Source organism: Amblyomma maculatum, chromosome 1 (genome assembly GCF_055883805.1).
Source record: "Amblyomma maculatum isolate TAMU_Amacu chromosome 1, ASM5588380v1, whole genome shotgun sequence".
Lineage (NCBI taxonomy): Eukaryota > Metazoa > Arthropoda > Arachnida > Ixodida > Ixodidae > Amblyomma > Amblyomma maculatum.
The window spans coordinates 40,399,049-40,687,406 of NC_139344.1; the positions used below are offsets into that span (position 1 = coordinate 40,399,049).

At 47.4% G+C, this 288,358-nt stretch overlaps 3 protein-coding genes, 1 long non-coding RNA gene and 3 pseudogenes across 5 annotated transcripts; 4 read left to right on the plus strand and 3 right to left on the minus strand.

Moving 5' to 3' along the window:
- Positions 1-36,545: 36,545 nt before the first annotated feature.
- On the minus strand, positions 36,546-80,645 carry LOC146202174 (calcium-activated chloride channel regulator 1-like). Its single transcript, XM_084587986.1, has 14 exons — positions 80,532-80,645; positions 79,174-79,619; positions 73,991-74,258; positions 72,636-72,786; positions 69,461-69,581; positions 67,081-67,208; positions 56,392-56,509; positions 55,146-55,385; positions 53,949-54,233; positions 52,369-52,575; positions 52,026-52,160; positions 48,198-48,354; positions 40,661-40,966; positions 36,546-38,580 (listed from the first exon to the last, which is right to left on the minus strand). The coding sequence occupies exons 2-14, from the start codon at positions 79,357-79,359 to the stop codon at positions 37,442-37,444; spliced, it is 3,441 nt and encodes a 1,146-aa protein (XP_084444112.1). The 5' UTR covers positions 79,360-79,619; positions 80,532-80,645; the 3' UTR covers positions 36,546-37,441.
- A 6,400-nt stretch (positions 80,646-87,045) lies between these two features.
- Positions 87,046-157,353, plus strand: LOC146202175 (uncharacterized). Its single transcript, XR_014703657.1, has 3 exons — positions 87,046-87,108; positions 150,700-150,741; positions 157,310-157,353. It is a non-coding gene; the product is annotated as an uncharacterized LOC146202175 (long non-coding RNA).
- Positions 88,726-98,119, minus strand: LOC146202176 (uncharacterized). Its single transcript, XM_084584191.1, has 6 exons — positions 97,955-98,119; positions 96,357-96,490; positions 95,832-95,943; positions 93,919-94,080; positions 93,034-93,156; positions 88,726-88,900 (listed from the first exon to the last, which is right to left on the minus strand). The coding sequence occupies exons 1-6, from the start codon at positions 98,117-98,119 to the stop codon at positions 88,751-88,753; spliced, it is 846 nt and encodes a 281-aa protein (XP_084440317.1). The 3' UTR covers positions 88,726-88,750.
- Positions 101,301-101,873, plus strand: LOC146202177 (uncharacterized; annotated as a pseudogene).
- Positions 153,692-239,420, minus strand: spz3 (Spaetzle domain-containing protein 3). Of its 2 annotated transcripts, XM_084587987.1 has the most exons (6): positions 239,208-239,420; positions 165,643-165,767; positions 160,904-160,960; positions 157,395-157,574; positions 156,578-156,703; positions 153,692-156,295 (listed from the first exon to the last, which is right to left on the minus strand). In XM_084587987.1, the coding sequence occupies exons 1-6, from the start codon at positions 239,220-239,222 to the stop codon at positions 156,127-156,129; spliced, it is 672 nt and encodes a 223-aa protein (XP_084444113.1). In that variant the 5' UTR covers positions 239,223-239,420; the 3' UTR covers positions 153,692-156,126. The 2 variants fall into 2 exon arrangements, with proteins under 2 accessions (XP_084444113.1, XP_084444115.1); XM_084587989.1 differs by lacking the exon at positions 160,904-160,960 and having other exon boundaries at positions 239,208-239,419.
- On the plus strand, positions 171,505-177,301 carry LOC146202179 (uncharacterized; annotated as a pseudogene).
- On the plus strand, positions 177,513-178,400 carry LOC146202180 (uncharacterized; annotated as a pseudogene).
- Positions 239,421-288,358: the final 48,938 nt, after the last annotated feature.

The window sequence follows — 288,358 nt, forward strand, 5'->3', positions numbered from 1 at the left end:
CTAAGGACTTCTGTCCCATCGCACCTCGCTTGCGTGAAAGGCATTGCCCGTGGCTTCCTCTAATGGTTCTACAGCTCAAAAGTAGCGTTATGGCATCATTTCAGTGCTGCCTGCAATTACAACAAGGTGTCTCAGCTTATTTCACCACCCAGAGTAACTGTCTACCAAACTGTGGTGAACTAACAGCCACCTTTTACTTCACATCAAATTCACTGTGTTTTTACGCTATTGCCTCAATGTAGCCCCAAATTTTGTGCCCGAATTCTGCCGTTTACGGCAATGTCAGCACATCCTCTACGTAACGAAACGTCATTTTGACATCACCGTATAATGTGTATGCATGACATATTTCCCACTACACAACGTCAGTCAATTAGACTTCAGGAAGCGCCTCTTGGCAGTAAGCAGTGCATTTCACCCCATTCGTAATACAAGCAAAGTGCTTTCCTCTCTACCATTTCTATTTGCCATCCTGGTAGCATGAAAAGCTCTGCTAAAGATCCGTTTAAAAGGTCGCATGTTTTTACGTCATCGCAAAAAGCCATTTCGACAGCTCACAATTTCGAGCCACAAAATTGAAACGCGGGACTATTCCGATAAACAATATAGCGTCAAACGACAGTCATGCATGTTGAGAGTAGGGCCCCAGGTGCCCCGGCTAAATGTGGCCAACCATTTAAGAAAGTTGGAGTGTCCTAGCCCAGTGAAATCAATTGTGAGCCACAGTGGAGGGCTATTGAGGGTTGTGTTGCCGAGTCCACAGTATTTTCTTTCTCGTTCTACAAAATTAATGAGGAGATAATAGCTAAATTTTTATATTTGGCTTCAGAATCAGATTGTCAATTCAGAAACTGTAGGTTATCTTGATGAACAGCTGGCTGCAGCCTTTGCATTGGGGTACCATTTATGCAGCTTTATTTACCAGCCTTAAAAAAAAATCTATCGTAAGCAGCTGCTAGTGTATATCGCACTTGAAACGCACACACAAAGGCCCATTCGGGAGAACGTTGTAGAGATGTTCAGATATTGTTTCCTGAGGCTCATTTTGGGATTCTCATGTAGCACCACTGTCACGTGGAAACTTTTTAATTATGCAAGTTATTTAAGTAAAAAATGACACTAAGTACTTTGTGTAGATGGTAGTGTGATGCAGATATTTGAGTCAGCTGTTTTTGAGACGATCTAAAACTTCTGAATTCATACTAGATTCCTAGGCCAGAAATAAAAAATTATCTAATTATTCCTTTCTAGTTAATAAGCCTTGTAAAAAAATGATCAAGTTACTGTGGTCTCGGTTACATGACTCTCAACAGTCCTCTGTTGATTTCACTGGGCTAGGGTGCTTGTTTTTTGAAATTTAAAGGAGTATAGGTTGTTGAAGCCTCGGAAGGAGTATGATTGCTTTCCTGGTTATACAGAGATACTGCCGAAGAAATCCTAATCTCTCACGTTGTCGTGAAGGTATTTTAATTTGGGTTTAACCCTTTGACTGTTTTTGCCGTACAGGTACTGCGGCCGAATTCCGTCCCGCGGCATTTTTGGCGTACGGGTACTGCACTAAATGCGTAGTGTTTAAAAAATTTTGATACTGGTGGTGATTTTTTTCGGAATATTCGATAGTCAAATGTAAAAGCCAGGCAAAGAATCTGTTTTTGAAAGCCCATCGACATTGACGTCTCTGTGACAAAAACATGTACACAGACAAACAACATGACGTCATCAAACAACTGTGACATGGAGTCAGCAGAGTAAAGAGTAGTGATGACACAAGATAGCTCACCCTGTGATTGAGCACCCCTGGGAAAGCTTTGAACTTCTGCTCGCTTGACTCGATAGCCTTTCACACTTCGTTGCTGCACGTTACAATTACTTCACCTGGCGTTGATTCCGCAGTTGGCCTTTTTTCAAGCACAAAGCTTAGGTATACTTTGCGCATGTGTGCAGACATACAGACCGGACTTCATAGAGGGGAAGCACAATTTACTCATTTCAGGTTATGCTGCACTTGTACAATCAGTGCGTGAACACGGGAGCCTGGTCTGGTCTCTCCATGGTCTCTCCACTTTTGTGCATGACTCTACGTCCCTACCACCACTATTTGTGGCATATTTAACCTTATGTTACAGTTGTCTAAAATTATTCTCACCAGAACAGTGCCCTCTCAGCCCCGTTATACACACTAGATGCCATCATCATGCAAATTGATCTGATGCGTCAAATGCCTGTGCCCACCTCTCGCGTCAGAAACCAGTCATAAGTTGGTATATAACTTCTGACCTTGGAAAGCCCACTGCTCTGCGTAGCTTGCTTCTCTCATTGTGATGTCTATCTCACCACGCTGAACTCTTTGCCACATGCATTGGCTCTCGTCGCATGCTCTATAAGATGGCCTGCATGACCAAGATCAATTTCACCAGCAGTTACATTATACCACTGCTGCCACGATGTATCCTGGGAGTTGTGGTACTCGCGCCACAAGCTGAGCTGGTTCAGCGCACCCATTCAGGTTTTACGGGGCAGGTGTGTTCATTTGATGGCTGCCACATGCTGCGACAGGTGCGTCAAGTAAACGGCACAGGGTTTGTTGTACCTTGGAAAAGTAGGATGGTCTATTAAAGGAGTGCGTAGAAGCTGGTCAGAGCTTCTCAAAGCTGTTGGGTGCTACACAGAGCCTTAAGCGCTCTGTTAAGCGCTTTTATCAGTTTAAATGAAGGGGGCACATAGAAATACTGGTTGTGCTTCTGCCGCACGTCATATCTTTTCACATGGAACCGTAATGTAGTTGGCATTTCAATAAGAGAAAAGAAGAAAACGGCTGTCGGGGTGTATGGTTGGAACAGCTGCAGCTGTATTAAGACCGGTAGACGCTAGCCAGGTACAAATTCATGGCAGATTTGCAGAGGAAAATAGTTGTGCAAAAGTGGGCACTTTTTCCCTGGGTAATTTTAGGGGCTTGTCCGTTCTTTTTCAGAGCCAAAAAACATATTATTTTTCCTGAAATGCAGTCTCATTGCTTTTGTGCAAATTATGCTTGTAGAGATATAATATCTTCATTTATCATTCATTATAAATAGGCTTGGCTGTAGGTTTCTCAGAGCTGCAGTTACTATGCAGTTCCAAGAACTACACCTTTCTTTCTTTTAAAGGCTGAATGCGAACTTAAGGATTACAGTCCATCTTGGATATGTCAAACTCAAAGGTAGTTGTGTAATAGTATTTGTTATTGATAATTCAATATCGAAACATGGCAATAGTCAATTTTGTCTGTAGTGTAGGGGAAAGAATAAAATGTGTCCACCAGCATTCTGAGAGCACTGCTCACTTGGTGTTGCTTAGCATCCCTGTTTTGCATCCTAGCCTCAGTAGATGGTGCTTTGGAACTAATCAACTGGTATCACAGGAAGCTAAAGGGTATAATTTTTTTATCAATACGCAATAAATAGAATGGTCTCTCATTAAGATTACCCCAATCAAACGGGCACATTTATTGTCACTTTCAGAAAGGCATGCACCTTTAGTGCCATTCAGGCAGTGGTACACGATAAACGGCGACACTCGCAACAAAAGGCACTCATACCAGTAGCAGTAGTAGTAGTAGTAGTAGTACGTAGTGGTGGTAGTAGTAGCAATAGTAGTAGTAGTAGTAGTAGTAGTAGTATAGTAGCATAGTCAGTTTGCCAATCTCACTCCACCTTGTCCATGCCACGCGGAATGTAGTCTTAACACCAATGCACAAACAGAATATACGTATATATATAAAAATTTAAGAATTACAATGGCTTAAAATATTTATCCTAATTTTTTGAGTGAGTCTTTCAGTAAGCACTAGATTTAAGTTATCACTAACTAAATATTGTTACAAAGGCCTTGATGTGCCGGTTAATGCAGTACAGCACAGTAGTGCCCAGCTAACCGCACACACACTTCAGCATCGTCACCCCTCAGCACAATAGCTCAATTCGTCTTCGTCACAATATAATTATCACACCTAACAGCTACACTTCCTCTCAGTGCTAGCGCGAAGCCAAAGGTGCTGGCCTTCAGTTGATCTTCATTGGCTTGTGCCTCACATGCTTGCCGCGCGATCCTAAGCTCAAGAGGCATCAATGCATCAATCCCAGGCGAAAATCGTAACTGGTCTAATGGGTTTAAGGAACAATTCCCAGTTGATACCAGTCAGATTCCAGTTGAATCCCTGTTTGATCTAACTGGGATTCAACTGTGATCTAACTGGTATCAACTGGGAATTGTTCCTTAAACCTGTTAGACAAGTTACGATTTTTGCCTGGGAATGCAGTGTGAATTATTTACAACTCAGTGTCTAGAAAACCGCCCAGTCTAATGACGCGGCAACAGTGCACTCCATCCGGAGGTAGTTCTGCCACCTCCACCGCCTCACCTCCCACAAGCCTTCTGCGCTAAGCCAACAACTTCTCTTCGGCATTTCCCTGCAAGAACTGGTTCTTTCTTGACATATATAATAAACCCTGGCGTAGAACAATGTCAAAAAGTAATGCATCGTGAGGGTCGCTGAACGGTACCCAGTCGCCAATAGGAGTATAATGCTGCTATACAAGCAAGGTTTTGCTCAGAGCTGATAGAAGCTGCCAACGATGCAGCATGGCCAATGGCTATCCGATCAGCGTGCACGCTAGCTCTACTCAAGGCATCTCTGAACTCGCCAATCATATCTTTCTTTTCTCGTCAGACAATAAAGTTGACAATAAGGCAGTACTATGAGCAGGCCATTTACGATTGTGCTGGCCAGTTCCAAAGGATCGTGCTGTGTGGCTTCGGTGCGAAACAAACTAGGCAGGGGCGGGTAGCGCACGGACAAGCCGGACATGTGCGCCCTACCACCCGCAAGCACTCACAAGCTACTGTGGTAAGCTCGTGGCATCCAGCGCTGCGAGTGATTGAACCTGTTGCCTACTTTCATGATGCAGCAGGGACCCAAGCAAACATTCTGCATTGCCCATTGCTTGAAAGTGCAGTTTTGTTCTACTGGTTCGGAGGGACTGTAAGAGGGCAGGCAGTAAATCCACTTCTCTTGAGCATAATTTGAATCATGGGCATCTTCACCTTTCTTTTTTCCTCTTTCACCTTTTCTGAGGTAAAAGTGTTAAAGGTGCTGAATCGGGTACCCATTACTCCTTATTAAGAATGCCGGCCTTAATATTTTTTTATTAATATTAAAGCAAATAAATTCAAAGCTACTTTAACAGACTGTCAGTTATGTTTCGAAGCCGCTGTCTAAGCTGTCACCCACCGTGCTCGTCCAAAGGTCGACGGTCAGTTCAGCTGCTGGCATTCGAAAGGGTTCTCCTCTCACCCGCCGTGCTCGGTTGCGCTGACCGGCGGTCTGTTGAGGTGTGCCTGCTGAGCGCCTTGGAGAACTACTCGGAGTTGAACCAAGTTTACAGCATGTTTATTGCGACTGGCCTCTTCCCCCCAAAGTCAGCCCTGACACCTCGTTAAATAGGCTCGCTAAACAAAGACCATAACGCTAAGCCAATAGGGACGAAATAAACTCTCTGGGCGGGGCCAATAGGCTCCAGCATTGTTCCTCCTCACACCCGTAGTGCTGTACGCACAACATCACGCGTACACATTCCATGGAGTTCAAATCCGCAGCCGTCCTCACGTGCGCCCGTGCCAGCCAGCCAGAGTCCCGTGGGAATGAGCTTCGTGGCATCCGCTGCTCCTTTACACAAGAGCCCAGAGCGCGCGCGCGCGCGCCCGCCCGCATGCATGCACGCACACACGCACGCACGCACGCACGCACGCACACACACACACACACACACACACACACACACACACACACACACACACACACACACACACACACACACACACACACACACACACACACACACACACACACACACACACACACACACACACACACACACACACACACTGTTGATCTCCTAACCTGCGGTCCGGAATATTGCGGCTCGCTTTGCCGACGCGTGGACATCCGGAGTCGTCTTACGGGCGGCGTTGCGTCGGCGACTTGAAATCCGCGCCAGCAGGCATTCCGCGATCCAGGGTCACGGGCAACGAACGAAACGGCACGCACCGCGCGCCGGCTCTCAAGTGCACACAACACCGCAGCTGCGCTCTCGGCGAGCAGGCGCCAGTCCAGAAGCCGGCGGTGTAGTATGTCGCGTTGATGAGCGCAACACCTCCCCAAGTCTTTATAGTGCAGCCACACACCACACACAAGCAAACAACGCGACGCGGCTGGCGTCAAGTTCAATACCCCCTGCCATCCGCGCCCACAAGCAATGACAAAGCCCCAGACGTTCCCAAGCCATTTACCTTTGCCTCGATGCGCTAAACTCCATTTAGTTGGCCGCCAGCAGCCTTGACATAGCATCGGCGATGGCATTTTGAGTGCCCCTTTCCGATCCTAAGACTGAACCTTTGGAGAGCAAGAGGCCAGTGAGTTAGCTTGGCACTATGCGGGCTGGTAAGCGTAAGGTACTTGAGGGGCTTGTGGTCCGTTACCAACACGCACCTGTGCACCAAATTGCCAAGCCTTGAGCTTACCGAGTGCCCATATGATCGCGTAGGCTTCCTTCTCGTTTGTGGCCCACCGAGTCTGGGCCGGACTGAGCTTCTTGCTTAGAAATGCAATCGGGCGTTCGTTCCCCTCCTCATCGCATTGTGCGAGACATGCTCCTACGGCGTAGTCGGAGGCATCGATGGATAGTATAAACTGCTTACTAGGATCTGGTACATACAGCGATGTCGTGCGTCCTAAACACTCTTTAATGCCCTCGAACGCTTTCTGTACTTCGCTGTCCCAAGGTAGCCGATGAGGGGTCCGCCTTTTCGTCAGGTTAGTCAACGCGGTTACAATACGCGAATAGTCAGGGATATACTGTCTATAGTAGTCCGCCAACCCGAGAAAACTCCTCAGCTGCCGTTTCGTCTGGGGCGGGGGAATCTCCTCAATAGCGCTGACCTTTGCAGGATTCACGCTTTGCTTACCCGATTCTACTATGTGGAACATTGTCGATGTGCCTCAGATGATAGTCGCACGTCTCGGAGAATGTTGCCAGATCATCAATGTAAGCGCAGGAATACTCTCTTGGTGCTAATACCTCGTTAATGATTGGCTGGAACGTAGAGCTAGCGTTCCGGAGCCCGAAAGGCATCACTTTCCAAGCGTATTGCCCATCTACTGACTGCTTTCCAGACTGCTCATCTAAAGGTATTTGCCATTATCCCCTCAGCATGTGAATGAGGGTGATGTAACGCGCCTTTGCCACGAGAAACAAAAGCTCCGAAGGTATGTTCATGGGGAATACGCCCAGTTTCATAATACTGTCGAGCCTGCGATAGTCGCAGCAGAGCCTTGCCGCCATCCTTTTTAGATACACAGACTACGGGATGAGCATGGGCGCTCTCTGCCGGAAAAATCAGGCCCCACTCACATAGTTCGCTAATCTGCCTTTCTACTTCCTTCCGAAACACCATTGGTACCTTGTACGCATGTCCGGCTACCGCTTCAGATCCTGCCTTATGCCTTATTCTGTGCATGCCAGCGGTGCACTTGCCCGGTTTACTATCAAATACTTGTCCATGCTTAGCGAGCACCGCGGTCAGCTCTCCCCGTTGCGATGGGGTAAGGTGGTTCAAAGCTTCGCCAGACACGCTACTTCCTTCGTCAGACGGTGTTGGGAATGGGCACATCGCTGAAGTCACATTCCCCTTCGAAACCTGTGCCTACAACATTAACGCGTGCGTGGTAAGCTCGGAGTTTGTTCGCTTGCACAGCTCAACGTGTGCTGCCTTCCAACTCGATTACTGTAGGGCCGCAACCTTTGTCCAACTTTGACCGGTCCTATCCACTTTCTCATAAATTTGCCTTGGCCGATCCTTTTCCAGCTACAACACTTAGTCCCCTACCGCGAACTGTTATCTGTCGCGCGGAGATTGTAGCGACTCGCGTACTTTCTCTGCGCATCTGTGCAATTACCTCCAGTTTTCGCATGTGCCTCAGCTGATCGTTTGCGCAGCTCTGAAAGATATTCCTCGGCTGGAATTGTTAGAGAGTCCGGGACGGACCAGTCCCCACCCCACGACTTCTGAAAGATGGAAAGGGGCCCCACTGGCACCCTCCCGTACATCAGTTCGAACGGAGAGCGGCCCGTCGTTTTGTTAGGTACCTCTGTATGCCCACAGCAGAAACGGGGCAAATCTGTCCCAATCCCTGCTGTGGTCCTCCACAATACGGAATAACATGGATTTGAAGGTACCGTTCCAGCGCTCAACCAGTCCGTTGCTTTGCGGGTGGTCGGGCGTGGAGAACCTTGGGCATGCTCCAAGCCTGATGGACAGTATCTCTCTAGTTAACTGAGCCATGAAATTTGGGCCTTGATCACAGCATACCGTTTCCAGTATACCCATGCGTGCAAAGATCTGTAGCAACGCCTCGCACGTTGCCTTCGCTGTCAGTGCGCGCAAGCATACGACCTCTGGCCACCGAGTCTTAACACCAACAACGCGTAACGGTGCCCTCACGCAGATGGTGGTTCAATTGGCCCTATGCAATCGATGTTGACAACTTGAAACGGGCTGTCTGGTCTAGAGAGGGGTGTGATCGGCACACGATCGAGAGTGCGTGCAGGGGCCTTTCATCATCATCATCATCATCATCATCATCATCATCATCATCATCATCATCATCAGCCTGATTATACCCACTGCAGGGTGAAGGCCTCTCCCATATTTCTCCACTTAACCCGGTTCTGTGCTTGCTGCATCCACTTGACCCCTACGAACTTCTTAATCTCATCCGCCCACCTAACTTTCTGCCGCCCCCTGCTACGCTTTCCTTCCCTTGTAATCCAGTTTGTTACCCTCAGCGACCATCGGTTATCCTCTCTTCGCACTACATGTCCTGCCCATGTCCATTTCTTCTTCTTAATTTCTACTAGAATGTCGGTAACTTGAGTTATTTCTCTGACCCACTCTGCACGCTTTCTATCTCTTAATGTTACCCCTACCATTTTTCGTTCCATAGCCCTCTGGGTTGTCCTCAACTTAAGTAGAACTCTCTTGGTTAGCCTCCACGTTTCAACCCCATAGGTGAGTACAGGCAAGATGCAACTGTTGTATACTTTTCTCTTGAGCGATACCGGTAAGCTGCTACTCATAATCTGCGAGTACTTGCCAAATGCGCTCAATCTCAATCTTATTCTTCTTGTTATTTCCTTTTCATGGTCCGGATCTGCGGTTACTACCTGTCCTAAGTAGACATATTCGCCTACTATTTCCAGTATTTCGCTACCTAATGTAAACTGCTGTTCCTTCCCGAGGCTGTTGTACATTACCTTAGTCTTCTGCATATTGATTTTCAAGCCTACCTTTCTACTTTTCCTGTCTAGGTCATCAATCATTATTTGCAGTTCATCCCCCGAATTGCTTAGCAAGGCAATGTCATCAGCAAATCGCAGATTACTGAGGTATTCTCCATCTACCCTTATCCCTAACTGCTCCCATTCCAAGTCTCTGAATACTTCTTCTAAACAAGCTGTGAATAGTATTGGGGAGATTGTGTCTCCTTGCCTAACACCTTTCTTTATGGGAATTTTGTTACTTGCTTTATGCAGAACTATGGTTGCTGTGCAGCCACTATATATATCTTCCAGCACTTTCACGTACGGCTCGTCTACCCCCTGATTTCGCAATGCCTGCATCACCGCCGAGGTTTCAACTGAAGGCCCGTTCACACTTGCGACTAGCAGCGGTCGCGCGACCGTTTTGGTCGAAAAGCGACAGTCGCAAATGGTCGCATCGGTCGAAAAGCGACTGCCACGGGCCGATCGGGCACTGCTCGAATTTCCAGTCGCGCGACTACTAGTCGCAAACCATTTCACCAATCAGCAAGGTCCCGGAGTACTCGATCGAGCACCTTCTCAATGCAATTAAAGAATACCCCTACCTTTTCAACAAACGGCACCCGGAATTCAAAGGCAGGGAGGAGATTGGAAAGATATTCGAACTATCCGGTAAGCACGCGCAACATTTTATGACACCACGGTGATCGACACCGTCTATTCGTTGTCGGCGTTCTCGCCTGAAAAAGCTGAAGTGTCTGGCAAGCGGCTGTTACCGACGTTCGCTGTCATCGCCCAGTAGCTCTCCTACTCCCAACACGTTCGGAACGAGAACAAAACAAGAAGGCGACTGTCGCAAGTGTGAACATCGGTAGTGGCGAGATCCTGTCCTCTGGTCGCGCGACTGGTAGTCGCGCGTCCTCATCTAGTCGCAAGTGTGAATAGACCTTGAGTCAAATGCTTTTTCGTAATCAATGAATGCTATGTATAAGGGCTGGTTATATTCCGAGCATTTTTGTATCACCTGATTGATGGTATGGATATGATCGATAGTAGAGTACCGTTTCCGAAACCCTGCTTGATCCTTTGCTTGATTGAAGTCTAAGGTTGTCCTGATTCTATTAGCGATTACCTTAGTAAATACCTTATGCGTAACAGACAGTAAGCTGATTGGTCTGTAATTTTTAAGGTCTTTAGAGTCCCCTTTCTTGTGAATGAGGATAATGTTTGCATTCTTCCATGGTTCCGGTACCGTCGATGACACCAGGCACTGAGTATACAGGGTGGCCAGTTTTTCTAGCACGATATCCCCCCCCCCCCCCCGTCCTTCAGCAAATCTGTAGTTACCTGATCCTCTCCAGCTGATTTCCCCCTCTTCATAGTTTCTAGTGCTTTTTTGACCTCGTCCTTCGTCACTGGAGGAACGTCTGACTGTTTTTCCCTACCGCCAATCTCATTACGGTCCCGACTACTCTGGCTACTGTAGAGATCTGTATAGAACTCCTGGGCTACTTTGACTATCTTTTCCATATTAGTGATGACGTTGCCCGCCTTGTCCCTTATCGCATACATCTAGTTTTTGCCTATGCCCAATTTCTTCTTTACCGCTTTAAGGCTTCCCCCGTTCTTTACAGCATGCTCAATTTTCTCCATGTTATACTTCCTTATATCGGCCACCTTGCGCTTATTGATTAGCTTTGATATCTCGGCCAATTCGATCTGGTCTGCTGGATTGGAAGCTTTCATACTCTGGCGTTTCTTAATCAAATCTTTCGTCTCCTTAGACAGCTTACCGGTACCCTCTCTAACTATCCTACCGCCTACTTTTACCGCGCACTCAGTAATGATATCTCTGAAATTATTGTTCCTTGCCTCTACGGTAATGTCGCCATCCTCAGTTAGAGCTGAATACGTATTCTGTAGCGAGATCTTGAACTCTTCTGCCCTCCCCCTAACCGCTAATTCGTTGATGGGTTTCTTTCTTACTAATCTGTTGCGTTCCTTCTTCAGATTTAGGCTAATTCGGGACATCACCATCCTGTGGTCACTGCCTCGCACTTTCCCGATTACCTCTACATCTTGCATAATGGCGGGGGTTGAACACATTATGAAGTCGATTTCATTTTTAGTCTCTCCGTTAGGACTTTTCCATGTCCATTTCCGGTTCGTCCGTTTATTGAAGAAGGTATTCATGATTCGTAAGTTATTGCGCTCTGCAAACTCAACTAGTAACTCCCCCCTGCTATTCCTAGAACCAATGCCATAGTCACCTACTGCCTTGTCTCCTGCCTGTTTTTTCCCTACCTTGGCATTGAAGTCGCCCATTAGTACAGTATACTGCGTCTTTACTTTTCGCATTGCCGATTCTACATCTTCATAGAAGCTTTCAACTGCCTGGTCATCATAACTACATGTAGGTGCATAGGCCTGTACAACCTTCAGTTTATACCGCTTATTAAGCCTAATTACGATGCCTGCAACCCTCCTATTAATACTATAGAATTCATCGCTATATACTTATTGACAAGGAAACCTACTCCTAGTTGTCGCCTCTCTGGTAAACCTCGATAACACAGTACATGCCCACCCTTCAGGATGGTATATGCCTCATTCGGCCTCCTAACCTCACTAAGCCCTATGACATCCCATTTCATGCCCTCTAGTTCCTCTAACAGCACTGCTAAACTAGCTTCACTAGCTAGGGTTCTAGCATTAAAGGTTGCCAGGGTCAGTTTCCAATGGCGGCCTGTCCAGCGGAGCCAGGCTTTCTTAGCACCCCCTGCTGCGTCACAGGTTTGACCGCCGCCGTGGTCAATTGTTCCGCAGCCGCTGGTGACTGAGGGCCGGGGTTTTATGGAGCTTATCATAGGAGATTGTGGCCAATTACTGCACCAAGGTGGCCAACTCCTGTTCTGGTGAGGGAGTGCGTTGCCGGAGGTGCTCACCGGCATCAGGTCGCACCCCAAACCTGTGTATGCAGGGGCCTTTACCTGGCATGAATGGCACGTACGGCAGTGTTGCTTGACATCTCTGGCTAAGCCTGGCCAGTAAAACGACCCCTTTATTCTTTGGAACGTTTTACGTTCGCCCAGGTGCCCTGCCCACGCCGAATCATGCGCCAACCTTAAAACCTCCCGAGCGCCGTTCCGAAGGTAGTACCAATTGACAACACTCGCGTCCGGCAACTGGCTCTCGATGGAAGAGCAGCTCGTCCCATATAAGCATGCCATGCGAGCCTCCTTTAGCCTGTGCCCATGCGATTCGTCGGCAAGCTGAGCATTCCGGAACAACTGCTTTGCTGTCTGATTCGTTTCGGTTTGGCTGGAAGCAGGCTCAGCCTCGACGACGCACGCCACAGCATCCGCGTTAATGTGTCTCGTATCCGGCCCATCTGGTTCATCTGCGATTCCAGAGTTACTAACTCATCTGCTTGTGTTATTGCTCTCTCCCCGATAAGCTCATTGTAGTCATCTGGAGTAATCAGTGCATCTACGTCTGCGACTAGCTCATTGGTAAGCACACACAGCACTCCTCATTCGGACGGGTTGAACGACACTAGGGGAGCAGCACCCTCCGTTGCCTTTAATAGCACCTAAGCCAGCTCGGCGACTACCTGACTTCCAAACGCTCCTGTCAGCTTCAGCGTTAACCCCGCGCCTTCATACTCGCGGCAAAGTCACTTACGAAGAACTGTCATATCGGCACCCGAATCAACCAAGGCTTTGAGCTGCTGACCCGTGCTCTATGTGTGACAATCCGTTTGTCGCCTGCCTCGTTCTGTCGCCTGACGCTCCCTGTCGCCATCTCCTCGCTAACTGAAATTTCCACTCGAGCAGCAACCTGCCTCTTGCCTCTGCGACTGCTGCTTTCATCTATTGTTGAGGCCGTTTCTTTTCTCGGGCATTCTCTTGCAAATTGGCCTCTCTCGTGACATTTATAGCACTGTCGTCCGGGACGCCTCTCAGCTGTGCTGCCTCCCAATTGAGATGACGTAGCGGATCGCTTCTAGGCATGGGGGTTTGCCGTTGCGTACGCAGCTAGTCCTACCGCTGACCTACACCTCCGACTCTCTTCGAAGTTCTCTGCGAGCTCTACGAGGTTACTAGTTTTGAGGAAACCTCTTTTCTCATTCAGGGCAATGTGTGCTCTTGCATCGGCGCTTAAGCATTCCTTGATTCGGTCTGTCACTGTCACTCCTCGATGGTGCGCACTTAACAGCTGTCTAGGAAGTAGTCGAGATAATTCTCCAGTCGTACGGAGAACTGCTCCCAGGTTTCTCCAGTCACTGTGCTGCTTGACGAGAATAATCTCTTGTATTCTGCGGCTGACAGTCGCAGTCCGCGAAGAATTTTGTCTTTCAGGGAAGCGAAGTTTTTCCTCTCGTACGAGGAGCCCTCGCGCCATTTCGCTCAGCCTCGTAAAACCAATCCGGCCCACCACTCGGTCGGGACGTCGTACGAGTATAAGGTCGCCTCCACCTCCTGAAACCATACAGGCACTAATTGCTCTTGATTCGGCATATGTGCCAGGATGCCTTTCAATAGGCTCGCTTATTTTAGCCTTCTATCTTCATCTGTTCCAGCATTCGCCGCGACGGTGCTGCCGCTATCGCTAAGCTCCGCGCTCTGTCTATAGCATAATGGCTCTGTTTCTAGAATCATTGTTTGATTATCTTTCTGGCCCTCTACAATGTTTAGTTGCAATTGCAGTAGTGCCAACTGCTTTGACGTAGCCTCCAGTGCGGAGTCCACCTCGTCTTCGCCTGCCTTGCCGGCGGCTGCAAACTCTTCACTCTGATCCCCTCTGTCATTTTTCTTCCTTCCTTAGCGCAATTGCTCCTCAAAACCCAGGGCTTTGACATAGCATGCACCCGCAGATGCCAAAGGGGTACTCGCCTGACTGCCGCTGGTGTTCCTTGGGGTGGGTCCCCGTGTGCCGGATTTCAAGAAGCTGGGAGCGTCTTCACGCATTGGCTTTCCAAGCGGTTGTCACGGTCAGGCGTCGTCGTTCACGAGGCTCGTAGTGTCGCCATCGTCGTTCCCGTAGACTCCAGTTCTGCCACAGCAGGTCCTGTCCGACTGCGCCAGTTATGTTTCGAAGCCTCTGTCCAAGCTGTCACCCGCCGTGCTCGTCCAGAGGGCGACTGTCTGTTCAGCTGCTGACATTCGAAAGGGTTCTCCTCTTTGCTGTGCTCGGTTGCGCTGACCGGCGGTCTGTTGCAGTGTGCCTGCTGAACACCTTGGAGAACTACACGGAGTCGAACCAAGTTTACAGCATGTTTATTCCAACTGGTGTCTTCTCCCCCCGCAACGTCACCCCTGAAGTGTGTCGCGTTCAGGGGGCGAGCTTCACCGCAGCAGGCTCAGGAGGCGACAATGCATCGAGGAGGAAGACAGCCAGGGAGGAGAGGCAAAAAGTACCGTTTATATACACTTTCTACATACTGAAGAAGGTACTTAAGTCGTGAGAGGAAAACGGAGCTATCTGTCCAAACAAAATCCATCAGTTAAATATAGTTTGTTATCCCCAGTTATCTAGCTGGGGACACATAGTTCATCGATACTATCTAATCAGTGGGGGCAAGGGATCACTCGAGGTGCCGCCCACTGCCGAGGGTGAACCTCCTTGCACATCTTCCGGTGTCGAGGGCAAATCTTCTTATGTCGATGACGATTTTGTGCGGACGATGGAGTTTCGGTACCAGGTCCGAGAAGTCGCCTTTTGACGGTGGTCATTCACCCCGCGAAATTTCAAGGGGGTCCCCTCCTTGCCTCGAGAATTCGGCGAGTGGGGTCAATGCTGCTCGGCGACGCGTCTCGTGCCCATTAAGCACAAGAATAGGTGCCCTGTTGTCGCCGTCGTGGCGCCACGGGGATTAAGGCTCGAAGGGCAGCTGGTCTCTATCCTGAAGGAGGGGGCGGGAAGGGTTGGTCGTCGCAGCCGGAAACACCTGTCGTCGCCGCCGCTTCGCTGCTTTTGTTCGCGGTCGCTCGCCGGCGTCCGCTAACTGCGCCTCCATTGTCAGCTGCTGGAGTCGGCCGGAACTCCGGTCACAACAGTACGCCTCCATTGTCAGCTGCTGAAGTCTGCGCATACCTCGGCCGGAACTACGGTCACAACAGCCCGTACGCCGCCCGAAGATGTCTCGTAGTGTTAGCAGCCAACGCTGCACCCCGTAGAAACCTGGAGTCGGTTCAGCCTGGTCGGTCTGTCCACGTCAAACCTGGCCATCTGGTTCCTACTTCCTTGTAGAACAGCGCTAGCAGACTCAGCCACTAAAAGCCCAAAACACAGCAAGCAGCGAGCGCAAAACAAACCCTGAAAAGTGCCAGGCTGCCTTCATAAAAATGATTGCCATTTCAAAGTAAAGAAAACAAAATAAAATTCATCCAGATAATTTTAAGTTATCTTCCAAAAGAGACCATGTCCGGGAAACAAGGAAAAAAACAAGATTTTTTTTAGCAAATATGCTAGCTAAAATTTTGATCCATGTCGTAACATGAACGATGACATAGAAGGCCACTTCCTGTGAGAACATATCCCAAGGTGGAGCGGTAGGTAAATGATAGTGAGAACAGCAGCAGCAACAACAACAACAACAAAACAACTACGCAAGCAAAAAAAAAAGAAAAAATATATGATATGCGTAGCCAGTTAACGTCTTGGAGCCCAAACAGAGAGTGTTACCCAGGGAAACTTCGGCTGAGGCCAGCAGCGTTAGCATTATCGCGCCCCTTTCTATAACGCACGTCAAATGCGTGCTTCTGCAAGGCCAGACTCCAACGAAGCAGCCTGCCATTTTTGGCCGACATATTACGAAGCCAAGTCAAAGGACAATGGTCAGACCCTACAAGAAACGGAGACCCTGCCAAATAACACTGCAGCTTCTGAATCGCCCACACGAGACAGGCGCATTGCTTTTCTGATGCACTATAGGCCTGCTCGCGTAGGGTGAGCTTCCTACTTACAAATACAACAGGGTGCTCCTCCCCATTGTCATCTTGCTGGCTGAGGACGGCCCCCATATCGGTCACTCGCGTCGCATTGTAGCACAAACATATGCGTGTAGTCTGGTGTTCTCAAAACAGGCTGACTAGCCAGAGCCGCTTTCAGGGCCACAAAAGAGCGTTCTTTTGTCCTAATTCCATTCTACTTTGACAGGTTCATTCTTTCGCAAACTTTCGGTAAGGGGGCTGGCGATTTCGTAAAAATTGCGGATATAATGTTGATAGTATCCGGTTAATCCGAGGAAGGAACGAATATCTGTCTTGGTGACTGGCCTGGAAAATTCGGATATTGCCGCTACTTTTAGTTCTAGCGGGTGCCGATAACCGCGTCTGACAATGTGACCCAAGTAAGTCACTTGAGCTTTTCCCAACTGACATTTCTCCGCTCTCACAGTCAAGCTTGCCTCACGTAACCGTGTCAGTACATCCCTCAAATGACAGAGGTGTTCCTTCCAGCTCTTAGAAAAGACAGCTATGTCATCTTAATATGGAAGACCATAGTCCCCATACCCTGCAGCACACGGTCCATGAGACGGGAAAAACAAAAGGGCGCGTTTTTTAGGCCAAAAGTAAGGATGAGATGACGAAACGTTCCTAAAGGGGAAATAAAAGTGGCGATTCGGCTCGCTTTCTCGGTCAGAGGCACCTGCCAATACCCCCTAGTGAGGTCCAGCGTGGATATATAATGAGCACCATTTATGGCCTCAACCCTTTCCTCAAGATTCAGAATCGGGTATCTATGATCACTTGTGATCTCATTCAGATGGCGGTAGTCGATACATGGACGAGTGTCTTTACCTGGCGCCTCAACCAATATGACGGGGGACGTGTATTCTCTCTCGGATGGTACAATCAGCCCCATGTCTAACATCCGCTGAATCTCAGTTGCCAATATTTCCTTCTGCCAGGGTGAAACCCGGTAAGGCCTGCATCGGATGGGCTTGTCGCAAATTACCTCTATATCATGTTCGATCAAGTTAGTCCTGCCGGGAAGGTACACGAAGCAATCTCTGAATTCTCGCAGAAGCGTTTCTTGCTCTTCTTTCTGTTTATCTTCCAGTTTGGCGTCGCATTCAATTTTCTGGCAAAGTTTTTCGAGTGCGGAATCTAGCTGTACTTCTGGGAAAAAAAAGTCATTTTCCATCTCTTCAGGAACATTTAGAGCAAGCTGCACAATGGCTTCCCTCTGTCTGTTGTCAGAGAGGGGGGTAGATCCTCCCCTCTTTGCGTCTTCCCGACTTTCTAATAACATAGTGTCCGAAATCTGCTGTACAACCTCTGCGGGACCCTCCCATAAAACATCTATTTTGTTCTTCCGCGACGCAATCAGTAAGAGCACTTTGTCTCCAACAGCAAACGTTCGTTTTCGGGCGTTCCGGTCGTAATATAGTTTCGCCTTGCCCAAGCTAATTTCATGTTAGCCTCCACTAACTCGCGACATGACTGAAGACGTTCTAGTAGCTGCAACACATACTCAACCACTGTGGGGTCCTCTCCGCGCCCTTCCCATGCCTCGCGGAGCATCTGAAGCGGGGACCTCATAGAACGGCCGTACACTAGTTCTGCTGGGCTGAAGCCGGTGGTCTCATATGGCACGAACCTCAATGCAAACATGGTAGCTGGCAAGGAGGCCTCCCAATCTGTTTTGTTTTCATGGCACAAAGCCCTTAGCACTCTTTTCAACACGGAGTGCCAGGCCTCTAAACTGTTGCTCTGTGGGTGCCGCACGGAACTGTGTATAATACGAATACCGCGTCTCTCAAGGAAGGTAGCTGTCAGAGCGCTGGTAAAGACGCTGCCCTGATGACTCTGCACTTCGGCCAGAAAACCCACTCGAGAAAACACAGAAAGCAGCGCTTCGACCACCTCTACCGAGCTTACTTTCTTAAGTGGGACGGCTTCCGGGAATTTGGTGGCCGGACATATTATAGTCAAAATATATCTGTAACCTGACGTAATTACAGGCAACGGTCCCACTACATCTACAACAACACGCCGAAAGGGTTCTGTGATTATGGGCACTAACTTCATAGGTGCCTTTCTGGTCTCGTGTGGTTATCCAATTCACTGGCAAGTGTCGCATGTCTGAACAAATTTTTCGACGTCCTAAAACATCCGGGCCAGTAGAATTCTCTCAGCAGCCTGTCTTTAGTTTTTTTTATATATATACCCAAGTGACAGGCCCAACCTTTTCCATGCGAGAGGGCGAGAACTTGAGCCTTATACTTAGACGGAACAACAAGCTGGTCGTGTTATACTCCTTTCCTGTCCTTATACTGGCGATACCATAGGCCAGACCGGCGCTGGAAAGCGATGTTTTTGCGTGACACACCCATTTCTCTTTGGTAGCTCAAATTTTGCAGAGGCTGATCTCTCTCTTGCTCAGCGGCAAACATTTCTCGGTCCACACGAAGGAGCTCGAGAAAACCCTCTGTATGCGGCAGCACCAGATTCGTACTGACTTCCTCTCCTGGCTCAGATTGAGCAGTTGCACATAATTCGGGATAGTCAGTGCAGCCAGCACCGCTATCGGTGCTTTCTAGATCAACGCAATTAGTGAGTAAATCCTGTTGCTGCTCGCCACCGTGATCCTGCACTTGGCTTACGGTTTCATGCTTACCCATTTTCCTCTATCTTCGTCTGCGCTGCGATTTCTCGCGCCTTCGCACGTGTGAGAGCCTGGACCGCATGGTCTCCAAAACTCAGCCCCTTTTCCCTGAGCAGCATGTCCGAGCGATTGGAAAATATGTAGGGATACTGCTTGGGTAGGTTTTGAGAGACGGCCGCCTCAGTGTGAAGCACCCCGAACGGTCCCTCGATCTCGACACGGGCAATCGGCAGACATACGCTATTCTCCTCAACCACCTGTCGTATCCAGGCGCATTCACCCGTGAATTACCCACGCCTAACATATTCAGGGTGGATGACGTCCATTGTAGCAGCGGAGTCGCGGAGAACTTTGCATGGTTTGCCATTTACGGTCAGATTCCTAAGATAAGGCTGCAAAAATCGTAAGTTGTCGTCCTCGTTATCCAAAAACGAAAACACCACTTTTGGATTACGGCAGCCGGCCGCTACATGCCCAGGCTGCTGGCAGCGGAAGCAGACGACCGGCTTCTTAGATTCGAAAACCTTTTGTTTCCTCGCGTCTTCCTTCGAGCTGCTTACTGCACCTTCTTGTTGTGTAACAGGGATATTAGACGACGCAATTCCCACTTTTTCCTGTGTGTGAGAATGCGCCCGATTATCCCTACCGACATTCGCACTGGATCTGATGCGTGCTTTCTCCGATTCTCGACAGGTCGCGAACTCGTCAGCTAATTCTGCCGCGCGTTCCAAGGTCTTTTTGCAGGGCCTGTCCTGCACCCATTGGCGCATTTCATCTGCCAGGCTGCCGTAAAATTGTTCAAGGCAGATTACCTCCATGACTCTATCGCGACTCTCATAAGCCTCTTCACCTTTCAGCCATTCGATCAGATCTGCTTTCAATTTGTACGAAAAGTCCTGAAACGTCTCGCCTTGCTTCCGTGCTGGCTCTCGAAAGCGGCGCCGGGATGCCTCAGCTGATAGACGGTACTTTTTAAGGAGAGCTGCCTTAACTTTATCTTACCTTTCGGTATCCTCTTTCGACAATCTGGCAATTGCTTCAGCCGCTTCACAAAGAAGTACGTTTAATATTTTCTGGGTCCAGATGTCCCGCTGAATTCCCTCCTTTTCACAGATCCTTTCCAAATTTACGAGGAACAGCCCAATGTCCTTGTTTGTCTTGTAGGACGGCAGGAGATCTTTCATTTTTATTGTTGCTCCCGTCGGAATAGCCTGATTGTTAGATTTATTTCCGGCGCGCGTTGCCTCAGCAATTTGAAGATCTGACTGCCTGAGTGCAATTTTCCTCTCCTCTGCTTTCTCATAGTCTGATGGCCTCTTCTTTAGCCTCCCTGGACTTCTCCTGAATGAAATCCCAAGTCTCCGAAATTTCATTGCCATCCTTCCCACACTCCTGAATAGCATCAATAAGTTGTGGCCTTCTGTGGCTTTTCCCCACCTCAATACCAAGCTCTTCGCAAAGCAAAATCAACTCCTGTTCCTTTAAATTGCTGATCTCCATGGCCACTTTTGAACGATGACTTTCGTAAAACGCTGCTGCTTCAAAAGCACGAAATGAAATCTACTAGTTTTGATTAAGTCCCTGAGTTATCAAACCTGGCAAATTCTCAGAGAAAGTCAAGCGCTCACCATTTCCGAAGACAGGACCAAGCGTGGGCGATTCCACCGCAGCCAACCAGTTGAAGTGTGTCTTGTTCAGGGGGCGAGCTTCACCGCAGCGGGCTCAGGAGGCGACGATGCATCGAGGCGGAAGACAGCCAGGGAGGAAAGGCAAAAAGTAACGTTTATATACACTTTCTACATACTGAAGAAGGTACAAGTCATGAGAGGAAAACGGAGCTATCTGTCCAAACAAAATTCGTCAGTTAAATATGATTTGTTATCCCCAGTTCCCTAGCTGGGGACACAAAGTTCATCGATACTATCCAATCAGTGAGGGCAAGGGATCACTCGAGGTGCCGCCCACTGCCGAGGGTGACCCTCCTTGCACATCCTCCGGTGGCGAGGGCAATTCTTTTGTCGATGACGATTTTGTGTGGACGATGGAGTTTCGGTGCCAAGGCAAAATTGTCCGAGAAGTCGCCTTTTGACGGTGGTCATTCACCCCACGAAATTCCAAGGGGGTCACCTGCTTGCCTCGAGAATTCGGCGAGCGGGGTCAATGCTGCTCGGCGACGCGTCTCGTGCCCATTAAGCACAAGAATAGGTGCCCTGTTGTCACCGTCGTGACGCCACGGGGATTAAGACTCGAAGGGCAGCTGGTCTCTATCCTGAAGGAGGGGGCGGGAAGGGTTGGTCGTCGCAGACGGAAACACCTGCCGTCGCCGCCGCTTCGCTGCTTTTGTTCGTGGTCGCTCGCCGGCATCCGCTAAGTACGCCTCCATTGTCAGCTGCTGGAGTCTGGCCGGAACGCCGGTCACAACACCCCTGACACCTCGTTAAGTAGGCTCGCTAAACAAAGACCATAACGCTAAGCCAATAGGGACGAAATTAACTCTCTGGGCGGGGCCAATAGGCTCCAGCATAGTCCCTCCTCACACCCGTAGTGCTGTACGCACAACATCACGCGCACATTCCATGGAGTTCAAATCCGCAGCCGTCGTCACGTGCGCCCGTTCCAGCTAGCCAGAGTCCCGTGGGAATGAGCTTCGTGGCATCCGCTGCTCCTTTACTCAAGAGCCCAGAGCGCACGCGCGCGCCCACATGCATGCATGCACGCACGAACGCACGCACACGCACACGCACACGCACACGCACACAGACAGACAGACAGACAGACAGACAGACAGACAGACAGACAGACAGACAGACAGACAGACAGACAGACAGACAGACAGACAGACAGACAGACAGACAGACAGACAGACAGACAGACAGACAGACAGACAGACAGACAGACAGACAGACAGACAGACAGACAGACAGACAGACAGACAGACAGACAGACAGACAGACAGACAGACAGACAGACAGACAGACAGACAGACAGACAGACAGACAGACAGACAGACAGACAGACAGACAGACAGACAGACAGACAGACAGACAGACAGACAGACAGACAGACAGACAGACAGACAGACAGACAGACAGACAGACAGACAGACAGACAGACAGACAGACAGACAGACAGACAGACAGACAGACAGACAGACAGACAGACAGACAGACAGACAGACAGACAGACAGACAGACAGACAGACAGACAGACAGACAGACAGACAGACAGACAGACAGACAGACAGACAGACAGACAGACAGACAGACAGACAGACAGACAGACAGACAGACAGACAGACAGACAGACAGACAGACAGACAGACAGACAGACAGACAGACAGACAGACAGACAGACAGACAGACAGACAGACAGACAGACAGACAGACAGACAGACAGACAGACAGACAGACAGACAGACAGACAGACAGACAGACAGACAGACAGACAGACAGACAGACAGACAGACAGACAGACAGACAGACAGACAGACAGACAGACAGACAGACAGACAGACAGACAGACAGACAGACAGACAGACAGACAGACAGACAGACAGACAGACAGACAGACAGACAGACAGACAGACAGACAGACAGACAGACAGACAGACAGACAGACAGACAGACAGACAGACAGACAGACAGACAGACAGACAGACAGACAGACAGACAGACAGACAGACAGACAGACAGACAGACAGACAGACAGACAGACAGACAGACAGACAGACAGACAGACAGACAGACAGACAGACAGACAGACAGACAGACAGACAGACAGACAGACAGACAGACAGACAGACAGACAGACAGACAGACAGACAGACAGACAGACAGACAGACAGACAGACAGACAGACAGACAGACAGACAGACAGACAGACAGACAGACAGACAGACAGACAGACAGACAGACAGACAGACAGACAGACAGACAGACAGACAGACAGACAGACAGACAGACAGACAGACAGACAGACAGACAGACAGACAGACAGACAGACAGACAGACAGACAGACAGACAGACAGACAGACAGACAGACAGACAGACAGACAGACAGACAGACAGACAGACAGACAGACAGACAGACAGACAGACAGACAGACAGACAGACAGACAGACAGACAGACAGACAGACAGACAGACAGACAGACAGACAGACAGACAGACAGACAGACAGACAGACAGACAGACAGACAGACAGACAGACAGACAGACAGACAGACAGACAGACAGACAGACAGACAGACAGACAGACAGACAGACAGACAGACAGACAGACAGACAGACAGACAGACAGACAGACAGACAGACAGACAGACAGACAGACAGACAGACAGACAGACAGACAGACAGACAGACAGACAGACAGACAGACAGACAGACAGACAGACAGACAGACAGACAGACAGACAGACAGACAGACAGACAGACAGACAGACAGACAGACAGACAGACAGACAGACAGACAGACAGACAGACAGACAGACAGACAGACAGACAGACAGACAGACAGACCATAGATGATCTCCTAACCGGCGGTCCGGAATATTGCTTCTCGCTTTGCCGACGCGCGGACATCCGGTGTCGTCTATCCGCGCCAGCCAGGCATTCCGCAATCCAGGGTGACGGGCAACAAACGAAAAGGCATGCCCCGTGCTCCGGCTCTGAAGTGCCTAGAAGCCGGCGGTGTGGTATGGCGCGTTGATGAGCGCAACACTGTCCGTCTCCCTGTTTAGGTCGAGGACATGTAGATTTTTTTCTACTGCACTAAAACATGTACCACCGTGATCTACGTTTGCTAGGAGCCCATTGTGAGCGGTTAGGCTTCACCAGATTCAAATATACTCATTCACGAAAAGCTAAAATTGCAATCGCACCTTATGTTAAGGCAGCTAAATGGGGAGCATGAAATGAGGGTCCAGCTTATGGTTGCAGGCATTACTTTCTGTTAACAGTGCCCGTATTTCAAGCTCTGCCTGAAGTCTTTCTTTTTCTTTTAGCGTGATTGCATTAAAGGTCCCGTCGTCGAACTACTGGCGTCTGCATTGGCGTTAGCGCTGAGAGTGAAAAATCACGAGCATGGCCCTGTCATGCTCGTGAGTTGACATGGCCGCGCACTGACTGGACGTAGGGTTGCCGTAGAATACATTTGGCAGGAGCTGCCAACTCGGGCCTCTCCTTTCATACGGGAGGGAATATCAGAATCAGCCTGCCAGGGCCCTTGCATTCACGTTACGCCTAGGCCAAGCAGGCACGTTCGTACGGCTTGGTTAAAGCGGGGTTTTATATGTGGGCTGCTAGCCCATGCTCTCATGTCATACACTTAAAGGCAGAGCTTAAGTGTCCCCCATAAATTTCTTTAGAGCATCGACTCTTAGCTCATTCCTCATTTTCTTGCCATCGGCATCTGCAAGGTATGTGTCTCAGTTGGTATGTGGCAAAACAACGAGAGAGAAGTTCTAAGGGAGCAAAAAGAAGAGGGGGGCAACAGGTGACCTAGTGGCTCGGGCATGCACCTCGGCTACTAAAAGTGGTTAGTTCAAAACCTACCGCCAGGCAAGGGTGGTTGCAAGCATTGCCAATTCTGCTTTCCAAAGGGTGTGCACTTTGAAGGAAATGCAAAGCCCTCTATGCCCTTTCATGTGCAAACCCAGTTTTGAACACTTCAGCTTGCAAAAGTGGTTCATTTTGCCGTGTTCACAGGCAATTCAAGTTCATAAGTTCAACCAACATGTTAAGCAGGTTAAGAATGTTAACATGTTAAGCATGATAACATATTAAGCTGGTTAACATGTAATGCATGTTAACATGTTAACAGCAGGTTAACATGTTAAGCAGCATTCACCTGCGGATGTGTCACTACTCTAAGTGGTATTTTCAAAAACATTCGCTTCAGAATATCTCTACAGTCTAGGGAAAGTCTGGATCCACCTCTGGCTGTTTGACTTTGCTGCATGAAAAAAAGAACACTATTTGTTATCACATGACAGCTAACACTTGAACATTTTCTTACATACTTGTACTGTCCTATGAGCTTTTTTCACCAGCTCTATTTATGATTTGTTGTCCTTGTGAGGTGTTCCTAGCTGTGAATTCGTTCTTGGTGAGATATAGTTTTGAGGAAGAGCTCCAATTCTGCAAATACAATGTGCTGTCTAAAACTAAATTAAAAAAATGGTTACTGCTTCAGTTAGTGCAAAAATTACAAGACTGCACTTATATCTGCTTAAGAGCGGAAATGGCAAATTCCACTTTACAGGACTGTTTTCACTAACTGCATTTTTGTTTTCATCACTCTAAATCATCCCTATCGCTACTATCATCATTAACAAGTAAATCCATCACTATCATTATCACTAACTGTAGCGGCATTATCATCGCTACTATTATTAGGATTATATCTAACTGTATAGTATTGGTCACCATTACCATGGTGATCATTACTATGGTGTCCAAGCTTACTTTAGCCAAGGGTTAAAAAATTGAAAGATGGCTTAGCTCTGCTATGCCAGGATATACATAGCAAAAAGCAGTGACTATACCTGGGATCAGAAGAAATTAATTTCTGCAGTCTTCTGCGCCGTTCGCCAGCAGCTAAACTCTCCTTGGCTTCCATGTCGAGCGCGCCTAAGTTCACTGACGTTCTATAATTCGTTTACAGAAAAAGAAAAGCGCTGCATCTGTCACTCGCGGAAGGCATGAAGCACTGCCCGGCGGCGTTGGAGTGCGCTCGTTCCCGCTTGGTCTTCATAGCTGATGGCAGATGGGTGGCGTCACATCCTTGACGTCACCTTAACGGAGTGACTTAACTATTTTGGCTTTTGGTACTTACAAATTGCGTATCAATCGCAGTATCTGTCACTCGCGAAATTCTGCTATGCTCACGGTAGATAAGCGGAATTATGGAGAGCGTTTCACCACCCGGGGCGGAAGAAGAAGCTGTTCTGGGCGGCTGTGCCTGGAAATGTTCCTTGCTGGAAACAGCGCATCGGCCGTTGGCCGAGGTCTTTCGACTTTTCAGGATACTACAGACACGTACAAAGTTGTCCTTCCACGCCTGCCCACCGGTGATGTTGTCCGTAATACAGTTTTCCTGCATGCTGACCTTAAGGGCCGCCCGCACCGAGCACCTGGCTTTCGAGACGCACTCGCACAGTTTTGGACCTCCGGGAAATTTTGTGCATTGGTCAATAACAAATGAGCCACGTGTGGATGGTTACCTGCGAGAATAGTTCTTCAAAGCAGAAGCTATAGTTAGCAAAACAGAGTTCCCTGTGAAAGATGTGCATGGTGTTCGACCCGGTTACAAGAAATGCGTGAGATACAGCATGCGCAGTGCGGCCTCAAAGTGTATAACTGATACGCAACAACCGATACGCTGCTGTCCAAGCCATCTGTATAAATACGCGTTGCTCAAATAAAGCTGCGCTCTTTTCCCCTGGCATTCGGTGTACCATGACTTCGATACAGTTAAGCTCCTTTGGCTTTCCCACTGTATGGAGCACCGGAGGATAGTGGAATCTTTAGGGCCTTGTGGAACTATTCAATCTGTGAAGCGTGAAAAGTGGCGATGCCCAGGGATGGAGAACATGGAAATGGTTAACCGTGAAATCTCCCTCATGCGCAAGAACGGAGTGTCAGCAAGCACAATTCCTCACACTCCTAATGCTTATGGGGGGCAGGCATTAGTTCTTATCCCAGGGAGACCTCCACTGTGTCTTCGATGCGGCCGGGTTGGACATGTACGGCGTTAGTGCCGAACACCTCGATGCACCCAGTGCCGGCGCTTTGGCCCTACTGTGCAGAACTGTGTCCTGAGTTATGCTGATAGACTGCGTCAATGCCAGTGGTCACGATAACATGAAATAGCGTCAGAACATATCATGGATGTGTCAGAGGTTGTCGATGTGACTGGTGAGCTAAGCTATTCTGAAGAACGTCCATGACGTGAGAAAATTCCTGGGATTAGCGAGCTTCTTCCGTCGTTTCATCCCGAGATATTCTCTCGTCGCTGAGCCTCTTACTAGGCTCACAAAGAAAGAACAAACTTTTGTGTGGGGACCTGAGTAAGAGAAGTTTTCTGGAGCTGAAAACAAAGCTCACAAGTGAACCAGTTCTGCAGCTGTACTATCCGAAGGCGGAGACAAAGTTGCTACCGACGCGTGTTCGAACGGTCTGGCAGGAATGCTCAACAGGATAGTTAAGCGGGCGAGTTGGTGATACGTTATCCAAAAGCGCTTGTTCCTGTGGTTTCTTCCTTTCGTCCCCGTTTATTCGCGCTGTTTTTTTTTGTTTTTTTTTATAGGGAATGCTCCTTCAAAAAGAAAAATGGCCTGTGGCATCTCGTTTACTGCGTGAGTAAAAAGACCACGGATGCAGAAAGGAATTACCCCTCATCAAGGCTCGAATTGATAGCAATTGTTTGGGCAGTGGATCGTCTCAGACCCCTACTGCTAGGAATCCGATTCACAGTCGTGACCGACTGTCAAACGTTACTCTACCTGAATGCGCAGAAAACTCAGAAACCCCAAATCGCCAGGTGGTATGACTTAATCCAAGAATTCGAGTTTTCGGTCAAGCACCGTGCAGGAGCACGAATGCACCACATTGACTCTCTCAGCCGAGGCCCTGTGGAGACGCCTCAAGACACGATGGATTCTCTTCTCGAGGAGAGGCTTGAAGTGTGCATCACGTACGACCTCGCCGACCAAGTGCTAGTTATTCAGAGAGGAGACGAAGAGCTGCGAGAGCTTATAACCGTTTTGGAGAAGCCTGCGAGCGGTCGTACGAAGGAGGAGAAGGCAAAAGCCAAAGGCTACAACCTGAGAGAAGGCAGACTCGCGAGAGAACTGAAGCAAGACAGAAAAATAAAGTTCATGTTCGTGCTACCAAAGTACATGCGAAAGGCAGTTGTGGTGCAGTCTCATGATTTGATGGGCCATTTCGCATTGGATAAGACAGTTTCTAAGATCCAAGAGAGCTTCTGGTTCCCACGAATGAGAAATTACGTCCGGAAACATATTTCGCAGTGTTTCGAATGCATTTACAACAAGGCGCCTGCTGGCAGACGAGAGGGTCTCTTACACCCCATCCCACCAGGAAAATGTCCATTCGAGACAATACACATGGACCACATGGGACCATTCGTCCCGAGCAAGAAACGCAACCAGTACCTCCTTGTGTTCATCGACAACCTAACAAGATTTGTGAGGCTGGTCGCTGCACGCGACACGTCAACGAAGCCTGTTCTAGCTGCGTTTGAGGATTTCGTCCTTAAGAGACGTCTGCCGAGAACCGTTATCCCCAATAGAGGCAGTTGTTTCACATCGTGTGCTTTTGAGGACTTTGCTCCGCTCAATCCATACACCATGTGCTTAACTCGGCACGCCACCCGCAGGTTAACGGCCTCGTGGAAACCATTCTACCCGTCATCGCGACTTCGATGAACGACCCGCAGCAGTGCGACTGGGACGTGAAGCTTAGCAAGGCAGAGCACGATCTCAACAATTCCGTCAACAAAACATCTGGGAAGACGCCGTGCGAGATGTTATACGGATACCAGCCGGATTTTCACAGCACCGCCTTAAAGAGAATTGTGAGCAGCGACGACGCTGGGTGGGAGAGTCCTGATGAGTTGCGAACACGAGTTCGACAGCGCATCCTCGCTGAGCAGTAGAAAAGCAAAGCAGCTTACGACCGTAGACACTTTCCAGCACGTCTCTACGATGTCGGTGACATCGTATTCATGACCAAGGCGTCTGAACAAACCGGGAAGCCCACGAAGGCTCAACCGAAGTATAGAGGGCCTTTAGTGGTCCCTCAAGTTCTACCCTCTGACACGCACTGAGTAACAGAACTAGACCAGCGCAAGAACACCGGCTTTGCGACTACGGCTCACGTTTCTCAGCTTAAGGGATGGACGACGACTTATCCGCAAGACAGTTTAGAAGGCAAAGAGTCGTCCGCTGAAAATGAAGATACTGCGAGTGAGTCAAACAGTGCCGCGGCTGCTCAGGCGTACAACGCGCAGGCAAGCAGTGACGAGCTGAACAGCTTTATAGGGCACGTTCCAAGGATGAATGCAGGTTTTTTGATTTACCTGTCAACTGAATGCATCCATTGTATACAAAATTAGTTTTGTTCCTATCGGTTCGGTGTTCTTTAGCGTTAAAGGGCAGTCCGTGTACGTTTTACGTTTTTTTTATTTCCCTTTAATTAACGAGGACGTTAATATCTGTCGAATGCCCGAGTGTTAAGGCGGAGTCACACTGCGGAAACACAACAGCGACATCAACCGAACAAGTTCGCCAAACAAGCCGCCAACAAGTTTCCGAACCAACTTGTTGCCCAACAGCATGTCACACCGCAGAAACAGCAGGGAAGCCGAACAGGTTGCTGCAGTGTTGCCTCGGTGTGACAGTGTTCAACCAAACAAGTTTGCCAAACAAGCCGTCAACAAGTTTCCGAACCAACTTGTTCCCCAACAGCATGTCACACCGCACGAACAGTCGGAAAGCCAAACAGGTTGCTGCAGTGTTACCTCGGTGTGACAGTGTTTGGCAACCAAAACAAGCAGGAAACAGTGTCCGTCAACGGTGTTCGGCCTGTTCGCTGACCGGGCGAATTTCCGGACGACAACAGACCAACCAAAGTACTCATATTTGAGCTGATTGACCCATTCCTGCGAATTTCCTACTTGCAGATACGGTTTTTTTTTTTTTTTTTTTTGCAGAGTTTCCATGCAAACCATTTCCCCCGTTGTGGCGTCTTGCAGGCAGCGCATTCACCCGTTCGCATGGGCTCGGAGCTTCGGCAACGGCGTCTCCCGCGGGTGGCGATGATATGCGCTGCTGCCTGCCAGCCGTAACGTCGCCGGCCGACTTATTGCGCCGGGAATTCCCGCCTTGGCGGCGGCTGTGTGAACCTTGAACCAAACGTGAGCGTCCCGTGTGTGCGCCTGGGAACATGTAAACTGACAACCCCCATCTGCAGCGTCCCTCCGACGATTCGGCGCCGCGGTGGCTGGCGCCGTGCCATCCGTGTTTACCTTGTTTTGGTAGTGGTGTTTTCTTTTTGGAATGGGCTTAGTGCGCAGCAAATACAGCGTCCATGCTTTGATGCGAGAGAGTGCGATCACGGGACACCGAGCAGCAGTGCGTGGTGCGTCGACAATGAGAGCGGGCACGTGAAGAAATGGGCGAAGGAGTGAGTGGTGCGTCAGCACGGAGAGCGGATGTTTGAAAACTGTGTGCGAACGTGCGTGTGTGAAACGAAGAAGTGTATTTGTAATCGAGTGGTTAATTATTGATAAGGCGTATGACGTGATCGGATCAGCGAAGCTCGCGTGGGCGAGCTGTATGGTTGTGCGGTCAGAACGCCGACTCGACGTCCGGACGAGGAATTCCACTCGTGTTGTGTTGCAAGCCAAGGTGGTGGTCTGTCGGGTTCGCGTTCTCACGGTCGAGGCTTCACAAATGCCTCTCATGTGACTTCCCTGTACTCCTGTAAGTATGTAGATAAATCACGGCAGAGATGCCGTAAGCCTCTGCCTATTCCTCCAAACTGCTCATCATTTCTCAGGACGGGACCTGAGGAGATGGACCAGAGTGAGAGCCGAACCGAGGGTCCCACAATAACAGTGCCCTCGTTCATCATTAAAGCAAGCTCAGAGTAACTGGGACAGCCACTTTGTCTATTGAATTTTTCACAGGCACGTGTATAGCGCATGAATTTGGGCGAAATAGTAGCAAAATGGGCGGCTCCTGACATCAGCGCCTCAACGAGCAGCAAGTTTCCGCGGTGTGACACGGTGTCGCCCAACTGTCGGAGAACAAGTTCGCGGCAGCTGCTGGAGGGCGACAACGACATGTTTCCCAATAGTTCGTGTTGGCGCGATGTGACAGGGCCGCCAACACTGCGCGAACACGCTGTTGACGGACAGAGTTGACCAACTGTTTCCGCAGTGTGACTCCGGCCCTTTTTCTGGGCGGCGGCCGTCCGCTCCTTGGACCCCGAGTGGCGCGTCGACCCGACCACCGCTTTGGCGCACGTGCCTTGATGTCGACGCGCGCATGCAACCTCGGACCTTGCTCGCATCGCATGCGGTGAGAGAGTGCGATCCGAGGAACGCCAGGAGTGCGAAGTGCGTGAGAACGGAGTGCGCGATGCGTCGTCATTGAGAGCGGACGTTGAGGAAATGTGCGGAGCGTGAGCGGAGCGTCAGCACGGAGAGCGGATGCTAGAAAACTGTGTGTGAACGTGCGTGTGCCAACAGAGTGTAAGTGTAAATCGTGTTAATTTTCAATATAACCATTGTACCTTTTCGTATTTTATTTGTGTGTCAAGTTTTGTTTCTTTCACTTCTCTTTTTTTTTCGTTCAAACTCTAATAGAATACGTCAATCAATCCATCAACCGATCAGACAATCTAGTCCTTACATTCAGACATCACCGACTACCGCATGTGCTACTCGGCCCGGCCGTGGATGGATATCCACGGCCGGGCCGAGTAGCACATGCGGTATTTCTTGTGGTAGTCGCGCACCAGCGCCCGCCCCAGCAGCCCCAACAGGACCAGGGCCAGTTGCAGGGACCGCGCCAGCAGCAGGGGCGTCAGCAGCGGCCATACCAGCAGCAACGCCAGCAGCACCCCGGGGGCTCCCAGACCACAGCTCGCACCACACAACCCATTTTCGGTGCGGGCAACATCCACACCACCTCTCCGGACGAGCGAGACAAAAAGATCGAGCAGCTAATGGCTGCAATTCGCGTCCTCGCCCGGTATATCCCGGAGGACTCTCCCGACAGGCGCGTCTGCTTAGAAGCAGCAGGCGCCTCCTTACAGGATGTCCAACATCATGGCTAGTCGCCGGACACCTCCCCGAATTCCTTCCATATTGCAGTGGAACGTACGTCTTCTTGCCGCGCGCTATTCAGAGCTGCGCTTACGAGTGTCTAACGAGTCTCCTGAGGTTGTAGCGCTGCAGGAGACGTACGTTCGTGCACAAGAGGGGGACCTTCAAATGCGGCTGCCCGGCTACGTCGGATACCACTCCCCGACAACCTGTGAGGAGGTTACATGTGCTACAGTGCCGTGCAGTGATCCCCAGCACAAACCAGGGAAATCTCGGTGCGCGGTTTATGTGCGGCGCGATGTCCAACATGTCCTCGTTGACTCGGCGGTGGCGACGAGTGATGTGCAGGAGTGTGTTGTTGTTACAGTCCGCATACGTGGTGTGGACACGTCTGTGGCTAGTGTTTACGTGCGCCCAGCTGTGCAGTGGAATGCCCAGTGGTTCAGTGCAGTCTCTTCGTGTTGTGCCACCCGACAAATCATCCTCGGAGATTTCAGTGCCCATCATTGTGCGTGGGGAAGCGCCCGAAACACCGCGCGAGGAGACGACCTACACGCCATGGTAACACAGCTGGGACTCACACCGCTGAACACCGGCGAGCCCACCTTCCGACGACGCGGCACACCCGGCTCCTGCATAGACGTTGCGTTCGCGTCCAGCGGCATCGAGGCGACCTGGAATCGCGCACCATCATTTTGGGGCGCTGATCACTTCTCTCTCCTCATTGAGCCCACTGCCAAGGAAGCTTGCGCCACGTGCACTTACTCCATTGTCAACTGGAACCGCTTCCGCAGCGAAGTAGAAGCCGCAGCTACGTCCGGCGCGGATTTCTTCTCCAGTCTCGTCCGTAGCGCGTTCGCAGCCACTCGCCGCGTAGAGGTTCGGGCAGGGCAACCAACGCCCGACAACAAGCTGCTCGACCTGAGACAAAAACGCGACAAAGCTGAGCGACGAGCCCGGCGGACGGACCGACCAACCGACTGGACAGTATACAATCGGCTGGACGCAGCAGCGAGGCGGCATTCCAACAAACTTTACCGCCGGCAGTGGGCATCGCTCTGCAGGAAGATGGAGGAGGACTGTAGCTCGCGGTGGCTCTTTACCATCCTGCGACGCATCACAACGCCACAAGCGAACCCGCAGCCGCTGGCCGCTCTCGCCATCTCTAGCGGCCTTAGCTACGAGGAGCTAGCTGAGCCGTTTGCGGACCGCTTTGCGCCGCAAAGCCCCGCGAACACAGGCAGCCAAACTTCACCTGTGAGTCCCGGAGACAGAGCCAGCGCTCCTACCCCTGGTGACCCTTGTGATGCCCTCTTCAAAGTGACAGAGCTCAACAATGCGCTACAGCGCTGCCACCGTTGCTCGGCGCCAGGGCCGGATGGGGTGACCTACCAGATGCTGCGCAACCTGGACGCAGGTCAACGGCTTGTTCTCCTGCAGCAAATCAACCTAGTGTGGGAACGCGGGACCCTCCCGGAGGACTGGCGCACAGCAGTCGTCTGCCCCATCCTCAAGCCAGGACGCCCACCAACCCAGCTCGCGGGATACCGTCCAGTGGCGCTAACATCTGCGGCTGGTAAGCTCATGGAATACATGGCTTTACATCGCCTTAACGAGCAGGCTGCGGCGGCGGATTTGTTTGATGAGCGGCAGACGGGCTTTCGCGGAATGCGGTGCACTGCGGATTCCATCTCCGATGTTGTCAGCGCGCTCGAGCACGCGAAGGCAGTGAGGCAGGTTGCGTTGCTTCTACTGCTGGACGTGTCGGGCGCGTTTGATAACGTCTGCCGCGCTCCCATTCTCGCGACGCTTGAGAGGGCTGGCGTGGGCGGACGCTTGCTACAATACGTTCGGAGCTTTTTCCAGGCGCGCTCCATGCGCGTTCGCGTGGGGGGTGCTCTCTCGGCGCCTCGCCCGGTCGGGCTAGGCGTGCCGCAGGGCTCTGTACTGTCACCTTTTCTGTTCAATGTGGCGATGTCGGTGGTGCCGGGCTGCCTGCCTGCAGGCTCCTGGCATCATGTGTACATCTCCATATACGCAGATGACATTGCTCTGTGGTGCCTGGGACCGCCGGGCGAGACAGCACGGGTGCGCGCGTGCCTGCAGGCAGCTCTGACGGCGGTGAGCGACTGTTTGCGCGACCTAGGTCTCTGGCTCAGCGCGGACAATTCCGTCGCAATGGCCTGTGTTCCGAGCTCGCGCAAACGACCACCGCCGCTCACACTGGACGGGACCTTCGGTGCGGTACCTGGGGTTGGACATAGACCAGCGCCTTTCCTTCCGACCCGCGGCGATCAAGGCCTGCCTGCAGATGAAGAGAACCACCGCCGCCGTACACAGGCTCACTGCTCGAGGCCAGGGCATCTCCCAGCAAGCAGCGTTACGGCTGTACAACTCCGCGGCTCTTGGGGCAATACTCTACGCGCTACCGCTCGTCACACTGCGCAAACCATGCTGGAAGAAGCTAGAGGTCGAGCATCGAAAGGCGCTCCGCATTTGCCTCGGCCTTCCTCAGAACTCTCAATGCGCAGCTACTTTGGCCGAGGCAGGTGCGTGGCCTTTACAACTTCAGGCCACGCGGCGGGCGCTCCGACACATCGATCGCCTACAGCGCGCAAAGGACGGCGGCCCGCTATTACATCGGTTGCGACATCATCGCCACTCGCGCATGGGAGCGGCGCTGCTCGAGTACGAGCAGCTCACCAATGCAACGCCCCCCTACGACCTCTTCTCGCCCTGGCCCGCTGCTACGGAGGTTCAGCGAGAGATTGTCGGAATCGCGGGGAAACGCACCACACCGCCCTGTGCAGTGCAGCAGCTGACCAGAGCCGTCATCTACGAGGAACTCCAACACCACCTCCTCGTTTACACCGACGGCTCCGTGGCCAGAGACAGTTGCTCGCTAGCAGCGGCGGCTACCATCCCCGCCCTGCAACTGCACAGACAGCTGCACCTGTCATACCTGGGTTCTTCCACCACGGCGGAGCTGCTGGGCCTACGCCTAGGCCTGGATCTACTGCTTGAACTGACACCGCCGCCACCCAGGTGTGCCGTGCTATGTGACTCCCGCGCTGCCCTCAGCCGCTTCGAACCACCGGCCGGGGAACTCCGCTGCTGTGTCAGATTCGCGCACGTCTCAAGTACTTGGCGGAGCGTGGCTGCGCTATACGGACACAGTGGATCTCCGGGCACTGCGGCATAGAGGGCAACGAACGTGCCGACGAGCTCGCGACCGCAGCACATGAACTCCCTCCTAGCGACGAGCAACTCGCTTTGGAGGATGTGCGTGAGGTAATCGACGATCACCTCCGGACGCAGCACCCCGGCCCACGCATCGCAAGAGGTGAGCGCATTCAGTGTCAGCGGCCGCTCGCTGACTCGGCTGCAATGCGCAATGATCCTCCGTGCACGCATTGGATCTGTGTGGCCTGGGGAACGACGGATGCGCCACGGACTTGCCAATAGTGACGTGTGTGACGGCTGTGGCGAGGTAGAAACTCTCGAACATCTATTGCGCTGCACCGCGCTAGCCGAACCACGACGTGAGTTGCTGGCGGCTTACAGAGCGCAGGGGGTAATCCCGGACAGCGTAGCTGTGCTCCTGTGGCCGCCGGGCTGTGCGCGCGCCCGCGAGCGAGCTCACGTGAGCTTTTGTGAGTACATCGAACAGGCGGGCTTGATGACCCGCCTATTTCACCTCGCCAGATAGTGCGCGCTGGGACTGAACGCTCCACGTGTGCTATTTCCCACAATAACGGCCGATCGCCCACGACAGCCGTCAGTGTTTTGTACAGTTGGCCAGTGCGTGCGTTGTGAACAGTTGCCTGGACGCAGAGCTATTGCGGAGGCCCGCCCGATGGGCCGAGTGCTCAGTGACTTAAGACATTTGCGGGTGGGCCTCAAGCAAACTACTGTATACTGTACCATAGTGTATATATTTCTTTTATTTTTACCTACCCTTTTCTTTCTCCCTATCACTCACCTCTTTGATTTCCTCTACCTTCTCCTCGCTATCCCTTTATTTCCGCCGCCCCAGTTCAGGTGCTTCAGATATAAGATAGCCGATACCGGGGCTGGCAAACATCTTTTCTTTCCTTTTGTACATAAAATAAATAACCACTACAACAACAACTCGGCCCCTTGTAAAGAACTGGATCGCTCTGACCAGCGCCTCCTCTTCAAAATTATCACCAGCACCCTACTGTGGCCGGCGGTGCTTATAAGTATTCCAGCACATCCTTTGATGGCGCGTTCCAGTTCTATGACAAGGTGGCTGCAATCAAACCTATCTATATTCCGGCACCACCAACCCAATCAGAGAGGTCAAGACTCTGTCAAGACCTTAACAACGGCTCAGAAACTATGTACTCGCGAAATGGAGAGCCAAGCAGACGCCTACCATGTGGCCAGTTACCACCATACTAGGCACCGGCGTAGAATGCGCCGTTAGCCTGTACTAGCTCACCGCTATTGCCCGGCTGGGCTTATACCTCATATGAAGGCTGCAGCACGCCAAGACTTGTCGCACAGTATCTGAAGTCTGCAGGTATGAGTTGTACCAACGAACGCCGTGTACAGCCAGAAGTGGCTGTTCGCCTTTGAGGGCCTTGGTGCACACCCTGGTATTGATCCACCACCGGGGGTCAATCACTCAATTATTTGTTCCACGTGGTATACCTTGTACAAAGGCTCGTGAATTGGTTGATGGATTCATTCATTCATTTTATATCGGTGCGTCTTATACACTCCTTAGTGTTTGCTGTATATTCGGCAAAAGCTAGTTAATACACTTTCATGTCAGAAACATCCGTACTCTGTTGAACGAAGAAGAGAGCACAACACCATTGTGTCGTGAATGCGAATTTAATTCTTTTTAAACAGTAAACAAAAGACAGGCAATTCTCACAAGTCTTGAAAAACTTTATATATGAGATATTTTGAACAACCCCGGAGTAATTTGTCAATATGCAGCTGCTTATGCTCCTTCATACACTTCAATAACACTTAACCTTCAGATGCTCTTTTTTTTCTACCATTGGAATGCATTACCATCGCTGCTATTTAAAATCGAAGAAACTTGTCAGTCTAATAAATTCCTGATGATTGCCTTTTTCCAAAAGTTAAATACTGGCATAATTTATTTCCATTACATCTGTCAACGCCAGTGTTTTACGTGCTGGTTATATGCGACAAACGAAGAGCGCGTCCGTGATACCACACCGGCAGAACTTCGTGTCCCTTGTCCACCAGCCAGACTGCCACATAACTGCTGTTGTGATGAGTCCCATGGCCGCTTATATCTGTAAAGCAGTCGAGTTGATAATTTCCGCCGGCCACTCTGGGTAGGCGGGCATGGTTTGGGAGACGCCGGCCGTGATGCGACTAAAATCTCCTGGAATGTTTTCAGCCATCTTGCAAGGCATGTAAATAACATCATTGTCGTGTATGTTGAGGTTTCTTCTTTTTTTTTTCTTTAGGATACTTTTCGATAGCAAGCTGCGCATTCCTGCAGCAGGTAACTGCAGGGGTCACCCACCGCGAGCGACGACCGGCTGACCATTTTTGAGCGTTGGTGAACAGGCATTCTTGAGGAGCTTACACTTTTCGTATAACGCTAAACGACTCCCAGGTCGTAATAGTCGCCGCTGCGTTTTCGCGCGTGGTCTACTAAGCTAGGTGCTCTGCTGCCTTCCGTACGCCTGGACCTGTCAGAGTGCCTTGTTGTGCGCGATGAGGAGGCGTTGGACCTCTTGGATGAGCGCAGAGACCCCGAGGGCCGGCGCTGAATCAGTGGCTCCGGCCCGTACGGGGCTGCCGCCTTCTCACTTGAGTTGTTCGCCCTAGACTCAGACACCACTGTGCGAATGCTTCGCGGCTTGTCTCTTGCAACGCTGCGAGGCAGGGCACTTGGGGTGCTGGAACTAGGCGCCTGCTCTTCGAGAGGTTTGAGGGCGATGGGTTCTTCACGTTCAGACGCCTTAGCCAACGGTCGCGCCACCTTGGAAGCGGTGTCTGCGGAATCCTTTGAACGCATGGCCGAATCCCCGGACGTGGCGTTATTCACGCCGTCTCGACGCTGGGACAGGTTAGATAACTTCTGGCGTAGTGCTCCGACGTTTCCTGACGTATCGAATTTGCTCTGTTCTTCGTAGGCATTGATGGGTTTATCGGAGCCAACTGCATTCTCGATAACGACACAGTCAGTGTTACGGCGCTTGTCTTTGGACTTTCTGGAGCGCAAACATATCAGGCACACAAGACAATTGATGAGGAGGACGAACAGGATGAATCCGCCGGCTGCACCAGCAACTACGTAGTAGAACTGCTCCTCGGTGAAGTGGTTAAAGTACAGCAGAGACGAAGATGTTTCATGGTCATCAAGAGTCGTCTTCAGTAGTGGTCCTGCCGTGCTGTTGGGCCCGCCCATCAAGGAATCTGTTGAGTTTTCATCCGTGCTCATAGAAGTATGATTGCTAACGACGTTTTCATCGCCACTCGTACTCGAGAGGCCACCAAAAAAGACGGTCACTACGTTGGAGATGTCGCTGTAACGATGCTCCTTACTTTTAGTGCGGAGAGCGAAAAAATAGACGGCAGCGTGTTCGTCTTTGATTTCTGGGAGCTGTACAATGGCCCAATCACGATCTCCGGGTTGTTTCTGCTGTTCAAACTTTAAGCCAGGCAGGGTGCCAAAATTCTCTGACAAAAGACGCCGATCTTGGGAGTAACGAAGCTCGTAGCTTGAACCTGCACCTGCACAAAAAAGGGCAGATGGAAATAAGAATAACGGACTGGTACGGAAGGTGCTATTCTTGAACGCCGCGATATAACCCCGGCGAGGCGAAGAAGTAAAATTAATTTGCTATCGATAAGCTACGAGATGCTTTTCTTTTCTTTTTTGCAGGTGCCCTTGGCTAGTATCTTCATAATCGATTCGTAAATCTCCATGCCATGAAGGACGCCGCAGTAGAAAACGTCTAGCTAATTTTGGCTAACTGGGAGTCTGACACTTGCTCTGATGTCTCGGTTCAAGTGTATTTTTGCTTACGGCTCGCACCAAAATGAGGCCGGCGCTACCTATTAACGCTGACGTACCTATTGTGCTGGACTAATTGATTCTGCATGCTATTTTTAGTGCGAAAGCACTTCGCCTTGTATGGCAGATTTTGCCGATTTCCGGATTTCATCCGCCCAACCGAGTGTTTCTATGGGAACAACGGAGAATAGCTTTGCTTTACGTGGATATACTATGATTTGATATGAATGACCATGGCTTCCATGAGTGTCATGACCATGGCGAATGCCAAGGTCAAAGCTAATTAGACCTACTTCACACTAATTTAAAATTCCGGAAATTTTCTTTGACGAGGAGATTGCAGGAGATGAATTTGGCATTATAAGAAGTGTCGGCTCTTTTCATATTAAACACGTCACACTATTATAATCTGATAGAAGCAGTGCGATAAAAAAAAAAGAATAACACACTTAGGCTATGTCTTCGTAGAGAAAGAGCTGCAAGGTATTTTAGCGCTCACTCTGCATGTGGCACCCTTCTTGAAAAAACTGCTACTTTAAAAAAAAAAAATAAAGCTCGGCCTATTATTGAGCTTTCTTTTACGGCGATTGCGACCATTGAGTCTCGCGCAGCGCAGGATGAGGCTTCGAAAAACAGAGGCTTTGGGGAGAATACCGTACAGGAGGGTCGATAAATGGGTACTCTCGAGAATGGGGCCTGCATGACCACATGAGGCAGTGACTTGAAGTAAAGAAATGAAAAAGACATAAAAAAGAAGGGAAAAAGATTATCGATGGAAAGGGGGGGGGGGGGTGTAAGGAACGGAAAGAGACACGAACTGTATCACTCTCAGTAGAGAGCGAATAGGGAAAAGATGAAAGAGGGAGCGAAAGAAGAGAGAGGGAAAGATACGCCGTAGTGGAGGGTTCCGTATTAATTTTAATTGCTTGGAGTTTTTTAATGTGCAGTGGAGTCCGAGCACTCTGTCGACGAATGCGACGATTATATTTATCATCTCGGGCTCACAGCTGCCGCTCTATGCGTGCTCACGCAGTAGTGAAAGTGTTTTCAAGCGTCTTCCCAGCGCTAGATCTCTTGTGCGGAGGTGCTTACGAGAAGCGAGCGAATGTGTCGCACCATTCAGGCGTTTTAATTCAGCAGCTCGAATATGTTAATCAAATAAAAATATGCCGTATATCCCGTCTTGTTCTGGAAAAGTATTTCAATGAGACTTACTTAGTTCGATTCGGGTTTCTGGCTTTCATGACGCATTTCAGCTCGAGCGAATGGCCGAAGGGGTAGGAATTGAAAGAAAGAGCCGAAGCGAGTCACTGCTTCAGAACAGTAAGGAGATGACAGTCCAACGTTCAAAACAACGTGGAACCACGGGCTCCAGCTCCGAGAGTTCATGGGGATAGGTTTACGTTCAGTATAACTATCGTCAATCCATTGTTTCAGAACTGAAACTGAAATCTAACCAAATTTTGTCTCGTCTCCCACTGTGATTGTCGAGAATCGAGCACGCGAACTGAAAATGTCTTTATCGCGGATTAACCACATGAGCGGCAACTGCACCTGTCGTTGCTTCAGCATACACGCGAATTAATTAACATTTCAGGTTTCACTTTGCATACTCCATTCTGTCCGCCGGTACTGACTTCGTGAGTTGATTTCCCACCCACCCACGGTTCGTCATAGTCCACTTTGAAGCTGTGGTATTAATTTTAATGGAATGAAGTAACTGAAGGACCAGATATGTAAACCCAGTTCATCAAAGATCATGCCATCTCTTTGTACCGGCCCAAAAACTGGCCCTACCATCTCCGGTGTCGTACTCGCTTCCGGGAGCTGTCCACTCGAAGGTGACGTTGAGCAGCTCGACGCTGCTTGCACTTAGGTCGCTGACCGTTCCCGGGGGGAAGCGCATGCTTCCTTGGGCAGCGGAGGACCAGAAGGAACCGGCGAACTCCGTTCGTTGAAAACTGGAGGCGCTGCTGCCGTTAGAGCGGGCGGGCAACGCTTGGTTGCCTGTGGCAGTCACGAGAACGCTGTACCAGCCACCTTGCCGCGACGCAGCCAGGAAGTAACCGCTGTACACGCCATCACCTTTGCTCATGTCAGGTTCTGCATAGTGCGGCAAAAGTGTGTTTCCCCTGTTAGGGCAGAAGTTCTACAGCAAGCAACATTATTTATTATCTCTTCCTGTTTTTACCGCACGCGTCGAACTGAGAGCCGAGGCACAACTCAAAAGTGTGATGTTGGCTAAAACTGGGTTGTATGCCGTATAATGTTTTTTGAAGGCACCTCCTAATTCGTGCCAAATTTTTTTCTTTGTACACGAGCGACTAGCAAAAATGATTACCGCTTGTAATCTAACCTAGCCCTTGATTTCAGTCCCTGGCGAAACCCCTGTTCTCAGAAACAAATATGGCCGGCGGCCCATGCCATGCAATGTACAGAGAAACAATGTTTTGCATGTCCAGGATTCTGGGACTCATTTTAATGATAGGCAGATGTGAGGTATTATACGATATTTATAGGTGCACGTTGATGACAATGGTCTGAGCCTCCGACAAGTGGCAAAACTTTGCTTTTAAAGTTCTTTTCCAGCGTTCGCAGCGAATAGCTAAAACATGCCATACAAAACAATAGGCAGCATTACTGTAAATAATTGTGAGGCAGTTGTGGAATATTGTAGGCTACTTTTATGAACATATTGGTAGAAATTGTCTAAACTTCCGATACGTAGGGACATTTGCTAATGAAGCTTGCCTTGCTCTTAGAAAAAAAGAAGGCCAGACTGCCATAACCTATTCCATGGACGTTTTCCGGTAGTGTACACCCTTATGGCCGTTAGGCGAAGTAGGTTTTGCCTGACCGACTTACCGAGGCTCCCTCACACATTTTCTGCGAAGGTGGGGGGAGAGGCTGTATTGAGCCAATGGTCTCTACAGAGCCAATTAAGAGCCAATGTTCCGGTTTATTTCCAAGGACGCTTGAAAATCGCGGCATCGTCACCCAACCAATGCCATAGGGCTAAAGAGAACCTAATTTTAACGTTATAGAATACGGCCCTAGGGGCCAGATTACTTATTCGTCTTGAAATCGAGCACAGCCGCCACCTTTCGGCACAGCGGCGAACCCTACTCAGTGTGGATGCACGTTCGCATCGTGCGCCAGCCAACAGTGGTTTACGTGCGGGTGGGCGGTGCGCAAAAACGTGCTTTTTCGAGCGTAGCTCTTTGGCGCCTGTTCCTGCGGTCCCTCGTAACCAGCTCCGCAGCCGAGGCAGCGCGCGCTCCTCTCCTCCTTGGCGACGACCGCGCGTGTTCTCCGATTGCGGCGCGCGCTCCTGCCGCCACCGTTCGCCGCTGCGTGTACCCCCCGTTCCCCCCCCTCTTCCTTTGTGGCGGCAACCGCCAAAGCCACCTGGCTTTGCAACCACGCGTGTACTCCTCTTGCTGCTCGCGCTCCTGCCGCAACCATTCGCCATTGCGTGTACCCTCCCACTTCCTCCGTGGCGGCTGCCGCGCGTTTTCGACAATCGCTACGCTCGCTCCTGCGCGTATCCTCCCCCTTCCTCCGTGGCTGCGGCCGCTCGTGTTCTCCATTGCTGCGCATGCTCCTGCCGCCACCGTTCGTCGCTGCGTGTAACCTCCCCCGCTCCCTCTTCCTCCGTGGCGGTGACCGCCCGTGTTCTCCGATTGCTGCGCGCGCTTCAATCGCCACCGTTTGCCACTACGTGTACCCTGCCCCTCATGTTCTCCGGTTGATGCGCGCGCTCCTGCCGCCACCGTTCGCCGCTGTGTGTACTCTTCCTCCTCTTCCTGCGTGGCGGCGACGGTGTTCTCCGGTTGCCGAAGCGCCCGCTCTGCATCAGCGGATCACAATTCCTGCATCCTAAGCCGAACCGCAGAGCCACGTTGTCTTGACTCGCTAGCGGCGTCATCTCTTCGCCGCGCAACGTTCCTATTGGCCCACGTGCTGCCTCCCGCGACCTTCCGGTAACGTCATTGCTCTGTTCGCTCCGCCTCCAATGCTACCCCTGTGCGGTGGCAATCAGAGCCCCGGATTGGTGGCAGCGGATCTCGATATGTGCACCTCCCGAGCCGAAACTCCTAGCCGCCCCCGTTCGCCACTGCGAACCGCCTGCCTAAAAGTTGTCTGTAATTGTACATGGAAGAGGAGGGGTAAATCCGATCTGGCGACATGCACGTGGTCCCCCCTGCACTTTGAGTGGGTCAAGGTGAAACCGGATGCCTGGCTTTGCTCAATGACTGACAGCCAGCGATGAGGTTGGGATTGCCGGGGCCCACCCTCTGGGGAGACAAAACTCCGTGGGAGTCGGCAGCGAGCTCCCACATAGTTGTGAGGGCCAGCTCTGCACATGCGTTCCGATGCCTGAGCGGAGGCAGACCTGGGTATACTTCGTGCATCTTCCAGGTTGGAACTCACGGCATCCGGCGAGAAAACTATAAATTCTCAAAAAAGGCGAAATCTCCCTCCGGTACGCGGGGGCGTGTCGTTTAGTCACCGACGCGACGATTTCCGGTAACGCAGATACCTGGTTCTCGCGGGGGATATAAATGGTGGCTGGGCCTTAAAGTTCACCTCGGGGAAGTGGCACTATCGGCCAGCCGCGTGGCTTAGGTGTCGCTGTAGGACGCCGAGGAGAGGGTAGGGTAGTAGCTGTCCAGATATGCGAAACACCTGTCGAGTTAAGGGAATAACGGTTAGTAGCCCCAAGATTATCTCAGACTGAGCCCGGTTCATGGTTGTTTGGCCCGGCAGCCAGGCCATGAACGCTCGCACTTCTCTAGGTGTGGAGTAAGCTCAGATGAGAAAATGAAGGCAGGGGGTTGGTTAGTAAGCCCAGCTGATGCCCGTTGGGTGAACAGCAGTGCCTGCACTGGCCTGCGCCTGAGGAGGAAGCATCATTGCACATAAAACTCGGAGCTGGAACCCGTGAAAGCACTCGGTGGTCTAAGTAGCCGCGGGAGCGAACGATCTCCTTGAATCGACTGATCCGGAGAACCGGACCGGTGGTTGGCACGAGCTATAAAACGGGGTGTGTTTGGAGGGGCTCCGGATTCGCTACCCCCACGTTAGGTTTTCTCCTGTCTCTGTGTCGGTGCCCGGGTGCGCCCGGCGAGTGAGTGGCATGCATTCCCGCGAGGCAGGGCCACATATTCGGAAGATCTTGGTGCTCTACCTGTCCTGGCCAGACAGGCCCTGAAATATCAGAAAGTCGTGGCAAAATTCGCTTTCGCCAGATCCCGTCCAACTACCCATAACCCATCCTTTACTCCCAATTCCCATTTACCCATCCCATAGCGCTACTTCCCAAGGGAGATCAGGGGAGTCTCCCTGGGCCCGTACTCCTGGCTGTGGGTCGCTCTAGTAGCACCCCCCCCTTTTATTCAATAACTTCTAATCAAAAACTTTTGTCCAAATGGACATGTTCATTTATATCGCCAATTCCGGAACTTTCTTTACCCGTGATACATTAGTGGCGCGAGAGGAGTCTGTCTTTGGACTCTATCTTACTCAACGTAATTGTACATACATGTGTTGCGCAAATTCTTTGCCTCAATCTATCTAAAAGCTGAAACAGCTGATGAGCTGCGTTCAAATTTCGCACTAGGAAGTAACGTAATCGTTGTCATTTTTTTGTTTGTTTCACGGTTCCGGCGTGCTTTTGCATACCTATCTGCCTCTTGCACAAGAAATGTGAACATCATTAAATAAAAAAATGCTTGTCCATATCGAGTATGTCATATATTGGATAAGGGCATCATCAGTCGGTCTTCGGCGCTTGAGATTCTTTGACGCGCGGAGTCTCAAACGAAATGATGTCGTTTAAGGCGCCGTGTCAAAGCAAATCATTTTGCGGCCGTCAATACAACTTAATGCAAACGCTCAGAAATCGTATATTCCAGTTCGTTTCTATTTGGAATGACATAGCTATTCAAGCATGCGATCGCAGACTGCTGCATAGCAGAATACAGTTTGAACAGGCCACCCTGTGCCTTCTGTATGCATGATACAGTTGTTTGAGTACTACCTTCTTCTTATCCCGGCCGCGGCGATCGCTTTTCGATGAAGGCGAAAAGCAAGGCGCCCGTATTTCCGATTTAATGCAAGCGCTCAGAAATCGTATATACCCGTTCGTTTCTGTTTGGAATGCCACAGCTACTGAGGCATGCGACCGCAGACTGCTGCGTAGCAGAATACAGTTTGAACAGCCCACTCTGTCCCTTCTGTATGCATGATGGAGTTGTTTGAGCACCTTAATTGTTCTTCTCCTTATCCTGGCTGCGGCAGCCGCTTTTCGATGGAGGCGATAAGCAAGACGTCCGTGGGCTGTGCGATGTCAGTGCACGTTAAAGAGCCCCAGGCGGTCGAAATTTCCGGAGTCCTCCACTGCGGTGTCTCTCATAGCCTGAGTCACTTTGGGACGTAAAATCTTCTTCTTCTTCTTCTTCTTCTTCTTCTTCTTCTTCTTCTTCTTCTTCTTCTTCTTCTTCTTCTTCTTCTTCTTCTTCTTCTTCTTCTTCTTCTTCTTCTTCTTCTTCTTCTTCTTCTTCTTCTTCTTCTTCTTCTTCTTCTTCTTCTTCTTCTTCTTCTTCTTCTTCTTCTTCTTCTTCTTCTTCTTCTTCTTCTTCTTCTTCTTCTTCTTCTTCTTCTTCTTCTTCTTCTTCTTCTTCTTCTTCTTCTTCTTCTTCTTCTTCTTCTTCTTCTTCTTCTTCTTCTTCTTCTTCTTCTTCTTCTTCTTCTTCTTCTTCTTCTTCTTCTTCTTCTTCTTCTTCTTCTTCTTCTTCTTCTTCTTCTTCTTCTTCTTCTAAACCTCCGCGCAGTGTCTCATTGGTAGGGCGCTCGCTGCCGTGTTCGAGAACGGGGGGTTCAATCGAGGCCGTTTAGCAAGGCGCTTTTCTGCTGTGGGATTGGATTGCTCGTTAAACACCCACAGGTGGTTTTTTTCTTCTTTTTTTGCATTTGAAGACTTCTGCGCATCCGTAACAGAGGCAGTGAGCAAATCTTGCCTTAGAGAAATCCTCGAGCGTTTGAGAAACATATCTTCTCTGCCCCTAATTGTTACACTAAATATTACAGAACACATCTAGATCAATGTACCTCTCTGGTAGCCCATTAGAATTCCTTTTCGTCTTAGTGCTACCGCTCTCTTTAGAGGAAATTCGTTGTTTCTGACAATGGGAATGAAATAGCTTCATACGGGTTTACCTATCTGTGTTTATTTCTGGAATGAATACATCTTTATAGTCGCATGATTATCTCCATTTCCTTCGGGACAGTTTTATATCCGGCAAGTATAATAGTGAGAGACGGGCTAGTTGGTGGCTAGTATTAGAATGCATTATGAAACCGCTCGAAAAGCAAGGGACAGAGAAGAAAGCAACGGAACAAAACGCTTTCTTCTCTGTCCCTTGTCTTTTTGCGCGGTTTCATGACGCATTATATCCGGCACCTGGTTTGCAAGTAACCCTAATATTTTGCTTCGCATAACATTGAGTCACTTCTCAAAATTGCAGTGATTAAGAACCCTTCAGTCTCTCAAAATTCCTTGCCAGAACGTGATAGCTCCTATGCGCGGTGTTTTTACGATGTCCTTATAGCGACTGATTCGTAGCTTGCGCTTTAAAGTTATTGAAAGGTAATCACTGATAGTCCTAAATTTTATCAAGTGTGTAAAACTTCTCTCACACAGCGAATTTTATTAGCATTGTAAAAAAATTACTACACTGCTAATTTACAATTTGTCAGCATCACACACATCAGAAATGAGCAATTGGCGCAGTGCTACACTATTAGATTTTCCGACATTAGCCGCAAGAAGCATTCGCCTCGTTGTGAGCTCAGCCACTCGATCCACTCAGCGCTCTACGCGTGAACAGTCAGCTTTGAGCTTTTCTGTACAGTGTCAGTGTAATCTCATTTTTGGGGAATACTTGTGCCTGGTTGTCTAGCGAGAGTTGGCGCACACTCAGTCTACGACATCCCGCCGGGCAGCACGCTATTAGGGCTATATTTATCCACCTTAATCATCGAGTTAAGTACGATATAATGAACCAGGCTGGGTCTCGATTCATTCTAAAGTACTGCGGGTCAGAGCACGAACCTTACGTCTGTGTGGGCTTGACACTAAATTTGCTTGTCTGACAATCGTATAACGCTCACACCGTTGGAAAAGCGGTAAGAAAAACAAAGCTGTCTTTAGGCAAGTGGTACGTAACAAATATATCAGGCCCATGAGCGCGGTACAACACAAGAAACGTGTAAAACAACTCCAGTAAATTTAAGTGACCGGTGGTTGCGTGCCTTGCTTTCTTAAAATCCGCGCTACTTTTCCGCAGCATTGGCCGAATCCACAGTTTTTTTTTCTTCAATGTTGGAACGTCTCAACAGTAAATCGCTATTGCGTTGCAGAAGGCATATTTTCTACGGCAACGAACCCGCCGTAAATTTGGAAGCAGACATACGCAGCGTGTATTTCTACGAGAGTCAAGGTAGATCCCATGCGAGCGCCGCCGGCTGCCGATTATCGGAGCGAAGGTGGCGTCACCGCTAGGTCGATCTCGCGGCGAATAGTACTGCTCTCAATGCAAAACCTGTTTCAAACACTTTAACGGGATCTTTAATGTGCACTGACAACGCACAGCTCACAGGCGCCTAGCTTTTCGCCTCCATCGAAAAGTGGCCGCCGCGGCCGATATTCAATGAGGCATCCTATAGCTTGGGCACAGTATAGTCGAGCGCCCCTAGCCACTGCACCACCACGGCGGGGCCAACGCACCTCTGTCCGCCTTGGAAACAAGCGAAGGTCTATATGTTTGTTGTGTGGTCAATCAGTGAACATCGCACCGGAGTACTAAGGTGTTTTGCGCATATAAAGGCGCGCTTGGTTTTGGAAATAAAACCAAATGGTAGACAGCGCAGGCATTCATTGTTCCTCGTCCTTAGTGCTGTTTCTTTGCAATTGCATTATGCTCCAGTCATTTCGTCCAAACCCATATTTTGCTGCCCAAGCAGCGTCCAGACCGCATGAAGGCTTTTAGCGTTGCTGACATTGTGATTCAAACCCAAACTGCGCACTGCCATCGCAATGCTGTGTTTGTTGCATTTGCTTATATAACGCTGCCCTGCACCACTATGAGATCATTATAATGTAAGACCTATATATTAGGAAGTAAAAACACGCTTATGTCCCTGGTATTCTGACCAAGCAATATGCAGTTTCAATTATTTTGAACTCTTCAAAGGTAAAATTTGGCGTCCCAGGCCAGCTTCGCGCATAATATACATGTGGCCACACAATGACGTACCCCGTGCGACGTACCCAGAAGTCCGTTGTCCCGAAGTTGGACGACAGTAGAGGTTAAGGCGTTTTGGGCTACGTGGTAGACGTGGGCCTCGACGTGGGCTCCTCTCACGGGTTGTTCGCCGTACAGGAGCTCGGCGTAGATAACTTGTGGGACCATAAACGGCACGTCTACCTAAGTAGAAAAACGCACAGGATGGAGCTCCAGAGTGCATAGATCGTACGAATTCTGGAATATTGCGTGAAAGGGAACATTCATCAAAATACGCAACAACAAGGAAGAAACAGGTTATGTAAGAATTCAAAGTAAAGGGCGCAATGGGCTTGCTTCCAGACCATGCAGCGTGGTTCCTCATATGTCGCCTGACTTCCAAGTCTCTTGAGGTATGTTCAACTTTGCCCCTCACCTCTTGGAGGGTTAGGACTTCCATGGGTGGTACGGGAGCCCATCTGACATGGCTTATAAGCGAACCTAATGGGCCCTTTACTCATGTCAAAGGCCGTACTTTAGGCAGTGTGCTTAGCCTGTATGGGGGGCAAAATACGACCTCAGTTATTGCTAGCCAAGGTAGTTCGCCAAGGAACATGGAGCAGATATGTTCGGACAATGTGATCACTATTGTCGGTATTTTTTTGACATCGTGGTGACCATTCCTGATTTTTATTGCATTATGCGCGAATGGTATGACAAAGGTGGTGGGAATTATTTATAAAAACACTGAAACGTTAGGAGGCACTTGAGATCCGGGACAGCGGTAATAGCTCACGTTTGCGGCTTCCTTTGGGAACGCTTAATCCGATATATGTACTTTACTACTCGATCAGTCACTAATCTCTTAATTCGTGGCTTGACCGCATTTTGATACCACAATATGTGAAAGACCAGCCGGCATAAAGCCCCGCTCTAGCCAAGCCGTATGAACGCGTGCCTGCGTGGTCTAGGTGTACAGTACTCACGGATTGAAATAGGACACTCGGAGCGCGTGGCCGTCGCTGCATGCAAGGCAGTGTGGCAAACAACAGGCCGGCTTATTGACGACCGGAAGGAGCAGTTCTGCTTTTTAGATGTTCTCCCCCTCGCGCTATACCACAATGCAGCTCCTTGGTTCCATGAGCATCCACGGGCGGCGCTGCATGCAGCGACGGCCACGCGCTCCGAGTGCCCTATTTCAATCCGTGAGTACTGTACAGTGCCTGACTAGGCATCCAAGAGCACTGGAAGGTTGATTCTTATTCCACCTTCCCACTGCAAATGAGCAACCCGAGTTGGCGAGCAGCTCCTCCAAACTTTCTGATATCATATAGTCTCGTGACGTCACACAGCCAGCCGACAAATCAATGCGCGGCCAGATGTGTCACCATGCCAACTTCCAGATGCATGCCCGAGACATTTCCTTCACAACACCGATGGCGACAACATCGAGCTTTGTCTTCCTGCATGCTGGTAACTGTGCGCAAGGCGATCAGAATGACAGAACAGGAGATTACAGTATATGCCCGTTTGGGAATTAGATTAGGATAATGCTACTTTTTTTTGTCGTAAGAGTGTTTTCTTCGGGTTTTTCAGGCTGTGACGTCAAAACCAGTGAACAAGTGACGTGTGCTAACACAGCAGTGACGCTTTCACTGCTCCATTATTTTTTGCAAGTGTACGCGATAGAGCACACGACGACCTGTGCCACCGTTTCCGCGAGCGCTCCGTATTCTCGCCTTAAAAAGAGGCATGGTCGCAAGTGGCCACAGTGAATCACTGGGTACATTCGATTTTCCAGTCTCGGACTACTTGCTGACAGGTCTCGGCTTCCGCTCTGACAGGAAGCAGCTTGAGGGTCACATGACTTCGCAAGCTCCCTCCATCGTTTGCTCTTAGCCGCTCTTAGCAGACGATGCCAACCATCATGTGGCCACGATTCAGTTCTATCGATATCGCAAGGACGCCGCGCACACGTTTACGTTTTGGTATGCCTGTAATACTAAAAATAGATAACGGAGGCGCGAAGCAATCGGTGCTTTTCGGAAGCGTAGCGTGGCGCCTGAATGTGAAGCGTTTTACAGACCTCCGTTTGGCAGGGTTTTCTTGCCGTTGATGCTCAAAAAGTTCTCCTCCCTTCACAGCCAGGAAGAACAATCCCAAAAAAGAGTCGCCAGTCAAGCCCAGGCCGCCGCCGGAAGTCAACTGATTCCGGCATACGTCTACTAGGGGGGAGATAGACGGTCAAAGGGGGAGCTACGTCTCATCCGATCATCCATACTCTCTGACGGGTGCAAATAAAATGCTTTCTCCCTCTCTCTTCAAGGGCCCAGCTCACTTCTCGCGAAAGCAGACGAAAGAGTTTGCAAAAGAACTTACAACAAGCGTTACCTGCTATAGCACAAAGCGGTTCGCTTGCGACGCTTTCAGACATGCACGCTGAAAAGATCGCGAAACAGGTGAACTTCTGTGCAGCACGAACAATCAATCAGTGCTCGGGGCTCTGGACGCTTCCGTGTGTAGTTAAATAAAAGACATGCAAAGCTGGAGCTTGTGTCATTATTTAGCGCACGATATAGTCTGCGGGAACACGAAAAGTACTCAGAATGCGCTTGGAGTCTAGCTTAATATGGCAGTCGGCCGAGGAGCTTCAGTGGTGGGCAGGACCTCTGGGCTGCCCGAGGAAAATCGAATGCCGTACAGCTCTCAGCAAGTAGTCCCGGACAGTCCGGGACTGATAATCGAACTGTTGCACTTGGATGGGTGCGTTAATCCGGCCCAGTGTAACTGCACAAGTCCCATAGAACGCATGAACTTCAGTTATGCGCGGTTGTACTGGCGAAAACCAGATGCACACTTACTTATCGCTTTTGTTCAGATCATCAGCCACTCTTCTAACCTTCAGGGCATAAAATATATTCACTTTGAAAAAGCAAAGATGCTGAGCGCTTTAATGCGTACGTCAACGCATTAAACTGCTCGCTTCATGATGACATTCGTTAAAACAGTGGCTAGCATGCTTGCTTATCGCGAAGAATTGCGATGTCTAAAATGAGAGCCAGCATACCCCATCACAATACGTATGACGCTATTCTAGGTCATTGGCCCTTATCTTAGTGCAACTTGAAAACTGCGAACTCCGCACTTAGATAAGAAAAATAAGCCTGCAGCATTGACACCAGTGATTACTCTACAATCAAAACATTGCAATAATATTTTAATACACGAGTGTAATGTTCAGTATCTCCATTTTGATACAAAGTTGAACCAGTACTGAAACGGTAGGTAGGTAATGTTAGCCCTTATTACTTTCTAACACTGTGATATAATAACACTACTCAGGTTCACTGTTATTTTTCATTAAGAAATGATCAATGCATGCATGTACAAGACACACGCTGATCTGAAATCAAAACTGAATTCTGCACTGAAGACCGATCTGGTTATCAATTTCATTCTGGCTAGCGGAAGGTTGCAAGCAACATAGAGCAGTATGGATTTGGGAAGTGTGGGCGTTATGTCGGTCCGAATGAGTCCAGATCACACCGGGCCCCGTATATACTTCAGGCGTGCTAGGTGAGAAGCCATAAAAGCGCAGCCAAGTTCAGTGAACCTAGAGGAAAGTAGTGGTCGGAAGATATAATCTCAAGGTTCTTTTACGACGCTCGCCTTGCGCGCTTTTACTCAACGCAACAGATAACCTCGAGGCTGACTATGCAGTAGGTATTTGTGACAGAAGCGACAAAGAATATTTGACGTATATGTCCTGTGTTGCACAAAACGAACGAAAAGAAAAAACACTGCAGTAAAAAAAAAATAAAGCGTTCTGAAGATAAGTGAAGCTTACGAGAAAAGAAGAAAAAAAAAATGCACACTTTTTTTCGCCGGAGCCATCCACGCAGACGTACTCGAGGCTCTTGCACAGATCCGCGAATGCTGGCCATGAACGAACAGCGTTGACTGCTTTTCCGCGCCCTCAGCGCGTATGGAACACTCACGATATCTGGATCCTGTGGAATGAAGGGGAACACATGCTCAAATTCGCGCAAAAAAAAAAAAAAAAGTCAGAGAAAGAGAGAGAGAAGTAGCTAAGGAATAAAGCATTGTTGCATTGTCACCATCTGATAGGCTCTCACAGCGACGTGATTTACACGCCCCGTAGGCTCAACAGCCTCTTTCACGAGCAGAAAATGTGTTCATTAGCGAAAAGATTCCCACCTCTGAAAGCTGCTGTTCCGTAGCGAACATGGACATTTTAACCCGGTGGGACGGCACTACCGTCCCGTTGAACTTGACATCGCTTTCTTCAATGCTGTACACGTCTGGGCAGGCGACAATGAATGAGAGCACGTTAGATTCGAATGACTTGAAGTTGAAGGCGCCTTTGACGCCATCTTGAAGAAGCACATCCGTGCGCTGGAAAACCTGCGAGTGGTGAAACAAAAACCTTATTCCTTTTTGTTAGAACGGCTTAATCACAGATTGCATTAAAAAATAATAAAATGCGTCATTCTCGCGTCCTTACGGCTCTGGTCTGTCGATAAGGTCTAATTCGCTCCCGAGCTTTATCAAAGCGAGAAACACGTCGCGCAAAAGACTACAGCACAAAAGACGTGATCATAGCCTTGCGAGTTGTGATTTGTAGCCAAGTCTTAACAAAAGCTGTGATTAGCGCAAGCGCATTTCGCGGCCTTTCAGTAATATCTTTTGGCCCTTCTTCATCAGCCCTTCGCTGCACTACGCTACGCCATTTGTATTTTGCTGCGTACAGCGTATTGCCGTGAGTTTTCGACACGAACAAAGTTGGTTCATAACTAAAAAAAAGCTGAAAAATGCGAGATAAAAATTGCAAGAAATGACCGCAAAGCACAGCCGCATAGGAAATATATGCTACCTCCAGCAACGTGTATCCAATCCATTACAAAAACACGTGTTTGAGAGAAATGAAAGCTGCTCAAATTTTCAATCATGTTTGCCAGTTTTAATTTTCGGGTTACACTGCATATATAGGAATATTATGTTTTCATAGCCGAAAGTAGTAGTAGTAGTAGTAGTAGTAGTAGTAGTAGTAGTAGTAGTAGTAGTAGTAGTAGTAGTAGTAGTAGTAGTAGTAGTATGTGGTTATTTTATTATTAGATATCCAAAAGGAAGAAAAGGTGGTTGCCAGCCCCAGTATCTGCTATCTCATACCTGAAGCACCTGAACTGGGGCGGCGGAAATAACGGGATAGTGAGGAAGTTGTAGAGAGAATCAAAGAGGTTAGTGACAGGGATAAAGACAGGGTAGACAAAAATAAAAATAAAGAGAAATGTATACACTATGGCATAAAAACTTATTTTGAAGGGGGTTTGTGAGGAGTGCCCGATATTAAGGTTTTTATAGCAAAAAGAAGCAAACGTTCCAAACAGCAGTGACAGCAAATAAATTATCGGTGCTCTTATGTCGTAAAATGTTTATCCTACAGGAGGGGTTTACAGGGGGTCATCTAAGCCGGAGAAATGAGCAATGTGCGAGTACATTTAAATATGATAGCTTTTTCTTTTTCACTGGCTCACTCACTAGCTCATTGTGATGTGCACAAGTTTCCCGATACTCAAGATTAAATGTTGTAACCTAGATTGCAACAGTAGGTCAATGTACCATCACTGAAACTTTAAACAAAATCAATACAGCGGCCACTCTTTTCTCAGTGTAATGAACTGCGACAGGCTCGGTAACAATAAACATAGTAACGTGGCGAAAAGTAACCCTCGCGAGTGACAGAACGCGACTTTGCAAACAGGTGGCGCGTGCCTTGCCTTGACCACGTCTCCGTCGAGGTCCGCCGTTGTATGGTGTGCAGTGTGCAAGGCGAGGTCCACCAGGGACGCCATGGTCTCTTGGCTCGCAGCCGTAGGCACCACGAACAGCTGGCTATCACGGAGCGCCGTCGATGTCCAGGCGGAATCCGGGGGCGTTCCCGTGTCGAACAGGATCAGAACGAGGCGCACCGTGTCCGCTGCGGCCAGCGTTCCGATGGCTGCCGGAGTGACCGAGGCGCTATGTAGCAGCGCGACCACAGTTGTGGCCTCGTTCTGTGCCACCTGGATGTGGGGAAACTCCTGCTAGGGTTTTTTGAGCGCGTACATTTGACAAGTAAGCAATGATCATATCAGGATGTTTGTTTGGCGATGTCTGCCTGGCATATCAGTTGTCGCATGGTGGCATTGGTTAGAGCATGCCATCAAAACCATTTACAGCGTCGTCCTTCGTTCTGTTTTGATGTGTTCAACGTAATTTGCTAGTTGGCGTGCTGTGTAGCATGTACCGACTGGCTGAGTTTCACCCCACCTTACCCCAAATTATTTGGTATACGATGCAAGCGAACTTTCGGTCAAATTGGCCAAAATCATGCGAGTGACACAGGGTAGGATAGAGATCGAATTGGGGAACTGTCTGACGGTAAGCTAGCCCTGCCCGCGACAGCATGCGTGTTTACATTAACCGATGAAGGTACGCATGAAACCAACGAGCCGCAGCTGATGCGTCCGTTTCCTCGCCATGCTGACGTCAGTATCGTCTGCTGCTGGCACCACGGCTGCGCTTATGGTCCGCAACATTCGCGCGCCGGTTCACGCCATGCTGCGATATGCGGTATCATCGTGATCACAACCGACTACATACTCTGCGCGCACGGCTAGGGAATGTCTATAAATCGCTTCTTGAATCGTTCATCCGCCGCTACGGCGAGAGCTACAATGACTCTCCAACAAGCTTTCACGATCCGCAGCCCTGCCCTCCATGCTGAGGGCCGAAGAGTACCTAATCCTTGTTAACCCTTTCTGCCTTTTGCTGCCTCTGCTTTCTCACTCTGTTTTTAACTGTTTTGAGCAGTATGTCTCCTATTGTAAACCCCACTATCCTCATAACATACAGCAAAATTTCATGTGTTAAATGAAGGAAAAAAACATTCTTTTGAGATTGGCTTATTGTATGAAAAAAGGAAATGGTCGCACCTTAAGAATACTCTTAAACGTGTTTTCAACACCAGGGTCCTCGCAGGTGTACTTGATGTTTCTGTCTAACTCTCGAAGGTATTGCCACCGAGCCTGCCACGTGATGTTATTGCTGTCGAAGTCAGGTTCGTTGGAAGCTGTCACGTTGTCACCGTCTAGAAGGACCAGGTTCCATCGCGTAGCCCGTGGTGCGGCATACAGAAAGCGTCGCAGTCCTTCATTCGTCGATGCCATGATTTTCTGCGCCAGGAGACCAGCAAATCACATTTGGGGCAGAGGCTCACCGCAGCGGTCTTCAAACCACAGTTGGTGTATAAATAAATATATAGAACATCTACAGCAGAGCAATAACTTCCAATGGAAAAAAAAAATTAGTAGCAGAAAGCATTCATTACTGTACTCTCTATATCAAACACAATTATTCACTTGAGTACTTTTCGCATTGCTAATCCTTTCGGTTTCGTCGTCTCAGTGGGTTGCGACATTAAGTTCGTCCCCTATAAAAATTAGTCTGGCAACAGCTACATAGACAGGAACTGTTCGCAAGCACTAACTAAACTGGCTCACGAAATATGAGCCGAGGGGTGTTGTGAAAAAGATGGCGCTTGCATTTGGAGTAATATCAACGCAGTAAGGTTGGCAGTCTGCTAGAGCACATAGGACAATTTTGTTATCTGGTGACAACTTAGCCACTCAACGTCAACTCTCGCTAAATATGCATAAATGGTGACGTTTTCATAAGTACCACAACGTATGATTGCAGTACATTCACTATTTCTCTAATCAATGATTATGATTCGGAGGTTGTCAGTGCCACAGTTTTCTCACTATACACGCAGTCGCCCAGTCACAACTACGGGTGTTTCTGTCCTGCATGCATGCTTTAGCAATAGCAATTTATAGTCAAGTGTCCCCGCGACAATCACCATGGGAGGAGGGGGGCTGTAACTGTACTTTTGCGGAAGTATTTTCTTAAATTATGAGCACGTAATTTGCCTCTGATGGAAACGACGGAGGTCGATTCTTAATTGTGTTTAAAATAGTGCCGTCACCTCGTCTGTCGAGCATGCTTGCGCTGTGGCTAATAGAGCTATGCACTACTGTCTTGAAACTGATTTCCTTCCACTAAGTTGGCGCATCATTTGAAGGTTGCATGGCATAGATATGCACGCGAAAGACTCAACTGAACGTTTCAGTCACAGATGCTTTTTTTTTTTTTTTTTGTGAACTTGTCTTCGTCACTTACGCTGTACGACTGATTCCTTAAATCAGGCGCGCACGCCTGCACTACGTAGAAATACCGATGTGTCCGTGGCTTGACGTAGTCGAATAGGGTGGCCGGCTGGAAGGACAGCCTTGGAGCACTGCAGGAGTAGGAATAGAAAATTATGCGCGCATTATTTAGAGTGCTGTTTTTTTTTTTTTTGTCATCTCATCCTCATCATTTAGATATTACATTTTCTTGTAATTTTGTAACTAATCGACTACTTTTCAAACGATAACGTTCCAGGGAACTCAGGTACTTTTTTCTGCAATCGATTACTGGCGGTTACTTTTCCTACCAAAAACAAGTAACCAGTGGTGCAGCTTTGTTGTGAACATCACCTTGCCGCAAGCATTGCTGCTAGCGGGTATGTTTTCTTCGAGGAAAAGGGATGACGAACCGGCGGCGGGGAAGCATAGCGCGCGATCCCGTTAGAGCCACGAGCCAGTCACGCCCCTCTCGGCAGGTCCCGTCCCGATAGAGACCGCCGTCTTCTCAGATGGCTCCCCAACTTACCTTCCTATACGCTCCACTCGTCAGCTTCCACACTGGGCTTGAAGGCGCACAGCTGGGATTCCGTTGAAAACAGCACCATTGCTAATAAGACGCCCGAGAAAATATGAGGCCGCGTGGCCTTCTATCAAAGAAAGATTAACTCCGAAGCGTAGACGAGGAGGAAGAGAGTCGTGCGAGAGACCGACACGATCCTGTCTATATTTGTTTTTCTTAAAATATGATATTCTTATTCCAGTCTGTGAAACTCAGTAGACTTAAGTTCGGCACACGATGGCTGAAAAGGTATGTCGTAGAAGTGCTTAATAACGCGAATGGAAGATCATTAGCACGACAGGGTTGTCCGCCAAACACGGATATGTATATCAGAGAGTGAACTTGCACTACGATATCGAGTTGCAAGGAACAAAATTTTAATCTGCTCCCGCGGTTCACCTACTTTTCTTGTCGCTAGTGCCTATAATTATTCGGAAAGAACGTTGAAGGTAGTAATTCGAGAATATGTTCGAAGACTAATAAATGACGAGACACTCACGGTCGCGCCTACGTTTCACGGTGATAAGTAAGATTATTACATTTTGGCTTGTGTATGCGGATTTCCTTTCGAGAGCCTTCTTGCAAGCACTTCACCCCAAATGAAACGAGCCCCACGCTAGAGAAGCCTTGCACCCACTAGAAAAGCTGCGGGCACCCTGCGGCACTGAGGATCGAACCCAGCAGCCCTAGAATTCGAGGTGTATATGCTTTTACCTCTCCACCGCTACGGCACTCCACTGAGCCTGGTAGCCAACTGTTTCTTTAAATGGATACAAGCCACGCCACGGCCATGGTATTCAGTATCGGAAAAAGAGCCCGAGCATTCAAATCGCACCACTATGAGTGCACGCCTCATACCTAATGGCTGCTTCTGCTTACGACAGCCTCATTGTCTGCGACGTCCTTACCGGGGAAATTATGCTGACCTCAGAACCTATTGCGACGTCTCGCGGACACATCTCACAGACACGAGATATTCACCATAAGCCTAGAAAGGCTTTCGGCTTAAAAATTTATATAAATTTATCATTACTGTCTGGGCGTTCGCCTCGTAAGCTGAAATCAACAGGAAAAAAAAAATCGCGTTCGACAAGGATGCTCGAAATGTATTCCAAATAAACTCCTGCACGAGTTCGGAGCAAGTTTGCCGCGTCCCACTGCATTAAAACGCGTGGAGCACTATCGTCCAAGCACTGCGCAACTACGAGCGCAATGTGCTCTCACGTTATAACACCGCTCTTCCCTCTAGCGCATGCGATTAGAGAGCGTTGAGCGCACTGTTGCTCTCTTCGGGAGGGAACGGGGGAAACGAGCGGCGACAGTGCCGAAATATAACTTGTCTTCAAAAACAACAATGTGCAAGAAAATATCAAGTAAGCCGCAATAGTCGATTGTAGGGAGAGTAAATCCGTATTATGGCAATAAAAGTACAAAAGAGGAAAATACAATAATCGATCACGTTTCTATAACTGCTTAGTTACTTTTCAGGGGTTGTAATTTCCTACTGTAATCAGCTGCATTTCAGGTTCAGTAACTGCGACTGTAACTGGCTACTTATTTTCTGTAACGTGTACAAGACTACTCGGAGGCTTGTGCCTTCAGCAACTTAAAGCAGTGAAAGGGTCCATAGCTGTTCGGTTACAACATTCGCAAAGAATTGGCCGTTGCTTACGTGGATGATACCGAATCGTTTCTGTGTTTTATAGCGATAGCTTCACTACGCGAGGTAAAGCTAAGGTCACCCTGTGCTTTTGATGAGCTTTAAACAGTTTCGAGGTGAAGTTTTAACTAATGCTGCAACCATTTTGGGTAGCTATGTTCCTACCAAAAATCAAGGTCAAAGTCGGGATCAAATGATAACTGACGTGAGAAATGCTTAGTGCTTGAGCAGCTGCGTTGCGAGACGCATGATGGCCGGCGTCAACTTCTCGAGTATATATATACAGAGGTTCACCGCGCACGTCGGCCGAAGCTATCGCTTCACATTAGGTTTAACCGACGCTAAACCACATATCCAATCTTTTCGTTCTCGGCGCACTTTCTTCTCCGCCGCCTTGCGTCGTGGCTTTTTTGCAAGTCTCTCCTCTCGCTCTTCAGGAGTTTCCATTGCGCCTTTAGCCCTCTCAGCTTGATTTTTCCCACGTGCCGCTTCTTCACGGCGAGTAATTTCAGCAGGATGAGTAGATTCGGCTTGTATGCGAGCTTAGCAAGCGCTCGCACTGAACATTGTTGCCTAATCCATGGCATAGCACTTCAGGCTCGCCGCTATTCTGAGCGTATAGGTATATACGCCTTCGCAAGCGAGCGGCTCCTGTACGGCTTATATTCCCCGCTGCGGCGCAACAGCTGGAAAGCCCCGCGCATGCGCAGTGAGGCATTTAGGCCACACGCGCCGCTTCGCGGATACCGGCTATATGTTGTTGTGCTTGCAGATTCAGATCCCACCGCTGCCACCAGTTGTCGTGACGCTGGGGCTACGTCGACCCGGCCTTCACTTGGTAGCGTTCAGAGACTCGGGGTTGAAGTAGGATTGAATCTTCGAAGTTGGTGAAATATGTACAAGCAGGTTTAATGGCACTTTGAGAAAACTTATTTACAATATTTACATGAAAAAGAAGGGTGCATTAACAAAATGACAAGCGTTAAGAGTTCATAGCGAGAAGCGACTGGATGAGCCGTTTACCCAGGGCCCAGAGCGACATTTCGTGCTCTGCAGCGTCCTTAAAACCCCCTATGTCCAGCCCCTCTCTGAAGATGCTGACCAACCAAATCCAGGGCACGCCCCTCAGGTATCGGCATCCAATCGAACACATCACTGCACTGATGGTCTGAAGCACTGACTGGTCCGGCATTCATTCGTTGGGCGTGATCACTTGTTGGCGGGAAAAGCTTGGGAACGGCGAGGAGAGGAGGTACATTTCTATTCTTCAGCAAAGAAACCACAGGCTGGTTCTGACAAGGGGTTTTACTTCTCAGAAACCCGAGTGCACGTGGCGCCGCATCCGCTCCCAGCATTGTCCGTTTTCGACAATTGCAAATCTTTCCTGCATTCCTGGGAAATCACTTAATGGCTGTATGCGTCATGCTCCTTTCTTGTCCTGCACGTCAGCGGACATGTCACTCTGTCGTCTCCTTTGAAAAGTAGACATTCCTCACTGGACGATAGCCCTTCTCCACTGGAAGGGTGAACAAAAGAAAGCACTTCCTGCTATTTCCCGCAGGGGGACGTTTCTTTGTGTTTTTCCAGACGTTCTCTTGACAGGGTCAATTTGGCATTTGCAGGTTGTCCACAAAGCAAAACAGGCTTACAAAACAGGATTCCTGGAAACAGGCTCACTTAGAGCCATTGGACCATCACCACATATTCACAATACTTTTCCATGCCCACAGGCGAACAATAGAGCGCGCAAATGCGGATGCACGGTCGTAACAGCCTCCTCCCCCGCCAGAAGAGACTCGGAGGGCAGCAGCCGCAGCTGCTGCATGAAGAGACGACTTAATGGCCTGCACGTGAACGCTTGAAGCTCGCTGTTGCTTGTCGCGTTGTCTTGATTGTTGTAGGCCAAATTGCTCGAGCTGTCTGAAACTCAACCACATGTCTAAACAAGCACTCGGCTCCCGTCTGAAGAGACCAGGTCAAAAGAAAACTGCCATTGTTGTTCGAGAAAAGCCCACTCTCAAGACGTTCAGGACCCACGTATTCCTAGAAAACCAAACGTGCTGCTTTACATAGTCACACATATACAAGCGCACGGAAAAAAAAAAAAAAAAACCTGATTATCAATTTCGATACATGGTGAGGAACATCTCGGACCGCTTAGAAAGAGCGGCTAAGCGCGTCCGCATTCCCATTTAACTTCCCCTTTTTGTATCTTATTTCAAAATTGTACTGCTGTAAAATCAAGCTCCACCTAAGAAGGCGACTGTTCTTCGATGTCGCAGTTTGCAGCCAAGCCAGGGGACAATGGTCCGTCTCTACGGTGAATTTGGCCCCTCCAAGATAGCACTGCAATTTTTGAATGGCCCATACAATGCAAGCGCATTCTTTCTCTGACGCGCAATAAGCCCTCTCTCTAGAACTCAGTTTTCTGCTCAAGTAGAGCACGGGGTGCTCATTACCGTCGTCATCTCTCTGGCAGAGAACAGCACCTAACCCTCGATCACTGGCATCACACTGGACCGTGAATTCTCGGCCATAGTCTGGAGCTCGCAATACCGGACGGCTAATCAGCACAGCCTTCAGGTTTACGAAGGAGGCTTCCTTTTGTTCGTCCCAGACTACATTTGTCGGTTCTGTCTTGCGGAGAGCGTCGGTCAGAGGGCTAGCCAAAGCTGAATAGTTAGGGATGTAGTGATTGTAGTACCCAGTCAGACCTAGGAATGCTCGAATTTCCGTCTTCGTGCTCGGCCGCGGGTAGTCTGCTACCGCAGAAATCTTAATCTCGCTGGGTTTCCTGAAACCTTGACCTACATTGTGACCCAAGTAGTCCACGGTCGCCCTTGCCAGGCAACATTTCTCGGCCTTTACGGTTAGTCCAGCTTGACGCAAAAGGCTCAGTACAGCTCTTAGATGTACCATATGGTCCGCCCATGAGTCGGAAAAAACCGCAATGTCGTCCAAATAAGGCACCGCGAATGTTTCACACCCCTTTAAAACCCTATCCATGAGTCGGGAAAAACAAAATGGAGCATTTTTGAGCCCGAAACTCATCATTGTTGGCTGGTAGCTGCCCGTCGGAGTGACGAAAGCCGCGTATCTGCTGGCGCGTTCAGTGAGCGGTACTTGCCAGTATCCTCGAGTAAGGTCCAGCGTAGTCACATATGCCGCTCTACTGACCTGTTCTACTCTCTCCTCAATATTCGGAATAGGATACACTTGATCCCTGGTGAGAGAATTTAGCTTTCGGTAGTCTACCACAGGCCTAGGGTCTTTACCTGGAGCTTCTACTAAGATCATAGGCGAAGCATAATCGCTTTCCGAGGGTTTTATTACTCCCAATTCCAGCATGCGAGTTACTTCCCTATCCAGAATTTCTCTTTGCCTTGGAGAGAATCGGTAGCACCTTGATCGCACTGGCACGTCTGAAGTCAGCTCAATATCGTGCTCAGTCAAATCAGTTCTGCCTGGCCTGTCCACGAAGCAGGCCTCAAACTCTGTTATTATCTCGCCCAGATCGGACAGCTGGGATTTCTTTAGTTCTCCTCTCTGCTCCGTCTTTTTGAGAAGCTCCTGAGCGTTGCTTCCCTTTCCGCTGAGGCAAATCAAGTTGTCCCCCATCTCCTCGGGAAGGTTTAACGTTAGATTTACCACGGCTTCCCTCTGCACATAAGGCTTCATAAGATTGCAATGATAAATGCGCACTTCTTTACGCCTACCGGGAATTTTCACTGCGTAGTTAGTGTCAGAAAGCTCTGCAACGACTTTAGCAGGTCCTTCCCACTGTACTTCGAGCTTATTCTTGGGATCATTGGCTTGCTCCATAGCTAAGTCCTCTCGGGTTCCACTTAAAAGTCTCGTGAGATTACTAGACACTGGCGGCAAGAGGTTACTCTCAAGAACGTCCTCATTCCGCGTCTCATCAAGCTCACTTTCAAGTTGACATATCTGAGATGCCTCGCTCTCAAACTTTTCTGACCCGCTATTTTCCGCATTTACCACTGTTTTAACTGCCGTTTCCTCCGCTGTTGATTTTTCTGAAATGAGCAGTGTAGCTAGTTCTCGCGCCTTTGAACGTGTTAATGCTTGCACAACACTGTCTCCGAAAAGGATGCCCCTCTTTCGCAGTAGCATGTCCGATTTGTTGGAAAACAAATACGGATAGCACTTAGGCAGCTTTTCTGAAACGGCAGCCTCGGTTGTTAACTCGCCGAAAGGGCCCTCGATGACCACGTTCGCGATTGGCAAGCACACACTCTGTTCCTCCACTACCTGGCGGATCCACGCACACTGTCCTGTATAGTCGGAAGGCGATACATACGCCGGATGGACAACATCCATCGTTGCGGCCGAATCGCGCAGTACCTTGCAAGGCTTCCCGTTGACTACTAGGTCATGCAGGTAGGGTTCTAAAAGCTGCATATTTTCCTCGCAGTCACTGACATACGAGAAAGCAATCTTTTCTTTCCAGCAGTTGACGGCAATGTGACCCTGCTCATTACACCTAAAGCATGTGAGCGGCTTCCTAGCCTCAAGCTTTTTCTTTGTGTTCTGCGCGTTGGTCACTTCCCCACTTTTCTCACTGCCGTCCTTTCTAGGGCGTTTGCCTGAAGAAGCCTTCCTTTCTTCGTCTGCAAATCTAGCAAAGTGCCTTTTCTGACGGTTATTTACACTGAACTTGGGATTGCGGAGCCTATCTACTGCTGGGTTGCTGAACTGTCGGCGCGAAGCGTATTCCTCAATGAGTTCGGCAGCTTCAGTTGCCGACTTAATTTCGCCTCGGTCCTGTAACCAATTTCTTTCTTTTTCTGGGAGGCAGCTATAAAACTGCTCCAAAAGAATTCGCTCGACTACAGCGTCCCTATCACTGTAGGAATCAGTGCTCTTTAGCCACTCGCCCAAATTGACTCTTAAATTGTATAGGAATTCAGGGTAACTCTCGTCCCTGGACCTGGTAGCGTTCCGAAAACGTTGTCTGAACGCCTCGGCGCTAAGCCTATACTTTCTCAGAAGGCAAGCTTTGACCTTCTCGTAGTTGTCCGCGTCCTCCTTGCTTAGCCGCGCGACAACCTCCGCTGCCTCGCAGGGCAGAACCGTCAATAATCTCTGAGACCAAGTGTCTCGCTGGAAGGACAGTTTTTCGCAGGTTCGCTCAAAGTTAGCCAGATACAGACCGATATCCCCTGATATCACATATGGCTGCATGTACTTTGACATCTTGAAATCTGCCTCCTTGTTGAGAAGAGGTACCGCTAGCTGGGGACAATTGCCCGACCTCTTGCTCAACTCTAGTTCTAATTTCCGGAGCTCAATTTCTTGGTCCAGCTTTTTTGCTTCTCTTTCACGCTTCTTTTCCTCTTTTTCCCACTCACGTTCGCGCTCCCTTTCCTCTTTTTCCCTCTCAAGTTCACGCTCACGCCTCTTTTCCTCTTTTTCCCGCTCTTTCTGCTGTCTGAGCTGCTCCTTTTTTTGACCGATGAGGTTCCATGCTTCACTGAGCTCCTCATCATCGGTTCCCAGATCAGTGATTGCCTTTATAATCAAGGGTTTTCGTGCCAAACCACTTGTATCAATTCCCAATTCCTCACACAATTGCAACAGTTCCGGTTTCTGCAGCTTTTGTAGGTCCATGATCGCTCCGAGTGTCGGCTACTTCCAAAACAACAGTGCAAACTACCAAACCTAAAGGCGTTTCAACACTTTTTACCAGTTCTAAAATCTAACCCTGTTCTAGAACCTGGTCCACATCAGAAGAAAAGCCAAGCACTCACCCACACATGCGATCGATGTTCCGAGCTGCTGTCTTGTTGGCCGATTGTTGCTCCTGCTTGTTGCTTGAGATGCCACCTCCGATCACTAGATGTTGTGGCTTGCAGATTCTGATCCACCTCCAATCACCAGATGTTGTGGCTTGTAGATTCAGATCCCACCTCCAGTCATCAGATGTTGTGGCTTGTAGATTCAGATCCACCTCCAATCACCAGATGTTGTGGCTTGTAGATTCAGATCCCAACGCTGGTCACCAGTTGTTGTGCTTGCAGATTCAGATCCCACCGCTGCCACCAGTTGTCGTGACGCTGGGGCTACGTCGACCCGGCCTTCACTTGGTAGCGTTCAGAGACTCGGGGTTGAAGTAGGATTGAATCTTCGAAGTTGGTGAAATATGTACAAGCAGGTTTAATGGCACTTTGAGAAAACTTATTTACAATATTTACATGAAAAAGAAGGGTGCATTAACAAAATGACAAGCGTTAAGAGTTCATAGCGAGAAGCGACTGGATGAGCCGTTTACCCAGGGCCCAGAGCGACATTTCGTGCTCTGCAGCGTCCTTAAAACCCCCTATGTCCAGCCCCTCTCTGAAGATGCTGACCAACCAAATCCAGGGCACGCCCCTCAGGTATCGGCATCCAATCGAACACATCACTGCACTGATGGTCTGAAGCACTGACTGGTCCGGCATTCATTCGTTGGGCGTGATCACTTGTTGGCGGGAAAAGCTTGGGAACGGCGAGGAGAGGAGGTACATTTCTATTCTTCAGCAAAGAAACCACAGGCTGGTTCTGACAAGGGGTTTTACTTCTCAGAAACCCGAGTGCACGTGGCGCCGCATCCGCTCCCAGCATTGTCCGTTTTCGACAATTGCAAATCTTTCCTGCATTCCTGGGAAATCACTTAATGGCTGTATGCGTCATGCTCCTTTCTTGTCCTGCACGTCAGCGGACATGTCACTCTGTCGTCTCCTTTGAAAAGTAGACATTCCTCACTGGACGATAGCCCTTCTCGACTGGAAGGGTGAACAAAAGAAAGCACTTCCTGCTATTTCCCGCAGGGGGACGTTTCTTTGTGTTTTTCCAGACGTTCTCTTGACAGGGTCAATTTGGCATTTGCAGGTTGTCCACAAAGCAAAACAGGCTTACAAAACAGGATTCCTGGAAACAGGCTCACTTAGAGCCATTGGACCATCACCACATATTCACAATACTTTTCCATGCCCACAGGCGAACAATAGAGCGCGCAAATGCGGATGCACGGTCGTAACAATGTGAGTGTGTGAGTGGTGGGAATTTACCAGTTATGTTTACCAGTTATGTGAAAAAGAAGCAGATGTACGATGTACAAGAAGGAGCGAAGCAGCAGCAGAAGGGAGCGCCGCCCGCTCCGTGCACCACACGTGCGAAGAAGAAGCGGGCGGCGGCGACACGTGGCTGAAAGTCAGCTGAAGGTCAAACTGAGGCATACGCGAAACGCGCCGCAGCTAGCCCAGTGAAGCTTTCGCTTACAAAAAAAAAAAAAACAGAAATAAGGCATTGCGGTAATGCTAGGAATGTGCAGCTACGTCGTAATTGCACATTCCAGAATTTCCAGGGCACAGACTTTCTTTTTCGTGTTGTGTAGAGCGAAATTATAGATAGGTGGAAGAAATATGATCGATCGATATTGCCGTACAAAGCATCTCATGTCAAATTGAGTGAATGTTGCAAGGCGACATTCATCACACTGAATTCGTTAGCTAGCCTCAATGAAAGATTGAGCCAGCATTCGTAGTTCGCTTTCCAGTGAACGCTGAGTATGTTTGCGAAAAATAATAATTTTGCCCGCAGGAGGTAGTCAACGCGAATTCAAAATCCTAGAAAGCTGCTAAATTTGTTACGGTCCAATAATACTTGGTGCATGGTTTCTGAAAACTCCGTTTTGTTCGCCGCTTACCTTTTCTATGCTGCATATGTTTGTTATTGAAGCATTTTTGTTCGCTATTTAAATGTTGATTCTACCTTCACATAGGTCCAGTCCAGAAGTGTGTATTCACCACTGCTCTGTATATTTGGATGCAAAGTACCTTTTATCTTCTGATTTGAACTGGCCAATCATAGCTACGATAAAATGGAATTCGTAAGGCTTACGGAATCCATCTTCGCATTGCTGTTTTGCAGCCTTGCACTGTTTTGAGAAGGGAAGCTAATATTCCTGAGATGTATAAACGGAAGTGTTTGCTCATGTAGTGTTTTCTCTGCAAAGACTGTACGAGCAACGTTGAAAGGCGCGCGCGCGCGCACGCGTGTGTGCGTGTGTGTGTGTGTGCGTGTGTGTGTGTGTGTGCGTGCGTGCGTGCGTGCGTGCGTGTGTGTGTGTGTGTGTGTGTGTGTGTGTGTGTGTGTGTGTGTGTGTGTGTGTGTGTGTGTGTGTGTGTGTGTGTGTGTGTGTGTGTGTGTGTGTGTGTGTGTGTGTGTGTGTGTGTGTGTGTGTGTGTGTGTGTGTGTGTGTGTGTGTGTGTGTGTGCGTGCGTGCGTGCGTGCGTGCGTGCGTGCGTGCGTGCGTGCGTGCGCGCGCGCTCATGTTAGCGGAACTCGGCTAGTCGTGCTCAAGACACAATGGTTCAAATTAATAGCTTGTGGCTAAGACGACTGAAAGATAGTGTTATGTCACTGGCGCTTCGATGTTTACGCACGCTGAGCTTGCTGCTCACCTAGGCGAGTAGTCGGGAGAATCTCTTATAACATCCCATACGCTGCGCGCCTTGCACAGCCTGTTATGCTTGGTAGGCGCCCAGCGCAGATGACTGTGGTTCCCACGGTCGTCGCAGAACTTCTGCACCTGAAATGAAAGCGCACAATGAGAGCTGGCACGCTTCTTGTGGATTTCTTTGGTGCGACTATGGTAGTGATTCAAAACTCAAAAAGTTTGAATACTGACAAAAAAGAAAAACGGGCAATAATCTTTTTTTCTCAGATATTTTAGACACACTGAAAAAAAAAACAATTAAAGATGAATCTCCCAACAACTTATTGCTATGTATACGCCTGAGTTTCGAAAAAAAAAATGTTTTTACCAATTCTGCTTCGCACACATTGATCATAAGCTAGAAATATTTCCTATGTCACCCCACTGGATTTTTGTACTGATGACTTACTCTTTTGTGAAGTGGGTAAGTTAATGAATAAGCAGGACGGTATGGAGAACTTGAAATGCATGATTAAGTACACTGCGAACTATCGCTTGTTGTTGGCTAACTTTGCAATGCAGAATAATGTTCTGATGAGTGCGTAGGCTTTTCTTTTTCGCCTTTCTTTGCCTTCGTATTTACTTTCGTCCTTTCTTTTTGGCAATTAGATATTTCGAATTCCTCCTGCAATAAAAAGAAAAGAACTGCTACGGTGTTTGCAAAGCCAAATAGGAATGCAAGTTATCAATTTTTTTCTTCCAGGGAGAAAGTTCATTATGTACAGAAGAGCTTTCACGAAGCAGTATCTTAAAACTCAATAAACTTTTCGTGACGTGCAGCGCATTCTCATGCAGAACAGCACCGTGCAACAGTTCTGATAGTAGAGAGATTTAGCTTACCGGGATCCGCAATCCGCTACCATGATCCGCCACCGCGCGTTCCACTGCGCATGCCCAGATCCCCTTGACGGCGATAGATGGCGCCACATACTTGATGTCGGCACATAGACCTGCCGCGTCGGGACCAATCAGCTTGTGCGCCTCGCCCCGCCCACGCACGGTAGAGGGTCATGGTGGCGGATCGCGGTTCACGGTAAGCTAAACCTCTCTAGTGTTGGCTTCGTGTGACGTCTCCTCGCCTGACAAGCATATGGGAGCTAAGACACACTTTTCTAGCGGTATCCATTTTGCTCGGCGAATTGCGATGCAACACGAGTTTCGTAAGGCTTGCTAATTGCAGCACTAAAAGCTGTTTTTATGGCACAAGATCCTATAAACGTATCAAAACTTACTCCAGTAAAGAGTTCCAAGCATTGCACTCCTCATGAATTTGCCAGAAATTTTTGAAAAGCTCTACAGGCATCACACGACACGGGTACCGCGACAACAATGAATGTCGCTCAGTCGGAAATCGGTGTAGTCTCGATTCGTGCAAATGCTCGATAATGAGGGCGTGGTGGGCTGTGCGACTGCACTGGATTATTAAGGCGGAAGCCTGTCTAGGTGCATGGTGAATATCTCGCGTCTACGAGATGTGTCCGCGAGAAGTGTCGGCGAGACGTCGCAATAGGTTCTGACGTCGACATAATTTCCTTTTCGTGAAGTTAGGCCTTCATTCTCGCATGTCGAGAAGAGTCCTGAGATGTCAATGTCGCTGACGACTAAGCCAGAGCCCAGCCGGCGTGGCACGGTGGTTAGAGCGCTCAACTACTGTTCCCAAGGATGCGGAATCGAATCCTGTCCTCGGCGCCAGCTTTTCGATGGAGGCGAAAAGCAAGGCGCCCGTGTGCTGTGCGATGTCAGTGCACGTTAAAGAACCCCAGGTGGTCGAAATTTCCGGAGACCTCCACTACAGCGTCTCTCATAGTCTGAGTCGCTGTGGGACGTTAAACTCCACAAATCAAACTAAGCCAAAGAAAAGAAAGTAATGAAATATAACAAGTAAGCAAACTTGCAAGATAAAGGAAGAAGAAAAAAGATAGGCAGGAGAGGTAGAAGAGAAGGATGGGGAAAACGTGGTCATCACATTAGAGGAGAACAACAACAACAACAACAACAACAAGCTCTTAATCGAGGCTAAGTGTAATCCTGTAATGTTTTTATTGCAGCTACAGCACATAAATTAGCATATATAGGCCTCTGCATACAAGCCAGACGCGCAAAAGTCAATTCGCAGCACAAAAGCATTCGTGCGTGCATAACAATAGGCAATCAGGAACAGAATTTCAAACTTGATCTTCATTAGCCAATTATTAGAAATTTTTATGAATATGCAGTCAGTCGTTTAAACCTCTTTGTTTGGCGGGCAGGGTAGAGGCATGCATAATTCCTCTAGAGCTGAGACCTTTGTCGCAACCCTGTGCAAAAATAATAAAGTGCTCTGCTGGTTAAAACATCATACATACCTTCGGTATACTGGACGTAAACATCAGTGATGACGCAGGCTCGCTGGCTGAATGGAAAATTTGCTTCACGCTCACGTCCTTTTTCAAGCACTCCAGGATCCCATCTGCACTTTTTTGTGGTCTGGAAAGGAAAGGCGTTTCACATACATAGAAGGCGGCGTCACGAATACGCGATGATCTTCCGAATTCTGCTTAAATAGCGAATCTGGAAAAGCAAGGACAGGTTCTAAGTAGACATTATCATTTCATTAATATCAGAAGGCAAATGAAGTCCTCCTGGAAAGAAAATTATGCAAGAAAAAGGCCAGACAAACGTGAACACTACGGGGAGTACATGTGAGAGTGAGACGTTTTCAGAGCTTTGTTTCGGGGTGTGGAACAGGCACTCTACAACGCCGTGATGGCTCAAGTGGTCACAGCGCACGACTGATGAACCCAAAGTGGTGGGTTCAGACCCGCGGAGCCGGTATTCGGTGGAAGCGAAAAACAAGGCTCCTTCGTACTGTGCGCACTCAGTGCACGTTAAAGAACCCCGGGTAGCCGAAATATCCGGAGCCCTCCATTATACCGTCCGTGGAATCCGGATTCGAATTGGAATCTTAATCGCTATAAACCAAGCTAAAGCGATAAAACAGCCATGTATCTCAGACGGCCATAAGGTGACATGGGAACCGTGTTAATTACTTTCTAGACTGGTCATGAGCTCGCAACTTCTTTTTGTGTTCTAGAGATATAATTCACTTCAGCAACTCCTCGCGCCTCAAGCGAGGCTTGTATACGTGACTGCAACGAAGCCTGCAATTAAGGGAATATCCTGAGGGATTTCCAATAATTAGTGCGTCGAGCCAGTGCTGCCTCAGTGGCAATATGTTCTCATGAAATAATAGTGCGATGTGAAGATTATTTCCTGAGATGTGCTGCAGTCGAAGCCAAAGCTACTATAATATACGAAAAGTCAGCAAGTGTTGAGAAGGAGGTGTATGTGTTTAAGTAAAGGATATAGTAATCACCGTTCTGTTTGCAAAACAAGCGGCTAGAGCACCTCACGTTAAATGTTTTTTTTTAATAGTTCTTTGGGGGCCACAAGTTCTATGTAGGAGGTAATTACAGATGGAAAATCCGGCGGAAGGTATCATTTATCAGTTTCTTGACTTAATACGAGCTTCTAACAGAGAAAAGGTCACTGCTGAAGGCAGCTGGACGCCTCAAAAGGAATGACGGTGCACAACAGCTTTAAAAAAGTTTCTTCCATGCCTTGAAAATATACACGAAGGGACTGCTCTTGCAGGATCCCTTGTGCCTAGTCAACTTCGAATGTCACCTAGCCGGCGGGAAATCTTGGTCAAAACTTATCTTTTCGATGCCTTTTCCGGGGCTTATTATGTACCACGCTTCGCTGTTGAGAGCGCGGTATCAAATACTTGGAATCATCGACGCTGGAAACACATTTTAACGGGATCAAAATGAAAGGTAAATTACGCCCGAGCCACTTATACAATTTCTAACGTGCTTTCGAAACTTGTGTAAAAGTTTACATACGTTTGTTGGCCATGCTGGAGGTGTTTCCAGACTTATAAGAAAATGCTGCCAAGTTTGTAGACGCAGTATTAAGCACCTCTATTTGCCGATGAAGTTTTCCTTAGTGCGCAACTTCTGAAAAGCTGGATGCTTTTCATTCCTTTTTTTTTTCTTTTTTTTTTTTTTTTCAGAAATGAGCTAGTAGCGTTTTGGTTAAGTGTTGACGCATTACTTCCTCTGAAGCCTCGCCTCTGTTCACCTCCCTCCGATCAATTATCGCAGATATATAAACAGCATGAACAACTGTTCGCTTGCCCTGTTTAGCTGCGAGCATTCTTCACGCGGATTTTTGTGTCATGAGTGTTTGTTATTTCCGGTAACCACGAAATAGATGCTCCGAAAAGCTCAGCGCCTTTGCAAAGCTGCACTGCTACGCTCTTCGAACGCTGTGGCTATGTCGACCTTCTCGTAGCCCCCATAATTCCGCTTCAAGCGTGCACTTTAAACTTCAGTTTTTACTGTAGAGTGCATTTTTGTATATTTTGGCAGGCCCGACAACGGTGGTTGTTTCATTTACGAATGCATGGTCGCCGATAAGAGAACGACCGTGGAGCCAACGTGAATGGACAGGGTGCGTACGGCGCGCGGCAGTGAAATTGCTCGCTAGCATCATGACAGTTTTGTGCGAAAATTACACCGCCCATTTTCACAATAAGGCTACCACCAGCAGTGGTGCTGATTGATGCATGCCTTTGCCTTCCTGTCACACGACGACAGCAGTTACAAGTGCAGCTCTCCAAGGCTTCTAACACTTTCAGACCTCAATAATCAGGAATTATTACTCTTTTTTGTTTTTGTTAACAACATCGGATCGTCCAGCGTGGACAGTGCTAACTTTAGGTGTTTATTCGTTGTGCTTGCCCCATGAATTTAGTGAATGATGAATGCACTTTGAAGCAGATTTCGGGGAATGGTATTCTGATAACTGAGCGCCAAGCGGGGTGCCTACATCGTCTGAGCCATGCATCCTGAGTAAAATGATGAAAGGCGATCGATGACTTTAGGTCTTGAAAAAAAAAAAAAGCGGTCTGTCTTCACTGCATACCTTTGAAGGGGCCCTGAGAAAACTGCGAGTACATTTCGTACTCTGTAAAAATCGTGGCTCTTTTTGAGTATGTTGATGTCCCTGCGCATTAAAGCAATTTCCCCGCCCCTCAATCCAAACTCGTGACCGTGTATACACCGAAGAAGACTCCATGATCGCTGTTTTGAACTGAGTGCTAGCGTAGCCTAGCCTTTGAGATTCGTGCCACAACTGTGTCGACGCACCGCGACTTGTTTGCGGATTCGACCCAATTCGTTTTCCAACCAGATTAGCTTCTTCGTCACCAGAATGCGTTAAGCTTCCGATACAGGCCAGCTCCACTGTGTATTGAACGTCTCCTTTTCGCCAGGCAGCTCTTTTCCTAGCGATTTATCTGATGGTGCCACTATGGGAAGAGGTATACGCAGGTTTAAGCAATTTCACAAAGGCATCGTTACGGGTAAGGAGCTGCAAATAAGTTTACCGTAACCAACCCCACACCTCATTCGCCGCAAGATCAGCTGCAGTTTGCGAAATGTTGAATACAACTGACAAGCAAGAGCAGCTAGATACCGTGCAGTGACGTTCGTCGTGTAACAGCCGGTGGGCCGCCAGGAAGATCCGTCGTAGAAGCACCATTGCGGCTTGACGCCGAACGCCGTCTCTTCGAAAACCCCGTAGCGAAACTGTGCCCAGCTGCGAACTACTGATGATGCTGCTGCATCTGGGCAGAATTGCAAGCAGAAAGAAGGACGGCATTAGCGAGCTCAACTAGCGCTGGCATATGCGGGCTAAGGTTTTTCATCACGTCTAAGGCTTCAACTAGATTTTCCTCCTTACAGAGCGAGAAAGCTTCAACATAGCGAGAAATCTTCAAAATCGGCGTTAGGAGGAACTGACGAAATTTGATTTTGCTGCTCATGCGTAGCAAATGTAAAACCCTAAGCTTATTTGAGCAGAAAATTTTTGTCCTCAGATCCCTCACACGTAGCGGAGTTGGACCTTTCCACGTGTGACTACAAGCTACGTGTGGTTCTGCCCGCCTGCATTCATCTATGGAGTCTGAAAGCGCAGCCAGCGATTTGTGCTCACGATGGAACCCAGTTTCACGATCAGGCTGCCAACTCAGACGCGACATGGAGGACATAAGTCGGGAGGCTAAGGTATAGTTCTCCCACTTTGTTGTTGTTGCAAGACTGGAAATGGTATCCACCATTGTGCCCTCCAGTTATTCAAATTTATGCAATACCTAAGGCTCAAAGAGATGAAGCCAGAAGTTGCCGTCTTGTTTTGCAGATTTTTTCAGGGTCTCCCTGTCGCCGCGCATCAAATGATTCCTTTTCTTAAGAACACATCTCACGTTTGGCGATTTCGCGTCGGTTTGTCCGCGACTGTCACACGACCACGTAGGGCTTGAGTTAGAATTTCTTCAAAGCAGTGTTCACCATGGTGGTTTCCACCCTAGCCACCTAAGATGGCGACCACCATAAGTCACGTGATGTCACCAAGATGGCGGCGTAGTTAGTGAACCCGTGAAGCTTACGTCATAATCCAAGATGGCGACATAGTTTCTGATTCAGAATCCAAGAAGGCGGCCTACTACGTGACGTCACAATCCAAGGTGGTAGCATAGTTTCGGATTTCGAATTCAAGATGGCGGCCTACCACGTAACGTCACAATCCAAGATGGCGGCTCCAAATTTGGGTCAAATGCTGTGATCACTAAAAAACCTATGAGCCAACGCTCTTGCACTTCAACGTTTATCAGAATGTGGAGGCAATCGTATTTGCATCACGTACATCGCTGATAAACTTGCCTCCTTTGTCCAGTGTGTAGTAGTAGTAGTAGTAGTAAAAACATTTATTGATTGCGGAAAAGCCAGCGTGGCGATGTGCGCACGTTGACGAAAAACGCTGCGCTCTCTTACCTATGTCGGCTGATGGGTCGAGGGCGGTCAGCGGCAGCGCCACGAAGTCACCCCGCACGCCGCAGCCCATGCTTTGGCGTGCCTTGCACTTGCTGCCGCTTTTAGTGAGCAATATGTGGGCGTCATGGAAAAGCTCCCAGGTAGCATCTTGGAGCAGCAAGTTTCGAGGAGTATCCATCTCTGGGGGTACGAGCACGCGCACGCTCTTGAAGTACCACAGCCCGTCGGACGCTTGCAGAAGCTTCCCCGATGCACGGCGAAGCAGCCTCTAGGGTTTGCGTGAATTGAGTGACCACATGGGCAATACAATATAAAGAACACATTTCAGAAGCTTCAAGAAGAGGCTGTTCCACCGATAAGTGCGGCAGCCAGTAAGCCGAATCATGCCATATACAGCTGCCTCAAACTTACCACTACTATTCTAGCTTTATGTTTTGTTCTACAATACAAGAACATACCCTACGAGTCAATGTACCTTTATAAACGAATTCAAATAAATTGCTCGAAACAATTGCAGAGATTATTTTTCTCCTCATTTCGTTGCATATTGAGCGCGAAGAGCCAAGTACATATTTTGTCTCTCTCTCTCTCTCTCTCTCTCTCTCTCTCTCTCTCTCTCTCTCTCTCTCTCTCTCTCTCTCTCTCTCTCCGGGGCCGTTTGCATTAAAATGACCTAGCTTCGACATTTAGAAAAAATAGTTTTCTATTCAAGTTCAATAGCTGTCTTCCAGGATTATATTCTGGCTATTAGCTAGAAAATTCGTCCTGTGAAAACTATTCCTGTGTTATATTCTTGTAAATAGAGTGGAGTTGCGAGTCTGTCAAGGCGGCATACAAAAATATTGAGGCAGCAGCAACCAAAACGAATTATTTTAATTAAAACTGCGTAACAATGTCGCTGAGTATATCTAGCAAGTACGAGCGGTTTCATGTGACCTCAGTTTTGGCTCGTCCCGCTAAACTATTAACTTAACTAATTTAAAACGCGGCTGTTGTTGATATCACTTTCTGATTTCCAGCATCCTTTCAGTTACTGTTTCGTTTCAGAAAACCAGAACATTTATGTGTGCCTCTCCTGTCATAGTTACAGGTGCCAACACCATTTCTAAAATGGTACAACTTTAATGAGGGCATCTTTCTCATCTTTCGCGCAGGCAAACAAGTAACCAGGGAAATAGTTGGGAAAGGAGCCGAACTCAAATCATATTTACAGAACTGTCAACCAAAGCGAACCTACGTATCAACAGAAATCAAGTAGACGCACGCACACGCGCGTACTTGCATACAGGAAACACACGCTTTCTGTACGTATCCAAAAGTGCTCAGGTATATCTGCATTTCGGAAGTCATTCAAAAACACATTATAAAAACTTATGACATTCTCAGTTCATTAACTGGGATGTCTTAACTTTTCAGTCGTTTATTTTAGACGTTATAATAGATTGGCAAAGTGGTTTACTGCACAATAATATGCAGAAAACCCAAGTAACGTTTAGCAGGCTTGTAAAGGAACAGGGATTTATATATGAAGCAGCGAAGAGTTCGATGCGATAAAGGAATCAATGTACTTAGGAAGGTAGCGATGGCATATTTGGACCGCGAGAATGAAAAAGCTGGGAAAATACGAACGAGAACGCATGCCTTTCACAGGCACTCTTAGATCAGAAATGGCAATGCGCAAGAGTGCTCAGTCATTCCGCGTTAATGTGGACACTTTGGTTCCCGCGCAAAAGTGTCCATAATACGAGTTTTCTTTATCAACGGTTCACGAAGAAAAAAAAAATACGCTATCGGTAAGCTCTGCCTCAGTGCGCAAGGATAATCAGCGAAATTTAAATTTAAATTATTCACAATTGCTCCAAGCTCATTATCCTTCTCGCTATTCTGCTTGAATGTAGTGGAGCTTCACGCGCTTAGTGAAGTGCCGTCTTTGCCCAAAGTAACCAGGCTACGCGTTCCGCTTCTCATTCGGATAGTAGATAATTATAACCACTTCTGAAGCTGTAAATAGTAAGGGCGAGCTCCTGTCCTCACTTCTCAAGTTGTGATCCTGTCTGAATACATGTTGGTTTTGGAACACAAGCGAGAAGCAAAACATGAAGTCTGGTTACTATTGCCAAGGACAGGTACGTGATATACAGCTCATGGTGTTTCATGGTTAGACATATTAAGAGTGTTTCCAGAGCACTATCCTCGACTCAGTCAGCTGGCATCTTCTGAATAGGTTCACTGCGCAGCACAAGCTCTAGAGAGGATTTTCTTCAGCAATACAGTACACGGCAAGGGACATCTGCCCAGGAACTTTGCAGAATAAAGCACGGAGGTAGAAGAGAAAATGGCCATCAGTCAAACATTTGAATTTCTACACTGAATTTATCTGGCGTGATGTGTTAAAAACGCATAAAAATGAAACATCTGGGTGGGGTAAACGAAATTTCTTTCTAATCGGCGTGTATATTAACGCGGCAAATATGCATTAGCCCTAGTGGGCTCCGTGCATTTTCCTTCTGTCCGTTGTCCTGACAGTGAGGTTGAGTATTAAGGAGGCGTTGAGGAGAGAATACATTGAAAAAATTTGGTCTCCAGAAAAACAGTACATAATTCGAATTGTCCATATTAGGAGGGTTCATATAAACGAGGCACGAACTGTATATCTCATCGATGTCACCTATGGAGCAGAAATATAGGTAAGTTATCGAAAATGGTTGAACTTAAATTCAGGACAATGCAGAGAGCTATGGAAAGCAGGCTGATTGGATCAGCGTCATTAGACAGGCAGAAAGCAGCGTGATGCACAGGGAACAAATGCGAGTGAATGATTTTCTTGCCGAAATTTAAGAAAAAGAGATGAGCATGGATAGGGCATGTAATGAGAAGTGGAGGCAACGTCGTGGAGACGTTGTTAAGGACAACTGGCTGAATAACAAGAAAAAGGAAGCGTAGCAGGCGGTGGCAGAACGCCAGGTGAGTGGTGGATATTTGGAATTTGTTTACGGGGATGAGGTGGCAGCAACCGGAATGCTGTAGCTTAAACTGGAGCCTTATGGAAGAAGCTTTTATCCGGCACTAGGTGCGGATAGGCTGATGATGACGATGATAATGAATTGGAGAAGTGATACCGCCACTTCTCCAAACACACTCTGCTTTTATTAATATGCATCTGAAGCAACGCATTTGTTCAGCAGAATGCATACCAATTAATTTTTAGATTTTTGCAGTGCCTCCCCCGAACGTAAATGAGCAAGGGGTACTGCTTATTTATTTTGTTCCCCCTCACTTTCACAACCCAGCACATCGCGAGCCGTGTGCTTCCGTCGGCAACGCCGCGCCTTGTAGAGGTGAGTCGGGGCCAGCACTAAAATAAGAACTGAGTCAAGTCCATATCTGCTGTATGAGAAAGTAATGGCGTCTTAATTCCCTGTCGGAAAAAACTACAGAAAATTTTCTGATGTTACGACAGAATTTCTGTGCGGTTTTTGACGGGAAACCTGTTGTGACAAACGAACATTCTGTAGTTACATCAGAAATTTCTGTAGTTACAACAGAAAAGTGCTACAGAACTACAGACAACAGAAATATACTACAGAAGAACGAAAGAACTACAGAAAAGTACTACAGAACTACAGAAAAATCTGATGGTTATAACAAAACTACAGGATATTTTGTCGTATTTTTGACACAGTTCTGTAGTTTTTTTCGGCAGTGAACAAGAAGCTAGCCATACAGCGCAATGACACCACACATTTCGCTGCGATAAGAACTGGCACTCACCATCTACACCCACGTCTATATCTTTGCAGATTATGTTATATCTCCATGTGGTAAATGAGATTCCTGACATAAGTCATAGTTGTCATTTTCTTACGTCCTCTTTCCTTACATGTATTATACCTGCTCTTGGTACACAGTGGTCGTCCCGTAAAATCGTGTCGTATTCAAAATCAAAACATCGCGCCTGACATCTCCGATGGGTGCGGAATTCACTGCTCTCCGTGCTGGTGTGGACGTTTTAGGAAATCACTTAATGTGGAATATTTTGTGGCTCAAAGGCACTCCTATTGGGCACCTGCACGGTGGCGCGCACATGCCGAAAACATAATCTCTGAAATCCGAAAACTGCGTAGCCGTGAGAGTGTTGGAAGAAATCACCCGCGTGGAAGAAATCAACCGATCTGCTCACAGCGATGGTCAGTATACGCCTCCAGAGAACTAATGTATAGGCTTCGCACGCTCGCGCGTCAGCCTTCGCTGCTCCTGTGTACCTTTACCTCACGCTCAGCCGTCTGAGTAGTCCCTGAACTCCAGCTAGGCCTTCACCTTGGTCTATCGCGAAGTGAGGCCTCGGCCGGCAGCAACGGAGGCCATTGAAAACATATTTTTTCTGTGCCCTGCGTTCAATGGAGAATGACAACTGGCGGGCGCTTGCTACTTTGGCACTAGCCCACTGACGGATAATAGGGTGCTTATATGGTGTGCCCACCAGTTGTCAACCGTGAAGGTCTGCATGATGACCACTTTTTACTGCAGAGCGCCTGAGCGACAAGTTTTGGCAGTATCGCGCGCTTCTTCTTTGTGTATTCTACGCCATACCTGTTTCCTTTCTCTCTCTGTTTACTTAGGTTTCTTTCTTTCCTCCTGTGCAGGGAAATGAACCAGAACGCTTCAGACTGAATATCATGCCATTGCTTTCTATATTTATTTCTTCTAATTGAAATAAGCCTTAAATGAGTCTGAACTTTGGTGTTTTAAACTCCGCATAACGGCCCACCTAGATGACTTCAGCATGGGCTTTACTTTCAGCGTTTAAATAATTCAAGCTCGCTAGAAAGCTGTCAATTCATTTTCTATTTTCCCAGCAACAATAGCGCCAAATACACCTGCATGACAAAGGGCTATTGCGTCCACTATACAGGCAGGACACACAGGCTAGAAACACACATCGTATCTACTTATCAAGATAATTTTCATATGATAAGGCCTGTTAGTGCTGACCTTGCCCCTGCCCATGCCATGTATTTCTATGCGATAATATCCCAGAAGTGTTACCTATGGCGCGAATCGCTGCTAGAGAAAGGGTAACTGAATGGTTGAAACTGCTGGAAATGGAGGCCTCAGCTGAAGCATGCATGGTACCGGATTGCCTCACGACCCAAGAACGAGAAATCCAGGGTGTGGTCACTTGCCTCAAGCTGACCGAAGAGCTCTCCGGGATCCGTCGGCGCGAGGCCATGCGGCAGGCGCACAACGATGTCCGTGTATCCGTTCCGTTCCAGACGAGGCGGCTGGGGCCTAACGGCTCCAACCTCTGCTCCTAGCGGCAAAGACAGCACGGCAAAGGCCACGACTCGGACAGCCAACGTCGATTTCATGTCCACACAGAGCTGATCAGTCGTCGTGCAGTTTGCTTAAAAGTTTCAGTAACGAGCTGTCTGCAAGAACTCCAGGTGTGGTCCGAGTGCACCGCATGCTGTCCCTGCTGCCGCGACGAGCCTGTGGGACAGCGTGCCGTTCTGCAATGCACCCTCGCCAAGCATCGAGCGTATGACAATACGCCTTATCGCCTTATCGGGCGAACTCGTGTTGTCGGGGTAACCGAGGGCCGGGAGAAAGCAGTTGCGTGGCTTGTAACCTGGAAAGAGCGCTGCGTTCTTGCTCTTCACGGTATTACGCACATTGAGCGCCATCGTTGGAATGGCGACGCTGCTCTTCGCATTTGAGAGTCTGAGAGTGCAGGAATGTCAAGTCGCGAAAGCAACAGCACTGCGTTGGTGTCACGTGTATCGAAAACACAGAAGGAGCAGGGCTTTAGTCGCGCCGACTGTGAGATCCATTGAGAACAGCATAACGTAAACGACGGAGACGAGACAGAGACATGCAGTGATCAAGTTTACCTTCTGATACTATTGATCCTTAAAGGTAGAGATCTTGCTAAAAACTGTAGAATGAGCTTGACATGGGCCCTAGCAAACGTGAAAATACAGCGGAATCGGAAGCAGCACCAGAAGCATGTACAAAGAGATCAGTACAGAGAAATGCAATACAACAAAGCAGGAAACAAACGCAACCTTCGTGCATACGCTAACAAAAATGAACGTACTTCATAACTTGACATTTCGCTTTGAGTCGTTTGATTTGCAAAATAACAAGGAGTAACCTCGCAGGGCTCCATTTCGTTGTTTCCTTGTCAGTTCGACGGGTTTCTACGGACGTTTCATTTTTTTTTTTTTTTTTTTTTTTGCAAGTTAGCAAAAGGAATAAGCAAACTGATTATTCGCTCGATGTTTGTTTAGGGCCCTCATTCCTCATTAATTACGTGTTCAAAGGAATACCTAAATGACCAAGAGATTCAGGGTACTCTATTGCGGTGCAAGAAGGTTGTCTTACGCTTGGCTTGTCTACTTTGTTTTTCTTCTTGTAAAAGAACCTGTGATACTCAATAATCATGGCAAATTTACGAAAACACAGTGGTAGTCAGTCCCTTGCCAGTAGTTAAATAAAATATCAGGTATGCCACAAACTGGCAAGATCAAGTTTGCCTTACCTGTACCGCTGATTGTCGTGGTAGAAATATCCCCAAAGAAAGCACAGCGAACGTCTTTACGTAACCTAAATATAACTTAGCCATAATACTGAGGTAGTGGACACTGACGTAGCTAACCATAAAGATTCGTGTTAGAAGGAGATATGCGCGCTTTGAAATATGTGGAGGTAAAAGTTCAAGTGACGAGCAGCTGCCGTGCACCTACGCTGTACAACGCAGCTCGATTAAGCTTCTGTACCGTGTATAAGGTGCAGCCGGCTGACGTTCACTGCTCAAGTCATTTGCATATCAAGTTTAGGCGAAGCTAGAGGTTTGCTCACTCAGCATCGCTCATCCGGGAAAGCCTGGCGCTGTTCTGTTTTCTCCGCACGCCCGAACTCGATACTTCTCTACGCGCGTAAGAAGTTCTTAGTATTCAAGTTTCGCTTCTTAAGCAACACAGCTGCAAAAATCAGACTGCGTTTATGGAAGGAGACCGTGTTTAAAAAGGTCTGTATAATACGTCAAGAAACCGTTTCGCTGAGCACGACAAAATGTTATACCTGCTGCTAAGGCTGTCGTTGTGATGTCTTTTGACTCCACATGCGATAGAGGTCTGGGCAGTCTGCCATTTCGATAAATTTTCTATGTTCATTTTTTTCTAAAACTTCGCGCCTACTTTGAAAGCTAATTCGTCTTACCTCCTTTTCCTTCCCCGCAATTTCATCCTCCTTGTTATATAAACTTTTCAAGACGACTTTGCCACTCAGGGTTTCTGAGCTTTCCACCAGTTAAACGTCTACTTTCACAACGCGTGCTTTCCATAAGGAATTGATAGTGGTTATAGGACTGTGGCAGTAAGATTCATTGCTATCATTAGCGTCAATACGACCACGTCAGGGCAAAAGGCGTCTCTCATATCCCTCTGATTAACCGGGTCCTGTGCCAGCGGCATCTACGTAATTTTCGCCAACTTTCTCATTTTATTCACCCAGCCATATTTTTTTTTTTTTTGCGCCCCGGCTGCGCTTGCCTTCTCTTGGAATACTGTCTCTTAATTTCGACTAGAATGTTAATTACTCGCGTTTGTTCTCTGACCCACTCGTCTCTCTTCGTGGCTCATAACGTTACATCTACCATTTTCCGTTCCATAGCTCGCTGCATCGCCCTCAATATAAGTTGAACCCAGATGGGCGCCGGTAAGATACAGCTATTATATATTCTGCTGTTGCGGGTACTGGGAAACTGCCATTCATGACACGAGTGTATTCGCTAAATACTCTGAGAGGACTTACCAAGATACTCTGTTGGGCGAGTTGGTACTTATTCATTATTAATATAAACAGCGCGAACACGAAGACAAGGGACAAGAAACAAGAAAGCCACAGTACATGCGCTGACTCACAACTAAGCCTAAGCCCTTTACTCCAAGGCCCAGAAAAACAAACATGAAGAAAACGAAACAGTCACGTGAAACAACCCCTGGGTTCACCTGCTGCATAAAAATTACTTTAAAAAATCACTTTAAAAAGACACTTCTTTGCTTGAAAGAGCGAGAGAAGTCTTGCTGACACACTTATTGTCCGTTGAAATAAAATACAATTCCACTATCTCTCTCGTGAAATAATGAAGAAGGAGAAGAAGAAGTGCACTCCTAAGTTTGACAGTGTTAAGATTTTATATCGCCACAAACAGAAGATAACGAGAGAGATAGTGGAATCGTATTTTATTTCAACGGACAATAAGTGTATCAGCAAGACTTCTATTGCTCTTTCAAGCAAAGAGGTGTCTTTTTTAAGTGATTTTTTAAAGTAATTTTTATACAGCAGGTGAACGCAGGGGTTGTTTCACGTGACTGTTTCGTTTTCTTCATGTTTGTTTTTCTGGGCCTTGGAGTAAAGGGCTTAGGCTTAGTTGTGAGTCAGCGCATGTACTGTGGCTTTCTTGTTTCTTGTCCCTTGTCTTCGTGTTCGCGCTGTTTATATTAATAATGAACTCTGAGAGGAGTCGCTGGAGAAAGATTTGATTTTGGGAAAGATTGAGGGTCACCGGAGAAGGGGTAGGCAGCGAACGCGATGGTTAGGTGGCATCCTCGAGGCACTGCAGATGAAGTTATGTGATGTTAGGAAGATAGTGAGAGACCGGAAAGCGTGGCGTGATATGGTCCATAGGGTCACGAAGAGTCGGACACGACTGAACGACTGAACTGCACTGAACCCCAATCTTATTCTTCTACATTCAATTTTGTTCTGAGAATCTGCAGTGATTATACCGGCCCTAAGTAGATGTATTCATTTACCATTTCCAGCACCGGCTATCTATCGTAAACTGCCGTTTTCTTTCCAGTCTGTTGAACATTATAGTATTATGCATATTAATTTTTTAGTCCCACCGTTTCGTTCTGCTTTAGCCCTCTAGGTAATACATCATGATTTACAATCCGGCCGCTGAGCTATTTACAAAGCAATATTATAAAAATCGCACATTAACAGAATGTTTTCCATTAACTCTTACCCCCGTTTACTCCTAATCCAGGTTTCTGAACACGTCCTGCAAATAAGCGCTTACTAGTACCGGAGAGGACGTGTATACCTTCCCAACATCCTTGCTTAGTGAAATTTCATTGCTGGTTTCATGGAGGACTGAGGTAGCTGTACATCCTCTATACGTAAGTATCCTCCAGTGTTTTTACATGTTGCTCTTCTGCCCTCTGGTTCCACAATGTCTGCATGACTGCTTATGTTCGGACTGACTGAATATTTTCCTCTAATCTGTAAAGGCTGTGTGTATTTGCAAAGATCTGTATTTACCGGTCACCGGACTGATAGTACGAATATGGTCGATTGTCGAGTAGCCCTTACGAAAGGTTGCTTGGTCCTTTGATCGAATTCCAAGTTTTTTTTTTTTATCCTATTAGCGATTACTATAGATGACTTGTAGGTAAAGAAGAGTTAGCTGATCGATCTTTGATTTTTCAAGTGCTTGACGTTGCCTTTTCGCTACGCTTTCGGATTCAGATGATGATAGCGCGTTCTTGCAATATTTCGGTACGCTTGAGGTCATCGGGTATTGCGTATATATGGTGACCAGTTTCAACGCGATCGCTTTAAGGGCCCCCTTCAACGTAAAACCAGCCGTAATAGCTGTCTTTATTGTGTCAAGAAAATGGCGATTGGTCGGAAGGGTCGTGGCGCCTCTCGGAATTTAAACAGATTAATACATCAGATACAGTGCGACTATGAGGCTGCAACATGACTTGAAATTTGACAAGTAATTATTTTAACTGATTGCGCTGAAAAGATATCTGATGTAATCAGGTGGGAATCGCACCTGTGACCCTTGGGTCGCGAGGTCGGGCACGCTACCCATGACCAACGATACACAACTGTTCGAGTTTATTACAAAGGAGGTCTGACGTTCGTTGTGGTAATTAAAATTTAAATAAAAATAGGGGAGGTTTGACGCTACTTAAACCTGACTATAACGGGCGAAAGCTAAAATCGCGGCGGCTCAGATGCTGGGCTACTCAACCCGAGCCTTCGGGTTCGTACCCGACCCGTTCGAATCCACCGCTCCGATTTTTTTAGTGTGAAATCACTACACGCAGACTAGCTAAATCGCCACCAAAACGATGAAGTCATAGTTTGACCTTACCAGGTCTTGAAGGTCATTATCCGACAGCCGGCGAAATCAGGAGTTGCAGCCCGGATAGTAGAGCTTGCGCTCTTAGAGGCTGAAGGAGAATACGAGGTGGAGTCTTTTTAAGAGTTCAAGGTCATTCTCTGACACCCGAGGAACTCTGCAGTTGCAGCCCTGGAAATAGAGATTCCGCTCCAATAACACGTTGTCTGTGTTTGTTGAGTCATATGCAAAGTTGTTCCCAGGACGCTGGAGGGACCTATCGGTATTTTGCGGCATATCCTAAGGCGGGGCTTAACTCACCTTGGATTTTTGAGCGGAAACTCTACTTCTCTCATGCCAAACATGAAGGTCATGTCCTTCCAAGAAATGACCTTCTACTTTGCACATATGCCGCTACTTCTTCACACAACTGGGAAGCTTTATTCGTACCGGTACATATATCCACAAGATTTCTTGACACACTGCCACACAGACTTACAGTCTACCCTTTCCCTCCACCGCCATCACTGCCCATTCGGCTTGCCTCCTTGGACCTCCTCCTTCAATATGCCCTCGCCAACTTCGTGTCGTCTATGCCCGGTTGTGGTGTCCTTGAGGTTCTCAGACCGTCATGAAGGAGTCACGTGCTGGAACTAGCTTCGACGGCGTTTCCTTGACATTCGCAGGAAGCCACGGAGGAGTTAAACCATGGCCATTCTTAATCAAGCTTCCGCTCTGTAAACTAGGCTCAGCCGGGTTTAACCCTGCATTTGATTTTTCTTGCGCAGTCTTCCCACTATCCTCCCACAGATCTGATGTTACCCGTTCATCAGCTGCTGCTTTCCCTCTTGAACTCCACTAAGGCTTTTTTTTTTTATTTCTTCCTTTATTCCCTGCGGAGTGTCGAATTGTTCTGCACTGCTGCTTCTCTCATTATTATCCTGACGTTTCCACGCACACTGTGATCTTACTTGTATCTGTGTAGAACTCATCGGCTCCATTAACTATTTTACTCGTAACTGTGACGAGCTCTGTTCTATATCCCACACGGTGTGGCTCAGTCCACACAGTCCCCACCTTCCTCCCCACCCCACCCCCGTTAAAGAGACCTTCGTCCTTGAGTGCTCGAATGTGGCACAAGCTGCCCTCGCACGCTGGGCTCTCGAGGCGAGAAGAGGCTGGCATTCACCATCTGCGCCAGCTCATTCTTTTTTTTTTTTTCCTTTCACTTAATAAAAGTTTGCTCTCCCTCTACTTGTAATGACATTGTCCCCTTTGTCGTTTAGCACATACATCTATTTTTTGCTTATGGTTAGTTTTTTTCTTAACAGTTTTCACGCTACCTCCGTTCTTGAAACCATGCCGAATTATTTCCATATTATACTCCCTGACGTCGGCCACACGTTTATTAGTTTTGATAGCTTTGCCAGAGGTCGGGATAGAGGCCTTGCTTTGACGTCATTTAATCAGATGTTTCGTTTCCTGAGAGAGGTTAACGGACCGATAAACCGTTAAGCATCCTACTATAAACTTCCGTGCTCACTCCGTGATGATATCTGTGAGGTTATCGTTCACTACTTCGACACTAAGGTCGTCATCCTCGATTAAAGCCGCGTGCCAATTCGTTCATAAGCTTCTTCTTTAGCAGTTTCTTCACTTATCTATTCTTAAAGTGCAGGCTAAATCAAGACCTCATCATGCTGTTGTCCGTAAATCTTACATGGCAAAATACCCTTGAAAGCAGAATTAAATTACATTACTAATTACTTTGCGGAAAATCGCAGAAATGTAAATAAATTACAATACTAATTACTTCTCCCAGAATGTAATAAATTTCATTACAATTACTTCTGCAGAGTAATTTAGTCACTTGCAGTTCTCATGCATGCAAAAAATATAGTAAACAAAACAACACTTCAGACGCCACACACACACTATTTCGTCTTCCCGCCAAATTCCATCCCAGAGAACTATTCCCTCCTTTTTTCCTGCAGCACGTGTAGTTACAAAAATAGGACAACGACAACAAAAACGGGGAATTGTCCCTGTGGAATTGTCCTGGTGTAGCATACACAAGAAAATTTGCATAGGACATGACTTGGTGATGCAATTCCATCCACACGAAATTGTTTTATCCAGTGCAGAATTGTGCGGCATCTGGATTCCAAACATGGTTTTTTTCACGCGCCAGGCGGACGTTCTACTTGTACACCATTGCTGCCTACTATCAGTACACAAGCCGAAATAACATTGGCGCAGCTTAAAACTAAGTGCAAAAATATTTCATGTTACTGTGAAGTTACTGTAGCTGGTTGACAATAACCTCTCTTAGAGTTGCGCACAAAAGGCTATTCGCTGCATCAAGCCTCAATGTGACATTCCATGCACGATAAGGGAGTGTTGCATATACTAAACGGCAATACCTTCAAAATGCGGCTCACCATAGGATTCTTAATCACATTCTGATAAATCGTACCGCGTTCATAGCAGATTGGCTTTGAACGCGGTTGTGCGCAGAACTATGCATGGAAACTCGAAAACTTTGTATGCTTGCATATTCGGTGCTTATAAGCAGATTCCTGGTGCAAAACTTTACATACAAAATAAACTGTATTTCACACTCATTTTGAGTACTGAAGCCCATAGCTCTTCTACTGAGAGCAGTTATCGTGTCTACAAGCCCAATATACTGATACTTACAAAAAGCTCAATATTTGGGAAACTTAAGTACTCGATAGATTAATTGAGGTACTGGTCTGACCAATCAATAAATGAAGCTCGTGCAACACCACATCCCAGCGGTCTATAACACGCCATGACCGAGGGCTCCGGAACAACGCTGACCATCAAAGTATCTTTGATGTGCACCGAAATATCAGTACATGTGGTTTTCGTACCTTATCTTTTTCTAAAGGCAGCCATGCGGCCAACACTGAACCCGAAAACTTGTGTTCAGCGTATTAACTGAGCCACCACGGTGAGTCAAACATTTTTCGATACGTTCTGAAATATAGGAACCACTTTCGCGTGCATTTGGTCTTGTCGTTGCTAATAACACTCCCTGACTTGAGTAAAAGTTTCCGAGTTCTCTCAGACCTTTACAGTGAGAAGGCATAGTTTCGCAAATGATCACTACTAGTGAACACAGTTGTGTGTATTGGTTCACAGAGTGCTTGAAATACCTTCAATCTGACTGCTTTCTGAGCCGTATATCCTGAATCGTAATACATGGAGCCTCCATTGCTTCGTGGGTCCTAAACATTCTCACAACAAACCTTCGTCATATACAGGGTCAATCAGAAGGCTCCGCGGGATCATGTACGTGCTTAGCGTCATATCGCGCATAACCCGGTCAAGAATCAATGCACTGTGGAGCACGAGTACGGGAATCTCGAAGTGGCGCTTCCTGTCGTCTGCCATTTTCCGTGAATTTGCTACTGGCTTGGGCGTAATTATCTTCCGCACGTGCGCAGCCACGCGGGGCTGTGTTCCCGCTAAGTGTGATTGAGCCTGTGCAGCTCAATCACGCAAACGCGAGTGGAGGGGCATGCTTCCTGCGTCTTTCCTGTAACTATACTTATGAAGGCAGAAATCATATCAAGCATCTAAGTGGCATTGCTGGAATTTCATTTCCACTTAATATTTACAGTCAGGAACGTTTAGGCCCAAGGTAAATCAAGGTTACCAACCACACCCTGAGGAATCAATGAAATATTAGTGGTGTCGCTCCGGCATTGACGGTTCTGGAAGCTATGACTAGGGTTGAACCATTTGCAAGAAAAGTGAGCGAATGAGACGATAGCGAAGAAAAGCGGCAAACACAGAGGAAAGGTGACGCGCCATAATCAGCCCCCCCCCCCCTCTCTCCCCCCCCCCCCCCCCACACACACACGCATGCGGAGAGAGTTACTCACGACCTGTCTTTTTTTTTTTTTTTTCTTGAGTCACGAAGTTTCCGAGAAATCCGTCCTTTGTATCCGTACGGATGCGCTCGGGTGGATGCTAGTAATAATTCCCTTATTACAGATCTACCCCACCTTAGATGATTTCCCTAAAACATTGGACTAGCATAAACTGTAATGCGAGCTCAGCTCAGACCTTCAGGTGACTTCGCTCATAACGAATGTGTTCAGATCTGGTAGTCTGAGACTATAGGGCAGACACCAAGAAGTTATAAAGAGGTTGAGAGTTGCGGCACCGGATTGTTAGTCATTTAAGCTCGCATTTCCGTGCTTGGGTTTCACCATAACATAGAGAAAAAAATAAAATCACATGACCTTGGGTGCAGATTTTAAAAACGAATTTTTAGAGTTCTTACCTTAGTGCAAAATTAGAGCCCCCCACTGCAAGCAAACTGGGTCCGTAGATAAGGGTGAAGTAACGTACGAGGACCTTGGTCAGCCAATCGCGTCCACCTATATTCAGTGTTAAACGGCGCCCACCATCGTCCGCGTAGTGTCCGCGTATAGACTCAATGCTTTGCGACCTAAGTGTCTCGTGTATTCTCATCGCTGGATGACGCTGGCTGTGGACACATAGCCTGATTGCATAAAGACGTGAGAGCAGCACGCTGCCATTGACTTTAATACTTCGCTACATCTGGATGTCCGTCGTGAGGCTCAGACGAAGTTCCGCAGGCACTTGGATATCATACGGAGCCTGGCAAAGCTGCTGCCGCATTCACCGCGATAATCCTCGTGTTCCAAGTAGAAGGCAGCGAAGCCGATATCCAGGTTGTTGAGCTGGTACTCTCGCATCACGTCGTTCATCTGCAAGAGAAAAAAAAAAGACCCAAAAGTGAGACAGTGTGGAAGACCGCTGAGCACGTGCACTAGAACTCGCGGAAGCGGACGTCATTGTTACTGGCACTATCGTTAGCGGGTTTCAATGGCGCATTTATATTTATGCATGACAGGTTGGTTCACCAGCGAATGAATGCAGCAGGTCCACTGCGCACGTTATCAGCCTGGCACCGTGACACTGTGTGTATGTGCACTTTCCGTCGAGCGTATCGCATGTTGCGGGTATTTTTCTGCATTTGTGCGCATATTTTCTTTTGTTACCACAGATGAGTATCACGCAGGGCTAACCTTTGGAAAACAAGCAATATTTGTACATCAAGCAGTTGGTATTACTTTATAGCACGTTACATATACGACGCAAGAGGCAACCTTCCGACAACCATTTCTTTAATACGACAGTGGGAGGCCTAGTCGCATATAGGTGCAAGGTCAAAATCACCAAGCCACGTCGGCTTTTGAAGAGCTCGTGTAGCTTTAAGCGCAAAAGACGGACGGGTCAGCGGTCGCCCGTTAAAGAGCTAACCACGAAGCTCATGCGCAACTACATGGGGAACTTATGGCAGGCGCTTCTTAGGCTTCCTGAGCGCATTCCTGGAGTCCAGAGCCGGTCATATATCATATCCGTTGGGAAGAAAAGCAAAAATGCGATGCATTTTTTAGGGAACGCGGCGCCTCCGTTAAACGCCTTATTTAAGAAGGATGCGTCGCCCGAGTTCTACGATCGTTCAGTGGCGATTCGTACATCTACACCTGTAGCAATGGTTAGCGTGGTTTTTGTGTGCTGCGAAAGCTGTGCTGGATTAGTTTTTGTCATTGGGTTGCATCACGTAAAAACAAAAAGAGTGGCATGAAAGATATGCATCTAGAGCGATCTTTTTTCTATTCATAGCTGCAATGATTGGTGAATGCCAGTTGCGGCGGCTATTGTGGCGAGTAAATTAATTAACGGCAGTAAAATCCAACGCGATTCCTTGAGTCGCTGCAGCCCTCGGTCGAGGTGAGAGGTCTCTTCAAAGCAAATAAATATCTTGACAAGTTTCCGTTTGCCTGCATGACCGCTATCTTTCGCGCTTCAGCAGGTCCCAGAAAAGATTAACTAAAGTCAGCGATTAGTAATGGCACCTATTAATTATTGTGCACTAGCAATGTGCACATTCTACCAGGTGCTTCGAATGATCTAATACAGATTTATCTTTTCATAACTTGAAGGATAGCTCTGTGCTGTTTGTGCAGGTTGAATGTAGGGCAGGGCGGCCATTATTTAAGGGGCAGAGTACAGCAATGCAAGGTTAACAAAAGTTATCTAATCAACTTGGTGATCTTTGCTCTTATGCGTATGATAAATTGCGACGTTGAACGCTGTCAAAATCAAAGCTAAGCTTGGTTTTAAAATACCAGAATCAACACAATAAACAGTTTGAAAGATCTTCAAGCTGGCTTTCCCAAGCTATAGGTCACGTCCCGTATGACGTAGCAGACAATTACGCGATCCACGGGACGATACAACGCACAGAAATGCCATTTTAGCAATGTGCTCTGCGGCGAAGCCAACTTAGCGTGCTATCAAATGCATGAGTGAACAAAAATATATATTTTGATAATTGTTGTACAAATTCGAAATATTTTAGAAAGAACTACCATTTCGCGCGCGAATATATTTTGGTGCAGTGTTTCCTTCATGGGCTCTTCCAGATGCATTCATTTACCCTTTCTTCTGAATTATTGCTAACTTGTTGTCACTTTCAAGTCATATGTTCTACAGGTAGTACTTATATTGATGCATATTTTTATAAGCAACGAACAGGACGTAGAGTCACGACTGCTGCAATGGCAGTTATTTGCGGCCACAACTCCAGATGAAACCCCATCAGCTTTCAGTGCTTTTCAGAGTAACGCAGTGGGAGGACTTGCAAGCTTTGGAATAAATACTCGAAGGAGGCTTATTTTTTCGATCTTCATCGACGCAGGCCAGATCGAAAGAGTAAGTTGTCCTTACACTGTTCGCGCGAGGGAAGAAAACTCGGTTATCGACATTTACGAAATTTTTTTCTTTTTGTATCAAGATTTAATGTGATGCTATGGACTGTGAAACCAAGTCGCTGAGCAAAACGAACGAAGCGTTCTACACCTAAAAAAAATAATAGGGATTCCAGGACGACATATGCATATGAACACCTTGTGTGGATAAGTGGCGTAAAAACAATAGAAGTTTCGGTGCATGAATCGAATTTCTTTCGTGTGGAAATTATTGGATTCATTGTACACTTTGCCCCAAACGCACTTCACTTGAAACTCGCCTTCAGATTCCTGCTCTTAACCAAGTCAGAAACGTTGCGGCACGCGACTGATTCTTCGTTCGTGAAATTGATCTCGGTCCTTCACCAAATCCAAGGTGGAATAGGCAAATAAGTTTACCATAAAAATGTTTGGAAATTGTGGTTACATAGGGGCGCACGAACCTGGGTTTTAGATATGGTTTGAAACAGAACAGCGACCCGATTCACTCTTGTAAGCTTGTGAGAAATTGGTAGAAGAAGAGTTGAGTTTACCGTATGAAGGCTTCGTCTATCGTTTGAGGGACAAAACAGCGAGCAGAGCCGAGGATAATTTTTACCAGCTGCTGTAAAAGGGGGAAACTTACACTAGATGGTCAATGGTAGCCTGGGCTTCATGCCTCGCTTTGTCAAGCAGTGACCGGGGGAAAAAAAAAATGAGCACGAAGTAATGACGGGAATGGGGAAAGTCATTATTTTGAGATTTGTGCCTCATTGAGCCATGCAAACGACATTACCGTCGAACTTGCACGCAGTGAAAAAATCAGCTCTAGGCTAAATTTTCTGTAGGAACAAACTGCTGATTTATATGATGATTAATTTGGCTGTATATTGTGTAAAAAATGGGACACTATCTCCTCATTCGGTTCATTCTCATGTTTAAGCGCGGTAAAAAGAAAACTGAAGCCGAAATACTGAAATATGTTATCTTTTCGTTGACCCCTGTATAAGTGCGAAAGAATTCAAACCTCCCTACCCCGAGCAAAAAAAAAAGAAGTCCACGATCTCGTGGCTCAGTCTAGTTGCCGTAGCAACAGTGTTTTTCTGGTGTATGAAACCGGCACCCAGGAAAGAAAAAAAAAAAAGAAAAACGTCGCAGCCCAGTGGATTCGTGTTCAGAACTCTCAGTGGGAAGCGAGTACGGAACGTCACGGCTAGTCGTAGACCATCGCTCGGTATGTTAAACTATAACACAGTCTGGCGCCGTGCGTTGCTCGACGTCGTCTCTCCACTTCCTTTTGTGCGCAAGAGCTTTCTAGCGTCCCACTGGGTTTAACTGCGTTAAAGCCCTATCTCTTTTTTTTTTTTTTCACGTTGGGTATCTTAAGCGATAATGCTGAATTGGAAGTTTTATAACTTGGACTGATACTGTGCCCCATAATCAAAATTAGAAAAGTTCATTAACATATAACACATTTAATTAATCGAATTTTTTTTCTCTCCACCCCACAAAATGCTTCCGGCTTGCCGCATCATCAACATGAACAGACTGTACCGGCGTATTTTTCATGGCTTTAGAAAGAAAACCCGTGTAAAGTAATTTAAAACGCACTGTACGCAACATGCAATGCCATGACCGGACTTTTAATGGTGTTTACACGCTGAAGGACTAATGAGAATACTTTAAAACGTCGCTAGGAGACACTGACTCATACACCGACCCACACACACTTTGTGCATATGTATGTGTCTCCTTATATCACTCCGTGTCTTCCAGCGCTATTTTAAATAGTGCATAACCCCCTCCCCTACTTGTCACCGCCGTAGAGGGACGCTAATAAGTAATGCGAACAATTTCGCGTCTACCTGCTCCACTGCTGAAATGTCATCTCGTGGAGCTCTTATCTGGGGAGAAACAAAATCGAGCTACAGATGGTCCACGATACAATAATGAAAGACTCTGGCGTGTTTTTGTTACCACCCAGGTACAAACGTGTCGGTGAGAAATTTGACCAGTGGATCGGTAAGGAGCTGTTCTGTCCGCATTTCTTTCTATTGCGATAGTAAATTGTATGTGTGTTACAAAACAAAGCAATAAAACCTTGCCTTGAACTCGATCACATCTGCCGTCTCAAAGGTGTCGACCACAGCTGTGAGCTCGTTGAAGCGGTACACGCCGATCTGAAGCTCGTCTTCTGCATCCTCGCCGAAGCCGGTGGTGTTGCAGTACTGGGAGTTTCAAGCAGCAAACTTAGACCACACAGCATTTCAAGTTTTCTCCTCGTGGATGTGAGCGAGAGAGGAACTCATTCGTGGTAACCATTAGGGAACGACTGCCACAGGTGCCGTGTACAACGGCAATCTTAAGATAATGCGGGCGCGCCGCCACGCTTTCCACCGAACCTCACAAACACGATGACTCGTAACAATACAGGTATTTCCTATAGCGTATTTTGGTTTGGTTATGGCATGTTTACTGAAAACTATTGGTTACACCGATGAAAGCCATACTCACTGCTACCATGCTTGCAGTACAATTGCAATGCAATTATGGCCGGCGCAAGGGATGTGGACATTTACAATAGAAAGTTTATGATTTACATATGTCTGTACAGTACTGTAACAAAAGACTTTTCGGATTAACTTGCAGTTGTGTCCTCACCAAACGTGCAATAAAAGCATGCAGAAATAGGTATCAGCTGGTGCATTTTTCGTGGTGCACTAGCTCCACCTCTTCGCTTGTCTGTGTGTGCGCGCGCGCGCGCGTGTGTGTGTGTGTGTGTGTGTGTGTGTGTGTGTGTGTGTGTGTGTGTGTGTGTGTGTGTGTGTGTGTGTGTGTGTGTGTGTGTGTGTGTGTGTGTGTGTGTGTGTGTGTGTGTGTGTGTGTGTGTGTGTGTGTGTGTGTGTGTGTGTGTGTGTGTGTGTGTGTGTGTGCGTGCGTGCGTGTGTGTGTGTGTGTGTGTGTAAATGCAGAAGACAAGGAATAAATACCTCCTTGAAAGGAAGGGATATCATGTTCTTGCAAGGTCTTCGTATCTCTTCGATATCAGGTCCTTTCATGGTGAACCGTAGAAGGCTTAAGCTCAGCGACAGAACCAAATGGAAATCATCTTTGTACACAATCTGGGGCGTGAGTGTCCGCAATGCGTCGTCCTGTTAAAAGTGAGATTGTAAGAATAGCTTCACAAAACTGCGCATCTGCTCCATTCTAACAGCACTTCTAAGAGTTGATAAAGATCACTGCATTCTATGAACACAGCTCTCGCAACTACGAAAGCACTTGTCCTATTTTTCATATCCCTGATAATGTCGTCGTAAATTCCGCTGAGTATCTGCTACTGTCAGTGATTTTCAACCAACATAGGCTTATCTTCAACACTAAGTCAGTAAACTTCCAAATGACCGCAATATTGTTGCGAAGAAGATCGGCAGGGGCGTGAGAGGAGCCCTCGCGCTAGGCCAGACATTAAATCATCGTTCATCCTGTCGCCATGTTGTGCCGTCCTCTTTGCTTGCCGCCACGTAACATTTTGGTTAGAGGTTCTGGGTACTTCATCCCCATCCTCGCCTTGGAGCATCGACCCCATCTGTAAGCTGGGACCATCGACCGAGGGCCCCGGGACATCGCCGAGCAGCTTCGCCCCAGCCCTTCCTGCCAGACCCGACCAACTACCGCCGCCCAGCCCCCAGCCCGGATCTGAAGACAAGGAGAACAGACGGACCAACCAGAACCGAGACGAAGGACCCGAAAGACCCAAAGGAACCGGACATGTACACGCAACCCCCGCCCAGCCGCCCGACGTGACCTCGAGCCATCGGTCCCATGGACTCTGGTGATGGATGGTTGAACAGCTCCAGGGGAGGCGGATCACCCAAGCATCATCGTGTTCATCGTCATCGTGGTGGCCCCAAGCGCATCATTCTCTTCTCTCTTTTCTTGAACATATACACCGTCACGTCACCAGCGACTTCAACGAACCGATCGGGACGATCGCTCGGTGGCCCCGGGGAGTGTTGCGAAGAAGATAGGAATTGTCGCGAGAGGAGCCCTCGCGCTAGGCCAGACATTAAACCATTGTTCATCCTGTCGTCATGTTGTGTCGTCCTCTTTGCTTGCCGCCACGTAACATTTTGGTTAGAGGTTCTGGGTACTTCATCCCCATCCTCGCCTTGGAGCATCGACCCCATCTGTAAGCTGGGACCATCGACCGAGGGCCCCGGGACATCGCCGAGCAGCTTCGCCCAGCCCTTCCTGCCCAGACCCGACCAACTACCGCCGCCCAGCCCCCAGCCCGGATCTGAAGACAAGGAGAACAGACGGACCAACCAGAACCGAGACGAAGGACCCGAAAGACCCAAAGGAACCGGACATGTACACGCAACCCCCGCCCAGCCGCCCGACGTGACCTCGAGCCATCGGTCCCATGGACTCTGGTGATGGATGGTTGAACAGCTCCAGGGGAGGCGGATCACCCAAGCATCATCGTGTTCATCGTCATCGTGGTGGCCCCAAGAGCATCATTCTCTTCTCTCTTTTCTTGAACATCTACACCGTCACGTCACCAGCGACTTCAACGAACCGATCGGGACGATCGCTCGGTGGCTCCGGGGAATGTTGCGAAGAAGATAGGAAGAAGATAGAAGATAGATAGATAGGAAGATAGATGTTGCGAAGCCCCGCTTTAGCCGAGCGTAATATCAGGAAGCCCTAAGTCCAGTTAGTGCTCGGCCATGTCAGCTGCACGCTACCGCGCCTCCCTCGTAACCAAAACGTATACGGACAGACGGACACAATCCGCGAGTATGAGCCATTAAAGGTTATCGCCTTAATATTGAGACGCAGGCTGCATTCATGTTGCACTGAAGCGTATATTTCTCAACAGTAATAAAACTTCGTAACTCACGAATGAGTCTTGGTCTTCCAATCCGGGGTAGTATCTGTTGGAAGGAAACACGCTGACACATGTCTTTGTTATTCTGGACACGTGAGTTTGGTAGATGAAGATGTCAACAAACCTGCAGAGAACCCGAGGCGCAGCAGTGAGGCGTTGCCCCAAACGGCTTCATTAAAATATCGCGCAACTATCAACGCCGTCTGTGTCAACGCAAATTAATCAACGTAAGTGCGTAATCACAAAGATTTCAGAGTGTGCGGACTGCGTTCGGCTTAACTTTTTCACAAAACGCCAGCGCCTATAGTCTGCTATTTGTCCTGCATATATGACCTTAAGTAGTACATGGTCACACGCAGTGTATACTTTTTGATGCTTCCTAAAGGGGCAGGCTTCAAAGACCTATTGGTTACAGCAACGAGCGAGACTAACTCAACTCGAAAAATGCTGCACTCTGTCACAAAGAAGCCACAGATTTTTGCTGCTTTAGTAGCACAAAAATGCGCGACACACATTTCATAGCGCATTTACACTTACTGTAGAACGTTCTTGATTCTGTCCCGAAAGGCGTCCCGGTTGGAGTAGAACATACCAAGTACACGCATGCCAAAGAACAAGGTTGGCTTCAGCCCTGATGGAACGCTAAGCCTGTGAAGCAGTCCGTAGAAGTTCTGCATGAAAGTTGCGGAAGGACGTTGGTGGCCAGGTTTGGAAATTCAAAATCATTTACGATGAAACTATCTCTCAGTAGATGTCATGATAACGTACAAGTAAAGCGTCGAAAGTCCCAAGTCAATGTAAGCACGCGCACGTGGATGTGTTGGTGCGTACAAAAAGGGGGCAGGGCCAATATGATAGCCAAGTCAGCTTCCTCCTCGAAGATTGGCGCAAAAGTGCGGAAATGAGGCGAGGAAGAATCCATCTTCGTACGGGGAAAAGTAAGCGCAAAAAAAGACAAACACAAGAGAGGAGACAGGACAAGCGCGTTGTCCTGCCTCCTCTCTTGTGTTTGTCTTTTTTTGCGCTTACTTTTCCCCGTACGATCATGAACCAACTAGCCCAGCAACAAGTTTTACTTCAAGAATCCATCTTCTAACAGGGAAGCCCTGGCTGCGTCAATGAACACGGATACGCTTCAAATCTAACCGTTTGGCTGGACAATCTGAAAAATAAAATCCAAGAGGCGCCCAAGATTGTAGTCAAGCACCATGGCTTAAGAACGGCGATTGCCTATCAGGTTCCTGACCTTACTCGTTTTGGACACTTACACCATCTGATGCAGCCCTAGTGGCAGTTTGTGTGCAGCTTGAGGTATTTTAGAGTTGCTCTGTTATTTCGAGCCTCACGAAAGCACTCATTTTTTTTTTTTTTGTTCAAAACTTATGGTTCATAGTGATGCTGTCAGTTCTGTCTAAGACGATAAATATATATGTCAGTGCTGATTGAGTTAAGTATATATATATATATATATATATATATATATATATATATATATATATATATATATATATATATATATATATATATATATATATATATATATATATATATATATATATATATAAACTTTAAGGAGGTGACACACGGTGGAAAAAACAACACTTTAATCCGACGTTTCGGCCGGACCCCGGCCGAAACGTCGAATTAAAGTGTTGTTTTTTCCACCGTGTGTCACCTCCCCTTTAGGTTTATGCCCTACCGGACCCATTCGAGCTCCCTATATATATATATATATATATATATATATATATATATATATATATATATATATATATATATATATATATATATATATATATATATATATATATTGTGCTGCATCGTACCGTTACCTTTTTATGAGTAAAACGACTCTTCTATGCCCGCTTCTCCCGAAAGGAGAAAAGCTTCGAAGCCATTCGTTGATGCTGTACGAACAAAAACTTATGCTTCATCTAGGATTACTACGCATGCGCAGTTAATCAACCGCCTGGTAAGTAACGAGCCCCCTCGGTCGAACGAGAACAGGCCTTCGTTGACAAGATTTGCATCGATAGTCATTACAGCTGTGACGGGCATATATCGTGGCCAGCAGACGACGGATTGGCGACGCTGTATTTTCGCGAATCGCATGACATTATATAGTAGCGCCGCACCTTGTAGAAGTCCAGGTAGTCGTTTTCGGTGTCGATGAAGTCGGCCGCCGTGGTGTGGACGTCAGCGAGGCCGAAGCTGGAGACGCCGTAGACAACGAGTAGCTCGTGCACCTGCACTGCGAACTGGTGCCGTTTCTCGCCCCAGACCCCAGTCTGCCCGGACATGGCCTGGGCTGCGTCCAGCGTGACGCCCCAGGCGCAGCTATTCTCACCGCGGACAGACCGGTAAGCACGGGCGTGCTCGAGAAATTCGTTGAAGGCTGCGTATAAGTGGACATATATCTTCTATTTGTGTCCGGTACGAGGTTCATGAATTGTGCGGAGCACATCGCGCTTTGAGAGACTTCTTGGCAAGTCGAGACGGATGTCAGATAAGAGGGAAAGCAGCGAATTTTTTTTTTTTCGTCGGAAAAACGAATTAAGATAAAATGATAAAAGCCGCTTTACCAGCGCCTTCCTTGGGCGCCTATGCATTCGCACACTATGAACCCCTTTCAGAATTGTTAAGCCGGCTTCTCCTCAATGTTGCATTCCCCACTAGTGGCGGAACAGCAGCACTCGAACGCGCTGCTTCGCCTGCATTCTTGTCTGGCCAGCGTCCCTTCGTGGCCGCGTATACGCTTCTGCATCGTTCTGTATTTCAATGCCATCACCGTCACAGCTGCTTAAACCGAGCAATGGAGTCTAGTGAATGGAGAGGTAGGAAGCCTCTTGTGGAAAGTGATCACTTTGCGAATTATATATACTCTACGACAGAAGACTGCTCGCCCCCGCCGACAACGTGCTATGCCCGTCACAAATAAATGCTTATATCTATTCTCGATTACAAGAGAGGAAGTATTTTTTTTTCTTGCGGTGCATATTTTGAACTTTCTTGATCGAAATAAATGAAGTGTATGAGGTCCAGAGTACAGTTTTCAGTAAAAAAGCTACCGCTCAATTGTCGCCCCTTCTTGAAACAGCTCTTACAACTTCATCGTTGCTGCCAACATTTTTCTGTAGACAAGCTGACATTTCAGAATAATATAGCTTAATAGTGGTGCGCGAATACTACGTTTTTAGAACAGAGCCGAATGCGAATAATAGTGCAGTAAAAACTATAACTCGTAAGCTAATCGAATAATGATATATCCGAATACTAATGGAATATTTTTGTTACTTTTGGAGCACTTGTGCGAATATTCGTACAAAACGAATAATCATTCGAAGCAGCGAGCCGCTAGCGGCGATGCCGAGCTAAAGCCGTAGATGTATATAAAGAAGTAGCCCTGATTTCCCCTACGAGCCACATGACACGAAATCAGCAATGTGCTCTTTGCTGCTGATGTTGACAGCGAAGCGACTGGTTGCAAATGTTCAGTTGATGTAAAGGGCGAGAGTTAGAGCCGTGTCCTCCTATATGGGGAATCAAAGGCAGGTTTATTAAGCACGCAAGATGTAAAAATGTTAATCTGCACTATACAGCACATGCAGCTGCGGACCTAAGTAAGTAAAGCACGCTCACTGCTTTCTTCTAAGCCTAATGGCGCCTATGAACCAACAACACTGTCGGCTAACGAAGAAATTGTGCCAGTGATCGCTATAGCAGTGACTCGGAACATACGCTCTTTCCGGTCTTCCCAATATATAGGCGACATAAATTAAGTTGGAACACCAAAGCGTGTTTATTTTTCCGTCGCTTCCGGTGCGTCTCTGCAATGTGCTGCCATGCGACGCAGTTCGGGCACCTGGGGCAACGCGTGCGCAGTTTCATATCACTTTCGTCATTTGCCCTCCAGCTATTGCCGCGTAAACATGTCCACTCCGCTATAGGTCTGCCGCAGGAGGAACATCGAGCAGTGATCCGATTTCTCTAACGCGAGGGTGTCAAAGAGATGAAATTAATCATATAATGGGGGGGGGGGGGGGGTATCTAAATATAGAAACAGCCAATTCCAGCCATTCAGAGCACATGTCGTCCGACTTTCATTTGTTTGGAGCATTCAGGGATGCTTTTTGTGAGGCCGCTGATATTCTGCGAGCCTAGACATGTGGTAAGCGAAGTAAAAGTGGAACCGTGGCCAAACAAAAATTATTTCCTTGATACGCAGTCTTGTCGCCCAAAGGACCATATGCATTGCAAAAGGAGGAAAAATGGTATACATGCTGTATGCCTATTTTTAAGTAGATAAATTTTAGAACGGAAAGTGTGCTTAAATTTTTGCTCGCACTTATATTTATGTATATGAAAGATGCACGTAGCAGCAAAAAAAAAAAAAAAAAAAAAAAAAAAAAAAAAACGCTCGAGAGAAGATTGTGCAAACGTTGAGTAACACCTGTACGTCTGGGTCAAATTAAACCATTATCCATATTTATGTAAGTCCAAATGTATTTTCATAACAAAAAGACGTTCCGTTTTAAGTTAAGTCATCACGCTGTTTTATCCTTCTTTCTACTCGAAACCAAACATCTGCATTTGGTTTTTCATTCGAACATTTGAAATTTGGGCCTTGAAAATGAATTGTGGGCGGTAACTTTCCTTTATGGTACAAATGTCCTGCCAGTTAAAAGAATGAACAGCACCATGTGCCTCTAACAACTCTCTAAAATAGAGACGACAAGAACAGCAATTACTGCCAAACAGAATTTATAACTTTGCACTGTAGCCCGGCATTAACTCACTGTTCGGGTAAACGAAGCGAAGTCGACCTTTGGCATAGCCGGCGAATGCGTAGATGACGTACTGGCAAATCCCTGGGGGTGGAATGGCCTCCATGCTTGTTGGAGTGTTGCCAGAGATGAAGCATACCAGGATTCTGGCCGTGAAACCTTGGTGGGACATAAGAAAGGTGAGAGCGTATCGTCTGAATTCTTATCTGAATCTTATCTGAATTCACGGTCTCAGTATGTGGTGATTAACCATTCCTCTTCACAGATTCTAGGAATTTCGAATGGCGTCCCTCAAGGCAGCATTTTAGGGCCACTCCTGTTCAATATATATATATATATATATATATATATATATATATATATATATATATATATATATATATATATATATATATATATAAATGACATCCCTAATATCAGTAACCATGCAAAATACATTATATATGCAGGTGACACCAGCCTATTTTTTTCTTCCAATGACGTACAAAGCTTAGCAGAAACCGCAAACCGCGCGCTCTTATCGCTTGCAACATGGTCATCAGCCAACTCATTAAAGATAAACAAAGAAAAAACTAAAGCAGTACTCTTCTTTCCTAAAGGAAAACAAGTACTTTACCGCCCCTCGTTATACCTCAATGGCAGTGTAATTGAGTACGTGGACACATTCAAATCATTAGGTGTAACGTTCAGCAGTACGATGACATGGTATGCCCATGTTAATAATATTGTGTTAACGCTTTCTAGAATTGTCGGAATTACTTCTCGTAACAGGCATATTCTACCTATCAAAACTAAAATTACTTTATATTATGCGTTTTTTTATTCCCACCTTAGCTATTGCCTCCTTGTCTGGGGCAATACAACGGTATCTAATGTCATTAAACTGCAAACATTACAAAAGAAAATGCTTCGCGCAATTTTCAACGGGACGTATCATTCGCCTACTAGACACATTTACCTACATTATAATATTGTACCTTTCAACAAATTATTTGACTACAGATTTGCATGTCTCTATAAATCAACGATAAAAAAAGGGTGATTCATTTTTTTTTTTTCTGAAATTGTTCCTATTACATGTCGCCACTCATCATACGACATCAGATTGCAGAGTAGGTTTGCATTACCATAGTGCAGAACTAACTATGGGTTTTGTATGTTGAGATTTATTGCGCCAAAATTCCTAAATACCCCTCTGAGTGACCAAGTGAATATTATGTCTTTTTCTTCCATTCGTAAAAGCTTTATTCAGCAATCTATGCTACAGTGATGTCAATTGTGTTTGAACGTACTGTGCCACTCTGTGTTATAGCGTCACGGTCTTCTGCGTCTATTATTGCTGCCAGTTATGAGACATGTTCTGTCAACCTTGTTCTATAGATGCACTTGTATTCTTTTTTTTTCTTTTTTTCTTTTTAGCAGTGGTTGTTTTTGCCTTGTGCCTGCTGCTGACTTGTAGGGGTGGTGAGGCCCGTCAAGCGGTGTATAATTCATTGCTTTTTTCTCACCATCCCCAGTTTGCATGTACAAACTGAAATAAAGATTGATTGATTGATGTCTCCTGCAGGTTCCAGCAGCAATTAGCGGAAACAGTTTCGAGTAAAACGCGAGTCGAGTTCATCCACCACTTATGCAGCGTGTTTCGATGACTGCTGCGACAGCACTGCACTCTCAGTATTTCAGCAGCGCCGAAACTTATTTGTTCACGTCCCTTAGCTGTAGCGAAGAAAGGGCGGAGAAGCTGTGTGTGCGTCTCGTTGCCCTGTTTCTGTATTTTTGCGCTGCAACTACGGCTTAGTATTTCTCTCATTGTTTTTCTCTCGCGACGTATCCTCATTGCGTGATAGCGTATGCAGACCTTTCCGCCGAAAAGTCGCCGCCTTAACGACGGTCGGATAAAATCTGGATTACTTGATAGGGTCATAAATTTCAAACACCCAACTTCATTTTTTTTTTCTTCTTTTTTTTGAAGTTCGCGGAATGAAAAGGCGGTGTCAGGGGCTCTATTGCGCCTACTCTTAAGGCGAAGCTTAGACGTCCTCTTAATGTTTACCTTTGCATTCATTACTCTTGTAATTATTACATGTTTAATGCATAGCATTACATAGAGACATAGAGAGGAGGACTAGTAAACAAAAAAAGCTACGAGAACAAGATATTAAGTACGCAATAAACAACAATACACTTGGAGCGCAAAATTAAAAAAATATAATGTGAGAACGAAGTGTAACTCAGCGAAAAGAAAGAGAAAAAGAAAAAAAGAAACAGGGCGAACGGTATATTTTTGGCCGGGTACATCGGAAAGATTTAACAGCCTTTTCCGATTTAACAGCCTTTTATGGCGATAGCGCTAAATGCGGATAGACTGGATGGGCCTTTGACGTCACGCCTCTATCAACGAATCAGAGTTCACTCTTAGGTTGCAGGTTACGTGGACGTTTGTGAAATATGCCGCCACAGTTCTATAGCATTTTAGTAACGTCGAAACTTGTACATGTCAGTTAATTGGCTAATGGGGAGGGGGGGCGGGGGTTGAAATTGGGTTCTCTGGGTCGCGAAGCTACCGCGAGGCTCATGTATCTAACAGCGATAAAGTAAGACAATGGGGTTTGCAAAGAACTGGATGTCGCGAGAATGATGGATGTTGAGAGGTTTATAGGCGCATGGCCGCCGCGCCAGCGGCGCTAAAGAAGCGCATGTGTAACGAGGAAAGTTGACGTGGAAAATGGCGTGTTGTAAAGGGATTTCACGCAAGGGTTTCACGCAGTGATCTCCGCACGCTATCGCATTCACATCTTATTTGTGTTTAAAGATGCGTCCTCGATTTCTTTGTTCATGGCACAAAATTTACTCATAGGTTCGTATCATGGGACGTATAAGACACTGTTTGCGTCCTCTGTTAGCCACAACAGGGCAAATTCAAGTTGATACGATTTCTACACGGAATGGGGAGATTGGCATTCGTTTCGCGCAGTTCGATTGCGCTAGCAGTGACTGTTGGTGCATAGTACGCGCGACAAACACCACGCCTTTCAAGTGCACACCGGGCTCCTCTGTGCATTCAGAGGAGTATACGTACTACGTCTTCGCCTCGGCATGCCCGCCGGCCAGCTCATCGGCGCTATACCAGAGTAGGCTTCAAATAAATTCAGCATGCCTTTTTGCGTGGCTATGAGCAAGAAACTAAAAAAATTTAATGATGTGCGTCATAGTTGCTTTGTTTGTCGAATAACGTTTCTTACGGGTTGCCGTGCACGTCGTAAAGACGGCCGGGTGTTCTGCACGGTGAGAAGTGTGCTGTGCCATGGGTACGGGACGGGGCTGAATACAGAGTAAGCGTAGCGACACTTTAGATAATGTGGTAGAGAATCGCAGACAGCGCAAATGATAGCAAGCGCTTCATCGAAATTACTAGTCGGTTACAGAATACGAGAATGTTTAAGAAGTTCGAAGAAGGCATCGTGGGATTGCGCTTTTCTGCTTCCGCACGCACGCCATTATCGCTTGTATGCAACTTGATGCGAGTGCCAGCGATGCGCTCCGCGTGCAACTGGGCTTGAAGATGTGGATCTGTGTCATCCTTTGAAATGAGAAGGTGCGAAAATGGGTGAGCTCCTCTTTGCTGCTCCTCGTGTAACTTTCGTACGCTTCTCGGGGAAGAGCACATAGCAATTAAGCAGGCACATATTGAACGCGACTTTAGCCATGGATGTTCGGCGTACCGTTGTTGAGTATGTATATACGCCGGACATATCTTTAACCTATTCGATATTGAAAACACACAAGCAGGAAACTTTCAGGAGGATATTCAGTGGCATTTACAACTTACAGCGCATGCTCGATGACAGACGGGAAGGACTCAAGGCGCTGAAGTTGCGCTTTTCATCTAAAGAAGATTGAGCACGGTCAGTTGACCCCAGGCACCTTGCTCATTTGATTTCGCGCTGCGGGGCGAAACGCGAATGCGAAGTTTACGCGATGCAAAACTGGTGGCATGCAGAAAGAGCTTACTACTTTTCGTCGTGCTGGACATCGTAGACTTTTTGGATACCGTCGTAGGAGTTCGGAGTTCGAGGCTGTGGTTGACAGGAGCCCGTTGGTCGGACGAGGTGCGCTCGGGAGCGGACTGTTTCTTCCTGGCGGCGCGGGGCGGTTCCCTGGGGGACGTGACGCGCACCGAGTGCCGGACGCGCTCCTCGAGCTCGACCAGGATCTCCTTGTCATCCATCAGGGGCAGCAGCACGGCGGGCGTGCTGTTCCACTTCCCCAGAGTGTGGGAAGGCACCCCCTCGTCCACGTCATCGGCGAACAGATCGGCACTGCTGCCCAGTATATCATCTGAGTCACGGCCTTCGACTGCGTGATAATGAGGTTTGCAAGTGTTAATGCGACCGATCTCGTACGTTGAACGCGAAATGTATCTCAAGGAAACAAATGTTTCTTTCGAGAGAACACTGATGGCAGATCTATCACAATTTTCCTTGTCAGAAAATTCCGATAGTGCATTACATTTTGTGCATTTTGTCGCTCGCCCGGCAGAGAAAGAAACATCTATTGCTGAGATACTGCCGAGAAAAAGTTTTCCCCGCAACTCCGATTCAAACTGAGCTTTCTTCTTTGGCTCCATTGGAAAATAATGACGCAAACCACACCGTAAACGTGGACTACGTGAATGCTGGCGCGCGGCGAACGATGCGGTCTAGCAGCACCTGACACAAGGCGAACGATGCGGTCCAGCAGCACCCGAAACAAAGGATCCGTCGATGCTGTCGCTTCGTTGCACCAGCCATGGATCCAGTACCCGAGCCCAATCGCTAAGTTACCGCGGCGAACGCCTCCCGGTACATCAATGACTTCACCCCAACAAAGAGCGCGATATTTCTGAGGGCGGAAGCAGCTGGACTAGCAACGTACCAAAAATTTGCGAGCGCCGACGAGGCAGAAGAGTTGGCAGGAGGCGAAGCTACCAATGCTGCCACTGACACCGCCGAGTCATGACTGACGATCAAAGACTGCTACCTACCGGCGCATTTACATGTTCGCAAGGTGTGAGCCATGCACTGCGACGGATTTTCATGTAAGGAAAGGAGGACACAGGCATTTTCTTGTTTCTCTTTTTTTTTAATTCTCTAAGTTAAACTAAACGGGCGAAAGGCGTGGGGGATGGATGGTCTTCCCTATACAGCAGGTGTTCTTGCTGTTTCTTCTGCTGCCTTCGCTCGTACCGAGTGGTGTTGGTGACCACCGCTGCGTCCGTGGCTCAGTGACACATTGCGGTGCGGAGATGACGACTTCTCTTCTCGGACTGTACACGTTTATTTACACTTTTTACAATTGGCGTATTTACACAAATGTCGTCGGATGCGACATCAAACGTAGAGGGCTAACTGCGACTGGTGAACGATCTGAGGTCAGAGGCTAGCAGAATCAGGCCTTGGCCTTCTGCTACACTTTAGGCCGGAGTCCCTTGAGACCTCCGTCAGCCTAGCCTCCCTCTCGAACAACCCGTCTGCTCTCCACTCTCGTCCGAGCCCAACTCCGCTCCGAGCTCAACTCTGTTCCGAGCCCAACTGTCCAACACTCGCTTTCTTAGCGTTACCCAAAATTCCAGTTTAGTCCGTTGACCAATCGACGTACGCCACTATGTGGCCAATAACATGCAGTCCTTTAAAATGGGCTGGCCAATCATTGTGCCACATATACCCTCTCCTACGCATCTCAAATAAAACACACACAAAGCACGCACTAAGCGGCGAGTAGTTGCGCACACACACACATACATCTGCAACTTTTCCCTCTCCAAATTCCTCCAACGCAAGAGGCGCCAAACAGTCGCAAAGACTAACGGCGTCGACAGTTACACTTCTGAAAATACATAAAAACACACACGCGCAAACCTCAGGCCCAAACATTCCGATCCCTGCTCTTGGTCGGTTGCGCGCGGGCGGTGGATTCACAGGGACACACAGGCGTCTTCCCGGGAAGACATGTCAACAGCGCGTTCTCCCCAGGCCTGTGTTACGCCGCGTTTCGGGATTTATGGCCTCCGCGCCCTCTCCACTCGACCCGGGAGACACTGCAGTTAGCGCCGAACCCGCAAACCACTGCGCTTATGCTGTGCGCTCTAACTGCACTGCTCTGCCTCCCTCGCGGCACGGGACGGAGAGAGCCGGTGGCGTCGCCCGCTGCCATGTGTTCTGGGCTCACTTCCGAGAAGCGGTCGCCCGCGCGACCGTCATAAATCTGCCCGCGTCAAGCTGCCCCTTGACCTTGGCGGCCCCTTCGGAATCTCGCTTCTGTGCGAAGCCCGCAAACTTAACTCCTCCCCATCGAGAATGTTGCGCGTACACTTGCTGTACGCTAAACATAAAACTCCTCTAACGGGGGAAGGAAGGGGGGGGGGGGGGGCATTGTGGTGTGGCGTACACCAAACAAAGCAAAACAAACAAACGCAGCTATGCAAACAATAGTGCAACGCTCCGTACAGAGGCGCGCGCGCCCTGAACGACAATCTCCGTGTGCACGTTCGCAAACGGTAACTAAACCATACGCCATACAAGGCAACACAGCTTGGCATACATAACACCAAATCAAGCAATAAACACTGCATAATCAAACGCAAAACAATACAAGGTAACACGTGTAAACCACATCATACACAGAACATAGGAGTGCCAGATACTGATACACACAGACAAACTAACAGTCCTTATTCAACGCTCAAGTACAGGCAGGACCCTGCCCTGTACGTTCCTTGGTCCACCATGGTAATTTCACCCACCAATATTAGGTGAATAGCACAATCACCGCAATCTTCCCCATACTCAACAAGCCAACGGGGCTTGTTACAACTTCCAACACCCCGATGAGCGGCGACCTGAGCCGTCCACTCTAGATACCACTCTCTAGCCTAGACAGAGCATCGGCACACCGGTTAAGCGATCCTTTGATGTGCGAAAACTCCAGATCATATTTTTGCAGCGCTAGAACCCAGCGAGTTAGGCGCGCACTGGAGGGTGTGGACTGGGTCAGATAAGTCAGCGGATTATGGTCCGTGACCACTTTGATCTTAGCACCGAAAAGCCATGTGTCAAGGCGGCTCAGCGCCCACACAATTGCAAAGGCCTCACGCTCGATAGCAGACCACTTCGCCTGTTGCGGCGTTAGTTTTTTACTGAGGAAGGCGATAGGTTTCTCAGAACCATCCAGCTCCTGACTCAGACATGCACCTACCCCTTTTTCCGAGGCATCAGTAGTTAGCACGAACGCCTTACCTGTCTGTGGGGCACTTAATGTCGGAATTGCCTTCAACGCAACCTTTACATTGTTAAAGGCTCTTTCAGCCTCTGAGCTCCATGGAAGATTGTTCGGCACGCGTCGGTTCGTGAGATCGGTCAGAGGGCGTACAACTTCGGAGTAAGATGGTATGTACTCCCGGTAGTAGTTGAAGAGGCCCAAAGCGCTACGTAGTTCCCTTTTCGTTGAGGGACTCTTAAGCTCTGCTACAGCGCTCACTCTCTCTGGATCTGGGGAGTGTGTGCCAGATCCGACCACATGCCCAAGGTACCTGACTTTAGGCTGGGCTAGGCGGCATTTTTCCGGGTTAATCGTTAGTCCCACCGATGCTATCGTGGCAAGAACCGCTTCCAGGTGCTGCATATGTAGCTCCCAAGTCTCAGAGTAGACGGCTACATCATCTATGTAGGCGCACGAATAGTCTCGGTGCTTTCTCAGGATCTCGTTCATGATCCTCTGAAACGTTGCCGCCGAGTTACGAAGTCCGTACGGCATCACTCTCCACGCGTAAAGACCACTGGTGGTCGCAAATGCGGTATGCTTCTGAGAGCCTGGTTCAATCGCGATTTGCCAGTAACCTCTCGTCACTCCGCAGAAAGTCGCTGGGCCGATCCTGTCTCGACTGCGCCAGTTAAACTAAACGGGCGAAAGGCGTGGGGGATGGATGGTCTTCCCTATACAGCAGGTGTTCTTGCTGTTTCTTCTGCTGCCTTCGCTCGTACCGAGTGGTGTTGGTGACCACCGCTGCGTCCGTGGCTCAGTGACACATTGCGGTGCGGAGATGACGACTTCTCTTCTCGGACTGTACACGTTTATTTACACTTTTTACAATTGGCGTATTTACACAAATGTCGTCGGATGCGACATCAAACGTAGAGGGCTAACTGCGACTGGTGAACGATCTGAGGTCAGAGGCTAGCAGAATCAGGCCTTGGCCTTCTGCTACACTTTAGGCCGGAGTCCCTTGAGACCTCCGTCAGCCTAGCCTCCCTCTCGAACAACCCGTCTGCTCTCCACTCTCGTCCGAGCCCAACTCCGCTCCGAGCTCAACTCTGTTCCGAGCCCAACTGTCCAACACTCGCTTTCTTAGCGTTACCCAAAATTCCAGTTTAGTCCGTTGACCAATCGACGTACGCCACTATGTGGCCAATAACATGCAGTCCTTTAAAATGGGCTGGCCAATCATTGTGCCACATATACCCTCTCCTACGCATCTCAAATAAAACACACACAAAGCACGCACTAAGCGGCGAGTAGTTGCGCACACACACACATACATCTGCAACTTTTCCCTCTCCAAATTCCTCCAACGCAAGAGGCGCCAAACAGTCGCAAAGACTAACGGCGTCGACAGTTACACTTCTGAAAATACATAAAAACACACACGCGCAAACCTCAGGCCCAAACATTCCGATCCCTGCTCTTGGTCGGTTGCGCGCGGGCGGTGGATTCACAGGGACACACAGGCGTCTTCCCGGGAAGACATGTCAACAGCGCGTTCTCCCCAGGCCTGTGTTACGCCGCGTTTCGGGATTTATGGCCTCCGCGCCCTCTCCACTCGACCCGGGAGACACTGCAGTTAGCGCCGAACCCGCAAACCACTGCGCTTATGCTGTGCGCTCTAACTGCACTGCTCTGCCTCCCTCGCGGCACGGGACGGAGAGAGCCGGTGGCGTCGCCCGCTGCCATGTGTTCTGGGCTCACTTCCGAGAAGCGGTCGCCCGCGCGACCGTCATAAATCTGCCCGCGTCAAGCTGCCCCTTGACCTTGGCGGCCCCTTCGGAATCTCGCTTCTGTGCGAAGCCCGCAAACTTAACTCTCTATATGAAAGGAAAGGCGCAGTATCTGTCCCGCTGCTGAGCGGACATCTCAGGTTCAATGTAAGAGATGGGAGGAAGGTGGGAGGAAAAACAATTGTGGAGGTTTAAGCATGGCTTGAACCTAGTGATAGAGCGAACACTGTTAGTGGTTTAGCGATAGCGTCGCGTTCGTTGCATACATAGTTATTAACATGAACCAACCGTGGTTGCCCTTCGGTCAACGCTTACCAATAAGTAGCGATAGTATTTTACACCTTGTAACATTTTCTCTAGCCTTCTTTATTCTCTCCGAACAGCCAGGGCTTGCTTGTATGACAGCTTCACCCGGTTTAAAGAAGGTGCATTCTGTACAATAAACCTGTATACCCAATATCCGATATAAATTTCGTGCAATATTTTTCGATACGGAGGAACGAAACCATGAAACCAGAAACGAAACCAGGAACGAAACATCAGGAACGGAACCACGCAGGTATGGGCACAGGCGATGCCCCGCTGCCGAAACATATCGAAGCAGCACTGCCGCCAGTGGCACAGCAAAGTGTAGGTTTTCTTTGGTTGGTGACATTCAGGTTGTCTTTTTGCCGTCCTCATCGAGCGATAAGAATACATTAGCATTTTCGAAACAAACCTATTTCCTAATTCAAACATGCAACCGTAGTTCACATTTGTCAGCCTGCCAGATGCCTTACCATCATGGCTCTTGTACTCTCGAGAATCGGCTGTGGCGGCGATACTTCAATATCCTTGTTCTTTTCCAGCTTACAAGAGATTTGTTTCCATCAAGAATGTTTTTTATGTTTTCGTTGTCGGGAGCGGGTATTCTACCGATATAAACCAACATTCGTTTACTGGACAGTAATTATTTCTGCGTCAGCTTGCGGCGAACTGCCAACGGGACAATTTCTCTCGGCTGGCGCATTTTCGAATTCTTATAGAAGCGAGCAGAGGTGCTCGGCTCGCTGGGGTAAATATGGGGATATTAAGCTCTCTGTGCTCGCGTAAAGACCGGCGGTGGTCGGTTTGTGTACTGCACGCACTTTGCTCAATTGCTGATCAAGGTGATAAGTGGTGAGTTCGACACTGCACGTTCAGACTACACTTCTAGGAAAAGAGCCTCCACCCGGGTTTGCCCGCATGCCTTGCCGGTTGTCACATCTTACAAAGCGCGCTACAAAAGTTAGGGCTTTCGTCAGCCTTCTTGTTCGCATTGATTTTTATTTCTGCGTAGTTTCTTCTCTTTATATTCGTTGATGAAACCTGCAGTTTCGTTACGGAGGTTACGCGTGAGGCCGAAATATGAGGTTGTGTGCTTTTACGGTAGTCATGTTTCAAAGCACATTTAACGATAATTAAATCCTTGTTTTGATTTGCTTGCGAGGTAAGCAAGACACCAGCGATGAAACTACATTGCGCAACGAGGAAGCCAAGAAATCGCTAAGGGTTCTCGATCCAAATTTTCAGTATTTTTGGGCACACACTTTGATGGATCAGTGCGGCTCAAAAGCATGCTGCTTTTACTTACTCGGCACCAGTACCTTCGACTTCGCAGGTGAGGGAACCGTGTGAGGGACTGCGAACAACAATGAATTAAAATTTGTAACCGCCCACTAATTTTGTCAAATTCGTTGCAAAGCGCTGCAGGCAAAAAGCTAAACACTGCGTGTCGCCGTTGTCTTCATTTTGGCTTCATTTTGAGATCGCATGCATTGCATATACTTGTTGAGTACAGAATGTTTTAATGGTTTGGTTTGGTTTGTGAGGTTTAACGTCCCAAAGCGACTCAGGCTATGAGAGACGCCGTAGTGGAGGACTCCGGAAATTTCGACTACCCGGGGTTCTTTAACGTGCACTGACATCATTTTAATTGTATAATTTTAATGGTTTTAATGGTATCAGTTGGTCTCGCTTAGGTTACTGTCGCCATCCTATGTTAACTGTAACTTTGAGCCATAGAGATCTGTAACATACATTCATAGGCTACAACACAATTTGCGAGCCTCCCCCAAGCTTCCGTCGAAATTTCTTAACCTTCATCCAACAGCAGGTTCATGCTGAGACTCCCGAAATTCATGCGATTCAAATGATTTGTCAGTCAGAAGTGCATCAGTCGCTGATCAAAATTGGATGTCTGTGTTCTTTCCATAGCAGCACACTGGTCGGTGAAACACAGAGGATGTGCTCATAACAGGACTATATAAGTGTAGAGCAAGATGTGTAAATAATTCAAAGGATTGGAGTGTGCTCCGTGGTCAGATTATCCCTATCGCTCATGGCATACACATCGCTGCCTATAACGTGACCATTTTCAGTGTGCTGCTTGTCAGCCGGCGGTGCAACACCAGTAAAGCGGGGCTATAAGTACATAGTGCATTATTTGCATCGCCTAATGACAGTGTCTCGAAGAAGTGCCTACGTTTTTATGCCAATCCTTCGGTGACTGATGGGCGACCGGTAAAACAAAAAAGAAGATAATGCAACAGGGCTCCGTCACATCCTCTCTTGCTATTTTGTGCTGGGAGATAGGTTGTAGTTCCTATTCCTTTTGTTTCCTTCAGAACAGACAAGAGACAAAGGGAGTAAAAGCTTACCCGGAGGCTCCGTCCGGCGTCCAGTAGAAATAAAGGCTGGGGAAGAAGAAGAAAAAAAAATTCTTCCTAAAGACTGTGTGTACCACGGTACTAACATTCTGATCTTCCTGTTACAATGTTTTCGTTCTTCTGCATGAAAGGCGTTGCGTAAGTTATGGAAAAAGAGTCAGTCCCTATTTACCCAGTAATTCCGAAACAGAAAACCAGGTGTCTTGTATTGGCGGTAAAAACGCATGAGCTACTCACTGTTTATTTCTTGTCATGACAAAATTACGTTGCTGCCACAGCTTTCGGGACCTCTGGTACGGTTTGTGACGCGGTAAAATTATGATTCATATTTTATTTTATTTTTTCAAAGCATAATGGATGGGGTTAACAAGTGAGCATAATAGCCTCACTCAGTTCATTTTCGGATCAAATATATCTACTAATAACATCAGTGACGCATTCAACAGTAAGTCATTTGTTTGAACACTAGCGGTGCTGCTCGCCGAAATGTCCCTGCTGTTCGATAAGACAAATCATGCCCTTACGTATGATGTGGTCTGCGGTTCTCTCCTGGGCTGCGAGCGCACAGAAGACAACAGAAACTTTTCAAGGAATGCGCATGATGTGATGCGACAGTTCTGTGCTAGGAGCGTTGCCAATAGATTACATTTTAACACTGATCGCCCTCCCACTGCACCTTTGAATTTTACTTCTCCGCCGCTTTTTCGTTACACTGTTGCCTCCATTGGTTTATGATAGATGCCGATGAGGGTGCGAATGAAGGTTTGTAACCACTTTTTTTTTTTTTTTTTTTTTTTTTACCGGTGGGTGGGCGAGAAACACCTAATGGTGGTTTGAAGTACTTCCGGGCCGAAAGTGTTCCCATAAGCACGGCCGGTCTCGAGGGGGAGCGTGCGCTCTCCCTCGAGACCGGCCGCACCTAAGGTTTTCTACTACACTACAATTCGCTAGGAGCGTTGGTGAATTGAGGCCTCGTGCAGACGCACAGGTCGGGGACCTTTTTTTTAATTTTTCTTTTCTGATCCGTATGGTTCTCTGGCATTGGTATTTGTTGCTCAGTGACGTAGCCACGGCTTTCAAACTCCCGCGGGAGGCGACAGAACCATTAGCTCATGCCGACCAGACAACCATTGGATGCCGCCAATGGTGATCAGACGCCTGCGACTAGGGACGAATGCTCTCTGCGATGAGGGAACCCGCTACCTTGTGAACTCGGTGAGTGACCTTATGCTACTTTCGTGTGATGTTGCCTTCACGCTGACGCCACGCCAAATGAAAAGGAAAGCGAATGCGTGTAGAATAAGGCTCCCTGTCTTCGCCACCGGAAGAGGGTTATGCTGTTAGCGCAATAAAATAAAACTCTTATGCCTGATGTCTAAGTGGTCGTTACTCCCTAAGTTTAAATCAAGGGAGAAGCGATGAAAGAACCCCGTGCACTGGCATGGGAAGAGGGCGATCACTTGCGCGTGCTTTAAAGGCGTTCGTAAACGGCGCACTTGTTTTCGGCACTTTGCCCCAATATTGTGGTAAACATAGTCCAGTAGGAGCAGAGCCAATGCAGTATGCCTCCTATACAGCTACTCTTTCGAATATGGGGAAAGAAATGACGATAGTTGTACGCATTATGCGTTTGCGTGGTTTGGAACAGTTTATTTCAGCCGGACGTCGTGCATGACAAGGAAACAACAGTAGTCAAGACTTCTCTAGAATAGAAAAAAATCTCCCCGCTTGGACCTGTTTATTATTGCTTATTAAAACTTGCCCATGTCGTTGATTCATTTAAGTATCGTTTCATTATTCAACCTCACTGAGTTCTCATTGAGATCGCTCATATTAACACACTTCGCCTTCCTTGAGCCTTCTTTGCAGTGATCATGAGCTTTCTTCAGCTATTGACGTCCCTGCTGCGCGATTCAATTAAGGCATTACACGTCGATCGGTACGTACTTACGTATGCTCACAGCAGTATTAGCAAACTTTGGAACAATCCAATTTACTATCACGACTACTCGTGATGATCACTTACACTGCGCGGGTTCAGCACTCTCCGCTGCAATATAAGAAAGGTTAATTAAGGTTCGTCACGTCGAGTGGCTTTGTTGATTTAAATGATCCCATGGTAAATCTTCAGTGCAGGTTTAATAAACGAAACCGCATTCGAATCGTAGCGCTGTGATTTACATATGAAAGACGTACATTAGTATCACACGAGATGGCAGCACTGAGCAGCCGTTTGCCCAAGCAGAAGATGTCGCAAAGTAGTAAGTTGCGCAGTGGTTGTAATTTTCAGTTTACAAGAGTTCGAAATATCGCCTGACGCTGCTTCACGTCTACTGTTCTACAACAAGATTATAATTATGAGCCAGAACCCTGCGAACGCGCTCGGCAATCACCCAAGGTCGACAAAGCGAAAGCATCAAAAGCGGAGCGAAACCAAAACCGAAAGCTTGTGAACGAAACGAGAAACTTGCTTTGGTGTTTCTCAAGAACGAAATGTTCTCAAAAGTGGAACCAAATACGCAGAAGAATAAAAAATACGAGGGCAGTCAGCGTCATCGGAAATCCGGAAGTTAGCTAAAGCAAACGTAGGCGCTCAGTTCAGTTTCTGAAGAGAATCCAAAGCACTCGCATCGTTCCTCAAACGCCGCTTTTAAATCACACTCATTTTTGTGTCACATTGTTCACTCGATGAACATTAAACTAGAGAATCAGAGCCTGAATCGAAGCCGTCTCGAATAAAGTCGCGAAGTTATTTATTTCCGCAACTCTCGAAGCATCGAACAACTCACACTTTCAGCTTTTTGCGGCATCTTTAAATTTAATTGTGAGACAACAGCAGATGTATGCTATTGTGCGCATGCTTATGGGAGTGGTCTAAGCTTACAATGGGTAGCAGAATTTTGCTTCTGAAGTTTGTCCTGCTTAAGACTGCCACAGAAAAACAATGGAGTGCGTTTTGGAACATAACAAGCCTAAAACTACCGAGGGTAGATCTGGGATGTAATGATTGTTAGGTTGCAGTTTTACAATGCAAAAAAAAAAAAATTATCTTCAAGAAGTCTTTCCCTGAATTTGTTAAAAATGTCTTGGCATGAATCAAATGAGAAGTCAACTATCTTTTTTTTTTTTCTTTTTCAATGAAACGTGCAGTGTAACACCTAGAACACGTGTTACAGCAGGCTGCTATGGCGTGTGCATGCGAGGGTTTGCAGAAAGGAACAGAATACGTTCAGGTCGAAGAGAAAGACCTCGCCGGGCCCCACTGTTGCATCGCGGGCGCTGAAAGGATCACGCGAAAACTGACTTAGTTTCTCCGCACCTGTGTAACGTAGTGACCGCAAGCCAGTGCAGGTGTATAAGTGACGTTAGAGCTATTCGCCGCTCAGGACAAACACGTGAGACCCTACCACGAATTGTTCCCCAGGCTGAAATCACCCTTTTGGAGAAAGCAGCAAGTACGCCACTTTCCCTGATTATATGCCAGCAAGATCGAAAGGCATAGAAAAAGTGGTGATTAAGAAAGGAAAAAAAAAAAACAGTCCGGAGATCAGACTGACACTTTATACGCTAAGAAACGTGGAATCTTAGAAATAACCTTCCCATCCATCTTTTCTGAAATAATACAGTGGGTACTCGCTCGAACTTCCGAGGTCAACAGGTAACGCTAATGGTAAAAATCACTATGCAATGTTCGGTGACATGGCGTGAGCGTGCGCTGATCACATAAAAGCACAATTTCGATGCATACCGTTGACGGGCAAGAAATGAACCGTGGCGACGATGGATGCCAGGAGAACTAGAGAGAGGGTAGCGCTGAAGAACACATTCCTTTTGTACTTGGGGCTGAAAAAACAAATTGAGGGAGAGGTTGGTGCAAAGCGCCGGAGGAGGGAATGCTGCACGAGGTCATAAAGATAAAACAAGCAAACTGTTTTCGGCCAGCAAAACGTCCTTAACTGTTCCGTTTCTTTTTCTTGCTTTTTTTTTTTTTTTTTGGGGGGGGGGGGTCGAAAATAATCTATTCAGTGTAATTTAGCGCAATTTACGGCTTCAGCTTGGAGCAGCAACACCTTTAGCGTAAAACGCAATGGTACGGAAGCATTTGCATTATGGCGTTTCGATGACACAGCAGCAGGTACAGAGGAATATGAAGTTATTTTCTAATAAAATGCTGCTTCACAAGCTCTTTCAAAGCTTATAGAAATGCTTTTTGAGACAAAAATCTTGTAAGAGTGCTGCGTTACAAGTTCTTGCGCAGACAGGACGTGAGGGATCTATGATATTAAAAATGACCGTTGTAGTGGAAACTATGCAGAAATAGAGGCGTCCAAGCCTCCATTTCTGCACCTCTAGAGAAAAAAATTGTAAGTGACGGGGAGGACTATCCCTTTACGTCTAGTCCGAAGTTATGCGCTGTTATGCAAGGGGGCTGTCCACCAATATTAAGTGGGCAAAATATTGTTTCAGTGTCCGGTTGCGGCCGTAAATGGCGCCGAGTGACATGATGCATCCGCCGAAAACAAAAGAGCTTGAAATACTCCAGGTCAGAGATGCCATTCGCTCCCATCGTTTCTGCATTTTGATGAGTTTCAGATGCAAAACGGTTGTAATCTGAGATTATGTAATTTGAGAGAAGAGCAGAATGCTCCCGCGTGTGAGATATTTCTTCGATGTCTGTACTATCTAAGCCTGCATAATGCCAGTCACGATAATATGCAGTTGAAAACTCGATTTAACGAAGGTGAGGGGAGCCGTGAATTATTTCGTTAAATCGGGAACTTCGTTAAATCAGGTGAGGCATTTCTCGGTCCTCTAATGTGGTGCATTCAATTATAAAATGCGGAGGTATCCAAGAAGCTACCGCGGCACCTTACTTGCGAATCCTTAATGCTACCAAAACGAAATGCGGCCAGCAAAAGTGGCCAGTGCCGGTAGCACACAAGAAACAAAAATTTACCTATCAAGACGAGTCAGAGAGGACTACAAATTTATTTTCCACCAAAGAAGTCGGTGATCTTTGCCTGCGTGCGCGTTTTGAGCAATGACCGCACCGATTTCTCGTAGGTCTGAAGTGCCACGTAGCACTGTAGGCCTAACAAGCTGAGCAGCATGCACTTAAAGGCGCAGGCAAAAATCCCGCAGGAGCACAATGGCGAACGAACCACACGAAGCGCGACACAAAAAAAGCACTGAAGTGCAACATCGCCCCTTCAAATGCGCATAAGACATTTTTTTTTTCTTTTACAGCTGGCATCATACCTGGCGAATTCAACTGAACATTACAACTCTCATTTTCCGCCACGCAGTTTGGAAAAGAGCGGGACGAAGGTGCTCCACGCTGTTACCGTGGGCGCGCAATCAATAAATTTTTGGCGCTCTCTACGAAATAGACAAAAATAACCCCTTTTCACGTTCATTTTCAAAAAAAAAAAAAAGTTCGTTAAATCGGGACAGATAATGGAATTGATTCCTTTATTTCGAGTTAGTCAAAGCATTGGATCCTATTGGCGTCTGAGTGGGAATTACGATATCTTCGTTAAATCGGGACTTTCGTTAAATCGGGTTTCGTTAAAGCCAGTTTTGACTTCATTAGCAAATATGAATACAAGAAAAAATGTGGCCGCAGTTCTGGCTATGTCACAGCTTTCTATAATACGCTCTAGCTCACACACAACAGGTATCGGCCTTTTAGTAACGCCGTTTTAAGGCCGTGGGAAAACTATATGCACACGTTTTCACACCGTCTTATGTGTGACCGGAGAGGACCGGGCACGGGTTTCCTCTCCGGGTTCTTAACACAGTGGTATGCATTCTTATAGAGCTGTCGTTTGCTGGTATTGAGAGAAACTATACAAAGAAAATGCGATCAACTGCTCCAGAACACCGATACGAGCACTCTATCGCCTGTCCGTTAAATTTCTCTTAGCGGTCCGCCGTACATTGCAGAAGTGGAACGAGTCAAAAGAAATGCTGCTAAATCGCGGAGAAAGCTATTACGCAGTAGCCCAGAGCGCGCGTCTTTGGGAGGCTATACTTACTCAGGTGCGTTGGGGTCATCTAGACAAAGGAGAAAAGGAGCACACAAGGATGTCATTAATAAAGTACAATTTGCACAACTTAATTATTATTTTGGTAAAGCTATGAGCTGTCTTATTGTTCACAGACGTTTCTGCTGCTTTTGTGCTTTGTACTGGGCAGCATATACTCTCTAATCAATACAGAGGAACACATGGCGTGACATCATTTACAAACGTTTCGTTTTTGGCGTTTACACAGTTTTTTATTATAATGTAGGAAGTGAACTTGATCTTCGTTACTAGATTTATGAGATTTAACACGCTATTACAGTGAAGTACTTAAAAACTGCCGCTGTTAAAACATCAGATCAAAACGTACTGTTATAATTTAGTATTTATGAAGTTTATTGTTCCAAAATTAATCAGTCTCTGGGGGATGGCGCAAAGAATGGCTCCCAATAATTAGACCACCTGAGGCTCTTCAATGTGCACTACTGACATCGCACAGCATTACTGACATCGCACAGAACACGGGCGCCTTTTTGCCCGCCTCCATCGAAACACGGTCAGGGTTGGATAAAGTTGGCCCGGCTCAGTAGTCGACCACCCTAGCCCCTTATCCACTGTGGTGGGGCTCAAACGAGAGTTGCTGACGATCGGCTTGCAATGTATGTAACCACAGATGTAAAGTGAACAACTAATTCACCAACGTACACCTAAAATCATTCCTACGCCGTGTAGTATTTTAAGTGGGGGCTCGTATTCATGTTTAAATTGTAAACCCATGGCAATCACATAGCTCCAGGATTTCAGCATTATTATATGGAGGCGCTGCTGTCCGCTATAGAAGTAATATGCAGATGACTGATGACCGTTATTGAAACTATGATAATGGCGTATTATGATATTTACATATTTCTTTATTTCCTGAGGCTATAAAATGTTATAAAAAAAGGTCAGGAGGTTAGCTGAGGAACTAAATTGCAGTAAATTGCTTCTTAACAGCATTGTTCTCGGAGAACGTTGCGAAGTCTGATGTAGTTATCGCAAGAGTTTAATTTGCTATTAAAATTGTTGTGGTATGAAACACGTCACTTGAGATATTCTGGCGGTCAGCTCACCGTTAGCCCAATTTTCCTGCCACAGTTTAAGAAATGAATGGGCGAACCGTCGTTATTATTGTTTTTTTTTTGTTTCTAGTCGGTCATATCGTTAGCCGTTGTAAAACCTTGTGTTCTGTATCCTGACATGTATCCTGACCCTATACTCAGCGTATGCGAGCTGCCTGGTCGTGTGATCAAGGTGATCAGGTGCAAACATTGAAGAATTATATTTGAAGGCGCATTAACGCCTAATTTACTTACTATTCACCACTGCTCCATGACAGCAAAGAGTGCAACAAGGAGGAAATTAGTGACACACATAAGCATTCACAAAGCGAGTGGCAATACGCATTTTAAAAAGCAAGAAAAGAAAAAAAAGGATAGAACAATAAATCAGAGATCATCGAAAGAATACCACACCCGCGTTTAGCTAAGGCAGTGCGAAAAGTTCGCTAACGTGAGTTTTCTTTTTTTTTTTTTTTTTTTTTGTTACGTGATTCAAAAATAAGAGTCTTTCTTTCTAGACAAGGCAAGTGAACGCGTGTTTACAGGGATTGCTCTTCGCAATAGTTAGCGAATGCTTCGTAATCGTATTGAGATCGTAGTAGATCTCGGCGACACGTACTTAATAACAGAAAGTCTCGCTCTCACATGGACCTTAAATTACAACGCAAACGTCTTTTTTCAAGTTTGGAGATGCTTATTGAGCTTCTGCAGACGGCCGCTAGTTTAAAGGTCGTAACCGGCAGCATTCAGAAGAAAAATTTTGCGGACAGCATCGGTATTCCATGTGATAAAACGTTCGGCGTCCTATGTCGTACTATACGTAGATAAGTTTTTGCTGTCACTTCTATTCACCTCAACTTACGCATTTGTTAGCTGGTACACTATTTGTTTTAATAAACTGCTCGGCAAAAAAGGAAAGATATCAGTTTTTAGACATTTAGTACCTGGCAATGACAGCAACCTGAGTTCCTTAATAACATATTGCGCACATTTCCGCGCAGCCTCCGTTTTGTTATCATCCGTCCCGGTGTAACACGGCCACACGCTGGACTGCCTTATCGATAAGACACAGCGCCACCACTGGGTCACCCGAGGCATGCGTCACCGACAGCGGCTACAAAAACAGGCTGCCCGGCTGGAAAGCGGGTTTCTTTTTTCATTCCGCTTCGCAGACGAGTGTGGCGCTAGTTTGCTCGTCCGCTATCACTGTTAACCGAATAAACAGTCAAGTTTTTATGTTGGGATCGCGTTCCTTCATCGGAAACGACATTCCACAAGTGTATTCTTAATGAACTCATAATTAGCTTTGTACATAAACCACTAGGCATGCGGTACGCTTACATGACATGGCGTCGTCCATCGAGAAGCTCAGACTGCCTGCAAAACATTGACAGGAAAGAGACAGAGGCTCACATAAGGCACCTTCAAAAATATCTTGCGGAATGGACTCGAAAACTCCCAACATAGGATACAAATGGAGTGCGAAATCTGCCATGAAAGTGCAGTTTTGCCGATTTCAACAAATCAGGCGACCTCTCAAGCTCGTATGTAGTTGCACATTGCAATGAGGGCTCTGGCTTTTTTTCTGGGGTGGCTGCACCAGATTTGCACTTGCGCTTAGGTGGAGCATTGCGCACCAGCGCTTTTGAGATAATTGACGTGAAGTTAAACTGATTATTTTTCGATTCATTTGGAAAGAAGCAATGCGGGTTGGATTACTTGTGGGCCGTTGTGATTTTGTAAACTTTCGTAAGCAGTTAAGATTTTCGCTACTGCCGTTTAGGTTAATTTGGGTTGACCGTTTGGTTTGGGCATTAAGGTTTAACGTCCCAGAGCGACTCATGTTATGAGAGACTCCGTAGTGGGTGGTTCCGGAAATTCGACCACCTGGGGTTCTTTAACGTGCGCTGACATAGCACAGCACACGAGCGCCTAGCTTTTAGCCTCCATCGAAAAGCGGCGGCCGCAGCCGCGGGATTCGATCCCGCATCCTTGTGCACAGCAGTAGAGCGCCCTAATCAGTGCAACACCGCGACGGGTTATAATTTTTGTTGACTTAATGGCAGTCGGGATACCGGTAGAGCACCTGTCTAATTGAAAGCCACCATTGAAATATCTGGCCCCTGCAGCAATCATCTTTGGCGCAAGCTTTACCGCGCTTTGTGAGCATCGCTGCATAAGCGACCTGCGTGAACAGTTCCAAGTGATTACCTAATACTTTCTTCCTGCACGCTGCATTCTTACATGTATTTGCAACAAAAGCCGGGCCAAGTGAACTTACACACTTGTTCAAACGATATTTACCTCAAGCACGCAATGTAACTACTGACGAGGCAGCGTGACAAGATCGCCTCTGACCAGAAATGAAACAAATAGGACTAAAATGGTAGGAATCGAGGTCTCCTAGGATAGTTAGCACATCACATGCACCAGGTTCGAACATGGCGGAGGCCGAGGAGTTCACTTTGAGGAGGCACGCAACGCCATCATCGGCACATTTAAGCGCTAAACCGGCTGCTCCGCTTCGCGCCTTCGTTACGTGGCGACATTTAAACCGTAACTAGGACACTGCGATAGCTGCCCACAATATAACGCGTTGTAAAAGGTCGGACTGAGAGCCGAGCTAGGGTCTTACCTTCCATGATGATTCGTTAATTCGATTAAGAATGTTCTTCTTCCCTTTCTACTTGAAAGCGCGAGCTTGAACGCTCGAGAGGTACATACACAAAGAAAAAAAAAAGGGCACCTAAGAACAAGTGCACGAGAGCGAAGCCAAATCAAGCGGTAAAACCATTTTTGTCCTGCTTTTGCTTGACGCAGTGTCGGTGCGCACTGCGTACCAATTTTTGGACGTCCTGCATGCATATCAAAGGTAACTTCATCTTTTACATCGGTAAATGGGGCAACTAAATCGCAGCTTGTACGCCGCATGGATGAAATATTGGAACGTGTTTTAGACATAATTACCGTCATCATCCCCTTAACTTTGCGTAAAACGGGCCTCTTTCACAGACATCAGTTGCTTCGGTCTTGCATACATGCTGGATGTAGCCAGGTTATCCCCACAAACTTTCTAGCCTTACCTAAAAGAACTTCCCAAGCGCCAAACTTCCTAAACTGTCTTCCTGCCTCCCCTTGAAACGCTTGACCTCCCTTGGAATCCAGTCTGTTATCCCATAGCTCCCTTCTGTTAATGCATTCGCATTGTATGTCCTGCCAGGACAATATATTTTCCTAAATTTTCAGTAGAATATAAATAACTAGCTTTTACCGAGTTACTGAGCACTGCACTTCTTTCTGTCGCTTAACGTTAAACCTACCTCTTTTCGTTAAGCTACAGCTGTTACACGGTAAACGTTTCTCTTGAGTGAAACTGCCGGCCATTATCTGAGGGTATCTACCAAACGCATCCTTATTCTTCTAGTTATTTCAGTCTCGTCTTCTGGATGCCAGTTTCCGAATAGTAAACTTCACAGTGCAGAAGAGGTAAGTGCGCCACCTAGCGGAAAAAAAATATCTGTGAGGATGAAAAACGACACACTTATCCGCCGTGGTGAATGAGTTCCACGGCTTGGACAGTTGACAACGCGTAGGGAATTTTAATGTAAAAAGCCTATGCCAAGTTATTGGTAGGCGGCATGTGAATGCTTTCCTGTGCGTTCTTTTGAATTTGTCGACAACTGGCAATCAGGAAAAAAAGTTCCTTCTGTGCGCAGTCGGATGGTCCTCTGCTGTTAAGCACGTAATGTAACAGTTCGAATCGTAGTTATGCTTCTCCTTTTTAACTAGATCTTTTTTTTATTTACACTACGCAAGCAATTTGCATGTATACACAAGAGTATGTCGCCTTTTTGAGTTGTGTTTTCAGACGCTCATAAGGAAAACTTGCTCTTTCAGAGCGCCAAAGATTTTTTTTTCTTGACTTCTTTTTTACTTCTTTCAAACCACAACTGCAGCCTAGCAAGTAATTCATAATTTCTCCCGTGATGTGTTCTTAATTCTTAGGTGGCATTAATTGTGAGGGGCTTTAAACCCTTACCGTCGCTTAAAATGCTTTCAGATAACCCGGGACGTTGGTGCACTGTAACGTTTAAAATTCGCAAATATGAAGTTCGGGCATGCGGTCACTACCTGCCTAAGTAGATGTATTCCCTTACCACTTCAAAAGCCTCGCTACCTGCTATAAACTGCTGCTACTTTCTGAAAATTTTGAGCATTACTTAATGTTCCGTACATTAACTTTTTAGACCCATCGTAGTGCTTATCTTGTCTAGGTCGTTGATTATACTTTGCATTTCATCCCCTGAATTACTTAGCAAAACAATGTCATCAGCGAATGGAAAATATCTGGGTTGTTCATCATAAAATGTTATCTCAAACCCTTAAGAATCTAGACACTTGAGCACCTCCTGTAAACACACCGTGAATAATGTGTCTCCCCGCGAGGCACCCGCGCCTATTAAAATTTTAGTTTCTCTACATAGAGGATAATGGTGGCAGCGCTTCCGGTATATATATTTTCAGTTATTTTTGTATATGCCCCTTTCACAACCTGGCTCCGTAATTCCGGCATGAATACTGAGGTTTTAACTAAGTTAAATTACACCATGAAGGAAAGAAGCCAACAGTCGGCGAGGCCAAGGAAAGCATTGGGGATTGTACTGTCTTTTTTTTTTTACACAAGGTCAAGCGAATATAAAAAAAAAATCCTCGGCGCTCTTCCCAACTGAAATTGATTGTATATTGCGAAGATTTGTGTTAAGTATCGGCTTCGATGCGGGATCAAATCCCGGTCCCGGCGGCCGCTTCTCGATAGAGGCGGAAAGCAAGGCGCTCGTGTGCTGTGCGATGTCAGTGCACGTTAAAGAACCCCGGCCAGGTGGTCGAAATTGACGAGTCCTCCACTACGGTGCCTCTCATAGCTTGAATGGCTTTAGGACGTTAAACCCCACAAACCAAAAACTAAAACTTAAGTATCGGCTAGTGTTTTTCGTTCCGTCTACATGAATAGTTAGCCAATGTTACCAAATTAACTTCTGAAATATTGATTCAAGCGCACGGTGCTCTCATTAGCGACAAAGCGCTGTCAGATAAGCGGTTTCTGTGCTGTTCACAACAGAGGTCTGCATTGGTACTTCTTCCAAATCTGAACTCTTCATCTACCTACCCAAATCTACTCATCTTGATAGCCCACCTATCACTCTGACATTCGGTACACAACCAATTCCCCTAGTAACTCAAATCAGAGTGCTAGGAATGACTCTCTACTCCAGCCCATGTTGATGTAATCAAAGCCCTCCACTCATGCCCAACAAACTCCTCTGCTCATACGTCGTGTAGCACATCAAAAAACAAGCCTTCATGAAAGAAATACACTTCGCCTCACACAAGCATACGTCGCATACGCTCTTCCTTATTTACCCCTCACTAGCAAGGACCGCGATCGAGTGGACGCTCTACTCTGCAGTTGTACAACAGCCCTGTGCCTTCCTCCCAGCACCTCGACACTCCGCTTACTCAAGCTTGAGGCCCATAATACGTATGAAGAACTTCGTGAAGCCACGCTGACAGCCCAGGCGGCCCGCCTTTCGCGTACACCAGCAGGTCGCACACTGCTCTCTTTTCTACACATATCTCCCATCTGGAGGCACCCCATTACCTCCTGCAATTCGCTCCAAAAATTTTGTACCCCCCTCCCCCCCCCCCCCCCCCACCTAAAAATATGAACCTACCTAAAATATGAAATATGAAAATATGACGGGAAACGCAGAAAAACCAGGGCGCAAGCCTTACACAGACAATATGGAGAAGACCCCGATGTAGCATATGTTTCAGTTTCAGTTTAGTCGTTCAGTCGTGTCCGACTCTTCGTGACTCTATGGACCATGTCACGCCACGCTTTCCGGTCTCTCACTATCTTCCTAACATCACATAACTTCATCTGCAGTGCCTCGAGGATGCCATCTAACCATCGCGTTCGCTGCCTACCCCTTCTCCGGCGACCCTCAACCTTTCCCAACATCAAATCTTTCTCCAGCGACTCCTCTCTTCTCATCAGATGACCAAAGTAGCTGAGCTTTAACTTTAGAATTTGACCCTCCAATGAGCAGTCAGGGTTTATGGTCGACAATATTGACTGATTTGATCTTCTGGCAGTCCAAGGAACTCTCAAGAGTCTTCGCCGGCACCACAATTCAAACGCGTCAATTCTTCGGCGGTCAGCTTTTTTCACAGTCCAACTCTCGCATCCATACATCACAACTGGAAAGACCATAGCACGAGTTATACGGATCTTGGTTGGCAGACTAATGTCTCTGCTCTTTACTAGGCGGTCAAGGCTAACCATTGCTCTCTTTCCCAGAAGCAGGCGTCTCCTAATTTCATGGCTGCAGTCTCCTTCCGAGGTAATCTTGGAGTCCAAGAACAGAAAATCTGTCACAGCTTCCACTTCTTGTCCATTGATGCTCCAGAACTTGATAGGGCAAGACGCCATGATCTTTGTATTTTAATGTTCAGTTTAAGCCCAAACTTCTCACTCTCTTCTTGTACGCGCATCAGGAGTCTATTGAGTTCCACTTCACTTTCTGCCATTAAAGTGGTATCATCCGCATATCTAAGGTTGTTGATACATTTTCCAGCAATCTTCACTCCAGCTGAAGACTCGTCCAGACCGGCCTTCCTCATGATGCACTCTGCATATAGGTTAAATAGGCAGGGCGACAGTATACAGCCTTGCCTCACTCCTTCCTCGATCGGAAACCAATCAGTAAGACCATGCCCAGTTCTGACTGTGGCCTCTTGCCCTTCATACAGGTTTCTGAGGAGACAGATGAGGTGAATTGGAACTCCCATCTCTTGGAGAGCTTGCCACAATCTGCTGTGATCTGCGCAGTCAAACGCTTTCGCATAATCGATAAAGCAGAAGTAGATGGGTTTCTGGAACTCTCTTGCTTTTTCCATGATCCAGCGAAGGTTAGCAATTTGGTCTCTAGTCCCTCTGCCCTTGCGAAACCCAGCTTGCACGTCCGGAAGCTCCCGATCCACATACTGCTGCAGCCTACCTTGGAGGATTTTCAACATCACCTTGCTAGCATGCGAAATAAGCGCGATCGTGCGGTAGTTGGAACAATCTTTGGCACTGCCTTTCTTTGGAATGGGGATGTAAACTGACCTCCTCCAATCCTGTGGCCACTGCAGGGTTGTCCAAATCTTCTGACATAATGTATGCAGAATGTTAACAGCGTCATGGTGGAGGTTTTGAAGCAACTCAGCTGAAATGCCATCAATTCCGCTAGCTTTGTTCTTAGCAAGGCTGGCTAAGGCCCATTCAACTTCACTCTTCAGGATGCCCGGCTCGAGATCAGTAATCACAACCGTCTTATGTTGGGTTTGCACATTCGGGTCCTTCTTGTACAGTTCTTCTGCGTATTCCTGCCACCTCTTCTTTATCTCTGCGGCTTCAGTGAGGTCCTTGCCTCGTTTGTCCTTTATCACGCCCAGCTTAGCACAGAAGCTTCCTTTGATATCTTTGATTGTCTTATACAGAGCTCTTGTGTTCCTTAATTGGCTGTTGTCCTCAACTGCTTGGCACTGTATGTTCAGGAAGACATTCTTATCTCTCCTTGCTATTTTCTGAAAATCCGCATTGAGAACCTTGTATCTTTCTCTTTCCCCCATAACTTTTGCCATCCTCCTTTCCTCAGCTATTTGCAAAGCCTCTTCAGATAACCAGTTTGCTTTCTTGCATTTCTTTTGCTTTGGAACTACCTTAGTAGCAACTTCTTGTATTATGTCACGAACATCAGTCCACATCTCTTCGGGCTCTCTGTCTTCCAGATCTAATTCTTGAAATCGATTCCTCACTTCCACAGCATATTCTAATGGAATTTGATCCAGATCATACCTGAAAGTCCTTCTAGTTTTCTGCGTTTTCCTCAATCGAAGCTTAATTTTGGCAACAAGAAGCTGATGATCAGTGCCACAATCGGCCCCAGGCCTTGTTTTTACTGCTTGTATAGCGCTTCTCCATCTCTGCCGGCAAAGAATATAATCGATCTGATTCCTGTACAGACCGTCCGGTGAAGTCCATGTGTACAGGCGCCTCTTGGGCTGTTGAAAATGAGTATTCGCTATGGTCAGGTTGTTTTCTTGACAAAACTCTACTAGCCTCTGCCCAGCTTCATTTGGCTCGCCAAGACCGAACTTGCCTATAATTCCGGATATTTCTTCACTCCCGACCTTAGCATTCTAGTCTCCTATGAGAAAAACGACGTCTGATGATGGGGTGCGGTCTAAAAGGCATTGTAGGTCCGCATAAAATCTCTCAACATCAGCTTCTTCAGCAGCAGTGGTCGGTGCATAGACTTGGATAACTGTTATGTTGAAAGGCTGACCTTGGATCCGAAGTGAAATCATTCGGTCGTTTTGGGGTTGTACCCTAGCACTGCTTTGCTCATTCTCCTGTTTACTATGAGAGCGACCCCATTCCTTCTCTTGGATTCGTGCCCACAAAAAAAAGACATAATGGTCGCCGGAGTTAAATTCTCCCATTCCGGTCCACTTGAGCTCGCTGATACCCAAGATATCAATGTTCAATCTGTCCATTTCTCGCTTGACGACATCCAGTTTACCTTGCGTCATAGATCTTACATTCCATGTTGCTATGTGATATATCTCCTTGCAACATCGGACTTTCCGGTCGCTTCCCGACACATCCACAACTGAGCGTCCTTTTGGCTTTAGCCCAGCCGCTTCATTCGTCCTGGAGCTACTAGGAATCGCCCTTTGTTCATCCCCAGTAACATGTGGGACGCCTTCCAACCTGGGGGGCTCATCTTCCGGCGCCATATCATTAATGGTATTGTGACTGGCCATAGGGATTTCTTGGCAGGAAATACTGGAGTGGGTTGCCATTACCTTCTCCAGTGAATCACATTTTTCAGAACTCTCTGCCGTGACCTGTCTATTTGGGTGGCTCTACACAGCAGAGCTCACGACTTCATCGGGTTTCGCAAGCCCCTCCGCCACGACAAGGCAGTGATCCTAGCTGCGGCCAGTTGCAATCATGCAAAACTTCTCTCTGCTTGCTCAATTATCACCGATTCTACAACAGAGGCGGAGGAGGGAGCCACTGCGCTAGCCATGACATCCACACACGCCACGAAAATAATCTCGGGCTCTAAAACGGGTATTCTTAAGTTTGTCAAGGGTTCAGTGTCCCCCAAGCCCCACCACCTTTTGCGTTTTCGGCAACGCCGGCAATCTGTCACCCTTATTTGGACATCCGCACATGCGGGCCTTCCCGGTAAAGAGGAGGCTCACTCCCTGGCCCGAGGTCTCACTTTCCAGGCTGGAGAGGAACGGCCTTCCTCAGATGCCGTTAAGTGCCTCCTGTCCTTTCGTGACATCCTTAACTACTACCGCGAAAATAGGAGGACACGCACCTCTTGCCCCGACTCTCACAATACAAGCTGCCCATTGGCGCAAGCTAAAAACGCGCAAAGCCCCATACTCCATCCCTCTCCCCTCCCGCTTTCCTGATCAGTTTTCTTCTTCCTGCAAGCTCAGTGGTAAACCTGGTGACTTTCTACACACATTACTCACCTGTCCCTCATTCACACATCCTCCTTCACCAGGGGTTGCCCTAGATTGCTGGGCGAACCTACTCACCAATACCTTCTATCAGGAGCAGCGCAAGATCGCTCTCGCTAGGATATCCCTCCAAAGGCTTTCCTTGGCTTTGTAAGAGGGCCCTCCGTACATGGAGAGGGCTCTAAAATGCCATGTATGGGGCTACGCCCCCACACTCTGTAATATTGGCAATAGATGTTTCTACTACTACCACCTGCAGCGGCAGCTGAAGCACCGGAAACAGCTCTGCCAGGACACTGAGCATCGTTTTTTATATTGTTGTCTATCTAAGCTTTGACAAACTGTGTATCAAATGGAATCAAATCAAATTCATTATTTATTTTCATATACTAACGTGGGGAGGCCGAGGAAAAAACTTTATACGGGCAGGTTGACGAGCCGTTAACCGCTTTTACTAACAGCATAGCAGTAACTCCTCCTTAGAGCTCTGCGGAGGTGACGAAAACATGTTTTTTTTTTTCATAACTTTTCAAAACATAGATATCCATCAGTGAAATTTATGTCCACCAATAAGTGACAGTGAGGCTTCGTTTTCACCGAAAAACATCATAAACTTGAGATTATAGCATCGCTTTTAACGTGAAAACTTATCGAAACAAACTGCCCATTCAGCAGTGAAATTTACGCACTGATAAAGCGTGAGTGAGAGCTGTTTTGAAACATTATACATATAAAGGTATATATTTGAACGCTGGAAGGATTTCATCGGTGTTAACCTAGGAATATTAGTTCCTGCAGTTTTAAAAGGGTTCAGGCTTGCAGGTATGCTATGGAAAAGCATCAAGGCCGTATTTATTCTAGTTTGAGTCATTTGCCAGATTTTGTGCCCTGTCTAATGCGGAGGAGCTGTTTGGCGTAGTCTGAAATTCCTGCTGCAGTACTGTGTTACTGTTGCCTAATCTTTCTATTGCCGTAACACAATTGTCGCAGCAGGTGCAGCAGGTTGTGTTTGTGCTCCTGAATAACTTTTAGGGCTTTGTGTCTTTGTTCCTTGCGCCCAGTCCCGTCTACCTTCCTTGTGTCTGTGTGTGAAATCTCGCCTCCTCGCCAAAGATGAACAATTACAACTAGCCCAGCGAGGAGATATTTGATTCTTTAAAAAAAAAAACTGATGGTGTGTTCTGGGGTGTGTTCATAATTTAAACCTAGCGGACCGCCATTTCATTTTTCTGAAGAATATTATTGTAAATATTATGAATCAACCTCACCTTTATCTGTCAGTACGCATCATCCTCACCGGTTTTCCATTTTGTGTAAAGGAGCAGGAAAGTCGCGTTGTATATCGAACTCCCATCTCGCTGGCCGTTCTATAACTCGAAATGCGCGCCGCGCCCATCCAAATGGCGCGCCTTGCTCTTCGATTACTTTCCACGGGAGGCTGTTTGCGCAGCCCCCAGAAGCTGCTTGCACCGCTCTAGCGCTACCAAATCATGTTTGCGAGGTAAACTTTGTATTGGCAGGACGGGGAGGGGGAGGCCGGAGAATGCGTTTTGATCTTTTGTATTCATTTTCCAAGCCACCTTGCTGTACATCGGAGAAGTCAACGTAACTAACTAGAGTTTAACTGTGGCGTCTGCCTGATGATACCGCTTTCTTCGCTACCGATGCCGTTTCGGCGAACTGTACTTTACTGCCGACGTGTGATCGTTGGATTTATAAAGTACTGGTTGACCAATTAGGCATCTTAGACATATGGTTTGGTGAGGCAGGCCAAAAGTAAATAAAAATAATGCGCCTCTGCCCGTGCCACTAAGAGGCATCTTAAACAGTTTATCCCAAACAACTTTCCAGTATTGTTTTGACACGAAGCAGGTTACGCTTCGAAACGGTTGGCCATCGGTGAGCTCTCGGTCATTGCCCTCCAGAGAAGGAATGCCCGGGCAGCGGCCTTGTACGACACGCACAGCGGCCATAACGTAACGTTCCTTGTTGTTAATAAATTAATGTGTGTGCAGCGCTGACAGTTCCTGTAGTATAGCCCTGAGAAACACTTCTGCCTACCTTCTAATGATACCATGTACTTCTCGAACATAACTAATCTAAGTTTTCGATGCGTACCACAAGTTTTCTGCTTAAGTTTGCCCTGCGGTCACGATAAAGAAGTCAGAATGCCACACACACAAACAAAAAAAAAACAATGGGTTAAAGTAAGTAACAAAAACTAGAAGCCCGTCGAGGGAAGATCGCCAGATACATTGATTGTTTTCGTGACGTTAAAATGTATGTAAAAAGTATGTTCACAATATTATCTCAGAAAATCTCCAACACAAAAATTGGGGGTCGAGCTCCGCTTTCAAGGGCATGACTCAATAGCGGGAACAGCTCCCGACTGACTGCGGGTCCTTTCGCGGATCTTCGTTCGCGAACATGCACTTTATCGTAATATTCCTAGTAATATTCCCTGTTATGCGTCAAAGGCCACAAGACATGAATGCTCATAAAGCCACGCTTTAACCAATTCGTACGGGCGTGCCTGCGTAGCCTATGGGTATAGCGTGTTACCCATTGCCTAAGAAGCTCTTGGAAAGTTTGATTCCCATCTCACCGACCTGTATGTCAAATGAGAAGACCGAGTTGGCAGAGCCGGCCATGTCATGTGAGCTCGTGACGTCACATAGTCCGACGACCAATCAGTGCCCGGACATTTCACCTGCCGGCTGGGACCTTCCAGTGTCACGACCGTCATTTTTCGTTCACAAAGCGGACAACGCCGGCTGTTCGGCAGAACGGGGTATTCAACGTTATCGCGTTAAAATTTCTGGATGGGCGTCCGAGTGAACTAGCAACTGTGCTTTTGGCGAGAAAACGAGTGTGGTAGCATTATTATTTTTTTTAGAGGCGCAGAAGTTACTGTGAAGGCAAGACCTACTTTATTTCGCATGTCAAGGTGAAGCAAGCTGCTTATGTTAATTTTAGCTCCTCAGACAGGATGGCTATCCGCAGAAGTAATCGTTTCCAACTTCGGCTCACGTTCGAACCGCCACCACCGCAACGGAGATGCTGAGCAACCCTGTTACGCCAGACGTGTGGAGAGCAGGAAATGACCAGGCCTTGTCTGCATAGGTGGCACTGTAGCAGCCCGACGGTAGGGAGGAGGCACGTCGATGCAAGGAACGCGTCGTTATATAGCATGATAGCAATTAATTATTGACTTTAGGGTGCAGATAAGCTTATCTCCTACTATTTTTTACGCATGGCGGGATCGATACATCCAACTATTTTGCGACACCCATCTAGTTCGATATATCCGGGTTTTACTTTACTTGCATGCCGAAGAGTTCCCACTCCAACGGGCCTGAATACCTCTTCTAGGCACGCTATTAATAACAGCGGTGAGATTGCGTCGCCCTGCGTGACACCGATCCTGGTCCGTATTTCGTAACTTTTCTGGTCCCGGACTCTAGTCGCTCTGAGAGCGAGCAAAACTTGATTTCGGCGCCGATATTTTCTAGCAACTGTACAGATAAATGTTTCGAATTATTCGATACAGGTCTGTCTTTTCGAAACCGTGAGATACTTCAGTGCAGCCTGTGCAGGTTGGTTGTATAACAAGACGGACATTATGCACGTTGATTACACAATTGATTTCTAATAAAATAACTATTCAACGTAATATTTTTTTTTATTTTAAGCGGCAGAATTTACAACTAAATTGAAGGCTTTCACCATCAATGCACCTGTACAAATATCAGGTACTCTTTTTCAATATCGCTTTAGTCGGCAAAGTGGCTCCAAACACCTAACGTCAAAAATGCACTTAATCAAGCGCTTTCAGTTGGCGTCCATGCATTGCACATTTATGAAATGCTATCGATTGCATTTTTTTAAATTATCAAATAGCGTACACCGTTTGTTTATTTGATAGTTTAGAAGAAGCTTAGATGACATTGGCGAGAATACCACCCGCAGCGACGCCATTTTGTAAATATGCATTGCGTGAAAGCCAACTCAACCGAGCTTTCAGATGCGCATTTTTGGCGCTCGATACCTCAGACCACATGACCTATTAGGCAATTTCAAAAAAAAAAAAAAGAAAGAAAAAAAAGGGGACTCAGCTTCGATTTTATGACGTTTAGTCTCGCAATATAGTGTTGCCCCTTATGAACGAAATGAAATTTGATTAGTTAATTTTATATAACTAATCATCTATCATTACGTTATATAGCGTGTGTATAATGTCCTCCTTGTCATAAAATCCGCTTGAAGAGACCCCATTAGCGTATATTTCACTGCTTTAAAAAGAACAGTTTGCATTGAATAATATGAAACACGCTGTATATCTTCCACGCCCTGATAATGCAAAGCTTACGTTACTGCTGTTTCCTTGAATCAAATTATTTTATCATGTAAGGCAAAAAGCCTTTCTTGGCTGGTCAGTGGCGTAGGCGAAACGGTGTCGACAAAAAATGCAGCCTCGAACAGCCTAATCGGTTGTGCAGATTAGTGATTTAAAAAATTTCATTACAAATAGATGATTGAGTATAGTTGATATGTAATGAATTCTAGCGATAGTGCAAGATTATATAGGGCTATTTATTATGCAGATAGATAGTAAAACTAAAAATAGAAATGTAGTGATGATGCTTCATAACAGAGGTCATAGGTGTAGTGACACTGGTATTATCTAGTGATATAGTTAGTGATGCAATAGATAGTGATAGATCTTGATAGACAAGGATATGTAGTTATAGAGACAGATAGTAATAGTACTGCCGTGAATATATGTACAGCAACGGTAAAAATATTGAGATTGTTAGTGATTGCGATAGTAATAGTGATAATGGTGATAGTTAGTGGTGTAGTAGGTAATAGTGATAGAGATGGTGAAGTGCGAAAGTTAGTGAGTGGTATGGGATGACATATATAGTGATAGTGATAGCGATAAAAGTGACAAAGATAGTGATGACGGTGATAATGGAAATGGTTTCAATCCGTTAATGTTGAGGGTTCGAGTCCGAGCTCTCGCATTTTCGGCTCTCTAGCAGTCTTAAGATAAATCCTGTCGAACTAAGGCAAACCCCGCCCCGAAACCGCGACTAATCTGTATCGGGACATGAACATTCTGAAAGTTTTATTCCGGACAGCATGCACTAGAAACCAAATTCCTAAGGCGGACGTTCTCTTTCCTGACACACGAAACTCTCTGAAATGTGTCGCTATGTTGCTGCCTGGCTTCTGCTAAAGACTAAGACTTGCAGTAAAGTTCGAAGCCTACATAATTACCGGCAACTATACGCTAACGTGGCGATCACAGCGGGCACCCGGTCACATGCGTGACGGTGGTAATGCGCACAGCAGTGGTCGTATGATGCCTGTGACCTAACCACGATGACGATAATATCCGGTCACATCACCCGACGTTGACGGCGCACTCGTACAACAGCTTTCCGTGTCGGATACAAAGGGAGACAACCAGCAGCCACTGACACCAAGGGAGGCATACGGGATTCTTTATTTGTTGATGAAGATGAAATAATATTGCAATAATGGAGATGATTGATTAGACACTAGAAGAGTAAATAATCGCATGCCGCCGGTAGGATATAAACCCACGACCTCCGAATCTCACGTCAGGTGCTAACTGAGCTACTGCGACGGTTGTGCATTTTTCTACTTTTTTATGTATTTACGTTGCGCGGTGTTGTGCCTGGCCAAAGCCGCCTAGAAATTCAGCCGGACGCCAAACTTCTTCGGCGAACGCCTCCTTCACAAACTTTGGATACTTCTCTGCAAAGCACCAATGCACTGGAGGCGAGCCGTACCAAAGGGACAGAAGCGACGTGTTTTAACATGCGCTGAACATCCAGACAGCACGGCGCGCCGTGGCCCTGACGGTGAACCCCTTCTCGCCCCGCGGCATATTTGAAGCGAGAGCGCAGCAAGCTCTCCCATTGGCCCTGCGAAAGTGCTGCCGTCGGATTGGACCATTTTGAGCGTCAACGGTTCTCGGAAACGGAGTCTCAAGTGCTTCCGTTCGAGACTCCGAGTGTGAGTTCGTCACGAGCGTCCATCGGGAGCAGTTCGCCCCCTGACAGTGCGGACGCGGCGGAATCTCCCCGGCCGTCGCTGCGCGAGAACAGTCGCGTATGGCTATGTTAGCTTTCGGCCCCAGAGCCGATCTTGTTGTGTAAAATCATGTAAATAGTGTATAAAGCCTTTTCTTCATCTCACCAACGCCGACTCGGATTCATCGCTACCGCCCAGGGAGCTGACAGCCCTCGTTCACGAAACGGGTGACGAGCGCTGCGTTACCAACTCCTTGGCACAACCCTGTTGACGGTGGGCTACTGTGTGATAACCCCACCGGCACAATATTGGATGGCAGCTGCGGGATTGACCGGCGTCAGGCACCTCGGCGCGGTGAGTACCTGAAGTTTCCCTCAAACGCCAGACTTCTCTAACACACAGGGTAGCTTAGAGAAAGGCTGAGCGTAGCATTGTGTTAACCTTGCGTGTTTCAAGCCTACAGGAAGTGTTTTGAAAACCAGGGGATGCTGAGAAGGGAATCAGTGTGAGAAAGGCTTGCGCATCTCTTGCTAGGAGCGAGATAGCGAACGTATAGTACACTATTCTAAAAAGGCAAACAACAAGAGGCCGGTGTAAAGATGGAGAGTTACAAGGTCAGAGAACTTCTCCAAATTTGTGAGGAGTTGGGCATCGATTTGGGCTCAACAAAAACAAAAAAGGAAATCCTTGAGATCATGCAGGCAGAGGACGTGACGGTTGAGGAAGCCGCAGAGGCCTGGGATGATATTCAAGAGAGAAACGAGAAAGAGGAACGTGAACGTCACGAGAAAGAGGATCGTGAACGTCACGAGAAAGAGGACGCCCGCGTAAGGCAACTGATGCAGCTGGAGATTTCAGCGCTTAGAATGAGCGTGGAAAAGATTAAAGCTTTTAATGTCATTCACTGTAACGGTTCAATACCGCGAGACTGTCCACCACCGTTCCTCATCGCCGAGGATATGGCAGTGTATTTGGAAGATTTCGAGCGTGTCTGCAAAAGTAAGCGCTACGAGCGAGATACTTGGGCACAAACATTGGTAGCTATTCTCTCCGCTGAAGCGTCGGAAGAAATCAAGCGATTGGTTGGCGACCGCTTGAAAAATTACGATGAACTAAAAAAGTCATTGCTGATACGATATGAGATAACGCCTCAGGATCTTCGGAAAAGATATGAGCGCGAGAAACATTGTAACAAGGCATACTTTGATTTGGCCTATCAGTTGAAAGCCGCTGTAAGCGAATGGCTAGAAAGTCAGGAAGTCTCAGAGCAAATTGTGCTTGCACCAGAGAATGAGACACAACTTGGGGAAGCGGCCGAGCAAAGCGACCGCAGCAGCGAGTTGATCGAGCCTCGAACAGAAGTTGTTACCTTGGTCGAGCCACTGGCAGCTGAGACGGTTGGAGCCGACTCCATCGGCGAGAAATCCGCAGTGACACCGTCCTGCACGCCGCCTCACGTAGCTGTAAGCAATCCGATTCCACCAATCGAGAGTGAGGAACTGGCAGTAAATCAACCGCCTGACAACTCAGAAGCAGAAGTTGTCAAGCATGGCGGAGATGTAGTCAGGCTAGTAGACGACACATTGGCGATTTCCTCAGAAGCAGCAGTTGTACAGCGTGGCGGAGATGTAGTCAGGCTAGGAGACGACAAATTGGCAATTTCCGAAGTCAGAGTCGACGTACATCATGACACACAGAAAAACGAAGTTGCGGTCATGGAAATTGCGCAGCTCACAAGTGTTGAACAGCTAAGGCAGGCCCATGACGCGGACGCTGTCGAGAATCGCACCTGTGAAGTCGACAGCGAGCGACTAGACAGGAGCCATGAATCTTCCTGTCCTGACGCGCTCAATTGTATTGGCGAAAACAACCTTGGAGCGAACATGGACCTCACGCGATCCGAAACGCCCCAGCTGTCGGACGAACGTGATCGTGCGCCGGTTAGCGCTGAGCGATGCGGCACACCGGCAGATCAGTGTAACTTGAGTGGCGAGCCTGCAGAGGATATGCCTAGCTTAGGGGCTGGCGTGAGCGAGCCTTGTCCTTGTTCGGACGCGACTGGCAGTGAGTCACGCGCTGCTGGCCGCGATGCAGGCGCGGCGCCGCACTCCGACGATGTCGGCGCCATACTAGCTCCGGTTACCGGCAGCTTGAAAGAGCTGGCACCAAAAGAAAGAAAGCAAAAACACAAGTGCAGCCGCCGAAAAGAGCGGAAAGGCAGGTGCATGAAAGAATGCTCTCATCGAAAGGTGAGAAAACGCAAACGATCGCGAAAGGAAAAGAAGCGGCGATCCCAGCGGCACAAATGCACCCGTGCTGAGAAAATGCGCGATTGGTGCGCAAAGCTTAAGGAACGAAACAGATCGTTCAACAAAGCTAGTAACTTGTGCTCGTATGTTCTTTCACGCACAAAGTGGAAAGAAAGGTCTCGCAGAGAAATGGACAGCCGAGGCTGTAGCGGAGGGAGGAGAGACAAACCGCCCGAATACTGCTACGCATTCTGCCGCTTGAAGAGAGCAGCACAATGCGAACTCTGATGCTTTCAGTCATGCATTTGAGACATAGCTACCTAAGACGAGCGTTTCGTCGCTAACGGTAATGCTCTAGGCAGACTGGGAAAAATTGATTGACCTCCTTACTTCCTCAGTTGTGCTTTACGGCCCAAGTGATTTCAAGGAGACTCTTTTCCTTTACTGATTATTAATCTTTTTTTTTGCTATTTAATGTATCCTTAATGCGCAAAATTGTTGTTTGAACCTTGTGTACGGCATCGTATACACTTGTCTCTTGTTGTAGTGGGAGCAAAAAGGGGACAACAATTTAGCTAATTGAATTTGAAATTTTGCCTCTGTCTGGTGTTTGACGGGTGACCGAGGGTACTTGCTTGTGTTGGGTGTTGCCTGTTGTTGGTCGGTTTCGCAAGCCGCAGAACAGTCTACCGTTACCAGTGGCGAGTGGCAAGGGCATCGGAGCGACCCGAGCGAAGTTGGTCGACGTGCCCCAGCAACAAGGCTGTCGGCAGAGATCCTGACCTGGCGAGTGGAACCCGAGGCACGTGAGGCTACCTGGCGCCCGGACACTGTACGTGAGCTTGGAGGAACCTGGCGAACGAGCGCGCCTGGCATCCGAGCCACATGCGAGCAGCTCGTCTTCCCGGCGCATTGTCTGATGGCGGGGGTGCTGTTGTGCCTGGCCAAAGCCGCCTAGAAATTCAGCCGGACGCCAAACTTCTTCGGCGAACGCCTCCTTCACAAACTTTGGATACTTCTCTGCAAAGCACCAATGCACTGGAGGCGAGCCGTACCAAAGGGACAGAAGCGACGTGTTTTAACATGCGCTGAACATCCAGACAGCACGGCGCGCCGTGGCCCTGACGGTGAACCCCTTCTCGCCCCGCGGCATATTTGAAGCGAGAGCGCAGCAAGCTCTCCCATTGGCCCTGCGAAAGTGCTGCCGTCGGATTGGACCATTTTGAGCGTCAACGGTTCTCGGAAACGGAGTCTCAAGTGCTTCCGTTCGAGACTCCGAGTGTGAGTTCGTCACGAGCGTCCATCGGGAGCAGTTCGCCCCCTGACAGTGCGGACGCGGCGGAATCTCCCCGGCCGTCGCTGCGCGAGAACAGTCGCGTATGGCTATGTTAGCTTTCGGCCCCAGAGCCGATCTTGTTGTGTAAAATCATGTAAATAGTGTATAAAGCCTTTTCTTCATCTCACCAACGCCGACTCGGATTCATCGCTACCGCCCAGGGAGCTGACAGCCCTCGTTCACGAAACGGGTGACGAGCGCTGCATTACCAACTCCTTGGCACAACCCTGTTGACGGTGGGCTACTGTGTGATAACCCCACCGGCACAACAGCGGCCTTCAGGGCCGGGAAGCAGGCGTCGGATGCTGGTAGTAGGCTTGAGCATTGTTCGCGTCCCTTCCTTCCCAAGAACACGGACCAACGTTTCGCTGAAGGCCACTAATAAAGACATGCGCTACTTTGCAAACTGCCTTTGACGTTGCATGGCGTAGCTTCAATGTACGCTACAGGTGCCGTCAAAGGTAAGTCGAAGGCGACTTTGCAAAAAAAAAAAAAAAAAATACTTTCTTTTAATGCAAAGCGCAATGAAAAATGTTTATTTGTTCACTGCGTAATCAACAAAATGGCAATTAGTATGCATGCATCAATTTAAGGATGCATGAAGTCAGTAAACGAAAATATATTTCGTTAATGTCGCCCTCCTTTTTTTTTTTTTACAGCACCTGAACGTACACCTAATCAGAGGCTGCTACCACGTCGGTTTATCGAATATATCGCGTCTGACTAATCAGCAAGAAATTTCGTCTGCGCAAGCCCAAAGAGCTGCTTCTATCCTCTATTCCACTGCTCGCTCCATTTGTCCGAGGCGAAAGGTATAAGATCGAGCTTAGGCTTTTGTAAACCGTCGTAAAATAAGTCAGTTGACCTTGCGCCGTTGTATCCTTTTCGAATGTTAGTTTGGCCTTGCCTGCAGCTGAAGGCAGTTAACAAAAGCAGCGGTTTAGTTTTGTTAAATTACGAACGTGCCGAGATTTCGCGGACGACAGAGTCGAGGGTTCATTTCAACGGATCGTCAAATCAGTGTCTGCGCTCACCATAAGCTATTTCTCGTAGCGTAGGCCACCCTGTTGGAAGCACGTATAACGCGGCGGAGCGCCTGTAAGCGCAGCTGCGCGCTCCCCTAGGCACAGGGATTTCGTTTTGGCGCATTCGCGCGGCTGGAATTCCTTACGCTGCAGCTGAGACGAGAGGAGCATTTTCGAAAAACGTAAAACTCATACCATCAACATCATCATCATCAGCTTTAATATACCCACTGCAGGGCGAAGGCCTCTCCCATATTTCTCCACTTAACCCGGTTCTGTGTTAGCTGCATCCACTTGAACTCTGCGAACTCCTTAACCTCATCCGCCCACCTAACTTTCTGCCGCCCCCTGCTACGCTTTCCTTCCCTTGGAATCCAGTTTGTTACCCTCAGCGGCCATCGGTTATCCTCTCTTCGCACTACAGGTCCTGCCTATGTCCATTTCTTCTTAATTTCCACTAGAATGTCGGTAACTTGAGTTATTTCTCCGACCCACTCTGCACGCTTCCTATCTCTTAATGTTACCCCTACCATTTTTCGTTCCATAGCCCTTTGGGTTGTCCTCAACTTAAGTAGAACACTCTTGGTTAGCCTCCACATTTCAGCCCCATAGGTGAGTACAGTTAAGATGCAACTGTTGTATACTTTCCTCTTGAGCGATACCGGTAAGCTGCTAGTCATAATCTGCGAGAGCTTGCCAAATGCGCTTCATCCCAATCTTATTCTTACTCATACCGCTTTGTAACTCATGCCGCTTTGTAAACAATTAACGGTAGTATATTTCGAGTTCCAATGAGGCTCCTGCCTGTGCAGGTTGAAAAGTTTACTGATAGATTGCAGATAATAAGCTGGCTATTCCAAAGTGTTAGCTGTTTTCTTATATTCGCCATCCGCCCCGTGTTACAGTTCATACCCGGACAGATTAAGTGACTGCAACATAGCAACTAGCGTGTAACAGTCACTTAATCAACCCTACCAACTACCCCAGCTGTCTTCTTTAGTCATGCCCAGACAGATGTCTCTTAGCTCGACGAACGCACTGTTAAATATTCCTGACAGTATTCAGTGAAACACCGATGTATACTTCGTTGCGCAATGCAGAACAGCACGAAAGTTAATTGCCCATGAGAAGACAGCGGTGCCGTACGATGTCTTTTGACATTACTGAATCATCGCCCTACTTTACGCAAGTGGAAGGTCACTATATATAGAGACGGATCCTTGACACTGTGGTCTGCATTGGAATCAGTCTCCCAATGCGGAAGCGAAAAGGGCCCCCGATGACGCAGCGCACGTGCTATTTCCCCACTAGAGACCGGATTCCTTCTCCCTTATCTCTGGAGTTAAGCCAGCGCTATTGCAAGGCACCTGTCTGCAATACTGTCTCTCCAATACCGGAGGTTTCATTGCAACGGGACTTTTTTATTATTATTTTTGGTCGTGGCGTGTGTTCCGATGCAGCCTGAAGCCATGCTATACTTTCTGAGAAGTCTAAAGGCGAGTCTGTAGAAATGAACCTTACCTTACGCAACGTTCCTCCAGGATAGGATTTCCACCAAATCTTGGAAATAATGAAGTAAAATTTACGTGTCTGTCCCCAGAACAACGCGATGAATGGCTGGCCTTGATCGCCCTTCAGAACCCACTTGAGAAACGGACCGTCGACAGGCTACTGGGCAAGCACGTGCCCTGGCTGGAAGCTGAGATTAGGCTCCTGACGCATGTGGACATGTGTCGGGACACTCTTAATAGTCAGTCGCCAAGTTCTCTATTTCCGCTCACGCTCAAAGCTTTCTTTTACGCAGAACTGCTGGCAAGTGCATGCGTCTGGCCAGCCTCTCCTTCACCATTTCCTTGTTTTGGAGCTTTCGGGGGAACTTCTTATTCACGAAACTTGTTAGTGATGCACATTGCAATTCTGCTAGCCACATGCCATCTATAAGGTGGTTGCATGGGCACCGCCTTCTTTGCTCGCGTGATCACGCAGCAAAACGACTTTATACATGCACAGCTTGAGTCCGTTCATTACGGGCGGTTGCAGAGAGAAGCTGAGAAATTGGACCACACGCAATAGCGCAAGCATCCGGAGGTCACGGAGCGCATGCTAACAGCACAACTGGGGTCATGCGGCGACTCTTGCATGGCTCTCGCGGCATTGGAGACCAAGATCAACTCGCATGAGTCTCGAAAGAGGACCTCAGCAGCGGTCAAGAACCAGAAGCTAGTGACATCAACAGGGGACTGGAACCGAAGCGCCGAAAATTGTCGCTTAGAACTCACTGATCTCTGGGGCTGGATGCCGCATCAGATGACCAGAAATAAGCGGCCCTCTCCCGGAAGTCAGTCTTTGACAACGTACGAAAGAGGACATTAGCACTGTTTTTCGGTTGCAGTTGCCATTTTCCGCTTCGCAGTACGACGACTCGAGCATCTTGTCTTTTTATACGACAATGATGTCTACCCATTGCGCCGTCAATTGCATGAGTCTTAGAGAAAAAGGTTTCAGGAAAACTGGTCCCATGCATTTCAGTGAAACGGCACCAGCAGACGACAGGGCAGACCACATGCAGGGAGCTTCTCCTATGCTCTGCGTCGTCCCGTTGCGCTAACGTCGCCAATGCTGGGCTTCGTTGGGATGCATGTTCCTGTGCTATGGTAGCTGTAAACCTTCTCCGAGCAGCCGACTGTTGTGTCGAGTTGTGTTTCGATTCAGCCGATGCGAAGATGCCGCTGTTGTTGAATGTTGTTGACGATATTGGTTCATTTTATTGGCTGCAAAATGTCCTGCTTGTCCTGGTTGGTACTGCTTGTCCAACTGAGGTTATTAAAGAATTGTTAGTTATTGTACCAAAGAGAATGCTGAGCCTGACTGGACTTGTATTCGTCATGCAAAGTACAGTCGATTTAGAACACCGCTTTTGAGCTGTGGCGAATCACAGGCGCCGCATTTCCTCAATGCTTGGGTTTCCAGCAGGACCAGGAATCCGCCTTATAGTCGGACAGTGTGAGGACGTAGATTGGTGAGAGCTTCTTGCAGAACGCCCTGTAGTTGTCCAGAAATCCGATCCGTATGTATTGTGCGTAGTATGTATTGAATCGGTGTATTGGTATATGGATGCTAGTGACCATTGGGATCTTCTATAGCACCGCTGAAGGAGTGGATCTGTGTAGGGACCAAGGGTGCGTGAGTCACAACTTAGCTGGTTGACACTCGCTATGGAATAAGCAGCTGCACCGACCCGAGTTCGAGGTGTGTCTGTGTCGATAGTCGAATCGATTGGATAAGCATGGTTGGTAACACGTGGAAAATACTGTCTGGGTTGGTATTGGCTGCAATGTGTTTTGGAATGGTGCAAATCGGAGGTTAGCTGAGAGCAGGGAACGAGGGAAGGCTGTAAGTATCCAGTGCACCTGCTTTGTGCTGAAAAGGCGGGCCATTTTTCGATCTCGACGTTGTTGGATGAGGTCACCCATGGGGTCATAACCGCTCTATTGAGCGTAAGCGCTCAGTGGGCGTATATGCTGGAACATTGAGGGCAGTCGTTGCAATCTATGAAGCGCAACTCCATCTGATGTATTGGTGACAGGTTAAAGTAAGGCATGCAACTGTATAAAGAACTATGCTGAGGGCTAATGCAGGGATTAGCTGCTTGACCTGACCCTTACAGACAATGCATGGACAAGATTCGTGAGCTGACGGCAAATTTCAACACTTGTAGCAATGTGGACTTGGTTAAATGATACATGGATATGATTTCCAAGAATCCGCCAGCATTATAAGTCCTCCGTGGCTTATTCCTGTACTTGAAGTTGTGAGAGTGATTAGATGATTGTGTTGGAGTTGATAGCGGGTTTTCGCATTAAGTGATAATTCGGATTTCTCAGGGGCGGGGATAGGTCTACTGTGCCTTGATAACTAGCGACTGCATTGATGCCTTGCTGTAAAGTGTCCTCCATTGTCCAAGGAGACGCAGAAGTACAACAAAGAGTAAAATCATCTAGGTAAAATGTATGTTTGAGGTTCGGACTTGATGCGAGAATGAGCGATAAAGGAACCAGTCTGAGATTAAAAAGAGTGGGTGATAGAATACCGCAATGTGGAGTGTCACGCATAATACAGAACGGGAACGTGATCAAGAAGACGGAACCTGGCAGCGCAGTAGCGCACGAAGATTGAGGTAGCCGTACATCTGGCCCGCAGCCAGCAGAGACGAGGATGTTTAGAAGACGACCGTGGGCAAGGTTTTGAAACGCTTTCCGCATATTATGGCTTGGACCTAGGAAGAGGGGGGGGGGGGAGAGTCAAATGCTCGTGTGAGGAGTACGAAGAGCTCCCGAGTGGATACATACTTTTGGAAGCCAATTTACAGAGAGGGAAATTAATCCGCGGGGTCAAAATGGACCTCAAGCATTTCAGAGCCCTCCATTTCATGGTGTTTCCTAAGCAGGTTAGAGAGATTGGAAGAACATTATGTGGCATTTTTGCCCGGCTTTAGTAGGAGGGCACTAAGTGAGTGTTTCCCGAGCTTGGCTTTTAATGTCGAGAAAGTGTGCTTTATCCCGGTCTAAGAGGTTTGGGATGAGTGTGTAGGTAATCTGGTACTCAACTGGACCAGAATTCCGCCTTGATCAAGGAGTAGCAGCTCTTCCGCCTTCCGCCTTAGACTAGGTATGGTAGGGAGAATACAAATACCGCGGGAGCTGGGGAGTTAAAGCGTTTACGCCAGGCAGGGAATAGCGCTTTTCGGGAGCAGGAACAGAGACTTGTTGATGGCGAAGAAGTTCTCTAATTGTCACGTTATTTTTTTTTTATTTAAGGTGATATTGTCACAGATGTTGCTCCGTTGATTCGTGGCAAGCGTAGCGAATGCTCTTTGACCTTTTGTGTCGTTTCGGAGACGCACTTAGCAAGGTGAAAATTTTTGAGCTGGGTGTGAAGTATGCGCTATAGTCGTTTCCAAGCCTCTTCCACGTACGGACGAGGCAACGATCTGGGTGATGGAACACTCTTACGTGACTCATATGCATGTTTCAGTGCTTCGGTCCAGTTGTTAATATATATATATATATATATATATATATATATATATATATATATATATATATATATATATATATATGCAGATCAGTCAAGGGGAAATAAGGGTGCTCGTTATAATACACGAAGGAAAGAAGCCAACAGTCGGCGAGGCCAAGGAAAGCGTTGGGGATGGTACTTTATGTCTCTTTTTTTTTTAATGTTTACTTGGATAATCACATAAATTAGTAATGTAATCTGTTTAGGGGAAAGATAATTAGACACAAAGTAGAAGAAAAAACAACGTGTCGATGGTGGGATCCGAACTCACGACCTCCGAATAACGCGTCCGGTGCTCTTCCAACTGAGCTACATCGGCCGCTGTCCCCCCTGCTACTTTCTTGGGTATTTATGTTGTCTGTATACGAACCTTGAGAGTGTTCACCAGCGCCACCCTCAGCCATAGCGGCGGACGTGGGACGTCCTTTGTTACCGCCAGCGTCACGTAGAACGTGATCAAGAGCGAGGGCGAAAGCTGTGCTAGAACCCTCTTACGCTACCTATGGCTTCAAGACTGCCAGAACCGAGGCCCCCGTAAGCTACATGCAGATCAGTCAAGGGGAAATGAGGGTGCTCGTTATAATACACGAAGGAAAGAAGCCAACAGTCGGCGAGGTCAAGGAAAGCGTTGGGGATGGTACTTTATGTCTTTTTTTTTTTTTTAGTGTTTACTTGGATAATCACAGAAATTAGTAATGTAATCTGTTTAGGGGAAAGATAATTAGACACAAAGTAGAAGAAAAAACAACGTGCCGATGGTGGGATCCGAACCCACGACCTCCGAATAACGCGTCCGGTGCTCTTCCAACTGAGCTACATCGGCCGCTGTTCCCCCTGCTACTTTCTTGGATATTTATGTTGTCTGTATACGAACCAAGGTATAATACCTTGTACGAACCTTGAGAGTGTTCACCAGCGCCACCCTCAGCCATAGCGGCGGACGTGGGACGTCCTTTGTTACCGCCAGCGTCACGTAGAACGTGATCAAGAGCGAGGGCGAAAGCTGTGCTAGAACCCTCTTACCCTCTTACCTTCACGTTCTACGTGACGCTGGCGGTAACAAAGGACGTCCCACGTCCGCCGCTATGGCTGAGGGTGGCGCTGGTGAACACTCTCAAGGTTCGTATACTGACAACATAAATACCCAAGAAAGTAGCAGGGGGGACAGCGGCCGATGTAGCTCAGTATACAGGTTGCCCTCTCTATTGCTTTAATTTTGAGGAAAAACAGAAAGAGACGGAGTTAAGGACACTGCTCCGTACGTTGCTTAAACAGGAAGCTCGAGCGCCGGGGAAATGGATTGAAGATAAACGGAAAACAAAGCAAAAACTAGAATTGATAGACGAAGATCGTTATCGAGGTGCGTTAGTGAGGGCAAGGGCAGAAGACACAGCTGCAGGGGAGGCGCCATCAAAACGAGCGCTGGGGTTCGAAAAAGCAAACGCTCAACGGAACCACATCGACCAAATAGATTGGGGCGGTATCTTGGCGGCGGACAACGACCACATCAAAGCAGCGTTCAACGCCTATTACCAAACCCTCTTCGCATCCCACACGGTAGACGCTATCACTTTTAAGAATAAGTTTCTGGCGACGATACCGCGTCTGGACGATGAAGTGAAAGAGAGATTAGAACTAAAGATAACTGAAACAGAAGTGGAGCACGCTATTGACAGTTTAAATGCCGGTAAATCGCCGGGACCGGATGGGTTCAGCGCGGGTTTTTACAAAGAATTTAAGTACGAAATCACACCTATTTTGAACGCAATTTATAACGATGCCTACACAGTAAATGCCCTGCCTCCGTCATATGGGTCATCCCACACCGTACTCATTCCTAAAACTGATGAAATAGACAAATTACGCCTGGTAACATCTTACAGACCCATAGCACTTACAAACGTTGAATATAAAATTTTTATGAAGGTTTTGGCCCGAAGGTTGCAAACGGTTATTAAGGATATAGTAGGACCACACCAAACGTGTGGGATAAAAGGGAGGTCAATAGTGACCAACATTCAAAACGCGCGAAGTGTCCTTGAGTGTTGTGACGACTGGGATGGTCGGGTCGCCATGCTTCAGATCGACCTCGAAAAAGCATTCGACTGCGTCGATCACGAAATTTTGTTTTCCCTTTTAGAACATGTGAATGTTGGTTCAGTTATATGTAAGGGTGTGGCCCTGGCGTACCGTAACTGCACGACGAGAGTGATCATTAATAAGAGTCTGGGAGCCCCCATTCGACTGCAGCGTTCGGTGCGACAGGGCTGTCCCCTCAGCCCTCTTTTGTTTTGCATTTATATTGAAACATTGTGCATGAAACTTATGAATAATGTCAACATTAGTGCGTTTAGGTTACAAGCAGCCGAAGTGAAGCTGCTCGCGTATGCAGACGACATCGTTATTTTTACGGTTGACCAGGAGAGTATCACCGAGGCTGTCAAATGTATCCGTGAGTTCTCTCAAGTTACCGGTAGCGGGGTGAACTGGGCCAAGTGCCTTGGGCTCCGGTATGGACAGTGGCCGTCGAAACCAGATCGCTTTGCCAATGTTACGTGGACAGACACACTGACCAAGTACTTGGGCGTCGAGCTGGATGCCTACCGCGAAAGCGAGCATTATTGGAAAGGGCAAATGACCGAACTACGGGAGAGAGCCGAGAAGTGGAAAGGCGCCAACATGTCGATTTTTGCCAGAGCTACTGTATGCAATCTTTTTTTTATCAGCAAACTTTGGTTCGCAATGCAAGTTTTGAGTTGTTCGCGCGTAAACGTACAGAAGAGGATTTTCGCCGTTTTTGTTTGGGCAGGTAAATGGGAACGCTGCAGCAGGACGAATTTGTTCCGTCGGGTAAAAGACGGCGGTTTGGGACTCGGCCATCTGTTTTTACGGCAGGTGGTCAACCGGTTTTTGTTTTTTCGGGATGCTTCGGACCCTTTCTTACGCACCGTCTGCCAAGTTAGGCTACGGCGTCTACTGCCGGAGTTTGTTGTCTCCACCGAAGAAGCTACGGGTGGGATTTTTGGTTATTACAGGGAGGTCGTCGCTAGTGTAAGATTTCTTTCAGTGCGTTTTTCTAATGAATATTTGTCCACTGTAAAACGAAAAAAGCTGTATCGCGATTTATGTGACATTGTTTTGCCACAACCCTTGTACAGAACCTTATACAGTGGAGGTCCGGGCAGAGATGTCTTGAAGAGAGTAAAGAAAATGCAGGTGTCGCCAGGAGCTAAGACATTTTTCTTTAAATTACACACCGGAACATTATCAGTAAAGAAGTTTTTGGAGGAAAGGGATTTTTTTTACCTAGGGGGGCGCACTGTTTAATCTGCAAGCAGCCGGAAACAATAGACCATGTTTTGTTGCATTGTTGGGAAGGGGTTTATTTCTGGGATGTTTTGCAACGTACGATAAAGAAAGAATTTCCACTAGACTCCCACGGCATCCGGTATTTAAGCATTGATAATGAAGATGGCGTTCCGTATGATTTAATCATGCTCATGGGCCTCCACTCTATATGGCGCTCCAGAATGGCGGGCTATCACTGCGACAGGGACGCTCGACCCGCTAGAATATACTTTCGAGAAAGTGTGAATTGGTTTATTGCCATACAGAAAGTGGCTGCTGAACCTCCCGAATGGCTCTCAAGGGTAGAGCCTTTGCTGTCGTTGCGGGAGTTTTAATGTACTGAGACGAAGCCAGCCTGACATTGGCTGATGATGACCTTCCAATATGTACTTCGTTTTGTGTTATTCGTGTTGTGTTCTTGTGAAATGGTATGAACCAAAGCCAGGAAATAAAGAAAAAAAAAAAAGCCGTTGTAGCTCAGTTGGAAGAGCACCGGACGCGTTATTCGGAGGTCGTGGGTTCGGATCCCACCATCGGCACGTTGTTTTTTCTTCTACTTTGTGTCTAATTATCTTTCCCCTAAACAGATTACATTACTAATTTCTGTGATTATGCAAGTAAACATTAAAAAAAAAAAAGACATAAAGTACCATCCCCAACGCTTTCCTTGGCCTCGCCGACTGTTGGCGTCTTTCCTTCGTATATATATATATATATATATATATATATATATATATATATATATATATATATATATATATATATATATATATATATATATATATATATATATATACCGGGTGTCCCAACTAACTTGAACCAAGGGATACAAAATAATTCATTTGAGGTAGGTCAGTGAAACCAATTGCATTCAAATGCCATCCTCCTTGCGCACTACAGGCGATTTTTTGTTTTGCAATTACTTAATTAGCTAATTATGTTAATTTTTCTAATTTGTTAAATATCGGCTTTAGACCAAACATGTGAATTGGAAACTTGTAGAGCACCTTCAGAAACCCCCATTCCACTAATTGCGATAAAGAAAGTCTCACGTGTATCTTTTTTTCTGCGCTCAAAAGAAAGCCCGCGAAATACAAATAATACCACGTGACTAGTGCATTTGTGCGCCGCGATTGTGGTGCTCTCAGTCGTGGTTTGAGCGAACGAAATTAGCTGCGGCCGTGTCTCCTTTGCCCCGTTAAAGCGGCAGGCCGATATGCCTGCGATGGCTTCTTCGCCGCGTCCGGCAGCCGGCCCACGTGATGGTGCAGTAGCACCGAAAGCGGCGAGCCGACACCACCGGGATTCTAACAAACCCTCCTTCTCTCCCATCAGCGAACTTTACGGCAAACGGATCAGCGATAAGGTATCAGCCACTGAATCTGCGCATACAGGCTTGGGTAAAGGGGCGAGATGACATGTGACTCGACTAAAATTAGCGCTGCACCTTCATTTGCCGGTTCTTTATCGTCATCCGCCTGTCGTGATGTAGGCTGCTGCGGTGCACAGGCCTGGCCAAGATCGCGGTGACGACGGGCGAGCTCGAGCTCGCTCCAACCATTGCTAACATTTCTGCCTGCCGCTGCAACGGGACCATCGGGTCACGGCCGCAGCTGATTTCGTTCGATCAAACCACGACTGAGAGCACCACGATCGCTGCGCTCAAATGCGCTAGTCACGTGGTATTATTTGTATTTCGCGGGCTTTCTTTTGAGCCCGGAAAAAAAGATACACGTGAGACTTTCTTTATCGCAATTAATGGAATGGGGGTTTCTGAAGGTGCTCTACAACTTTCCAATTCACATTTTTGGTCTAAGGTGAATATTTATTAAATTAGAAAAATTAACATAATTAGCCAATTAACTAATTGCAAAACAAAAAATTGCCTGTAGTGCGCAAGCAGGCTGGTAGTTGTATGCAACTGGTTTCACTGACCTACCTCAAATATATTATTTTATAACCCTTGGTTCAAGTTAGCTGGGACACCCGGTATATATATATATATATATATATATATATATATATATATATATATATATATATATATATATATATATATATATATATATATATATATATATATATATATATATATATATATATATATATATTCATGTGAAAGGTGTCACGAATTGTGCAAAATGTTTGCAGATTTTGAGAGGAATTTTACACTTTTAGGAAGGACACAGCTATCGACAGCGATATGAATGATGCCGCTGAGCCATTTTTCATTTCTAACCTTCCAGGTAACTTCTCGTGGTACCCGGTCAACCGTGCGGTCTGGCACGGTCGACTGTTAATGCGTTACCGACACCAGTAATAGAAGTTCGATATTGTAAGCATTTGAGACTCGTAAAGCATGTCATCTAGTATGCGTTCCGGGTTCCGGTTGGCAGGTGCGTCGATAACACCAAATAATGTGCAGAGCATTATAGTCCCCCGCAGCGGTGTGACTTTTCCTTTTTGTTCAGCGCTAGAGATCAAGTAGGGCTATGATGATATGTCTGAAGATGAAGGCACTTCAGCACACGATGTCCTATCAACAGCACCCATTTCGTTTCAGGTCAGCATCTGTACAAGACGCGGCGGAAAAGGATGTATCGGGGTATGTAAACATGGGTGCCTTCCAGCGTTATTAGCACCAACTCTGTATGCTCCATCCTACGGGCTGTTAAGATGGTCTTGTGCCGCGATTCAAGGCTTTTCAAAAGTTAGCCGTTGGAAAACGCGTTCTCTTTCCTGCGAGTCACGCCGCGACATGAAATCGCGGGTGCTGTCACGTACGTAAGCTTGGACAATGTGAGTTCGGGCATGCATGTATACATAGCTAACTTGGTGGCGGTGGCGGTTTATTTAAATAATAATCAAAAAGGAAGGAAAAGAGTGTTGCCTGCCGCGGCAACTGCTATATAATATATGAAGCACCCGAGCTGCGGCCGGCGGGAAAGAAAAGGGATAGAGAGAGGATAGCGAGGTTAAGTACAGAGGGAAGCGATGAAGATAATTGGATGTTTTGAGCGGAATAAAATTCTGATTGTACCGGATTTTCACGGTTAGAGCCTGTTGCTTCATATGAAGTCATGTCTGGTGCTGAAGCAATTGCTTCAAGAATTTCGTAGGATCTTATCTATGGTATGCTGAGCGAGTTGGGAGCCTTATTACGCCTATATCTCCAGGGTTGCGAAAGCCGCCTTTGGATCTTGGGTTTGACCGTCCTCAGAAGAGTAATACAGACCATCGCATCGAGGTCTTCTTCGGCTGCAGGATTACATCACGTGCATCGGCAGTATGAGCGCGTGCTTCAGCGGCACATGGCGGCGGCAAAGGAGCCGAGTCCCGTGGTCCCATGGCCAGGCTTAGAGAACCTTAAGGCATGACGTGACCTTCAGATGGTCGGCTTTTGACGAAAGAACGGTCAAACTTGGTAAATGAGGACTCTGCAACATGACTCTGCAACTTGCCTAGTGAAAAGCCCGACTTGTGGCAAATTAAAGATGCCAAAGCGAGCCGATGCTGATCTATTATTGGCAGGCGTAGAAAAGAGCCTGCCGTTCAGCCGAATCACCTCGGAGCACTTTCCTGCCCCTTAATGTGCCAGCCAGGTTACAAAAATCGGTGTTGAATTGACGATGCAAGACTGGACTTCAGGTGTTACGGATTACGCTGCCTTCCCTTATGCGTGTGCACTCATGCTTCCTTTCTGTCCTCATCACCGCTCTTCATTTCTTGTATTCCTCCTCTCCACATTCCACTATGCACAGCAGTAGTTGTGACGCACACTGGATCAAGCTTACAAACCAATGTAATTTCGTGTAAATACTCCGGGTCGGAGAATTTTGACCAATCATAATAACTAATCCGCTCGGCTTTTCCCTGTTAGCTTTATCGTGCAATTTTTTGATACAGTTATATTAGGCTAGCACACTCTTGTGCCAGCGATTGCGTCTTCTAGCTTTGCAAGGGGGGGGGGGGGGAGAAACAGCTGGAACTTCATTAGATATAACGGAATGCTGTCTTGGTCAAGTAGAAGCGGCAACGTAGCGCGGGAACAATTTTACTGGCCATCAAATAACTCAGGGCTGAAAAATGTTCGGTCACCAGGGACCAGCGACACAAAACGACCTTTTTAACTTGGTCAGGTATATAAAAGCTTTGGTGAAGGCTGCAGCCAGGTTTGGCTGTTCAAAGGCGAACCGCACGTGCTGTTTTTTTTATGATGCAGCCATCACTCCTACAGCAACAGCCATCGGATATGCCATTTTGAAAGTGACTATCACTTCTAAAACAATTACCATTACGATCACTTACTCTCCCGAAAACTACAGTTGATGGTGAATAAACACGCCGAGTACTGAGGCCGCAGTTCGCTGGAGGCGAAACGCAAGGCGCCAGTGTACTGTACAATGGCAGTGCACGTTAAAGAACCGAGGTGGTCGAAATTATCTTGAGCTCTCCACTACGACACCCCTCATAGCCCGAGTCGCTTTGAGACGTCAAACCCAATGAGCCATAACTCAAGCCTATAAAAAAAATTACTGTTATAGCTGCGTAGCAGAATTTTCGAGCTCGAAGCAGGTAGGTTGTGTGCTCGTCGTACAGCGATCTACAGAAATGGCAAACGTGTAAAAAAGACGACACTTGCCGCATTACTTCCAGCGCTTCCCAACTTTTGTATCCAGTCACAAGGATATCATTTTAAAGGTCTTTAGTTATAGCTCGAAGGTTTTAGTCAGCTTGAACTTTCTCTTGCTCTTCCGTTTTTATACTCACCGTGGTTCCTAACAAAAGGCATGCACAAAGGTTTCAAATAGCACTCCTGGCGGATTATATTATATTAAACGTTGAAACCACCCTTGGAAGAGCGTACACGCGAAAAGTGTGAAGGAAAATGCAGCGGCGAGAAGACGCGAAAGCTGCATTACTAAATCCGACAATGTTGGCACAATACCGAGCACGCTTGTGAGGTGGCGCTGCCTAACGTGTGGTTACACAGCGTGTCTGTGCACGCAAACATAACTAACGCTCCAACTAATTACCAAGTTTCATCAAGCACTGCACGACGTATATGCGCTTCGGGCAGGAATCTGATTCTATAGCATTCCAATGGAATCCGAACTCGTGCAGAAGCTTCCATGCAGCTGCAGTGGCTGAGTGGTGTGATGTGCTGGCCTTCAAAAGCAAAGTTTGTTTTTGATCTACCCTTAGCAGGTGCTATTCAAAAGTTCACGGGCAGCCGCCAAATGCCTGCTGCATTTCAGCATTTCTTTGAGGCATTCCCCATGAATGCTAGGCGAACACATGTCCGAAGTGCAAATGAAATGCAAGTGCCTTTCATATACTCTCAAAAAGATATTTTAGTCATCTGTATTTACAAGTTGATCAATGCAGAAACGCTTGAAGATAGCAGAAGGGACCCCGAAGTGACTATCGAGGCCTTATTGATGCTCTCTCCGTCGTCACGTCTAAACAAGACATTCGTGAAAATACTATGAGACCAATAACTATCACCGTGACCCGCTTGCAGGAATAGCTAGAAACATTTTTGAAACGCTACATCAATGTCATCAATTAATATTTATTCAGTGTACTTCTCAGAGCTGAACGCTTTATTTCTCTCAGAATAATACAAGTGTAAACTTAGTTCACAGGTGGCGTCAATTAGGAACGAGAACAATGCACCCAAACTTTATATATGTAATCTCCAATAAAACATTGTCTAATAAACCTAAATCATGGCGCAACTCAGTCATTACTAAACCATTTCTCGTCTTGCCTACCGTGACCGCCAATACCAAGTGGTCCGTATAAAGTGGTCAACTTCTCATCATTTCCAAAGATTGCCTAATTTGGAAGAAGTTATCGTAAACACACATGATTATAGTATCACAAATGTTTGCAACCGACGCCCTCATTCATCAGCACTTTGAAGGAAACTCACCCTTAAAAATTTTGCTTATGCTTGCAGACATTTTATTTTTAATCACCTGAACTCTCTAACGAAGAGAAATAAAATAATTCCGTGAGATACTTGCTACTCTACTTATTCATTTTTATTTATTTATTGAACACCTCAAATTCCCTTAAAACGGGCATTAAATGAGGCCATTACATGAGGGGTATTACATATGATTATTCGCCCAGAATTGACTTGCTCGCTGGCAAGACCTCAAGTGATTCGGTTAAGAAAAGGGGGAATGAGACATACAATTACAGCAACTCGTATGCTCCTGCGCCAACGTAGCTGCAAAGTACATTCTATGCTAGTCTGGGTGCCTCCAAAGTACAGAGGAAAGTCGCCACTGCTCATCATTTTTTGTACCGCTCCCCCCCCCCCCCTCCCCCAACGTGTAGGTTAGCCTACTGGGCATCGCCTGGTTAACCTGCCTTTCTATTCTATTCTCTCTATCTCTCTCTATCGTATCGCTTTTACACAAAACTCCATGTTTTGAAGAAATAGAACATGCTATAGTAATCTTTCTAATATTCCAGTCAGCCATTCTTTTGAAGACACATCAAGACTAAAAAGCGTGGCTGAAAAAGGAACAAAACGAAGCCGAACACACTGTGCGCGTGCACGAATTTCAAGCACGATGGATAAATTTCTACGTGTAACGCCGTGCTATTGCGATTTGCCAGTCCAAAGTCCAACGACGATAGTGCGCCAAGTATTTGTTGCGAGCTGTTTGCACCCTGCGAGCTCTTTCGGCGAGTGCAAAATCGAAATAATCTATCCAAGCAGTTCACGAGCTACCATTTTGCTCACAGTGGTTTCATCTCACTCTGCATGCCCGATGAAGTCAACACAGTTCATTCCCGTGGTCCTATTGGTATGCGTTGACCTGAAAGTCAAACTCGATTCTCCACGCATCTCGTTAATATATTTTGCCAATAACTTAACAAAAAGAAAATATAAACGAAGATTATTCCTATTCCGCCGGATAGTGACGTGTCAGTTCGCCTGTCGCGTGTTTCCTTAGTGCTGAAAATACCATAATATTCAGTGCCTCTTTCAGAGACTACACTGACACAGAGCAGAAACACTGAAATGAACCGGGGTTACATCCGTGGAAAGTTCTGGCGATTCCTGGGTCTGTATACAGCCAGCTTGTTTGAGCTGTTTGAACCTTTCACTCCTAAAGCATTTTCTAACACAGAGAAACTCGGGTTACGGCGAACTTAGGTGTCCATATGATGTCCTTCTCCCCTCGGCATCAACGACATTTTCTTCTTTTACAATTGCATTCAGTAGAAATGCAAAGCTCTTCTCTCGGGCATTAACAATATATAAGCCGTATTCGAAAACAAATATAAAACCTTGTATGCTTCCCACTGAAAAAAAAAATACAAAGGTGAAATGTCTTGTTCTAATTATTTGTCAGCAAAATGCACTCGCTGCCTTTTCAGAAACGTACTACGTGCGGGCTCGATACTATCCCCCCCAACCCCTCCTCTTCCTTTCACAGTCAATCCTCTGAGCACCTGTGGCCGAACGCGTACGAGAGGCATCGTCTCCATCTCAGGCCCCGGGCCAAAGTCGCACGAAGCACACGCAACACACGCACACACACACGCGCACCGTTCCACGGGCCGCACCCACTCGGCGCGCACCAGCGCAGCGGCGTCTCTCCGATTCAGTATACACACACCGTTCAGTCTACTACAACAACGTGCGCACATCCTGTTCTGCGAGAAGCTAGCGCCCGACGAGTCGAGCTATCTCGGCAGTCTCGACAGATGGGCATCCGTGCCGGGATGAGCTTCTCCCGGGAGAATCGCGTCACCGCAGCTTTCTGGCTCGCAATGCGTCGTTGCACGGGGTTTCGTTTCTGCGGCGGTTGTTGTTCGCCATCCTCACACGCCGTCTTTAGTTGCCGGTGCGCATCGCGGACTGCATCAGGCTTAAACAGCATACCACACTTGCTCTGGGGTGACGTTCGTTGCTTTCAAGCGCTATCCGATGGAACAAGCACGTCCCGAAGATCATTGCGCGTCACTTTTTGATAGGATTTGCACATCGGCACACACAACACGATGGGAACAAGAACCAGTCCATGAAGATCCCCTTGCAGTCATCGTCTGGGTCGTAGGCCAGGAGCCTGTGCCACTTGTACTTCTGCTCGCAGCTGCAGTCGTTGTTGCATTTCTTGGTCTGCACAGACCTAAAGACAACAAAATATACCACGGGGACGTGAGAAGCAGTAAAAGGAGACATGTCGTAACACTCCACTGCTGGAGGATTGATCATTTCAAGGTTTGCGTAAGACACTCATCGAACACTGTCTGTTAGACTGAAGCCCAGCGGCTTAATCGGTTTACTGTCAGCATACGGCATGAATTAGCCGGCTAACCAGCCACCAAATCATTGATGAGATTCGATAAAGCTCCAAACAGTGGGTGAAGGAATACAAAAGTAGATAGAAGAAGGGAAATTGGGTACGCACTGACAGACTTCTTGCTGTATCGCCTGCTGCAAGTGCTGGGTGTTGACAATGGCCCTGATCTTGCCGGCGCTGTTGGATGCCCAGTAAGGTGTGACGATTTCCACGGCTGACTCGCAGGCATCCACCCTGCGAAATCGCCGAAGTAGCTCGTCATAACCGAGGAGCAAAGTAGCTGCTTACCAATAAGCTCCATGTAATTTCCCGCTTATGGTCACTTCATTAGTAGTTTAATTTGTGTGTGTGTGTGTGTGTGTGTGTGTGTGTGTGTGTGTGTGTGTGTGTGTGTGTGTGTGTGTGTGTGTGTGTGTGTGTGTGTGTGTGTGTGTGCGTGTGCGTGCGTGCGTGTGTGTGTGTGTGTGTGTGTGTGTGTGTGTGTGTGTGTGTGTGTGTGTGTGTGTGTGTGTGTGTGTGTGTGTGTGTGTGTGTGTGTGTGTGTGTGTTTCATAGTTAACTGGGTGCCGCGTTTACTAGCAGAAAGAACTAAAGTAAAACCCATGCTAACCGACAGCTAACCTCGGCGTTACAGGTACCGTCGCAGCTATATTAGTCCTTGTGTTGATTTTAGATATGGTGCATATTAGGTGACCCTACTAACTGTTGCCCCCCCCCCCCCTTTATTTTTTCTAGTAATGTTAACGAGTCTTTAGAGGCAAGAAGTACGTGGAGTACGTTGGCGTGGTACGCGCATTCACTCTCTCTCTCTCTCTCTTTTGTTTTGCTGCCTTCCAGCAGGACATGCCATCAAGATCGGCTACACTGCTGCGCCATGTTTGTGGTCTGACCGAGGGTACAGGCGGGCGTTGCGAAGGGCGCTCACTTGTTGGACGACGCGCCGGCGAACGAGGAACGGGACCGTTCCGTCCGGGTGTGGATGGTCTTGCCGTCGTACGTCTCGTAGTGGTCCCGGTGGCCACCGTCCTCGTCTGGCGACGAGTATTCGCCGAACATGCGCCGGATCAGCGCCTTGTTCTCGTCGATGAACATGTCGATGCGCTCCCTGCGAGGAACCCGCACGATTCATTTCACGTTTCCAGCGTGTTGAGAAACACTGGCTTCGAGTAAGACGCGCAAGTCGAGTTTAGCAGCGCAAAAAGTCCAGCCGACGTGCATCGTACTTTTTTTCTAGCATGCGGCTTTTGTGCTGCGCTCTCGGTTTTCTCGAACACCGGGTTGTCTCTGGCATGAGCCGAACCGATCAGTAAGCACAGCCGAAGCTGCGCAGTTGCCGCTGCAATCAGGGTGTTGCCTTCACACGCAGCTGACTTAATATTCATTGTGGGGACAATGGTAGGGTAACTGCGATATAAAGCAGATCAAATGGCCTACTTCACTTTACATTTTTTTTTTTCGGGGTCTAAGTAGGAAGACATGAGCAAAACGACAGACTCGGCTTCCATCCTTTTACTGGCTTTGACTCCTCTATATAATCTGTTTTTTCTCTTCTAGCTAGATTGCTGTCGATACGCTGTAGCGAATGCTTCTTCTCCCTTTATTCATTTTTTTTTCGTTCTTTCTGTTTCCTAACGATAAACTAGCGTGTATCTGACTAAACTGAAAGGACCATTCAGGAACTAAACTCACTTCGTCTTGTCAAATTCGGAACCTTTCTTGCGCAGCTAATAGTTTGTTTCTTCCCCACAAGTTAAGTTATTTCCAAGCAACGAATCGCTAATGAGGCCATTTTATTTCAGCAAGCTGCGCAGTATATACTGCGGAAGCACTCGTCAAGTGGCATATCCCTAGTCAGATCAAAAAGCATCACCGCAGAGAAGGTGCGGCATTAGCCCGTAAACAAAATGTTTTCTCGGCTTGAGTGAAAACGCTGCAAGCAATGAATACCTTAAACACCCAGCTATGCTCCTTAAAAATCTATTGCAGCTTGCGTATTTTCCTTCTATTTATATGGTTAGCGGTTCATACGCTGCTATTTTCTTTTTTCATCACGTTTGCAGTAAAACATGTCAGTAAGAATAATCGTAAATGTACTACGCAGCGGACCAATAGTGGTTGATTTCGCGAAAAAACCTCTGCATGGAATTACAGTGTTACCAGTTCTGTGACGTATGTAATGTTTAACAGTTCATCGTCTGTAAGCTGGCTTCTGCTTTTACCACCCCTTCACGAAGCTTTTCAATTCCTAATGCGACTGCAATCTTTCCTTCTACTCCATAATTTTCAGTAGGCAGTAGGACGATAGAACCATTAACACTAGATAAAGCAACGGATAAGAATTTAACTTCATGCTTCATTCTTTGTCTTTTTTACAATGTAATAAAAACTCGACATCCTTTCCTATCACTATTCCATCGTGAGCAGTTCTTGTGGCTCCGCCTGCATCGTGCAGAGCTATACGCGTGAATGCAAGCCGTGAATGCATCGGCAACAGAATGTATCGACCACATAATAGCGGCCCGTTCCAAGGTCAGCATACACGGCACAGTCAACAACTGCATTCTCAGCAACCTCCCCTAATTTCTAAAAAAAAGACGAAACAGAAACCCGTGCAATTGACGATTATTCGCGGACGCACACCGCCATCTCCAACATGCAGCGTGCTGGCGTGCAACCGCATTCGCGAGCACCACAGTGTTCACAGGCAAAAACAACTTTTCGAACAGGAAACATGCATCCAGGACGAAGAAGACGGCCAAGGGAGCAACGGGTACTCCGGTAACCTGGAAGAGAAGACAGGGAGAGAGGGAAAGAGGGACACTCCGACGTCTATCTTCAGACGTCGTTAGTCGGCGGTTCTTCCTATTGAACACGTTCTTCGCCATCAGTCGATCGGCGTGGCTGTTGTGCAAGTGTCCGGCGCTTTTGTCTCACACCAGCCTCTTCGTCGAGCTCAGCCACAGCCGGACTTCCTGCACTCCGCGCGGCCAGTCGCTGGGTACAGATAACGGTTTCTAAGACGCCCGTGCCCCTCGACTGCGGAATTGTTGGCTCGGTGCCCCTTTCGCGAGCGGGTTCTGCAGCGTCTCATCTACAAAAAATCAACAGGTGACTCGTGAATCCGTGACCCGCATATGCCCGAAGATCGAAGGGCCGCTAGCGTTGCCCGTTCCCTCCCAGCCCGAGCCACACAGCCTCATCATGGCCGAGTCAGACGGAATCATTCACGGCAGGAAAGCCCTTCGTGCCGAGAGCCTTGCGTAGCTGCATTCGGGAAGGTTATCGCTGAGCTGCACACACACACGAACAGCGGTTGTCGCCTGCTTGATGTTCATGCGCATCACGTCCCGGACGACGTGGCTGGCGTTACACTAACGAGACAGATAGAGCCGCGGATATGGAAGCGTGGTCGCCCGAGGTCAAGCGAGACGCCGCCTTCGATACCTGCGAGAGCCGACGTCTCTCCGCTTGACTAATCGGCGCACATTTGGAGAAACGAAGCGCCTAGTATCCTCCCTGTCCGATCCACCGACGTCCTTCGCTGAGCTCGCTCAGGAGGGATCGATAAAAAGAAACAAAACAGGGATGCCCCCCTCTCTCAAGGCGCACGCGTCATTTCGTCGAACAGCGCGCGTGTACCTATGCAGATTCTTCGTTGAAAAAAAAAAAAAGATAAAAGAAAGAGCAGAAGACACCAGCGACGTTCGGCGTGAAAGACGAAAAAAAAAAAAAATTGTCCTCCACTCCAGCCGAAATACGTACTGAAATAAAATATACAGACTCGGCAACACACATATGTCATTAGTCATGCGACCGTGAGAAACCGTTCCAGACTGTTTCCACCATTTCCGTGTGAAGTGAACACGCGTGCGAATGCGTCACTCGTGACATGCACACTGTGTCCTCTTCGTGGCAGGCGTGTTTGCAGTCGTGCATGCCGGAGACAGGACGGGCGTCGTGCATGTTGGTGTGATTCTCAGCATGACTCCTTCGATTCGTTACGCGCACGCCACAGCCGAGCGGCAACGTGCTCTCTGTTTCGAATACCACGTTCTTGTTTCTCTCTCAACGCATCTGGAGGCTATGAGACGCCCAATCGGGCCTGTGAGAACTCAAAACGGGTCTGCGTCCAGAGAGAAGGGCTGTGGTCGCTATCCTATTTCTGTTGGACATGAGCATCGAATAGGCAAGACCAATGGTTTAAAGATCGCATAGATTTCGTTCATTGCTGTATGCGCAGATCACTCTCTTTCGCCGTTTTCTGAAAGACTGACTGTACGTTATAAAAACGTAAAATATTTCACTTTCTTCCTGAGCTTTTGCAGTGTGCGTAGCACGAATCTGCCGCCCGGCGTGTAGGGTAGCGCGTTACGGCGAAGCGTCATGCATTTGAACACACAACCACGTGCAGACTTCAATTGTCTGTCTACCTACCTTTTGACTCTTTTTCCCTTGTACCTCTCACCGCCTTCAATGCCTGTCCAATTGACTCTGCGGAATAAGGGGAAGCATGGCACTGACGCACACTCAAACACAATAGAGCGCCACATCTTCGCATCCACGCCCAACTCGCTACCAGTAAGACATCTGCACTAAGTCTACATCCTGATGAATGGGCCTGTGGGCTTCGTTGCCCACAATGGAGACAGTGCTTGGTTGTTTTTTTAGGGTTTAACGTCCCAAAGCAACTTAGGCTATGAGAGACGCCGTAGTGGAAGGCTCCGGAAAGTTCGACCACCTGGTGTTCTTTAACCCCAGCTGATACTCGGAGCGCGCAGACTCAGTTTTGTCGGTGATGTGCGATGGCATGCTTGGAAGTTTTTCCCTCAGCGCTGGTTTGAGATAAAGAGTGTACAGTACAGTCGCGTGTTTCTGATCGTCTCCCGAACACTGGGTGCTACAGCCCAATCACATATATAGCATATATAGCTGACTAACAGTTCATTTTCTTACGTAAATAGTGATCAGAACTACACGAGTCTCTAGTTGCTTGTCGCTAAACTACAAGTCTTCAGAAATGTGAGGAAAGCTTCTCTCTATTTTTTTCTTCTTTTCTCCAGAAAAAGAAAGAAGGCTATAGCAAAGGCTGATGTAAGAAATGACGCGTAGTGCATGTACCGTCAACCACTGGTCGAGACTTGAAATGTGCAAACTATTCAGCTTACAGCGCACGCTATACATGAAGACAGCTTCTGATTCTTATTGCTTCTGGCATAAATTTGACCGTACAATTGTAAGGCCACTCGAATGCAAGGAAAACAAAGCGCTCTTTTTTTTTTTTCTTTCTTTTCCTTAGGGAAACAATGAGTTCACTGTGATGTATTTGCATATCGCTGCTGCTCTTCCCATTTCTTGTTCGCTCTTGAGTGTACTTTCCAGAGTTATACCGCGCGTTCAGGGAAAAAAAAAAAAAAAAAAACTTCTTTCAGTGCGGATTCACAAGCTATCAATTTATCTCGCCTTCGACGCAGGGAAGGTATGGTGTGTTCCGCATCGCAGTGTCTGAGCGCACAGCCAGTGAAAGCAGGTGCTAACGCTCACTACCCGAGCACCGAAGACGCCGCGTCAAGCGCAAAATGTTGAACGTACAGTCTGTGTCAAAAGTCTAAAGTCCAGGGGATCTGCTTCTGGGCCATGGCGTGCGGCCTGTAATGCATTTCCAATGTTCCCAATTTCTTGGTAGTAAGAAGGTGTTTTGTCCTACCCTCTCCAATGGAAAGGAACTCCACTAGTTCTAAATTAGCGCCACTACATGGCTCAGAAGCAGATCCCCTGGGCTTTACACTTTTGACACAGACTGTACATTAGATAATCTCGCTCGAACTACCTCCGTTGATTACTCATTTAGTATAATGGACCACTAATAATGTGTCACTTCATTGGAATGAAACGTTCATCCGTGCTGTTTTTTTTTATTTTATTTTTTTTTTTTTCCTGGCATAATACGACCTGTGTTGCCGCTTCACCATTAAGCTTAAGTGCTATACTGTAGCCAACTGCAGTCAGGCAGGCAAGGAAGGTTCTGCGCAAAACAATGTGAGAGTTTTGCATTCCATGCACAGCGACCACAGTACAGCGGTAATACGCTCCTACTGCCTTGTCGAAATGCTGTCACTAAATACTTCCCTGCTTCCAAGCGCAGTGTTGGCAAGACAGCGTGTCTATGTCGCATAACATAAAGCTAATTCTTGTTAAACCTGACAGACGTGGCGCAGACGGACTTATTTAGATGTACTCCGTGGAGAGCTACAACTTAAGTGGGCAGCTGTAGCAGTCCTAAAAGCAAGAAGCAAACCAGAATAAATCATTAATGAGTAAGATGGTAACGGTAACTGGAGCGTTACGGCATTTCTAAAGTGTTTGCGTGACACGTCATTTGGATTCATAACGAAACAGCGCAAAAGAGGGTGGACCAGAAAAAAGGAAGGCACAGGACAAGCTATCACTTAGTAAGGAAAAGGTTTCGCTAAACCAATATAATTTGGAGCCAGACAGCAAATCCAACTCTTCAGTTTTCGGTCATCAGTATTTCTCTACAACGACATGTGCCCTGCGGGACTCGAGAAGTAAAGAAAAAAAAAAAAGAAGTAGTGATAATGTTTCCAACCATTCCTATTTATACTGGGTTCATGTCTGAAACTGGCGCTCCCCAGCACTGTCTATAGAATGGCGTCAGCGAAAAATGAGTTACCAAGAGAAGTAATTAAAAAAAAAAAAAACAGAAAACAAAAGCTCCATTTTGATACCGAGTGGAAATTCTTGACATCTCGTAGGCAACTCGGGGTTCAACGTTCCGAGGCTCTTTCTACTTCCTTATGTACTTTTCATAAGAATGGATTACTTTCCGAACAGCGGTGCATCCAACCAGCCTGAAAAGTGCGGAGAAAATTCTGCCTCTCAGTGCTCAACTGCCGAGTAACAAAAAAAACACATTGAAAAACAATACATCATGCTGCTCGCTCCAGCCGCAGCTTTCTACAAATCATTACGCGTAGTCACATAAGCGTTGCGCGTTCAGAGATCAGTCGATGCTACGCTCAGCGCTGCTGGTATCGCTTTTTTGCTGGAATGCAAAAAAAAAAAAAAGGAAAAAAGAAATTTAGCTTTTTAGGAAAATAAATTTCGATACGAATCATAAAACCAAATTTCAGTTGTTTTCTATAGTGAAATTTCTGTTGTTCTCCTGGCCACCAACAAGTCTTTCGGCACGCCTTCAAGCGGTTTGAATACGTAATGGTACTTAAAACCATATGCCCTACATATTAGCAGCCTTGCGAATTGGCCCCTGGTTACAGGTGATGGAAGCTGCAGGTTTTAAAATGTTTTGGGGCTCTAGTGGCTCACGTTTGAAATCACTAAAAGAAACTTACTACTGAGTTTCAACGCTCAGTGCAACTCGTCGGTTTCATGCGACAATAAGATTCGAAATCTGGGCTCTCATAACTTTATCGAAATCGTTAACAAGAAGCCGAGTCCCCGAATATTTCCGAACGCAAGAGTTGCCCTCGGTGACCGCCGGTGCCTTCGGTATACTGTTCTCTCGCTGCATTAGTATTGTTATATATATATATATATATATAAAGCTTACGGCCGGCAACCGTGAACGGGCTGATATTACATAAGAGCAACTTCGTGAAAGAGAGAAAGTGGATAAAAGAAAGGCTAGAGGGCAGCATCGGGTACTCCGGCACGGGATAGGCTAAACCAGCTCAAGAAAACCCGAAAATGCGGCCACCATGCAGATAAACGGCATTCAATACGTATCTAGTTTCTGGCGGCTGACTGCGTGAGCCCAGAGCTCGAATAGGAGTCGTTGGAGTGTATCGAGAGTGCATTTCAAACTGCTAATTCCTGTGGCAGCGCAGACACTGCGTTTGTATACACTTCATCCATGGTTTTAGCCGCCGAGAAAGCAACTCGGCTTTTTTTTTTTCTTTTTTTTTTCAATTATTGACCCTATACACTTTGCCCTAAACAAGTTTTTCCTCGTGTCAAATGTGCGTTCTTGAATTCAAATCAGTAGTGCAAGACGCGGGAAAACGGTAACAACAACAAAAAAAAAAAAGTGGGGCACGCATATTTGTCCACGAAATGACTTGTCAGTCGCGCTTAAGCGCTTGGCGAAGTTCTGCATATTTTGTATATGATACATATTAAACAACTTTCCTATAAGGCCCGTCTTTGAACGAAGTTTGCAAATGTGACTTGGCTGATGCGGTGCTGCCCGAGCTGCATGCTAATTGGCCACCTGACTTCTGCCGCAGTCTTCTCGGCTTGAAATCGATACTCGCACATTGTGTTCTTTCTTGTGTTGGAACGGTTGATTAGGCTAGTTGTATTCTTCGCTGCTGCATTCACTGACTGTTTGAATAAACGAAAACGTCCAAGCTTTTAGAGCGGTTTCATGCGCGTATTTCATGTGCGGTGCGCCGTGCGTGCTTTTTCTATTGTTCAAGTGTGTCCACTTTTGTACGAACACCGATATACAGGGTACTGTATTCAGTATTGTAGAAAATACCGGCCGTAACGTCGCGAAACAGGACACAATGCATCTGAAGTAAAACTTTTTGTTCGGCTAGTTGGTCTATAACGATGTGAAAAAAACTTCAGCGCACATGAAATAGCCCGAAGACGAAAAGAAGCGGGGCAGGAAAGGGCGCTCTTTTCGCTCTCCTCTTCTTTTCGCCTTCTGGCTATTTCATTTAATTGCGCCGAAGTTTTTTCGCAGTGCATCACGCTGCGTCTATAATGGCAGCACCAGGAACAGCGGAAACAGCGCGCTCACGCAAAGGAATGTAATAACCGCTCTTAGGAGTTTTTCTTTTTTTTTTTTTTTAACCCCCTTACTTTCTGATTTACGGTACTTGCAAAGTTCGCATTTTTTTCTTTTTTGCCTTACACGCACGAATATCTGCTTTGCAATGAGCACACTATCGAAATAAAGCTTGCGTTTTCGATATGCCTTCTTTCGCAATATTCGCAATATTCTCTTCGTGCATATCGCTTGTCAAAAAGCGTATTGGAGAGTGCTATCGTTTACTCTTCACCTTTTTAGCGTTATTTTTCTCTTCGTTTTGTTGCTTGTCTCTTCCTTCAACGGTTCGCGAATTGTGCCATCCACAATTAACACTACGACAAAAAGAAAAGCCCATTTTATACGAACAACAACTCACTTTGGATAGCTGTTGCCAGGCGTTGGACAGTACAGCTGGTTGAGCCTTCGAATACAAGGGTATCCTTTCAGGATTTCTGCTTTCAGGTCCAAAGCGCACAAGACCAGTAGGAGTGCCAATGTCAGCTGAAAAGGTCCACAGAACATATCACGTTGTAACGTCAAGACTGTCTTGTAATGCACATCGATACATGCACTCGCATCACGCTTGCAAGATGAAATAGGAGTCACGTCGCGCACACAACATGCCACTGGCGAGTTAATAGTAATTAACAACGTAATTTAACAAGGAACGATTTCAATACGAGTGTTAAACGATAAGATTTCCTTAGTTATCTGGTTAATTAACAATTTGTGACACATAATACTGCCGGAGGCGTTTCCAAATACGTTCTGAAGGTAGTACAAAGCGATCCAGAGTACGAAGATCGCGAACAAGAGCATATGGTAACAAAAGTCTTTAGTCCAGATACAATTAGACACGAACGAAGAAGGTTTCTATGAATAGATGGTTAAGTCGGGCATCAGTAAAAAATTGAAAAAGACTGCAACCTTGATTGCGTGGCATTCCATGCATTACAGATTTAAGGACGGATTTTTAGTAGAGTTGATTGCCAGTTCCAAGGTACCAAGGAAGCTCCGGATGCCACTGTACATGACGTCACAAACACTGTATCACGTCGCCATGGTGACTGCGTGATACCGGTATGCGATAACGCCATCAGTGTTATACTTAGCTCATTCACTAAAACTACGAGTTTCTTCAGAGTGACGATCGTGACTTGTATGATATCACAAGTCATAAATTCCTCACACTGAATCATGATATAATCAGCTACCATGTCATGCGGCGTGCGTGACCATACACCTTAGTATAACCACAGATACTATTATTGCTACCAAAAACACACAACACGCCAAGGACCAATAGAGTGTGAGACAGCGATACGTCAACTCCGTAGATACGCCTCAACGCGAACTTTGATTTCGCACATAAAGTGAAAATTCTGCCCGTTAGGAACAGCTGCAAGCAAGGAAGCAGCAATGAATACACACAACGCTAAGAGAGTGCCCTGACAAGAACGTATTTACGATACACATCGCGCGCTCTCACTGTAGATGGACCAGCAGTCACGTGCCGGTTTATCGGTATATGGGGCACAGAGGCGGATCATTCGAGCCGCAGGAGCGGCAACGTTGCACCTGTTACTAACATGGCTCCAGGAGGCTGTGAATTGCGACGCTAAACCCGGACTGAAGCCAATTGTATGCGCGCGGCAGGGAGCAAACGATATCTCTATGATGCACCGAAACTGCGCTATGCCGGTGGGCTCCACCTGGTTAGTTCCCAGAGAGTCAGAATTTATCCGGTTGGAAGTAATTTTCCAACCCTTGAACCGCGACGAGTTCGTGGCCAATCAGCCAGCGCACTGATTTTATCTGAAAACGGAATCAGTGCTGCCAGTGACCCGCGCTGTCATGTGAAAGATAACAGAAAACTCACGCGCGCTCCCCCACGTGCTCCAAAAGTAAAACGAAGCGCGTGAGCGATGACAAAACTGCTTTTCAGAACGCTCTATCAGCGCTAGCGCACGAGCGCAAAATGAGGGTGCTGTAGACCCATCCAGCAGTTTTGAAGCTCACTAGCGTCACTGCTGCCATCAGTGCATGTTCCCCGAGGGTGCTGGACGAGCACTGATGGAAGAAGCGTGGCCTCACCGGCACTAAGGCGAGCTTCAAAATTGCCGGATGGGTCTATACACCAGCTCCCTTTTTACTTTTGGGAACTTCATTATACAGTCAAGCCGGAATGAAACGCGAAAACCCATTTTTTAAACTTTAAGGTTGGATTTCTTTATCTGCAATCATTTTCTGAATATATTCTTCGGATTTCACAGAAGCATGAATCAAGCTAGTTGTACACTGCAGCCAACGCAAGATTAAGTCGAGGGCTCAGGAGGTTGCAGCCCAGGGCCTATAGTATCTGAGGGTAAGAGGAGGGAACCCATTTATTGTAACCTGCTTCGTATATGGAACCACAAATAACGGAATTCCGAGCAACAGGTATGAAGAACGAGAACGAAGAGACGGACCCCGTATAATCTGACTTCGTTGGGGAAACCTTGCCAAGTTGCAAAAACAGGAATTCCCCAACTCTGAAAGGTGCCTTTCTTGTGAGGGGATGTGCACTAGCTTAGGGATTGGAGAAGAGTTTCTTATGGTTTCCTGTGAATATCTTCGTTATGTGGCTGTGAGCAACATCTAAAACAAGTAACGGGAACAATGGATGAGATAAGGCGGAAAATCTTTTTCCACTCGCTCCATCATCATTATCGCCGTACATCTCTCAAATCTCAAATCTTTTCTCCCGCTCGAGGAGAGGAAAATAGGTGGTGTCAGAGTGAGTCTCGGAGTAGTCCCTTGTTATTCGTTAAATTCTCGTCTGAGTGTTAATGGCTGCGGGTTTGTTCCGTACGCTGCCCAGCTAATGCATCACTCTCGCACTAATCACAATGATCACACCTTGTTCTTTGTTTTCTTTTTTTTTTTTTCTAGTTCGGTGGAGTTAAAATGAAATGGGGTATATTGCGGAAGTATTATGTGGAAGCGGGGAGGCACCGCCAGAAGCGGGGGCTGGTGCATGCGCTGTAGCTCAGGGCCTCCATTTTTTTTTTTTCTTAATGCGGCCCTGACTGCAGCCTAAAGAAGCAAAATATTTGGTTTTGTTCTCCCTGCCTTTCCTCCTCAACTTCTTCCTCCTCCTCCTCCTTGGTTTTGTTCAAAGCTGGCGTGCGCGTTTCATTCAGCCTGACAACGTATGAGCTGAAACCACAGAAAGCTGAGGACATTAAAAGACTGCAACAAACGCAAACCCTCTCCAAGAAAATTTAAGATGCCTTTCAAAGGCATCATCGTGCAAAGCGTGCAAACATGCTGCAACTTCGTGCTTTTCACCTGAAGACAATATGAAGCTATCGCGAAGTTATCGCGAAGCGAGCCAGCTGCTTTTTCTTATAGAAGGATATGGAAAGTAGACGACAGTTACAGGTCTCATTCATTGCAAGGAGCACCCACGCAGCAGATATGGATTTAATGGAGGGGGTGCGGAACAAGCGGTCGTCTCGTTCTCCACCCCAGGGGAGGGTTCCTTATATACTAATTCAGGAACGGCCCGAATCTAAGCAAAAGTAAGTCCCCTGTTTGGGTGCGTTAAGCCGTCGTTTGAACTCCTCAAGCGCGTTAACAAGAGTTTGCGATCTGTGCAAGTGCGACTGCCAGGACTGGCTCCATGTGCAACGCTGAGGCTCCGAATGGACAGCCAGTGTAAAAACGAAATCTTTCAAGAGATTAGCAGCACTGGCGACCGCATTCTTGCGACACTGTACCCAACCATGCACCCTCGCCGGAACAAAAGGAAAAACAAGCAGGAGGTGCAGGCTTAGTGAACGACTCATCAAGGCAACATTGTTGGCCGACGCTTGTTGGCGCAGTCTATCGCTGTTCTGCGCATTCTATCTTTTTGTCTTCCCATTGCGATGAAAAAATTCCTGTATCAATCTCTGCACCTGGCACAAGTCGCGTTCTGCGTGAATGTCTGTGTTCGTGCTGAATTTCACCAGTGCCGCTGTATGAAAGAGCACTAAACAAGGGTAGAGGGGGAAGCTTCAGTTCGCAGGTCCAGCCAACGTTTCGACAAGTGATGGACATGTCTTTCTCTGGGCGGAGCCATCATCACTGGTAGGGGTTTAAATATGCTTTTGCTTCCGAAGAAGGAAAGCTGGGGAGGGGGACAGTGGGTGGGATGAAAGTAGGTCAAGGAATGTGGAGGGGGAGGGTGGCTGAGAAGAAAGTAGGTAGGTATATTTTCTTGATGCGTTCATTACATTTTAGCATGGAGTGGTATTTCCGCAGAATATTATTTATGTTTGGAAGGGCATTGGAGTATTTAGTTAAAAAGAAGGCTGGCGTTCAGTGGTGGCCTTTGGTTGTTTCGTACGCACATCGTTACGATTTAAAGTGCTTGCTTTTTCGAGGGCCACATCAAGGGAGTTACCGGGATAATTCCTCTGAATTAGTGTTGCTTTCAATTAATGTAGTTAGTTTGGGCATTATCATCCCTACATACTCTTCTAAGCCGTGTCGCCTGTCCTACAAACATTGCTTGCTTATAATGTCTCGGATGATGACTCGTAAAATCTATGCATTGTTGCTTATCCGTTGGCTTTCTGTACAAAGAAGTTTTAAGTTTTTGATTTTCCACTGACACCGTGGTGTCGAGAAAGTCGACTTTTAATTGCGACGACTGACAAATGAATTTAATGCTAGTGTGATGATTATTAAGATGTGAGACGAACGACTGGAGTGATTCTGATCCATGCTGCCATATCATGAAAATATCGTCAATATAGCGAAGGTATATAAGTGGTTTTCCCGGAAATGAATTTAGTATATTGGACTCTAGAACTCCCATGAATATATTCGCGTAAGTTGGCGCTAATGGAGTACCCATGCTGGTTCCAAATATCTGCAAATAATAGGATGAATCGAACTCGAAATAATTTAAAGTTAGGACTAGTTTAAGGAGCGACAGGTAAACTTCAGAGGCATGCGGATTGGGGTGGTTGATTAATACTTGAGAGAGGGCGCCGATACCTTCATTGATAGGAATATTAGTGTAGAGTACCGTGACGTCAAGTGTGACAAGTATACAGTCATCTGCAAGATTAGTTGTGTTTTAAATAAGCTCAATTATTCTGAGAAAGTGAGGAGTGCCCTGCACAAACGAAGGAAGCTGGGTCGGGAGGTCTGCTAGGTGGTAATTTAGGAATATTGAGAGGTTTTCTGTGGGCGTATTATTGTTAGAAACAATTGGTCTTCCTAGTTTGTCTGTGGTAAACAATGCTTCTGCGGAAACGTTGTGAAACTTCGGCACTAGGTAAAATCGTGCCGTTGGTTTCTCCTCTCCTTTCTCCATGTTTCAATCTCTCTCTCTTCGTCGATTTAAAAGATCTAGCTGTGTTCCAAGATAACGAAGCTCTCTCTCTCCTCCAAGGCGACGCGAAGTCTGCAACTGACAGCGGGTCAGCATCGCCTCCCCGCGCCGCTGTCATCCGCCAACGGTTGGCCCGCGCATCCCTTGACATCGCGGATGGGGCAACAAGTGCACTCTCGACGGCTGAGGGAAGAACTAACTGGAAAGATCTCGTTGGACGGGACACCAATATCGGCTCCCGGCGCTATCGGCGGCGTAACGCGACCACCAACGTGGTGGAAATGACGCGCCTGTTGAACGCAGCAGTGGCAGCATTCGCCAGTCCCGCGTGAAACCCCGCCGCGAAGAATCGATAAAGACGTCTCTCTCGGCCACACAATGGGTCGCGGGCTCGAGCGGGGCCCCAGCGGTGTTTTCATGGCACGCGAGACCACACTCGACGCGGCCAGAGCGGCACCTGCCCCAGACGCGTCCTCCCGAAGCCCATAAACGCGCCAGTCCTCGCGTCGTCTCAGACACCGTTTTCTTTATGCGTCCGGCCGAGCCGCCGAACGAGAGATGCGCCGTCCGCGCAGTGACGCGCTGCGAACGAGCGCCGCGGCGGCCGCGGGTCGCGGGCCCCTCTTCGTCAAACAGGAGTTAACAAAAAATTCCACGCTGTTCGAGTGGCAAGAAAGGCCCGTAGAAGAATGGGAGTAAAATAGGGGAAGCGGGGAGGGAGGGAGGCCTCTCAAAGAGGTTTTCCCTCCTCTCTCAGCGGCCGGCCACTCGGATGATTATCGAGGCCTCCTCGGAGCGCGCGCGCAGCAGCGTTCCTGATGGACGGAAGTGCCGCGCGCCTCGGCAGCGATCGGTCGTGACCAACGTGGAATGCCCGGCCGATCGGACCAGCAGAGGCACCGTTCAGCCGAGAAGGCGGTGAATGGCGGCGAGGGAGCCTGACCGCACTCACTCCGACTAACCGCCGGCGCCCAAAATAAAAGCCAACGACACGAAAGCGCGAGCACAGAGAGCGATTGCAAGAGGGAGAACGTAAACATGGGTAGCTGAAAGGAGAAACGTAAGGACATTCCTCGTATCGCCGCTTGCTTCCAGCGTTGCTTATGGACATTCAAGTGTCGTGCTCGGCTCGGGTACGCAGCAAGATAGGTCGCGAATTGCGTTGGGCCTCTTTTTCTGGGTTTATGATCCCGACTGCAAAGCCCTCGTTCTCCGCCTTGTCTGACGCCTAAGAGGCGCTTTCGGTAACATGGCGGTTTGGTATACGCAAGGGAGGAAGGACCCTGTGATAGATGGTCATCGCGGTTTGGCCATCCCATTACGCAACAAAAATATATAACAGTGAGGCCCCCTTAATTCATTACCAGCAAATCATAATTTCAGTGCAGACAGCTCGCTTAAAGCGCCGCTTTCTTTTTTCTTCGCACCACCTGCTTATGCCATGCATTCATTAAGGATTTTATTATCATTTCAGTTCTTAAAGCAGGCTGAAGCCACGGCTTAGAAATGTTTAGCGGGACTCGCCACAGCCTCTTATGACTGCTAATAAGCCTTCCGGCTACTATCGCAAGGAGCCCATCAGAACCTGCCGTCAATTATCAGCCCAAGACCGCAAACATGATGGATACGACGTGGCCGCAAAGGCTACAAATTACCGCTAGGAAAACAAGATTTACGTAATTAAAACATAAGCCTTTTATTCTCCTGCTCATATGTCAAACGTTAGCATTTGTCTAGCTGCAGCAGCAGCTTATACGATCGTACGAAGGAACCAAAAATGCAGAGAGAAAAGGAGCGAACGGAAACGATGGAGGGAATTCCGCCGGAAAAGTAATCGGGTGAGTGTTTAGAAAAGCCCTTATTGTATGCTCTCATTTTTTGCGTTAAGAACAATACATTCGCGGTCGCATATGTGAAAAGGGATACCCATTGCGACGCGAATACGCAAAAAAGCACAAGGTTATGTTCGTTCGGTGCGATGTCGGCCGGGGGCTTCCGACGAAGGGCCTCAGCCGCGGGCGCAACTGCGCGTGGGAGGGGCGCGCCTCCTCCAGGAAGAGCGCGGGGCAATGAACGATACAGAAACGGCGCTCGGCTCGCATGGGGGCAGCCAATGGGCAGTGGCGGTGTTTTTTCACGGTCTTCAAGTGAGGCGCATCGGAGGCGAGGATGCCACAGTGGACACCGCAACGGCCGGCTACGAATGGAATGTCCGTCGAGCGTTCAGAGGTCGTGAGAAAGCGCGACCCGCGGAGGGCATGCGCCCCGAGCTGACCTCGTCCGCCCCCCAGCTACACGGGGCTAATGAGATGCCCCGCGCTATCTCTTCTCTTTTTCGCCCCGCTCGTCGGGGGCGAGGGCCGGCTCCCGCCTCGCCACGCGGTCTGCCGCCGCTGCACCCTTCCTGGCTGCGCTCGCGAGCCATAAAACTCGGACGGATAATGCCAGCGCACGATTCGGGTGTCGCAAGGCGCGCGGAAGATTCTCACCAGCCCACCGAAAAGTAGTGCGCGAGGAGCGGGGCCGTGTGCCAAGCGCCTTTGCTTCTTTATGACTCATTTCGCTCATTTCCATTTCCAGGAGGCTGAGGAGAGTGCCAAAGCGGGAGCACCTGCATTTTATTACACAGCACTTTGCGGCAGTGATACCGTTTTACGGGAAGCCGGCGCGGAACACCCTTAGCGCGCCCTGATCACGCATGCGAGTAGAAGTCCACAGACACCGGCGAAGCGCAGAAATGCCTGCTTAGTACCCGTCGACGATTAAGCACCCGTAGCTGGCGCACACGGAATCGACATTATTGTGAAGCTATTCGCCTGTTATATCGTGGTGACGCCGTGAAGACGTGCTTAGCGTTCCGGTTTCACTTTCTTCACTTCCGCAGTATTCCGCGAAACGCTGGCGGCATCCAACACGATTGGAGAAGTTCTGAAGACGCCTGTGAAGCGCTGGCGGGCGGTCCATGACCCCACAGGAAACGCGGCCAGTCTCGCACGTTTTGCCATACACGAAACCAACATACGGTAGTGAAGAATTACTCTGAATGGTAAGGATGCAGTGCAGGCTGCGCGCCTATACTCGGCACTTAAAAAGGTACAGCTCTGAAGGCTCTTCTCGCCGCCGCCGAAACAGTCGTGACTCGTATGTCACTTTTGGAATGAAGAGCTGCATCGGTTCCACCGTCAGTGATGGCGCCTAGCATGCTCATTAGCGGCTTCATAGCATTGCACGTCGCCTAGCGCCCTGCTCCATGCAGAAACCGCCGATTCAGATCCAGCATATTCTGTTCTCGACTACTGACAGCGAACGTCTCAGTATAGTTTCGATGCGTTCCATATTGTGTGCCTTCTCTCTGAAAAGTCCTCCTGTTGTCATCTATTCGCCGTGATGGAAGCATACGAAGTGCCCCGGAGAAGAATCATGGAAAAAAGAACAGCGCTGGAAAATAAATTGAGAGCGTCGTTTGTTCAAACCCTTTCACTTGGGACTTCTTCCATATCGGTAATCGTCAACTTACCTTGTAATCAATTAGTTTATTGTCAGGATTGTGTCGTGATCAAGAATTTTGCTAGGCGCGCCGCCACTGACTGACAAGTGGTCGTGCCCTATGTTGGGGTCGCCACCTGGATGGATGGATGTATGGATGGATAGAATATAGGAGCGTCCCCTTTCAAACGGGGTGGTAGCAGTAGCTATCACGCTCATTTTGAACTTATCATGACCTATCATGAACTTAATAGTGGCGCCCTCTAAGCTGAAGCGCAGCCAGGGGGGGGTTGTAATAAATCAGTTTGTGTTTGGTTCTGGAGCGGCGTGGTTGCCTGGCTCTCTCTCTCGGCCTCTCGGCACGACAGCACGGGAACGCCCACACAACACGACGTCAGAAGTGACCACAGCATGAAAAACTCGTCTTAAAGCAGCTCTCAACGACCGTAAACGGCAAAAAGATGCTCCCGAACGAAAGCGCCAAGCAGGCCCAGTGGCTAGGCCTCACTCTGCAGCCGCAAGTTGGTCTTCATGGAAGCCTCGCTTCGAGGAGTATGCCGCTGTCTCCGGACTACGGAACGCTCTGCAAGACATGAAGTACGTACACTTCTGTACTGTATGGACCCGGAAGCTCGCTCGCTGCTAGACACTTTTTCACTCGATGCTGCCGCGTTAACCTCTTACAACGCAGTTGTCAAACGCTTCTCCGGGCACTTCGTGCATCCCTGTAATGAGCTCTATGAGTCGTCTCGCTTGCACAAGCGCGTTCAACAACCTGGTGAGAGTGTCGACGCATTTTACGCCGAACTGTTCAAGTTAGTCAAACGTTGGGCGGTGGAAGAATGCTTGGTCCGCGACAGGTTTGTCGTTGGATTGCTCGACCCGCGTCTCTCCGATAAGCTTTGCTGTTCCCCGAAGCTAACTCTCAAAGAAGCTTGGACGCAAGCTCGTCAGTCCGAGGACGCGGACAAGGAACGCTCACTCGCACAGGTTACCTCGTAAGGCATGGTCAACATTGATGCTGCGACTCAAAAGGTTTCGCGACAGCCGGTCGACGCCAGAACGCGCTCAACACGTGAAGTCGGAACGCTATCGTGGGCATTCGTGGCATTCCGGTCTGTTTCTTCTGTAACCGCACATATCATGCATGCTCAGAGTGCCCGGCAAAGAGCTCTATCTGCAACTGCTGCGGTAAGAAAGGTCATTTTGCTGAAGTTTGCCGCTCCAGGAAGTCGAGGCAGGCCAAGCTCAATGCTACCAAATGCACGCTCTCGAGTCGCCAGCTAAAGACAAGTATGTGGATGTCACAGTCGACAACCACACAACTTAGTTCAAAGTAGACTCAGGAGATGATGTTTCCGCAGTTTCAAGTGACTTCCCCGGTGTCCCGGCTGAGCTCGCCAAGGTGGACGCTATTTTGACAGGCCCGGTGACCAACCTCTGCGTGTACGAGGTTCGTATTTGGCACAGCTATCTTGGCAAGGGAAGACCAGCTCCCAGCGTCTTTACGTCATTGAGGTACTTTCAGTACCTTTACTGGGTCCACCAGCCATCCAAGCTCTTGAAGTTGTTAAATTTATGGGTACGTCAACACTCCTGAGCCAACGCTTCATGCTGAACTGTTCCGTGGCCTCGGCACGCTCAGAGATGAGTACACCAATCACTTGAAACAAGATGTTGCGCCGTTCTCACTCAGTGCACCTCGACGGATACCAATCCCGCTGCGTGATGTTGTTCAGCAAGAACTTTAAAAACTCGAAAGCGACGGCGTCATTCGCCGTATTGATAAACCAACTCCGCGGTGCGCCGGACTGGTTGCAGTACCAAAAAAGAATGGAAAGTGTCGTTGTGTGTGGATCTGACTCGACTAAACAAAGTGGTTCTTAGGGAAAGACACATTTTGCCTATCTGTTGAACAAGTTGTTGGGCTTATCGGTGACGCAGCCGTTTTTTCGAAGCTGGATGCAACTGCAGGCTTTCGACTCGCAAGAATTGACAACTTTCATCACACCTTTTGGTCGCTATTGTTTTTGCCGACTGCCCTTCGGCATCACTTCCGCTCCGCAGTATTTTCAAAAGCAAATGGCCAGGATCCTTGAAGGTCAGGAGGGTGTTGTCAAGATTGACGATATTCTTGTTTTTGGACGTACCAAGCAGGGACACGACCAGACTTGAGCAAGTGTTGACTCGCCTTGCAACTGCAGGCGTCACCTTAAACAAAGACAAGTCTTGTTTTGGGGTCTCCGAAGTCTCCTTCCTAGGTGTCGTAGTCTCAGCACAAGACATCAAGCCAGACCCATGGGCAAGATCGATGCAGTATATGCAATGCCACCTCCCACAGACGTTGCAGGTGTAAGACGTTTACTCGGGATGGTAAATCATCTTGCCAGGTTCTTGCCTCTTATTTCGGAAATCACTGCTCCGAGACGCACCCTTCTCAACAAGAATGCTAGTTGGACTTGGCAGTATGAACAGGGAGCTTCATTAAAAAAAGTCAAGGAACTTATGACGTCCGAACGCTGTCTGGCCAAGTACCACCCATCGTATGCCACAACAGTCTCTGCTGACGCCCCAGCTCTTTTGGACTCGGAGCAGTCCTGCTACAAGCAAAAACCGACTGGTGAGCGGAGGCCAGTAGCCTTTGCCTCAAGGGCAATGACGACCACAGAACAAAGGTACAGTCAAAGAGAAAAAGAGGCCTTGGCTACAGCGTGGGCCATCCAGAAGTTCGACGAGTTCATCAGAGGCATCACCTTTACCGCAGAAACTGATCACCTTGCACTCGTGTCATTGTTTGGCAAAATGGGGCTTGACGTGCTTCCTCCGAGGGTGCAAAGAATCAGGCTTAAGACAATGCCTTACCAGTTTCAGGTCATGTACGTGGCCAGAAAATTGTTGGTTACAGCGGATGCATTGTCTCACATCCCTCCCAAAGTGCATCCAGTAGACACAGTGGAACTTTTTGCTACCGAAGTTGTGGCTTCTGCTCCAGATGTGCTTCCTGTGAACATGCAGGATATCAGGAATGCCCAAAGTTGTGATGGAGAATGCACCACGCTTATCTCTTTCTGCCAGCACGGCTGGCCAAAGAAGTCAGAGTATAAATCAGTGAAGGATGAACTTTCTGTTTGTGATGGTCTTCTTCTCAAATGCACTCGCCTCTTGTTCCCCGCAGCAATGAGGCCAGCAGTCTTGACGCTTCTGCGTGAAGGACATCAGGGCATCGGTCGCACCAAGGCCCTCCATCGTAAATCTTTGTGGCGGCCTGGCATAACACCGGAGATAACATCCCTCGTGACCAGCTGTGAAAGGTGCGCCCTTACTCGAGTGAATCAGCGGAACCACTCCTTCCTCCTACAAACCTCCCTGGTCGTCCCTGGGAAGTTCTGGGCATGGACCTCTTTCATCACAATTCTCAAACCTTCTTGATGGTAGTGGACTTACTACTCCCGGTTCCCAGAGGTAGTGACACTGAAAAGTACAACAGCTCCAGTGGTCATTGAGGTGCTCAAAAGTCTGTTCGCCCGTCATGGGATACCGCAACAGGTTAAGTCAGACAACGGTCGGCCATTTTCTTCACGCGAATTTGCCGCATTTGCTGCATCTTATGGTTTCGACCACATCACCAGTAGCCCTCATTACCCACAGTCTAACGGAGAGGCAGAGCGAATGATCCGGACTGTGAAAGACATCTTCCTTAAGGCAAAAGATCCTCACTTGGCCCTTCTCAGCTATAGGGTTACATCAGGTGTGAGTGGCTTCAGCCCGGCCCAGCTCCTAATGGGAAGGCAACTGAGAACTCGAGTCCCAAAGCCGGATGAAAAACTTCGTCCACACTGGCCCGAAAGGGAGGAGGTATAGCCCTCAGAGATGATTCTTGCAACAAAAGAACTGCGAAGGACTTCAACCGACATCATCGCGTCAGGGATCTGCCATCACTTCAGTCCGGTGAGCAGGTCTGGGTTCGACCCGACCAGTTGCGTGCTATAGTTCTGAGCAAGGCACAGCGTCCAAGGTCCTTCGTCGTCGAAACGGAGCAAGGAACGATTCTGCAGCGGAATCGTCGACACCTTGTTTCCTTTGTGATGAGGGCAGCAGATCCCGCACTTCTCCAGCCTCATCCTCTAACTCAAGAGGCAGCAGCACCTGATCCGCCGCCTGTTATAGTGGGACCTTCACGTCCTGGTGATGGTGTTGTGCTTACCCGGCCTCCGTGTAGCACCACCGGACCGCTTGAACTTGTGACTGAGGGGAGGAGATGTTGGGGTCGCCACCTATGAACTTAATAATGGAGCCCTCTAAGCTGAAGCGCAGCCAGGGGGGGTTGTAATAAATCAGTTTGTGTTTGGTTCTGGAGTGGCGTGGTTGCCTGGCTCTCTCTTTCTCGGCCTCTTGGCACGACAGCACGGGAACGCCCACCCAACACTCTAGAGCTTTCAGTATCCTCAGCTATTTTTACATTGCTGTAAATGATACTTGCCCATGACAAGTCAGCCATGAGTATAATAACATCGCAGTATACGCTCGAGCGGATGAACAGTCCGTCGCTCCGCATGGCCTATGTCAAAACAAAGATGCGCGCAGAACTGGACCGACGTAATGGAGCCTGATTACGGGGACAGAGGTATAAATAGTGCATCGCATGCACCTGGTAGTATTTCCAGGATTACTTTTTACTTCTTTTCTCAAAATCCAAATCCCCTCTCCCTTATACCGCTTGCTTCCTTTTAGATGCACTCCTAATCGTCTTGTTCGGATCGAATCTGAGAAAGGGGCTGTACATACACATCAAACGTAGCCAGTTCGCCGTTTCTCAGGCCGTCATTCCAGGCTTCTAATGATGAAGCAAATAGAAAGTTGTAGAGAAACGCAGCGTTCCATCGATCAAGCGGTTGAGAAAAGCCTGAAGTGAACGTTTACCTAAGCGCATTGAGTTTCGCGAAAATAGCAGAGCGACTTGCCTGCAGCAGCGGCTACATGTTGCACACGTGGATTCGTGCCTTTCAGAAAATCCAGTGGCCTCCCAGCGGTTCCGCTCTCCGAAGAGGATTTTATCGCGAAAGCAATGTGGTGCTGCTCACTCTGCCGTCCGGAACTTTACGCGCAAGAGTTGATTTCGTCGTGGTCATCAGCGTGGCTCTTCAGTTCGACAAGACAGAGGTGGCTGGCCGCTACAACGCTCTCGCCTTCGACAAAGCGCCGTGAAGTCCGCACCAAAACCTAGAAACCGCGAAGCACAGCACCAAGCGAAAGCGCCGTCCCGAAGCCAGATCAGACGGCCATCTTTGTTTATGTTGCGCAGTGTATCCAGGCCAAACTTTTTCCGGTTGTTGCTAATACTGTCATTCTTAGCGTGCGTTCATGAACCTCGGAAGTAAGACAGCAGGGGATTTTAGGGGCGCTTTAGACGCGCGATGGCCGCTCGCTCGGCGAGGCATTTTCTCAGGGAAAATTATGCAAACCCCTATCTTTTTTTTTTTCGACGAACAATGTTCAACAAATATAAGGCAAAGAGCGCTGGAGCAGCAGAAATGGTCTGCACATTAAACGACGCAAAATGAAGGAAACTTTGTGGAAATGGCAAACTATAAGGTACAAAGATAATTATCAGCCCGGCGTCGCCAAATTATAAAAGGGTACTCTGTAATAGCGACAGTGAAGGGCCTTCATAGTTGCCCACGACGCCTCGCACGAATGTGTGGTTAGCAGACTATATCGTTCACCCTTCAAGAGGTGAAGAACTGACAGCGACAGCTGTGCGACACTTCAAATCCATCCGCCACAAGCGCGATCAATCTTGTAGACCAACCAAAATCACGTGACAGCAGATGGCGGCATCAGCTCTTACACCTCCTGTCCCATAAGTAGCTCTTCCTTGCTCAGCTCTTCCTTTCTCACCGACAGAAGGGCCCTCCTCGTAGAGGGAGACATCAGGTGTGAGGAGCAAACACTTAGAAGCGCCGGCACCACACGAGGATCGGTCATTTCGGCAATGCTCTTCAACCTGGTAATGATTAGCCTTGCGCTCGAAAACGTCTTAACGTCCATCATACAATCTACGCCAACATCATCACGATCTGGGTCAACCGTGACATCGACGGCCAGCATTCTCAAACCTTCGCTGCAGGAAACTATAGATGTGGAAAAATACCTGAGAAACACGGGGCTCTGCTGCTCGCCCAAGACGTCGGAGGTCATATACTGTACCGCCCCACGCATAAAAGACGACCACCATATGGATCCAAGCAGAAGACAGAATATGAAGAAATCAGGTTAAACACGAATAACGGTGGAATCATCCCCATCGTGAAAAAAAAAAAAAAAATCGATGTCCTAGACATGATCATCGAATCCCACGACGTAAACGGCGATACGGTCAATAAGCTCATACACAAGACGCTGCCTATAGTGCCAAGACAATCGAAATTACGCTATCGCGGTCGTCGACACTGCCGGAACGCTTTTCCACTCCGCCAGCGTGAAATCCCGACACACCGAAGTGGCTGAAGAATTAGCCATCGCACTTGCCATACCTGATCACGATTGCGGAGTCGTTTTCAGCGACTCGCGCACGGCCATTAAGAATTACGCGAAGGAGAGAATATCCGTGGAAGCCTTCCGAATGAACTTGAAACGCTCACCGGACAACAAGGTCGCGCTATTTGGTTTCCCGCACACACGGGGGAAGTCTCACCGCATCTCGCCAACCTCAATGAAATCGCTCACTCTGTTGAGCGAGGTCTCACAAACCGTGGCGGAGAGAGCCATGGCGAAGAAGGGGGGAGAAAGAGGCAACGAGTTTCAATGACATAACCAAAGCCTTATGTCTGCCCCGCTGGATCTTCCCTCCACCTAGCAGCAAACTATGCAGAGCTCAGGCAGTCGCCTGGCGCCAACTGCAAAACGCATACCCGAACCCGCCGCAGTATATAACAAGATTTACACGCCGAAATATATAACACCAACACGTGCAGGGTCTGCCAGAAATATATAGCCACATTTAAACACACTGGCAGCAAGGCACAACTGACAGGTGTTAATTCCGAAACCCTCTCGTTGAGGTTGTACGCCGCTATGCGCAGCTCCAGCCTCAACGACCAACTCTGGGCCGTCCAGCAGGCCCTTCAGGTGGCGAAAAGACAAGATCTCGACGTTCCCACGTGGGAGACCTAGGCTCGGTCGCGTTAAACGCTGTAGGACATTAAATAAAGTTTTCACTCACTCACTCACTCACTCACTCACTCACTCACTCACTCACTCACTCACTCACTCACTCACTCACTCACTCACTCACTCACTCACTCACTCACTCAGCTCTTCCAGTGGGAAATCAGGGGGTTTTGGGGAATACCTGGTTAACGTTTACACGTCGTAGAGAATTTCCCTTAGTAAAAAATCAGACGTGTAAAAAGAAAAAGAAACAATATGATAGTAAAAATCGGACGTACGTACTAAAAGACAATGCAAGAAATGTCATTACCAATATGGATAAGGCAGTCAAAGTAGCTGAGTAGTTCTACACTGATCTAAGTAATCAGGGCAATAATGAGAGTGGCAATAGAGTAGAGCCGTCAGACGTTCCACTGGTAACAAAGAACGAAGTAAATAAGGCCTTAAAGGGAAGGTGCATCGGTTTGAGATTTCGATGAGTTTCGAGCAATTGAATGATTATAGCTTGCACTTAAAGCATGCGAAATATCTTGGCGGTAGCATTTGAAACAATGGCGCAATTAGCGATTAACACCGTGACAGCTATCAGGCTTCACTGCACTGCACAGCGACGCACGATGACGTCATTGACGGTACCTGTACGTTTTCTGCATAGACTGGCTTGGTTTGAAGAAATAAAAACGAGGCTGCCGAAAACAAAGCCCTAGAAATGTCGATTAGCACCGTCAGAAAATGCGCAGCAGTACGTGGACGAAGGCAACGCACATCAGAAATGGTACCATCCGTGACGTCATCACCGAACTTCTCCGCAGAACTTTTGTGCTGTGAGGAGAAGCTCGAGTTTTAATCATCGCATACACCATCAGTTTAAATGCTAGAGCAAAAACATTTTATATGCATTACCTACGGCCTATGTAGATTTGAATCCTTGAATATCCCGAAATTCTCGAAAAGTGATGCAGCTGCTCTTTAAAGGGCAGCTGAAGAGGTTTCTTGACATTTGGAGGAGACACAACAATTCAAATGCATTAAGTTCGTGGGTAAAGCATATGAATTGGTTTTGCGTCAGCAATTAAAAGTGACGATGTAATCGCGGTATAAAAGTTGTCTTCTCCTCAATGCACTAGAGTAGTGCAGAAAAACTCGTAATGACGTCATCGCTGCCGAATTTTTAGATTCCCCCTGGCCTCGCCCACATGCTGCCGTGCGTCGTCCGATCCTGCCAAAGAACTCTTCGTTAGCTAAGTGGCGTTGGTTTCCTCCCTTCAAGCAACCTTTTCTTCGCTTGAAATGTAGCGTCGCAACACATGACGCCATGGTTGCGGCCACAGTCCTGTGTGGTGCACCGCGGTGAAGTCAACTCCTACTTAACTTAATTCGGCGAACACATCGGCAATTCAAATGCTAGCACAGAAAGACGTCGCATTCGTTATCGGCAAGTTTCATACAACGGCGGTGGAGAGATGCCCCTAGAAAAACTATCCGGTCTCTGCACGCAATTTCTCATGACCTTGAGGATATCGAAATCTTGGAGCAACGCTAACATCATCTTGAAAGGGTAGCGAAAGGGGACGTCAAATACTTGAAAATTTACAGACCGGCCAGCTTACTGTTCGTTACCTAGAAGGCATTTACTAAGGTAATAGCTAATAGAATCAGGAAAACCTTAGAATTCAATTAACGAAAGAACAAGGCATATTTTTGTAAGGGCTACTTGACAACTGATTATACTCACACTATCAATCGCGTGATAAAGAAATGTGCAAATCATAACCAGCCCCTTTTATGGCCTTCATAGAGCATTTAATTTATTTTGAACATCAGCAGTCATTGCGGAACTAAGGTGTAGAAGGGCTATTAAAGAGGTGTACGATAGACGTTTATAAAGCAAATAATAAAATCCCAATAAGGAAAGGCGCTATTCAGGGAGACATATTTCCAGTGCTATTCACCGCTTGTTGACAGAATGTGTTCAGACTTATATGTGAAGAGTTGGGGACAAGAATTAATGTAGGATGCCTTAGTAATTTGCAATTCCCTGATGACATTGCGTTGTAACTCAAGGAATGAATTGCAAAGCATGATCAATGGTATGTAAAACAGGCCAATCTTAACGGTGAGTTTGAAAGTAATATGCAAAGTCTGAAATAATGCTGAATAGCTTCGGACACAAACAGCTGTTACAACAGGTAGCGAGGTGCTGGAAGAGGTTAAGGAATACATTTACATAGGGCAGGTCGTGATGGCAGATCCAGACCATAAGTGTGAGCTAAACAGAAGAATAAGAATGTGGTGGAGTGCATTTGACAGTCACTATCTGGCCATGAACGGCAGCTTACAAGTATCCCTCAAGAGGAAAGTAAGACAGCTGTATATTACCGGTTCTTACCTATGGAGCAGACCAGGAGGCTAACAAAAATGGTTGAACTTAAATTGATGACAATGCAAAGAGTTGTGGGATACTGCAGCTTTAAAGGTCTACTGCAACAAATATTCGGAACCTAGTTCTGTACTGAAATGAAAGCTGGAGTTCCGACAACGAAAATCGTATCGTTTCTTGCACAAAGTCGGCAGAAAGCGCTTTTTTTTTATTCCTCGTATTTTTTTTTTTCTTGAACTGCTGCACCTGGCGGGGGTGCCTGAAGCTACTAAAAATCGGGAGCTGTGACATCACGTGTTTCCTTGTCTCCTCGCCCGTCCCGCCCACTCGCCCGTCTGCCTTCAACAGTGGGCGCCTGGTGAAGCTGCATGGGTGGTACACGCTGCGTAGGGGACGCGCCATCACTTTCTGTAGTTACATGTGCCCAGAGCCTTTTAAAGTCGAACCACCCACATAGCAGGGGACAAGTGAAGGGGAGGGGGTGCAATGTTAAATTTCCTCAATGTTCTAACATTAGTTCAGTGCAGGAAACGGACATATGTCACATTTCCGAAAGGTGTCAAGCACCGTAGAATATTGATATGTGTGTCGCAGCCTTAGAAAAATATTCCGGGTTTGGCTTCTTGTCGGGTCATTTCATCTACAGTTGCTAATCTTCGACACGCACGCACGCACGAACACACACACACACAAACACACAGAGGACATGTTCTATGTCGCTATAAAATGCCGCTATAAAATGCCGCTATAAAATGCCGCTATAAAATGCAGCACATGCGACCGTGTCACTTTTGGCCACGACGAGAATCGTCTCGGATTTACTAATCAAACATGCACCTCTCAGTGGGCGTGGGTATTTTTTGTGCAAGAATGATGTTCCATGCAGAAAGCTTTTGTAGCGAAAGCTTCACTGCGGTAGGTTTTCAAAACTTCGGGTGGCCGCAGCTACGTCGTGAAGAGGCGTAGCTACGAGAAGAAGATGATGAGGAAGACGACGAAGAAGAACTAGACGAAGACGGAGAAGAAGACGAAGAGGACGAAGAACGCTCTATCATCCGCAGCTAATGCTTTCGCTCCATCCACATTCGGTTCAGCAGCGTAAACGTTTTCATTTTTTGTTTGCTCGTGTGTCACGTGGAAGTCTTTTCGCGGCTCAACGTACCAGCAGCGGACATATGCATTTGTTGGGCGAGTTGGTGTTTTTGATGATCCTTCATATAGTTATGGAGCGGACATATACTGTTTCCTGTGTGCGCGCGCGCGCGCGCGCGCGCGTGTGTGTGTGTGTGTGTGTGTGTGTGTGTGTGTGTGTGTGTGTGTGTGTGTGTGTGTGTGTGTGTGTGTGTGTGTGTGTGTGTGTGTGTGTGTGTGTGTGTGTGTGTGTGTGTGTGTGTGTGTGTGTGTGTGTGTGCGCGCGTGCGTGTGTGTGTGTGTGTGTGTGTGCGCGTGCGTGCGTGCGTGCGTGCGTGTGTGTGCGTGCGTGCGTGCGTGCGTGCGTGCGTGCGTGCGTGTGTGTGTGTGTGTGTGTGTGTGTGTGTGTGTGTGTGTGTGTGTGTGTGTGTGTGTGTGTGTGTGTGTGTGTGTGTGTGTGTGTGTGTGTGTGTGTGTGTGTGTGTGTGTGTGTGTGTGTGTGTGTGTGTGTGTGTGTGTGTGTGTGTGTGTGTGTGTGTGTGTGTGTGTGTGTGTGTGTGTGTGTGTGTGTGTGTGTGTGTGTGTGTGTGTGTGTGTGTGTGTGTGTGTGTGTGTGTGTGTGTGTGTGTGTGTGTGTGTGTGTGTGTGTGTGTGTGTGTGTGTGTGTGTGTGTGTGTGTGTGTGTGTGTGTGTGTGTGTGTGTGTGTGTGTGTGTGTGTGTGTGTGTGTGTGTGTGTGTGTGTGTGTGTGAACGTGCGCTTCGTGAGGTCATACCGTCCCTCTTGTTGGATGATTTCGGATGAATCACAGGTTCCGCAACCATTTTCTTCCTCGTGCTTATTGCGGTGTTGTGTGCTGTGCTGTACGTGGTTTGGTGTGGCGCGGTTCGTTTAATGTTCTGAAGGGGTTGTTTAATGTACGCTGACATCACCCAGAACAAGGGCTGGCAACGAACTGAGTGGACTGGAAAAAAAAAGCGTATATATGAAGAGGAGAGCTTGATTCGGAAGTACACAGAAAAATTTGGGGAACTGCACATCGTATGGTGCACATTAAGAAGTAGAGCCATCTCTTCATTATTTTTTTTCTCGCATCGTTCTCTGTGTGTTCTCTCACGTCTTGGTATGACTTTCTCAATATTTTAAATCCGCCTCGGCGGTATTAGAAACCAGCAAGAATATTAAATACTGCCACTTATCACATGTGCATTCTGTGTAGGGTGTAGTACTGAAACCGGAACCGAACCCGGTTTTTCGCCATATGGGAACTGAACCGGAACCGGAACACATCGGAGGGATCGTTCAGAACCGGTTCGCGGTACGGTTCCAACCCACTTTTGCTGGCAACTTACCTTCATTATTATTTTTTTTTATCGCGAAAGCAATACTACTCTAGGTTTCGAGCCTTCAGCGTAGCGCGGCCGGTAGCCACGTTTTAGCCACGTGACGCTGTGACGTCACATCCCACGTGACGTAAGGGTGAGAGCTAGGCTACCAACTCAAGCGGTCGGCAGGAGCTTCCAACTTCGGGCTCTCGTTTCACATGGGACGGTTATGCCATAATCAGCCTGCTAAGACCCTAGGCATTCACATTACCCGTATAGGCCACTAAGGCACGATTATACGGCTTGGTTAAAGCGGGGCTTTATATGTGGGCTGAGGAAGAAGAAAAAGAGAAGAAGAAGAACGCTTGGTCACCCGCAGTTTATGCTTTCGCTCAATATTTGGTTCAGCAGCGTTGAACACTTGTAATTTTTTATCGCTGCTTGTAAAGGGCTCTTCTCGCTTATTTCCAAAGCGCCACTGCACACCACAAACATCGTCTATTGCAAAAAGGTGACAAGAGCAAAGAAAAATATACTGCCACATGCATAGCACCAATCTCTGGTGTCGGGCTATCGTTTCATCCCAAACATGGTTGACCGCTGCATTGCGCAATGGCGCCACTCATGAAGAAAGTTGCCCCGTTCGAAAGCCTAGCTTCCTAGGCAGTGAAATAATAGCATGCATAACTCGTAAGTTGGGTTACATATATTTAGATAATAAATATATAATCATGTACAACTAAAAAAAAAAAACGAATCATTTTATTTTCCAATTGTTCGACGTCTCAATGAATCGCATGGCAGGTGCACATAGCAACCGTATGCGATGCGACGCCAGCAGGTGCAATTTGGTTGACCGAGACTTCAGAATGATTAGCCAACGCTGATGGTGATTGTATCTGAACTTAGCCCAAAGACGATTCCATAAGTCCATTTTCCCTTTTGCCTGCATTGTTTTTGTCCTCAGCGATGTCTGCTTGTTTTATTTCCCTTGAAAACTTGCACTATGCAAGGAGTGACGCTGCGACGTTCAAATCTGAAGACTGAGTGAAGCAAAGAACTGAGTAGAATCACTAGTAGAAGCATTTATTCACGAGCTTTATTTGATGCGCTACCATTTCAGCCGTACAACTACGGTGTCGAAAAAAATAATGCGCTTTATCCACAATCACTGATGCGAATACTTCACACAGTCTAGAAAGGTGGCATTGAAGACTAAAAGTGCTCTAGTTAGAGAAAACGTAAGTAATGAGTAACCTGGGGTTGCGCGGTGAATAGGGAGGTCGTAACAAAAACCTTGAAAAGCAAGGAGACTGACGAGGTCAAGTGGACCGAAGGATCCCGCTAATAGGTCCTAAGAAAAAGAAAACAGAGGAAGGAATGACATTAATTGTACAATCGGTGAACTGCAGCAGAAGAAACTGAAAGAAAGAAAGTCCGGTTAGTCGGCAGGAAGAATCTAGTTGCAAGAAGCAATACAGGAAGTTAAAAAAAAAAGAGAGAAAAGGGTAAATGGAGTCTTCATTCCAATGCCCCTCAGATGGACGAGACCGCTTACAAAGCCCAGGGTCCCTGAAAGTGTCCCTGTTAAGTTGTTGTTTTCTTTTAGCCCGTTTGAACCGGTTCAGGCAGGGTCAAACTGGTTCCAACCGGAACGGAATGTGTCTCCGGAGCCGACTTGTTCGACACCCTGGTTCTGGGAAGCAGCAATGCAGTAGCATGTCCACAAGTGGACTGGGCGACTGCTGTGGCGTGTCGCGATAACGGTTTTTACCGGGAATTGCAAAAGTCATTTCCAGCTCTCGAACCGACTCCTCCGCACATAAAGTAGTCGCATGACAACGCATGCAGCGTGGCTCTATATATCGATGCTTGCATATAACGACGTCTTCAAGCCAAAAAACATTATGCATGAACAACAAGACGAAGCTTTCGTCGCATAGCCGTAGTGCGCGAATGTAGATGTGGACGAGAAAGCACGAGTGAAATAGGTTTATATCATAGAAACCAATAATCATCTGCTCTGTCAAATACTGCGTAATGGGAAAGGAGGAGAGGTAAATAATGAGTATTATATAGAGTGACGATTTCGAGAGCAGAAAGGAAGGATTATATGCGACCATGCGGCGACCACTGATTCTGATTTCGGACGCGAGTCTCGACATGAACTGCGCAAAAACTAGCGGCCCGAAAAACAACGCGAGGACCTGGCTGAGGACAAAGTACGAAGTTCTGCAGCCGCAATGACCTGCTATCATGATGCGCCGTTTGCCCGCGCGCATACAAGGAGAAAACAGCAATTACGCCGTCCCCTCTCCCGGGAAAGCCTGGAAGAGCACAGGTCGCAGAAACCGCCAAGGGCTCGTTAAAGGGACCATAAACAGCTGCTTACGAAAAAAAAAAAAAAAAAAAAACCGCGCGAACAATTGGCATTCCATATTAGTCTTCTCCGCAGCGCAAAACGTTGTAATCTAGTTTCATTAACGTTGAAGATGACGGCGATCAAAAATGCTGTTCCGCCTCTCCCCCTGAACTCAACGACTCTACACACGCCGACGGGCTAGGAAAAAAAAAAAAAAAGAAAAAAAAAAGTCATGTCTCAAGGTACCCTCATCGTACTCTGTGCTACGTGCGTCACTTGGATGTGCCCAGAAAGAGCTGTTGTCAACGGGAAAGAGTGGATAAGAACGCACAATAAAGTCTCGCCCTAATCGGTTGCGAGAGGTACCTGGGGCAATTTTTAAAAATATATTTATAAAATACAGGATGCACGCAAAGCGTTTAGATTTGGCTCGAATACTCACAAAGACCAGTCACCCGCACGGATCTGTTGCATTAGAATAAGACCGCAAATAGCTTTTAAGAATCCCACGAACGTGGAGTGTGTTGTGCTGTGTTGAGTTTTTTGGCACAAAGGCAACTAAAGCCATCATGCGCCAAATACAAGGTTGCTGAGCTTATTTTATGAGTGAAAGCGAAAGCGTTTAGAAAATTACGGCTTATTTAGGATCCCTAGTTTTTTAAGAAAGCTAAAAACGGATGAAATTTCAACGAGTGGGTTGTCTCCTAATAGTAAGCAGGGGTGTAATGGGATGTGTTCATTGCAGAATGGAGTAAAATGTTTTTTTTTTTTTTTCTTAAGTCTTCAAGTTTTGTGCACGAGATCAAAATGTGGTTCACGGTGAGCTCACGTCCGCAATTTTCGCATAGAGGTTTTTACTCTTTTATCAGTAACAAATTGTGCGTCAAGTGCGTACGTCCAATTCGAAGACGACACAAAATCATCACTGAAACGATAAATATACTGTTGTGCGAACCATCTAAACCACTTCATTACACTTGGTGGAGGTGTCGCCTAATCCCAACCTAGAGGTCCCAAGTGTAATGAAGCGGCCTAGATGGTTCGCACAGCAATATATCTTACGTAGCAGCTACGAAGGTCAGCGTTCACAGCGGCAGCTCGAGCTTCGTCCTCTTTGTCGTCTTCACAACTTCATTGTTTTCGGCGCGCGACGTCTCCGCTTTCCTCTTCTTTCTGCTTTTCCGCTGGTCAGACATCCCTCTTACAGATGGCTTATCCCGGCCCATCCTTATCGCGTACGACTCATACCCCTGAAATCCTGAGAAAGTTCGGAGCTCATAATTCTTTCTGAATGCAGTAGTTATAAAGATACGTTGACCGCGTCACCACTCAGACAGTACATATCACACTTTGTTATAAGCAGCGCGAGGGTGCTGTAAAGCGAACATCGTTGGTCTTCAACAGGTCGATTGCTTATTCATTTCTCGCAGAAAGATATGAATGATTCAACAATACGAAAGCTTAGAATAATTAAAAATACACGCCCGTGGTTTCTTTATTGGCACGCGAATATACTGAACAACAATAAAAATTTACACCTATAATATATCGGCTCCACACGCTCTAAGCTGATAAGTCTCGTATACCGTTCCCCTGAATGAAACCACGTCTTTCTAGTATTGTTGAGTGAATACAAAAAAAAGAAAAAAAAAGGACTCGATGCTTTTTTTACGCATTTGAGATTCACTAATCTACCACTTAACGGAGGTAGATACAGTTTGGGACATTATTTTTCCCCTGAAGTCGTAATCGCTGAAGAATTGCAAGCCCTCACATTCGCCCTGAACCTCGATGTGCGAATTAGACTCATCAAGTAACCCTAATCTGCTTTAATCAAAACACCCTTGTGTAGGTCAGAGCTCACATGACATCGCGGAGGTATACATTGGAAGTCTCGACGAGCACAGGACGCAGCTGGTCAAACTCAAACCGCGCAAACTTATTGACCGCAGAACCAGCTACTTCCGTCTAATATTACGAATAAACGAACCAAACATACAAGCTGTTCCCAAGCACGTTCCTGCATGTATGCATACGTGCAGGTACGAGTTCAGCGACGGATGACTGGAAGGGTACCCTTTTGAAATTTATATGCCTCAGAAACCCCTGGAAAAATGCACCCATACGCGCGTCCGTCAAGTATGAATATGCTTTGCTCATGGTTACGAAATCTGATACAGACTCCATTTGAGAAATAAGCAATATAATAGCTGTTTCTGTGCCCCCGCGAGTACGATCGCAATGGCCACTTGTACATCCACGTACCATCTAGCTCAAAGGCAAAGGCTTTGTACAACGATGACATTTATAATTGAACACCTCGCACCATACTTCTTACTCGCTAATATCACTTCCGTCAATATTGCATCAAATGCACTGAGAAATATCATTATTCTTTTGATATTATACGTTTTGTTTTTTTCTTCACACTGTTATCGAATTCTGTATGCTGCCTCGCCTTCCACCGCGAATTACGTCATCATGTTTATAGCTTCTAGGTACAGTTGGAAAGGAGCTATACTGTGCACCCATTTATTGCGTGTTTATAAAATGCCCTGCTGTGCAGGTTTTTTCGTAGTACTCCAAAATGGGCGCACTCTGCTGTGGTTCCTCCAAGTGTTTTTCCCGACAGTACTCCATCCGAGCAGCTGCAGACAAAATGGTTTCCACAGCTCCTTCTCTTAAACAGGAACGGAAGTCAAAAATTTGCAGGCTCTTGTTTGGTTCTAGGGAAGGAACGTGTTCTCAGCGTCTTATCTTCCAAAGGGAAACGCCACGGAATTGCAAACGACTCATTGCTGCGTGTTTGAAGGCTGATATTCTCACGGTATTGCTGGCGATAGAAAGGCGTCCTTGGCCGGGAACACTAAGTGCAGTTCTGGAACAGGTTCACGAGAAGCGCAGAAGCCGAACATCTGCGTCTTATAATTAAGCGCCAACGAGTATTCTCACTTCTTAAAAAAGGAAGACAAAACACACATACACACAGGAATGATAGTCGCTGAAAGAAAGGTACAGACATCTAAGGAAAGGCACGAAGAAAACGTCCGTTACCGTATACAAAGTACGGTTGTATGAGGAAACCATGGACGGGGTGGCGACAACACGGCAGCTCTAGACGTAATTAACACAACTGATCCGGCGCAGCGGTATGAATACCAAAAGAGCGACTAAGTAGCTTTTCAGGCAAGTCCTTGCTTCGCACCGGGGTCGACAATGAAACTTTGTCGCCAAGGTTGTAGAAAACCTGCATGCGGCGGAGATTGTAGCCGCACGCATCTTTGTCCTGTTTCCATCCGACGGGCTGTCGGGCCTGCTGGGCATGTTGATCCAACTGCAGCGTCGAGAGCCGGCTGTGCATTCCTCGGACGAGTTACCATTACGTCCAGCATCGCCCGGACATCCCTCCCTTAAAGAAGACGAAACGGGATGAAAACTCGTCGTTTCCTAAAGTGCCACATTAAGTGCACACGGAGAATTTCACGCTGAATCTTGAGCGGCCGTGGCAGAACACCAACGTACTGTCGCCGTGCTGCACCCCATGCAACAAAAAGCGCGTGACTGCCTCCGTGATTCCTGTGTCGCTAGAAACGGGAGCCTTTTTTCCAGTATCCTCGCACGCGGCGTCCGAACGGTATCACAAACTGGTCGCATCTGGATGGCATGGGTTAACTTATTGTACGCGATGCGCGCAGCCATATTCTAGCTTGGTAGCCGAGTCAAATGCGGTAAGTCAGACGCCTCATTGGACCGCGCTGACAGCTCACATTAGAATTAAACGCTTCCGAAGAACAGTTGGCCGCCCGGCGTACATGCCTGGCTCGGCTTGATTATGCACGAATAGCTTGATCGACTATAATCGACGACGGAGAGCCGCCGCCAGGCCATAGTGCTCGCCAGACGGTTCCTTCGCCAGTTTTTCGCTGCAAATTCGCTCCATTCACGGGTCGGCTTTATCGGAGAATGTGGGCGGGAGGATCAGACTCCAGAACTTCTGGTGTGTATCGACATAAAGAGACGGCAAATAGGCGATTGGAGAGACCTCTTCTATATGTCTCATTCTCTCTCCGTTAGCCCATTAGTCTGCGGGCGGTAGATGGCCGTTCTAAGATGGGTATAGTGGCACTCTGGGGGAAAACGCAGTCCTCTATCAGTAATGATGTAGGACAGAGTGGTATGCCGCAGGACGATCTGCTGCACGAAGAAATGGACGGCGCCAGACATGGTGCCACAAGGGAGCGCCTTGACCCCAGCTTAGTGGCTGTAGTAATCAGTGGCAATCCTTCGGTTACTAGGTTACTACCCGAAGATGAGAAGAAAAGATCCTAGTAGGTTATGCCGATTTGAACAAGCGGAGAGCGCTGGTACAATATAGGCTGTGACTCCGAGGTTTAATGATGGGGCTTTACGTCGTTAACGCTCGCGACAGCTCTGGCCCGACCGTTTAACAGTTATGGGCAAAGCGGTGCCAATAAACCATTTTTCTTGTCCTGGCAAGCGTTCGCGCAAAGCCCAAGTTGCCAGAAGGTGACCCATAGTGGCACGCAGAAATCATTTCCTCCCCACGAGCAGTTGGTCCCACGAGAAGGTAAGGTCCGCAACCAACGCTCAAGTTATCATTTTCTTTTTTTTAAGAAGTTTCTCTCGGTGATGCGCACACGTAGCCAGCAAAGACACGGACGACACTTACAACGCAACACAAATTGCTGGCGCGTGCAGGACGGTTTCCTATAGTTAGAAGCATATAAAAAAATAAACCTCAGATTTCTTTTTTTTTAACTCCGTTAGCTCAGCTACCACTATAAGGAAAAAAAAATCGGCAACGTGGTGGTACAGTGGTTATGGCGCTCGGCTGCTAAACCCAAGGATGCAGGATCGAATCCTAACAGAGTGGCCTCTTTTCGGTGGAGGCAAAAAGCAAGGCGGCCGTGTGCTATGCGGTAGTCAGCCCAGGTAGTCAAAGAAACCCAGGTAGTCAAAATTTCCAGAGCCTTCCACTAAAAAGTCCCTCATAGCCTGAGACGCTTTGGGACGTTAAGCCCATAAACCAAAACAATCAAGTATTGTCTGAAGTTTCAGGGTGCAAGTAAGAAGAATGCAAGCATGCGTTGGTTTGGACACGTCTGTTACGTTGCTCCGTACATGCAGTAGATTGCAGTAAGTAAATACAAAAGAGAATGAATAATACGCTGCAATCATAACTATACCCTTACTATTCTTTCAATTTTGCTAGCACAGTTTGGCCGTGCAGTCCTGCATATGTTGATGCTATCAAAAATTGGTGCATATGTTGATGCAGTCTAGACGCAAATTAGGTGAGCCAGGTTTAGATTTCTAACCATTTCTAACAAGACTTCTAACCACCCACTGTTATTTCGAATAAAATAAGAGTAAAAAGCGAAAGGGGATCGATTTGAAGAAGCGCTCACTAACTCAAACAATGCTCACGTAGTGCTGCAAGCTCTGTCTGACTTAGTTACATTCTTTATCAATATTCCAGTTATTAAATAAACTTCTGCGGCTCATGTCTTAATTCTATAATCGCTTTCATTACGGCTTTATGTCATGAAAATTTAATGCTAATTTTTTGCTTAGGAATCTCGGAAATTTTATTGAAATTAATTCTAAAAAGCACAAAGGCAGGCACAGAGAAAAAAGTTCAACGCTCCGTAAGCGGCATGCTTGGTCGATCTCACGTCAATCTGCTGCATCGTTTTGCCTCCTTTTCCAGAAGTACCTCGTGAAAACATTGCCTCATTTATTCCAAGCGGCCTTCAGTTGTACAGCCGCCGAAATCTTTAATATGGTGTGCGTGACGGCCGCATTTTCGGTGATTCTGAGCGCTACAGAGGAGTTAACCTGCTAAATGTCCAAGTACAAGCAAAGTCTCACAAAGCCTTTATTTAATCTTGACCTTCAGGCAAAGTTTTATCCACCCTAAGGCGCAGGAGCCCAAAAAATACGGGTGTCACGCACGCCAGTTAAAGATTTGGACGCGTGCGCTGCACTTTCTATAGTATTTATTTATTTATTTATTTATTTATTTATTTATTTATTTATTTATTTATTTATTTATTTATTTATTTATTTATTTCATTCATATGTAAGAAGTCACATAAACTGCGTGCATAAATGTTCCTCGTTATCCATAAATGCCGATGAGAGCCATTAGTTGGTGAAAGTCCTGCCTTTTGGAGAATGGTGTTGCGCACAAGCGAAGTTTCTGGGCATGTTTATATTAGATGCATGGACAGTGGTGTCGCGTGTGATTCGCAGTGCGGGTATTTGTCCGGAGCTGGTATCCTCTCACTCTGCCACTGATGTGGTGTCGAACTGCGGGTGTAGGGGCCACTCCAACTCTCAGCCGTCTCAGAGATACCTCCTCTACCCTTGATAGATTGGGGGGAAGGGGGTACGTACACGGGGAAATGAGAGCACATCTACGCTGCCTGAGGGATGCTGAAGATGTCAAATGGGTCAGAAGTGGATCCGGTGGCAAGGAATCATAGAGTGGTTGTGGCACATCTGTTGCATGAGGAAGCACAAGTGCTGTGATGTTAATCAGATCTGTGTTGTCTTGGACCCAGTGAATGAGTATAGGCACAGGGTAAGGGTGACAAGCAGCATGTACTGCCTGTGCGACCCTAAGGTTACCGCTGTCTTTTTTAAACACTTCAGGGCTTCTCTCGAGTGAGTCATTATGTGAACCTCTTTGGGGTCGGCAAGTAACGCTTCTATGGCATTTGAGATCACTTGCAGTTCGAATGCAAGATGAGGTTTGGTATCGGTAATGTCGGTTCGACTGCCGTTCAGGTGAGGGTGTGTTGAGCTAATAAAAGCAGTTGAATCACATGTTAGGGTTACGACTGCATCTGTGTAAAGAATATAATCATCAGGTGTTGTGCAAGAAGCTGGTTAAAGCACGTTAAAGAACCCCAACTGGTCGAAATTTCCGGAGTCCTGCCCTACGGCATCTCCCATAGCCTAAGTCACTTTGGGACGTTAAACCGTATACAAACCACGGTGCAAGAATAATTCTTACACCGTGATACAAACCAACCAAAGCAAACCTTCAAATAGTTTTGTCTTTTTCTACAACGGATACCACGTGTCTTCTTTCAAACTGTTCGAGGAGTCTGACGGCGGCTTATTGGGTCAAACCAGACCCCCCGAAATATTGTTCTCAGAAGGCTAGATGGACAGTGTCATTTTCTGTTCAGCGTGGAATTCCGCGGCATCCTGCATGCTTGCATCGTTGACTGCATTTAAAAGTGGGTTTCACGAGCAAATACTCGCTTTTGATCGGACCGGCGGACTCAAAGGAGTACGTATTACGCTTATCTGGTTTGGTTAATGGGATTTAACGTCCCAAAGCGACTCAGGCTATGAGAGACGCAGTAGTGGAGGACTCCGGAAACTTCGACCACCTGGGGTTGTTTAACGTGCACTGACATCGCGCAGTACACAGGCGCCTTGCTTTTCGCCCCCAACGAAAATCGTCCGCCGCGGCCGGGATTCGATCCCGCATCATTGGTCACGGAAGTCGAGCGCCCTAACCACTGCACCACCGTGGCTAGACTGCTCCATTGTGACCCTATGGAGACTGCGGAGCATGTATCAGTGATATGGCCAGTGTTGCGCGGGAAAGGAAAACGCTATAGCAGCTTCCTTGAAGCGTTTTGAGAACGAGGCCTCTCTGAGGGTATTTACCACAAGGCATTTGGCCGGAGAAATTGACAGCCCCACAGCCAATGTGGGCTTTTTGCCGCTTCTTAAGCTGCAAGAGAGATGACTCTTGTTTGTAACGTAAGTAACCGTACCTGTGTATGTTTCATACCTCTCCTCACCCCACCATCACAATATCCCGATCCTCTTTCTACTCCTCTCGCACTGCCAAATAGCAGGCCAGATATTAAACTTCCTACCAACCTCTCTGCCTTTCCATGCAGTAGACTCATCTCTTTGATGCTCACATACCTGCTGCCAACATTGCTCACTTCAAGACATCCGGCAGCGACGTCAGATATTGATGGCGTTTTAAGTGTTGTTCAGTGGATGCTGGGAGCTCTATGAACGAGTTCCTTCGAGTTTGTTGCGGCGTGAATCATAGTCGGAGTGCGCTTATTCGCAATCGAAAACACTCGTGTTCACCGTTGACCAGTAATGCTAAAGCTTACGTGATCCCCGGCCCTTCTGGACCTATGAAGATGATTTCAGACCGGCTAAAGGAAGGGCGAGAGAAGGTAGAAGTGGCGGCATAACTGCATGCCATCCCTTGTGTCCTAAGCAATATTCTCGCAGTTATTCTTGGCCCACATTGCACACTTCGCGTTTCTGGGATCTCCGACTGGGCCTGGAATGAACTTTTCTTCGGCGTACGGAATTTTAACGGCAACTATACACCCTGTGTAGTCTGATGATGATGAAGAAGTGCCTGACTTTTTGACGGCAACTAACATCCATCCATTCGAGGTAACTACGGCGAAATGTATCAGAGCAGTTTGATGCACTGTACTGCTATAGCTGTAAGCGGGAGCCTTTTATTCATGTGCGGTCTTTTATTGTGTGTTTCTTTCATGGCTACAGCATGCTTCCTGCGTGTTATGGCATGCTCATGTCTGAACGGCCTTTCTGCCCACGTTATTCATGGTTGGACACTGAAATCCATCGTAAAGCTAGAATGCAACATACGCTTGGAAATAAGCAGAACGATGTTATCAAGTAAATTTTCAGCATCCCATATCCTTCTTCCTGAAACTACGTGGACAGTGCGCTGCAGTGCTTGCAAACTACAGGCAAGCATTAACTATGTTTGAACATCAGTCGCAGAAGTAGCCAGGCCAGTAACAATGCGATTATAATGGGTCGAACGCTTTTTTTGGTTAAACAAATGCGTCAGTAGGAACGCCTAGAGGAGATGGTAATGGCGACCGAGGTTCTTCCGCGGTGGCAACACTAGAGACAGTGGGAACAGTTCGCCTTGCAATCCTTCGAGCCCATTCATATCATGGACGCTTTGGCCTGGGAACATATGAAACAACACGCACCATATGACCAAGTTGTGTATACAACGCAGTTCTTTTAAGCTGAGAAAGAATTTTTGCAGCTCTTCGTTGTCCCCTTATCTCTGCAATCACGGTGAAAAATAAAAGTAATAACAATAAGCATGCCAAAGAAAGATAGCAACCTCAGGAAATCTAAATTTAAGGAAGCGTTACCCTGGCTCACTTTAAGCTCCATTCCGTAAAAGAATATAGCTGCAGAAGACATTCTGAACGCGTTGCTATTTGCCAATACAGCATAGCTGAATCTCTGAAAGTATTCCGTTAAACAAGCACGTTTTACCGCATCGGAGGGAATTCCGTCTGCGTCTTCCAGCGCCACTTTTGTGTCGCCTGTAAAAACACGCCTTCAAAAAGCTTCTCACTCCTACGCCGAGGATAGCACGGACACAAAGACAGGAGCCAGCAGAATGTATGTGCAAAAAAAGACCTACAAGGCGCCCTATACTTGTCACCGCCGTCTCGCAGCGGCGCCACTCCGCTGTGCCGCCGCCGCCGCCGTTTCGCCCACGGCAGTGATTGCACAAGCCCTTGCTTTTACTGTTCACTGCACACCTGGATCACCATTCAAGGGAAGGACTAATTCCAGTGCGCTCAGGATTGCAGTCACGCAGGCAGCTGCGTCGGCAACCCTGTGTCGCGTAGGCAAAATAAATGGCAGCCATGTTTCTGTTTCTTTCGTTTCTCTTTACCCATTCACTTTGTTCGGTGACGTCACGCTGCTTATCAGGCATTTGCGGCAAGGCGCGGCGAAAAGGCAGATCTGTTCAAAAGCGCATAGTTTCCGCGCGGCTTTTAATTGGTCGCGACATTGCAAGAGAGCCAGATGCGGGGACCGAGTGGGGCCCATCCGCACGACGCATAAAATAGCAAATTCCGGACGTGGCAGAGCACCACGTGACCCGACGTCACTGGACAGGCAACAGATCACGTGCACATGCCGGGCGGAGAGAGCAGATGATAGAGCGGAGGTAAGAAAATTATAAAAACCATTCTCCTCCTCGCCCTGTTCCATGTTCCGAGGCCGGTATTGCAGCACAGAACTGCACTAGCAAGAAGGAAAGGGTCATCCGACGGCGGAATGTCAACCACACTAATTTGGTAGCATATATAAAGCGGCACCAGCCTATAGTAAAAACGAAGTGACAATAATTGATGAGATAGAAACGAAGCGACAGTAATTGATGGGAGGGTGCACTCTCGGGGATAGAGGGCGAACATCATCAGAGCAAATTCAAAAGTTGCAGAGGCGGAGCAGACTGCCGCCGGAAACTAAAGGGGGAAACCAGCACGCCTGTTTTTGGTTCCCGAAATCTGCGCCGGTCGCGGACGAGGCGTGCATGCACTATACGATTTCAGAGTACATATGAACCCGTAGGTGGCTGAAGTTAGCCTGAACACCCCGCTATGACGTCGCTCCTAGCCAACAAGTAGCTTCAAGATATTAAACTTCACACACCATATACCGTACCGTACGGTACCATACCACACCCCCTCCCCCCCCCCATACCATACCATACCATACCATACCATACCATACCATACCATACCATACCATACCATACCATACCATACCATACCATAACATGCCATACCGTACTGCACCATACCATATAGTTCACCATGCTGTAATATACTATATATAGTCCCTTCGCAATTCGGTGGTAAGAGATGCATCATGAAGAACTACACCCAATGTCGAAGTACGTCACCATATACACCCTATCTGCGTGGTCGGCGTACCGGCGTACTGCTCGGTTTAGTGTCCCACAAGAGATACATTTCGGTCTACGCACAGAGTGTGAAAGGCATCTCGCCCTATAGCGTGTACCCGCCACAGAAAGATGGCGCGGGCCACAAAAATAAGAGACATTTGCGCACCAACCATATATGTCCCAGTCAAGAGTAAAAAAGTTATAAAGAGTAGCGAATTTCCAAGCTCAGTGAAACCAACGGAGAACTGTTGAGAGTCGCTTGGCTTTGTGTGCAGTATTTCTTCGTTATCCGAACTTTGGAAGTCACTCAAGACTAACTACCTCACTATTTATTGCTGGCTTCGGGCACAAATTTCTGAAGCCGGTAAGACGATGTATATGGAAGGAGGTGCATATGGTGCTGGCCTAATTCAAAGTTATTAATATGGCAATGCTGATAAATAACAGTCACTATATTCGAAGAGAAACCGTTGAAGGAAGCCGTTCACGCTAACCCCTCATGCCACTAAGGCAAAGCTTAGGTATTCCCTTCATCTTTTTTTTTTTTTTTTATTAAGAACAAAAGCACCAGTGCGTTTTTACCGATATAGGTGAACATCTTTAAACAGTCCCGCGCACTTGCGTGGGTGCGCAAAACTTCTCTGTGCTGTCATCTTCGCCCTCCATTGCGTCATTTCCTTTTCCTTTATTTTCTTTTAATTATTCAATCACATGCTCGTTGGGCATGTGATTACGTCTTCGTGAAAAGCGATTAGTTGGATACGGCCTACCTTCGCGAAAAGCGATACTCTCTGAGCTGCACTCAGCCATTGAGCTCGACTATGTCATGACGTCACAGAACCCGCCGACCAATCAGTCCCCAGCAACGTCATCGGCCAACTGCCACCTGCTACCAGGCATGTGAGTAATTTTTCACTCATAACACCTACAACGCCGACTGCAGATTTTCTGTAGAACGCTCTCACGTTAATATAAGTCCTTTTTTTTTTTTTTTTTTTCGGAGCCACTCGGTCCATTTCAGACCTTACATGTTGCAAGCCAAATTAAACGCCAGGTTCAAAATGACAAACGCCTTTGTCACCACAAATGATTAACTCAGCTGTTCCACGGGCCTGAGACTTTTTCAGACATGGAAATGCCAAAGCACCTATGTATGAAATCATGCACATGAACAAGTGAACAAACGTCGTCCCTAGACCTAGAACGTCGTATCTAGACCTTTACCTTCCCGATCATCACAAAAAGAAAAAAGAAGTGCGGCAGATTTGGGAACCAACTCTGAACACAGCATGCGTTAATGTCTAAAAAGAAAAACAAATAATGCGGAAAGAATTCCACGAGCAGTTTTCTTTATATTTGCTGCATATAAGCCGCCTATGTACACAGTCGATCACACTTGTCTAGAGCGCTCGAGCGGTGCTGTGCATAGCAATTGAACTTACATTAAAAAAGTAGGCACGAGCCTTTAGTGATAATACTTGCGCTCTGACGCTGCAGCGAAGACAAGCGTACCGCACAGACACAAGCACACTGCCTGTAATAAAGCAGCTGTGTTAAGATTTGACTTAATTTCATTCGTAGCGCGGTGTTCTGGCGCTCTATAGACAAGTGCGATCGGCTCTGTAGGACTCATTTCTTAAACCTATCCTTCCTTCTCAATGCCTGGCTGTCACTGCCACTTCTGGAAGATCAGCTCGTCTTGACCAACCAGCCGCACAAGACCCACTGAACGCTTGATTAGTGATCTCACATAAAGTTATTCTTTGTCTCTCTAGTCGCGCTACTTGCGCGTAAGAAATCGTTTCGGCTTGGAGGTATCAAGAAAATTGCGCACGCCTCCCTGGTGAAGAGCAACACGATAAAAAAAAAAATAATAAAAACCTCGTCCCAGAACGGCGAAGGGTGATTCGTCTATCCGATCCCAGGAGCCGGCGTTAGGGAGAAGGAACAGTTCGGTCAACAAGGGAGAGGCCAGACTTCTCCGTTCTGAGGAACCGTTCCTCCTTCTTGCACGATAGCTGGTCCTACCCCCCCACCCTTGCCCTTTTGCCCTCAAAAGGCTCACCGGCTTTACGGAGCAAATTACTGGGGCACACATGGCGTCGCATGTGTATAAGTATTGAATTCTCTCATTCATGCTACTAAGGCATTGACGATAAGGCGAAGAAGAATACTGTAACCCGCACCATTTTTCGTCAGATCAAGACCAGCGTAATTACGCTGGAAGTGCATATTAAACGCCCTAGTCGAAGCCCCAAACAACTTTCGATCAGCGTCATGCACAATGAACAGTTGCTGCATAAGTTTCGCAGAGAAAGCATAGATGTCACTTTTTTCGCCTTTCTTTTTAGAACGCCCCATAGCAATCGAGTCTGTTTTGTAGCATCGTCACCTACCACTACCACTTATCAAGTCGCGCAGTGTGACATCCATAATGGTACAGGTCTTGTAAACCTGTGACGAGTGTCGGCTGGATTCTAGCTGCACTTTGCATACATCTGAATAGAATAAATGATTCAAAGCCGCAAAGCTTCTTTCTGCAATCCACGCGAAATATTGCACCAAATAAATATGGCGAAATTCTGCCCGGTAACATTTGCACGCTACGTTGTACAGGGCGCGGCAGGAATACGTTGGCATTTATACGAGCCTGAAATCTGCAACCGAACGAAAGAAAGCCGAACGAAGGTAGATGGAACAAGCTCGCCCAGAGACATAATTAGCCGTGTAATAATATGTTCATACGGCCTAGACTCACTTCGAAACCGTTCGCCAGAGCGGATGAGCCAAGCCGCTCTTCCGCCACTAATGTAGAACTCGAGATCACGGGTTCGTGTTAATTACTGCAGTCATAGGCGCCGACTGCAGGGAGGCTTGTAGCTGAGCGGAGCACTGTCTTGTAGCTGAGCTTTTTTCCCAGTTTAGAAGAAAACTGCGCAGAACAACTACTGTTCCGACCCCAGCTCATTTCCATCACATAATGCTTGCTGTGCATTTTGTCCTCGGAAACTTAATTTCTTTTACCTGTTTTTCACGCTTTACTCTTCCCCAATTTCTGTTAAATAAATATATTTCGTTAGAATTCACATTCCGTTCTTATTTGTAGACTGTGAAAGAGCACTTAATTAAAGCCTCTAAATATTTGTACAGCTAAAAAGCAATATTCAAAGGCATGCAACGACTAATACTGTTGGCCGTTTACCACAAGTATGCCGCGTAAAATCGCGCGAAAACGGAAAAGGACGGAAAGGTAATAGTTTCGCAAGTTGTTTACTCCTCGCGAAACGCAGACTAGTCAGACTGAACATGCTTGCTAGAGCCTAAATATAACTGCGCCGTAAGATGGGCACACTGCGATCCGTACGCGCGGCGTGAGCGGGAAAAACCTTCGTCCATACGTCGGAGGTCGGGCGACACACGACCGGAAATCGAGCTTCACTTCGGGAGCATCTTTACACTACGTATGGTCAGAAACAAGTAGGTTGCTCATATGTGCACAATTGACGAAGCTTCCGGCATAGAATCTTCTCGGAATGTATGGCAACGCGAGTATGACTGGCCGGTATATATACGGCTAGGTCCGTCAACGCTTGTGCGTAAACATCATTAGTCACGCCCCAAAGCACTACTCACTCGCCTCTCTATGCCAGACAGTAGAGTAGAAAAAACGCCACTCTGAAAAGTTCTTTGCATTCTGCAGCCTTAACTGTATACATACAATTCATCGTGATTTCGCCGGTTACTACGTGACTCATCGAAAGAAGGCGAACAATTTGATTTTCCCACCCGCACGCATACACACACGTAAACTTAAAAAAAAAAAAAGAAAAAAAGACACCATTTCGTGTGGTTCACTATACCTCGCCGTCACGTGGTCTCGTATATTCTTGCCGAACTGAGAAACACTCATTTCTATTTCACACGCAGCCCGTGGGTATTAGCGAAATATTTAAAGCATAGGCATCACAACTGGCTAAAACTAATCTGGGGCCCCTCAAGGATCAATTTTGGGCCCATTTCTATTTCTGACATATGTTAACGACTTACCATCATACCTTGCACAGGACTGCATACTATACGCTGACGACACCGACGTATTTATAACAGCTGAGAATGAGAGCATTATTGGCAACCTGGCTCAAAGGACACTAAAAGGAAGGAAAAAAAAAAAACGTCTTTGTGGCTAAATTTTAATAAGCTAACGCCGAGCATATTCAAATGTAATTGCATAACCTTCAGTGCAAAAAGAAAAAAAAAAAGTCTTTCAAAAACTTACATTCTTCTCAATAACACGTGCTTTGCAGAGCTAATGAAAGAAAATTTCTCGTAGTTTTGATTGATAATCAATTAACTTAGCGCTCAGATGTATAACAAGTATGTTCAAAGGTTTACAGAACTATACCCATATTTTACCTTTTTCTGGTAAAAACATTGCTGACATATTACGAAAGTTTGTAAATTCTCACATCGTTTATACTACCTGTGCGGGCAACTCCGGTGGTTTTTTCATCATTTTGTGTTTTTGATTGAAGTACATTCCTCGCCATGTCCTGACTCCCAAACAAAAAGGCTTATTTCGAAATTCTAATTAGAAGTATTTTAAAAAAGAAAAACAGCAAATCGAAACCGAAACTGCTTTAACGGCCAGAAACGACTTTCCAGATGACGAAATAATGACGTCACACTCAGTATTAGAAAAACACTCGTACGCGCGTTGGATTGTGGAAATTAAGTATGGAAATTATGACAGAGCACATAAAATGTCTGAGATAACCAAATACAAGCCTCAAAATTTCATGATCGCGCGGGGAGTGTCCAGAGACGTGGGTGTACTGTTTGTGACGTCACAAACGCAGTGTTGCGCCCGCAGAAATTGTCTCTATTGAAGCCACGAAAGCTGCACATTTTAAACTAGCGTTGTGCGCGAATGAATTATCGCATGGTGCCCAAATTTGGTCGGATGCGTCTGGGTGGAGAGGCCAACCTACAGTAAAATTTTTACCACAATATTCAAATGTCGAAAAACCTCCGGAGTTGCCCTTTAACGTGTCGTGCAACACTGCATCCGTTACAGGTTGCCCAAGATACTGTTCTGCGCATTATATATTTTTTGCACCAAAGAGATTCTGTCGCTTTCAACTTTCGGCATCTTAATATTTTTAGCGTCCACAACAGCATTCAGTATTGGCATACAAATCTCATGTTTGAGATACTGAACAACATAGCAATTTGCCCTGCTGTTAAATTTCTACAACAAAACAGTGCGTACTCCATTCGACTAACTACAGGCGCTCTAGAGGTCCCAAGCATTAAGACTAAATATGGCGCTTATTTAGTTACATATACTGCAATCAATTATTGAAGCTCACTACCGCAGCACATTACAAGCATAAATAACTACAGACAATTTTATCAGGAGTTAAACCAGCGCATTTTGTCAATATTTGGAATGATTTACTATTACTGACTAAATAGCTTCTGATGTTTCTAAGTTATGTAATGCTTTTTTTTTCCTCTCTCTTGCTTTTGTGTGCTTGCTTTTATGACTTTATTAATCATATGAACCTCTCTCACAGCTTTTGAATCGGTTCTGGGACTCTGCCTGTGCAGCCAAAACAATGTATCGAATTACTAATAAAGATTGATTGATTGATTGATTGATTGATTGATTGATTGATTGATTGATTGATTGATTGATTGATTGATTGATTGATTGATTGATTGATTGATTGTAAGAAACGATGGGAGGCTACACGAAACTTCGGCTTTTCAAACAGAGAAACGGAAGCAGCGTAGCCTGTCCCTGTAGTACCCCTGCCACAACGGCGTGTACACGGCCGCCCTGTTTCTCTATATTGTCTCTCTCTACAATAGCAAGCTGCCGACTGCTGCAGTGCTTACCATGCACCACGCACTTCCACGCATTGTCGCTCTGCAAACCTCCATATATAGCTTCGCGACACGTTCTTTCAGCTTGCGATAATTACGCTGCGATAGCCTGACACACCAGGCAATGAGCATATTAAATAATGCACCTGCGGGTATGCGAATGAAACAAAAGGAAACATCTGACAGACTCTTCAGTTGGCGCATGCCAGGAGAAGGTAAAATAAAAAGCACAATAGCTGTATGCACTTCGCACGTCTGAATGCACGCGTGCTTGCGCGTGCACAAAACAATAAGACGTTTGTGAGCACGTGAGTGCCGCTCGTGAGCATATTGTTATTGTTCGGGTGTATCATTATTCCATTCGTTTTGTCACAAACCGGCTGATGATTAGAATGATTAGCGAGTCCAGTTTAGGTAAATGCAAGTGAAGCGCTCAGATACAGATGGTTTTTTTTTTAGATAATTAGGTTTTTAAACTCTATAGCCAACCAAAGAAGGGCCTGTGCACAGTTTTATGTTCAAACGCCATCAACGACCGTCGGTATTATGACGCTTGATGGGGCGTGTTTGTTAATTACGTGTCATTCTGGCATACAAACGAGAAAAAAATACAGATTGAAGAATACAAAATTAATAAATAATTAGAATATGGCTCAGATCTTTTTCACTTTCTCCCTGAAGAAAAGAGCAACCCGCAGTGCTGGCTCAGCAGTTAGGGTGATCCCAATGAAGCGGAATTTAATCCCGGCCGCGGCGGCCGTTTTTCGATGGAGGGAAAAGCACCCGGGTACTGTGCAATGTCACTGCACGTTAAAGATCCCCTCTACTGCGGCATATATCCCTCATAACCTGGGTCGCTTTGGGATATTAAGCCCTATAAACCAAACCAAGAGAGTGACAGTGCAGCTGTCATGCTCCCCCCCCCCCCCCCTCCCCCACCCTATCCAAGGCATCAAGCACCCGCATCTCAGGTCACATGACCGGAGGACAATTGGATCACATGACCACATGGGCAATTATACAGCTTAAAATATGCTCATAAATCCAGCGAATGAAATCAACCTGAGACCGCCTGTCAATACCACCCCCAAAAACCAGTGTTGTCATAAATTCATTGCAGCGCATTTCCGCGATAAACAGTGTTATGCAACCATTCGGTTATAAGCAACGTGTATGAAGCAACTAGAACCGTCTCTATACTCGCGGTCGACTCGGCAATATTTATTTTTTATTTATTGCCAGACTAGCCGGTTAAGAAACGGGGTTGGAGAAGGGAAGGTAAAGTCGACAGAACAATAACGAACAAAGGAGTGCCGGGCGAGCGTCGCTTTATATTCTTGGCTCTCTCAAAGTTGCTCTACACGCCCCGGCGCAGAAATGGCGAACATGGACGCACCGAAGTCAAACGACCTGCTCAGGTCGAAACAGCAATTAAGAGCGCCATTTTTCAAAGAACCGGTCTGCCCGCTCTCGAGACAGGCTCGTTGCTGTGCGTACACAGACGGCTACAACTATCTGTTAAGAGTTAATTGACGACATTAGTCGATTTATCGTCCGCCGACACGTTACGTGTGCCTACGAATAACCGCTGTTTTCTTCCGGAAGGCTAAATGAGGCTGGCCGAAGGCGATGCGCTGCATAAGAAACTGGCGGAACCGACAGAAGGCGCGCCGAGTCAGAATGGGCCTCCCAGAGCTCAGGTGGCAACAACTTAGCACGTTCAACGTGATTTTTTAGCACGCGATAAATTTAGAACCGCTGCAGCGACGCCACTGCCCGTATACCGTTTCAGACCTTCAGTCGACCAGCGAAAGTTTAGTCGGCTCACAGGGGTGCGCTTCTGGAAAACGAAAGTGAAAAGGGAAAATAAAATAAAATCCCTAACAGTAACAGCTTTGCACCGATGTCACAGTAACGGGGAAAAGGTCGGCTTCAATCACTGCTGGAGAAGTTAGAGAGATAGCATATCCGTGCCGTGATTACGTTACCGTGATACCGCACGCCGGTCTTTCCAGCTAGCGCTTCAACACGTCAGACGTGTTAGCACAGCACACCTCTCTCCCGCATTAACGTGTATGTCAAAAGAGCCTGACGCCCCGGCACATATTCGAGACGCAAACACGCACGCATTGCGAGCATTTCTGTGCGGCAAGATGCTGCACGCACTTCCAATAATGTACGTATATAATTTGTTCCGAAGCGGGTGGGCAGCGCGCCACCATATCGGCCCTCTAACTCTGCGCAACGGCAGAATACATTGGCTAAAGTTCTCGCACACCAGTAATGGTTACGAGTGCGCAAGCGTCGCCAAAGCCCAGTAAACGGTAACGTAAACACGGTAACGATATGCTACAAAACACCCTATTGACCTAGCTGTAGCAGGTGTACGGCCGCGCACAAAATAACCTGCAACATCCCGACGGCTGCCGCAGTGGAGTTCGCGCTTCACAGCAGTTCAGTGCGTCGTGACAGCTATACTCTAGAACACCCAACCGTTTCGAAAGGTAGACGCGCAATGTGTAAACAAGGCCCGGTTCCTTCTGGTTCGCAAAGGAAACCCCGGTCACATTTCGTATGTTGGAAATCATACTACGCGCGACAGTGCTTCGCTTGTTGAGGTACGGGGGTGGGGGGTAGCTGTTCCGACATAGAGAAGGAGGAGGACTCCCCCCCCCCCCCTCCCCCCTTCTCTGTCCAGCCTTGTCGCAACGTCTCCGCAGCAGGGATTTCGCATTCACGCGGCGATCACGCGTCGGCGTGACCGCGACGTCGACGAGCGCCGTCGCGTCGTGCGTAGCGCGCGCGGCGAGACACTCCGCCGCGGCGAGTCATCGGTGACATCAGCTCCGAGTAATGGCCTATATTTCGGTCCTGCGATCATTTTCCGGTGGCTTACGAGGGCGAACCGGATGCTTACTCATGCTGGCTCCAAGGGCGTCAAAGCCGTTAAAAGGGCCGTGGGAACAATTGGCGCCAGCGCCGAGCGGGAACGACGCTTATTACCTTTTTATCCTGACTGGTTGCAGGAGACACGCATCGACAAGAAGAAGAAATCGGAAGAGAAAAAAAAAAAAAAAAAGCGAGACGACTGCAGAATGCCGCGGTGATTCACAGTTCGTCCCGTTTAAAACCTGAAGCTGTGGCTATGCACGTGACCGTCTCTGCGATATAATATGAAACAATGTCAATTCACAAGTTAAGCTTAGGGTGCAACTGCTGCAGGAATGCACTGACACCAGCTGGCCACAATCCGTTTCACAAGCTATTTGCAGCGTTTAATGCAGGAGCACAGCCATGTATTGCCCCGCCACCTTGATTGGCCCATGGCGGCCCTTACCTTTCGTAGTGCCTGCAAATAGCTGGTGAAGCAGCTTAAGTGGAACCCTTTCCTTCTATAGAGGTCATTCTTTCAGTCTTCGGTCTGCTACTTATTCAACGGCGGCACAGCCAGCACTAATACGAAAATGATTACTTAGGGCTTTATTTGCCCCGATTTTTGTGCCCCAGCTGTCACTGCTCATATTTTGCAAGGCTGGCACTATGCGTAAGCACGGCCTTCGCCGTCTGGTTCTTCCGTTCTTCACTTTCAATTTTGGAGAACAAGGCACAGTCACACCAGAAAAGAGTTACTGGTCCTGCGTTGCGAATCCAATAAACTTCCTATCTCCCCTAGGCACATACAGCAACGTTAAAACTTGTTCAATACTGCATGAAGCAATGGCAAGGGAGGATTGAAAAACAATATATTTAAAATTAGCTTAACCTACAACCATTAAGTTCATCCCCGTTATGGCCAAATCCCCCATAAAGGCCGACATGATGCGCAGCCTCAGTACAACTGTGCCGTCTGCCCCCTTGGAAAATATGACTTTGCAGACAGTCGAAAGCGTTTAAGTCCGCTGGCAGCAGCTCTCCAAAAAATGTAACGAAGATGAATATTCTCAGCAAAATGACGCAACGTTACACTATCAGAAAGACTCGTTATCAACACCTGACAAAAGAACGCCGCGCAAAGAAAATAAGGCTGACTGGCACTATGCAAAGAGCAGTGGACATTTTCCACCCCTGGTGTGAGTCTTTGAAGGATATATAACTGAAGTCTGCAATAACTGCCACACAAAATTCCTCTATGACAGAAAGTAGTTCACTGTTATGGCTTCCCTTGTTACCTGAATAAAAACCAGACCAAATTAAACGCTCAAGAATTTCGATGTCTGGCTTGTTTAGTATGGCCAAACATTAAAAACGGATTCATTTTATTGGTCAGCGGAGTTATGCACACGCGGCGTACCGCTGCCCGTAGTGAGCAACTGCTTTATTATTATTTTTTTTTTTTCATTTGTATCCTACTATAGCGATACTTTCACGCTATGCACGCGAAGAAAAAAGAAACTTCTTCGCGACAAAACCTACAGGCTATACAAGCGCATTGAAAGGTTTCAGTGTTGAACGTCCAGGGGGGAGAGCAGCGTTTAATGACTAGGTGAAAAATATATATATAGATGATGTTTAGCGCATGTGAGTTACCGTGGCAACGAACATAACTCGACACAAGCAAACTTCCTTTATCAGCGGTCACTTTCTGTGTCTGTGTGATCTTCATGACGGCCTCACACATAAAGTGACGGCCTAAGTTCGTGGATTCAATAGCGAGTTTTAGCACTACTAAGCCTGCGCCGTTCTGCGATCAGTGCATCTAAGACACCCAATGAACCCTTCCTTTTATCGTGCTGACACCGTTTCTCTTCAATCGAGTGTCGGCACTGGCAGGAGACGAAAGTAGACTGAAGGCCTAATCGCACATAAGCAACTACGAAAGACCTAACCACCGGAAGTAGTCACACGATGACGACACGAATAGTACGAATAGTACGAATGAGAGGGCAGATTAGTGAAACGTGATCCTGTGTCTCGCATGTACAGCGTCGTCAACACTTAGGGGGAACACGGGAGAACGTGGTGGCTCTCTTCGGAGCAGCAGTGCGTCCGATCTGGCCTGGCATCGAAGCGAAGAATCGGGCCATGAGAAGCATCATCTCAGTGTCCCTCTTTGCATATTTCACTTTGCCTCGATATGAGGCCGTCTCGGATGCAACGGCTCCTCCAAGTGAGCACCTGCCTGCTCGAGTGTTCACCCTAAGAGAGGACGGCCCTGTACGATCTCGGAAGTGGCAACATAAAGGGTACCAGAAAAATATAGCTCGAAACAGTTTTATCATTGTTCAGATGTTCAAAGTGCCATTTTGAACGCGAACTCATTTCCTTCTTGAATTCAACTCTGGGCTATCTACCGCATATTATTGCTCTATAACTACATACGACAAATGTTTATCGGCACGCGATTCTGGCGTCAAGAATGTAGCTAAGGCAACAGAGCGCAGTCTGAATGCGCTCTGACAAATACATCGCGTCACGAAGTGGCACGTGAACTCCTGGCACATTCCGACAACTTTATTGTGAACGCCAAATTAAACATGACTAGCAAGGACCTTAGATGATGCGTCATCCTTCGACTTGCATTAGATAGTCGCTAGCTGCTAGTAAGCAACACATATATTTCTTATCGCTATCTTGCAATAAGAGTATACAAGCGGCATGCTCATCAGCTTTCAAGCCCGCGAAGCCTTGAATGGGATAAGTTTTTTTTTCTGTCACCACTCGGCTAAAACTGTTCCAGTAAAATAAAAACTTGCAATATGTCCCACAAAAAGGGGCAGATGAAATATTGAAAGAAGAAAGTAAAGTTGGTTCATGGGCGTCCATGCACATGTACCATTAAGCTTTCCATCCTAATTTTGAACAGAAGTTCGGCGCTGATGCACGCACCCCTTACACAGTGCACAAAATAACGAACAAAATGCAGAGGCACGAATAGTGCTACCAAATAACACCACTGACAAGTAACGCCGCCAAGCAAACAAACACACGTTGAAGACGAAATAAAACAAACAGAGAAAGAAGAGAGAAAGAGAGAGAGCGTGAAATAGCGGTGACGACCCATGTGGGATCCTTCGGGGACAGGAGCAGCAGCAGCCCAGCGCCGGGAGCGCGCGACAAAAGCGCGCGGCGGCCGAGAAGATTCTCTCCGGTGGAGGAGAGCATGTTCTGGGCCTCGCGGCTCACCTGGGGCCCGGGTCCCCTCATGGTCCTGGCCGAATCCTGGCGTCGTCGTCGCGTAATCCGCGCGTCATCCGGCGGCCATAGTCGTGCGGCCCGAGACTGTTGCCGAGCGGCCGCGCATGCGCCTCGCTAGAGCGGGTGTGGTAGACCGCCATTGGCGCCGGTGTGTTTCCCACGGATAGCTGGATGCCAAATTACGGGTCAGGCCCCGGCGTGACCCTCTGAGGTCAAGCAAGTTTCCCCGCCCCCGCCGTGCCGCCACGGCAGCGACCATTACCGGCGCCTTCTCCCCCGGGCAGCGTCTGCGGGCCTCCCAAAAGTCGTGTCCGTGCTTTTTGCTGGCCTTTGTTGTTGCACCGGGGAGCGACGCTTGCGGAGCCGTCAGTCCGTGTACGACGCCGGCCGCCAACCGGTTTTTTGTCGCTTGTGCTGTTCGCGGGGGAATGCTGGTTTCCGTCTGTGTGTGCATGCTCGGGGCTTGACCCCCGCCGCCGGGTGGGGCCAGGTTATTGCCGAAAGTGATGTCAAAACGCGGCTGAGTCGGTTGAGTCGTTCGGCCGTGGGGGAGACACGCGGCGCATTGTTGCCGCTTGCAAAACGTGTCAGAGCCTTCGCGGCTGTCAGGGCGCTGTTTGTTCTGGCCGCCGGTTAGAGAGAGCGCGCGCCTTGTTAAAGCTCGCGGCGAAAGCGAGGCCGGCTCAGTGACAACAGCCGCCGCCGCCGTGACGGGCGACATCAATGAATGCTTGCACGCTATCACGCTGCGGCCAATGCCCGACAAGGCTTCATTTCCGCGCCGTTCTCACCTTTGCGTAAGAAGCGCGGCTGCTGCGCAACACTGACGTCGAGGCCGGCTTTGCAGCGCGCTTCAAGCGCCGCACTTTGACGCGACGACTGCAATCTGCGCACGCCACCGCGGCAGAGATATGTTTGCAAACAAACATAGCAAACCTCCAAACAAGGTTACTGGGAGAGAAAAAAAAGCTCTCGCCTTGTCTCAAAGGACAGTAATAATATTTAAAAGAAACATCATAGCCGAACTCCATAATTTTTTCATATATGTGTCCTGACTTTCAGCAGAGCATTCCAGATGAGCAATGCAGCAAATTAACATATTCTCTGCTTGAGCTCTTCGGAGAAAAAAAAAAAAAGAAGAAAAATATCTCATACGCCTCGCGTGTTCAGAAGTGCAGATAGTTAAAAATCTGAATTTAGAATCCACCAGATGCTCACAAGTGAGACAAAGAAGTTCGAGTTCTTTCAATGCCAAGAAGACGCTCGTCTCTTACTGGATCGTATTACAGTGCTTACCACAGATTATTTCTTTAGCATAGGCCGTATGGTTTGTTCTTTCGCTAGCGTTTGTGATATCCGACTCTATCGATATACGTTGGACGAAATTTTGTAAGGAAGTAATGTCATTAGTTTCCCAATGTCAACAAGATGGCAGATAAAATTTATCATAACCATAATCTTTCTTTCTGTTTTTCTTGAACTGGGGAGCGGGGGAGAAAGGGTGGTGGGGGGTGGCTTGGCGAACAAATGACACTTGCGAAAGAATGCTTAGCGGCTAGCAGCGGAGCTCCAAAGTCGTCCGCACGCTATACTTATCGAATTGGTTGGTGACGACAGACTAACCCTAATCATGCAATACAGTTGCGGAAATAGGAGCAACCCTCGTGGACATCCCTCAGCATTTGCGCCTTTATTATCATCGAATGCCACAGACAGACTGTACGAGCTGCAAGCGTTACAGGTCAGAACTAATCCGATGCTGCTTGCTTACTGCTTCGCGTTATTAAGGCGAAAAATGGCTCATACTGTCGGCATTCGTCGGTCACACTATGGCTGTCAATCAAATGAAGTCATGATGGCGTCATAAGAAATATAAAAATCCTATCTCCATTAGGAATCGAGCCACCATCTCTTGCATCCCAGCTGAGCGCTTTAACGTATTGCGCCACGTCAGGGATCGTCAGACGCACATCATAATTCTCCTTGTCTACCGTGACGAATATAGCTGAAAATAAATAAATAAATCCTGTCTCCACCGGGAATCGAACCACCATTTCTTGCATACCCAGCCGAGCGCTTTTTTTTTATTGCCGGTCAATAAAGTATTACATACAGACATAAATTCGCTAGCCTACCTTTGGCTAAAACGATATATTAAATCTTTTTCATATTGATCAATCCGTCGACCATTTCCATCCAAGGAGGTTGCCCAGGCCAACTACGGAGAACATCTCTGAGAAATGTTGTACTTATAATGAAGTTGTCCCTGACAGATCGTGCCTAAATGCCATCCACGTTTTTCAAATGCTGTGGAGGCCCAGCACCATAATCATGTCGTACGGGACTTCGTCACTTTGTACGGGGTATAAATCGGATGCCGTAAGTATTAATGGGTAGTTCTTTCTTTAAGGTTCTTTGTAACATATCCCAGTGAAAACAGGATCCCAACAATCTATAAAAACGTGGTCAACGATCTTTGATTTTTTTTTTTTTTTTTTATTTACAGATTGTGCAGTTGAGGGTCCCAGATGCAGATATGCATTTATCATTAAGCCCCGTTTTTTACGGGAAGTGTACCAGAGTGCAGCTTGAAGAAAAACGATTTGACGGTCGGCTTAACTGGCATCTTCCTAACTTTCTTTAGGATATCTTGTCCTGGGCCTCCACAATATATGGATCGGTATATGGGCACGGATACAAAGAGTTTGAGCAAGTCCTTATACAATGTTTTCCTGGGTACAGTACTAACGTACTCCACCGAAAAATGTGCATGCAAAATTTGTAAGGCAAAAACCACTTCCCGTAAAAATCCAGAGACAACGCGATTTCTGTCCGGATAATTCCCCGCGTCTCCCGTGAGGCTGACAGTAGCGATGTCAATGACGCTGCAGTCGGTGATAATGACAATGATGGCATTAGCAATGACGATGACGGTGCATTTAGGTGATAATGATAATGACAGCAAACGTGATGCACCGTGCGCACCAGCAACGCTCAGGCTTTCGTATTTCTTTTGCAGTGTAGCTACCACAGTGCTCTCGGAATTTTCGCCGTCTCTGTGCAGTAACCTTGAGCCGCAAAGCGTCAGCGCGCGCAAGCTGTACTGAACCCGCAGCAGCGTATTGGAATCGACGCCCTCCAACCACGCAACACCGCCAGAGAAGCCGCGCGCAGAGGTGCCACGAATCCATCGCGTCCGAACAGCGCCGAATGCGGGCTCGCCGGTGCATCTCGGTCAAGACGTCCTGAGAGCGCGCCCAAGCGTGCCACGCAAAGGGGGCCCATTTTTGGAAGTGCGATAAGAAAGCGGGCCTTTCGCGCACGCGGAACGAGCACTCCCCGCGAGCGCGTGAAGAACGCGTATTTCGGCTCAGTGCTGCGAGGCTTCGCTCTCGAGCAGTTTCGCTTACGGCAGCATGGAATCATCATATCAATGTTTCCCACCGAGGGGCACGATGCGTGCTGTGCGCCGGGACATGCAGAACGACGGCACGAGTGGAACCGGCCATTCCTCTCGCGCAGTGCGCGGCGTTTTTAGGGTTTTTTTTTTTTCGTCCATTGGCCCAACAGCGGCTGCGAGTCCTGGCCGGAACAGTCGTGCATAATTTGGTCAAGTTGGTGGGCATTAGACTCCATTTCGTGCATAAACATGCATTTTGTGGCATAACAGCTGTGAAGCCATATTTACCCGCGAAGGTGTATGCGACAAAGGTGTTATTTTATAACGGTAAACATTTGCGAGTGTTAGAGGCGCAGTTTCTTGCGGGAAGGGAATTCTGCAACAACCTTACAAAATGTAAAGGCGTTCAGAAGAAACCCACGACGGCAAACATGCTCCTTCGTGACTGGGGTTAAGGAATTTGCCTAAACGAGCCACACCGGTTCTCGCGCTGCGGTAGACCTAACCAAGTTGGACCTAACGGTGGACCTAACGATAAGCTTGAAGCGACAGTCGTTCATAGTTTAAACTGCGACAAGGTTATAGAGTTTATAGCCGGAGCGGGAACACGCTTTGACGAAGCGAAGAAACGTTTTATAATGTCGAGGTCTACTGAGTGTAGGTTAACTTGTCGCTTAAGGACAACCAATGTATAACTGTGCATAAATATGTGACCCGGTAATGGGTATACGTTACAGTTCTGCACATTGGGAGTGCCCATCAGTCGCATTTCCTATATCCCCTGGTTCATCTATTCCTAAGTGAATGAAGTATAAACATTGGCTGCCTCTGTTATACACGGCCACTGTATGCTCTCCAGACAAAATGTCTCTCACTACTTCTACAAAAAAAAAAAAATAAATAAATAAATAAATAAAATAAAAAAGAATGTTTCAACCACTTCGCCTAAAAAACATTAGCTGTGGTTTAGCTTGTGGTTAAACTTGGAGTTATGCGAGAGCAATCAACATGGCTACACTTAGGTTCGACTAGAAAGTAAAGACATGCACGGCTTTTGCACATAGTAGTTTACTCTATGGTTTCAGCTTTATTTGTGCCATAGCCATAGGGGAATCACTTCACGTATGAGCACTCCTTGCCTCTCGTCACTGACCATTCTCATTCGGGTGTCGGAGACCTCTAGTGGTATTACATCGTCTCTACGTCGAACTCCGGGGCACCACCGTCACAACGTTCGAACGAACCTCCTGTCCTAGCAACTCGCTGTTGTCGTCCGCCTCTACCAACTACCGAGTTACTTGTCTTCTTCTCTTTCTTCTTTTTTTCTCTCCATTTTCTTCTTTCTTCGCTCTTCGGACAGGCACGGTGAGACTGTGGCCAATATAGCTCTCGCAACAAAACAAAATTCTGAACGCTAGAAAAGGAGTACGGATACCCAGTGTGTTCTAAGTTTGTCTAGAGGAAGCTGCGAGCCACTTCAATTCAGCAGAGAGGCGATGAGAATGGTATTACGCGTGCAAGTGCGCGTTCCACGTCGGCCCTAAGCGCGGATCTCAGCGGGTAACGTCTCTATTATTGTTCCGCAGCTGGCCTCGTGTATAGTCCTTGGATTTTACGGATGTTGCGTCTGCGAGGTGGAACGCGGAGCACGACCGCAGCGCGTACGCGAGGGGAACGGTCTTAGGAAGGGGGACTGATTTCCTCGAATTTTTCTATTTCTACCCTGCGTCGAAGCGTTATTTCAGTCGCTGTCAGGCTTCCAAAGCCGTAGCGCTTGAAGCGGCTTTGACGCAAACGGCTTACAAGCCTTCTAGCGGCGAGACTTCCAAGGAGCTGCAACGTCGTTTTGGGTGGGGACTCTCGCATGCAGCCACAACGCTGCCCTTCGCATATATAGCGGAGGCCAAAAGCGCAGCTATGCTCTCTACGGAGCGTCCTGTTTACCAGCGGCAGCGGCGGGCGTGCACAAAAGCAGTAACTGCACCGAAAGCCCTCGGTGCCTTGAAAGCCAACAACCCCAGTAGATACGGACTGCCCGTTGACGCGGCTGCCGTAGATTGCACCGCTGCAAGAAAGTACGAGCACCGACGGTTAGCGCGAAAACAAGTATGACTTTTTCCCATTTGTTTATTTCGCATAGCTAATCTGTCTGCGCCAGTGCTTCCAAGGGTGACGGAAACGTTTTCGCTAAATCTAGGAACGGCAGCTAGCTGAAGGTACCTGCACCAAAGATTCGACATTTTTATCTTAGCGAATTCGTCTCCTAACCATGCTGATACAAGAATAATGGTTACTTTTTGTAACTCAGTAACAGCCTCACTGTAAACCGACCCCAGCGCGATAAAAAAGAAAAAAAAAAACTGCTCTGCGTGCGATGCACGAAACCGAGTCTGGAGCACGAACGCGATTGTTGCGGGTAGTCGCGCAGAGTGTGGGCTCCGGCGTCGGCGCCTTTGTGAAAGCGGCGGCCCCTCGCACGCAGGAGGAGCGCGGGAGCCAAACGCGGCGCCGACGTGGGATTCCAACGTCGCGGAAGAGCGCCGTTTCAGCGCGGGAAACGAGTGATGATGCAACTGAAGGAGACCCCACTCCCTTCCCGAGGCTCGGATAGCCAAGGAGCCGTGTCGCAGTAATTGCCGCTTGTATAAGCGGCCCGGAGTCCGATAAGGGCCACTCATCTGGCACCGCCTCGCCGAGCGCCCAGCAGCGGAGCCAATGATTCTCCCCGGTCCTTGTCCCTGGCGGCCGCTGACCTTTGCGGCCACGACTTCTTCCTGACACACTGCATCGCTGCAGTCCCACCGAACACTATAGTTTGTGCTGTGGGAGAGAAGGCCTACACGCAGGCGTCATTGATTGTTTTTGCGCATAATGGGAATCCGCGCAATGGGTAATTTGGTTTTGGTTTCACTAAACTGCTGCAAGAGACCGTTACAACGAAGAGGGCAAGAAACGCAATCGAAACTGAAGAATGAGACTAACAAGACGTGCTCAGACGGTCCCTAAATAACTAGAGTGGCTGACTTTCCGCGAGTGCATTATGTGTGCCTCGGCATGCTGGCTTAGATTGAGCAGTTTCTCCCTATAGCGACAGAGAAACTTATAAACCTATAAAACATGCCTTATAAGACACTTTCACGGTTATCTGGTATAAAACTGATCCATGACACCGGCTTTCTTCCAGGAAACGTCTGGCCGCGTCGCGCATGCGCGATTCAAAGAAGGCTCTCACCATGGGCAGCTGCGCGAACCTTGTCTGAGCATCGCCAAAAGAGAGAAAAGCTTTAGAAACTGTCATTGCAAATGACCCCATAGAAGTCAGCGACCTACAATATTGCACCATCCTGAGCGACGATTTTTTTTTCTCAAAATTCATTACCGCCACTTATCTTCTTCTTTTTTTTCTTCTTTTGCTGGAGAGCTGCCGTTAATGTACAAAATATAGGTAGGTAAAGAAGAAAAGTAAAGGAGTGGGCAAAAGTTCCCAGGCAACGCCTTTGAAAAAATGGTATATACACACTTTATAAAGTCGTTGAGGCTATTTTGCCACCTTTAGACCCATTACATTTACCTATAGACAATTACAGATTGTCTGTAAACTAAAGTCTATAGTATTAATCATTTTCCTTTTGCCTATAGTCAATCTGTAAACTATCCATCGACTAAAGTCTATAAAAGCCTTTTTTTTTTTCTTTCATCTATAGGCAATCCATTGACAATCTTAAATTTGCCCATAGACAAAAGTTTAGGAGTGCTAGGACAGTGTGGCCATAAATCTAAAGACAGTCAATAGACCTTATTGACAGAAGTCTATTTACACTATATGCACTGTTATTTTTTTTTTTTTTTTTTTTCAGTGGTATATTGCGGTGCATGGGTCGCCAATAAAGCTGTCAAGGCTCTGAGAGGTGAAAACGGTATTTGCGTTAATTACCAGCTACGCACATTCTGAGTTTGGGAAACTGCCCGACCATAGTGCTCAGAAGCAGAACCTTTGCAGTGGAGACTTGACCGCCTCTGCACCTATTGTTCACAGAACGATCAGCGCAAGAAGCTCAGAATGTGTTAGGTAGCCAGAGGAGACTATACGGGCTTCTTTTCACCCCGCAAGCACTAAGATCAATATCACTGCTTTGAGGCGCACTCCACGAAGCAGGAAATCGGGGGCGATGACGCTGCTCTACGCTAGGGCAAGCGGATCCACAAGTCCACGTATCCTTGTGGGCCTCGTGGGAAAGGCCCCAGCTCTAGAGAAAGGATCACCCTACGCTAAGCCCGATCAGATACGGAGTCGTAATACGCGAGCCCGCGAAGTGGCCCGCGACCTCGAAGATAGACGGGACATCCCGTGAGACCTGGGAATTAAAAAAAAAAAAAAAGAAGGACAGAAAAAAAAACTACGGAGGACTTTGAAGAAGGCGGGGGCATTGAATGAAGAGCGGCGAACCAAGGTCCATCCGCTGATTCACGCGCTTCAAGATTTGAATTGAAAAAAGATGAAATTGCGTTCTCAGCCCTCACTGGAGAACTTGCCAAGGGCTTCCGACACCGAGCGAGGCAGAGGGCAGCGCACGGGAGGAGCCGGGCACGCGATGTCGGATGCAATTCACGTATACTGGATTATTACATTTTGGCGCGGAAGCTTTGTTTCGCGCCTGCGTTCATAAATCCTATCCTTTGGCACTGAACGGTGCAAATGCCGAACGTCTGAGCTGGAGGAGCGTACAATAAGAAATAGAGGTAAAAACAAAATAGCGGGAAAGAGCGTAGCACATCGAACTGCAGACGCATGAGAAGGTGAGATTATACAGCGCAAAGTATAGTCTAAAAATTTCCCCGCACCAGAGGTGGCAATGAGAAGCTGACTCTGATATCCGACACGCGTGCTGCACTGTCTCGATGGGTCTACCAAAAAGGCCGGGCCGCTAAATCAGCGTACGCCACCTCTTAGACTGGAAACGACGACTTTCTTCCTGGAACTGCGTGCCTACCTCTGGTCGCGGTCAGGAAAAGGCCGGCACGGCTTCTTGCTGAGCGCTAAGCCAATACCGTCGATGGCACCTGAGATACAGACACGGGGAGTACCTTCTGCCTATTTCGCGCATACATAAAGCAGCGCAGCCCGCGTCCATGAAAAAGAGAGAGCCTTTGCATTCCTCCAGAGTTGGCATTGTCTTCCTTCCGACACTCCATTCCAAAAGATAGGAGGTGGGGGAGAAGAGGAGGTGGGGACAGGGAAAGCAGTCTCGCGTAGACCACAACGGCGCACTTTGTCCGGAAGGTCACGCGGCCCGGCCAATCGGCGTCTCATCTCGGGAGCTGAGGTGACGTCGGCCCTCGCGTGGCGGGAAAGCCGTGGGGGGAGTTATCGGGCCCTGCAATCTGCGCGTCCAAGGCGAAAGTCCTCAGAGACCACCAAGGGGCTACCGGCGTCTCCGGCTGTCACGCTGTCCCCCTGGCTGCAGTCGGCAGCCTGATGCCGCGTGCATGCCAATGAGGCCGGCAGCCGCGATGATCTATCAGCGCGCTCCCCGTCGTGTCCTCGCTTCGCGCTGCTGCCGGACGCGTTGTCGTCGATCGCTCGCTGATCGGCGACCGCCGCTGCGCCGTCGGGGGCGCTGTCGCGGCGCACATCGGAAGCGCACGCACGGAGGGGACACGGGCCGGGTCAGCGGGACCCGTCCGTGACCCAGAAAAAGGCGCCGGCCGATGAAGACACCTGATGGGTTTTATGGCCACGTCGCACGCGCCCCGACAAGCGCAGAGCCCTTGTTTGTAACCATGTGTTGCAGCAGCAGCGCCGAGCGGCGCCCGAAGGCTGCTGCAGCTGCGGGGTTGCGTCAGCCCGCCTCACCGTCGGCAGGAAAGAACAAAGATAAAACGGCGGCGGCCAGCGTCTGGGCGACGCGGGAATGAGCACAGGAAGAGGTGGCAGCGCTAGAGATCTCGCGGGAAGGCGGCAAAAGTAATAGTCACTCGCGGACTTTATAACCCGCCGTAAATCACTGCGATGCTTCGTGGCGAAACGTCTGCCGTTGCACACAAAGGCCGGTCGTGTTCTCGGGCAACTTATAACCGGGAAAGTTTTACAAAGTCCAGCAAGCACAGCTTCACCATTGCCGGCAGCCGCAAATAAAATGAAGCAGCATACAAGCTCCAACCGTAGTAAAAACGAATATACCACTATACTACTGCATTCGAGGGCTGCCTCACAGTTTTACGACATGGAAAAAGGTTTCAAAACGAAAGAAAAGCCTAAGGAAGAAATTACACGCTTGTGCACTCTGTATGCACTAAAAAAAGAGAACCATGTATTCTTAATTATTTCCATGCAGTTGCAGTGACCAGCGTCTGCTGTGGTATGTCATAATGAATGGGCATTGCGTGATAACTTGGCTGCACTGATGCAGTAGACGATTGGTAACTGTTTGGTTGTGACTGGTATTTCGCTACAACAGGGTAAATATGAAACTGCAGTTTTTTAATATGATTGATTGTTGTCATTGCACCTATTATATCATTCTTTAGTGGCTTGACATAGCTTGAGCTTTACTGGATTATCCGCTGCAAGGGGCGCCCGTATGTATGATTGGCGAACAGCCATCGAAAAGAAATAAATTACAATATTTCCGACTAATCTGACACGAGCGCAAGCGTTTACAAATTTCCTTTAGACATGAAAAAAAAATTAAAATTTCACAGGCGTAAATCAATGGCAGAATCGCAACTCACCGCAGCACAGCTTAGATTGTTATTAATTGCCAGCTTTTAAAGAATCTGAACTCTTACATATACGTACATAAGGTATCATTTGATAGGATCGAAGACGCTACAATGCTGATGCGGTTTCATTTGCGAGAAAACAATTACTAATCAGCGCACTCACGTAGCGTGCAGCTTTCTAGAGAACGGCCTGCAACAGTAAGAACGGCTCGAGTGTGAACGAAGCATTTTGTGGAATCTCCGAGAGGCAAGAGAAAAACCACGGGCGCACAGGGCGGGGGTGAGCCCCACCAAATTACGACTTCCCGTGAGCGGCTACTCATCAAAAGCGTTGCAACGGTTCAACTATAGTTTTTTTTTTTTTTTTTTCTTTCCAGGAGTAATTGAACGTGCTCATCCACCGCGCGCGCTCCTCAACAACTCACTCACTCGTCAGTGATGGATGGCTTGCGATTAGGGCGTCATTGGGAACGAGTACACGTGCGCGTGCTCACGCAGTACGGAAGTTTGAGGGCTACCAACCTTTTGTTCATAGTCGCGCATCAAATACCGATCCGTCACATTTTAAAGGGAGTCCCCCGCATTCGCACATCCAGAAGATGGTAGGCGTTGCTTGTAAAGAGATTGCCACTTGAGAGGGCAGGCTGGCACACGTGTTTGCAAAGCCACCAATTTTTATCGCCGTTGTCCGAACATGTGATTTCAGGGGTCGCATCGAAGCGACGGGAGTTACCAACTGTTTTTTTTTTCTCTCTCTCTCTCTTTTTTGCAATTCGCTCTTACGTCCTCCTTTGTTTCGTTGCAATCAGCTGCAGAAGAAGGTGCGAAGGTAGAGCACTTATATTTTGCGAACCAGGTGTTGCTTAAACTAAGAGCATTTATTTATTCATTTTTTTTTTTTTTATAAGGACAGCTCCTTTCACGTGGCGCTCATGATATGTTTTATGAATCCGCAAACTCAGGTTTGGTAATTAAAGACCATGAAGAAGAAACTCGAGAGGTGATAATCTGGCAGGTCTACGCAATATCGATCATAATTACGTGCAGTGGGGTTAGAGCGCGCGAATACCGAGCGCCTAAATAATTTCATTAATTAGCATGTAGCACGTAATTATGCTGGGTTCAGGCTTTCTGCTAGAAAAACATTGCTTAACGATTGCGCTTGTACTGCGTGCTAACATAACCGTTTTAATGGGACGTTACAGATCAGCTGTTAATGCAAGATGCGCAGAAACTTCGATACAACTAATAGGCATTAACACACCTCTCAACGCGACAGTTGCCAGTTATGGATGCTGATTCTGATTAGACTAGACTAGACGCTGCGAAAGCGGATAAATGAAGTTGGGAAAAAACTGTAACGAAGACTCAAGGGAATATGTAAACAACCAAACGATAACTAGGTGACAACGAGTGATACTGTAAATTCTCTTGCTTCGTCACGGACGAAGAAATTTGCTTTTTTATTTTCTTTTTCTTTTTTACACTACAGCGTGAAAGTGCTCGTTCTCTAGAAAATTCGGCGCCAGTGTTGTGAGCGGGAAATCTAGGGCATGTCTCTGGCTGCTGGTATAGTTGGCAGCTGGTGTAACGTCATGAGCGCAGTACACATGCTGGAAGTGGAAAAATAAACATGCAGCATCCACCAAACAAGGCTCCAAATGACATGTGAAAAATATGATTAGCTTCTCCTGGCTTTTCTTGGATGTATACAGTTAAGAGCGCGGATGTGGACATTTTTTTTGGCGTTTCATATTATTGATGAAATGCCTGTAAGACGACCATACATTTCGTAATCGCGGAAGTCACTACTGCCCCCTCTTCACAATAAAGTTATCCCAGGAGCGTTGCGCCAGACGAAAAAAAAAAAAAAATCACATAAGGCGCACAGTTTTATAGCACACACTAGGAAAATTAATTTTTGCCAAGGAAACGCGTCTTATATACCGGAAAATAAGGCGGTCAACTTTATCCGTAGCAGCTGCAGTTTGGATGTCCCTCCTAGATTTACGAATGATGACTTCAGAAATCATGATAAATGGTGTTTGTTCATTGCATCGCCGGAAAACGATGACCACAAGATTTTACAGGCAACGTTTACGTAGGCCATTTCGACCCATGTTCCTTCAATCAACTTCATATCAGCAGACCCGAGACACGGCTAGGCTTCTAGGTCATTCAACGTTTTCTGAGTAATCTTGATTTTTTTTTTCTTTTTTATGCAGCATGCACTCATCCTCTTCCCGCCTTCATTGGCACCCACTATTATCCCCCTCCCCTCCATTTTTTTTTTTTTTTTGACTGCTAGTTGGGTTTGTGGGGTTTAACGTCCCAAAGCAACTCAGGCTATGAGAGACGCCGTAGTGGAGGACTCCGGAAATTTCGACCGCCTGGGGCTCTTTAACGTGCACTGACATCGCACAGCACACGGGCGCCTTGATTTTCGCCTCCATCGAAAAGCTGCCGCCGAGGCCGAGATTCGATCCCGCGTCCTTGGGAACAGTAGTCGAGCGCCGTAACCACTGCGCCACCCCGGCGGGGTTTTGACTGCTAGTCGTAACCTCAAAAAAAGGACAGGTAAAATAACTCTACGAACGCATCATCACAGTAGTTCGCCACTTCGGCGGTTGAAGACAGCAGCCACAGACCCTACGATGGCACAGATAATACGAGCGCTGGCTTACAGAGAAAGTGATCACAGCCACGGTTCCAAAAAGAAAAAAAGACCATTTCCCTTGTTTCTCTGGCCCCACACATCATTTTAACGCGGACAAGAACCGTTACTTTTAATCGCACTAAACCATGGCAGTGACGCAAAGACTGTTTTGGATGGGGGGAATAATACGTAAGTATCAGCGAAGAAGGGTGGCACGTGCATTCGACCGATACGTACACACAAAAGCCTCGGCAAGCATACGTTACGGGCGCGTGTAACTTTCCTCAGGCAATACTTTCCTTATCGACCATTCCGCGCCATGCGTGCTTCACGCGACCAGAATACGCCGAGCCGTATTTTAAGGTGAAGAAAGAGAAAATAGAAACACAAACAGGATAGGGTGCCAGAAAACAGCCTCTGCTGTTACTTTTTAACCTTTTGCACGAGAACGAGCTCTTGGAATTAGCGCTTTCCAGGAGTACTGCCCTTCTGTTTCCCTTAACAGATGCGACCCGAAGGCAGGTGATGCACGCTGCATTTGCGACCGCAGCGCACGACGCATCGTCTCTAATCCCTCTGCGAAAAAGGCAACGACCAGCGGTTCCGAGTCCACGCCAAGAAGTAAAATTCCGGCATTCTTGCAAAACGTCAGCGCCCGTCAGCCGTGCGTTTAGAAGTTTGGACAGAAAATATTTCGAAAATCAAGCCACGCCTTGCCAACTCAACGTTTGCCGGTCTGGCCTCACTTCCACGTATCAAGAATGCTTCTACTTCTACCAGCCAGTATTTTAGCGACGTCGGCTGCAGACTTCTTTCCTTCCTTTTTTTTTTTTTTTTTTTTTTGCCGAACGTGTTTCTACCTTTCAACGTAACCTCATTCGTAAACAATTCTCAGACATCCCGTGTAACTCGCCCCTTCGTCCTCTGTACAAAGAATAGCGAAAGTCCGTACAAGTTAGCAAGCGAAAACAGGGCTCTGCGAAGTGTGCAACCGACATTGCTCGGCGCCGGTTCAGAAGCGCACCTGCTCGATCTTCGGCCGTCGCGGATGCTTTGGGCGACGGGGTACAGCCAGCTTCTCAGGACTGCTTACTGTATCAGGCACAGTCGCGCGTGTTCTCCGCCTTGCGCGTGCGATGAGCCCATGGTGTAAGAATATGGTGAGCCGTAGCAGGGCATCATTCAAAGGCTGTCGGGCCTGCGTCTGCTGTACGCGCAGGCGCGAAAATGCGACAAGCTGACAGCATTGGGCTGTATTTTTTGGTCACTGAGGGACCTCTCTTTCCCGGACCATATGGCCTGATTCTGGCCTTGAAAAGAGGGTGTTGTCGATTGCAGCAAACGTCATTTTAGTTTGCAGACTCGGAAAAGTGGACTGGACTCGCTGGCATGGCTTATAACAGCGTTTTATTTCTACCCTATAGCACAGCACGTACGATCAAGCGCAGCAACAGAACGTGTCATTGCACCCCGTCGAGGGTGGTGGTGGTGGTAAGAACATTTATTTACACAAGGATGTTTGGATCGGCCCGTAAGGGGCCGGTCCTTACAAACACTAGGTGGAGGTCCCTAGTTGGGGACCCCAGTGGCGGTTGCCGCCGCTCGGGCGCGTCCGACTAAGGCTTGTTGGGCCTGTAAGTCGTGGCAGCCGAGCAGGACCGCCTCCCAGTTCTCCCGGGTTGGGTTGGGGATGGGGGGAATAGACGGGTTGGAGGGGCAGGCCCACACCATGTGATAGATGTCAGAAGACACCGCTCCACAGTGTGGGCAGCTGCCACTAAAGGAGGGGTCAAAATGTTTTAGGGCTGCCGGGCACAGCAATGTATTGGTGAAAAGGCGGAGAAGGAGCCGCTCATCCGCCTTTTTGAGACCTTTACATGGGCTGGGGTAAAGACGATGACAATTTTGATAGTACGTCGTGATATCTTTGAAGGTGTAGGCCGGATTAAAATCGGGTTCCTGATCGGGTAGGGAGGAGAAAACAGCCCGGTGAGAGAGCGCGCGGGCGGCTGCGTCTGCTGCCTCGTTTCCTGCCAAACCCTGATGAGCAGGGGCCCATATAAGGTAGCGGTGTGCGGGGTCCGTATCCCGTATGCAATTTAAGTAAATTTTATAGGCTAGTAAGGGAGTCCAGCCTTGTCTGACGTTCCGACAGGCTCCTCGCGAGTCGGTAATTATGTATTTTGAGTCGGAATGAGAGGCCGCGAGAGCAATCGCCACCTCTTCTGCGTGTGTTGTACCCGTCGAGGAGGCGCAGTGGTTACGGCGCTCGACTACTGTTCCCAAGGACGCGGGATCGAATCCCGGCCTCGGCGGCCGCTTTTCGATGGAGGCGAAAAGCAAGGCGCACGTGTGCTGTGAGATGTCAGTGCACGTTAAAGAACCCCAGGTGGTCGAAATTTCCGGAGTCCTCCACTACGACGTCTCTCAAGCCTGAGTTGCTTTTGGACGTTAAACCCCACAAACCAACCAAGCAGAACGTGCCATAAAACGCGCAGGTATGCAGCAGAAGCGAGAAGACAGAAGAGAATAACAGAGAAGAAGCGAGAAGCGCTACACGCCAATCCTTCTCCCTAATTCCCCAAATAGAGGCCGAGAGCCCTCCCTTCCGTCCCTAATAAAGACTTTATTAATTCATTCACTCGTAATGACTCATGAACGTTTATCTCATGTGTTGCCTGAAACAATCCTTTATTATTTTTTATCGCCTTCATTCTGTTTGTCATTTTTCCGGCGGTCTTCTGTAAATATGCAATTTTTTTTATGCGAGTAGCATCGTGAAGGCGAGACATGTCCAGAGTATGTGCCAAGCCTTCCTGCCAACAGCGTGGCAGCTGGTGCTTAGAGGAGTTTCCCTCTCCCCTCTTGTAGGACCGAGAAGGGAGAGACTGGACTAAGGATGACTCAGCCAAAAACGAACAAAAGCGATCACAAATAGTAATTAAATCTGCTCAATTAGAAGGCTATTTTTAACTGACGTCGCAAAACATACGCGGCAAGCTCGTAAAATGTGCCCATCAATAATCCTACAGATATCTTTGGATGCTGCGTTTCTTAAAGGCCGGGACAAGCTCCACGCAGTTAATTACAAATCCGTTAAAATTGGGTGGGCGCGAGTTCCTCGGAAATCTCACTACGACATTATACCATAATCACGGAAACTCGAGCTCACATACCGAACGTTTGTTCACTCTTCATGGACCTCGAATTCTCTTCAACTGATGCCCCATAAACACTGCTTATAACGAGAACCGAACGCGCAGAACAGCATGCGAGTTGAATTATTAATATGGCGCCAAGACAAAATGGCTTCTATAGCAAGAAAGTTACGGGGCCACTTAAGACTGACTTCGTGCTGAAAATGCGTGAGCATGAGATGGACGAAGTGGATTAACATAGATTAAAGCTAGATTAGGATGGATTAAGGAGCTATATTAGGTAAATTTGTAGAGAGAGAGAGAGAGAGGAGGCTCTTTAAGGAAAACAAAATTTTAGCCGGTGTTAATGTTCGCTGACATTCTATTCTGCACGGGGTAGGAGGATTAGGGAATAAAGATGGAAGGGTATGGATGGCTTTTTTGGATAAGACCGAAGTCCAGTAGTGTAATTGTATAGTGGGATGGGGGATCAAGTTGGTGAGTAATTTAGTGTAATTTCCCTCTTTGTTCTATAGTTTCCTCTCCTTAGTTTCCTCTCATTGGAATTTTCGCAACCCACACTTTCCGGGCACTTGCACTGGGAAGGCCACGGTGCACGCTCTGAACGGCGGACACAAGTGTTTCAACCATAGGTTGATCGCACACGCCGGTCGACGTGGAAGGGTTCGAAGCGACGCAGTGACGCATATGCTATTTCGGCGACTACGACGGTTAGCAGCACAACCCTATTCTTCGAGCCGGCAAAACCAGCGAGCGCTGTTACCACTGACGGCCATGTGAGCGGCTCTTTGTGAGCCGATCATCCACATTCTTCTGGAAACGAATCAAATTTCCATACGCATCTAAGGCCTAAAATATTGGCACGCACGTTTCCGCTGCGTAGCATTCTCGATCACCCTGAGCCTAAACCGGCGTTTCTTATATTATGTCTCATTTTCGCGGCGCCAAGCTCTTTTTTTTTTTTTTTTTTTCCCCAGGTACCACGCCTACGCTATCTGCGGTAGCTGGTTCGCCACTTGCGCAATGACAACCTAGATTACGTCGCATTTGCTCCTTTTCAGAAGAACTCAAGCGACTTTCTATGCATCGACATCGCCAAGTTTTGCGCACCAAGGACAGGCAGCTCCCAAAGAACCACCTCAAATCTTATATGGCAAAAGTAGGATTAAAAACTGCGCCCCTGTCTGTCGCGTTTGGCAAAGCGCCATAACGATTTTCTTTCGCAGTCCTGCGGGGGACTTCGGGAAGTATCAAGCGGCAGAAAATTGAACTCATTTGCATTTACCCAGGTGTCTCATATTTAACAGTATACAATGAGCTCGGCATCGCAAATACGGTGACAATGTATAAGTGTTGCCAGAAAAGGGAAATGAAAATGCATTGTACTCGAAAAACGTTACCAATGTCAAACATCCATGGCTGCTAAGTGTAAAACGTCCTGAAGCAGGTTGATAAGCAACGGTCTAGCAAAATCGTGATCGATGAGCGGTGCTGTCAGCAACGCCAGGCATCCCTGTTTTTTTTATTCACTTTTTTTTTTTTTTCCCCGAGAGAACCTGGCGCCTGGGAGAGTGCGCCAGAAAGGCCTTGTCTCATACATACAAGTGGAAAAAAAACAAAACAAAAAAAAACAACACCATCATTACCAGTCCTGAAAGCGCAGAAAGCTCGCTTTTTCAGGTAGCAGGGTGCACAGTCACTCGGTTATACTGCGTTTTCGGAACTTCTACGATATGCGCTAATATGTGCGCACAAAATAAAGTAATAACGTAATTAAGCATTCTTTATCATTCAGCGGTGCTCCCGACTGCACCTGGCGGGTGAAATAAGCATGTCTCGATTTTAATGCACCTTAAGGAATGCAGATCAGAAGATATGCAGATGGCATTTAAAAAATATATAAGTATGTGTAATGGTCTCTCGTTTTCTTCGTACCATTTAGTACATAAAGGTTACCTTGGCCGTCGCAAGCCACGCATGCTTATCAAAAACAAAACTTTATTAAAACTTTTGCAGTGTTGTAGCCAATTGGCCTTTACTTGTTCTTTTTTTTTTTCTAAAATATGAAAAATCGGTTTTGCAGTCATTAAGGTGTTTCCAAGATACTTTATCGTTTCGTCCAAGGAGAGGAAACTACGGCGTTCTGCCCGAGTTATGCCGTTACCTGAAAGCTCCGTTACTAAGAGCTTTTACGATCGTGATTCGTGACTTGGATTTGAAATCGGAACTAGACGCTGCGGGGCAGTAGGGAGGCAATAACTGACGTCAGCAGAACGCTTACGTCCATGAACGTAACAGTCTTTCAGCTCACGAACGTTGCTTTCTCAAGAGCCAGAGCAAAGGAGATCAACGTGCAATAAAGTTAGCGACGCTATTTTTCGAACACTGCTGCTTGCAAGGTTTGAAGGCCGTGGGTAGTAAGAGGCGTTGCTTCGAGCACCAACATATGCGGGAAAAAGCGTTTTTATCCAATGCTTTTGTGACGAACAGAACTATGTAGCTCTAAACAACAAAACACGGGGATTCAGCTAGCTCTTTTCTTTAATGCGTTTGAGGCTGGAGGATGCGATGTTTTCTTTTCTTTTTTTGTTTAATTTTACGACTACGGCATTTCGTGAACAAGCTGCGGCAGTAAAAGCTTGCTGCTCACAGGCTTCAGCAAAATTAATAGATGACACTAGATAACTTCTTGCCTTACTTCGAGGGGGATCCCCCACAAAAACTTTCGACTTAGTCTAGCCTCGGTAAATTGAGACAGCATATGAGGACATAAGTGGCAAGGACTAACAATGATTTAAAAAATTCATTTCTAGCAAGCAGCTGTTATCTTGTCTCCTCAGCAATAATATTTTTTTTTTTTTTCAAACTCAAGAACGCGGTTGATTGCTAAAGCCGACGCGCTTCAATTTGACGGTTGTTGCTATTTGGCATATATCACCGCGGAGCTCAGCTAGCAAAGGTGAGGTGCGTGATGAAAGAACCAGCAAACGGGGAAGCGCACGTTCTTGCTTCCTCTGCTGCACAACGCATGAGTTGAGCGATCGAGTTGAGCACGAGGTTTTAGGGGCGCGTATGTAATACGTTCCCCTGATCCGTGGCGAGCAGAGTGGCCCAGAAATGTCTCCGCTGCGTACCTGAAATCTGGTAGCTTCCAAATTCCATAAGAAAACGCGCCCCCCTTGGAACCCGTAACCGAGATCTCGCCTTCAACTCAGCAACGTGGTCATTTTGCAATGTCCCCCATTTGGCAAATATCCGCACATGTGAAATTTAGAGGCAGAAGAACAGAGGACAACAACACTGGAAGTAAAAGCAAGACAAGCTGTGCCCCGCAATGCCGCAAGGTTTATCACGCATCGCGAACCGGCAGGATTCCTCCTGCCACGCTTCCGTGGTAGGTGTCTCCAGAACGGGTCCCACCTGGTCTCGTCAGCGGACCTCCGCAGTGTCTGGAAGCCAGCCTATGCACCAGACGACCGGACAATGGCGTTCTTTGACGACAATTTTGATGCTGGCTTCAAAGAGCACCCACATTGAAGCCGAAGAAGAAAAGAGTCAAAATAGCGAATGAAACCACGAGGGTGAGTGAGACTGGCGCGCTCACTCAAAAGACTTCATGCCTCGATGAAGCATCACTTTACACCGCGGTCCCGTCTACAATGCGACTAGTTACGCATGCAAAGCGCAGGGCCTCCATAACGCGGCGCACGTCTCCGTCAGGGAGAGTTGAACACAACGTTGAAGCAAAATAATCGGTCAAATGAGCACAGGCTGTAAAGACAATCGAGCCAGTTCTAGGCCCTTGTTTCCGAGTTCCTGTTGAGATTTCAGCTGCCAGCTTGCATATGTTACTTTCAACGCGCGCCAAGACTTGCCCTTCATCCTTTAATCCGTCCGCTTCTGTATGGATAGAAGCTCCCCTGCAACAGAGCTGTTGTTGGGTGAACGCCCGATGATGATGCAACGTGAGAGCGCTCGCGTTAGACAGTGGAGAAAATAGAGAGTTTTAGAATAGGGGGCCCCAAGCTTTGGGGCCCCCAAGGAGCTTGGGGCGTCGAAATGCGCATGCGCAGAACGTAAGCCGCGCTTGGGGTCTTGGGTTAACGCTAGGGGCGGCCCCTATTTTTCGGAAATAGCGTTCGCCCCAAGCCGCCGTTGGGTCGCTTGGGTTACGGCAACATGGCGGCGACCGGCCAAGCGGCGGCCGCTCGCCTCGGCACACATTCGTCGTCACCGCTCCATGGTGTCACGCGTCCATGGCAAACGAAAGGCCAACGAAGCTTATGCTATGTCTCATGATGCCCGCACCACCAAATTTTAGCAATAAAACGCCCTATATTTTCTGATTGCTTCTGGATTTACCGAGCTGCTAGGCCTAGCGAGTTCGCCTCGTTCGGTTGCCATGGGGACTAGACGGCGGAAAGCGCGGAAGGTTCAAATGAGTTTTCCCGGCCTCGGCCTGGATTGACAATTGGCCGATTTCGTCTTGTATGACAAAAACAGTTTGTATAACTGGTAGTTTTAATATAGTTTTGTGCAATAGTAGCACTTTTTGATTAACAAAATAGCGTTGTTGGCTCTTATATATTTAAATGCTTTTTCTTGGTTTACCGTTGCGGCGCTGCAATCGACGAACGCAAGCCCGGCTCCGCGCTGCGTCGGGAAAACCCCTATTCTAAAACTCGCCGCTTGGCTAGCACGTTGCGCCGCCGCACGCTATTTCCTTGGGGGCCCCAAGCCTTGGGTCCCCCTATTCTAAAACTCCCTAATGGCAGAGAAGGGAAGTTCGCCCCCGAATAAGCGCAGGAACAGCAGTTGAAGCATGACCAGAGCGCTGACGACGTACGGTATCCTTTTGCGATATCTACTACCAGAAGCACCACAGACTGGAAAGAGGGATATGTCTGACGGGTGTCTTGAACACCTACCTCCCTTCTTTGTACGACAGAAAATCTGCGAAACCTGATTCGTTAGATTTTTTTTTTTTTTTTTGTAACTGATACAGTAGCAGAATACTGTCCCAAACGGTAGATTTAGTAATACCATTCGATTCTCGACATAGACAAGATTAGACAACGCTCGATTACTAAGTACGAAAAACTATTTTAAACTAATTAAGCCCTTTTCAATACGCTAGCATTTCATTCACTATAACTCTATTGTACTTATATCTAAAATAAAGCACCCTGTTTCAAGTACTAGATCTGCGCACCTACGTATCAGACGGTTTAAAGATTATGCTGCGTCATTTACCACAAAAGCTGCGTAAGTACTGCATGCCGTCTTAGAATTTATGAGTTGAAAAGATACAGATACCGATAACTGGTAAAATAGAGGGAAAAAAAAAAAAACTTCTGGTGTTAGTATGCGAAGATGCGAAAAACTGAAGTAGAGAATGGAGTAATTCGGCCCACTAAGGACTTCAATTACTGCGTTTCTACGGCAGTGGAGTCATTGCGTGATCGTTCCACTAATGTTAATGTCAAAACGTTAGCGGAGTTTTATTGAAAGTGAGCTGTTTCCGCGTTCTTCGTGCACTTGCATTTATCCTAAATCAGCACTGCTCAGAGCAAGGTGCGAAACTTTTATGTACGCAATGAGTGATACCTGCCTTTTTCAGTGTGTGTGTGTGTGTGGGGGGGGGGGGGGGGAGGTGAGAGAGAGAGAGAGAGAGAGAGCAATAGCAATACTTTCATCTATTAGGAGGCTTCAATGGATACGCTTAACTTATCCGTTTCTCCAATTTTATGTGTTCACCAGAAAAACTTCTTGGTCATTTGGTGATCATATGAGAAGTGTAATGCACTGTTCTAACTCTAAAATTTTCGAGGGTATAGCTACATCGAGCCACCCGCTTCCAAACAAATATCATTGTAAAGCTGTACCGCTAACCTGATGAAACCTGCTACCACTTTACCTCGCGAGGTGGTGCCGCTGAACACCACACTCAAAGCTATATGCTAACTGAACTTTCCCGCTCCATTGCGATGATCGCCAAGCTAGTTGAACACACAACCATTTGGTTTGCCTTCGCGTCGGCGCGCTGCTCGTTGTTCCTGTGGTTCTGGAAACTCGCGGCATATATCGAGTGATTTCATACATGCTTAACGGCATCTATTCAGACTGGACCAACAATACAACATACGACGCGTTTCAAAGGCCGACCTTGCGCATTATTAATTCGTACGACAACAACCACTCTCCCCTCGAGTCCCTTTTTTTTTTTTTTTCATTCCTAAAAAAAAAAAAAGCAAATGTAGTACAAATCGCCCCCTTACTGTGAATTTATTCGTCATATAAGGCACTGGGGCCTAAGTAACCGCACAGGCAGTAGAAATGGCTACATATAGTGATGGCTACTGTACAACGGATGCAACAAGTAAGCAGCAACAGCCCCCGAGTGCCGCCGCCTGATTAGATAGTGCCCTTAACTAGATGTCATCTCTATAGCAGCTGCGTATCACACGAAAAAAAAAATAAATAAACAATGCGCGTGGAGTGACGGTTGAAGTCAGCATGAATTTTGCGCGTCCGCAAGATAAACACTGTGCCAGCCACGGGATATCCGAAAAACACACACACACAAAAAAAAAAAAATGCTGCACATGCGAGGTGACACAATCTAAAGGACTGAATTTGAAGGGCAATGACATTTACTAGCGTAAGTTTTAGGCTAATGAAACTGCACGTACAAAGCTCCCGTAGTGGCTGAATCGAGTGGTACAAATATGTACGTCATACCTAAACCCACACGAGCGCTTCATATGCCAGGAAATGCAACACCAATGCGCCTTCAAATTCGCACTTTCTCTGAGTTTATTTACTCCGCACATGCGACTCCCCTCCCGTCTAGAGCTTATGGAACCCACTAGTTGAGCGGAGAAACTTTATTAAACAATAAATGCTTGAGGACACAAACGGCTTATGTCACTAAGCACATCAAACTGTAAGAATGCTCTGTAGAAAAGTTATACTTTTGCAAGCCTGTGTTTTTCTTCCACAATTTTTAAAGAGTAAATATAACTTCTACAGCGGTAACAAGCAAGCACTCATGTCACGCCCCCCATTCGTATTTTATGGCAGCCTTAACTACTCACTGAGAGCACAGTACAAACTTCAAATTTATCATTGCAACCATGCTTAAGAGTACATTGCCGATGTCGTTTTTTTTTTCTTTTTGAGGCTGGCAAATTAAAAACTTATAGTTAGATACAATCGATTCTTATTGCGAATATGTCTTAACAGTAACAATCGCAATTCGATCAATAATTCGTTAGTATTACCATGAAGCACAAACCAGCAATACTCTAAAAGATGTTTTCAGTGCTGCCAGTGTCGTTTTACATGATTTGTAATACCTCTACGCGAGCTATAAGCATCAAGCGCGAGTAAAAGAATTCCACTATGCCCAGAAATTCTGGACAAGTGCAGTTTTTCAACGTGAATTTGTTCATAAATGTTTTATTGTCCTATCATAGGAATGCACGATTATAATCAATAATGTCCGCAGATCCTCCCTGGAACGCTTGTTGTTTTCTGCTACATATTATCCAAAAATGCTCCCCACTGATTTCTTTTATATAGCAGCTCTGACTATACTCACTGCGAGCGCAGTAAAAACCTAAAAGGCCCGATTTCGCTACGCATCGCAAGGTAACACCATTACCATCTATATTTCCATAACAGTGTCGTAAAACATTCCCACTTGCCTCGCAGTTAAATGGAATGTCCTGGAAACCTGGACTTAAGAGTCAAACTTGTACCACTTAGTGAACAAGTACCGCCTTCTGCTAACGACAGCGTTTGCTACTCTTCTCGTCTCTTCACTAACAGCGAATTACTAGCAGATTGATGAATTACTAGATTGAATTCGTGGAAAAGTTGTGAACTGCAAACTAAATTCATGGTCGCTTTTTTACGTGAGGACGTTTTAAGGACATGAGTTTTGAGCAGTAAGCAGCTTCTTCCTCAAGGCTCGTGAACCATGCCCGCTATCGATCGTGCTAGATGTTCTTCCTGGAAGCTGCTCTTCCAGGTGTGAGTCGCACGCCAGAAGCACATATCGCTGGATCCGCTGAAACCTTTAAAAGTCTAAATTTATTAATATGCAAGCAACCGCTGACACTAAGAACCATGTCGTGAACATAGAATCCTTCCTCACAAAGCTCAGAGGGCAAGGGAAGCTACAGCAGATACCATACAAACACAAGAAGGGAACAATACAAGTCGTGCGTTCATTTGTGAAGATTTTGAACAGATCAGTTCTTTCATGCAAAAGCAGGAAGAAGTTGTTCCTCACGGGAACATCACAAGAGGCCGAAATTCAACCAGCAGAGCTGTAGCAAAACCCAATGTATCGTTATATCGCAAAGGAGGCTTAGCTAACAAGCATAACAGGCACACGCGGTAGCTCTTTATTCTTCAAGCCCTCCTCATTTGCGACGCCTCGATTTGCTCTGTGCGCTGCGCAGCAAACAAATTAGCCATAAACAAAAAAGTGCACAATGGCGGTGACAACGCGTGGTTGAAGAAAAACCCATTGCGCGGGCCACCGCAGCCAGTGTGCAAATAGATCTACATAATAGCCAGCGATGCACAGGTTTTGCACTCTTGACGGATTTGTCGAATCTAAGTTGTAACAGAATATTGAGACTTTGATATCAGTGCTCTGCACAAAAAAGAAAAAAAAAAGTTTGCGTGTATATGTGTTCGCACTGGGTCCGTTGCGTGAAGTGTTAGTTGCTGTACCTCTTCACCTGCGAGCAATTTGGGTAAAAATTATTCCCATTCTGTGTGTCCCGCAGTGTCACCTGCCCCAGCATGGTGTGGCTGTTCTTTTCCGCTTTTCACTCGAAATGTAGTATAAATGCTTTCTGAAGTGCATTCACAAACGAACGATGTCGTAAGTCAGAGGTAATAGGACACAACTGAGCACTCGATTTCTTCTGCGAACACTAGCAATTGGCCCTTAATTCGAATTCGGTAATTCAAGCTGCCAAAGTTCTAATTTCACGCCAGAAAGGTGAAATTAGTGATGTCAAACGTGATGAAAGAAAGCCGCGCGCAACGTCTGACGAGCACACAGCAGGCTCGTTTGGTTTTTAGTCGCGTTCTCAAAAGCTCCTTGCAGCAAGTTCAAGCGCACACCGATCGTGTTATCACGCTCCAACTATTGTTATTTCAACACTATAGCCAAACGGGCGAGTTGGTGGAGCATATTGAATAGAAACTTCAGCGCAAAAGACAAACACCAGAGCAAAGAAACAAAAGTCTTGTGTTTCTTTGCTCTGGTGTTTGTCTTTTGCGCTGTTTTTCCATCCAATATTGTTATTTCCCCGAAAAAAAAAACTGAAAAAAAAAAACAAAAAAACGGGGGGTCAGGGGAGTGCTGAGCTCAGCCAGCCTGTGAATTCTCTCACTAAACTCGAAAAGCTTCAATAATCGTATAGTGCGGAAAAGTGTACAGCTAAACACCCCTCACACTTTTCGTCGTTTCATTTTAGAACAAAGCCTGTATAGTTTCAACTTAGTTCAGATTGGACACATTAATAGCAGTTACCTGTCGATATAAGCAATTTTCTCGTCCAAGCGTATAGTCCATTTACGCGGCGTAACGAAAAGACAAAATATTGTGGTGACTGGCGAGGTGCCCCATGCCCTACAACTATAGAAGAGCTTCTATGAGAGCGACACAGCAACTGGAAAACATGTGTCGAAAGAAGCGGACATTCAACCATCGCTCAAGTACGTGCTACGCCGCTATGGACGCTACCTCTCCGGCGGGAAAGGGAGGTGGATGGGAAGGGGGAAATTTTCATTCAGTGAATGCTTGGGGACTTTGGAAAGCGGCTGTGCAGGCACGATATCCGGTTGACGAGTTCCGTGCACGGACCTTTATCTACGTCCACGCGATTGGAAGACAAGTTCTGGCAAGTTCAGTTCAGTCGTGTCTGACTCTTTGTGACCCTATGGAACATGTCACGCCACGCTTTCCGGTCTCTCACTATCTTCCTAACATCACATAACTTCATCTGCAGCGCCTCGAGGATGCCAACTAACCATCGCGTTCGCTGCCTACCCCTTCTTCGGCGACCCTCAACCTTTCCCCAGCGACTCCTCTCTTCTCATCAGATGACCAAAGTAGCTGAGCTTTAACTTTAGAATTTGACCCTCCAATGAGCAGTTAGGGTTTATGGTCGACAATATCGACTGATTTGATCTTCTGGCAGTCCAAGGAACTCTTAAGAGTCTTCGCCAGCACCACAATTCAAACGCGTCAATTCTTCGGCGGTCAGCCTTTTTCACAGTCCAACTCTCGCATCCATACATCCGAACTGGAAAAACCATAGCACGAGTTATACGGATCTTGGTCGGCAGAGTATATGTCATCAACTGAACTATCTATCTCCCTATTTCTGTCGCTTTTATCAATGCTCGGACATTTTCTATCATCGAAATTTCTGAGCGAATTTCAGATCATTGCAACATTTAGATGAACAAGTACGAATGACAAGTACTACGCACAACACAGACTTCGAATTCTGCGAGTATGTATGAAAGGCAGTTCAAAGTGCCTGGTATACCTGCCGGGCCTTGTGCACTTTGATCCGGCACCAGAGCAGATGTATATTGACTGCATTGGTGAAGCGTGGGATATTAAGCGGCAAACCACAGTCGCAATTTCCCAATAAACGATATGTTCTTGCGAACACATAAGACACCAGCCAGTGCATCTGCGATATTCTCAGCACACGTGGGCGCTTCGTGAACGCATACACTCGCCAGAGAAAGAAAAGGAATTGCAGTGGCACGAGGTTTTATATAAAGTAATCTGAAATTATACACTTTTGACTAACAATGCTAGACCCGTAAGTCAAGCCGTAAAGGGGGCTTCAGATTAACCTTGATCACTTTTGGTTTCGAAAGCTGCAATGAAATACCACTGCAAGAACGGTTTCGCAATTCATTGTCATGAAAAGGCGGCCGCCATAGTTGGATATTGAGTGAGAGACATAGAAATCAGTATCATAGCGCCGTAGCGTTTTTAACAAGAAAATTGGTATATTTTTGAGAACGTCCACGCATAAGAGAATGCAAGGCTTGACCCATCGCTCTACGAACCTTTCAGCAAGAGCTGAAGGCACGTATATATTACCGACCGGCATTTTGTTTTTTCTGACGTATCCCGTACATTCCGAGAAAAAAGTGCCTGGCGTTTACGGGCTAATGCAGAGGGAAAAGGAGAGATAGCAGTGAGGCAAGGTCGATAAGCTGTTTTCCTTTTTTGGACTTCGAAGCAATGGATTGAATTTCAGCTATTTCGAAGATCTCGATTTTGTTTTTACGCCCATCTTTGTTGGAAGGTACGATACAGCACCTCTCACAGCGCCGCGCTATATATAGCACGTTCGAATCGACGCACATAAAAGGGCTTACATAAATATAGATGCGCAAAGTATCCACTCTCATCGAGCGATCGAAGAGGCAGGATTCAATATGTGAATATTTGTTGACAAAAATTTGTTCTTGTCGTTTGTATACGGTAATTGAGATGACATTTTTTTTTTTTTTTTGGTCGAAACGCTCTTTTTGTAAATGCTCTCATTTACCCTTGGGGATTCACCCTGCGTATGAAATTATTACGAATAGTATAGAAGATCGTGGTAGACATGGGCAATTTTAACGGAGGTGGTAGTTGGGTTTTGCACGGCGTCTCCTTGGAGAGAACGCTGCTTTTGATACAACATGGAAATCCGCTTGCTCATGTGCCACTGACTGCACCTATCGAGCCGATGCTTCCTATGGAGAAGGTTCTTTGTTGGACACTTTGCAATAGGTGTCCAACAAAGAGCGAACGCCTCTTTCGTTCAGTGAACCTCGCATGCGCTTCTCAAGAAGCCCGTCTCGTTTCTATGGGGGAGCGGCAGCAGCAGCCCGACGGGAGACCTCTCTCGGCCGTCGAGCACCGGGATCGCAGCTCACCTGACGCCAATCCATGTCGTTCTTAGCCGCATGGAGTCGCAGCCCATTCACAGTCACCCGGACGATCTTCTAGGTTGACACCGACGGACCGCCATGCGCGGGGGTAAACCCGGGGGACGTCTTCGCTGGGCCGCGTGGTCGCTCGCAGCGGGAGAGAAAGCACGACCGCACTCGGCAAGGCTAGGCAAGGCTCTACCGGCGCAAGTTGGTTGGTTGGTACTCGCCCGAAACCACGGACGAGCCTCGCCCGCCGGCCTCCTCTCCCTCGGGCCGCCGCCGCCCCCTCCTTGCCCGATCTCGTTTTCTTCCTTGCCCACTTTCTGTTCGCCTTTGTCTCAGCCGCGCTTTCGAAACGCCCGCGTACGCTACGCGGCTGGGTCACCCTTTCCCACCGGCCCTCGCATCCCGACCTGTCGGGAAGTCGGCGAAGGAAGCTGCTGGTGCGATACGGTTTGCGGTAAAGGGCCGTTGTACCGTGAATACACGAGCGCCGTCCGAGAGCCCACTTTCGCATCATCGCCAAGCCGGAGGAAGGAAGGTCTGCCGCGAGGCGATACCGTAGCCCTCGCAACAGCCGAAGCTCACCGACGTATCCGAAGGAGCACGATGAAGCATGTTGCCGCTGGCCCGATGACCACGCCGATGGCGCATTCGCCAGGTGCCAACATGGCCGACTCAAGTGCTGAGGCCGCAGTCCAGCTTATGGCTGATCGCGTTTCATGTAAATGTATAAATATTACAGCGTTTTGGCGAAACTGGCCGCCTTCTGTGCCAAGTAGGGCCTGACAGGTGCAGATTCAGATGTATTTTCATATGGGGAACCACTACTTCTACAAATATTAATAAGTTGCTTGTTCTCAAAAAAAAAAAAAAAAAAAACCCTTCGGACTATTGAAGGTTAATACGGTATACCGCGAGACTTTATTGCGTACAGAATCCTTGTTTAAAAAATATGCCATTTTAGCCGCTCATCAGATTTACTACTTTCGTTTTCTGCAGTACATTCACCATAATAGGCTGTATACTACTCTACCTGATAGATCTACAGTAACGTATGATCTGAGAACACAAAGAAAACTTGTACCTATTACCCGAACCAACTATGGAAAACAGAAATTAACTTTTCAGGTGCCATCCCTTATCAACAACACAGCACCAAATGTGGTTGGTTAGTTTGAGGGGTTTAACGTCCCAAAGCGACTCAGGCTATGAGAGACGCCGTAGTGGAGGACTCCGGAAATTTCGACCACCTGGGGTTCTTTAACGTGCAACACCAAATGTGGAATTTTCATTGGCACCTAGGGTATTTAAACAGAGCGTGAAACAATATTTAAATGAATATTCCCTATAGTTTCATGGATGGTAGTCGCTGTAGTTTTCTCATATGCAACCTTTTTTGTGTAAACATTTCTTGCTATGAAACTTGTGTTATTGAGTGCGTGCTCTGTTGATTTGAATCTTTAATGAATACTGCATGTGTTGGTACCTTTTATATATCGTGTGTAAGTGTTGCATAATGCTTTTTTTACATTTTATATGCACAAGAGGTGTGTGCTTTTGTCTGCTGTTGTCTGTTTTGGGAGCCAAGGCCCAGTCAGGCTTGTCGCCTTTTGCCTTGGCTTCCCCTTTCTTGTAGCAAGAAATAAATAAACTCCAACTCCAAACTGTGAATAGGAAACAGATAAAGTGCAGGGGGGGGGGGGGGGGGGGGTCGAACTTACTTTACAGTGAGAAACGTCACGGCCATGCGCAGCTCTGCTCATCCTGTGTCCCAGCGCCTATGCGCTTGTGCAGGCCCAAGTGAGCATAATAGCACTCACTCGAAATCGTAGGGTTATGAACCTACGACGGGTAAATAATTTATGATTCAATATCTTCTCTTACGGTGTTTTTGGTTTCGGTTTCAATAGCGAAGTCACGGTTAAGACTCAGAAGTCAAACGTCAGAATAGGTGGCGTGAGGCATGAAATAGTTACAGTGTAATCGATGTTTGTTCGCTCTCATTCCGGCTATTGAGGCCGGCCAACTTTAGCACTGTATATAGGGACTGAAACGAGGTAGCTGCGAATTTGTCGCAGGCTTTTAATGATATACGCTACTTATGCTGAGTTTGTCTAGCCAGTCATCATTCAGATCTTGAAACCAAAATGAAGACAGCATGAGGTATTTAGTTATAAATTATATAGCGGTCGCAGGCGAACACCACATTGTAGCCATATGTAGCGTCTCCTAAAGCATCAGTAAAAAGAACAGAAAATTCGGTGTCTCATTGATTCAAGTTCTCAGTGCGAGAAATCGTCAGCCATCAGCGTACCGATGCGGTTAGTAAGAAAACATAGCTTTATGTTAGTGTTTTTCTTTCTCGAACACCATGGCGAACAGTCCCATATCCGAAACGGAACGCATGTCTCAGAAAAAAATATCGGAGTATCAGTGCTCTTATATCGATTGGCGTGTAGCAATAGTATCTTAAATTTAAAATATTTATTTTTAATGACTCCACACAGCTCACATTAAAGCTTTTAGCCCCATCGTAAGAGTTATTCAAAAGCTTTATCTCCTATTTTCGGCACTATATTGAATACAGTGAGATATATTAGCGTTGTGAGTGAGTGAAAAACGTTTATTTCTGTCGAGCTTTACACGCCGCGTACTCACGCATGGACAGTAGTAGTAGTAGTATGTGGTCCTTTAATAAAAAACATTACGAAAAAATGGAAGTAAAACGATGTTTGTTAGTCCCGGTATCTGCTATCGTGATTCCTAAAGCACCTGAACTAAGAAAGAAAGAGATAGCCACGGACACTAAGGGATATCAACGAGGTGAGCGACAGGGAGAAAGGACAGGGTACGAATATACGAAAAGGCACGTTCACAAAGTGACCAAAAGTGCCCCTCGTTACGGCTTTCTTGTTAAAATTCAAACTCTGTCCCTCCTCCACCACATATTCCAGAAAAAAAAAAGAAAAGAAAAAAATGAGCAACGCATATTGCACAACACTTCGCCTTCCTTTAAAAAGGCTCTTTGCAGGAAGGTTTCGAACGAACTTCATACAAGGAGGCATATTTTAACAACTAAATATCGCTAGAATAACCAGCACCGCCCAAAATATGAAATGAAATGATATTTCATTCATAACACAGTACTCGTGGACGCAAAAAAAGAAAATTATACAAAAGAAGGTACCAGAGTCAGTGACTGTATTGGGATTCAGAATGGAATTCATGACCCCCTGTTACTTGTAATTAAGCATTTAGTAAAATTAAGCATTTAAAGCACGTCATAAACTGCTGTTTCAAATTCTATTGTAGGGATTTGCCTTTTCAAAAGCATGCAAAGCATTTCAGTGAAATATGTACAGATCGACCGTATACGACAGATCAGACATTATGTACGCGACAGAGTACATCCGAAAGAGGAATAAGCAAAATTATCTATTCAACTTTCTTATCTTTGGCGTTAGGGCAGATTGATTTTAAAATGCCAGAATTGGCGCCGTGGTTCGCGGTGTCGAAAGTTCAAAACATGCCTCCGAAAAAAAGTTTAAGTTGGCTTTCTCATGTCGAACAAAAATAACATGGTGCCTCTTGAACTAATACAGACGCATTTTGCGTTTGATACGGCGTAAAGGGGATGATATTTTAGAGAAGTGAACTGCGGCGAAGCCAACTTATCATGTTATCGATAGCGTATTTTGCACGCTCGGTATTTGGAATCACGATGCCGGTTAAGGAATTTGTCTAACTTGGACTCACTTTTGTAATACAATGTCGCGACCTAAAACTAAAAAATTAAGAAGTTCGTTAGTTAACTTTAGTTAATTATTCACTCATTTATTACGCTCTAGCACGAAAATCGTGTCAGCCTTTCCGTACGATCCACCTGCGCAGACCTCATTCGGAGTTTCACTGCTCTTTGAAGAAAAATCTGTAATGAATAATTTGAAACACACTGTATATGGGTAACAGGGAAAGAGGTTAGAATACTGAAGCATACAGAACAGGACACATTCGTGTGATTCAAAGGGAGAATAAATCTAAGACAGAAAGCATTACAGAGGTGTTAAAACAAATGCATTTAACCTGTACTCACGGAAAGAAAATTGGAGCTCAACACACTGCAGGAAAGCTAACGAGAAAGTTGAAACTAACATGTAGCTCTAAAACCATGAAAAGGTCTAAATGCATACATATGGACATCGATTAACAAAAAAGACAGCAATAGGAAAGTATTCCGACTAATATAGGTGAAAAGTAATTAATCCTAAGTTTACTTCAGCGGGAATTATGCTCATTGTTATATATATATATATATATATATATGCTGCTTATAGTTAGCAGGGTTCTCATATCTGATTTTGCTTTCTGGTAGATATTGACATCAACTGTCTATTATCCGTGTCCCCTGCCGCCGGGCACTGCCCCCCACACCCTTCGTTAGCGCAGGCCCATATGCAATACAACATGACCCCCTTTTAGATTCGAATTATGGGCAATTTTTCTAGGGAGAAAGGGGGGGGGGGGGCGGGAGGGGGGCAATCTTTTTAACATATTTGTTATTTATAAATATAGAAACTCGCTTTGTTTGCTATGGACAGGATGTATTTTTGTCGCGTTAATATGGGCAGTGGCTCGAAAAGAGCAGAGTGGTTGAAAAGAACCAAATCGATCCTGTCGGCTTTTTCGTGCGGGGAAAAATGAGCAATAGCGGAGGGGAACGTGCAGAAAATTTCGGGGGTCAGCTAAGTGAAAAAGGAAGCAGGGAGACTTCGGGGTGGAGCGAGAGCGCCGCAACGAGAGACCGTTATACGGAGAAACTGCCACGCGTAGTTTCAATAAATTCTGCTGAAGGTGAGCAGAGACCGGTAAAGAATTGGCAAAAAAAAAAAAAAAAGACAAGCGCTCAAAAATAGCGACAAGAGCTTAAGTTGTTTTTATTCAACCGCAATATCATGTGTGTTTTACTCTCTGGGGGGAGAGTTGACTCGCGAATAGAATGACCAGAAAAAGGCGACGAGCACGCAACTGGGGCGCGTATTGACAAACCATATTCCGTAGGAGCACTCGAGCAGACGACACTCTGACGCGCAAGCACGTGACACGACGTCACTTCCTTCAAAGTGTTTTTTGCTTGTTTTTAATTTTTTTTTACGCAAAGAAAGATGGCGGCGCACACGCGCGCGCGTTAAACACTTCGCTGACGCTGGCGTTGGGGCGTTGGTTAGCCAGACTAGCGAGTATCCTTCTACCATGGCTTAGTGGTATGCTGCGGTCGCTGTTTTGAATCTTTATAAACGCAGTGGCCCAAGCCGTACCATTTGGATGCTGGATACTGTGATGCTTGCAGTTCGAAACAAGTGTTTTGGCCGTCATCTCGAAGTCAAGTGTTTGACTCTGACAGCAAGCGATTTTGTGAGGCCACGACTGCTGAACTTTTGCTGCCTAAGCATGCTTGATGCCGACTGTGCTGGTTATAGATGTGCAAGTGCGTCGATTCCAAAAAAGCTGCGCAGCGCCGTTGGATGCTCACCTTGGAGACACTAGTCGCTGAAAGTACGTTGGTTAGTAGCACTGCAGTGTTTGGATAAGCACCGCTGGAATATGGGGGGTAAAAAGGGGAGAAAAAAGAGAAAAAAGAACGTGGTTACGTGATGTATTTGTGAAACATTTGCTGTGATGCTGCATCGTTGCTCGAGGGGGTCTTCGCTAAGGATGCTAAAGCTACCGGCCTACCCAAGGGCGTATGTAAACTACTACCGATGATAAATTACATCTCAAAGGCCGTCGCTCATTTTATGCTACCTTGTGAGCAGCTGTTTGCACTCAGGATTTTTTTTTTTTTTTTTCAGTTTCCGGCATTTAAATACGGAAATGTTTCTATATGGCAACATGCTGGGACAGCGAAGCCAGTTTTCTGAAATTAGCGGTAATAATCCTTGAAATGAAAACATGCTCTCGTTTTGTGAACGCACGCATGATTACGGCACCAATATTTTTGAAGAAGGAAGCATTGCTACAAAATTAAAGGATTAAGCTCACAAATTATAGCAACACTTGAAGAGGGGAGAACCAGAGTGTTTTGACATCACTCCCTTATGGTTTGCACACTGGTCAGCTAGCAATCCAACATTTCAAGAAACGCTTGTTAATGTCATCATCATGTGCCACAAGTGTGTTTATAGTAAATTAGGTACTACAAGGACTTGTGGCTATAGTAAATTAGGTACTACAAGGCTACCCCGATGAATGTAGTCTAGGAAATAGTATGAAACAACCAGTTTTAGGCATTTAAATTTGAGGAACCTGAGTTCGATCGCAGCCGTAGCGACCATGTTTTCATAGCGAAAAATGTAAGGCACCCATTTACTGTGTGATGTCAGTGCATGTTAAAAAAAAAAATATCATTGGTCAAAAATGGGCCGAAGACCACTAAAGAATCCCGCAGAGCCTAAGTCAATTTAGGACATTATACCAAACAAAACTGAAATTCACTGCTTCTAAATTTGGGTGAAACAATGCCTTTGCTGTTTAGTAAATGCACGGCAAGCAATACGTTGTAAACCATTTATGCAGAAGCAGTTTGTTTTACTGGCAAATGCCTTCACCTTTTTGGCAGGAAAAAGTGGCAGATGTGACTTCAGTTCTCCAAATGACACTGGGCAGCCATGCGGCCATCAAAGAACCTATACTTTGAATTGCAAATAGCCACATTTGTGTTTGCAAGGAGGCCCAGAGCACAGTGAATAAGCAAGATAGCGATGAAAATAATTCAATGAAAAGAAAGGTGGAGAGTTCGGCCAGCAGCAATATGACCCTAGTGTGCTGCTCCACACTAGAGAAGGGAGAAAAGGGAAATAAAAGGAGAATGAGGATACAAATGGTTGATGACAATGTTGTAGCGCAGTGAATTGGTTCGAGTTATAGAGGAGACCAAACACACAGTGGATTGCACTCGTCTCGCATAGTCGACGTATAACACATGAAGTGCATGTTCTCCACATGCATCAGTTGTCATTGCACACATGCATCAGTTGTCATTGCAAACATGCACCAGTTGTCATTGCATATATACACCGCGCAGCTACACACTTTCACTCTCATATTCTGGTCCAAATGCATACACAGGCTCGCCACGCACTGATTCTGAAAAAGCTCGAACCAGACAGAAACATGATTGATCGCACTCTAAGCAGCTGTATAGGCATGCGAAGCACAACACTAACAATTTGTGGCGTGTCACATATGGAATGGTTTGACTGTTAATTTGACAGGGTACCATGCCATCAACTAATGTGTAAAAGCTGAGATGATGGTTTTGGTTGGAAATAATCGAAGCCCTTGGCGATGAAAGTACACAATCGTAATCCAAATGCATTGTTCTAGAATGGCTGCTTTCCAAATTGTTGATATTTAAATTAAAGTAGTGTGGTGTTGCTAGCATGTTTTCCTGAAAAAAATCTTTCTGTGCAGCTAGCTTATTGCAACATCTGATTGAAGCTGGAACACCTGCAGCAGTACCAGACAGCAAGACAAAAGTGTCCATGCAGATTGCAGAACTTTTGTAGACATGGAAAATAATAAAGTATAATGCATACTTATGAAACCTTTGCCCTTGTCTTCGTTTTGATAGTGCGGCCCTAGGCAGCTGCTGCACCAAGATTTTCATAGGTCAACAGGCCCACCAGAACCAATGCATCCAACCGACCTTCTGCAGGGAGACCCAGCCGCTACCAATTCCAGTGGCTACGGGGAATGTGTTAATAAACCAGTACTACTGGAACTAGCAGGATCCCATCAAGAAACCAGTAGGAAATGTTTACCTTGGATAAACAATTATCCTCTTTGGCATTTTTCAGCAGTTGCTACGATTGCTCTTATTATAAAGTGCTGTACTCTTACTACACAGCTCACAACCCCTAAAAAGATATTGGCTACATATCTACAGAATATCATTTAATATCTCATCAAGAGATGTGTGGGCATGCGTGGGTATTCGGTACATGTCCACTTTCTACTCTCTTCAACGTGGACATTATAATGTATACTATATTGATATATTATTAACATTTGTGGCAGATATTCACTGGATGTTCACTGAGTATAAGTTCTTTGGTCAAGATTTTTTTTTTTGTAAACTGATTTTACTAACGCTTACAAGGAAAAGTTATGAGATTGACGGCATGTGACTACCACTTCGTGTCATCATTTCTACAATTAGTCATTTAGCTTCGAGGTGATGACTTCCTTCAAAGGTCTCTTCTCTCGCGCTTGCCAGCTAACTTAATAGGTCTGCATGGAAACTATCGCCTAATATATTGCGCTCATGTATTTTCGACTCCAGTATAAACGAGAAGTGTAGCTCCGCCTTTTATTAAATTGACAAAAATCCAACCCACATATAGCACTAGCCGAGCATAAATTATTTGACAATGATTGAAATATACTGCTAAGAGCAATACGGGCTGATCGGCAATGTACGTACTTTTCTCCGTCCTTTTGAACCTTTTGCACGATCCAAGACGTGTTGGTTTCGACGCTGTAGGCTTCCAGCCATTCGTTGACGGCTGCCTCGTTTGCCAGGTTCGCGCGATACACTGATTCGTGCCCTTTTGACGCGAGCTCATCTTTTACGAGCTCAAGCGGCTCTGGGAGCTCGCCCAGCATCTCTAGTTATCCGCAAGTGACACAAAAGTTCGCCAAGCACAAAATCACCCTGGTTAGCGCAGCGCGCAACGGATGAGCCAAGTGCACGTGCGCACAACCCAGAAGCACCGGACGAACTGCGCGGAGCTATGCGGATGGGGAGAAGTGCAAACTTCGGGGTGTAGCCGAGCCAAGCGACGATTCCAGAACATACCAAAACAAGAACAGCCGCTCAAGTGACCACTGGACTGAAATTTACGTGACATGTAACCGGTAACCGACCGACGTTTACAGAACACCAGAGCAAAAAGCCCGCGCAGTGGTCACTGGACCGAAATTACCGTGATCGCGTGACCGAACTTTTAGCCGAAGGCAATTTGCGTGACTTTAACGTGAACTTCAGCTGACAGCCGTGCGGAAATACGAGCCCTGTGCGAAAACGACACCGAAACATGAGTACCTTTGACAAACCCCAGTAGGGAAAAAACGTAAATGCGAGCCCTGCGCGAAACGAAATTGAAACCATGAGGAGTCTTGTCACAAGGCGCTAGGGGGAAACAGCGTCGCTGCTACTCGCTAAAGTGACATTGTGTCACGTGCTTACGCGTCAGAGCGTCGTCTGCTCGAGTGCTCCTACGGGATATGGTTTGTCAGTACGCGTCCGGGGGACCTCATATGACAGAATGAATAAAATTCGCGGATAACTTACTAGGCAGTTATTAAGAAAAGAATATATACAGGCGTGCAGAGAACACTTTATGGTACTTAGAATAATATTAGATACAATACTTATAATACAATGCAAACGAGAAACAGTATAGAAAATTCTAAATAATCAAGAACTGGAAACAAAAATGCATTAATTGCAGAAATATGAGAATACAATTTATTGAAAAAAAGAATGAAATAATGTAAACACGGAAACTTACGACCCAGGGAAACATCTTTAGTCGGTGGAACAAAACAACGTTCACAAGCACGCTGCAGTGCAGTGAAGAAATCATAGGCAATTGATGCGGGACTTTTGTGACCCTGTGTAATTGGGAATGTAGAAAATCTCGTAGCTCATGGGCTAAGCATGTCTTTTGTCAGCCTATCGACACGATTCGAATCCCAGTATCTGATAAACTTGCGAAATGCTCTTTCGGTTTTTTTTTTTTTTTCTAGCGTAAAACGCGACGGTGGCTTGCGCCACGCTCAAGGCTATGCTTGGGTCCTCGGACTGTAGTATTTTGTAAACAAATGGTCCGTGCACGACTCGTGCCTGCGGTTGCAAGCAAACACTACCAATGCTGTTGCATGTTTGCAGCAACCCCGGCATCCCGCCTTGCAGGCGCAACTTGCGTCAGTGATTATTCCCGGGTTGGCTGGCAACTACATATAACAAAGCCGAATTACACATGCGGTGAAGAAACGAGCCGAACGAGAATAAAACTCGCCGTCAAGCTGACGTCGTACATGACGCTTCCATCAGGGTACGTAGCACATTTCCTGAAAATGTCCGAAGGCTTCGGTGCGCTGTAAACTTCTTCGCGAACTTGTACACGTGCTTGGCCTCATACAATTTCCGACCGTGCACCGAGCATTTTTTTTTTTTTTTTTTTTTAATGCGCCTCAGCAGTGTCCATGGGCCGCGAGCCATATAAGAGCGAGCGCTGAGGAGCTTGCTCAGCCATGCCTGCTTTTCTTACTGAGCGGAAAATAAAAACTGCAGGACAGGCGAGCGCCAGATAAAACATATGCCCTTTCCGTCCTGAGGGAGAGATTTTTTTAAGTGTCCTCTCAGTGACCGACGGTGCCCAGCTGTCCTCGGCGCTCGCTTCTGGGGAGTCTAGCTGTCGTCTGCACATTGCTGCTGAGAGGAAACCCCAGTGTTGCATTGCACACTTGCTTACTTCGTTTTATTTATCTCCTAACATTCAAAGTTCCATGTCGTTGGGTTGCCGGATCAAGGTTTAAAAAAAAAAAAACGAAAAACCGCCCTCGGAAGAACCCTCGCGTGGACGACGCGCTGCGCCAGCGCTGGCGGCCGAAAAATGCGCCATCTATATCAGACGGCAAGAACGGGTGGCGGCTGTCTTCGCTTTGTTTTTGGTTTATTTTGCAGCACATACACACGGTACATGTGTGTGCTGTGCGTGTGTGCGGCCCAAGTCCCGAAGTGGCCGAAGAAAAAAAAAGGGAAAAAGCGCTCCGTTCCTAACGCGCTTACTGCCGAGAGGCGTATCTACATTTCACATTCTCACCGACGCCTCCAAACATCCGCTTAATTTTCGGAGTCTCTCCAGCAACATTTCTATAGTTATTGTGGCAACCATAAAAACAGCCATAAACGGTGCCACCTTTGTTTGTACGCGATTCTGAGCCACCCGGTTGAGAGACCATGCCGACTAACAGGATGCGTGCTGTGCGAGCCGCTTCCAGACCACAGAAAAGTTCTGCCGCGCTTACTGCGTGACGTCATTTGTAGTTATCAAAGCTACAGCCAAACCACACCAAGGAATGTCTAGGAATCAACAATCGCTTTACCAAAAACAAGACAAAGATAGACTTCGTGAAGTTCCGCGGCTTTGCATATAATGTGCTGTCTGGTGTTGTCACTTCTCTTTTCTTTAACCCCGGGGAACATTTCATTAACGAATAAAGTTGCTGATTTCGTTTGAAAAGCAGTCTCCGTCGACAACGAAAAAAAATAAAAAATCACCTGGCCATGAATGTGCTTGACAAAAGAATATGGCCGCTGTACCGCGAGCAAGGCGCGGCGTACGTGGACACTTAAAGTTCAGACAATTATGAAAGAAATAATTGGGTACGAATTGATGCGTATATTGGTCTAGGAAATCTTAATAGTCTGTCATTGATAAATGAGTCAAATTCTACCACTGTTGACATACATATATATGCCAGCACAACGCAGTCAGCTGAGAGCGACTAATTTAGGTTCGTACTTAGCACAAGCTACAGAGAAATAAGCTTTCTTCCCAGCCATTCATGCAATATGGCAAATGCTAAGATGTACCGACCGGACAACCACGCGCTGCAAAGCCCAAAACACAAAGGAAAATAAATAGTCGTCACTTAAGTCATTCACAATTTTTAATTTCGCTCTTCACTGGCCCGCACTCAAGGTGCAGGAAATAGAATATCTGAGGAGAGATTTTGCCTTCATCACTGTCCATATTAACAAGACAAAAAATACATAGGCCCTAATAGGCTACGTAAATATCCTTTTGCCTATTCTCCGGACAGCCAGTTTCCATACTCACGAGGCATAAATAGCTGGAAAAATTTTGGTCCCCAGATAAGCTGTCCATAATTCAAGTTTTCCATACTACGACTGCAAAGGCATTTGAATTTTGAATCCAGCCCTTAAAAAGCCGACATGAAATATTTATCCAATTCTCGCAGGGATCTTATATTTCGACAGGATATTTAAAAAAGAAAAAAGAAAAAAAGGAACCCAGGTCTTGTGAAGGAAAATTTATTAAAACAACCAGGGAATTGTTGATATCGCTTACTGCGCAAGTTCAGTCCGCACAATCACGTCAAAGATATTGCTGTAGCATCAGAAAAAAGAAATTCGGTCCATAGAAATTCTTTAAAAATTTTCAATCTACCTTAACAATAGACATTCCGTCCCTCGTCAAAGATCTTCACAAATCTCCAAAACAGAAATTCGTTTCATACGAATTCTTCGAATTTCTTTGATTAGATTTCACTACTGAAGTTCAGTCCGCGCAAACTCGTCAGCTATTTCGATGCAGTGTCACTACAGATATACATTTATTAAAGTTTCTCAAATACATTTATTCGGCGCAAATTTGTTAAATATTCTTGATGTAATACCCCTGTCACACGAGCAAATTTAATGTCATTCGTATCGAATGACATTAGCATCTAATGTCATTATTCCCGTGCTACACGAGAAAATTTAATGTCATTAAGTTCTAATGACATTCTTTATCGAATTAGTTTGGGGAACTCATTCGCATTTGATTGCGAACCGAATGTGCACTCTTGACGCCAAATACGCAGCAGAAACAAGTAACGCAACAACATATTCTGCGCACAGTGACATTAAAAAAAAATATATTTCTAGAGTTTTATTTCAAAACCTGTTAATTTAGGTGTAAAATTATTCGCACTGCAGGCTCTCGCGGAACGGCATTACTCTCGGTCACAGCAGTGGTCCAGTCATGGCAGCGACTCACGATAATTTTGAGCTCTTTATTTCTTGGTGGCCGCATCTCCCCGTATGTTTATTTCTGAGGTATTTAAAGTTGTGACTGAGCTTCCAACAGTTCGGACGTCAATTGAATGCTCTACGTGTCGCCGTGCGTCTCCGCACTGTGTATCCGCTTTCCGCTGTGTTCAGACATAGTGTTTGTTTACATTTATCGAATTTATGGATGACTCGATACTTGACTTGAATTTTTATGGCTAAAGGGCTACAGTACAGCCAAAAGTAATGTTTTCCGCTTGAATTATAGTATAGAAATGTTTTGATCAGCTTTAAAATGTTACACAGTGATTTCAAACGCCTTTTATGCGCATGATGTTCCTTAAGTGCAGTATTTTTTTATACCTGATCGTAATTGCCACCATTTGCGAATGACATTATGTTTTACCGTGTAGTACCGAAAGAAACCGAATGACATTAAATCTGCTCGTGTGACAAAGGTATAACTTGACTACAAAATTTTAACCCACACCAACTTTTAAAAGATATTGGTATAATTTGGTTTCAAAAATTCACGCAATACAAGTTCCTGAAATATTGTTTTATATCACTTTACTATAAACTTTTACTTTTGCACAAATTACTGAAATGTTTTTTTCATGTATCTTCACTATATAGATTCAGTGCACACAAATTCCTTGTCTTTAATGCAATTTGGCTGCAGACATTCACCCAATAAAACATCCTCTCAGTGTTTGATATGACGCATAAGGATCGTCGCATGACGCTACAGATATTCATTGTACAATCCTTGAATGTATCAGCCATTTACATGAAAAGACGCCATTTCAGCATTATTTCTCACTGACATCGTTAAATGTTTTAAGACTGGTGAGAGCTGTATACGGGTTGTAAAGCAAATTGGAGAATAGCAATAATAATTTGCGCCAGAACAATGAGGAAGATAACTTATTAAATTCATGAATGTCCATACACATTTGATCTCTCAATAGATCGAATGAACGCTGACGACAGATATGTTTCTTTTTTCATGGCGAACACAAGATCAAAGTTGAAAGAAAACCTTGCTGCACGTGGCGAAAGGTGCATGTTAGCCGACCAATCATGAATCCGCTCCAATTGATTAAAGGGCAACTCCGGAGGCTTTTTGACATTCGAATATTCTATTAAAAATTGTACTGTAGGTTCCCCTCTCCGTCTTGACGCATTCTACAAAATTTCGGCCCCGTACGATAATCCGTTTCGGCGCAACACGACTTTAAAATATGCCGTTTTCATGGCTTAAGTTGAGACTATTTCTGCTGGCAACACTGAGTTGCTGACGTCACAAACAGTACACCGGCGTTACTGTCCCCTTCCCGCGTGATTATTAAATTGTGAGGCTTATATTGAACTACCTCAGACATCTTATGCAGTGCGTCATGATTTCCATACTTTATTTTCACCATCCAACGCACGTACGAGTGTTTTTCTAATACTGAGCGTGACGTCATCATTTCGTCAACTGGGACGTCGTTTCTGGCCGTGAAAGCAGTTTCGGTTTCGATTTGCTGTTTATCCTTTTTAAAAATACTTCTAATTGAAATTTCGAAAAACAATTTTTTTGTATTGAAGTCAGGACGTGCCGAGGAATGTAATTGAACCAAAAACACAAAATGATGAAAAAAGTTCCGGATAAAGCTTAAAGCGAATTCAAATATTTTTGATACTGCCAGACAGAAAGGATCGTTGAGTGTATGACCGCTGGACAAGTGCGTCTTGTGCTCCGATTGAATATTGCGGAAAAATTAGAGTACTCTTTTGCTTCTTATTGCCTTATTCTGTGCTTTGCTTTCCCGTCATTCAATAGGGGGGAATAGATTCTATTGTATGCTATCTGTATTGCTGTGTACAAAGGACGCACGCGCCGATAAAAATAGTGCGATGCCAAAAAGAGGATGAAAACGGAAAGCAGTGTGAAATAAAATCTTCTTGCACTCGCGAAAAAAAAAAAAAAGAAAAAAAGATAGGAAGCACGCCGTCGCTTCCAAAACCGAGCACTGGCCAATAAGTAAACCTGAAGACAGTGCTATTCTCTGCATGAGGGTCCAACATTTGTCTACATAATTGTGCTCATTAGCGCCAGTGCTTCCAGCTTTCAGTGATCAACATTGTCGCGTAAGTAGTGCAAAGAGAAAAAAAAATGTCGTTGTTTTGTGCTGCTATCTTTTAACAGGGATCTTCAGCAATGTTGACACCAAACACGAGCCCCTTGAAAGCAAGGGAATTGCCAGAAAGCCACGCGCAGAAAAAAAAAAGAAGAAGCATCCTGAACATATGGTCGAAGATTCCCCATGCGTGTGGTGCGTTTGCAATTTGACCACTGGATGTCCGCTGCAACTACTGACTCGTGCATTCACCGGTGTGCGACGGTGCTATCAACGTTGATGCTGTGGAACAGCCAACAACGTCTAAAGGATGTCGCAGTGGAAATCGACGTCGCATCGCTCTTCTTAGTGTGCATCCTTGAAGCCAGCAGTACATGTAAGTGACATTTTCGTCTCATACTTGCTGCTATCTGCCCTCTAATAGTGCTAAGCAATGCTTTTTCTTGCAATATAGTTGCGTGACGTTACAGGTTTTTCACATATGCCCAGCACTTTTTTTTACGGTCCTTGTGATTCCCAACCAGAAGAAGTATGGGCATGACGCGGCCTTACGCGCACAGCAGCTGCCAGAGGTGTTGCGCTTCACAATTTTGTGCCGCACTTTTCCTCTCGTTTTTGACTTTGTAGGCGCGCCCCGTCAGTTCCGGCAGTGATGTGGCGCGCGGTGGCGCTTGGTGTTAGATGTGGGGTTTGGGTGCCGCTTGCTACGCCAAGGCGACGCGTGTTCCACTCAGGAAATAAGTGCTGACGAGTGACGGTGTTTGGTGACGATAGGACGAATAAGACTTAATTTTATTTGCATGTTTACAGAAGCAAGAGCAAATTGGTCAATACTTGCTGCCGAGTTTTAACGGGTTCGCATTCACTGTTTCCGGACAGACCAGTTGACGAAGGAGTGTCTCGGTATCCTCAATCGCGCACGTTCACATACTCTCCCACTCGTCGACACGACCCCACACGACACGACACGACACGACACGACACGACACGGTGAGGAGAAAGTAGTCAACTCGGCGTAGACGGTGGCTGGAGCCTTGGTGGTCCCAGGGTCAGCCACCTCTGCTTATGGGACCCGACGACCCGACGCGCGAGGCACTGAAGAGGGAAAGCATAGCCGGAAGTCGTTCCTTTGTTCTCCCATCGGGTTCCTACAAAAGGGGAAAATGTCTACAGGTCCGCTGCGGGGTACTCAAAACACCTTTTCTTCTTTGCCGCTGCTCAACGTACGCCGACACAAAGTTCTGCGGGAGTCCCAAAACGGCTGCCTCCACGCGCGACCCACTGTCGCCGTTCAAAACTGTGAAGCAGCAATCCATCAAGTTTTTTTTTCTTTCTTTCTTTTTTTTTTTAAGAGAAGAGATGCACTTTTATATTCCCGTCAACCCTGAATTCTTAAACATGCATTGACGTGTAGTGCATGGGCATATTTTGCGTTTCGCATTGATCGAAACGCAACCAGGTTTGGACCCGTGTCCTCGGGCTCAGCTCTTAAATACTACCACTTATGAACCACCTCTGCTGTCACTTATCCACGGTTTTATGTCCGCTGAATGACATATTGCCGCGCGTTCTGTCTCTCTTTTATTATTTTTTGTTTTTGCGACCAAAACTTGGCTAACGGCATCGAGCTTTTTTTATTCCGTCCATTTCCACGATGTGAAGTGAATTTTCAGGAAGATTATATAGTGAGGTGTCAGCCCGGTGCATCGCGCAGACATGCATCGCGCGGACATGTGTCACCTGTATTGTACTTCGTCGAAGGAAACTGCAGCTGCAAGGTAGCCATTGCAGAAAAATGGAAGCATACTGCCACTGCGACGGCTTCATTTAATTGGAACAGCACACAATTGATAGCTAGTCTCCCTCAAAAGTGAGGAATAGCAATGTCTTTGTTCCAACAGTGGATTGTTCGCGAAAACCTCCAACTTAGGTCCTCGGTAGACTGGTTAGAAACCAAAAATGACCTTTCGAGAAGACACTGGAATTATTTTTTTTAAACTATTAGAAATTCGGAACGTTGCTGGACAGTTCGAAAAGGAAAGCTGTCGAAACGAACAGTCGTGGACAAAAGTTTGCGCGATAGTGGATGCGGCATAAAGCTACTTTTTATTGGCTTGCGTTGCCCAATCCAGCCGGAATATTTTTTTCCGCTGACCTACATCGCGTAAATCGTAAAGGACTGCATAATTGTACAAACGGTACAATGTACACCACATTGCCTCTGAAAGTGGCAACATGTTTTCCGTTTAGCAAAAAAGAAAACGCAGACAATGACATAAAGGATCCCAAGGGTGGATTGACCGGCGCCTCAATCCCCGTGCGCTGATACTGTTGGGGAGGGGGGGTATTAAAAATAAAATATACAAAATTAAGGAAATAGTGTTGTCGGCCGCTGCCATTGCTATTCAATACATCAAAACCTCGAGAGCTGTGACCGGCAGAAAGAAAAGGGACAGGGAAATGATAGCGAGGAGAAGGGCAATAGGGCTTTGTAAAAGATTTACAAAATAGACAAGGTAAATGAGTTCACGTCGCTCGCGCGCAAGGATCCAAGCGCTGTACATTGCTTGTATAAGCAGGGGTACCTGACTCTTTTCATTTTCAAAAATTTATCCCAGAGTGTCGAATATGATATAGACCTTCTACTTGAAAAAAGGAAGTTTAGATATTGACGTAAATAGCCAATTTCCTGATCCGGTGTGAGCAATATATGTATGTGTGCATATATCCGTCTTAATCACAACATAAAATCTCCGTAAGAATGAGTTCCGGCGCCGTCAAGAAGTTCTTCATCCGTTGAGTTCCTCCCTAATGACTGTATCTGGAAGGTTGCGCTCGTTAAAAACCCAGCCACGCTTTCGTGCGCGCGGCCACACAAGCGGCTGTCTGGCCTGCTAGCGAGCATCGTGCCCTTTGGAATGCACATCGAACGTGAACCGCGGCCACGTGTCCGCCATCAAAGGAATAACAGCGCGGCGCCCTGTATTTTCCTCGTACCTCTCATTCCGCTTTAGTCTTTCGTGCGCGCTCTCCAAAGGTGGTTCTTATCGCTTAGTATGCAAGTAAGTTTCCCCGAGTATTGTCAACCTCCCTTTGCTGGAGAGACCGACTGTGTCGCAAGCGGCAGGCATTTGTGTCTGCCAGCGATAAGTTACATGGAATTGACTTCAGGAAAAGTAGCAACCATTCAGTAATACCGGTTTCGCGTAGAACATTTAGAGGGCCATTAAATGGGTCCGCACGAAGCTTCTGAGCAAATTTTCCTGCCCCCCCCCCCCCCCCCTCTCTCTCTTCAGTCTGTGAATCTGTAGTCTGATTTGTGAAGCTGAAATATTTTTTAGTGCCAGGATAAGGGGGGGGGGGGGGGGGGTTACGGAGGGCAGAACACTTCCTTAGCGCCTGAGACGCGTGCGAAGGTAGGCAAGACAGCCGCAGCAGTCCACATCAAGTCCGTTTCGAACTACTTAATTGTTACTTGCTAAGACATCGAGTGTATAGATCGGAGAACGTCCAGAGCTGCAGCTCACTTGTACTAGACATTTAGCTCCCTTTTAGCAGTTAAAAGTAAGAAAAGAGAACTTATCTGTGTTTTGTTTATTTATACTTTACTAAAGCGGCTTTCCCTAGCTCGATCGTTGTAGCGACGACGACGGCGGTTCTGCGCGAGCGGTCCGTGCCCCTTTCATCTCTTTCTCACTCTTTCTTGATTCTTTCACGGAACTGGTCGACGCTCCAGCCTCTGTACAGGAGGCTACCAGGGGTCCTTATGACATCTGAAATGTTTAAAACTCCTAACACAGGCGCGAACATACCAAGTCAGCGCCAATGGGCACTCGATGTCAAAGACGCCGATCCGGCGACGACGTCTTTATAGGGTGTCACTGTGTCATTTACCTGCGGTTGCGGCGGCCAACAAGCTTCCGGGCTTTCATGTCTTTATCCCGCCTCGGGACACAGCGCGGCGGCGCCAGCAAGGGGCTCAACCCTTTTGGCTGCCTGTCAAGGAGCGTTGATCAAGCGCCTTGATGGAGGGTGCGGAGAGAGGACCAAAGAGAGGACCTTCCCCGAACTGGGAATTTGAGCACCTTCCCCCTCCTCTTTTTCCCCTTCCCCTAGCCGCGGAATGCGCTGTCAGGTGCTTCGACCTTTTCCCCACGGAAGCCGTGGCAGCCGACGACCTGTTTTTCACTGTTATCGAAATTGCGTCGTTAGCCAGGCGCGGATGAGATCCTCATCGTACCCCTGCCACCAAGGGAAGAGCTGCAAGGAAGTTTGAGTGACGCCTCTGGCAATGGGGCGGTGCCTATGATGACCGCGCCGTTCGATTCACCTTCACTACGTGCAGCTTGTGGAGCTCCCCTTCGCCATTCGTTTCAACGGTGCAACATGGCGTCTTCTGCACAATGCCGTTTGTTTCAAAAAAGTGCAGATGTCGTGCAGGTTCAGTTCGCGAAAAGTTCAGGAAAACTCTGCTCCTCCTCAGTGGTGAATGCCGACACGGTGTAGCTGCTGCCGCCGCATGCAAGCAGACGACGGCTTGCGCGACAATGGCTTGCGTGTTGTAGAAAACTGCGCAGGAACTCGAGTTATTCCACTCGTCAAAGAGAACTGTGCCCGAGTTCGCCATGGAAACGACGACGCGTACTTCACACCACGTCTAAAAACGATGAGCATGCACGTGAACGTGGTATGATATGCCCGCGCTGACTTTATTCCTGATCCTGTGCAGTGAAAGTTGCGTACATTTCGCACCAGCTGTGTACAAGGTCCACATGTATGCGTACCGAGCCTGGTTCGTGGCAATACTCAATTGCGATGTGCTATTTCAAAATTCGTCACCTTATTCGGGATGTTGGCGTCGATTGGTGGCATACGCAGCTAGCCGACCGCATGAATGATTCGGTCGACTGATAATTGCTTGTGCACCACATTCATGAATGAATAAATGCTGTCTATTCTGTGTGCCGCTCACATCAACCGGCACCAACGTCTCGAATCACGAATAACCTTAATTGCGGCAGCTGGTACGAAGCGCACATATGATCACGCATCTTACATGCACGCGTTTACTTTTTAGATGTGTAGTGAAGTACGCGTAGAAGTACGCGTTGACTAATTCGATCACCATTCTCCATGGTGTCTTTTCGCCGTTTATTGATTACAAAGCGCGCCACATGCATCAAAGCTGGTTCATGGAAATGCTTCGGTTCCATGTGCTATATGAAAATTAGTCGCGTTATTCGGGATGTTGGCGACGGTTGATGTGGTTGGCACACAGCCGACCTCAGCTTGTTGGAGACGCCAAGACTCTGAGATTTGTTTAGGGAGTATCTGGTGCCGACGCTGCACTTGAACTAACTGCCGGAACTGGTGGAACTGGCGCTTCACGCTTGCGTCACCACCGCAGAACTTTATGGAACCATTACACTGAAGCAAGAATTTTTCCTGGGCTAGTTGATTCATGTGTTGATACTGAAAGAACAGCGCGAAAAAAAAAAAAAAAAACGAGGACGAAAGAACACGCGAACACCGGACGGGCGTTGTTACACTGCGAGCCGTCGAATCGTATGGACCGGTACTGGTGCATGGACTGGTACAAACTTATTTCGTTGCCAAGTCTCCCACGCGGCTCCCGGTCCATTGTATCGCGCTCCTGATCACACTGCTAGGAAGTCTAGACTTCCGAATCCGATCGCATCAGCGCCCACAGCGTCTGATAGCGAAGGTGCACCCGGTGCACGCGTCTTCCCAATCGAGAGTAAGAGATATGCCCGGTAAAGTGTCATAGGTGGGCATGCCCCATGCACCGGAACACAACAAAGGATAGATAGAGGCGCATTCATGGGGTGGTCACGTAATCTTTTAAACCGCTCCACCTGTCACACATTTACTCACCACTGGCAGCTGGACCGGAAAATGAGCGATGCACAGCTGTGAACTGGCGTTTCAATGTGAATTTTTGTTGTCGAAGCCAATTTAGAGGGTGTTAACGCGATATTCACCGGAAATGCGACGTCGGCGCCGGCGCTGGCGTTGTAAGCGAAAAAACACGAGCGTGGCGTTGGCAGGCGGTAGCTTACAGCTGACGTGCCGCGCACTTACTGGACGTTGTGTTGTTCTTTGCCTCAAAATTTCCCATTATTGCGAAATTCAATTTTGATACTACCAAGGGCTCGCATTAAATGGACTAACTGCTCCCGTGAGCGCTGCTCAAAGCCGCTGCGTATTGAGCTGCACTCTTTGTCTTGCACAACGACAAATAATGGAAAAGACTTGTCTTAAGCAACTGTATGCTTGATTTCCTCAGGAAAAAAAAAATAGTTCCGTCTCATTACTTTCACTGGATAATTAGCGGTTGCAGTTTTAAGTAGTCGCTCGACGATGCAAAGGCAAAGGCGATCGCTACGGGGCTCAGAAAAATGCCAGTAACGGATCCAGTGTTATCTAACGATTCATCTCGTTTTCATTTCATTTGATCCTCTGCCATTGGTTGCTACTTGCGGCGTCATAGCCCATGGGAATGACACAAGGGTTTTCGTGGGAAAATCAAGCCTGTGACAACAATTACTTGCTCACACGCACCACATACTAGAGCCATTTTTTTTAAAGCTACACCAGCTACACCAGCTACACCGGCGCAGCAAAAATCCATTATAAGTACAGAAGATTTCCTACAATGGTGTAGCTGGTGTAGGTTAAACAAATGGCCCTACTATGTCGTTCTGGTAGACCGAAGCAGGCGATGACGTGTACGACGGAGCACGACGACGCTGTTGATACGCCCGACAGGCTCAACCTGCGCTAATCCCAAGTCGTGAAAGAAACCGTGTCTTGGTTATGCGACGAACTGGATGAGAATGGGTCCGAATTCCAAGCGACGCGCAATAGATGTGGCGGAAGTATTGCCAATGATGATGATGCTCAGGGCCGTACCCTTTGAAATGGGTCGGCACCAGAACTGGTGCACAGGCCAAAGATGAAAGAAGACATGATGAAAAAAAAAAGGCAGTAAGGAAGCAACAAACAGAAAGAAAGAGAACTTTGTAGAATGGAGCACTGCAAGTGTCTTGTTTAGCGGATAAGGACGATGCCATGGCCTCCCTGGGGGTGGGGGGGGGGGGGGGGGGGGGTAGCTGGCTCACGTATCCCGGTGGCGTATAACGTTCAGCTACTCCGTTAATCGCCCCTTGGTCACAGCCACTGGATTTGCTGATTTTCACGAAATCGACGCCACGTTGTGGTAGCGCCGCAGACTAGCATAAAAAGTCGAGCAAGTGCCCCCCCCCCCCCTCCTCCCTTCCCCCGCCCTCACAAGCCGAAATTACCTTGGAAGTTGGGGGGATGGGGGGGGGGGGGGGGTACGCTTTCCCGGAAAGGCACCGAAATTTAAGATGACGAAATTTTTCGCTCCTCAAAAATGGAACGTAGCACACATGGATAAGTCCAACCCACTTATAACAGCCGCAGATATAACGAACGCTCGCTTAGTACGAACGAGGGCGGTGCTACCGTCAAAATATATATTGGGGCAATGGCACAGTGTCTCACATAGTAGAACGAACTGTTGTGGCCTCAACACTCGGTTAGAGCGAACGCGAAGCTGTCGGGCCCCCAGTTGACCGCGCCGGCGGTGTTTGGCGCGGTTTCGCTCGACTGCGAACCCGCGGCAGGCGACTTTCGCGCACTTTGTGTTCCCCTGACACGACGCGAACACAGAGAGCACAAAGCGACCCCCGGCGCTCTTTTGTGGTAAAATAAAGTAAAAAAAAAAAGAAAAAGAGCGCGTTGAAAAATGAAAACGAAAAAGCGCGCGCGCGTGGTGACGAAAGAGAAAGTGGCGCCGCCCGCGTCGCTGTGATGCATCCACGTGATCTGCGTCGGCCAATCCGGAAAGTCAGGCGCCTGCTCTACCGGCTACATGGAGGAATGACCGGCTCAAACCGGTTCTCCATTTGTTGCTCCGTTGCCACCCCGCGCTGAGGGCATTGCGCTGTCGATTCTTTCTGTGCGATGGCACTGCGTTGACATCGTTGACGCATCCGTGCCTTTCCCAGATCGGGGAGTTGAAGGCTGCCTCAACGCGCGAGCCAGAGGGCTTGACTTGCGCCTGGTGCGATGGAGGACTGCACGCCGAACTCTTTAGGTGCTAAAAGGAAAGCTGTCGACATCGCAACGAAGATGGCCATTGTTAATGAACTTGCTCAAGGTGCAAAAAACTGCGAACTTGTCAAGAAGTACGGACTGTCGAAATCGACCATTTCAACCATTGCTAAGGGCAAGGAAAAGATTCTTGGTGCTACCGTGAATGCCGACCCGACGACTAGAAAGCGCCTTCGGAAGGCGACCTACGCAGACGTTCAGGACGCACTGCTGAAGTGGTTCGCTGACGCCCGGTCTCGCAACGTTCCGATCAGTGGACCGCTGATGCTCTCCAAGGCTAAAGACTTCGCCTTCCTTTTGGACTTTCCAGATTTCAGCCCAGGCAATGGATGGCTCCACCGGTTTAAGGCTCGCCACGGAATTGTTTTCAAGGCGGTCGTCGGCGAGGCCGCGTCTGTGAACAACGAGGACGTTGATGCGTGGCTTTCCGACAACCTCCCAACAATCACGAGCTATGCTCCACGGGACGTTTACAATGCCGACGAGACTGCGTTGTTTTATCAGATGTTGCCATCTAAAACGCATGCCTTGAAAGGCGACAAGTGCGCAGGAGGGAAGAACAGCAAGTTGCGCATAACCGTTCTTCTGTGTGTCAATATGGACGGCAGTGACCGGCGGCTGCCTTTTGTCATTGACAAGTCACGTAAGCCGCTATGCTTTGTAAGCTATGTGCCCGTACGCTACAGGAACAATACAAAAGACTGGATGAGTCGTGACTTATTTGCCGAGTGGCTTGTCGAGTTCGACTACGACATGACACGAAAAAACAAGAAGGTCCTGCTCGTGCTGGATAACTGTGCGGCGCACCATGTGCAGCCTTCATTGAGTGCGGTGACAGTGCTCTTCTTGCTTCCCAATGCAACCTGCAAAATTCAGCCGCTGGATATGGGCATCATTCATGCGTTCAAGGTGCGCTACCGGCGGCGCGTCATCCAACGCTTGTTGATCGCGATTGATGCTGCCATGCCAGTTCGCATCAGCTTGCTTGCCGCCGTGGAGATGTTGAAAGCGGCGTGGATGGAACTCACCGCGGAGTGCATAGCAAATTGCTTCCGCAAAGCGGGTTTTATGGGCCCAGGCACCGAGGACGCCATAGATCACTCACCGCAAGGCCGGTCGCACGAGGACTTGTGGCAAGGCGTCGTTGACACGCAGCTGGCCGGACCTGACGTTGCCTGGGACGATTTCGTTTCTGCTGATGACGACGCCGACTTTGCGGAGCCATGCACTGACGAAGCTATTGTGCGTGAAGTGCGAGCCCTTCCTGACTGCCCAGAGACCGACGAGAACGATGACGAGGATGCTGCTCTACCGCCGGTTGCAGTGAACGCTTCAACCGCGATCGGTTACATCGCGTCGCTTAAGGAACTCGTGTGCAGCAGAGGCCTTGGCGATGAACATATTGCCGCGCTGGAAAAATTAGAAACGGCAGTGATGCGATCAGCTTTGAAGAAGCAGACATGCATCACGGACTTTTTTCAAAAATAAAGTTAACTTTCGTCTCGCTTGCTCTTTTTGCCCGTATTATAGGTGGTCCTCTTACTACGAACTTTGGATACAACGAACAAATGCCGCGTGACGATCAAGTTCGTTATAAGTGGGCTGGACTGTATAAAAATTAAGAAAGCAGCTAGGTAGTACGTATGTATGTTCTCGCTGTGCCGCCGCCGCCGCTGATTTTTTTCACTCGGCTTGCTATTTGAACATGTTATCGGTCGTCTGTTTTCATTTCTTCACAAGCTCCCTCCTAGACAGCGGCCATCGATCTGCTCTTTGGGTCGCGCGCATCCGATGTATCGCCCGCGGTGGCAATCCAAGGAGGTGCCGCTTTTGTTTGTGACGCTTCCGAGAGTTAAGTCGAGGGTGAAGACTATCGTCAAATCGCCCTTCACCCGTTTCAAGAGTGAAGTTCGGCTGTTGGCAGTGAAAGCAGGGACGGGCTCCCATGTCTACTACTCGCGCCGTCGTACCTTCATGGCCGGTTTATGGAGTACATCGTTCCACAAAGCGAGAGACGCCGTAGTGGAGGGATCCGGAAATTTCGACCACCTGGGGTTTTTTAACGTCCACTGACACCGCACAGCACACGGGCGCCTTACTTTTCGCCTCCATCGAAAAGCGGCCACCGAGGTCGTGGTTCGATCCCGCATCCTTGGGCACATCAGTCGAGCGGCCTAATCACCCAGCCACCGCGGCGAGGCCCTTCGTGACTTCAATGGCGCGCCCCTATGTTCACGTCGCGATGCGAGTTTCGTGAAAGCTAAGCGCGACCGCACCGGCAGGGCCTGGGATTGTTTATCTTCTATTGTTTTCGTCCCGTGTGACGTCTTGGCCAAGTTAAATGAACACGAAATGAATAGTTTGATAACAATTAAGGCCGCAGATGGTGTCAATTTCGAACAATTTTGAAAAGCTTCTCCTCTAGAGCGAAACTGCAACCATGTTAAGCTTCATCGCGCCCTTGAATGCAAGTAATTGCGCCACACCGTGAAGTGAAGTTGAATGGGAGTTCATGTTGCGAACCTTCATCTTCAACTTGGATCTTTTCTTCTTCGACAGTGAACGTACAAGCGTTATCAAACTGGATGGCGCTTTAACGAAGAAAGAACGGTGCAGTAAGTTTTCACTGGAATTGATGGCCTGTACAGAGCCGTGATTGAGGAAGGGTGAAAGAAGTGTGCATGCACACAGAGGCGAAAACACGCAATATTCCCCAGCTGCACTTAGTTGCACTGAGGCGCCATTTAAGCTCGGCAGAAGTCTTGCTCGACTACAATTGATTGCCCTTGCCGTATATTATGGCGAGACTATACTTCGTTGTCGCCGACCTTACTGCCAACGGGTCATCCACAGTGGCTATTGCGACTATTTCCCCTACCATTAGGGCTTCTTTGTCTGGTTACGTTCGTCGTTTCCTCGAACAGTGGCTCTCTGCATACTTTTTGCATGGTTGCATCGCGTTCAGCTCATAATGGCATAACATACGCACCTTGCCGTTGTTGGTTGCAAGCTGTACCACATGGCGTAATACGACCTCGTTCCGAATACCAAACTGAGGATGGAACGCCGTAATGAAGTCTTCTGCTCAAGGAGCTTAGCTTAATGAAGATCAAGTCTTACGAGGAAACAATGAAAGTAACCAAACGTTCACAGTTCCCGCGCACCGTAACTAGATCTCGTAGACCCCGCCAGCAACTGTGTTTTTTTTTTTTTTTATCGTGGTGCACTTGACATTGTGAATAACTCACTTGCCACCACTTCAGCTTTCGTTTCTACTAAAGCGCATAACTCTAACTTATTAGGTACTTAAAGAACAATACTAACGCCAACGCAGTGGTGTACAATCTTTATTTTGTGGGAGTGTGTGCACGTACTGAACCAATGTAATTTTCTTTTATGCCACAGCAACGTGCCCGAGCCACTGCATGCAATCGCGATCTGTGCTCTATAGGAATTTACTGCGCTAGTGAAAGCTCTGTTATACGAAAAAAAAAAAAAAAGTCTTCCATGTAACTGAAGATTGGAAGTTCAGAGTTTTCCAGCTGAAAAGCTTATCTAGAACCTGCCACCATCATAGCATCGCTAGAGCACGGACGCGAAGTTCGAAGTTCATGGGCTTGGATCCCACCTGTGGCATGTGGTTATTTTTTATTACAATTTCTAATCAATTATCTCCACGATTATATTATTATTTCACATTGATCAACTGATAAAAAAATTCCGCATGCCTTCCTTAGTGTCAGAGGCTATTGGCTTGCTTCGTACTTACATACCTGACATAAAGGTGAATCTTGGCCACCAATTGTTTCCACTTGGGCTAAAAGAGACTACTCGAGCCCTAACAGCAGGAAAATGCAGGTAATATAAAACGAGAGCAAGTTTTCAGCATGTGCATCCACAAAAAAAAGAGAGGGGGGGGGGGGGGACGGTGCAGGTGAATCGACACCTGCTGTTAGTACAGGTAGACTAACGGACGCATACTGTAGCGACATTTATAGGTGTGAAACCACTTATATGGAGGCTATATATTCCGAGCAAATTCTTGTCTTGTATGTGCAGCAGCTGTATAGAAATGTGATATATGCACAGCCATTACATAACTGCTGCATATACCAACGCCTTGCCGAGGCAACGGCAAGTATTGAGCAGTATGGCGTTGCAGTCGTGGATCCAATAAATAATATCGGAAATTTAATTGGTGACAACTGTTTGTCTCATTGGAGCCAACTACACAATGCTAGGCGACAGAAGAGCAAGACCTATATGCAACACAGCTTTTCGCACGATATTAGAATTTAGCCAAAAATTTCAGCATTTTTTTCTTGTCATACACCGTGCCACACAATCAATCCGTGGTGGTGGTGGTGGTGGTGGTGAAAACATTTATTATTATTATTATTATAATACATATAGGTATGTGCGACAGTAGGGACGGAACTGGGCGAGAACGTATCGGGGTGGGGGAAAGAAAATAAAAAGTAAAAATGAAACGTTTTTGTGCAACGTACCTCTTACCTTGATTCTTGACTTTGTATACTCATCACACTGCACCGTTATTACTCTGATATCTGCCAAATAACTACAACGCTAACGTCGTATACGGTCGCTTCACAACAGCGCTCAGCGGACACCGAGTCATCGGCAGATCTGAAAGTTCCTGATGCAGGCCTGCTCGTATGGCATCAGCGTCGGCGGCACGAAAACCCGGACCGCACGCGCAGTGTATATGTAGCAGAACAAACTCTATACCAGGAACAAGACTGTCGCGTCTTCAGATGCTCGTTTCACTGGTTTGCGCTGGCGAAACATGCAAATCGCTGAATGCGAACTGCGAACCATTCTCCACATTTACAAAAGGGAAGCCCAGACTGCGATTTTGTAACTTTTTTGTTTTGTTTCGTTTTTCCTGCGCTCGCTTCGGTGGACTCGTCCTCGGCAATAGGTTGCGAGAAGTGCTCAATTTCCGCTTTCGCGTATCGGGGCGTTCAATCAGACAGATAATCTTCCCACGACTTGCGCATTGTCGATATATCCCCGGCGCGATTCCCTGAAACGCTCCCGTCCTTGACACCAACTACTTCTCGACCGCAATCCGAGCGACGGCGATGGCTTTCGTGCTCGCCCCTTGCAGTGTCGCGCACGCATGCACGCTGAAGATGCTCGCGTGCGTCGAGGGATAAGAGAGCAACGCATTGCGGGTGAGCCGTCCCGTGGCTATTCCCCGCATGATTCGAACTAGAGAAGAGTTTAAGAAATCGAAAAAAGCTTGACGGGGAATGAAAGATCTGCTGGCTGAGGTTGTTTGACCCACATATTCGAGAGAATCATATACTCATAAAGGTACACAACACTGTACGCCTGCCTTGCATAAATAAGAAAAAAGTCGAGTTGCACGTTTTCTTTGCAGCGTCACAGTGCATTCGACCAGCTTCGTCGTTGGCAGTACACGCCGGCGCCCGTCGAGCGAAGAATACGCGCTTCAACTTTCAAGCCTGCGTCGATTGCGTGCCTATAGCTAGCCGCATATCGCACCTCAGGGTCTCAGGGTCGTGAAGACGTGAAATAACAAACAGGAACGCACACAGCAGGGAGAACTTGACTTAAAGGGCCACTGTCCAGGGAAGGCCCTTTTAAGCAAAGGAGCCCAGTGTTTCGATCAGGTACCGGAGATCATCATCATCAGCCTGATTATACCCACTGCAGGGCGAAGGCCTCTACCATATTTCTCCACTTAACCCGGTTCTGTGCTAGCTGCATCCACTTGACCCCCGCGAACTTCTTAATCTCATCCGCCCACCTAAATTTCTGCCGCCCCCTGCTACGCTTTCCTTCTCTTGGAATCCAGTTTGTTACCCTAAGCGACCATCGGTTATCCTCTCTTCGCACTACATGTCCCGCCCATGCCCATTTCTTCTGCATATTGATTTTCAAGCCTACCTTTCTACTTTTTCTGTCTAGGTCATCAATCATTATTTGCAGTTCATCCCCCGAGTTGCTTAGCAAGGCAATGTCATCAGCAAATCGCAGATTACTGAGGTATTCTCCATCTACCCTTATCCCTAACTGCTCCCATTCCAAGTCTCTGAATACTTCCTCTAAACAAGCTGTGAATAGTACTGGGGAGATTGTGTCTCCTTGCCTAACACCTTTCTTTATGGGAATTTTGTTACTTTCTTTATGCAGAACTATGGTTGCTGTGCAGCCACTATATATATCTTCTAGCAGGTACCGGAGATAGTCTGTGTAAAATGCTACAGTGACACGCGCGCCACAAAGCATCGAAAATACAATTCAAAGCTCTTTCATGCTCTCCTTTGGGAAGCCAGCTTCCCCGTTTCCTGCGCTGGCCGACGGGCCACAGTAATGACGTACGTGCCGCGAACGACGTCCATTGGTCCGTCTCGCTGACTGACGGGAGAAGGATGGGTGTCTACCGCTCGCTGCGCGCTTTTCCCTCGCCACGGGCAGACTAAATCCAGCGGCGCGCGCTCCCTCGGCCGTTTTTCTTTTTTTTTTTTTTTTTTTTTTCGCGCTCGCGGAGTGCCACGCCCCACCTCCCGCCAAACGCGGAGGAGGAAGGGGAATTTGTATTGCGGAGGCTAGACGACCTTGGGCAGGAGAGTGAAAAACCTTTGCGAGGGAACGGAAGGAGAGAGGCATGACAGAATCGAGTGATTGCGGTGGCTGTAACTGCGTTATTAGTTACTCTTTTCAAAAACATTTTGCGGCCTTGCGTTCTAGGGGCGAAGTCTCACAGTCACCGGGGAATAAAATATTTTCGACCGGAGGGTGGACAGTGGGCCTTTAAGCGTATTAGTTTGTTTTCATGGCCCCGCCAACCTGAAGTGACACCGTTCATTTGACTGAGGTCCCCCAGGACGTGTCGTTAGTTCTCTGCATATTCTAGGCGGTGTCGGCACTGTCTCCAGAGGACCCTGCTCTTTGAGCAACAAGTTGTTTACGCACCAGTTTCCCTGCACAGCGAGAGCCCCCCATCGTCTATTTCATCAGTCGGTCGCTGTCGCAAGTAAACGCGTAGCCAGGAGTTGTCGGTCCTAAATAGTGGTCTGTCACAAGCCGCCTCATAAAGCCCAGAAGGTACGGGCGGGCCACCCGTACCCTCAAATATATTCCGATGGGATCTTCGTACCCTTTACCTGGATAGCTGATGACTTGAGGGCTGCGCCGCGCACCTTAAGCGAAGGGTTTAAAAAGGTGGGTTGCGTCTCGTACGGAACAGAGCGTTTTGGGAAGACCAAGTTACTCGGGTGTCTCCCGTGAAGCCGACCGTCCACCATCCTCCGTGCGCGACTCTACTATGGTGGCTAGAGCCACCATAACCATCCTGCAAAAACCTCGTCGTTGACTCCGATTGCTTCCGTGACGGCGGGACAGCTAAGATTTAATGACTACCACAGCAAATCCGCCTGTCAGTAAAGGCTGTTAGGATTGGGTCGCGTGCTCAGCCCACCGCTGACGCCAATTGTTAGGTTTGGGTCGCATGCGCCTGGGTAGCGTGCCGCTGCCAGCAGTTATTACGTGCGGCTCGCGCTTGCGCGCCCCTCGGTAGCGTTGGCCTGGCGGCTCCGTGGACGGCGGACGGCATCAACGGTCCCAGCAAAGACGAGGCGTCTTCTAACGAAACAACCTTTACTAAAACATCATGAAGGAGCGGGCAGAGAAGCTGACCCGGAGAGAATACAGACACGTTCACACAACTGGTGTCTATAGCGTCGTCTCAACGGCGCGTCAAAGTAGTCTCTGCCGCAGCGGAGTCTGCCGCTGCTTTATATAGGCATGCCAGTTCACAGGGAAAGGGAGAGAGCCCTTCAAGTTCAGACAAGGCGATGACTCGATCGCAGGTGGCGCGACCACATCTCCTCCACCTCCTGCAGACAGGAGAGGGCGACGCACTCTCCCTCGAGCTCCAGGCTTGGCCAGCTTTTGCACACACACGCACGCACACACATTTGGCGCGTGGCAGGATCACGCTGAGACATGTCCGCGGGAGGAAGCGTTGCGCGGCCGATGAACGGCGCCGAAATGGCCGATCCGCTCGCGGTTCTGCCTGTTGCTATGCGGTGGCCGCGTCAGCTGTCCCACTTGTCGGTGGAGAAACGTAACAGACTGCCCCGCCGGGTAAGGGAGATCCCGAAGGGCAGGGGACTGCATCCGCTGTCCGGAGGGATCGGGATGTTGCTGCTAGCCGGGGTCGTCCGACTCAGCTTCCCTTGAGCTCAAACAGCCTGAAGAAGTCCTTGGCAAGTCCGGTTTCCAAGGCACTCTGCAACTTGTCTTCAGGAGAGTTTGCTGACAACCTACAATGTCACAACCACGCTGAAAACTCAACCGTTCAGCCAGCAAGCACGGCGCAAACTTCACTAAGTTATGCCAGACTATTTCCCTCTTACGCCCCCATATATATTAAAGGGCAGCTCAGTAGCACTTGGAACGCGTCCACAAATTTGAAAATCGCGCTTTCAAAAACACCATTCTCAAACAAAAATAATACAATGCAATATATTCAAAATCCTATGTCAGGAAGAAAAACACCAACAAGTGAAAACTGAGGCTTCTTCTCACGTTATGGGCTTCGACTTAAGCCATCGGCGTTACCATTGAGATCACCCTTTTCACTAAAACTTCGGTTGTCCTTTTCACGGAGCAACCTTACCTTCCTGTTTCTGTACAAAGAATCACATGAGGATGAATCACTCACTTTTCGGAACAACCTATCCCTCTCCTTATGGGTTGCGCACCAGTCACGCATTTGTGCCGTTGGGATAGTCGCTTTCTTTTTCGCGACAGCTTCCACTTGCACCATTCTTTCTCGCGCCTGCCTTCCGCTTTTTTCTACGGCAGCACTGGAACACAGGTTTTCTGCTTTCTTTCTGCAATCGTTTGAGTTTGCTCTCCTTACGATGGCAGCATTCTTTCTCGCGCCTGCCATTTCGCGTTTTAGTCGGCAGCACTGGAATACTAGCCTTCTGCTTTCTTTCTGAGCCATCTCTAACAAGCTAGCGGTCACCGTTCTAGCGGTAACCGGTGCTAGTAGGGCATGGTTGTCGTCGAAGTGGTCAAAGTGCGGCGCCGCGTCTGATTCGTGGCCAGCAGCGCATGACTCACTTTCAGTCAAGTCCAAACGACAACGGCTGACGTCAGTCGCGCCAGTCCCTCTTCTAGGCATTTGCTCTGGCGGCTCGCCACTCAGTGCGTCGCCTCGCTCAGAGCTAACCGGCGCACGATCAAGCTTCGACAGCTGGGGTGCTTCGGATTGCGTGAGGGTCATGTGTGCTACGTCCGCGTTCGCACTGGGGTTGCTTTCGCGGATACAACCTAGCATGGTATCGGAGCACGAACTATTCTGACTCTGCTCTAGACGTTCGCTGTAGCCTTCGCAAGTCTCGCTCTCTACAGCATACGCGCACTCCTCGTCGGTCTGCCCTGGCTGATCACAACTCGCGGGCTGCGCAGTTTCCCTGATCGGCACTTCGTTTTTCTGAGTGCCCTGCGCCACGACGAAGCTGATTTCGGAAACTGAAATTTTATCATTCTCTAGCTGATTTCCATCTCCGCCACACTCTCTACAAGCTTCTGCTTCTGACTCGAGAGGCGGTTCAGCTATTGTCAGTTCCCCACTCTCATTTGATGGAACTGGATCTCCTACAGCTACTTGGGTCGGCATGCAGTTCACCTCGCTTAACGGCGTCACTTCGGACTTCTCACCGATTAAGCCTGCGCTAACCGTCTCAGCTAGTGTCTCGACCAAGGTAACACGATGCTCTTCTGTTCGAGGATCGGTCGGCTCACTACTGCGGTCACGTTGCTCAGCCGTTTCCCCAAGCTGTGTCTCACACTCCGGTGCAAGTTCGATTTGCTCCGGAACTTCCGCACTGTCTAGCCATTCCTTTACAGCGGCTTTCAACTGATAGGCCAAATCAAAGTATGCCGTGTTACAATGTTTCTCGCTCTCATATCTTTTCCGAAGACCCTTAGGCGTTATCCGATATCGTATCAGCAATGACTCTTTTAGTTCATCGTAATTTTTCAAGCGGTCGCCAACCAATCGCTTAATTTCTTCCGACGCTTCAGCGGAGAGAAGAGCTACCAACTTCTGCGCCCAACTATCTCGCTCGAAGCGTTTACTTCTACAGACATTCTCAAAGTCTGCCAAATATTAGGCCACATCCTCGGCAATGAGGAATGGTGGCTGGCCATCTCGCGGTATTGAACCGTTACACTGAATGGCCTTGCAAGCTTTAATCCTTTCCACGCTCATTCTATGTGCTGATATCTCCAGCTGCATCAGTTTCCTTACGCGGGCGACCTCTTTCTCGAAACGTTCCCTACGTTCACGCATCTCTTTCTCGTGACGTTCCCTGCGTTCACGCATCTCTTTCTCGTGACGTTCTCTACGTTCACGCTCCTCTTTCTCGTGACGTTCTCTACGTTCACGTTCCCCTTTCTCGTGACGTTCGTCAATGATCTCAAGGCATTCCAAAAGCTCGTCATCTTCAGCTTCCAACGCAAGAATAGCCTTTAACACTTCTGGTTTTCTGAGTTTGACAAATTCAGACCCAACTCCTCCGCAAGCTCCAGCAATTGCGGTTTTCGCAACGACTTCAAATCCAAACCCATGGCTGTTCCGAGTGCTGCCTTCTCTACTGCCCACTATTGCCTTGCTGCAATTAACCCAGCAACAACGACAACACATTTACCAGCTCTGTTCTCTACTTAACAAAAGCCTGGCAAAACTCAGTGGAAGAAAGTCCCGCACTCACCAAACCTCGCAGTCAAAAATCCAACGCAGTCGTTCCGCTGCAGGCAACCAGTCATCACAGAGGGCTCGTTGCACTGCTCCCGACTTTCCGCTTAGCTGCTTGTTTCACGGGTCACGCCTGGGACATCTCCGCTCTTCCCACCACATGTTGCACCTCGGTCAGGCCTGGCTCGTTTCACGAACCACGGTCACTGCTTGGTCGTCCTCGTCTCTCCGCTGTTCACCCGTTGTTGGACGACGGTATCGCCTGGCTCGTCCCTCCAACCACGGTTACGGCTTGGTCGTCGTCGTCCCACCGCTGTTCACCAGTTGTTAGGATTGGGTCGCGTGCTCAGCCCACCGCTGACGCCAATTGTTAGGTTTGGGTCGCATGCGCTTGGGTATAGCGTACCGCCGCCAGCAGTTATTACGTGCGGCTCGCGCTTGCGCGCCCCTCGGTAGCGTTGGCCTGGCGGCTCCGTGGACGGCATCAACGGTCCCAGCCAAGACGAGGCGTCTTCTAACGAAACAACCTTTACTAAAACATCATGAAGGAGCGGGCAGAGAAGCTGACCCGGAGAGAATACAGACACGTTCACACAGCTGGTGTCTAGCGTCGTCTCAACTGCGCGTCAAAGTAGTCTCTGTCGCAGCGGAGTCTGCCGCTGCTTTATATAGGCATGCCAGTTCACAGGGAAATGGAGAGAGCCCTTCAAGTTCAGACAAGGCGATGACTCAATCGCAGGTGGCGCGACCACATCTCCTCCACCTTCTGCAGACAGGAGAGGGCGACGCACTCTCCCTCGAGCTCCAGGCTTGGCCAGCTTTTGCACACACACGCACGCACACACATTTGGCGCGTGGCAGGATCACGCGGAGACATGTCCGCGGGAGGAAGCGTTGCGCGGCCGATGAACGGCGCCGAAATGGCCGATCCGCTCGCGGTTCTGCTTGTTGCTATGCGGTAGCCGCGTCAGCTGTCCCACTTGTCGGTAGAGAAACGTAACAAGGCCGATTCACATGACGGACCAACCGTCCGCGAACGGAGCACCACATCATCCAATGTCACTGGCTCCACCTCATCCGCGGACGGCGGACGAGGCGCCGGACGACGTCGCGGACGGAAACCGCCGGAGGCCGGAGCCGCAACGCTCCTTGCAGTTCTGCAACTGAAGAGGAAAATGGCAGACGACATTCCAAGCCAACTACGCCGCATTGTTGACTAGGGCTAGTAACATTGGACTAGGGTGCTTCAATGGCACGGGTAGCCAGGGAGGCGAGAGCATCGACGCACCTTAGAGTTTGCCACGGCTACTACAAGAGAGAAACGCGTGCCGTACAGCAGCCGTCCTGACTCCCGGCGAGGTGCCCTGAAAGCGGCCAGTTCGTTGATAACATCAAGACTCAAGAAACTCGTCAAGTTAAAAAAAAAAGGCCAACAGGATCCAACAAAATGCCAACCGCACGGTTTCCTCAGAGCGCGATTCAAGAATCTTCAGTGCTATGAATCTCCCGACCATAAAGTCAGCTAAATTAGCTTCTGCTAGCGCATACATTGACATAACTCACATTTGTAAGGTCGTTCATATGTATACGCCGGCGTTGGCAAAGAGCACGACCACCGTACACTACTGCAACCACCGCATGCACGACTCGCGAAGCGAGAACTGCGCACTGTCCGCCATTTTCAGTTATTCTCAGAAGAACGAACTCGCCTGACGATGCCGGCTTGTTGTGCATTGATATTATTGTACCTGTATATTATTAAAACGATTTGCTGTCTTTGGTTTCATCGCCTAGTGACTGCAAACGACAGGTGTAATGGTACAGAGTTTTTCTTTTGCTATAGCAGTTATCACCTTTCGTCTGTAATCCTCTCAAGTTTGCAGTCTTTTGCATGTTTTCATGCTTACAGCTGTGCACATGAGACATCCGAGAAGCATGTACATACACATCAGCATCAGTAATAAAAGAGTAAAAACGGACTAACATTCTCTTCCGTCAAGCCGTGAGCGAGGCCCATTACAGTCTGCTACAAGTAAAAGTCGATCTGCGTTGTGGCGATTAAACACTCAATATTATTGCTGCAAAAAATCTACAAACCGTTAAAAACGTGATTTTCACCTGTATTGTTGTAAATTTTTAAAGAAAGCCAACGTTATAATAGTTATTCCAAAATTTCAGTTCAACCTTTATGCCGCGAGGTGACGCCAGGCGTAGACAGGACACGTTCCATTGCGTGAACCTGTAGACGTCTACGATGGCGTCTACGAAGCAGTCTTGCTAGACGGACTCCAGCGATTCCATCCGTCGTGTCAATCAGCCTTAAGACATAACACACAATCGCAGTTTATACGGTTCGATGTCAATGTGCGGGTAAAATACCCCTGTGGGTCAAAATTGCTCTATAAATGTATATGATAAGTTTGATGTTGATTAAATAATTATTAATTAGCTCGCAGTTCGCAGTTCGTTGTCACACATTTCCATCACAAGATACGAAAAAGGCAACAAGAAAGCAAATTAACTGAAAATAAACAAGAGTTGCATATCCTACACATAATCGCGAAAATCGCGAGAAAAAGATGAGCCACAGCAAGAATTTTTGCGTTTATTTATTGGCAGTTCCCCCGCCATGGTGGTGCACTATTCCATACTGCACCACCATGGCGGGGGAACTGCCAAAAGCAACTGTATAAGACCTGCTTGATGTAATAATGCCAGTGCCGTTGTATCGATCAGTACACTGTGGAGGGGGAGGTTCAGTTCAGTTCAGGCGTTCAGTCGTGTCCGACTCTTCGTGACCCTATGGACCATGTCACGCCATGCTTTCCGGTCTCTCACTATCTTCTTAACATCACATAGCTTCATCTGCAATGCCTCGAGGATGCCGTCTAACCATCGCGTTCGTTGCCTGCCCCTTCTCCGGCGACCCTCAACTTTTCCCAACATCAAATCTTTCTCCAGCGACTCCTCTCTTCTCATCAGATGACCAAAGTAGCTGAGCTTTAACTTTAGAATTTGACCCTCCAATGAGCAGTCAGGGTTTATGGTCGACAATATCGACTGATTTGATCTTCTGGCAGTCCAAGGAACTCTCAAGAGTCTTCGCCAGCACCACAATTCAAACGCGTCAATTCTTCGGCGGTCAGCCTTTTTCACAGTCCAACTCTCGCATCCATACATCACAACTGGAAAGACCATAGCACGAGTTATACGGATCTTGGTTGGCAGACTAATGTCTCTGCTCTTTACTAGGCGGTCAAGGCTAACCATTGCTCTCTTTCCCAAAAGCAGGCGTCTCCTAATTTCACGGCTGCAGTCTCCTTCCGAGGTAATCTTGGCGCCCAAGAACAGAAAATCTGTCACAGCTTCCACTTCTTGTCCATTGATGCTCCAGGACTTGATAGGGCAAGACGCCATGATCTTTGTCTTTTTAATGTTCAGTTTAAGCCCAAACTTCTCACTCTCTTCTTGTACGCGCATCAGAAGTCTCTTGAGGTCCACTTCACTTTCTGCCATTAAAGTGGTGTCATCCGCATATCTAAGGTTGTTGATACGTTTTCCAGCAATCTTCACTCCAGCTGAAGACTCGTCCAAACCGGCCTTCCTCATGATGCACTCTGCATATAGGTTAAATAGGCAGGGCGACAGTATGCAGCCTTGCCTCACCCCTTTCTCAATCGGAAACCAATCAGTAAGACCATGCCCAGTTCTGACTGTGGCCTCTTGCCCTTCATACAGGTTCCTGAGGAGACAGATGAGGTGAATTGGAACTCCCATCTCTTGGAGAGCTTGCCACAATCTGCTGTGATCAACGCAGTCAAACGCTTTCGCATAATCAATAAAGCAGAAGTAAATGGGTTTCTGGAACTCTCTTGCTTTTTCCATGATCCAGCGAAGGTTGGCAATTTGATCTCTAGGAGGGGGAAGTAAGGATGTCCTAAAAAGAGTTAAGATGATGCCAGTACGGTCATCAGCAAAAAGATTTTTTTCTTCTTCCTATTGCACAGTGATACATTATCTGTTAAACCGTGGTTGAGGGAAAAAGGTGTCATTCTCTCGTGGTCGATGGACTGCTTTATTTGCCATAAGCCGGAAACCATAGACCATATTCTTTTTGACTGCTGGGATGCAGTCTTTCTGTGGGGTATCCTGCAGAGGACTTTAAAAAAGGACTTGCCAATCGGCCTTTTGCGTTTTCCTGTGCTGCCACCTTGTGTACAACGCCGCAACCAAACTGGCGGGATAATGCGCCGCACGGACACGCTCCTCCGCACGCTGAGCCCCGCTGCGGAGCGTTTTCTTGGCGCACATAATTTTGGCTCTGTCGACGATGGCGTGTCGTGGGCAGCACCTGATACCTGGCGGGTATCTAGGGCTAAGTGATGGCTGGGTTTCATGCCCGAGGAATGCAGCGAAGCCTACTGACGAACAAATTCAGCGGTACCTGCAGTCGTCCGGCATGCGATGCGATCGCCAGTTGAGTAAGGGCCACCGCTTCAAAGATGAAGGCTGCATACGAAACGTAATATTTCGAAACATTCGTATAAATGGGATGTACGGCAAAAAAAAAAAAAAAGACCAATGCAACCAGAACCAGGAGTTAGTTTCATGCTACTATTCCGGCCTTTTCTGCACTGAAATTTGAAGTAACCACAACATCTGCATTAGAGAAGTGTGCTTAGCTCATATTTTTTTTTCGGGCTTCAGCTGGGCCCACCCACATTGAGGGCTGGGCAAGTAAAGAATTTCTTTGGGCTCCGCCCAGGCCAATAATTACGGCCCATGAAGTGTTCTAATTAGCAGTGTAAATGAAATAAACTGTGCAGTCTGTAATAGTTGTGTACTTCTATCCCACTTCATATGTACTTCATCCCACTTTTGCAAAGTTCCTACGTTACTGCAGAATCCACAAATAAATAAAAATGCCAAGTTGAAGTGACTGAACCATGCCCTGCTTCTGTGCATTATGCTAATGTCTTAAACAATGACTTGATAACCCTGAGATGCACTGCTATGACTGATTCTTGATTGCTGAAGCAGCGGCAACATATTGCCGCGAAACCTTCAAAACTGTATTTGTTGTTTTTTACCAGCCGCCGGCATACAGGCTTATCACTCTGATTCTGGACCGCGTATCAGTTCCGTAATCTTTGTTTGTTAATGCTCGATGTCGCGAGTCACACCTTTATCAGTTTCGTTGTAGCTCAAGATGCACCGAGATCTTTCTGGAAGGTTCCGGCCACTCGGGTGTCTTTCCACAATGTTCCAGCCCGTGCTGGTAGCAGTTTGCGACGTTATCTAGATTGTTCTGAGCAGCCTTTAAATTTAGCGTTGACGAGTGTGACGGGCATTCTTTGTTCGACGATCTACGAGCACGTTTGTTGCTATCGCCGCAGCCGAGTTGCTTAGTTTTTTTGCGGGTGCAAGTCAGCTCAATAAAGAGTTTCTTCAGTGCAATCACCGACTCTTCATTTGTGTCATCGCCCCTGGTCACCACCACGTGACATCTGGTGGTGACATCTGACAATATGTGAGAAAAGAAAGTTTAGCAACTATGCTGCAACCACATACCTAACAGTTTCTGAAACAGCCTTCTCGCTCTTCTGGGTCAGCATGTGACACTAAATGTCCATCAAATAATGCAGCAATATCTGTAACCCATCAAGTTTCAATGCATTACAAGCAAATGGTAATGAAACTGAATGTGGATAGTCCAATGCTACATGTAATTTTAATGAACACTCTCAAAGGCAACGAACTTGGTGGTGCTAGGGGACAGCCATCAAAATTTCTAGGGTCTGACTTTGAGAACGGTCTTGCAGCCACTCAAGTTCGTATAAAAAAAAAAACAAAACAATATTCGACACCTAGAAACAAGCTTCAAATAAAGGCAGGTTGATGACAGAAAAGTTTCTTCCATATTTTTGCTTTAAGTGAAATGTTTACTAGATTCTATGTCTTTTAGACGTGTGCACGTTTGTCCCCACAAGCATTGTTCTGGCAGGTGGTAGCTGGTCGCTTTTGTTTCGCTGTCCGGTTTGTCGCACTTGAAAACGGCTCATAGCATTCACCCGCTTCGCCTCGTTGCTAGAAAAGTTGAATATCGTCGGGATGAAATCAGGGTGCCGCGGTGATATGGAGGGCTTTCATGGTCATTAAAAAAAGGTTTCAGTACAGCTTGCGCAAATATTTAACCTCAGTACCTAGTTCGTACCTGCTACAAAGTGGTTCCCGCACAGTCTTGATGCGCTCGACGGCTCCCAAGAGCGCCCTTGATCGCCCTGCCGACGAACAGTTTTTATTCAAGCTTCGCGGTGAAGACGGTCTCGTGAAGCGCTTGGAAAGCGAAAAAAGGCGAGGCCGCGCTTCCCTTTAAACATTGTGTATCGCAATCAAACGCTACACAAGTAGTCGGAATCGTCAGGAGCGTCGCACTATCCAACAACGACCACCGAAACAACCGCAGAAATGCAGGCGCCGCGGGCAGCCGCCAGATTGTTTACCCCACCGCAGGAGCCGATCGCGGCGGCCACGAACCCACCAGTCCGCTTCGCGACTACGCCGCTAGGGGTTGGGCGCATGCGCAGTCGCGTCCCGCAAAAGGCCGATTACACCATATTGTATGCGGTTCCTGCCGGTTCGTAATCAAGGGAGCGTACCATATGACTTATTCACATTGCTTTGCCTCCACAGTCTATGAAAAACGAGAATGGCTGTGAGACACGCGGACGTCGATGCTCACTCCGCGTGGGAGTATTTCATTGAAAGTGTCAACAATCTGACCGCCATATATAATACCCAAAGGGAGGAACCTGAATGGATGCCAGTTTTGAGTGAACTGGCTAACCTAAAGCGTTTTTGAAACTTTGTGAACCCTTACTTTTGCTAGAGCTCTTAGTGGTATTATACTTTGACTTTGTCCCACTGTAAATTTCATTGTTAACAGGAAATAAAGAAAAAAGCCGCGGTGGTGCAGTGGTTGGAGCGCTCGACTGCTGTGCCCAAGGATGCGGGATCGAATCCCAGATGTGGCGGCCGCTTGTCGATGGAGGCGAAAAGCAAGGCGCCCGTGTGTTGTGCGATGTCAGTGCACGCTAAAGAACACCGGGCGGTCGTAATTTCCGGAGCCCTCCACTACGGCGTCTCTCATAGCTTGAGTCGCTTTGGGACTTTAAACCCCTAAAACCAAACATAGCAGTTCTCTCGGAAATTCTTTTTGCCTTCCATATATTCTTGAACTACATTTATCCATTCGCCTCACTTGCTATTCCGGGGTACACCTGTTATTCCACCACCCCTTGCACCTTTTTCAGTCTTACATTATGTTATTTTTCACGAAATCAATCATGTGTGCTTTGTGCTAGCTGCTCGTGTCGCGCTTTTTTAGAATCTTTAAATTCGTTGCCTTTTTCTCCGGATGGAGCTGTTGGAACCTTCGCGTAGCTGTAGGTTTCGACCATGCATTTGTATTTCGCTACAAATATTCAACTTCTTTGTGTGCACAAACTGCAGTGCACTATTCTTCTTTCGCTCCACACGGCACGTTGGTCGACCGGTCTAACGTATTTACCGTTTATCAGGGATTCGTAGAGGAAAAACAGGTAAAATCCGTTAATGGGTTCCGGAGTCTGGACTTTAATCCGGCGTCGCAGCATCGACCATTTGAAGTCTCGAAGGCTTTCAGAACCACGAGCAGGCCTTCGGTATATGCTTTAAAATGTGAGAGCATTATTAACCACGTGCTGAAAATAAAATGTCCGGTGGCTTCGGCATTAAGAGTTTGAAGGCTTGTATCCTCGAACAATCACGAGATGTGTATCTGGCAGGTGGTAGTTGGCAGGCGATATACACAGGCACTGAGTGGTCAGAGGTGCACTGGCGCGCCGCCACTCATTTCCCTTTCGCTCACGAGAGTCGCCAGAAGTGTGATTGGTCGGCGGATTATGTGACGTCACGAAGCCAGGTGGCGTGGTCTAGTTGGAAGGCTTCGCCAACTTGGGCAGCTGCAATCAGTGACAAGGTGACATGGAAATCGAACACACGGAACCATTGCACCCCTCGCTTAAAGCTTGCATCCTCAATAAATAACGAGCATCCATCTGGGAGGTGGCATGGGAGTGTCCACTTCTCTGACTACACGGCTACGATAATCTCATTGAGCTCGAAACCTTCACCTGGAAAAAAAGTCGCAGCTACAGAGCACCCACTCTTATTAAGTCACATAAAATTGACACCGCGCAATAAATGATTCAGAAACGAGAATTAATGTATATGTTGTTTCTTCACGTAGACGATAACATAATCGTGTAGCATGCTGTAGAAAAAGCAACGCTGCCGTGTATATGCTGCATGGATTTCGTTGATCATCTGTGAATTTTGAAAAAGGGGTAACGCAAGGCGGCAATTCGCTAAAGGGCGCAGAAGTTCGCCTGGCGCGCCTCTCGTGAACCTGTGCCCGAACAATCCTTTTTGTGTTCCGGTCAAGGAGCTCTTCATAATGTTTCCAGTACCATGACAATATGTAGAGGTTCATAGCTGGCAAAATTTCGAGAATCAACAAACGGGAGAAAAAAAAGAGAGAAAAGGTCAGTATACATTTAAGCTTACTGGCTTAACGCGTTAATCATGCACCGAAATGATTGACATTAGCGGTCGAGATGGCTGGAGCGGAAGCAGTGTTTTACTGTTTCGTACTCGTCTCACAAACTTTTTTTTTTTAGTTTATCCGCAATCGCATGCGTAGACAGCCTCCTGTTGGGGAATTCAGTTCACTCGCATTCCCAGCCCACTTCACGAACTCTGCTACACCTCTTTCACTGTATATCCAGCGAGCCGACCGCTTCATAACGATAAACAAGTAGGCCCCGGGCTCTCCCTCGCTCCAGCTGCAAATCGTTTATGTGGTTCTGTGACATTTTGTCAAATACGTGGCTACGCCGGGTTTCACTCATGTTTCCACCTTCGTGCTTAGGCAATGCACCTAGTGATCCTCTCCGCCTCGCACAGCCATGCACTCCAATGGGGCGTTGCACTAGCCCATTGTCCCCTAGGCAACGAAAACACTGTCGGTCTTTCGTGACAAAAGTATGATCAGGGAAAATCTAACTTCAGCTAGGGAACAATGGCAACGATATCATGACATATACCTCGTCAGTATTTTTCTGCAGTGCCCTGCGCCGTTTCATGCACGTATACATTATTATTATTATTATTATTAATGCGGTTACCAACGCGCACGTACAGAACGGTCTATGTGCATGCGTGTTGCGTTCGACTCGAATGGGGGGGGGGGGGGGTCGGAAAGTCCAGAGCGGCAAACTAGTGGGGCCGGACGACGGTTGCAAAAGCCTTCAAAAGAAGGTGAAACAAGGTCCCTCCGCCATTCCGAGCGGGCTTGGGAAGCAAATAAAGTCCGCACAACCACTAAGGGTTTCTAGACCTACGTGGGTGTATCGACTTCGGCAAATAAAGAAAAAAAAACTAGAATAATAGAAGACAAAAAAGCCAAATCCAACAACCAGGCATTGCTTGGAGAAGACGGCACAAGAGAGGAAGTTTCAAAGGGGCATATGGGAAGAACAAGCTATAGACCTTTTTAGTTTCGATGCCTGGGTGCAGCCATCTTAGTTTGATGGTGGCGCCCCGTATGAGCCAAACTGCGGAACGTCTGCTCCGGCGCCTCTTGACGCCATCTTGGGCTGTGCTGTGCGTGTTGATGCTGCGGTGCGGCAGTGCAAAAGTGCTGTTTCGCGGTGCTCGTGAAAGCTATCCGACACCTTGATGCTATTTGTGCTTTGTTTGAGCGCGCCAGGAAACCGTATACCATCCGTTTGACATAGCGGCTGCTGTTTGAAACAGCCCAGCGGCCGGGGTGGCTGCGAAGGACTGCGCTCCACTTCCGCAGTGTGGATGTATCTGTTATATCTTTCACGATACATGTATTTTCAATTATATTTTATTATTGCAATGGTAACTGCACACACAAACATGCAGCGAATGAACCGTATGGGCAGCTACCGAATTCGGAATGCAGATACTGCGAAAGATACTTTCCAGTTATCGTCGCATTGATTTAACATGAAGTGCGACCCATTTCGATATACGATCGAGCTGTCCTGCTTCAACAATGTATACTTTCAAGTTAAACTACGGTTCAATACTAGCAAAAAAGGAGTAGGGTCTAAAATACCATCCGTCGACGTTTTTATAAAGCCTTGGTGTTCGTCCTGCGGCGAGACAACATCGTATACCCCCGTCTCGTACGTCGTAACAGCATCGTTTGCATGACGTTTTGTTGAGCAAAACGTCGAAAAACGTGCGCTCTCAGCGGCACCATGAAAGAAAACGACAAATTCACAGCACATACAGTAGCGCTTACGAAAGCGGCGCTGCCCGCTGGCGCGGCGGACTACGGCACTCTCGTCGAGCGCTACTCCCTAGTCGTCGCTAGGCCTAAATTGTTTCGCATCGAAGGCACATCCGACGACGCTTTGTGATTGCCCAGCACTAGATTAAATGGTCTCTCATGGAACTGCCTTACTGCCGATCCCATAGTGTCAGTAAAAGAAAGATGTAAATTTCGGTGATGCCTTAGCAGCGCGGAGCCAGCGTGCAGACGATGAGCCACGCGCCGCACCAGCGGTAATGTGTTGCGTAGCTTATTTGTATTGCAATTATCAATAACATGGTATGGGTCAGAAATCCGGAAGAAAGTTTTTTTTTTTGCTCACGACTTATTGTTTAAGTGAAGAACAGATTTTAGCACACTCTTGCGTTGACGGAAATGATCCACCGTATCGTTGGCGCGGAGGGCTTGCGGGAGGCACGGCCTGCCCGGCGTGCGTGGCTACTATACGGCGGAGGAAGTGAAGTGGACATCATATACGTGAGTCCGTCATTGGTACTAAGTTTATCTGGCTTACATAAAACGTTCATAAGCGAATTAAATAAGGTTAGACTGGAAAGCGGTGAAGCAGAAACATATCACAGCCGAACTCGGACTGCCGATGCATGCTGCCCGCAGACGCTCTCGACAATCATGTTGCGATTTCTTTGATTCTTTGCGCAGTCCACGATCACGCATTGCTGTCCCGATGACGTTACCACTAAAAGGGGAGCGAATAAAGGTATTTAAGTCTCTAAAACGACAATATACCTAGGTGCAAGGCCGCTCTGCTATGCAAGAAGCGTGCGAATGCACAGCCCACTCGGTACTGGCAACAATGGGCCGGCGCAAGGAATCTGGTTAGAGAGTATTTTCCTCCTCTCCTGCTCGCTCTCGGTAAAACGGTCTATAGGAAGCAAAAGAGACGAGCGGAGACTAGATATGAATGCCTTGATGAGAAGTCGCCCCTCGAAGGCCCTGTATTTTAGTAAATAAAATCTGCTTTCTGCTATTAGTATGAGGTACGACTTAACCCGGAGGAAAGTAATAAGAAGGAAGTATCAGTGCAATTCACTGTTTATTATTATTATTATTTTTTGCTCTCTGTCGTTAGACAATAAACTAACTGTTGTAGAGAACCTTGACCTGGGCGATACGTCGTCAACAGTCAGTAGAAAGTTCTGTGATCAGTCGTGAGACGTGTCAGCACACGTACGAGCGTCGAAGCGAGCTTCGTTGTCGTTTTTCTTCCTGCCCGTCACGCGCGTTCAACATGCTTGTCGTCGTTCTCTTCAGCAATAGGCGCTGAACCCAATACCTGTTTTACAACTTCCCCCGGGCAAAAAGACGCCATCCTGGCGGCTCATGGCGATGTGACGATGGCCGGATCGTAGTAAGGTTTCAGGCGGTTACTGTGTACTATTTCACGATTTCGGCGACGGTGGTCAGTGGATGGTGTAAGGGGTTCGATGAGGTAGTTGACGGGCGATGTTTGCTTGACAATACGGTAGGGGCCCTGATACTTGCTCAGAAGTTTGGATGAAAGGCTGGGACTGGAGGAAGGCACCCATAGCCAGACCAAAGAGTCTGTACGGTAAGTAGGAAGAAGTGCAGATTGATCTCGGGTGGTTTTCTGCTGTTGCTAGGCGTGAGAAGTGAAGGACCGGGCAAGCTGGCGGCATTCTTCGGCATAAGTTGCAGCTTGTGAAACAGTCGTGAATTCGGAAGAATCCGGTCGGTAAGGGAGAATGGTGTCCATAGTACAAGAGGGCTCACGACCGTACAGGAGGAAGTATGGTGAGAAACCGGTGGTTGCTTGTGTGGCAGAGTTATAAGCGAATGTGACGAATGGAAGAACGCGGTCCCAGTTGGAGTGGTCGGAAGCGACATACCTTCTTTCTTCCTGCCCGTCACGCGCGTTCAACATGCTTGTCGTCGTTCTCTTCAGCAATAGGCGCTGAACCCAATACCTGTTTTACATAACTCTTATATAAAAAGATAACTATTGTGCTCTTCTCGGAGTTTCATTGACTGCATATGGAAAGGCAGCGTCTATCTATCTACGTATAGGAAGGTGACATCCATCTGAGGCGAGAACTGTAAGACAGTTCTGTTTTAAATGCAGTCCCGCCTTTCTTTAGTTCGTGCACCAGTTTACTCACAGCCGCTGCACGTGTCCGTTTTTCTGAGGTACCGCCCATCGTCAGCCCCCCCCCCCCCCCCCCCCCTCTCTCTCTCTCTCTCTCTCTCTCTCACACGCACACACACACACATCAAATCTCTGATTCTTCCTCTCACGAGCTGCTGCTGCTTTTTTTATTGCTTATCTGGCTTTTAGTTGTGCATGCCTCTCCGGATACCCGCAAAACAGCGACCGCTGCGTGGGCTTCTGTAACTTGACGACCACGCTGGCATCTCATCGTTTCTCAGAAGGGACGTGCCAGTCAGTGTTCCAGTTCAGCTCTTCGTGTAGCCGGCGCCACTCTGCTCATCACCTGCTGGCCTTCCTCTCCTGACGGTGATAAGAGATGGAGGAAGGGATAATGAGCAAGAGAGAGTTTTACATTCGAAGAAAGGCGAAAAAAACTGCAATGACATGGGAAAGGGGTTCGTTCTCCGTTCTTCCAGTGGATGTGGTTCTCCCATGCATCGCGTTTAGACGCTGATGCCTCAGCTCCGCGTTCTCGTTGACACCACCCATTCCTGGAACTTCCGCTTGGAAGTTGCCCCAAACGGCGTCGATGAGCCGCCCGAAATCGGTCAGAAAGGCAGTACTTAAACAAAAAAAAAAAAAACGCTATGTTCTTCCCATTTGCCGCGGCTGCCTTTTCCTCCCGCTTTCGCACTCTTTGAGAGAAGGGGGAGCATCTTTCTGAAGCCAAGACACGCAGGCTTGGCCGTGGTCGACGACTTCATGTAATTTATGACGAAAGTTTTCCTCCTTTCCAGCTGAGGTCCGCCCCTTCTTCGAGGTCTGTTGCATTGTTGCGTTCGGCTTCCAGGACGCATGAAAAGGTTTCGTTATGGCATATATAACGAAAAAATCTATATATACCCATGATGATGTGTGCGCGCGCAGTTATCGCATTTGCAAAACCACTGAAGACATTTCATTTCATTGGCCACGAAAAAGAAACAAAAAACACTGTGATCTTTGAATGCATTCACTGGGACAGGAGGCTATATGTGGACAAGGGAACCGGCCATTGCGCTTCTCTCGGCATCTCAAGGTAATATGCGAATTATCTCCCATTATTTCCTTATTTACATGAAAAATTAAGTGACTGTTTTGGGGCTTCAAATTCCTCATTCATTATTATAAGTAGAAGAGAGGGTAATCTTTCCAATAATTTATCACCGCGTTTGCCCCATGGAGCATAACCTCCCACTCGTCAGGGTTATGGAAAGTAGCGTGAAGTCAGCAGTGCAAGAACGCTTTATCTTTTCGTAAAGACACATCTCTGCACACGGTAGTTTTGTTCCGTCCGCGTCATTTTGATAAGCCAGAAGTGACAAGTTAATTTAATAAAATAATGTTATGGTATTACAGCTTCCATATCAGTACGTAAATGATAGATCTGTTTTGTTTTGTAACAAAGATGTAAAAATGAAGAAAGACTAGAATGCTTGTGGTTTTGTTGTGCGATTAAATTTTAACTTGCACAAAAAGGTTTTCACTAAGAAATTATTACTCGCTTTTCGTGGAGGAACACTGCGTGATGGTCACAAATATGGGCGGAGTTTCAGTGCAAGACTAAAGTACCTTCAGGGGTTCGTATCCAGCAGTTTTAAGGGCATACAAGCATGACAGCGGGAGTTCGGCAGTACGAAAGGTCGCCGTAACAAAACATAAATTATAACAATAAAATGTGAAGAATGGAAACTAACCAATTATAGTGCCGTTACTAAGTCAGCCTGCTATACATCAATAGCCTGGGAAAAGCTCTTTTTTTTTTTTTTTTACTTTATCAGTAAACCTCGTCACATTCAATGTTATTTAAAATTTATGTCATTCTGGCGTTTCAGGGCACAGAATTTGCGCCATGACGTTTTATAATTAGCGTTCTCAAATCAAAAACTTCTCCTTTTTCTTTTTAAGGTCGAGCAACCAACCTCAAACTCACACTTTGAGTTTGAAGTGAGGTTGAGTGAGATCGGTGGTGGTTTCTGAAAATTTGAGGTGAGGTCACCTAGACAAACCTCAATGCGTGAGGTTGAGTACAAGGTCAGGAAAATTTAATTGAGGTTGAGGTGAGGCTAGACTTTTTGAGGTCGAATGCCCACCTCTGCTAACTAGTCGTCCCAGCTGAGAAATCCCTTATTACAAATTGCACACAAATTTGCGAGATTCCCTTAACATACCGTGGTAACTAGGTAGATACCTTAAAGATCGGGTGTCTCGAAAGCGTGTGTCTTTGGGAGCCAAAATTTGTTGAGCCACAGGGCCGAGGGTAATCACGTTTTCGAGTTTATAAAAAACTGATGTGGTTAATATAATGGTAGGCTACAAATCCATAATTGCAATTAGACGTCTAACTTCAATATTTAAACAGCAAACCGTCATAAATAAGTTAACTAGTTTACTGGTTAACATTGTTTTCCTGTTTTTTGATGCCCGCGAGCACTAGTACAATATACCTCTCCTGGCCTACGTCACGAATGACGTATTGGAGGAGGGGTGCGGTCGCCGCGTGGCTTGGCCTAGTGGTCAAAGCATTCCGCTGCTGGTGGCGTGATGCGAAGGATTCGATCTCGTCTAGTGACAATTCGCTGTGTTTTTCTCAATGCTGTCCAGTTCTCGCATAGCGGAATGCGATAATCGACCGAAAATTACCAACAGCATGTGTTTCT

Coding starts and splice junctions, on each gene's coding strand:
- LOC146202174 (XM_084587986.1), bottom strand. CDS start 79,359: ATGAAATCGACGTTGGCTGTCCGAGTCGTGGCCTTTGCCGTGCTGTCT. Junction 52,161..52,368: donor CGGAACAGCAGCTTTCAGAG/GTGGGAATCTTT, acceptor TTCATTCCACAG/GATCCAGATATCGTGAGTGT. Junction 40,967..48,197: donor TCGGGACAACGGACTTCTGG/GTACGTCGCACG, acceptor CGCACTATGCAG/AACCTGACATGAGCAAAGGT.
- LOC146202176 (XM_084584191.1), bottom strand. CDS start 98,119: ATGTCCGGGCAGACTGGGGTCTGGGGCGAGAAACGGCACCAGTTCGCA. Junction 93,157..93,918: donor TATCCCTTCCTTTCAAGGAG/GTATTTATTCCT, acceptor TGAAACTCCCAG/TACTGCAACACCACCGGCTT. Junction 88,901..93,033: donor CAGATGTGATCGAGTTCAAG/GCAAGGTTTTAT, acceptor TTTCTCTTGCAG/ATGAACGACGTGATGCGAGA.
- spz3 (XM_084587987.1), bottom strand. Junction 160,961..165,642: donor CCTGGCAACAGCTATCCAAA/GTGAGTTGTTGT, acceptor CTTATTCCGCAG/AGTCAATTGGACAGGCATTG. Junction 156,296..156,577: donor ATACAGCAAGAAGTCTGTCA/GTGCGTACCCAA, acceptor TGTTGTCTTTAG/GTCTGTGCAGACCAAGAAAT.